A 232,346-nucleotide genomic window follows, 5' to 3' on the forward strand; every position below is an offset into this window, starting at 1 on the left:
GCAATCAAGTGTTTGTCTCTGTATCCTTATGTTTTGTATACATGCTGAAGATGAAGCTTTATTTCAGTCTTTGCCATCATTGGATTAAGATATGTAGGAAGGGGTGGTGAAGATGCCTACAGTCAGTATGTTTTGATGACTCATTTTACACTGAAAAGCTTCCAGATATGCATCATTTCCACTCACTGAGAAATGCTGTTTCAGTCAACTGAAATAGTTTTTGATCTAGGGTGTGGGGGGTCTTCAACCTGCAAGCAAATGGAGATCACAGGGTAATTATTCTCACGTTGATGCTAAAATTAAAATGCTGCTGTTTTTAAATAGCAGCACCAAAAGAAGAGAGGCTGTGCAGTTAGAATCTATTTACATCTGGAATGTAATGAGAGAGGCAGCAAAGACCACAAAGCAGATGGGATGAAACAAGAAAAATTTACATGAACCTTCTTTAAGTGATAAAAACAGAAGTCAAATATGCTTCAGCACCTGAGTACCAGTACTGTCTTAAGTACAGTAATTCTGAGTAAAGCTTTGCAAAGGTAACTTGGGTAGCTGGGAAACTGCAGAGCTTTCTGTTTTGGAAGGAACACATGGTTTTACATAACCTCATTCTTCCCCCTGTATTAGAGGGAAAGATTAGATAGCTGTCAGAGATCTGATTACAAAGAATTTCTGAGGTATTTTTATCACACTACTATTTAAAGATGTAGAATTGCTAGTGGCTTTATAATGGAAACATTTGCTATTTACAGGCTTTAATTCAATTGCTTAATTGCTGATTCAAAATGCAAAGGACTGGAACTTAAGCCAAGAGTAATTTTTCACAAAGAAAATATTTATTAAAAATAAAAGCAAACTTCAGCTATATCATGCAAACTCTAAATTGAAGCAGAGGTGGTAGGAAGAAATCTCAACCATTTCCTACCTCTACAGGAATGTCCATTAATACAGCTTTAAGTTCGTTAGGGAAAACATACTTCCTTTTCATGATTAAGAACAGGTCAGGGAAAGACTTACAGTGTTGCCCAAGGTATATACATGCTTCATGAAATTGAGAAAGAAATCTAAATGGCTGCTGTGCCTAACTTCTTTTGGCGTGGTGCCTTGACTGTAAAAAAACACATACCCAAATACACAGGTAGTTTAAACATGTGATTGCAGCAATATTCTGGTGGTCATCAGCCGACAAAATCCTTCATACAAATCAGGTTCTCAATTCCAGATAATAATTTCTAAGGCACAATTATCATTGTCTTAAAAAAGGCTCCTCTCTTCAGATTCCAAGTTTGACAGCTTACATCTGCCTCTACATATTAGAGATAAGAGGAGGAAAAAAATAGATGTATGGAAAGCAGACATGTAGAGTTAAAGCTATCATATTTCACAGGGCTACCTCGATAGATGATCCTTTCTTGACTCATATCTTGTATGACATGTAGCCAGCCATAAAGGACTTGATTTTGAATTCCTGGCATCCTCAGCTGGCAATGAGCTGAAGAACACAGGTGATTCCAAATAGGTCATTCACTGCTTCTGTTCTTTCGGGAACTTGATTTTCAAAGGCTTATGGAAGGTTTATCTTAAAGCTTGGGGAGCAGAGGCAGTGTGTTCACTTAATATTGAACAAGTATTTAACACACCAATACAAAGAGTTCTGATAATATATTAAGGACTACCCAGGACATCTTTGCTATAACAGATTCTAGGGAAGAACAAACTGGCATTTGAAGAGCCTAGTGGGTCATCTTACCCATCCATGGAATATGCAGAATTAATAACTACGAGCCCTTGGATATCATCCTGAAAAATAAGCTCAGGAACAATAAATAATTTATAGTCATTTGTAGTCACAAGTCTTTCATTCTTACAGATATATTTGGAACTGGAGCAGAATTTAATCGTGCAAGAAGTACAATAAGAACAGTGGCAAAAAGCTTCTCCTCTGTGTTATCTTTGGATACAATTGTCTGTGCCTAGTTCTGCATAACTCAGCCAATTCTCCTTCTTGCACATTCAGGCATAAAGTTTAAATTCTCAGTAGACCATTATAAGCTCTCACTCAAGCTGGTGTAAATCCAGACTAGCTCCAATGATGTCAGTGAATGAAGTTACTCTGAATTTACTGCTGGGTAACTGGGAGTAGATACTGATCTCATCCACTTTATTTTTTCTGTAAATTACTGTGTCAAATCCTTATGGCCTCACATAGGCAAGAACTCCTGTTTATCATCAGCACAAATTCTAAATGAGCAAACAGTGCTGGGTGGCCCTTTAATCACTTCTTGGTTTCATAGCTTAGCTAAACACTCCTGGCAACTCCCTGTATTGGCTGGTCACTCCTTTTGGAGACTGTGGCAACAACGGCTGAGGATGTAGACATTATGAAAGTAATTTTCTAGCTGTGTTTCCACCAAAACAACAGGGGTGCTTGATAGATCAGTGCCTGCTCTGAAACCATTCCACACCTCCCCTAAAGAGCTGGGAAATTTTCTGTTTGATATCAGACCTCGAGAGAAAAATCACTCTTCTTTAGCAACCTAAAACTCAATTTTTCAAACAGAGCTTATCTGCAGCAAGCTGACAGACTGCTGAGCTCCAGCAAGCAACCTGGCCCCTGGCATCAGTAACATGTCCCCTAGCTGCATCCCACGAAAACCTTTTTCTCTGGGAAGCAAGATCTAAATTGCAGTATATCTGAAATGAAATAATAGCGTCTTTGAGCTTATACTCCAAAGTGCTATTACAAGTGTAGGTACAGCAAAATACTTGTTTGATATATTGAAATAATACTTTTCATGAGAGTTTATGTTGGTTTCTTCCACTTCATTGCAATATACAGAAGGATCTCCTTCCATTAGTTTTATAACAATGGCTTTATTACTCTATGTTTTTATTAGCTGTAAAATTGGCATAAAATGAAGGATGTTTACAACATACAGATAATGGAAAGGAAATCTTGAAATTAACATAAAGAAATGTTATGAAATCTAGCTAGTTTCTGTCTGTAAAACATGCAGGTTTGCAACAAGAAACTAGCACAGAAAAACAGTGAATTGTGAAGGTGAAACATAGCTAGATACAATGCACACAGCGTTATAATTATCTGAAAAACAGTTGAACCAAGGACACTAACACCATGATAGTTTGTCTTTCAGAAACATTGAATTCGGGATTTAACTTAAAGAAAGAAAAATAAATCTTCCTAAAGATGGGCTTGCAGCTCTGGTCAGATTCTCACAGCATGTTTAAATTAATCAACTGTTCATAACCCAAACCACTGTGACTGGAGATTTATGGAAACATCGCATAGTTGCTCTTTTTCCTTGCCTAAATTGTGATAATTTGGTGTTGAAAAAATGCCTCTCACTGTGTCTTGAAGTCCATTGCTATAATGATTGACGATTGCAAAATGGTTGATTGCAACATCTTGAATGTTTTATGTTTAGTTTTAAATGTCTCTGAACTAAAGGGCAAAAGAAAGTTTTCTATGATCTCATGCACTCATGCCTTAGATCTTTGAGAAGATGGCCCCAGACTCTTACACAAACGAAGTTGCACAATGCTGGCCAGGACAGCCTGCAGAGGCAATCCCAGGTGTCAGGGTGCACCCAGACTATGGGAAGCACAACGCCTTTGCCAATGGCACCAAATGCCACCAGAACATCTGGGGCTATGCCATTTCGGTAGAAACATCTAGGATTGTATTAGGATCAAGTGGTGCTCGCAGTGTTGCACACAGGGGCTGATTACAGCACAACTGTGGCCACCCCTCTGCTTCTCCAGCTGTGCCTGGGGGTGTAGATCCCAATGCTGGCTGAATTTTGAGGGAGCAAAGTGACCACAGTCAGAGCTGCTTGCATTGACCCCAAAGCATCACAGTTTGTCACAAGGACAAATGCACTCTGGAATCCCTCTGATGCTGATTAAGCATTGCTTAATCAAAAAGAAACTATTGCTAAGTTTAAAGAAGCTTTTGCCATTTTTTTCTTTGCTCTTGAAGCTTCAGATGGAGACAATTTTGTTCAACTATCTTCATCAATTATGCAGTGAGACAGAGAGAAAATAAGTCTAGAAGGGACTTGCTGAATTATTTCTTTGTCTTGCTACTGAGGAAAGCCCTTTCCCACGCACTACATAGAGGATTGCTCTGCTAGTTTAGATTGTTTTGCAATGTCAGACCTAGGCTGGTATCAACACCCGATGACAACAGCTATCCCAAAACCCCCTCATGTTTCCTTTGCAAACTCCTCACTTTTGGACGAAGATTTAAGATTCGCAATTTAACTAGAATGTTACTTAACCTATCTAAGTGGCTTATGTGAAGTCAAAACAATTGAAATTCAAAACAATTGAATTTTGCAAAGCAGAGATAATGAAGCTTATGCTTCTCTGAAAGTTCTGGATTTTGTTTTTATTATTTTACTTATGAATCTAATAAGTTTTTATAAACTCTGGGTGACAGAAAAGACATGGCTGGCTTTTTAATACCAACACTGAAAGAATGCACTGCAGGATTATGGTCTAAATTTATTTCTTGACATCCATTTTATTTAGGGAATGATATATATCTAGCCCACTCAGCACCTGCTGTCTTCAGACACACCAGTCATTTATGTCACTTATTTAGGGTTACCCCTTAGACTCAGGAGAGCAGTTTTTCCACTTCAGAATCCCCTACTGCCATCATTCAGTTTTTATCATATTCTCACCTCTAGTCCTACCACAGCCAGTTGTGCTGGAGAGGTCAAGAAATAAGGAACAGGCTGCTCTCTGTGCTGTTGAGATACCCCAGGGAGCTCTAGCTCTGCAATTCAGGCTCTGGAAATGCATCATTCCTTTCATTTCATCACATTGCTATTTGTTTGATTAACTGTTCAAAATTCAGTGGCACCAACACACCAACAGGCTTTACTATATTATAGTCTTTGTGAAGGTCTTCATGAACTTGCATACAAAGCCTTTGGAAGTCAAGTTCAAAACAAAACAAGGACCATATCCTTTTTCTTTATGGAATTTTAGGGGGAAAGTCTTCCAATTTTAAACTGAAAAGTACTTTACAGAAAATATTTTACTTAACAAAGCAGTAGCCATTCCTAGCAACTACATCAATTTAATAAGAATAGCTTTTCTCAAAGGACTTGGGTGACACTGGTCACACTTGGCAGCCACAGGAACTGAGAATATTTCCTGCTCCTCTACCGTGATGTTGTCAGTTCCCAGCTCCCAGCTCTATAAATTGTCTACAACCACAGCCACAGGTTTGGGTCATAAATTCTTGCTGTGGGCTTGTACTGCAGACGTGCAACTTTGGGGATGAGTGCACCCAGTTCCTGGTTCTGTGAGTGGTTAATGCCTGGGGTCAGGGGACAGCAGCAGCACACACCCACACTTCAGGCCACAGATTATTATCCTGAAATGAGTAATAACACAAAGCAGTGCTGTTGTGACTGCAGGTAACTTAAGAACATAATTTTGGATTATTCACGAAGTTGCAAATACTGGTAATTGCTTTCAAAATGATTCCCAAAAGAGATGTTTCTCTGAAAATGGTATCTTAATGACTATTACTCGACTCGTAGGGGGAAAAAAGTGCCTGTGATCTGCCTCAGAGAAGTGCTGAGGGCAGATCTGCATCGACACCCTGTGACTGTTGCATTCAGCAGCCATGTACAGCTGCTGGTCCTCAACCAGCTCAGGGTTCTTCTAGCATATTTTTAGATGAGCAGGATGCATAACTTTAAAAATAAAACATTTGCCAGACCACACATCATTTCATTTTTGCAGCCCTTATTTTTAATAAGCTATTACTTCTTCCACAACACTGTAATATTTTCCACAACACCACTTTTCCAAGGCATTGTCCAAGCCTCCTCTGGGCCCTGCAGCAAGCAGTACTGAAACTCTTGCATGATTTATTTTCCCAGGCACCTTTAGCTCTCTTGTGGATATTGAAAGAGCAAGAGTTTTAAATATAACCATCTATAAAAGAAAGTATTTTTTGACAATTACAGGAAAGTCCTATTTGTATTTCTTACATATGATTCATCATCTTTATGATGAAATGAATTATGAAGACAATGTAATATATTCTGTGTTTCCTCACACAAGAATATGCCTGGTTTGCCTTTGATTTCCTGCTGAATCCGTTGGGTTTATACACTGGCTTTCCAAACAACAGTGATACAAAAATCTGAATTTGATTGGGTTTCTGGGAAGATCTTCCCATCAAAGAATGACCACATTATGTAGGTCTTTTTCTTCTACTCTCTGGGTAGAAGGATACACAAAGCAAAAAATCGAAATACTGATTCTGAAAGTACTATGCTGGGTCAGCTATTTGAACTGTGAACTTGAATTTTATAAATATTTTTAATCTGTATTTATAGGCCAGAAAACCTAGCTCTTGTTTTCAACAAAGCAGTAAAAATAACTTTAATATTAAAAACTCTAAAAGAGTACGGCACTTAAAAGTAACATTTTTATATGTTTAATGCCCAGAATTAGCCTTTCTTTATTATTTTTTCTTTAAATCTTGATTTCCAGAGTTTATAACATCCTGTATGAACCATTCATTCTGTATGTACAGAATTTTTGAGCAGTGCATAAGGAAGCTCCACATAAGTTTGGAGGAAACTGCCAACCTTTTATCACCAAAGTCTGGATTATCTTACTTGGGAATGCCCTGTAAAGTCCTAATTATGTAAGACTAACTTCTACTTGTGGAGGTTATGAGTATCAAAAAAGCACTTCAGGGACTGTACTTGGGTTTGGTGACTGAGGATGTACACATTTTAAGTAATATTCACAGATGCATAAAAATGTTGGTCACACGGAACCTCTAGATTTTGAGCCAGCAAGTGGCTTCCTTACCCATGACTGTGTTTGATGAATACAATGCAGCAGTTCCTCTAAGAAAAGACAAGAATATCTGAAGGTTTGGCTGGGGTGCTTCTCCCTGTCATGGGCTGAGATCAGCTCCTCTGTGTGAGTTCAACAAAGCACCAGAAACCAGGACAGGAGATGGTTCCACCAGACTGGACTGGGGGAGTAGACTGACTGCAGTGCTCAGAGTCCATACATTTGTCAGTTTTAGTTCAAATAAATGTTTGTACATTTTAAGGCCAAGGCCAAGAGATCATCCCATAGAAAGATCAGACTCTCAGCATAGATTCTTACTGTAAGCTCATAGCAAGACAGATATTTTAGAGAACACTCCAAGTTCTGAAGACTCAACTGCACTTTACAAAGTAATTTCAGTGGTTAATTGACCTCATTACACAAACTGTGCCTCCAATTTTTATTCTAAATTCTTCTGGCTTTTGCTCTCTGGCACTGCATTTTGCTAAAGATGTGTTTGCTGGAGCAATTCACCATAAGAATTTCATGTTCATGCCCCGATAGTACTAGATAGCAAGACAGCATTTTATGTGCCTTATCTTATGGTCACAGTCCTATTTTAAGTAGAGATCTGTCTGACTGTGGTTTGTTAGATAAATATCCCTCTATCAGAAATGTTATCACATAGATCCCCTGCAATCACATGAGCACACACATGTGCATGTGCATACAGTTGCAAATGCAGAAGCATTTGGTTTCTTGGAATCAGTTATAACTTTCAAGGACAAGTTTTTATCATTTTGCAATGTCAAAATTCCTATTTTATCATTCAAAAAAATACAGACTCCAATCACAATAATGGAACAGCCAGCAATCATACTTTTTAATTTTTTTTTTAATTATGTTACCTTTTCTGGCCCAATGCACAATTATAGGTCAGTTTTCATGGTGTTGACTCAAATAATTGTCATTTTAGAAGTCATCTTAATATCCAAATAATTTCAACTAGTATTTTGCTGAAGGAAGAATTAACCAACTTGTCTAGCTCTCACTAAAGGAGCTCAATGGAGATGTCAATTTCAAAACTAGGAATTTTAGGTCTATGTGTATCTTACACCTCCCATCAGGAGCAGTTGTAATATGGACACAGTAGAGCTGGTAATAAATGGGAATGTAATCCATGTGCTGCATCACCAGCAAAGCCTATTCTTTCTGCTAAAGCCTATGTCATTCTGCTAAATCTACTTCCTTCGACAGTTTCTTGCTTTTAGAAAAAATCCAGCCAGCAGGACCAGGGCAGTGATTGTCCCCTTGTACTCAGAACTGGTCACACCTCACGTCTTGTGTCCAGTTCTGTGCCCCTCAGGACAAGAAGGACATTGAGGTGCTGGAGAGTGTCCAGAAAAGGGCAATGAAGATGGTGAAGGGTCTCCAACACAAGTCCTGTGAGGAGCAGCTGAGGGAGCTGGGGGTGTCTAGCCTGCAGAAAAGGACACTGAGGGATGACCTTATCACTCTACAACCACGCAAAAGGAGCTTAGAGCAGGATGGGGGTCAGCCTCTTCTCCCAGGCAACTAGAGACAGGATGAGAAGAAATGGCCCCATAGTGGTCCAGGGGAGATTCAGCCTGGACATCAGGAGGAATTCCTGCACTGAAAGGGTGGCTAAACATTGGAACAGGCTGCCCAGGGGGGCTGTGGAGTGTTTTCTTAAACACTCTGGAGGTGTTTAAGAAATGACCCTGAATATGGCACTGAGGAGTGGCCTGATAATTGGATTGGAAACGTTGGATTCCATGACCTTGTTGGTCTTTTCCAGCTGTAATATGACTCTATTATTATGATTCTGTTATTATTATTATTATTATTATTATTATTATTGTTATTGTTATTGTTATTGTTATTGTTATCCTATTCAGTGATATCTCCCAGATATGAATGAAATATCACATTGGCTTCATACCTTTTATTTAGATGCGTGCAGATACTAAGGAATAAGTTAGTGTAATATACATCTTAACAACATAATAACAGGTATATTCCTTATTGGCTTAACATTTTGTAAGGATTGCTCTGCTGAAAGGGAAGGTGGCTTTCTAGCTGGGGTCGTACTTTATAAAAAAATCTTGCACACTACTACAAAAGTTATATTACAAAGGTCAATTATTTCTAATAATATATATAAATATATTTCAAATATCTTTCTAATGAGGTTTTTTTGGGGGGCAATTTTAACCTAATTTAAAAGTCTAACTCCAAGCTTTATTTTAACAGAAGGAAACAAAGACTCCTAAGAGTGTGGAAAATTTTAACTTCAGTTGTGAATATAGGGTTTATGAAACTCTCTGTATTTCCTTCAAATGTAAAAGACAAATAGCTCTTATAGGATGGTAAAAAAACTAGAGGGCATAATAAGCCTGGGGTTCTGAAGCAAACAGTTGACGGATTGAGCTGAGGTGCGAAACGTGCTCTAACACAAAAGAAAGCCAAAAGATTTCTAAACAATTCTTGTGTTCTATCTTCTTAGATATTCCTGTAAAATAGTGTTTTACTTTGGGTGAGTCATGGATTTGTAATAAGATATTATTCTAAGCATCATTTATGTTTGGTTTTAGGCTTTTTTATGGCATAAAGAATAATGCTTTGATTCTTGTAATTGCGTGATCCTTTGCATTAGCTGCTTGGCATGGTCATTAGCATAAAATCAACAAGTGGATAAGGACCAAGGCAGTTTAAATAATGCAGAGGTAGTTCCTAGTTTATTCTTAGCTAAGTTCTTAGCTTAGTCTTATTTATATCTTTGTCTTTCTTCAATCAGCACATGCAGATTTTTTTCCATAAATTAAAATCAAATCTGAAATTGTGGCTGGACATAAATTTCTCATAATTTCTTGAGATGCAAAACCATGATGGCAGAATGGAGCATCCAGTAGAAAGATGATACCAGGAGTTAATCATCTTAATTACATTTTATTATGGTGCTCCATTTCTCAAACTCCACTTCCCAGTGATTAGATTTTTTTATGCCTTTATGGAAAGCTCACAGCCACATACAGCTGTTCAGTGTTTAAATCTCTATCCATGGTAATCTTCCCTTCTAAAGTTGTAACTAATTCCTTACCTGTAATGGAACTTGGCTTGTACTTTTTACTCTATTTTATTTATTTTTTTCTTTTTCTCAAAATTCTAATTTCCTTCTGAAATGTAACTTTTTCACTTGGAGAAGTTTTACACTCAGCATTATACATATAGGTGCAGCCACTTCTCTGCCATGGTTCTTATCTCCAAGATGTTTGCAAATGCCTGTGGGATATTTGCTTTCTTGTCTTTGGAGCTCCTCTGAGCATCCACCTCGAGGCAATTACTACAGATTACTAAATATGCCTCTGTGTGACTGCTTGCCAAGACAGTCTCCCATCCTCAGAGGAGAACTTGCAATTTCGTTCCATGTATATTATTTTCTATTTAGTTTTATTAAAATACATTGTGCTCCTCACAACAACCTAATTAAGTTTGCACAGCACAGGCAACTTTTCTACCTTATTCACCACCTCGCTAATTTCTGTGGCACCTGCACACAAGGATTAGCACAGATGCAATGTCAGTGTATGATCTTTCATTGGATGGAACCACTCTCTAGTGAACAGACTAAAATAGGCCAGCTTTTTTTTGTATATGCCTAATTATAACAACTGTATTTTCTATCTATGAGTGACCCAGGATTCAACCCTTTCCATATTAATTCTCTGTGGAGCAAGCTTTTTAAATAAATCATGATGTGGTTCTAAGTTAATATTGCAATTTCAGATAAAACCCAGCCTTCTGGGAAATGAACTTTCCTATAACTGTTGTGTAGGTGGGAACAAATGGGGATTAATATTGCCTTATCCAGCTTCCTCTTTCACTTCCTGCTATAAAGGTCCAAAAGGCAAATCCTGGCTCAACTGGATAAGTTGAGTAGGACAAGTGTTTGCCATATTCATTTCTTCATGCTGAAGAATATGTCCTGTCTGTAGAGACCAGCCTCAGAATTAATGAGTTCGAAGGGTTCTCTGTACCTCCTTCCTCAATTGTTCTGCTCTGGCAGTGTTCAAAACACATATAGTTCTCCAGTAATTCTAGAATTTAGTTTTACATCCTAATTAGATATTGCTTTAAAATGTGACAAGAAGTATCAGATGTGCACATGTGTTGTATTATATTATTTGAGCAGTGAAAACGGATAAATACTGCAGCTGCAGAGCCAGGCCTGAGCATGCTAGGTGTTGAAAAAATTAAAATAGAAGTTGTAGTCTTCATCCAGAGGGATTTATATAGCCCCAAAACACGGGTATCTATCCTTTTGTTCCACATATATTTTCTAGTACTCTCAGCTATTCATAATATTTCTCATTAGTAATCTTGCACTTTAATGCATCAGGGTCAATCCAGCAAAATGCAAGACACTGACTCCACTGAAGACAAAGGATCTGCTTTTCTGTGGTGCAAAACATGCTCTGGCCAATCCTGAAAGCCTCTGAGGTGCATTGTTTCCAGTGTCTACTCAGGACTTTCAGCATCTCTGAAGAAGTCCTTGAACCCAGCCAGGTGGGGTTCAGTAAATAGCTAGCAGTATATAAATTAATTAAAGCACCCTGAGAGTGAGAAAGTACTGTCACAAAGCATGAACAAGAAAAAAGAGCCAAGTACTCACCTAAGGTAAATGGCTACGTTCCCATCAAATACAATTATGCCAATTCATACCATTTCAAGATTTCTCTATAAATGTTCCCACACCCACACAGATGTAAAGATGTGTCCATCCTGAGCAGCGCAGTCAGACACAGACATCCAAGGCAGTTTGACTGCAGCAGCAGAGAGCATCCCCCTTGCAGCAGCTGCTGTCTCCAGCTCTGTGAGGGAGTCTGCAGGACACCCCATCATGGCAGGCAGGCACACACCTCTACTGCTTTCAGGTACATCACTGTGATTTCCAAGTTTTCAGGCAGACTTGGGAAATAGCGAAATAGATTTTAAATGGCCACTTGTAGTATTTTTTTTCTACATAATGTTAAGTGAGCAGAGTTATGCTGTCAATTAAAACAGAAGGTCTGCCAACCTTACAGAAACCATTCAGCTGAAGTATCTGAGTGCTGCCTTTTTCTTGGCCCAGTACAGCTAAAAATACTTAATATTCATGATGTGAGAAAGATCTTAATAAAAATATTTGGCTTGAAGTCTTGAATGTCAGTAGCTTCTCCTTAGGAACTTAATTCCTTAAATGCAGTCAAACCTCATAGATTAATTGGGAAAAATGCAGTAGAACAGGTAGGGTTATCTTAAAGAAACATCAGAGCAGGGAAATTAAAGATTTATGCTAGCTGTTACCTTCGACTTGGAGAACAAATTAGGTGACCTGAGCTACTAGAACATTTTTCAAAAGTAACTGTCAAGTGATCGTTTAAACTACACACCTGTCCTGTTAAATACAGAAATCTTTCATGTTGTGGGTAATATGGCTCAGCAATGTAGCTAACAAAGGGACACTGGCATGTTTAAAATTGTGCTGCTCTCTGGCTCTTTTAATGTATTTTTACACTGACTGCTCTGGCAGTAGAGGCGGTGTGGGTATGGACCTCAGCATCAGCAGAGCCTGCTCCAAGGGCTAATGAGGCTGGTGGAGAATCCAGGCTTTGGGCTGATGTTCTAGAAATAAATGTAGCACAATGGCACATATAAGGGCTTTGGTGGCTTGGGAAACTATGATCTGTGAGTATGCTGCCTCTCATTCACCTTGTTGAATCGACCTTCTCCTTTGGTGTGGGCTATAAGGAGCCCTGCTGCTTGTGGCTCTTTGCTAACTCCGCTGTTTGTGTTTAGTTAGCTGTGAAAAGGGACCAGAGAATAAATGCTCCACTACAAGGTGTTAATGTCAGTCTCCCACACACATCCACTTAGAGGCAGACAAAATCTCCTTTTAAAGGCTCTTCAACATAAAAGTGAAAAATGTGAATCACTGCTTCACCCAGGGTAGGTGTAATTTCTTTTCACTTGACTTACACAAGAGCAGTCAAACTCAGGTATCACTAATTTCTTGCTCTTCTTTCTATTCAAGTTTAAAAGTTTTATGAAGGGTTTGCTATATGTTTGAAGCAAGAAGCTGATCTATGAAAGCATTTTGTTAGTTTCCTTTCAGCTGCTACAACTGACAAACCCCAAATATAGATAATTTCAAGCAAAACACATGTCTGCCATGAACATGTCTAGGTCTGAGGAGACAGTTTAAATCTACTGGAAAGAGTACTCTTGATGTGGTACAAGGAAAGAAAATCCAGCAGCAAGGTTTGAAGTTTTAATTTCAAATGCAGGTCCCTTCAGGTATAGACTAAGTTCTACTAGCCATTAAAGCTTAATGATAAAATTAATACACCCTAAAAGTTTAATAAATCCTATATTTGAATGTATCTGTGTTCAGGGTTTATTAGAGGCTGTCAGTGTAAGCAGTAATTTAAGTGCTGTTAAAAAATTAATGTTATTATGTTTCAATAGGAAGTTTAAAAGGGAAAAACACTCATATAGGTGGACAAAGGTAAGAGTTGAAAAGGTCAAGATTTCAACTACTGTAAGTACCAGTGCTCCATGTACTACAGGGGAGTGAGTGATAGCAACACACATTGAAAATCTGGCCTTATATTAAAATTACAGAATCCATTCAATGGATATATCATTAGATTGCACATCAGGAAGAATTCCTTTACTGAAAGGGTTGTTAAACATTTAAACAGACTGCCCAGAGAGGTGGCCAAGTCACCATCCCTTGAAGAGTTCCAGAAACAGTGGAATGTGGCAGTTAGAGCTGTGATTTAGTTGACAAGGTTGGACTCAATGATTCTGTGACCGTGAGACTCAAGAGGCAGCAATGTACAGGGTGAGATAAGTGACAGATCCTTTTTCTTCCCTCCACTTCCAATCTACATTAGATCTCACTACTCCCAACAAGAATGATTTTGTTTTTCCTACCACAAAACAGATTTCTTTTCTTCCCTTCCCCCCACCCTGATAAAACCCTCAAGAAAGCAAATCTTTCTTGGTTTTATCCTAAAATGCTTGGATGAAGTTACTTCTTGCTGTAAAGTTCAGTGCTAGCCTTGAGGTATGGGATAGTAAATATTCCATTTGACACTATATTTTAGAGCAGGGCAATAATGCATGCTGGTTCCCTTGTTTTAAAACAGACATCTTTTTTGTAGTAGAGACATACCACAGTCTGTGTCCCCAAGATGAAAGCAATGGACCTTTTGTTATGGCTTGTGAGAATGTATAGCACTTCCTGATTTGGGGAAGAAAGTAATAAAAAGATGGATGAATGCCCATCCAATTCTCTGTTTGAAAAATCTAGATAAGAATGTTTTAGAAGATAAACTCTTACTTGGCATGTTTCTCAATAATTTAAGTGGAAGGTTAAATGCATGATAAAATGTATAAGAGGATGGGATTTTCTTCTGTTTCTTTTTCACCTTTAAGCTACCAGGAAAACTCATTTTATTATAACTTTGCTCGAGGAGCCAGTGGAGACCTCACATGTTCACTTTGAACCTTTTCTGCCCTGAAGAAAGACAGAGAGAGAAATTTTCTCCTGAGTATTTTTCAGTAATCAAGTTAAAAGTCAAAATCAAACAGTGCAAAACTCACCTTCCCTCTCATTACTAAGGATTTATTTGCATAGATTTTTCTGCTGTCATAATTTCCTCCTCTTCTTTGTCCAGAAGTCTGGAGACTCTGAGTATTCACCTAGGAAAGGGTGATAAGAGATGAATTGTTGCTACAACACAAATGTACAGATCCAGAGGTAAATATGTCATCTGATAGTTACACTTAAAGACAAGGAAAAATAACATAAACCAAACTTTCACCCCCTCCTTTCCTAATATATTATTAGTAACACTACCTGTTTTATGTAAGGTTCTCACATATGCCCTTCATTATTCTGAAAGAATAGCACAAGATTAGCTTGATTTATCATTGATATTGTTCCCTGGCCTTAAAAAAATGTTGTATTTTAATCCATCCTAGTGAAAAAAAAAAAAAGCTGAATGAATTTCTAAAAGGTGGGTGGAATAGTTGCCACAGCCTGAAGGCAGCAACAATGTAAATGCTAACAAGTTATTCTGGTTTTACATGTCTGTTCACCTTTACACAGATTCTACCACCTCTGTGTCTCATACTGCATGTGTTAATGCTTGGGAAGTTCTTTTGGGGCCTATAAATAATCCCATAATACTCTTGAACATAAACTGAAATAGTTTCCTCTAATTCTCTGATGCCTATTTAATAAGCATATTCTTGCTGTGCACATTTATGTAGTGCCCAGTTTTGCCACCCATACACAGTCTCCCATTTTATGACCTATTTTTTCTTAATTTAGCACAATAGCTTGGATTGTGACAATTGCTTAGTCAGTTTTAGAGAAAGTAAAAAAAATATCCTTCCGTAAGACCAGCCCACATATTGAATCCATATGTTTGAGTGTGTAGGGAAATTGTATCTGATGCCCCCACCATGAATAAATTAAGCAAGAAGGGTGACAGTGGTGATAGGAAGAGCAAGGAACAATCCAGTGTTTAACTGTACCCTTTAGGATGGCTTAATCAATGCAAAATTCAGAGAAAAGGTGCTCTGTTTCATTATGACCTGATTTATAGTACATTTCTCCCTTGTCTAATTCAAGTCAGAATATTCTTACTTAGGGCTGACAAATAAATTTACAATCCAGGCTGATTAGTTCACAACCTGTTGGAGTAAGAAACCTCCCAGAAGTAAGAAAATCTTTCTGTGAGCTGAAGCACATTTTCACGAAAGCCTCTGGATCCTGACTGGTCCTTACTGAAGTAAAAGCCCCAAATCTGCTGCTGACAGCACCCAAAGGCTTCACCCAGAAGTGAGAAGCCCAGTACCAGCTGCTTGCTTTTGTGCTCAACACCAGGGCACCCTGAGGGCTTCCCCCAGGGCCACCAGCTTCAGGCAGGCTCCTGCTGCCCAGAGCAGCCATGGCAGTGTTACCAAAATATTTTCAATTTTTTTCAAAGGCTAATCAAGTAGCAAGCAGACTACAAATTCTTCTGGTGTTGCAGAGAACAGGAACATGAGGGTCTTCCTGTTAGTCATGGTAGCTGCCTGCAAGCTACCAGGGGATCTGAGCTGCTGCAGCTTGCACACAGGTGAGGACAGGCTGGAAAAGGGATACTTAAAAGTTTAATCAAATGACATGTTCATCCAGGCAGCTGTGGCCATGCTGAGCCCAAAAATCTCCACAGGAACCACTTGTTAATGATCTCACACTAGATTTTAGCATGGAAGGGACAGATTGCAATTAGAAACAATGAACCTGTTCTTGATCTCTCTCCTGCAAAGCAAGAGAGCAGTGCTAGGGCTGCAATGGCTGGAGAGGGAGGAGCTGGCACTGGGAGAGGTGGCTGATCCCAGCCAAGGTTTCATAGGAATGAAAAATAACAAGGGAAAGAACAGGTTTCATGTTAACAGAGGAACTGGAATTTGAGCCTGAAAATTTTCAGGGGTTATTTTTCTTTCTATTAATACATAATTTATAATGCAAATACAACTGTGTTTTTGTATGCTGTGCCTTTCAGCTCTATTCATAATTTGACCATAATTTTCAATCCTGGCTGATTAATATTAGGCCATTAAAATAATGCTCAGTTTTCTAAAGAAACATTCTCCTTTTTTACTGTTGTTGGAAGTGGTGAACTCTTACCTTCCCCTATGGCATGTGTAGGCCAGTTTTGCCTTTCGGCAGACTCTTAAGGCAAAGTAAAACACTTGCCCATCACATAAGAGTCTCAGAAACTGGGCTCTTGAGGATATCCTGTTGGAATAGAGATGTTGCTCTTGCCCTGTCCCAGTGCTCCAGCAGTCAGCCTGTGAACTCGGAATCATGGACTTCCACCAGTCTGGGTGGAAAGCAGATCATCTGTCCCAGCCCTTGTGCAGGATGGGGCCAAGTGCAAAACTGGAACAGTGCTTCCTCCTCCTCCTCACCTACCAGGTATTTGCAGGGAACCATAGGGTCTCCCCTTCTCCAGGCTGTACCAATGCTGTGTCCCCATCCTCTCATGGAACAGGGTGGGCTCTGGCCCCTGGGATGCACCTCTGGACCTGCTCCCATCCCATCCACTCTCTCCTGTCCATCTGGCTACTGCTGCAGGGCCTTCCTCCAGTCCTGGGACAGCAGCTGCCTGCCAGCACATTGGCCAGCACTCCATTCCTATCCACTTCATCCCATAGCAGTTCTATTTCCTTGCCTAATCCAGATGCAGGGATATCAGAAGTGCCACTAAAATCCAAATCATCTTTGCTGAAGAGTAAAAGAACCCATCCACATGAGTGAGCTGAGCCTATACTTTATAAATTGTTCCCAAATGTTTGCTCATGCCATCCACTTCCACAGTGACTGTCTACAGCCTCACACCACACATTCCCTGCTTTCATCTGAGTGATTCACCATCAAAATGTCCTGACCAAAACCATGTTCTAACAATGGTCAGAGAAACACTGTTTTATGCATTTGTCACTTTCTCTGTAAGATAATACCCTCACCTAAGTTCAGCTAGATCAGAAGGATGAATGAATTATTAATCTGGGCAGCATTCAGGTCTGGGGGAGGGAAGAAGCACCAACATTTATGAATTATCTTATGAATACAGTATAAATTATTCAGCAGCTATACATCCTTCTCACAAAGGAAATAAAATATTTTTTTCTGTAGTAGGCTTGCAGACTCTCAAACAGAGAAGGAAAGAAAGATAAATCCTAAAGCATAAATGCAAACAAAAAAATATAAGTAACCATGGTTTTAAAATCCTCATTGGCAAAGTTTGCCCAAGTCACATTTACCCGTGACTTTGTCCACCATTTTAGGGGGAAAAAAGAGTCATTTTCTTAAGATAAACACTTGTTAAGCTCTAGTTTTACTTAGGTAAGTTAATTTCTTTTTGTCAATTTATTTATTTTCTTATGTATGTGTGTGTATAATGAAATCTCATACATTCTGTAATATGCCAACTTAACAACATCAACAACATTAATTAGAACAAAACATCTTTAAGTTTAAAACTGTGTTCCTGCCTGTGGTAATTTTACTATGAGTTTAACAAAGCCAGAACTCAACCCTCACATTTCAGAAATTGGGGGAATGACTATACACAGAATTTTGAATCCACTGGACTTACTGTTTTCCTTTTTGAGCTCAGACTCTTTCACAGCTGTTAAGGCTTGTGGTTTAAAACAGAAAGGCAGCTTGCATGAGTTAGGCAAGTGAGGTCTTTCTAATCAAACTGAAGATTTTTTTTCTTTCTTTATAAACCCTAGGGGAAAAAAAAAATCCCCAAACATTTCTTTTTACTTTACCTTTTTAGCTGTAGTATCTCCCACTCATTGGTGTACTTCTACAAAGAAATTGTTCTGCCAAATGCAAGTAAAGTATACTGAAAGTACTTAACTGATCTGTTGGTGGATCATGTAAATACTCTCTGTAAAAGGGTACGAATTGTGGAGATAATTATATGCATTTTAAGGAACTCTTTTCTTATTGACAGCATTGCTCAATATTAGCAACCCATTTTATGAGCAATAACATCATGCAAAGGAAATGTTTGCATTCAGTGTAAAATAAAAAGGTTCAAAATTCAGTTTAGAGGGTGGAAAAGCAAATTAGGTATCACCTACAAGATACCCTTTTCTCTCTGTCATTCTTTCATACTCTGGGACCATCTCCAGGCAGAACACCAAGCCTGAAACCTATCTGCAGCTTCATAATAAAGACCTGAAATTTGCTTTGCATATTCTTCTGCAGAAAGAAAACAAGGACAAGCCCCTTGGCTGCTGTAAATGGAAATAGCTCCATTGGCTGTAGCAGTGCTCTGCTGCACTGCACTTCTTCTGGACATACTTCTTACAATTTGAAGCATTTCTGATGCAGAGCAAAAGGGAGGGGAGAGCCTGGGACACCATTTCTCTTTTCTGTATCTCAGAAATCACTTCAGATTGATCCACCTTAGCAAAAAAACATTGTTTTAATTACATTCATAAGAAGCATTATATTTAACCTATTATATACTATCATAAATTCTTGTACCTTATTTTATCCCTTGTTTAAGGGAAGGCATACTGCTGCAACCACCTCTACACCATGAAAGTTTTATTTAAAATGATACTTGATAAGAAAAACTAAACATGTAACCATTCTAGTTCCCTGTTCTAGTTAGTTCTAGGCAAGCCCCTTGTGCACCTTTGTTTGGACATACCTTTGGGGGATGAGTAGGATAGTATTTTATCTGAGAGGGGTGTGGGCTTGTTGCATGAGCTCAGGCCCTTGATGTTTGGTCACAAACACCTCCATGGCTGACATCATGCTAACCTGCAGAGCAGGGTTTTAGTTTCAGAACCATATAACAATTAAAATTAAAAGGTGGGAAAAGACCTTCAAGGTCATGGAATCCAACCTTTGACTTTGTCAACCACACCATGGCACTGACTACCATGTCCAGTAATTTCCTGAATACCTGCACAGATGGTGACTCCACCACTTCCCTGGGTAGCCCATTCCAATGATTAACAACCCTTTCTGTGAATAAATTCTTCCTGACCTCCAGCCTGAAAATCCCCTGGCACTGCTTAGGGCCATTTCCTTTTGTCCTGTTGCTAGATGTCTATTTTTTCGGAAATAAGAAGTGGAAATTGCTTCTTTACAATTCTGTCGCTGTGAGATCTTCCAAGAAAAAAACAAAAACCTCAAGATAAATCTCATTTGCTACTCTCAAAAAGAAGGAAAAGCCTCAAGAAATCATTGTTGCTCTGTTCCTAGGTTTGGGTAGATCAGGGACTAAACACAGATTAGTCCCAAGCTTTGGGTTCTGATTACTACTGAGAAGTAAAGAGTACATGGCCACAATTGGATGGGTGCTAATAAGGATCCCAATACAGCACTAAACAAAGACATTTTGCAATGCATTTGGAACAACACAGCTGTTCTCTTTGAGCTGAGAGGATGCAGCAAAGGACTGCTGGCATCTTGGTCCTGATGAATTCAGTGGGGTCTTTGTGAGGGTAAAGGCTAACCTGTGAGGTCCAAGGCATGTGGCTTTAAATGAAACATGTTTATATATTGTGTCTGTGTGTTTCTGGTGCAAAAACATACACATAAAAATATACATATGGTTGTGAGCCCTCACACACTACTGAAAAGTAAGTAATGCCATGGGTTTGTTTTGGCTGATAAATCTGATAATAGTTTTGTTGGTTTACAGCAATTTGTAGACTTAGTGGGAGAAGATAACACCAAAGTTAACAATCAACCCACCAGAAAGGTTCAGGCAATTGGTGCCTTTGCAAGCCATCAGGAAGCTCACAAGCTGGTTAGCTTCTCCTGGCACCGGGCGAATGGAAGAGGTAAAAATAATAGTACTCTTTTCAGTGACCACACTCCAGTTGCAAATGCTCACATGGCTCTGACTTTCAGATAAATCTTTCTAGCTGAACTATTCATTACTCTTACAAAAGTAAACATAAACACTGATGAATGCAAACATAGACTGTTACGGAAATTCTGTGATAACTGAAAATCTTGCAGCTGCTCTTACTCCCAAGTAAGCCCAAGTTCATCTGGAGGGACTAGAATTTGCTGAACTGAGAGTCCAAAAGACTGAAAACCGCCCCCCAAGCCAGTGTTTTCTCTATCTGGAAAGTTATGGAGCAATAAGCTTGAAAAATTACAGGCTCTCTCACCTAATCTTGAAGCTGATTCTGTGAACACTGAGTGCTGAAATTAGACACCATTGTAGGTGGTATCTTTTTAACCTGATGGGATCCCTGTGTTGAAAAAATTTTTAGCATATTGGTTTAAGTATTTTTGCCTCAGGGTAATTTCAGTATCTTGCCTCTTTGTGTTCTAGTAGGGAAGTAAGTGAACAAATGTACAAATACGCCATGGTAAATATGTAAAGACACTGCTTCTACTCTTACTACAGAGGGATTGATATAAATTCATTAACATACAGCCATGGAAAACTTGATTGAAAAACTAATTGGAAAAGAAATTGCAAATAGCATTACACTAGAAGTCTTGTAAAAATGTTGGGTTTTCATATAACCTGTCTTTCAAAAGCATTTAATTTTTGATGTATAAATGTTTATATTCAATTCAAAGTTTTTCTTAAAAAAAAGAACATAGTAAATCTAAAAACTATAAATCTAAGTGTACTTTCAGTTCCACTTTTTTATATTTATGAAAATTTTGGGCTTACCTTGCATATTTCAGTTATGTTTTCTACAGCCTTTCATGGTTGGCAGAGTTAGAGATTTATTTAGATAAGTTAGATAGCATTAGATGGTTAGCAGCCTTAATTTAAAAAAAAAAATCAAAAACCCCACACAAAAGCAAGTAAAAGCTTAGGGCTGACATACTAATTTTATTCTAAGGGTAAGTAAAGAAAATATTTCAGAATGAGGACGTAAATGATTCAAAATATTTCAAGTTGATTCAGAATTTTTCATCCTTCATTGTAAAGTTTTAATTTAATGAAAATGAAATATTTAGAGTCTTGAAAATAAAAGAACAAAAGATCCTGGTACAGAAAATACTAAACAATGCAGTTATGTTCTTTTAATATTTCGCCTCTTAATCAAGAAAAAAGAAAGAAAGAAAGTCAGCAGGCTACACAGAGCTAATTACAGAAAAAAATCATAAGCAACTGCAGCCTGTGAAATATTGCCAGTCACAAATTTACCATGACACAATGCAGAGGAAGCTATAGTTTGAAGCCCGAGCTGTTAAATAGGAATTTGGAAGTCTCAAAATGCACAGTTAAACATTAGAGAGATATTCATGGGAGATGGCCAAAAGGTACCCAGGAACTACCTCATTCCTATTATCTCCCCTAATTTATGTCTCTAATACAAACATCAGAGGAAGTGCTGAAATCAGCGACGAAAAAAGCATAGCACTGTAGGATTTGATGAAAAGAAGGATCTGTGACATCTATGTGATGAAGGAGGGAGGGAGGGAGGGAGGGAGGGAGGAAGGAAGGAAGGAAGGAAGGAAGGAAGGAAGGAAGGAAGGAAGGAAGGAAGGAAGGAAGGAAGGAAGGAAGGAAGGAAGTCAGAATAGTTGATTTGAGAGTTGTCCTGGTAACGAATGAAAGATTAGTTTTGGCTTGTAATGAGGGTTTGTACTGATTTATTGAACCTGTTTCTCCCTTGATGCTTAGTCTTTCAAACCACTTTCTCTGTTATTTAGGAACTGCAACAAATAAAAAGAAAAACAAAATTACTCATTAGGGGTGCATTCATCCCTACTGTATACAGTGTTTTTCCAGTAGTTATAAGGTATTGAAAATTAAGGGTCTAATATTTCCAAGGAAGTAGTGACAAATCCACTTTTGGTTTAAAGAGGAGCAAGACAGAAACTTAAAATTGAATTTATACCCTAATGTCTTAGTTTAAATATCCAGTTTTTAAACATAGGTGGCCAAAAGCAGGGAATTAAGTATATTTTCAAACATTAAATATTAATTTCTATTTAATTTTGCATATCATATTACTATCTTCCAGACATTTCCTAGTACTGTATTTTTAATTTTATAATAAATGAACTGGTCTCTTCTCCCTCTAGTGGATTTTGATTTGTGCCCATGTAAAGCACTTGACCCCTTGAAGAGAGGCTCTAAACTATACCAGGTCAACTACAGCCATATAGAAATTATGACTGAAAGGCAGGCCTGATACATTGCCCATGCAATAGTTTGGTTTACTGCTAGAGCAAAGAGTTTGGAGATTATCCTTGGCTTCCTCTCCTTCTTAAATAAGCCTCTAGGAAAAACTTTTGGAATGTGAAAAAAAAAACAAAGCCAAAATCTTCAGAGAAAATGTTAGTTTTATACAAAGCTATTCCGGTTAAAAATAGAAACACAGTCCACTTCACACACACCTGCAGAAATAATGCAGGTGCAAATTGGGAAGGCAAAGTAAAACTTCTTTGTTGTCAGTCTATTAACAACATATTTAATGAAAATTTGTATCAAATAACCCATATGGAAATATTTAGCCAACCACACTTTGGCTTCTCAGAGGTCTGCACTTGAAGGCTTGCTAGAAAGCACCACTGTGATAATTTGCTCTAAGCATATCATGTCATAATGTGGGCCTTAGGAATTCTTGCTGCCTATTAAGACTCAGTAGCCATGCTTGGTTTAAGATTCCAGTCAAAGGACATCCCCACCAGTTGCTTCACTGATTAAATTCCTTAAAAACCTGCTACTTGCCTGTAATTTTGAGCTGTAGATCTCCCTGTGTTTGTGGGATAGACTGAGAAGTCCTCTGATAGCTCTTTCCCCTCATGTTCATTCTTCCAGAGGGTTGAGTTACTTCATTGATAAGTTAAATGGATCACTGTCTTTAAAAATAAGCCTTTTCTCAATCCTTCTGTCATTATCAGTACTCTTCTCTGTAGTTCCTCCATCAACCTTCTTGAAGTGCAGATAATCAAACGAGACGACTTTAGAAGACATCACACCACCAGTGCCAAGCAGAGATCATTCAGCCCTCTGTTCTCCTTCCTGACACATCCATTTCTGTGTACCTAGTATTACAGCAGCTCTTTGGGCCACTGCCCCACACAAGGTTAATTTTCTTCTAGCAAGAGCATCACATATATGAGTTTCTTCAGAATCTTTCTCCCCTCTATTCACTGTTCCCCAAAAATGGCAGCTTGCATCTAGAAATGATACAGCATACCTTGTATGCTTCAGTAGCCATAGAGATTGTGTAAAGAAAAACTATTTTAGATTTCTTGAACCAAAAATTTTGCATTTGGCAAAGGGAAGCAATCCATATGTCTTACATTTTACAACAGTGAATCATGCTTTAAATCCTGAGTAATCCCAGTGAATTAAGTGAAACCTTTTAAAGTGTAAAATATTATACAATGCAATGTCAATATAAACAGGCAACCGTCAGAGACTGCATCTACACCACTCTCAGTCTAAAACAGGAGTGCCCTTCTGAAACTAATCTCCCAACCCTCTCCCCATGCCAAGCTCTGGGATACGGACCAGAGTGGTTTCTGAGCATGACAACTGCTTTCCCCTCAGGTGACACTAACCCAACCAGCGCACCTCGAGAGCATGTCCAAGGTGCTCCTGCCAGGCAGCCTGCAGGACCAGCCTCCAGCTACACAGTCCCAGCCCCAGGAGGCACCTGGATGCTGATGATGCAATGCAGACACTTGGTCCTTACACCCCTGTTTCATCCTGTCCACCTGCCCACAGACACGTCTGTGTCTTGTTTGTTTGTTCCTCTGCATGCACACTCCTCATGAGAGAGATTGGGCTCTCCCTCCCCCTTTGTCCTGACAAAGTCCCCACTGGGGACCAAAGACCAGTAGTAACAAGTATTCTTCATGAAGATTAGGCCTTCCCTGGGGTAGGCTCCTGGCTCCCACCTCACTTTAGCCACATTGAGAAGTCTGCAATCAGGGCTGCTCCTGCTGCTGGCCTCAGAGGGTAAGATAATCCTCAGAAGCCGGGGGACATCTGACAGCACTCACAACACTCAGGATTCATACACCTCCAGAAAACTGAGCAGCTAGGGGTGATGATGCACAGTTAACATCTCTCACATCCGTAGCACAACCTCCTGCTAAGTCTGGCTTCTCTGCAGGAGAACTGATCCTGTTCACTCTCTAGGTGTTTCACTCTCTTGCAGCCAGCTCCTAGGTAGAACTGCTTTCTCTTCTAAAATCTTTCATGGGAGGAAAAAAAGGTTTGAAATTATAAACTGTCCCAGACATTAATTCAGCACAGCTGGGGCCATGCAACACTTCATGGATGAGGAAAGACAAGAAAAGAGATGATGACCCCACTCTTCTTTCTATTCCAGACTGGCAGGAGGCCAAACTGTCTCTAAGAGTAAATTAGAGCAACATAAAAAATCTCTGTTCCATCTGAGGATCCTAAGGGACCCATACTGCTAGCTCAGCCCTTCATGTCAGCCCACTAAATAGATCAGAGGAGTGTAGATTACATACATCAAAGTTTCTGATTTATTTTACCTTAAGTAATAACAAGTACGTGTTCAACATACTAAAGAATATTTTCCATATAGCAGATAGGAGTATTGCCCTAACTTACGTAGATTTTTGGAAGAATCACCAAATTTGCACTCATCATCTTATAGAAAGAAGCAAAAACACATTCAGTGTGATGCCTACCTAATACACAGCGTCCCTGAGCAGCAGATGTGCATTGGTTGTATAGTGGCATGGGGAAGGAACTATGAATAGTGTGCATCCCTCTTTGCAACCTCTGCAACAGAGTAACAGCATCAAAATTCTTATCAGAGGTTATTAGATTAGATTGAATTCCTGTTAAAGCCTGGGGAATCTAAATCTTCACATCTCAAAATGGTGGATGAAAAATGTTCACTAGAAAGTGCAGGTATTACAGGCCACATGAGAAATAGGATAGAAAAAGGATCAGACCATGCTTCTTTTGCAAGATCAAAAAAAACGTTAATAGTTTTGTCTTCCAGAAACTTTGAACAAGGTCTTCCACTTCACTTTTTTATTTCTGATGATACTGTTTTACTTGAGAGATCTACTTGCACAAGTGGTCATGAATTAGCAAAATCTTTCAGTCTAATCCAAAATATAACAATGAAATAATAGGTGAAGAAAAAAAATCAGTGATGGTCTCAATTCCTGAAAATATCTTAGTCAATCAGAATTTCCATCTAAAATTGAAACTCTTGGTATTAACAAGCAGGTAAATGAGAAAAAGTTTTTTGATGCTGTGAAGCAGTTGCTCACATGAGTGACTCCATCAGAACATTTACCTAAAGAATATCAAATACTGTAAAGATTCTCACAAAATAGAAGTCAAAGCTTCCTGCTACAGAAGTGCTAAATATTAATGATAACACACTAAAAGTCTTTACTTTCCCACCATGTACAGTTTGGCAGGACACCTCATAATAGGAGAACTGGGGATTTAACATATTTGTAAGTGTGACAGAGCAAGGGGCTACCATGTCACATTTCCATGTATAGAATATCTACATACTGCAGTGTGAGAATGACACAGTGCCCCTCTATCCTAGTAGTGTGGGGATATCTAATCAATTCAGTTTCCACTATTGTATCAAAAGTTTGCTTATGAATTTGTCTTAAAAACCTAATTAGCAGACAGTCCTTTTTTTCAGTCCATAACAGGAGTAAATAATTAATCTGCATTTCAGGGGGGTTGTTTTTGTTTTTGTTTTGTTTTGTTTTCTGGGGGGTTTTGGGGGGTTTCTGTTTGGTTGGTTGGTTTTGGTTTTTTTGTTTGTTTTTTGGGGCTTTTTTTTGGTGGGAAGAATTATTTAACTAAAGTAATCTAAAAGAAGAACCAATTGTTTAATTATTCACTTTTTCAAGAGAACTTATTTTTATTTGGAGAATGGAAAACATGGGGAGAGGGGGAAACATAGAAACAGTTACCAACACAATACAAGATGATGAAGCACTAGAAAAATAACAATGGGTTTCATCTCATAAAATACAAAATATTTTGCCTTATGATCCCATTATCTCCCCAGTAGGCCAACCCTGCTGGCCCTTGACTTTGATTGTTTCAGGTTAGTGTTTCCATTTTAATGAGGGTAAGAAACCCCAGCTCTGGCTCTCTTCATTTGGAGCTGCAGGGCTGTGGCACTGCTGCTGATCACCATCGCAGCGTCACACGTTATGAAACTGGAAAAACAAGGCTCTTAAAAAAAAAAGGCGATTTCTTTTATACATGGTTACTTTGGGGTCTTCTCTTACACAAAGGCGAAAATTATTGCAATGGCCAGAGTAGTGATTCACTCTTCTATCTTTTACTTTACTATCACTTTATAGTTGAGGATTTAAAAAAAATTATTTTAACTGGAAAAACCCCAAGTCTTTATCATGTGTTTGTGCAGCTCCTCTTAGCCAAGCAAAGCCTGAAAAAAGTGTCTTTCCTTGATAACCTTCATTTGAAGTTCTCGGCAAGGATTACGTCAATATTTAACCCCGTCTCCCCGGGGGTGGCTGCCTGACTTCCCGGCGTGGCCTGGACACAGCTGCACAAAAACAGGGACCCGGACTGGCCACAGCATCAGCTCGGGAAGTGAGGGGCAGGAGGATGCAGCCCTCCAGACCTGCCCTCTCCTACTTGTCCTGCTCTCTGCAGGACGGACTTAAACTGCGCCAGGAACAGCCAGCGGCGGCTGTGCCCAGTTGGAAAATAGGAAAAGTCACCTCCTTGTTGCAGTTTAATCTTGCCACCACAATGCCTTCAGCTGCCCACCAAGCTTTCCTTGCCTACCTGTGTCTCCCTGCCCGCTCAGCAGAGCGCGTGGCCAGGCCTGGCCAGGCTGGGACCGGCTGTCCGAGTGCCCGGCCGGGACACGGTGGAGGCTGCAGCACTGCGCTGGGTGCTGGGCAGAGCAGGACGAGCAGGATGCCTGCGGCTCCTCGGCAGCGCAAACCCCGACGCACGGCCGGGAATGCTGCCAGGACAGACCTGCAGCGCGCCGCTCACCAAAGCCTGCGGCTCCCGGTGTGCCGCTGCCCCCTCACCCTGCTGGCCATGCTCACCTCCTCAGTGCGGGGTACACGGACGGGACCGGGACCGGGACCGGGACAGGGACGGGAGCTGACACAGCGGGGACACAGCACAGGGACAGCCTCGGGAGCTCTGCAAGGCTTGACTTAGGGACCATTTTCCGATGTGTTCACCTCGTTTGTAAGCCCACAGCACTTCAAAACCAAGCAAGCAAACAAAACAAACAAAAAAAAAATCACAGGAGCTAAAAATTCTGGCCCATCTCGCTGTGAATCTGGAGGGTGTTTTTTGTTTGTTTACATTGCAGAGCAATAAAAACGTAATGTAGGTTTTGCATTTGGAAAAAAAATAAGGGAATGGGAGCTTACTTAGAGAGGGAGACACGTGTCTGCCTGTCTGTCTGAGCGCAGATGGCCTCGCACTGCAGTCTCGAGGCTCTGAATATGAAAATGAATCACATCAGCCCGCAACATTTCCCAGTGTTTCCAGAGTTCTGCTTTCAACACATACACGAATGTATGTAGCAATGATTTTTGTTGTCCTGACTTGGGTGATGTCATATTTTTCCATCAGGATACTGGGTGACAGCACATTTGTGGGCTTTGGGCTAAATGTATAACGAGCATGAAATTTCCTTTAATGTCAAAGTAAGACCAAGAGAGAGAGAAAAAGAGTCATACGGAAAGGTCATACGGAAAAAAAACTCCAATAATAATTACGACTTTTGGGGCCGCGCGAGTCTGGCTGTCACCAGGATGAGCCCACCGAGGCAGACACCCCGGCAACGTCCCGATAATCTTATTATTTGCATGACATTAGCCATGAGGCCAGGGGGAGGGGAGGGGTGGGGATGGGGAAGGGGAAAGAAGGCCGCCAAAATCATCTTGGCGGCCCCGGGGGGGCGGCCGGGCCCCTCCCGGTTGCAGCCGGGGCCGGGCGCGGCGCGGATCGGCGTGCGCAGCTACTCGCGGCGGTGCGGTAGCGGCGCGCGGGGCCCTGCGGAGCGCGGTAATGATGTCAACTTGTTATTTACTTTCCAGCGCCGGGTGACGGCGCAGCGAGAAAGGAGAATCAATCAGCCGCCGGGTGACCCGCCAGGCGCAAAAAAAAAAAAAAAAACCGGGAGCCGGGCGGGGGAGGGGAAGCACATGGAGCCGCGTTGCATCATCCGCCCGGGGGTGGGGGGGGGGAACACGGCCGGGACACGGGGACACGCGTGGGACGGGCGCGCTGGGGGCTGGGGAGCCGCAGCGCTGCTGCCCGCGGGCGTCGCGCCCCGGCGAGATGCGATAAGGCCCGTTTGTGCTGACTCACAGCCCGCCCGGCCCCCCGCGCCCCGAGGCGCTGGCCGGGCACCGTCACCCGCCCCGGGCCGGGTCAGCGGTGGCGGCGCGGGGAGCGCTCCCGCAGCGCCGCCCGGGCTGTCCGTGCTCGCCGCGGCGCGGGACGAGCGGCCGCGTCCCGGGCTCCGGAGCGCGCCCCGCGGTGCCGTGCGCGGGCAGCCCGAGCGAGGCCGGGCCGGGCCGAGCGTTGGGGGCACGGGGGGCGGCCGCGGCCACCGCGCGACCCCGTGCGCCGGGCCGGCGGCAGGGAACGCGGCGGTGCCCGGCGGGCGGAGGAGGGGAGGGCAGGGCTGCCCTCCGCGCGTGTGTGTGCCGGGTTTGTCACCGGGTTTCAGTTGCGGGGGGGTGGGGGGTGTCAAAGCACAACACAACCACAGGCGGGGCGAGGGCTGGCGGCACCCCGGGGCATCCCCGGGGGCGTTGGCGGCGGCGACTCCTCGAGTTGCGCGTCCCGGCGTGCGGGACGGACGCAGGTGGGGGAGGGCGCGGCCGGTTCGCCCCCCACTCGCCCCGGCCCTCCCGGTGCGCCCCCTCCCCCGCCGTCCCCTCCCTCGCTCCCGCCCGGTGGCGGCGGCCCCGGGCGCGGCTGTGGCTCCCCCTCGGCGCCGCTCCCGCCGCCGCCGCGCGTCTGCACCGGCCCCGCCAGCCCCCCCTCACCGCCATTCCGCCCCAAAACTTTCCGTTTCCCCCATCCCACTCTCCGGGACTTCCTTGTGCCGCCCGTGCGCGCGGAGAGGGGGGGGGAGGAGGCGTGTGCGGCGGCGGCGAGGGGGGATTCGCAGCCTCCTGGCAGGCTGGCCGGGACCCCGGGGGAAGAGGAGTTGCACCATGCGCGGCAAGTGAGGGAAAGTCTCCGCCAGCAGCAGCGCCGCCGCCCCCCGCAGAAGTTGGGGCTCTCCCCGCCCGTGGGAGCGGGAGCTGTGCCTTTAACGCCCGCTGCGCCGCGAGGTGAGTTCCCGAGGCGGATTATTCATCCCGGGGACCCTGTTGTGGTTTCTTCCCCCCCCCCCCCCGTTGTTTTTTTTTCATTTTTATTTTTTTCTTTTTAAATTTTATTTTTCAATTTCCCCTTTTCTTAGGCTCGTCCTTCCCGGCGCAGCCCCCCCGAGCCCAGCCCAGCCCGGGGCCCGCTGTCCCCCGCGTCCCCTCTGCAGCCTGACCCGCCCGGGGGGAGGGGGTCCCTCAACCGCCGCTTGTTATGACGAAGTTTTTTGAACGCGGACGTTTTGGGGTGCGCTTGGGGGTTTTGGGGGTGTTTTCTTTGGGCCGAGGTGATGCGTGTGTGTGTGTGGATCTGGGGCTGCCGTGCCCCTGGCCGGTGTTTTGCAGCTGCCCCCAGGCAGAGAGACCCCGGGGCGTGGGGGAGGGAGGGCAGTTTCTCCTTACTTCTCAGACAGTATTTTAAGGTATGAGGAGGGGGTTATAAAAAAGATGTTCCGGGAAGGGGGGAGAGAAATGCGAGGTATTCACGCTCCAGTGTGGAGTTTGGAGAGCCTGGGTGGGGGAGGGGATCCCATTCATCTCCAGGGCTTGAATCAGCAGCGGGCGGAGGGGCCGGTCGCTCCCCTACATCTAAGTTTACTTCCAACTAGGTAAACAAGTTGGCTCCTCGCCCCCCAGCCCGTGCCCAGCCCCCCGAGCCGCGCTGCCCCCGGCCCCGCTGCCAGCGCCGCGTTGGCCGGCGGGGCGGGGGTGCGGGGAGCCCCTCGGGGCCGCGGCTGCGGGGCCGCTGACCTGTTGAACGGCCCCGGCCGGCGAGCCCAGCCCCGGGGCGAGCGGGCGGGCCAGCGCCCTGCCCCCGGCCCGGGCTGGGTCCCCATTTTGTGGTGCGCGTTCAGCCTCGGTGGAGGGGCTGGTAGATGGGCTCAGTGCGCGGCTGAATATTGGTGTGGTGTGGTGTAAAGCGAATGACCCTTGACCTATTTAATGATATGTTGTTGCGTTCTCGGGCGGGCATCCTGCGCGGCGCAACAAGGGGCAAAAACACCAAGCCACACCCTAAAAGTTCGGCTGTCATATTAATTCCTCAAAGTCGGCGTTTAGACGGAATAAAGGCTCCCCATTATGTGTTGCCTTAACATGCCTCTGCTGTTCTCCACGAGGATTCATTCGCACGGCGTTTCTCGCTTCCTGACGCACGAGCCTTGGAGTGTGGATGTGGATGTGGATGTGTGCGGTGGGGGAGGGGAGGCGGGATGTTCGGCGGGGCTCGCCCACCGCCTCCTCCAAAACAAGAAAATAGTGCAGCATGATCTTGCAGGAACCTAAAATATTCCATTGAAAGGACTGATGATTTGAAATAAAATGGAGTGTAAAATTAAAATTTCAAGACTAATGTTTTAGGCTAATGGTATGAAAATGAACATGTTGTGCTAGAGGGAGGTCTGGTTGTAGGTAATAAATACAAAGTCTTTACTGTTGACAAATACGTCACATCTTTCTTCCTTATCCCATTTTAACCAAGACTTGAGGTGTGGATGCATAAGGTTTAACATTACATACCTTGTGTACCGTGTGACTGCACATACTCGGTTTAGGCCTCTCCCTGTCCTGCAGTCAGTGTTGTGTCATGTACAGAGACATTGGGCAGGTTTTAAATTAAATATATCCCTTCTGTGATAGCAGATGTTGTTGGCAAAGAGAGCCAGATTTGTCCTAGTGTGTGTTTTGGCGTTGTTTTTTTTTTTTTTTTTTTTTTGGCTTTTTTTAAAAACAATTACAGATAATAATTGCAACATCTCAACGACAGCAATAGTAAAACAGAGAAGCTTTCCCACAGAAGATTTGTAGAGGGGGTGGGAGGAAAAAGGAAAGCAAGAGGGGGAGGATGCTATCACATTAAAATTGCGTTTAACCTTTCTTTATGTGCTATATGTAATAACGGTAAAAACAGTGGAGATTTGAGCAGAGCTGCTGTAGTTGTCTCAGTGTTTAACACCTTCAGTGAGCTGTGCAATAACCAGGGACAGGGCAGCCCTGAGTGTACAGACTGGGGAAGGAGATTTTGGAAAGCAGTGCAGGGAAGGGACCTGAGGGTCCTGATCAGTGGCAAGTTGAACATGAGCCAGCAGAGCCCTGGCAGCCTGGAGGGCCAACCCTGACCTGGAGGACATCAGGGACAGCATGGCCAGCTGGGCAAGGGAGGGGATTGTCCTGCTCTGCTCTGAGCTGGGGCAGCCTCACCTCCAGTGCTGGGGGCCATTCTGGGTGCTGCAATGTGTAAGAAAGACATTGAGCTGTTAGTCTCCAAAGAAGGACCATGAAGGTGTGAAGGGAAGCTGTATGAGGAGTGGCTGAAGTCCCTTGGCTTGTTCAGTTTAAAGAAGACTGAGGGGAGACATCATTGCAGTCTGTAGCTTACCCTTGTGAGGGGAAGCAGAGGGACAGGCACTGATCTCTGCTCTGTGGTGACCAGTGACAGGACCAGAGGAAATGGCCTGAAGCTGTGTGTGGGCAAGTTTAGGTTGGGTGTTAAGAAAAGGCTCTCCACTCAGAGGGTGGTTGGGCACTGGCACAGGCTCCCTAGGGCAGAAATCACAACACCAAACCCGACAGGGTTCAAGAAGCATTTGTACAATGCTCTCAGGCACATGGTGCAATTCTTGGGGTGTCCTGTGCAGGGACAGGAGTTGGACTTGATGATCCTCGTGAGCTCCTTCCAACTCAGTATATTCCGTGATTTTAAGGTTGTGTTTTTCCTCCCTCTAAGATGAAAAAGCATTTTTCAGAAGCAAAGAGAATTAAAAATTACCCATACACGTAAACACTGGCAACTGCACAACTCTCCAGGTCTCTTAGGACACAAAAAAGCCCTCTGCAGATAAGTTGTCATCTGAATACATCCTCTGCCCTTCCCCCACCCAACTGAGTAAGATGACTCCACTGACGGTTCTCTGCCATGTCGCTGCTGTGACTTATACTACTGCTTTTTTTTTTTTTAATGATTACAGATATTCTACACAATAAGTATCTAAAGAGCAAGAGTAAGTTAAATCATTGCTGGGGAAGGGGCACCTGGAATTGTCAGATTTCTGCTCTACCAGTTTTCCCAGTTTTTACCAAATCATAGAATATGCTGCGTTAGAAGGGACCCACCAGGATTGAGTCCAACTCCTGGCCCTGTGCAGGACAGCTCCAAGAGTTCCCACCATGTTATGAATTCTTTTTCAGGCTTGGTGCTGTGATCTCTTCCCTGGGGCAGCTGTTCCAGTGCCCAGCCACTCTTGGGATGAAAAACATTCACCTGGTATCTAACCTAAACCTCCCCTGATTCAATTTCATGCTGTTTTGGTACTGTCATTGATTGTCGGATGGGCTTTTCTCATTTTTGTGATAACGGGGACCAGAAGCAGACGTGCTGTCCACTTGATATGTCTAATGTGCTGTGCATGGCTCCTGGAAGAGCTTCCTGAATGGAGAGTCCTCCTCTGGCAGCAGCAGCTGTTAAAGGCCTGTCATCCCTTTGCTTAGGAGGAGTAGAGAAGAATGTCTCCAAGTGTGGATGGGATCTTATTTCTCAGTAGCTAAGTCAGGAGTGTGATCCACCTAGGATTTAGCGATGTGCTTAGTTTGGTTCATTGTGGAGATGAAGCTGGAAAAGCTATCCCAGGTTTTAGGTTTAGGTTGCTTGGTGATTGCTGCAGGTAGCCAAGTCGGTGTGCACTTCAGTGCTGCTAGCAGTCCAGAGTTTGATTTCATGTTGTATTAAACTGATGCTGTTTGAATTTTAGTAGTGCCAAGGGGCCCCTGTTCAAATCAGGGTCATTTGGGGAATATTGTAGATGGTGGTTCTCACCCTAAACGGGTTGTAATGTAAGTGAGGGAGACAAAAAGCCAGGAGGGTAAATGCTGGAAAAACGGACTCAGGGGAACAGCAGCTGATTGTAGTGCCTTACCTGCCAGACCACGGTGTGATCTCAGCTGGTAGGAGAGAGTTGTTAACACCTGGCGGCACTGCTGCTGGTAAATCTGTCTGCTCTGCCCAAAGAGGGCTGGGCATCATAACGGGATCTGTATCCTGGATTCACTTTACTATTGCTCTTTTAATTCCTAGTACTTTAGATTATGTACACCATCCTGCCTTTAAAGTGATCCAGGTTTTCTAACTCTTGGGACAGCTTCTTTTTTTCATAATCTTCATTATGAAGCAAGATGGAAGTAATTTTGTAAACTCTTTTTTTCAGCTGCTAAGTTAAAACTCCACTCCCTCTTCCTCTCCCTCATCTTGTCTATTTTTAGTTAGGAGGAAATAGCTGACCTCTTTACAGCAAGTACCCAGACCCCCTGGGTGCCATTTATAGGTTTCTACCAAATGGCCTACTTGGACAAGTTGGTTGATACTAAACAAAAACATTGGAACTACAGCTGTACATAGGAATAGCAGCCTTCCTGTCAGTACAAAATCTGTCATTTTAATAATACTGAAACAAGCATACAAAGGTGAAAAATAGGGTTTAGGTTATTTTTCTTCAGTATACAAGAGAATATTTTAAAGGGTTGTTGTTGTTGCGCTCTGATCATTAATATAATGGAATTTTGTTTAAGGATGACTGATAATGTTTTGTTTTACAGTCACAGGAAGTTCCCTAAAGTTGGGGCTGTGTAAAGGCTAGAAGCAGTCAAAGAAGGGTGTTCGTTTAGAAAACATCATCAGTTCATACCAGCTGTCTTCTTGTGTAAAGATTTTGTCCTAGACAAAGATTTAGAAATTATAGTTATTTATGTTTAGTAATTCTGTAGAAATATAAATTTGCTTCTGCTAGCTTAACTGTGAAAGGAAGTTTAACTCCGCAATGAGCATGTGAGTTTTTGAGGTAAAGGTGCACAGGGCTTTTATGCTGCTGTTCTTGAGCCACTTTTCCTATGCGTATTTGTATTTAAATGATACTAAAAATGCTGGCCTTTAGCAATAGTTACTGAATTTTTCATTTGTTGTTTGAGAAGACTTTATTGCCTTTGTTATCTTCTCTTGGGGTCCCAGCCACCAGTCCCTTTCTATACCTTGGGTTACGATCATGACTGCAGCTTGGCATTGGGTTCATCTGATGATGTGGCTTCTATCTTTATGATCCTGTCCACTTTGTGCACTTAAAGGGGCATCATGATGTTTAACCCCATTTTTGGCCGCCTCTATTGTTAGTATGAACAATTAATATGTGTCTTGTTTAAATTGGAGTACTTGTAAGAAGTCGTAATTTTGTGGGAAGTTACAATGGAAATTTTTGCCAAGAACCCTGTGGTGTTCATGCAGTACAAAATCATGATGATAGTACTGTAGTATGAAGAAATAATTATTTAATATTTTAGCTAAGTGCATTGCATAACTACATTTTGGCTTGGGTGTTGAGCCTTAGTCATTTGCTAGGCGAAGTTACTCAGCCCGCTGAACATGTGGACAAACAGTGCCTCGATGCTTAGATGGCACAACTTATGGCCTGTTTCTGAGCACATGAGGGATACTAATAACGTCTAATAATTCTCCGTATCTGCTCATCAAAATACTCTCATCTAATTAAGTAGTGAGTTTTATTGACCCTTTGCTGTTGGAAAGTGAAACAAAGCTTTTTAAAGACCAGTGTTCTCCATTAGTATGCAACAGTTGCTCTGTACATCACTCCAGTGCTATTCAAAATGTGATTGCATTTACTGACCTAAGTTTCATTTAGGCTGCTAATTCTTAGTTACAGTTTAACCTCTTACCACTGTGTAGAGGCGTTAGAATGCATTCTGTTGTATAAAATCATAATTTTACTAAATTAAAAAATGTAGTAACATTAATTATGATTTAATTTTTTTCCTATTGAAATGCAACTTTCCCATACCTCCAATAAATTGCTCATAGAGCAAAAAAGGAACATTTTTCCCTTAGACGTTTAAATTACTTAGAAAATATGCTTTGATGTTGTCTTCAAGAAAGCAAAGAGGATTTTGCTTCAGTGGATAGATTCCTTTTGTCATTCTGCAGCATAATGCATTTGTTGTACTCCTTTTTGAAGGCAGGAAACTGCCCTGGATGTACAGTGACAAACTTTGGCTTCTGCTATATTTTGCTGTGTAGCACCATCAGCTCTTCATTAATCCTCTGACACTGAATGGAGACTCTGCAGAATATTCTCTGGTTCAAGAATGAAGCCAACTATTTATGATTTATATTTCCAAATCAAATAGTCATGTTACAGAGGCCCTGCTGAAAGGGATCAGTTGCATTGTTGTGATTAACATATATACACTGTTGTTGTGTTTCATGCTTAGAAGTGTCCACTTCTGAGTTTGTGCTGAACATAACCCCATAACTTAGAGCAAAATAATTGGAAAGATGTTCTTCCAAAAGAATTGACCTTCACAGTGTGTAGTTTATAAGAATCTCACATATTTATTAAGTAAAAACACGGATTATTTTATGTTGTAAACTCATGTGTGTTTGTAACAGAATGAGGAATTGTTATAACAACATGATAGTTTTGTGTCATTTAGCAGCTACAAGTTGTTCACCGTATCAATGGGTTTAGTCTGGTTGAGGAACTGGTAACTCTGCCACTGGCAGAGGATATGTGTGTGTCCAGAGATCCATTAGTATTAAGGCTTGTGTTAACACATAGTCTCAGCTGGGATTGCAGAACAGGAATCAGTTTCACAAATATTAGTTGTTCAAAATGAACTGCACTAATTATTGTGTGTATGCATGTGCATGTATATACACGTACATGGATAGCCTTAAGGTAGTTCAAAAAGTAATTTTTGGAGAAAAAAAGCTGTAATCCTGGTGTTGGAAAGTGGTGCCAGCATGCAGTGGCTTGACTCTCACACCCAGAGCTAGGATGTGCTCAGGTCAGCAGCACCTGAGGTGTTGCAGAGCCAGTGAAATGACTGTAGGCTGGGCCAGGCTGGATGTCAAATTTTGGAAGACAGAGGAGCAGCACCCTTTAATTAACGTGCTCGTTGAGATGTGGCAAGGTCAGGAGTGCATCCTGTGCTTGTACATCTGACTGAGCCTGGAGAGACCAGGAGGCGACTGCTGGGCTGGAACATGCATTCAGACATCAGAATTATTGTCATCTTCATATTTTCCTCCTTTTTAATTTTTTTTGTTTGGTTTTTTTTTTTTTTGTTTTATGTTTTTTGTTTTTGGTTGCTCTTAGAACTAAAATTTAAACCCTGATCTTGACAGAGAGATTGAGGTAAAATTCTCCTCCTGCATAGTGTTCTCCATAGATAGGGTCGAGCATTGCTGACAAGTTAGGACTGGGAATCCAAGCACAGACAGTTCTGGTTCATATTGTGGGGATTAGTTTCCAAGGATATTTATCTGTTGCTTTTTACAGTCACAAAACAAGCTTAACGCTTTTCATGCCTATTTTACATGCACACATGAGTTAGACCTCTAAGAATTTGGATACACAATTGGTTGAAACATATGAAATGTTTTCTAAGTGTTTCAGAAGGTATTGGTTATGCTGTTAAATATGTGGACTCAATTACCTCTCTTTGTATCTTAACTTTCCTCTTTGGTTTTGTTTTTAATTTTTAATTTTGGTGGTTTTGGTGTGTTTTTTTTTAAACTTTTTTTGGCTTTAGTTTTGTCCTTTTCTAATGTAAGAGCTTCTGTAGTTTGTATAGTTTACTTTTTCAGTTGTTGACTTTTAAACTAAAATACTGTAATCTGGGAGGCACAGATAAAAGGCATGCCTGAGGATTATTATAATGAGGAAAACATCTTCCTTCCTATGCCAGTTCTCAAAAAAATGAAAGTAAGGAGCAAGTGCATTTTTAGTAACATTACATGGTGTTCACAAGACAGATTTTATATCACTCTGTAAAAACTAATCAAGGTTCCTTTATTTTCATTTTGACTACAAATGGATTTGTTTGGGTTGCTGGTGTTGTAACTCAGTAACAATGATGATTTGTGTTTGGAGGAATCTGGTTTTGTATTAGAAAAACCCAAATACTCTCAGCTCTGATACTTCTGCTAGTATCAGTCAATGTCTTACATAATCAGTTAATTTAAATGAGCCAATTAGTTTAAAATTAGTGCATGACAGTGTATCATAAAAATTCATCCAGCTTCATTCTCATAGGATGTGATGTGCTTGGGAAAAAAAAAAAAAGTCCTGAAGCTGAAAGGGTAGTCCAAAATGCAGTATTAGAGTGGAAGGAAAGAATCTATTTGTTACATACAGCTCAAATTTACTAAAGCATTAACATAATGATTTCCCTCACTGCTGATGAATGAAAGATAGTTTGCTGGGAGACCGCCATCCTGTCTTTACTACCTAGTCTGGTAGGGCTGGGTAGAGGTTAGATAAAAAGTGAAATGTATCTTAAGTCCTCATGGGCAGTTTACAAGGAAGAGGAAGATGAGTGGTAGTAGGCTACCTCAAAAGCTAGGAGTCACTGTTTTTAACTTGCTGACCATCATGTGGACAACTGTTTTGGTTTTTGGGATTTTTTTTTTTTTTGTTTAGCTAAGATGACATATCTTCAAAACACTTACTCCTGTGCATTTCTTCAGTGTTATGATGGAGTGTGTATTATATGTGGGTACTTCATAGTATGTTATTTTGTGGTTACAAGAATGGCTTTTGGTGTGTGCCTGGTTTTTCTAATGTTTTACATACTTGTACCTCACTGTGGATTAAATATTTTATTTTAAATTTTGTTTAGCCTAAGCAATGCATTCTTCATGGTATCTACTATGTTACCAGCAGCATATAGTTTCAGTTTAAAAAACACTTGAAATATGGAAGGGTTCTGTGTTCTCTAATCACAACATGTTAAATGCAATTATATATTGTCAGTTTGATCATATGTGCTGAATGGCTTCGTAGATAAGATTTATAGTGCACAGTAGATATTTGTGTACATGGAGTCCAGTGTGAAAGAAATTTAATTTCCTCCTACTAAAAATAATATCATGACCTGCATCTCCTACCTGTTTAAAAAGTGCTCAGATAATTGTAGTGAATAAGTTTTTAGTTGTTTGTTCCTGTATTCATTTTCCCATGAGCTTTTGAAGAACATTTTTCCTTTTTATTTTAATGTAAATTTGAATATATATATATATATCTATGAAAATAAAGGAAAAATCTGTTCCTGTAACAACCTCACAAGGCAATTGATAGGGCACACCTTTTCACCGCCGGGTAAATCATTTGCATTCAATTTATAGTGGAATGTTATCTGCCTACCATACTACAGAACTACTGTGAAGACTTTATGAATGAATGACTGCTTTTGAAGAATTTTAAACAGCAAAACACATTGTTAGTTTATTTTGTTGCTGGTTTATTAAAACATGTGATTGTAAAGTTCTGCTTACTAAAGTATAATCCCATTTTTCCATCAGCTTATCCCTTAGGATAGCAAAGTATCAAAAGAAAATTATGGAACAAAAAGTTTTTTCTCCCTTTCAGTGTTCAGAGTTAGAAGTAATGATTACTTTAATTTGTTAATCTTCTATTAATCTGTAAATTAGTTTCCTGGCTAACAGAGTTGGGTTTAGGGTATTAGTTTGCCTCAGAACAAGTCTTTGTTGTTTTTTTCTTCAGACTTCTTGTAATTGCTTTTAAATCTTTCTTTTAATTATCTCCCTCTACAGCAAAAAAATCTATTTGGGTTTGCAATGGAATTTAAAGGTTTCATTTCAATAGATATTTTCTGTGTTCCACAGTGTTTCTTTTCTGACAGCTCTGGTACCCAGGTAACTCCAGCAAGGACAGGGTTGATGATACATTTGTGTTCTGAACATTCAACAAATCCTGTTATAGCTATGGCCTGATGTTGCAAAAATGTGTTTGGCCTGTGCAGGAGATTGCTAGAATCAGGCCTTATATGATGGCAGCACAGATTCTTGACTGATTAAATAAACATTTCCAAGCCATTTTTTATTGCAACAGATGATGTGCGTGATTTTAGCTTTAGTCCTGACAGGCAGTGTTCCTGTAATGAGGTGGAGATGGTGGTGTCCCTCTCCTTTCCCCTAGCCCACATAAGTAATTTTTTTTGTATGGCATAACTTCCATGGTTTATTTGGAGTAGTGTTCTTATCTGAATCTTCTCCCTGTTCTTGGAACTTTTTGTAGATGACAGACGTGAAGTTGAGATGTAGAGCCTGGTTTCTTCAAAATGTGCTGTGTTGGCTTATGTCAAAATTTACTGGGCTTAGTATTTTGCAGTATAAAGTGTTAAGACTTGGTTGCAAATACATACATTGGAAAGTGACCTGCACATATGGATGGTTGGAACCTATGACCTTTTTCAGTGAAGTGCCCATAGTTTTTCAGGCAAGGCCACATCACGAGGTTTAACAAACTCTGGCAGTGACTGGCAAGCAGTGGCAGGATGGTCTCATTGCCTGTCTGGATCATGGGTAGTCTCAAAACTGTTCTGCCAAGCGTGACCTACGGCATACAAAGCCCCAGCACCCCAGGACTGCCACTGGGTGCTTGTCTTGTGCAAGGGATGCAAGCATCATAGCCTCTATGAAGAGGATATATCAACCTTTTCTGTTCTATTTACTGTTTTTCTCTGGGGTGGTTGCTTTGTGTTTGACTGCAGTAGATAAGGAAAATTACACAGAAGGATCATGGCGTTTTTCTACCTTAAATATAAATCTTCCAACTTTTTTTTCATTTGATGACTCAAACATCCTACAAATAGTTGTCTTAAAGAAATATTTAGCTACTTATGCTATTAGGATTGTCTTAATTGTTATTTTTGTCTTTGGAAGTACATATGGTACATTGTGGTGTCTCAAGTGGAGCCAGTGTCTTGCCAGCCTATTTAAAGTGCTAACGAAAGTGTGCCCTGTGGCCTGAAACATCATTCATGTATTTGCCAGTTGCCTCAGTCTTTTAATTTCTGTTTGTATGGGTTGCATTTGGTTAGGTTGAATTTATTATTGATTTCAACTGTTTGCAAATAGTCTACTGACAGAGCATTTGCTTGTGTCTCCTTTGAGCCAGCATTTTGCCCTCATTAGTCTATGGATGTGTTCTTTTGAATGTTTGCCAAATGTGTTTGTAAAACCAGTAAAATTAATAGAAGGAAAAGTGGGAGAGCTGTGTGACCTGTTATTTGTAAACAACTTTATGAGACTGCTTTTCAGTGTTTGACCATAGTATACTACATTTATTTTTTTCCCTCATGTTTTCCCTTTTATTCATTTGGGTTTTATAAGCTTCCCATCATATACAGCCATTTGTTCAGCAAAGCTAATTTCCTTTTTCTTTTGGTATGTTTAGGTTTGATTTGGCATTGAAGATTAAAACTACTAGGTAAATAACAGTAATATTTATCAGTTCTGCAGTTATGTAGCTTCAAATCATGGCTTGCAAGCTACTAAGGTGCACAGGATTGTTTTTATAGAGAGCTGTGGGGTTAAAAAAAAAGAAGGAAGTCTGTTGTCATTATTCACTTTTATTGTGAAAAGTATTTTTATCTGTCCACAAATTTAAAGAGCTTTAAAAAATGGTCTAATTACCTTGTAAACTTCTTTAGGATGTGATATCTATTTTTATGACTTACTGCTTTGTGGGTGTATATATCATTATGCAGGTAATAATCCGTATTTTCACAGAAAATGATTTATACCAACATTACATTTTGGCATCAGTTTGGTTATCTTTTGTCGATATTTATGAAAATATCGCTTCTCTTATGTAGGAGTGTGAACTGTATTTTCTCTGATAGAATACAGATCTGGCTGATCCTTAATTGCACAAAGAATAATCTGTAGAGAAGCATTTGGATTCCCTTAGTTTGTGTTTACCAGGTCTGTCATATAGGAAGCCTGTTCAATTATCTTTTTCTTTTTTTTTCTTTTTTTTTTTTTTTTCCTTTTCAGGGTCTTATTCAGTACTGGTTTTGTTTTTCGACTGCAGCTGTTTATATGGCAACATCTTATTTCAGTATATGCAAATTCTTGCATCTTAAAATGTCCAGAGTTTTGTTACTTGATGTTACTACATTTGTGTTCTCTTTCTTGCTTGAGAGCAGCTCTCCTTGCTAATGTTAGGAGGGGTGAGGTAGAGGAGGTGTGTATGTTGAGAGTGGGGGTGGGAAGTAAAACAGGCTCTGGCTGTTTACACATTCCAGGCAACCATAGATCTGCTCTCTTTGAGGCTTGAAATATTTTCCTTTTCACTATCAGTCTTGCAGATCTGGGGTGTTTGGGCACACTGCCAATAAAAGTAAATAGCAATGTGTTAATCTCTTAGATTGAAATGTAATAAACTGTTTTACCTTTTTTGTTTGTGCATAAGAATAAAATACTAACTGCACTTTATAATTAATATATGACATTTCTTGAAATACTGGAAGTTAGGGCTATTGCTATACTTTCTTCCAGAGTTGCCTAAAAAAAGGACAAAATAAATTGGATTTCTTCCTTCTTGCTAGTTTATTCCAAAGGGAAAGTTGCCTAATCAAAATATTTTTGCTAACTAGATTTTCTATTTTCAGCATGATAGCCGTTGGGTCAAGGAGCTGAGAATGACTTCCTCTTTCTCATTTCCATGTAATGCGTGTACATACATGCATTTTTTTCATTTATTTTGTGGTAGGCTTAATCTGTTTTGTAGTCTTTCATTTGATCATTCTGGTTTCCAGCACTTACATTCTGAGTTCTAACTAAATCAGATACAGAAAGCCATCCACCTGCGTCTCTTGGTTTTTTGTTTTTCTTTTTTTTTGTTTGTTTGGTTTTTTGTTTTGTTTTGTTTTTGTTTTTTTGGTTTTTTTTTCCCCAGTACTGGAAATTATTTCCTGCAGCCTGTACTAATATAGACTGAGCAGGGAAGCAGATGAATAATGATTTCTTCCAGGTTCTGCATAATGTAATGAACAGACCTTCTGTTTATTAATATTTATTATCAATATTTGTATACATGCCACTTCTTTCCCTGAAGCTTGGTTTCTTGGGTTTCTTAAAGCTGTATGCTATGTGTGAAATTATTGCTTTATTCCAAGTGGTGCAGTAATGCCACTTTGTCACTCCAGCAACTTGCTTTGTCACCAGGGCTTGACATGGCTCAACCTCTTGTTGTAAACGCTTTCCGAACAAAACGTGTTGCCCTCCAGAAATTTTACCATATCATCATGACAAACACAGAAAAGACAGTCCCACTGAGGTAACAGCTGTTGCCTTCAGTCTTAAGACCATTCTAGCACATACAGTGCAAAAGAGGATTCAGACCATACAGTTGGGGTTTTTTTGAAAGGCAGCCAGTTGCTTAAAACTCCCTTGCATAGCTGTGACTGCCATCTAATCTTCATTTAGAGGCATTAAACTGCTTTTGGAAAAGCTGTGGGCTTCTTCAGCTAGACCACCAGCAAATTGGATAAACTGGTAGTTTCTCTTGACTATGCTTTTAGGAAAAAAGTGCCACTCTCATCCTGTAGCAACCTGGATATAAAGCCAGAGGTTTTTTGGGGTTGCTGTCAGGCAAGATCAGACTTGAGTTTAAGCTAAATGGAAGTAAACATGAACATTACCCGCACCTCATTATTTCTGTGCTTTTATGACAGACACTTGAGACTGTTTGTATAGTGGCTATGGCTCATGCTGATTATGTTGTTAATAATTGGTGTCTGTAGCATGTGTACTGGCTGAGTGATTTAGAAGCCAGCATTTTTGAATATAGATAGCTAAATAAGTGGCTTGTTTATCAGAAGCCTTGGGTAGGTACAGCTCCAGTTGAAGTCAGAGGAATTGTTGCTGCTCAGAGCCTGGATAAATAATTTATCTTAGTACTGGGATGCATTATAACATTCTGACAACAAAAGATGGCCTCAATCTTTTTACACTAAGTCAAATAAAGCATTATATTAAAAAATATTTTAAAGAAAAAGATCCCACCAAGTGACTACTGTTACTCTGTATTCAGATGGGTGGATTTTGCCCCATGTGCATAAGTCTCTTGTAACGGAAAGATTTGACACTGATTCTCAGCAGCAGCTTCTCACATGTAATATATGGGTGACTCTGCAGGTGGTATATGGTTTGTGTGGAGGTTAGAGTGTCTCTCTTGTAAATTGGTACCGAGTTTGTTTACCATGTGTTTTGTTTAATGTAACATTTGATACAGTGAGAAGATGTACTATTATTGTAGTAGTGATTCTATTTACTATTTGTTACAAATATTTCTGAACTAAAAATCCATGAGAACTTGTTCTGTGGTAGAAATTGTAGGGACTGGGAATCTTGTTCTTCTTTAAACAAACAGAAACAGTAAAGAAACAATATGAAGTATAGTGACCTCATGCAAAAAAAAAATACCCAAATGCTTCTTAAAATTAGACAGATTTACTTATTAATTATATGTATCAATATCTAGAAAATAGCAGTATCAAATGATGAACTGTACTATGTAAGAATTACATGCAAATTACACTGGCTTGGAGGTTTCATCTGTTTTTCTCTGTAACTTAGACGTGTCATTAAGCTGGTTGAGAATTTAGTGTAAGGTATTTACTGGAAGTAATTTGATATGAAGAACAAAATGTGATGTACTGTTCTGGTCTACAGAGGAGTTTAGGATCTATAAGATAGTAGCTTAGACTTCTCATTTTTTTCTCTTTTTGTTTAGGTTGAGAATATTGGCCTGTTTGTAGCATACTGTAAGCTGTTTAAATATTGACCATTAAATTCCAGCCATAGAAACTGTAGAAAATGTAGACGTACATTTAAAGTTTTGATTTTCGTCCTTTCTGCTAGTAACAAGTCTTCGATGGCCAAAATCAATATAACAAATTTGCATTGTTGACCTAGCAAAACAGTTGGGTTAATTGTTCAAATTGTACAACCTGATAGCTCTCTCTGGAATTATCATTTAGTACTCTTTTTTTGATTCACTGTATTTCTTAGGAGTCTTAGTTATACATCTGGCCTATGCAGTAGAAAACCCCCTTTGCAGGGGCATGCAACTTGTAATGGAAAGAGGCTGTTGTAGTACTTAATTTGTTTCTTCAGCTCTAGTGATGGAAACATAAGAACACTTCTAGTACATCAGCAAGCTACTGTTTCAAGAGACCTTTCATAGGGAAATGATAAGAAGTAAAAGGAAATAAATTAGAGAAAAGGAGCACAATCGGGGCCTTGCAGGAGGAACCCTCACCTCTCTGGCAGAGTTCTGTTGATCTTATACAGTCGTCATTTCCAGAAGGTTTTTCTCACCATTGGTGTCACAGTTTTTGAACCTGATAGTTTCAAAGCCTATTCTCAGCTAGGCTGCTTCCTGTGAAAAGTGGAGTTTGGTGAGGTGTTTGTGTATGCCACATCACGCTGCTGAAAAAGAAATTGTTTTGATCCTGCAATTCTTGCTTCACTTATTACATTTAATGTTCCTTTTGGGGGAGAGGGAGTGAGGGAGAGAGTGAAGCAAACAACAGTGCTGATATGGTGTGGTTTTATTGGAGACAGAGGCATGCATGCTAGCTTTTCCCAGGTTTGATCTTCTCCCTGATTATTAACCATGGTAGGTCTGGTTGAAGCTGGTAGCAAAACAGTAGCTTAAAGAGATTGATCCCTTGAAGGTAAGAATTTACACAGCACCAGTTTCAGCCAGTTGAGAATTGGCCTTTCTGAAAAAGAAAATTGGTTCTGCAAGTGTTAATATATTGCTACAAATTGTTCTGTTGGTGAGTCTTTAAAAAAAACATAAAAATACACTAAAACAAAACAAAAGGAAAAAAACCACAAAACAACAACAAAAACCCCACCCACAAAAACAACCAACCAACCTACCAAAAAAAAAACCCCTCCAAAAACAAAAAAACCAAGCCCCGACATCCTCTGCCAAAACAAAGTTAAGCAGATGACTATGACGTGCTTGTTAATTGAGCACTGATAGGTTGCCTTAGGACATAGGTGCTTGCATTTTGAATTGATTCTCAATTGTCAACTTGATGTGTGTGGGAAGTGAACTTTTCATGAAAAACATTCTCCTAAGAACATTTGCTATTACTGGTTCTTCTGGTACATGTAGGTGTATGTTTGGGGAGAAGGGAAGTCACATATTAGTATTTTCACATCTTCTAAATCAAAGAGTTGCCTTACTTATCTTAAGCAATGCAGTCTTTAGATCATATCTAGTTTGTCTGCTGGACAGCTATATTAATTTTCCAGTGGAAAAAAGTTTTCTTATTTTAAAAACCTTTAATTTTGTTGTTATAATTGTAGTCACGTTAATTAAAATGCTGATGATAAAAAGAATTTTTTTATAAAGAAGCTGATTATGCCTGATGGTACAAGATCAGAATTAGGCTAAAATTTTGACATTATCTATCGTGCTTGCTTGCATAGACATATCTGCCTTTATTCCAGTTCTTTCTGCAAGAGTTTGCAGGCTATTTTAGCAGTTGTATGATTTCCAGTACAGGTTGACACTGGTCTAAAAAGGAGCTGTGTTTATAGCTGAGAACTGATCTTTTTGCCAGTTACAAATGTCTTTTTCCTCCTTGAACTTTCTTTAGTGTAAAAGTTAACTTAATAATGCCATTTCCCCCTTAATATCTAGACTTTCAGATCTTAAACATGAAAACCAAACTGCTGTTAGCTGTATTTTGATAAATAGAAGTATTCAGGGGTGGGTTAAATGGGGCTCTGAGCCTGGCCTCTTGGGGTCTAGTGGGAAGTATGTCCCTGGCCACAGCAGAGGTGTTGGAATGAGATGATCTTTAAGATCCCTTCCAACCCAAACCATTCTATGATTCTGTGAGTATGTTGAATTTTAAATAGTTTAACTTTAAAAAAAAAAACAAAAAAAAACCCCAACAAACAGAAAGGGGGGCCTCTTACAAATGTATTTATGTACTTAATATTTCTGTGAAATGTGTCTTTATGGTAGACCAGCCATTTCCTTAGTATAGGATGTGGCTGTAGGTGTTCAAAATTTATGTCTGTGCTCAACTGCATGCACAATGGTTTCACAGGAATAAACAGCAGCAGTTGTGTGCAGAAAGCTTTTGTGTGCGTGTATGTTTAGGACCTGACCTTCATTGCTAGTTTATAATTCCTAAGAATTTCCTATCTGGAGTTGAAATGGTTTATAATCCATCTTACTTCTACATTGTAGATTTTAAAAACAATACCAGGTAACTAAGAGCTTTCAATAGGCAGTGAGCACCTACTTGTTGGGCCTTCTGGTTTGTCTTTGTGGTTCATGTTTAATCTTTGGGTACCCCCAGGCCCCTCTCAGTGAAGGCTGGACAGAGGAATGTTTGCTCTTAGGGAAGAACAAGTCTGTGAGGCTTCTATGTAAATAACACAGCATTTAGTAATGAGAAAATTAGCAACTCTTAACTGCTCAGGAGACATACTTGTGTAGAATTGTGTTTTGAAATTTTCTTTCAAGTTATCTCCTTATCTCTGGTCTGAACTTCATATCCACCAGCAGTGCAGACTTATTTTGAAACTAAAAGAAAAAAGTGTACATTTCAAACATTGTCTAGTCATGGTTAGTTCCTCGTGTTACAATTCTTAGAGTAGTTAATGCTCCTTTCTGAGATGAAGGAGGCCTGTCACCAAAGGAATTGAATAAATTATAGTGGTATTCAAAGGGTGGAATGAAAAGACAGGTGTTGGGATTGCAGATGAAGCTTTAGTCAGATGAAGGAAATGGTTGTAAATATGCAGTCTGGTCCATAATGTAGGAAAAAGGGAACTCTTGGAGTTCCCAGACAGTGTGTATGCAGAGTTTGGGTAGTTCATAAATGTTCGAGGTGCTTTTTCCCTCTTGCATGAAACAGGATTTTTCAAAAGCTTTTTGTCTAAGGCAGGCACTAGGCTTCATTTACCCAGCCATTTTGAGAAACAATGTGAATGTCTTTTGTGTTATTAAAGGACGTGGTTTGCAAGATTTTCCAGAACTGCAGCGAGGTCAGCCTGTGGAGCTGTGTCTGCCATGTGTCCCCAGTGCTGGGGACCAGCATCCTGCCCTGGCAGGGTCTGTGCTCGGGCTGTCAGCACTGCAGGCACTGCTCTGTGCTGTGCCTGGCTCCTCGGGCACATTGCTGCTCACAGCTCTCCCCTGACCTGGGCAGGGCATCTCCTGGGACCGTGTAACCCGTCTGATGGAGCCTCTGTGCCTCTCCACCAAGACAGCTTTGCCGGGGGTGTTTGTTGTAGCAGAACATGGTCCAGCAGACCAGCAGTTCTGGGAAGCCAGGGGCAGGTTAACAGCACCAGTGTGAGCCAGCAAGGCTGAACTTGCCTGGCACAGCCATATGGCTGTTGAAATATTACTGTCAAACTGCTTCTTGCAGGTGGGCAGGAGGGCTGGGGTTGGAGGAGGCGTAAGCTGGGGAAGAGGTATGGATGGCAACCTTTCCTGGGGGCTGTAGGATGTGCTCTCCTCCTCTCCAGCCCACTGGCAAGGGCTGTCCATCATTTGCAGCTATTGTTTGATGCAGTTAGTTTTTATTGACCAAGATGACCTTAATAGGTTTCACTTATGTATCTTGGTTTTATTGCAGTTTAGCCTTTTAAATACCCATCAGGTTCCTTAAAATAAGAAGGGTACTATTAATTAGAAGCTAAGGACTGTAAGCTTAAAACAATTCATACTTTCTTCATTTTTAACTATCTGTATGTATTTAGAAACAGACTTGAACTAAAAATGTTTTGATAAGTGATAGCTGATTATAATAAAAAAGAAATATATGTATTTTCCTTTTTTTTTTCTTCCCTTTTTGTCTCTTGCTTATTTGAGACACTGTTGTCACGTTTAATGTCATAGATCTCCAATGTCGCTCTTTTTCCCATCTAGTCTGTTGAATTGTTTTACCCCATGGTGTGGGTGTTTTTTTAAGTAGTGAGAATAACATGAAATCATTTTCAAATCCATAAAACCAAACATCATAATTATAACTGATTTAACCTGTGAAACTGTTCTACCCCACTTGTTTGAAATTGAGCAGATTTCACAAAGACAGTGTCTCAAAATGGAGGGAAAAGAAGTAGCAATGGAATAGCTAAATAAAAGGCCTTAGAGCTAAAGGCCTAATGTGTAATAGAGTATTTTTATGCCATTTTGCAGTCAGCAACAAAATAAAGCAAGTACATTGGACTAGAAGTCGAAGTCTTCACTGTGAAATGGAAATTTATCTGGTATATTGTACTTTAAAAAATATATCGTTTGCTTTTCTGCTAATGAGTGCATGCCAGATTATTGTTTACCAGTTGCCATTCTAGTCCAAATCAGGATTGAAGTTGGCAGAACATAAAGGAAATTTCAAGACAGCTAAATATCATCATCCGGAGCTTCATTTACTGTATGTTTTTGTAACTTCAAGAGTACCATGCATCACGAAATAGGCATATTAGTCACCAGCACAGTCCAGTTCAAATAACTCTTTATTTTTATGAGTTTGTTCTATTTAAGAATTGATTAAAATATCAGTATTACTGCCTTTAAAATGAAAAGCCAGTTGTCTATTAATAGAGCTGCTTACACTGGAATACCAGGCTGGAATACAGTACTTCTCTTTAACTGGGAGTGCATATAAAGCACTGTGCTTTTCCCTTGTGAACTGGCTTGCCAGGCTCTGGTGCTGTGCAGTGTTATGTTTCTCAGGTGTTTTACTCTGCTGACAAGTAGAAGCATTTCACTGGATCTTAACTTGCACTGAGTGTAAGAGCATGAAAAGTTTGAGAGGAAGAGGAAACTGAAATAATGTTTGTGTACCGTGGGCACATTAACAGCTACAACTAGAGTGAATTCTGTCTGATTTCAGCACTTGCCAGCCAAAGCCAGAGTTTATATGGTGAAAACTAAAAGGTGGGTCAGCCCACAAATTTTGCTTGGGTAGCATGAGTTACGTGGGAGCTCAGGCATCTTGAGAGGTGTACGTTACTTGTCTAAGCATTGTCGAGGTTTTCCCTGGAAACAAAATCCGTAGTTTGGATTCATAAAGTCACAGAGTATCTCAAGTGTAAAGGGGCCCAGAAGGGTCATCAAGTCTTAACTCCCTGCTCCTCACATTAGTGCCTAAACCTAAACCATAGGATTAAGAGCGTCATCCAAGATGCCTCCTTCAGCTGGCTTGGTGCTGTGACCATTTCCCTGGGGAGCCTGTTCCAGTGCCCAGCTGCCTTGCAGGTGAAGAACCTTTTCCTAATGTGCAGTTTGGCATTGTCTGTCACTCCATTCCTCCCAGAATAGAGCACTTGGCTCTGTTAAACATCAGCCACATTCCCCAGTGTTAATGTGCTCAAAGATAAGGAATTCCTCCAGGTGTTGTGAGGATTAGCAGCTCAGGGGGTGAAGGAGACCAAAGTCATGCCACTCCCTCACCAAGTGGGACGAGCCCTTGGCTAGTTTGGGGTGCATTCTGTAATAGCAGGAGTTTGTGAGGATCTTCAGCAGGCCTGGTGTATGAAAGTGTCAGAACCCAGATTGTTTTAGTTTTGCTGCTTATAGAGCAACGTATTTATTTGTTATGTGAGCTGAAGTCTGGTATGAACTTAATTCAAAGCCTGTTGAAATGCCTATTTGTGGAAGGGGCATGAACTTACTCTTTTTAAAATATGTTCTTGAGTGTAATTGTGAAATGCACATAAAGTTATAAATCCATCAGTAAACTGACTATTTTAAGGCCATCTAGTCATGTTTCCAGAGATTAGATTTTTATAAATGTGATATTTTTAGATGGATGAAAATGAGCATATATACCACAGGCTGGAGGTATGAAGCAGCTTTGTAAGCTGTAAGTTTAAAACCTTCTGTTTACAATATGATGTTTTAAAATCTAATGGTGTACAGTATTTGCCAAATGGTATATTATTATAGTGTAGCACAATTCTACATGCCTGCAGAATCATTGTATACATTTATTATTTATCATGCAACTAGAGAATTTCTGCTGATAATTGAGACTTCTTACTCAGGTAATTTCTGTAACACTTGCACAATGAATTTTTGCTGGTATACTTTGTAGAAAAGCATGTATAAATTTCTTTTGTGGTATTGGGCTGTGATGTGCAATACATAAAGGCTAATTTATTTTTAGACCACATTTTCACCCTAACCTACAATAGGAATGTGGATTTTCATTACATTTTAATTAGTTATTTTTGATTATGGCTCAACTGACATTTCAAAATATAGCTTGTATGTAACAAAATGCCTACCTCTGTCAGTATGTACATTTCTTGAAGTTAGTTGTGGTATGGTTGTCATCCAGATTGATCCTAGGAGGGGAAGCTGTACCTAGGAGTGCATCAAACAGCTTCACCAGCACCTCAGAAGAGGTGATTTGCTCTCTGTATTCAGCATCGGTTCAGCTTTACCTTGAGCACTGTGTACTGTTCTGCACCCAAAATTTAGCAAGGATGTGAAGGTCCTCGAGTGTGTCTAGAGGAAGTCAACAAACTGAGAGGAGCAGCTGAGCACTTTGGGCTCTTCTCCTTGGAGAGAAGGAGCCTGGGAAACAACCTTACTGCTCTCGATGGCTTCTGAAGGAGGGAAGGCAGAGAGGGAGGTGCTGATCTCTTCTGGGAAGACAGTGAAAGGATGTGTGGGAATGTCTCAGACCTGCACCAGGCTGAGTTTAGACTCAGCATTAGGATGCATTACTTTACCAAGAGGATGGTCAAATGCTGGAACAGGCTTCCTAGAGTGATGGTCAATGCCCCAAGGCTGACTGTGCTTGGACAGTGCTCTTACAATATGCTTTAACTTTTAGCCACTCCTGAACTGGACAGGTTTAGACTAGTGAGAGTTGTAGGTCCCTTCCAGCTGAAATCTATTCTGTTCTGTTCTATCCTTTATCTGTGAAGCTCCTCTTACTTTTGTTACTATACCTGTAGAGCTTAGTATCTCACAGATCAGACTGAATATGCATCCCATAACCATGCAAAACAAAAGGAAAAAAGGTACCCAGGCATTTTTTTACATTTGGAGTTCATGAAAAACCTGCTCTGAGTATGGATTCAGCTATTTTGGAACGTCCACTGTGGAGAGTCACGTAAAAGCGTTTGTTACAATCTATTCTCAATACTGTTTTCCAGGCATAAAGAAGCTTATTCTCCAGTAATGATGTCAGTATAAAAAACAGTGTGATAGACCAGTACCACCTGTGTAGGTGGAGCTGCTCTGCTAAAAGTGCTGTCATGGTTTTGTTCTGTTTTGTTTTTTTAAATAATTCTGTTGTTACCTGTCTAAACCTTAGTCCATTTATCTATCCCCTTGCTGTAACCCAGCATGTATCAAGTGGTTTGAACCACATTGTATTAGTTTATAACATCCTTCTCTAATAATGACATGCTTATTCTCAGCTGTGGTTTCAGAAAACGTATTAGATATAAATATGAGTTTATGGAAAACAGGAAGAAAGGACTTGTGAAATGGCAGTAGAAGAGATGACTGAGCTGCTATGTATGTTTCATTTCGGTATAATAAGCAGAGCATTCTGAAAGCATGCAGATTTTCTGTCAGAAATTTTGCCAATTCTTCATTCTGGAGGAAACAGTATTATATTGGAAATTGGAAGACAGCTCAAGAGAAATATTGGTTGTTCAGGGTTAAGATCACCATGTCTGATGAAGATTTTTCCTGGATTGACACATCTAGGTGTTATCAGTGCTTGTCTTAATTTTCTCATTTTACCGAGATTTGATTACCTGTATTTAGAATGAAATCCCCTGAAACTGGAAACTATTTACATCACTTTGCACAGTTTTTAAAATGCTACACCCACAATAAGTAATTTCCCTCTTGCTAGGTATAGCTGTAAAGAAGTGGTGCTTTAAGGGAGGGACGTCACTAGGTGTTCGGTTGGGATCAGGTACATGGATGGAATGGTTAAAACTTGAAAGCCTCCCTTCACCTGCTTTTGCTCTATACATTCTACTGAGAAATTATTAACAGGTGCTGAAGGCACAAGTGCTGCCTGCCCTGAATTCTCAGTGTACAAAGAAAAGATCAAACATAGTCTTTTTGTTGTTCTTTTTTTTTTTTTTTAAAGGAAACCCCTGGAGTTGGAATTTGTTGTGAGTGAGGAGTAACCTGACAATACTTACTGAATTTTCAGTGACAGTGAAATATAACTATTAATAACCACATCAACTGTTATTTTTCAATCTGTTTTTCATGTCCTATCACAGGGAAGATACTAGCAGAATGAGGAGGGAGGGATCAAGAAACTATTTTAATCAACTGTTAAAACACTATTGAGAGAGGTATGGCTGGGGGTGCGATGCTCAGAAAGAGATAAAGACACCCTTGTAAAATAAGTAAGATTATTTTCCCCTCCTTCTTTGCTTTGTATCAGTGCTCATCCCATCCTCCACATCATGTTTGTTAGCCTGTAGATTTTGAAAAGATAACATTTACTTTCTCTCTCATATCAAGGTCTCAATCCCATTTGTGTTGACATTTTAGTTTTATGAGGGAGAATGTATTATGTAAATTTTCCATTAGCCTGCAAAATATTAAATTAAGTGTTGAAAACATGAGCTGTTTGTGGTGAGTGAGCAGAGCAAGCCATGGAGATGATTTGTGCTCGTCAAAATTAGATGAAGTTGTTGGTTTGATTTTCTTAGGTTAGGCAGAGAATGTAGCCCACTACTCACTTCCCTTCCCATCTTTTTACATTGGTTTAGAAAATTAAACAGACAGAACAAAGGCCAAGTTCTTAATAACACAAGTGAAAGCATAACTATAATTTGTAGTTGGAAATACTTTGAGTAGCGTTTGTGGCCATAAGTTCCTTTGGCAAGATGTTACATTCTCCTAGAACATATAATTATGTATCATTGCTTAATAAGGAGAGAACTTCTCTGTCAAACATTTCACTGTACTGTTAAGCTTTCAAACTGCATGTTGTAATAGAATGTTTTGGAAAGCATCAGAAGATTCAACTGCTGCATTTTTTTTTTGTTTCCTGGTGGGAGATAACACTGCTGCTGCATTTTAGACTGTAGTCTAATATGGGTAAAAGTGTAATATGCAGTGGTGTATTTGTGCATAAGTAGTACAGGAATATAAATGAAATCTGTCTCAACATGCACTCATGATAACATTCTTCCAGTTTGTTTGCAAAATGAAAGAATATCTGTCTCTGATAGAAAATTCTATGTTTAAAGCAGTGTCTCACTATCCTTTGAAGTGTTAAATCCTCCTGGGTTTCATTTTTTTTGGCACAAGAGTGGTGGATGTTTAAGAAGCCAACAACATTAGCTTGCACAGGAGCATTCCTGTCTTATTTTTGTTTCTAGGTCTGTTTCCTGTGTTGGGGGAAGGGCAGTGAGAGCACAGCTGTTCCCAAAGTTCAAGATGAAGCCGCTTCTTCAGTGTGTTTTAAGCCTTGGTCACAGTTTCTTACTGGAAGTCTTTAAATGAGCTTTAGTCTGGTCTTCAATTGCACTTTTATAGGCATGAAATCTCCCTCCTTCCCCCACTCTGTTCCCTGACCCTCCATCCCAGTCCCCAGCAACAAAACCCACTCTCTAGTAAAACAAAACTCCTGATTATCTGCAACATAAATATCAAAAAGGACTCTCAAAAGCAGAGCATTTACATGTTGCTGACTTCAGCATCAACTTGACAGATCAATTGATCAATATTTGTTCTGAGAATTTTTTTTCCTTCATTTTTAAAATGTTGATGCAAGCTAGCACAAAAGATTGGCTAGTTCAGATATCAAAGCTGCTTCATTTGAACCTTTATTTCTCAGATAAGCTGAAACATCACAGAGAATAGGAGGTGAATTTTTTTGCCTGTTTTTTATGGTAACTCCAGTAATTCACATGGAAAAGTAACAACCTATTCTTCTCTTACATTGTCTTATGCATGTTTTAAACAGCCTTCTGTCTGAATTTTGACATACATTCCTTGAGCAGAAACATTTCTAGCTTTTTGTAATTCTACAAACTTATTAAAGCACCTCTTTCTTCCATTTGTCCAGTTAACATTTTCATTGTGTTAAGTTCCATTCATATGTATATAGAAGGAATAAACCAAGCCTGCGGTGGGAAGAATGTAATTGTTGCAGTTACTCTCTTTTCATGCTGTCGTAGGACTTTCTTTTGAGGTACCTTTGCTTATATGGACTGCTTAGGTGAGAAAGAAAATGACATATTGTTGATTGTATTTGAGTTTCTTACTGGAGAGCAGATTGATGGTTGGACAGGAAGGGTGTGTTTTGTTTAAAATGCAGAAAAATGTGAAAAAATTTTTGCCTCCCGGAGGTACACAAACACAGCTGAGAAATAATATTGGACTCTCACTGTTGAGTTACAAAAGTGTTGGCAGATCAGGAGCATAGGAGACTAGATAACTGAGTTATAAACCCAGATTATGATCCAGGTAAAATGATGGAGTAACTGATATAGGACTTGGTAAATAAAGGACAGAGGAGAATTGCAGGATATTGCTAATACTTGTCAGCATGAGATTGTCAAAAATAGGCCCTGTAACACTACTACTCGTGCTGTATTTTTGAGCTACTTATACATGCTGGTCTGTTGACAAGGAAGAAGTGTAAAAATACGTATTTTCCATACATTTTCTTCCTTGGTGCTCTTGGGCATTTTTAAGAAGCGTCAAGAATGATGCACAGTGAGAAGGACACACCCACAGTAGGTGATTTAGACCTAAGGGAAGATTTTGGTGGTCCTTGAGAATCTGTGTGTACCAGTGGGCCGCCAGTCCTCCACACTTAAACATTTATATCGGCCCACGTAAAAATAATCACTTAAGAAGTTTACAGAATACTCAAAGATCATGCAAATAATAATGAATAGAGCAAATGGATGAGTGATTGTACTTGTCAAACTGAGCAGAGCCAGATCTTTGCTTTAACACAGCAAATGTTTGTGAAGGGGCAAAGACATAGAGGTTCTTTTAGAGCAGTAGACTCCATCCTGTGTAAAACATCTACAGCTGAAGGGCTTGCAGGGGCTCTGGGTGAGCTCGAAAGTGCGGGAATGGGAAGGGAGATGGTACTCTGGCTCTGGGAGGTCTAAGGCTGGATTGTTTTCTCTAGTTCTAGTGACTACAAATAAAGGAGAGCATAGATGAAGGTTCAAAGAAGAGTTGCAAGATTAAAGGGTGGAAAGGAGCCTTAAGTAAAAAGGTTCTTTGAATTTAAGGTACTGAGCTTAACAAAAAGCTAAAATGTATTCTCTTTGAGCCTTCTTAATGTGTTAATCTCTGAACTTCTGTGTTTATTTCTAACTGGGAGACTAATGGAGCCCCTCTATTCTGATTCCAGTTCTGTCATGTCTTGACAGTTTTAAAAGCTGCACAAATTTTATATATAATAAGGGTTTAAGAGTATTCAGTGAAGTAGTTAAATATAATTACCTGATTTTATAGGTGGAGAAACTGGAATAAAGTCACATGTTTTAGTTCTGCCTCTGGATTTTTTATGGAGTACATTTACAGAAATCTCAAGGTAGGGCTGTTTTGTAATTGTATTGTGTCCATTTCAATGGTTCTGTGAACTTTCTAAATTCAATATAATGTAAGTTTTTAAAAAGACTTTACATTTGTTACCTGAGCTCTGATCTTGAGGAATTGTGTTAGTACCTGCAATCCTAAAACTGAAATTCAGTGGAAAGTAAGAAGGAAACTTAAGGGATTTTGTAATTACCTTATAACTGCAAAAAGGGAACAGTAGCATAATGAAAAATATATTAAATACTTCATTTAATAATCCAGTAAAACACAAGCATATTCATTTATGGGCTACTTAGAAAAAACAAATAGGTGAGACTGGTATGAACTGTAGCACATTCTGGAGAAGAACTGAAATGAAGAAATGTGTGATAGAGTGAAACATACTGGAAGTAGACTTAAGGAAGAGCAATTAGTCTTGCTCTTCACTTTTAAAAATGCCTTACTTCTGGAATCAGTATAATACACTATGTATGTATAAAAAATACATGAGTGTGTGTGTATATATATATATATATATATAAATGTTATTTCTGTGGAAATTTAAATATTTTTTCTGTATTAAGAAGTGCCATATGCTGGTGCTGGAGAAAAGTTTAGTGCCATTTCTTACCATTAAAATATATATTAAAGAAGAAGCAATACAACCTCTAAATTATTTTTGTATATTTTGCATAAATGTTCATTATGTACTGTCTTTTCCTATATTAGTAGCAGGAGGCAAATAGTGAACTAAATAATGAATACACTACCCTATATAGTGTTTTCAAGCAAACTGCTTATAGTTACACAAAGCAGGAAAAACATAAAAGGAATACAAAAATGTGGAGAAGGTAAAAATTGTAACCAAAGGAACAGGGTATGGAAATAGGATCTGAACATTCACATATAAGCAGTTTTCATATTAGTATATAAAATAATATACATATCCATCTAAACGAAGTTTGACTAATCCTTCTCAATTTGAATTTTCTCAAGGATAGCTGCATACTTGCTATCCTATATAAATTGAATTATTTTTTCAGGTATAAACTTGTCAGCAGATGTTCCAAGGTTCTAGTCTGCTTCCACCCTCATGATATGATGGGGTGTGGTGCTTCAAAACTTGGCTGCTCTATAGCTGGGAAGAGTGATTCAACTTTAATTAGGTCAGTTTTTTAACGTCAAAACCCTCAAGCCTTCCATTGTCCCAACAGATGCATGACAAAAAAATTGAACCTACAAATCTCAGAGCTGTGTGTGTATACACGAACTCTTGGAACTTCAGTGTTGTGAGCTGTAAAACCAGAATTGTTTATGCTACCAGCAAACAAATAACACCAGGTCCTGCCTTCAGCCTGTTCTGAACTCTTAATAACCAAGCAAACATGTTCCAAGTGGATTATGAATGGTGGTAGTCTGGCGAATTATAAGAATATTGAGATAGTGTGTTTATAGAAAGTGTTCAGCAGATGTTCAGAGTCAGTGCTGAAGGACTCAGCCCTGCAGCCGGACACAGGAATTGTGGCTGATTAAACCTGAACGACTCAGCTACCACGTCACAATTGTGTCTTTGCTCAGAGGCTTTTTAGCTTGTCCCAGGTGAAACAGAGCTCCCCTCTTCTTCTTCTCTAGCTGTTGTTACTTTAGAGAACAAACCCCAAATATGAACTGTACATTAACGTTATCTGATGTGATCAACAGGCAAGATTTTCCTGTACTCATGTATAGATGGTGGATGGTTGTGTTAGTGTTTTTAGGACTTGGATGAATTTTTCTCTAAACATTGTGTATATTGTGCATTTATCACAACAGTCAATGTTCATTAGTGTTACAGTTCATGGAGGTGGAACATGTAAATACATCTGTAGCCCGGGTTGTACAAGCCTGTTCTAAAATGCCATATTCAGTTCTATAATACTTCTAACTTAATATGACTTCCTTTTTTCAGCTCAGAAGTATTTTTTTTTACACCTGAGCAGTATAAGCAAAAAACCCACAGATTTTCAAGTTGAATGTTACCAGAAATGTTCCTTAGAGTGTGTGTCATTATTTGAAGGGCAGGGGGGAGGAGGAAGAAAAAATACAGAAAGAAATCAGCTTTTTCTCCATCTTTTTTTTGTGTGTTCTCAGACCACAGCAGAGTTTTTTGTGTAAATAATACATTTGGTGGTGTATTTATTTTGAAACTACATTTCTCACATGCAGGTATATTTTAATGTTGGCAGCTGTGTTTCTCTCCCACCTCTGTTCAGCACTACCCTGTCTCTTTCAGTCATTATCCTTCTGGGAAATGTGTGCCTGAGTGAAGGGAGAGTGGTGTTCTCAACTCTCCTGTGGTTTGTAGCAGTATGTGAAGAAAATGGCAAGACCCAGTGATACTGCATCATATGTAATTATTGTTGTCCTTCCTCTTGGCATACTTTCCATTTTTCCTCTTGGTGTTTTCTGGGTCACAGTTCAGGTGTTAATCTAATTCTGCCTCTGTCATCTGGCTATCCTCACAGATAAAATGAATCCCATCTTTAACCATGCTGTTTTCTTCAAGACTCTATCCTAAATTTCAGTGCGCTTGGATTAAATTATTTTTACAAGAGCATGCAGTGACAGAACAAGGGGAACCAGGTTCAAATTGGAAGAGAGTAGGTTTAGATTAGACACTAGGTAAAAATTCTTTGCTCTGAGAATGATGAGACACAGGAAGTGGCCCAGGGAAAGTTGTGGTGATTTCCCATCCCTGAAGGTGTTCAAGGCCAGGCTGGATGGTGCTCTCAGCAACCTGGTCTATTGGAAGGTGTCTGTGCCTGTGGCAGGGTGTTGGAACAAGATGAATTTCAAGGTCCCTTTCCAACCTAAACCATCCTATGAGCCGGGAAGGGGCCAAGGATTGTAATGCCTTGTCTCCAGCCTGTATTTGAAAATGCAAGTGTTTCAATCAGAGACCAACAATGTGGAATGCTAACCTTTTATGCTGGTTGTTTTTTTCTTTTATTAATATGAATTGAAATGTAATGATGATGTTTTAAAATTCAGTACTAAAAAGGAGGCAACCAAAATGCTTCATTTTCAATCAAGTTAGCAGTCTCAGTTGTCATGTTGATTGCTTTGTTTGGACTGTTTCTGCAATATTAAGCATCTTTGATACATTAAAAATATAATATGTTTTTTGACATAAATTTCAACTTGATTTCATTGTACATCTTTTTAATTATGTCTGTATTTCTTCAATAACATTTCTGCAGGATATGCTCCAAAATCTGTTTAGCCTATGTATTTATGGAAATAGTTCTTCCATCAAATTTTCTGATCAGATGTACTTACAGTTCTTTTAAAAGCAAAATTATTTTTCATTTTATGGACATTTGAATAACTACTTTGCATTGATACCAGGAATAATAAAAGAAATATTCTCCTGGCAGCAAAACATACCAGACATTTTCCATCTTTATACCTTTTCCTAAAACCCTGTTTCCATTATGGAGATGGAACCTCTTGGTATGTTTATGAGTGGTATAGATAAGTGTTCACAGAAACATATAAAGCTGCCTTGCAATTCCCCTGTGTTCCACATGTTAAAGTGCATTACAGAGAAAAATAGATAGTTTTGTGTTATATGGTTGGCTTTCACAGATCTGTGGATCTTATTGCTATGGGCAGCTCTTTAAGAAGTCTGACTTCTGATTTTGTCTCATATTATGCTCTATATTCTCTGTGCCCAGTGGATTGAACAGTGAGCCATACAAATTTCAGAAGTGGTTTTAGGCCATTCATCCTTGCTGGTTTTATAGGTGTTGTTCAGTTATCAGGAATAACTTGGAAAATTATTCCTGCTTTTTCACAAATTTGTCAGCTCCTTCTGGCAGGTGTTCCTGTTAAAGAACAGAGAGCTAATGTAACAGAACTTGCTAAAAAATAATATAGCGTGGCAATGGTAAAGCATTTTAAGCTTCCGATTGCTAAATTTGTGTCTTCTAAGTCCAAAATAAAGTCTCTCCCTTACTCCAGAATACACCAGTGCTTTACAACTGAATATAAAGTCATATCCTGTAATGTATTGGCTGATTCCTCTAAAAGTCATTTGACTTAATAGCATAAAAATCTATATGATCATACCAATGTGTAAAAATTCCATAGTTATGACACACAAAGCTTATTTTTGAATTTGGAGGTATTAGTAAGTGTTGCATAGCACAGGTCACCAGAGCCTGGCTATTACAGAAGCCAAAAGCTTCCTGTAGTCAAGATCCATTCATCACAAAATGGGGAATAACATGCCTTACATTCACCCTTGCATGGCAGTGATAATGAGGGCTGAACTGAAGTGCTTTCAGCACAGCAGCATCCTCTGAGTGCTGAAGAAAACTGTCACTGGCAGAACAGGTTTAAGTGCTCATGAAGAACTTGATCTTTCCAGTCTTTGGATTTACCTTTAAAAAGAGACTCCTTACTGTGTGTGGTCATGTGCACATATGTGGGAGATCCTTTTGCCATTTTTTGCAGTCCTTTCGCGAATGAAATTTTGAATGAAGTTGTACTACCGCACAAAAAAAGAAGTAGGCTTATATCAAATTGTTTTCCATCCATGAGTGCAAAAATTAGTTCAGTAGAATGTTTAACTCACTAAAACATGCATGGACATTAGTATTACCCTCTTGGTGAGCAAGCAATCAAGTATTGCTTCTTTGCAGAGGCTGGCAGTATTGCTGTAATTCCATATTCTTCAGGCTTCCTGTTAATTTTGGCCATTCCTAGAGATGGAGGAAGAAAAATGAAGGTGCCTGTCTGATTTAGCTATTATGTCACGTTTGCTCACTGACTAAAAGGAGAACAGCTGATCTAAGCTACTTCAGAAAGTGGCGCTCTTAGTCTTTCTGTCATAGAAAAAACAAGTGTCTTCATTTCTGCTCCATTCTCCCCATCAGATGGGAGACCATCTTGCTTCCTCAGGTCTGACTGCAGGTGTAGAAGGGTAAATAAAGCCTTAGACCTGTGTTATACCTCACTTCCATCTTTCGCATCTAGAAAGGAGAAATTGACCTTACGTTATCTGTCCTTGATTGGAAAAAAGAGGGCTTGTGTAGACTTTGCTATAGCAGGAGGAACAGAAATGGTCTGAGGGGCAGGAGGTGTATGTGGATGCAGTTAGCTGACAAGTCTGAGCCACAGGCAGCTGTAAGGCTGGCAAAACAGATGCCTAGTGAGAAATTTGGAGAGTTGCAGGGAGCTCTGCTGCACTTCTGGGTACAGCTGCAGCAGGAGGCAAGGTTACTGCACTCTGTGAGATGGCAGCCCTGCAGCTGCTCTGTGTGTTACAGATGTGTAGGAAGAGTTCAGAAATCAAATAGGGCTAGAAGAAAACGGAGTGCATTCCTACAGAAAAGGGCTGATGTTAAAGTCGGTTACTTCTGGTCTTTGAATAGAGTTAGCACTACAAAGGAAAGATTGTACACATACTTAATGGTAAGTAAATGGTTCAGTGTTTTAGCAAGCATGATTTTTTTGTGTATGGATGGTTTGCTCCCTGCTGATGAGAATTGTGTTTATCTTTGGTTAAGGTAGAGAAGATACTAGATTTACTTAGGTGACATCGTGGTGTTGTGATCTGCTCCTTCTGCCTTTGGCATGATCACTCAGTTGTATTCTTGATTAAGATGAGAACACATCACAGTTGCAGTGGGGTTTTCAGTTCTAAGGAAACCAAGGTAAAAACAGGTGTTGATTGGGGAAAGGCTAGGAAACGAAATGCTAATATTTTTTGTGTCTTGATCTTTGAAAGTTGTTGAAAGTTTTTTTGGTTTTGGTTTAGATTTTTTTTTTTTGAAGAAAAGGCTTTCAGCAGCAGGATACTCTGAACATTTATTGGAAATTTTATGCACAAGTTCCAAAATAAATACTTTATAACAGCGCTACCAAAATTTTTTAGGCATCGGCATTGGTGTTGACTATTTTGGCCAAATACATTTAAACTCTATAAGCTGTTGAAATTTAGAAAATTTGTCAGTTTAATAGAAGTTTCATTGTTAAAAAATAAGAACATTTGGTAAAACAAAACTCATTTGTAGTCCAGTCTGATCTTACAGAATCTTGAGGGCCCTTCCAGCTTCTCCCAGTTAGTTTTTAATTGCAAAAGGTATAGTTCCATGAGAGATCATGTATGCAAAAGTCCATGGAAAAAGGAACTATTTAGGGCCTAAATGATAACAATGAAATATTGTACACTGAGGGAAAGGATTTTTGCAGTAGCAAAAGTGAAGCAGTGCTAATATCCTAATATGTGTTCACAAAGATGATGTTCAAAAACCACTTAAAAATACTTGTATGAGAATGTTTTACAACTGCCAGTGCTATTCTGTAATCTTAACAGTTATGCAAATCCTGGTGTGAAAAATGAAGCCAAAGACTTAGCACAGTTTTGGGGTTTTTTTGTGGTGTGGAATGAGCAGGGCTGGTGTGCTCAGTGGGCAGTGGTGTGTGGAGACAGGGGCTGCCAGGGACCCCAGCCCTGCCTTGGCACTGGCACTGGCTGGAAACACAGCACCTGGTCCTGGGCTGGCAGGAGCCATGTCAGTGATCTGGGGACAATATTCCTTAGAGTATTCTGCAGTGTGTTTTGTAAATTCTGTCTGCTGAAGTGAGTCTGCAAACTTGTATGGCACAATATGACCACAACTGAATGATAAATAACTGTCTCTGCTGAATGTGGAGCTGTCTTTTGCAAGGGAGTCAATATTGAACTTCCTAGTTCCCATAAAATTGGAGGCAGTAAACCTTCCTCCTATCTCTACAAAAGATACAAGTCACATTTTAATTAAAAAAATAGGATGATTCACAGAAATTATTTTCCTCCTCTTTTGGAGGCCGTTTACAGTTGCTAAGCTCTAGCTATTATGCCAGTTATTTAACTCCATTTTTTCCTTTTTTGATGGATAATTTAGCAACAAGATATCCCAGTGAAAATGGGACCAAAAATATCATTGAAACTAGCAGTGAAGGCATTTCACAGTTACTACAGTGATCTTGATTATTGCTAAGACCACAAAGGGTTTGGTTTTTCTAACACTCTCCTTCAATAGGAAGGGCTCTATGAGGTCAGGCAGTTTTGGTAATGCCGTTTGTTTCAGAGCTCTGCTCATTCTGTAAATTTTTTTTTGTGTTGTTACTAGAACAGGTTTGCAGGAGTGTAGGAATAAATGAGTAGTATAATTTTATTCCCTTGCTAGTTTAGAACATAATGCCTCTCACTTTCACAGTCAGAAACTTTTTGTCCAGAAAAAAATGCTCTGTCAACTTCCCAGAAGATAAAACAGATATAGAGCCAGTTGCAGTTCTCTGGTTTGAAGAGAATCCAAGAAGGTGTCTTGTACAAATCACTAGTAATTGACATCTTAGAAGAATTTAGGAATAATACTTTTGTTGATCAGTTTGGGTTTGGGCTGCTAGCTGGAAGCACTCCCCAGTGTATTTCCCCATGTTTTAACTTGGGTGAGTCATTTTAGGTTGGACAGTCTTCCTCTGCTGCTCCTCATCTTTCATCTCCATCCTACACTGGGGAGTTCCCCTGGGACCTGTAGAGTGTCTGCCCACAGCTCTCTGGGTGACCTCACCAGCAGCTCCTTGGCAGATCATTTTCTCTGCAAAAAGCCATGAGAGGAGATGGTGGAAAGGACCAGCCAGCCTTCCCTCAAAATCCCAAGGCAAAAACCTGGGCTATGTGTCTAATACCTCTTACTAATAATGCTTCAGAACTATTATTTATTTGCTGGGATCTTTTAAGTAAAGTCTAATGTGAATATTTGCTGTACTGTGTTAGTCTGAATTTTGTTGAATATGGAAGTTCTGTATTTTTGCCAAATTTGCTGTGAATACTTAAAATTTGATTTTCTCTTCTGCCTTTTTGTGCGGTAGGGAGAGTGGGAAGACAAAGTTCATATTTTTCTATGATGTTCTTGAGTCTCTATTTCTTGTTGTTTGAAGCATGTTTTGGAGAGAATGCAATGTTCTTTATTTTTGCTGCAAGCTGTTTTAGCTGATTGGTCAGAGATGTTTTCTGTACACACAAACACATGTGCACACATGTACATGCAGACACCTGTACGTACGTGCATGCACACACACACATATATACAAGCACCCTAGACCAAACTCTTTAAGAAACTGTTTTTCTTCTGTATTCTCCTCCTGTAGTAGCTTCAAAGATTTTAACTGATATTCTGCATTCTCATCAAATACAGTATTTGGGCTAAGTGTTAAGGTGTCAGCTTGCCCTACTTCCTCTTCACAGAAGTATTCTTCACACCTGCAGCTTTCTTCTGTTTTTCATACCAGAAATACTTGCATCAGTCTTAAACCTTTGCCAAGTCACTGCTGACACGTATTTCTGTAGCTCTTTATTTACAGTGTGGTTCTCTTTCTTGATATGAAATGTCAACATCTGTACTGGACAGGTTAATTTATTTGGAGAAGGTCATGACATCACTTAAAGAAAAGCTAGGCCTTCAGCTGAGAAAAAGGTTTAGCGTAATCCTTACCTGTTATGATTATGCTGAAAGGAAGCTTGTTGTAATGAAAACATTATGTCAAACTGAATTAAATATTATCTCTGGTATAGGAAGGAATCTCACCACATAAAAAATTTGGCACATGGTGTTTTTTTCTCTCTTATGAGACAGAAATAAATACTGCAATAAACAGAAGGTTGTTGCTTCAAATAATAAATTAATATAGTTGAGTAGCAGTGCATTAACTCTTTATGTGACAGATTTACATTTCTGTAGATCTGTTACTGCTGTTGTAATTTTTGGCCTTTAGTGCTGCTTTACATTACCTGATGATACTGAAATCAGTTTTGTGCAAAGAAACTCATAAATGGGTCTTCCATTTGAAGAATAGTTGAATAAAATGTCCAATACAAAGGTGCTTGTTTTGATCTGGCAAAGCTCAGGGACCAAATAGTGCTGTCCTGATTCGTCCCTCTAGTGTGCTGGAATGCTGAGCTTGTAAGTACCTCATTGCTTCTAATAAAATCATGGTGTTTAGGAGGAGGTAGAAAATGCTGAATGTATAGTCTTCATTTGTAATTCCACCAGGCATATCAACTTAAACAATCAGGTTTTTACTCTTTTTTTGCATGCCTTGATGGTTTTCCCCTTTTGTCAAATAATTGTTAATGAGCCTGTCTTGAATTCCCTTCATCTCCTTTGATCATCAGGCTGCATTGACAGGAACTGGTTTAGATGTTTAATCTCTCAGGCATTATAGGGTGACAAAATGAGGTAGTAAATATGGTAGCCACTACGATCTATTCCTTGTGATGGTTAAGCATATTGCAAGAAAAACTTCTTTGAATTTCTTTAATTTGTTGGTAACTAACTGTTTTTTTTTCAGTTTTTGCACTCTTGCTCTCTGGGGTGTGGAGGAATAGTTATTTAGACTTCGTGTGTGAGAGGCAGTGAGGAATGAGGTGAGCTACTGTCTGTGTAGGCTTAGAGGGAAGAGGGGTGCCTGGAGGATGTTCATTGCCATGGTCTTCATACAATGCAAAAACATATTTTTGGCAATCCCTAGCAGCAGTAGCTGTCCAAGATTCTCTGGCCCTGTTGCTTTCCCAAAACAAAAAAAAAAAAGTGCAACAGGCTCACAAATACTCTAATTAACAATTAATTTCTGTATTACTTCTAATTTAATAGTAGTTCCAAACACATAAAAGATTACCCTTATTTAATGAGGCAGGGGTGCCTTATTTTAAGGTGCAGGGAAAGTATATCATCATCCCTTGCCAGAAAAATTAAGTTTGTGTTCAGAGCAAGTTACACATTTGCTCACTGCATGTTATGTAAGGTCTCCTTTGAACTTGCTGTGTGTGATATTTCTCAGGAGCAATATTACTTCTCAGAATGCACCATCAGACAATGCAAATACTGTCAGTTCTCAAAATCCCAGTTTATGGGAACATAATATTTTCTGAAATATATTATTGTAAAAACTATGATCAAGTGATGACAAAAATCAGTAAAGCTAGGGGATTTTCAAAGCAGAGACGAGTCTGAAATATCTTCTGCTTCGTTCTTCCTGTTGTGCACTGGTACCAGCGTCTGCTCAAACCTTAGGTTTAGTGTCAGTTCTCATTCTTCTGAATTTATCTGACAGATTTATCTCTGCCAACCACAGGATTTGTATGCCATCTCATACTGTAGTTTTTGATGCCTGTACTTAACTGATTTGTTTCCTATCTGCCTCGTTCATCTTTTCATTTTTGGCAAACTGGATTTATCTTGTTTTTATGATTAAATGGAAGGAGTTGCTAAGGAATGAGATCTTGATCCTTTATTACATTTTAGCATTGTTCCTTGGAAACCCGATTATATCTTGCAAATTAGAGTAACATTTCAAAGGTAATAAATCCTGCATAGCTTGTTAAATATCTCATTTTTTACTTATAGATTCTTACTGAAGCAGAATAATATTATTTCAAACTTTGCCAAGTGTGAAGTGTTCTGCTGTTGCTTCTGTGTGTTCACTAGTAACTAAGCATTTGCCATGCTAGAACAGAATTACTTTGTCTCAAAGATTTTACATTCAGTGTGTGATTTTATAACTGTCAGTTAAATAATGGCTTTTTGCTAATAATATTTAAATATTTATCGCTTCTCAAACCGTTGTGATAAAGCAAGGGGAGTACTTTTCTAGACAAATTCAAATCCATGTGTGTTAAGCCTCTGCTTATCTTCAGTTTTTAACTACATGGCTGATACCTGGCTTTTGTTATTTGATGGGCTATAAAATTCAGTTTTCTGTCTGATGCATTGAAAATGCACAGCATATATATATATTTTGTTATTGCTGATAACTACATTAGAGTTTTGTCAGTCATACTTGCTTTTAAGAGTTTATGGTATAGCTCCATTTGCATTTATGAAATTATTTTAATTGGTGTTTCTAACTGGGAAGTGTTCACAGTATGTGTGTGTGTTTTCTCCTCCTGTCCTGGCATTTGAATACCTTGCAACTTTACTCATGTAAGCAGCTTTCATTCATAAAGAATTCTTTAACAGTCTCTGCTCTTGAGATGTTTCTTGACATTTTTCAGTATTTTCCTCTGATGAAAATCTTGTTGCTGATGACAATGCGACACTGAAATGGAGACAGTGCAGAGAGCTAATTGACCTAGTATCAGATGCCCTTGGGCACAATGCATTTTCAGTCTTCTCTAGATGAAAACCTTAAAAACAAGTGTGTCGAGTTTTCTCTTCTAAAACATTTCCCCCTCCTACCTATCCCATTGCAGATTTTGGCTTCTTATCATCAGTAATGATGCAACTGATCACTTTTGGAAAGTAAATATATTATGTGATTGCCTCTGACAGGACTTTCAGTGACTGAAAAGGACCATTTCTTCAGCAGATCAAATTTTCCATGATGCTTACTTGAAATATGTGCTTTTGATGGAAACTAAAAGCAGCGATCAGGAACAGTTGCACCTGTAGGCAAGGATCAGGAAACCTAAGTGATGGATTAAAGTGTGTGATTAGGAAGCTAGACCAAAAAAAAAAAGAAGTGTATTTGGGGAGAAAACAGGAGTGAAACTATGAGTAAATAGAGCGTTTAAGCATTTCCTATAAAGGAAATTCCTGCAATGATGCAGTGGACCCAGGAGTACTTCCAAGCAGTGAGGTTCATATACCTTCTGACCTGTATTAGATGGGAACTTCACAGGCACCAGCTCTTTCACCTTAATTTCCACAGAGGGGACACCCTGGTGAAAGTCCTGGAGGAGCTTTAGTGAGTGCAGTTGGCCCCCAGCATGATGACATATGGACAGTCACATTCTGCTGCTTGGTCACAGAAATGCGGGATTATTTAAAGTAACCTCTCCTTCTGGAGCTGTAGGGCGATCATGGTTTCTGGCACACTGGGGCACAGTACTTGCTGCTGAGCTGCTGCAGTCCCTCCTCTGGGTTATTGGTCCAAAGGGGAGCTGCTTGTGATGCTGGAACCAGAATGTCACACCAGAATAAAACATTCCCATGCTGGGTCAGCACTAGCAAATGGAAAATTGGCAAAGTACAAAGAAGCTAGTAAATGAAGAATTATTTTTGGTCCACTGAGGGATCTAAGATAGGTTGCTCTTTGTACACAAGCAAGCTTTCATCGGTTACCAAACCCAGATCTGGCAGCAGCGTTTTTACAACTAAATCAGGATTTCCCAGTGTCATGTAGTGAAACTGAAAATTAAAACTGGGAGACATGCTACTTCTTCACTTGTTGGCTTTCTGAAAAGAGATGTGGTTTTATTGCCTTTATTTTATAATGTAAACTTCATTCATTTGAATACATGTTCTTCAAATTAGTTGTAGTTCATGATAAGCATTGTCCTTTTATTAGTATTTTAAAATGGGTGTGATTGATGTATGGCATTGTTCTTCCACTGAGGTGCACCTGGCTGGAGCAGCAGATGTACCATGTGGATAGTCAGGACTCCAAGCAGCAAACTCCTCTTGGGCAGTGTCTTTAGTAATTGTAAGTCATGGTAGCCTAAGGTTTGTTTTGATTTATAGACATAAGGTGTGTTTCTTGCACATGGCCATATAGTGAAAGATTGGTGCCACGGGGGATCTCTGCTCTGGCTTCCCATATTTCCACCTCCACTCCTGGAGAATGCCAGAGTAGGAGAAGGCTGCCTTGTCAGTTTGTTAAAGGTGAGTGCTCCTGGGCTTTAGCCAGGGTCCTCTTCCAGGTAAAATAGTTTCTAGCTGCCTACATGCCTGAAAAATCTGTCCCTTCTGTGTTATTAGACCTCAGGATGAGGTCATGCTTCATTTCAGGAGGGCTGGCCATTTTCGTATCCCTCCTTCACTTCAGGGGATCGTGTGTATATTCTGTAGTCTCACTGTTTCCAAGGTGTGTGCTGTTGGTCCACTGATAGTTGCTAATTAGGGAACATAGGTGGAAATCCCTCATGTGTGTGTTTCAGTTTCCAAGATTCCCTGAACCCTTGGCATATGCTTCATTACCAAAACCATTGCAAGCCTGCCCTCAGAGTGATGAGATAGTATTACACTGGCTTGTTGAGGCATGTACTAGGAAAAGAAAGAAAAAACGATTATATGATTGAAAGAGGAAAACTCATTTCCTCCCCTTCTCCACTATGGCTTCTTTTGGTTTATTTTTATGCCAAGATGAAGAAAATTACTCTTTTATGGACAATGTTTACCTGCGTCTTTTAACCTCTGTTGCATAAGATGGCTAAATACAGGAATGCACACACAATATTTATGTTTCTGTGAGACAAAGATATGCTCTTAACATGGCCTGACCTGAAAACAAAAGCTCTTCTGGTCAGAATCACTATCACTTCTATGAAGTCTGTAATGATTATGCTGCAGCCCGTAGTGTTAATGATGTTTACAAGTACCTCAGGTTTCCCTTTCCATTTGGGATTAAACTGGTTCTGTGTAAACACATGCCATGTCTTGAGCAACAATGTCACTGAAATATGTAAAGCAGTGCTTATTTCATGTATACTGTTAAAAATACCACTTCTTTTTCTGTGAGGTTTCCTTTCTTGGTAAACTTTTGGTTCCTAATTCATGACCATTGCGGCTGAATCTGCATTTTCTCTCCAGATACTTTCCTGGGCTTTGCTTGTGTTCTGAAGAGCTGCTAGGCAATGAATGGCAGTTCATTTAGTGTTTTACGGGGCTCAGCCACCTGCTGTCAGAGTAGGTCAGAGGATAAACTGTGACTCATTGCAAGAGAGTTCATCTGAACTGGTGGCCACAGTGAGACCTGAAGCTAGTGGAGTTATGCAGCAGCTGTGAAGAGGGATTTAGCAGACAAAGACTTTATGTAATACTGACAAAAATGTGTGGAAAGCTGAGCATAAGAAATCATGGGAAATTCTCCATTTCTGTTTGCTCTGTAAGATTTTAGCCACGAATGCAAGCACTTTCTTTGAGGTGAAGAGGATCGCCTTGTTATTTCAAAACTGGTTATACTTTTCTATCTTCTGTTTGACTTGTGCAGGCATAGTTAGTCTTGACTTTTGTGTTGCACAGAGGTCAACTAACCCCTTCTTTCCTTCAAGCTGCACAGGGTCAATATGACTGTTAGATTGCAAGTATTTTGATAAGGGCTATTTTGACAATATGCAAAAAGACTTTGTTGCAAGGAATAAAATGGCTGAAGATAGAAAAGAATATTTAATTTTCTTGAACTGTTAAGCACTTTCCTTACTTCCTTGTTTTTGAAAGGAGGGCACTTAAAAGATAAGCATGCAAAGCTGGGAAAAAAGGTATTAAAAACAGTGCTCAAAAAATTTTGAAAGACGTAATTTAAATGGGAAAACTGTCATATCATTGGTGATTGCTTTTACTTCATTAAGTTTCCCTTGAAAAATTCCAGTGTTCTGGGTATCTTGAAATGTGTGGGTATCCTGCTGTAATTCAGAGTGGAGTCTTTCTGCTCTCTCATATTTGCCTTTCCTGATCTCAGTAAGATGTACCTCAAGACAATACACTGACTCATTTTCTTAGTCTGCTTTGCTGCTACAGTGGACTAACCTTGACTTAGTTTTGGATTGGATGGAATTGGCTTGGAGCAGTGTCTGATGATCACTGGTGCAGGTGATTTTTTAGGGAAATTGGAAGGCTCTCCTTTTTAACGCTCCCTGAGGGTATCTTGAGTTACTTATCAACATTTTCAGTGAACTTAATACCAGTAAAAAATGTTTTACTGTCATTGCATGGAGTCAAGCTCTTTCACATACCATGGGTAGTTTTATTGTTATATTGATGTTTAGGATAACTGGGATGTAAACTTTATTTAGCATGTTTGATCATCAGGAAGGTATAAAGGTCTTTAAGTAAGTATTAGTATCTTGCATCCTTTTTCTGTTGCTCGTAGTAGGTAACATAATATTTGTTGTTTTTTGGTTTTGGTGGGTTTTTTGTGATTTTTTTTTTTTGTTTGGGTTTTTTTTTTTTTTTTAATAGATATTTGACTCATATGTCAGGTAGCTGCAAACCAAAAATCGAATCCTGCAAACACCAAAACACTCAAGAAATTTTCTCAGATAAGGATTTTTACTGACATGGAGATTGCTATGGTGAATGGTGATTTGCTGCATGTAGTAAGAAATCCTTGAGTGGTGTTGTTGGCTCTTAGAAGTGTGAAGGTATCTGACAATTAGCTTTAAAATATTTTTTATCTTTATATAAAGAATTACTTCATTTAAAGCATTCCCATGTGTCTTGTAAGAGAAAATAAGAATTCTCCAAAGTGTTTCTTTTAAAAGCCTTTCTCAGAGGCCTTGCTATGAAGAATACACCTTTTCTTGTATCTAGACCAATTTCCAGAGGCTTTGACAAGGCAGTTTAGTCTGATATGCACCATAGGAGTCTGTTAAATAAAATATACATAGATTAAAATTCCTATGATATTACATTTTCTAAAAAAAAAAAAACAAAAAAAAAAAACAAAGCAAGCAAAAAAAACCAAAAAAACCCCCAAACAAACAAACAAACAAAAAAAAACAAACAAAAAAACCCCAATTTCTTCATCAGGCAGACCTGCAGGAATAATATAAAATTGTTCTCCAATAATGTTTTTTCTTCCACACTGATACTTTTTGCTTTTAATGACATTAGTCTAGTTTAATACTCGACCTTTTGGCTCAGTAAGGATATCAGGTATGTAGGTTCAGCCAATTCATGCTTGGAGTTACTCAGTTTCTAAGTAATGCAAATGTTTCTACAGATCTTTAAACAAAGCTGTAACTTTGTATCTCAGCAACCAACTTCTGTGCTAAATATGGGGTACTTCCTTTTGTGGAGAATCCCCTGTACTTTGGGTATGTTTGCTTGTACTCAGCTGTAATGTGTTCCTAAGAGACTAAGTCTGCTTGGTGTAGATGTTCAGCATGGATTGGTTTCCAACTCTGGACGTGGGCAGCCTTGCCAAGCATCATCTGTGACAGCCTGGAACCAGTGGTGCCTCGCTGGAATTAGCAGTGTTCCACGAGGTTCAGCGCTGTTTAACTTTGGTCATTGATGACCTGGATGAAGGGCAGAAACCTCCTCAGCAGGTTCAGAGAGGACACAAAGCTGGGAGGAGTGGCCAATAGCCCAGAGTGCTGTGCAGCCCTTCAGAAGGACCTCAGCAGGGTGGAGAGATGGGCAGGGAAGAACTGCCTGAAATTCAGCAAAGGCAAATGCAGAATCCTGCAGAGGGAAAGAACAGCCCCCTGCACCAGTACAGGGTGGGGCTGACCTGGAAAGCAGCTCTGTGGAGAAGGACCTGGGGGTGCTGGTGGACAACAAGCTGTCCATGAGCCAGCAGTGTGTCCTGGGGGCCAAGAACACCAGTGGGATCCTGGGGGGCTTTAGGGAGAGCATTTTCAGCAGGGAGGTGATCCTGTCCCTCTGCTCAGCCCTGGTGAGGCCAGATCTGGAGTGCTGTGTCCATTTCTGGGCTCCTCAGGACAGGAGGGATGCAGAGCTCCTGGAGCTGGTCCAGTGGAGGGCAAGAAGGATGACTCAGGGACAGGAGCCTCTTCAGAGGAAAGGCTGAGAGAGTTGAACAATGGGCAGAAACAGGAAGTTCCACCTGAACACGAGGAAGAAGTTCTTTCCTGTGTGGGTGACCACACACTGAGACAGGTGGCACGGAGAGGTTGTGGAGTCGCCCTCATGGGAGATAATTCAAGAACCATCTGGACACAATCCTGTTGGATCTGGCATCCCTAACAGCGGTCCCTTCAAACCTTACCCATCTTATGATTAATCTACTTGAAAACACTGAATAATTCCACAAGGATGTAATGAATGTCCTAAAAATGATGGGAGATCTAGTTGGTAGTCCTCTGGTCAGTGTTTGAGTGGCCCGCTGGTTACTTTGCGTGGAGAACTTCAGTGGGTCTTCCTGGAATGAGAAGTATTTGGAGATATTAATCAGCAGCTATGCTGCTACTTTGATGCAAAATTCAAGAGAGTAAACTGAAGGAAGTAATCTTGGTCTTGTGTGTTTTGCTTTTGATCTTCTGAATAGATTTAAGTTTACTGTAAATTTATCAAAGTTATGAAACTCAAGCCAAAAGCATTACTGAAGTCATGCCTTAGTAAACCTGGTAAAATACCACTCATAAAATTTTTGAGTGCTCCTCTTGTAGTTTCTTTCTTCCTTTTTTATGGCCGTTAACTACACTGTGTTGTTTCTGGTTTGCAGTTTTTTATCCCACCTGACATCTGCATATGCTGAGACCTTATCCTGTGTCAGATCTGCATTTTCACATCATACATGTTTAAGCACACATTTACAAAATACATTAATCACAAGGTACTCTTCAGTGTTGGAAAGGAGTATACTCTATATAAACATATGTTTAGGAGCTTTAGATTCCCTGGATTTGAAGAGCCTTAAGCTTGCTAATGTAGGCAATAGGCTCCATGTTGGGCTTATGCTTTTTTTTTAATAATTTCAATATAAAGATGAAAAAGTAAAGTTGTGAGGTTAGTCAGAAGGGATGAGTGGGACCTAGTGACTAGAAATGGAAGTATTGATGAGAATTTGTCCAAGTGTGTTGTGGTTTGAAAAACCTCTTTCTTTCATGCTAACATCAAAAACACTGCTCAGATATAGATAATTCAGTATTCTTGAGACTGAAAAACGTCTTTCTTTCATGCTAACATCAAAAACACTGCTCAGATATAGATAATTCAGTATTCTTGAGACATTAATTGAAAGATCAAGCACCACAAGGCAGCAATGCAAACTTTCTTAATTTAGTCTCATAACTGTGTATTAGCCCTGGCCAGTAAGGGTAATTTACTGTACATCACTGTGATTCTTGTCCTTCCTGAAAACACCATATCACATGGTTGGTTTGAAACACTGCCTGCTCATTTTTACTTGCAAACTGTGATGCTTCTTTTTTGTACATATACATATTTAGATTTCAGTATCTGTTTGTATACATGCAAACTGTATGCCTTATTTTCAAATGTATCTTGACAAATGTATTTTCCAACTAAGAATGTGAGTAGATTTTACTGGTGGGACTTTATAAGAGGAACATACATTTGTGTTCAAATATAAGTAAATTTTGAATTCTTTTGGATATGCTGCTAATTTTCTGCATGCAGGTTCCATATTAGAAGTTAAAAGTGCACTTCTGTTGTATGGATACTGAAATTTTGAGATAAAAATACAATGCACGTAGATCCCAACTGTAAACACCAGGAAATAGTTGTCTAGATTTTTTTCAGATTCCTTACTTTTTGTCAGTATAAGTCAAGCGTGCGCTCAGTCAAAAGTATTTGTATTTTATATTTCAGGTGTCATAGACCAGGAATCTCACCAGAATTGTGCCTGATATTTGTCTGCAGTTTTAGGGAAGCATAACCTTTTCCCTCATGAAAGACCAAAGGGCCAAACTGATACATTCAGATCCTGCTAATGAGCAGGTAGAACAGGGAATCATCTTTGTAAGCTGGGACAAATAACACTAATGCAGTTTAATAAAATGCTGAGTGGTGCTGCAGTTTTGTATGAGATTGGTCATGGTCAGCCTTGGGAGAACTAGGTATAGGATGGATTTTCATCCCTTCAGTTCTAAAATAAAACTTAAGCCATTATGGACATGTTTTTCCCTCACTGCCCAGTGGTGAGGTAGCTGTGCAGAGTATCTACCTCTTCCTGTAGCTGACTAAGCTCAGCTGGCCAGCAGTAACATGCTGGGTCATGCCATTGCAGTTATTTCTGGTTCATACCTTCCTTCAGTGATGTATTAAAGTGCTCTTGAAAACATAAATATCTAGAAGGCACATATTTCATCAGTGGAAGGGATGTAATAAGTTGGCTACAATTTCTCTGAGGTAGTGCACAGCTGCAGTATTTCATTTTATTAGCATTGAATTCTGCACCATGGGCTATTAGCAGAAGTCATCCTGTCTGCCTTAGCTATTTGTGAGCTTTTTCCAGTACCAGTAGTGGGTTAATCTGTGAAGCTGGATTTAAACAGAAAATAGTTAAGGCATATATGTGATAATGAGTGAAAAAAGAGAAACCAAGTTTCAGTGTAGCTAGGATATTTATTTTCTGAGAAAGTAGTGTTCTGCTTGACTCGAATGATTGCTTTATTTATAGGAAAAAAAACAAACAACCAAAAACCCACAAAAAACTCCCATGCCCTTAGCTCACAGGACAGTTCTGGCTCTGCTAGTTGCTTGGTAGAAAAAGTACTTTTTGGAATGTGACTGCAAAATATTCATGGCATTTCTTGGCAAATAAGAGATCCTGGGCATTAAGGGAAAGTAGTTCTTGTTTTGTCTAGTTCTAGTAATGTTCATGTTTTGGGCAAACTTTCCACACAGATAGGTTTTTGTTAGGAGTATTTGATTGTAATAGTGAAACTAACAGTATGATGTGAGTAGCTGCAAGGTACTGACTTCTGTAGGAACCACCAGGCTGTTTGATACCAGTCAGCCCCCTTGTCCATCATGATTCTTTGAATTTGTCCTCCTGACTTTTTAGATTTTACGTGCCTTTTTCTTGTGAAACCAGGAGACTGACACTTCCAGTATGATCTACATTTTTAAACAAAAAGTGTTCAAATTTCTAACTCAGAATCCTGTAAACATTTTTGGGGGGAATATATCAGTGTTGATGTGAGCTACTGTAGGAGTTGTTATCACTGAGCAGCTCTTGCTCTGGCAGTTATGAGCAAGTATGTGTGAGAGGAGGTGGCCTAGCACCTAGTGACTTGTCTGAGTAGAATTGCCACAAAAAGGCACTTTGAGTGCTGGCTGAGGACCTAGGAACAAAGTGGGTGGAGGTTTGGTCTTTCTGGGTATCTTCTGTGTGGCTCCTCAGCAGGCTGATATAATTACATGGTAGACGAGTGTCCATTTAGAGCCATCCATTTAGAAATTATTTTTGAGTGCAAGCACAAGCATTTGGTGTTGAGTATCAGGAGTGCTTGTTACTGTGCACCGTGTAGCTCATCTGCTTGCTGCTGGAGTTCAGGGGTGTGTATTTCAGATAAAGAATCTGAAAGTCTCAGTTGCTAATTCAGCTCTGTAAGCCCTCAGAGCTTCGACTGAGACAGGTTACACTTATCTCAATATGCAAATATCTGAAATGAGAAGAACATCTGTTAACATCACAGGAGGTTGTGTAGATGAATTAATGGTTGTAGCAGTCTGAATTAGGTAAAGTGCTGTGATAATGCCACTAAGATGGCTCTAAGCCACCAGTATAATGCTGTATAATGTGCTTCTGTGATGCATTAGACATGATATTTTTGGAGAGAGAGAGAGAAATGCTAATAGCATTTCGTAAAGCCTTCCTGAGACCTCATTTGGAGTGTTGTGTCCAATGATCCTCCTTTGCAGTGAACAGGAAGATGGACTTAAGTTGGAGCCTGTGCAAAGACAGTTTAATAAGCTGCACAGCAGATTTATTTTGGAATGACTGTAGAAGGTTAACTTATGAGTCTTTGGATTTGAAGTACTGAGGTCTCCAAGGGGTCTGAAGGGAGACTGAAACTGCTTGTTTTGATTATATTTATTTGGCACTAACAACAGGCTTTAGTCTTTCCAGTGGTTACTAGTGGATAAGAGAAGCATGTTTTTTCTGCTCTTTTTCCAAACACTTTAATAACAATGTATTCTACTTGTCCCCTGTTCTAGTCCCCACCTTCTAACATTCATCATGGAACCAGTTACTAGATCTGGAATGGAATGAGGTCAGGAATGAGTGGGTCCCCTCAGGAAAGAGAATGTACAATTGTTATTTTTATTCCTTTTTTGTTGCGTTAAACACAGTCCACTTATCATGATCATTTAGGAGAAGTTGCTGCTTAGCAATTGCTAAAAACAAGCAGCCATTGCAAAGATACAGAAAATAGCAAGTTGTAAAGCTGTAGTAAAATTGTAGCCTTTCCTATAGCTGTTTTGCCTTTTTTAGGACACTGAGAAGCGTTTTGTGGGGTTTAGGGTATGTGGAGCAGATACACAGTGGAAACTGCAGAACTGAACATTCATCGTGTGGCTGCCTGCAGCTGCATGTTCATCCTGGAAGGATCATCCTGTGTCTCTGAGCTGTGCTGAGGCACAGTGAAATGCTGGGTTGGTCATCCAGAGCAGGTGTAGCATTCTTTCTGCTAGTCAGACTCTACTTGGTGCAGGGAAGTTTCTCAGTCATTTGTCAGCTCCTGTAGCCCAGAACAGCTGTTCTCAGGAAGTGATGTCTTGCAGCTTGGCTATCACTCTGCCTTTGCATTTTTGGCATTTCTGTGAGAAAGTAGACTTGCAGGGAAATCAGCATGTCATCAGTGACCTCAGATTCGGGGGGGCGGGGGACTGTAGAAGCAAAATAAGACGTGACATTTTTTCAAAAGCTCTAAATTTGGTATTAAGTAATCAAAATGTGGGCAGGAAGCAAAGAATGGTAAAAAGAAGTGCTTCCATTAGGTTGTTTTTTTCAGAAAGGTATGCAGTCTGAACCATAGTCTACAACATATTCATGGCATAGCTGCTTCCTGGTAAGTGTGCAACAGGAAGAAGTGTTGTTCTTAAATTAGTAAGTGAAAAAGTGGCTGATAAAGGATGTGCTACAGCTTTCTAGATTTTATTCTGGACAGGATTTTAAGAGAAAGTTTCTTTTCAAGGTCTAATTGAAGGGCCAGATATTAAAAGCAGGATGTAACTTCCTGGTCTTGACAGGCTCAGGCCACCAGCAAACATTCAGTTGGCTGTGAAAAGGCTCTATGCTTTATGTGACTATTCTAATTAAAAAAAAAAAAAAATCTTAGGGAATGGCTATAATGTAAGCCAGGATATTTGTAACATACCTTGTTAAGCAGTGGTACACTCTCAAGGTTAAGAGAATTAGTAAAGTCCATGACAATAGGATACTGTTCCTGCTTCTATTAGTAACTTGCCATGTGATTGTACACATATTTCAAAAGGAGACAAATAACTCTGAATAGATCATTAATGTTATAATTGAGGCCCGTTGAATGTCACTTTTAATTTTTACCATAAAAAAGCAGTAGCTCCAATTCAGGATGAATTCTCTTTCAAAAATGAACTGAGTTCAGAAGACCGTATTTCTGCTTGGCTGACTAAATGTAATAGCAGACTTTTAAAAATTTCTGGCCATAACATTTACATTAAACTGTTAAAATGGATCTGACTTATAATTTACTTTGAGATCAAACACAAAAAATGTGCTAGGGATTATGATTTAATTGAAGGGACTTATACTGTGGTAAATTTTTTTCCTGTTCAACACCTTACAGATCATCAATCTGTGTGGAAGAATGCACTGAAACCTTTCATGGACAATTGTGTGACAGCAACTGCATTGTTTATATTTAAACATCTCTGTTACTTTCTAACAATGCCCTTCATGATGAATTCCTGTAATTAGTGGTTCCTGAAAGTATCAACACCTCCTCTCTCCCTCAGCTCTCTGAAGTGTGAAACTCAAGGATCAAAGAAATGTTAAGTATATTGGCTTTAGGGTGTACAAAGTGTAATCCCAGATCACTTTTTTGCTGGAATGTTCTAGGACTTAACCTGTGAGACCAAGTTAACTAGCACCAGCCAGACTATAACAGCTGTAGTGATGATGCTAAAATCTGCTTGTTCTAGAGAGATATTCTGAGATGAGCTGGGATTCTTCTGGGTGAAGATTGTTAAGCAAAAAACCTTTTTATTGCCAAACCCTCCACACTCCCCTCTCCTTTCATGGAACATTTAAATTTATTCATTGGATGATCCTGTCACCATTACACTGGTAAATTTTCCATGTCAGGAAATCTTTAGATGGTAAGAATCATTATTTTCCTGCTTCTTGCAGGCTTTGGGGAGGCACAGGCACTTTTGATTGTGACAAGATGGGGAAGGAGGTGATTCTTGTCTTCATACTTACTTTTTTGGGGGGGGGGGGAAATCATGGACCTTCATTTGTAAATGATTCTCTTGATCTTTCTGGCAAGGACATGTGTTTGGGTGAAGTAAGTGTATTTTTCATATCTCTGGTGATGGAAACTAGAATATAAACATCATGGCATCATGGTACAAGGGATGCCAGCAACTTGTGAGGAAGGAAAAAAAAAAAAAACAGAGTAGAAAGATTTCTTAAAATAGAAAGAGGCAGATACTCAGAGTTGTTCTATGGCTTTTTGATCAGTTTACCAATTTTTTTTTAATTATCATTATTTTGAGGGGTTTCATGTGTGTATGTATTGGGTTTTTTTGTTCTTCATTTAATTCAGAATCAATCTACTACTAATAGCTGTGTTAGTAATTTCCTGCTATCCTAGCTAGCAAAGCCATTTGAATATACTGATTAATAGGATATTCAGAGTGCCAGCTTTGGAGTAATGCCTCAGATCACAAGTGATAATTGGCTTCTGTATGAGTTGTAGTCATTGCATTTGTTAGGTTTTGAAGCCCTGTTCCCAGAGCATGATTCATATTGACTGTCCTCCTTTCTCCATGGGAAGTGGCAGTGGTGAATTTCCTGGGTCAGGCAATACTGGGGATGGGAGTCAGGATAACTAAATCTCTTTCTGCCCTCAACACCAGCAGGAAATATAAGAAGTGAAAGAACAAGCAATTGTATGAGTTAAATATATTCATGTGACTGCTTGAAACCTCTTCAGAAGAAATAAGAATAAATACCATCTTACATTATCCTAACGCATACCTTTCAATGTTGAGTGCTTATCAGCAAGATCTGAGTATTTTGAACATTTTTATTTCCCTGTTGCATTTTGGATCAAATAAAGATAATTAGATACCTCTTTCAGCATTAAAATGTACTTAACTTAGTGTGGCTCAACAGAGGAATGAATGATTTATTTGTAAATACTGTGTTCATTAATGATACTGCAGTTATACTTAATTTTTATATACTGAACGCACAAAAAGGTTGTTGAAATGTTTTGTTGTAGTGTACCTAAATATTTTTGATTATTTTCTATTTAAATATTAAAAAGTAACTATTCTATGGGACTTTTTTCAGTTAAATCAGGGAGATATTTTTTCTTTTTAGTTTTGTTATTGGAAGAATCAAGACGTGATAGAAATTTCTCTTTAGCAGAAAATTTTTAGCACTGAATCATTCTTCTGTACTCATTAAGTATGCTCTTATTAAATGGCCACAGTAGCAGTAATGCAGTAGCAGCACTGGAGGGATCTGTCCATAATCCAGAAGTGCAGCACAGGCTGGTATCTACCCACCTGGGAAGCAGCTCCATGGAAAGGGACATGGATGTTGAGATGGACAGAGAGAACAGCGTGCTGCTGTGCCAAGGAAAGCCAGCAGGATGCTGGGCTGCATCAACAAGGGAATCATCAGCAGAGATAAGTTAAAAGTCATTGTCCCACTCTACTCTGTGCTTGCCAGGCCACACCTGGAATGCTGTGTTCAGTTTGTTCCCTGCTGTGCAAAAACATGTGGACAGGCTAGAGAGGGTCCAGAGAGGGGCCACAAAGATGATCAAAGGACTGGGAACCTGCCATGTGAGGAAAGGCTGAGAGAATGGAATTTGTCCAGTCTTGTGCAAAGAAGGCTTTGTGGCTACAGAGATGGCAAAGACTCCCTTTTTACAAGGAGTGCTATGGAAAAGATGATGGGTAGTGGTTAAAAGTTATTCCTGGTGAGACACTGATTGAACATGAGGAAAAATTTTCACAATGGGAACAATCAGCCATTGGAATAATATCCCCAGGGAAGCTGTGGATTCCTCAGCATTGGGCATCTTACCTAGACTGTGCTTTTGCCGTGGAAGGTTGGATCAGACGATTCAAGCGGTCACTTCCAACGTGGTATTCTATGATTTTATGAAATCACTTTAAATTCAGCCTAACTGCTCTTAACCCAAAATCAGGGAGGTTGGAGACAGAATAGGGAGATGTCTTTGGTTAGCTTGTTCTTTCTGGCAAAAATAGATGGAGGTATGCTACAATCTTACTTCTTCTGTAGAATAAAGATAAGAACACTTATCCTTGGTAAATAGTGCCAAGAAAACCCTGTTTTTTGTTAATACCTCCTTTTCCCTCCCCCACAGTACTTAATATATTTGACTGAATCAAGGGCTGGTTCATTCTAGAAGGATTTTGTTTTTAGATTTAAAAGAGTGGATGGTGTTAATCTAGCAGTCCACAAAGCCTTCATATAGCTGCCTTGACATCTAAATATATAGGTGTCTGTAGTGAGGTATTTAAATGCCTAAAATTCTATTTCTGTACTGCTGGTTTGGCTTTTCTTCTGCCCCAGTTCTTCTGGGATCCTGAAATTAAGTGTTCCTGCTCATTAGCCCTTGTACAGATCTCTTTAACACCCATCATTAGAAATGAGTTCTGCACAAAGCATAGCAGCCATGGCTATGGCATGCTAATCACAAAGACTGCGTAGGAACCAGGAAAACACATGGAGATAGTTGTTGAGAAGAAATTTGGAAACTGTCAGGGCAAGAGGGAAGAACAGGAAGCAAGTGGGGGAGTAAAGAAGTGGGAAAAACATTGGAAGGTGAAGAGCGATACGGAAGAATGAACAGATCTGTGAAGGGCACAGAAAGTTGAGACATTAAAAGGGATTCCTGGTGTAGGATAGCTGGAAGCTAATGGGACTCTGGTTATGGGGTGTGAGCAATATATCATATAATGAAGTTGTTGAGAATGAAATGGTCACTGAAAAGAGGCAGGGAGGCAGGACTGTGGTCCCAAATAGGAAACTGAGCCTAAAGACAAGAGTGGATGGGGGCAGTAGCACATGTCCACAGGATTGGCAATAAGGCTTGGCTGAGAAGTGGCCAAGTTTTGAAGGGAGGCTGAATATCTGTATTGAGCAAGATGGAGCTGCATCTTATCAATGGCTACTGTCTTTAAAAAAACAAGCTCAGAAAGCTACCTTGAATAAAGAGCTACAAAGAGCAAGGCCTGCAAAGCTGGGAAGGTGCAGAATTAAGATTGTCTAGATATAGGTTTAAATTCTGTGATCTCTTGAATGGCACGGTCTTCCAGGCGGAACAGATGTGTCTGAGGCTGCAGCAAAGAAGGACAGGTCTCTGAAACTTGATTCTATTTGTTGTAGAAACCCTAAGTCAGATAGTGAATGGGGCAGCTCACAAGTGAGGGGAGATGTGTGTCACCTTAACTAGGTAAATACAGCTTCTCCAGGAAATTAGGGTAATAGAGAAAGCTAAATACCCTGAAAAATGAATTTTAGGAAGCTGGTTGAACAATAAAGTTTGTAAGGCTCCCGATTCTGAGGTTTTCTTGTCTCTGGGATCATCTGACACCTGTGGCATGGGTCTGTTATTACCTGCCAGCACCAAAGAGGAACTCTGCCCGACAATGGGCATTTCTGTCCTCAGAGTGCAGGTCTGGAACAGCACGGGATAACCTGGAGCAGTGTGTAGAGCTGTGCTGTGACCATATGGAATGCAGCCACTGGGTAGTTTCACTACTCCCTTCTAGCTACTGTATTCACTGAATGAGGTTAGGGTCCTGTGGAAAAAAAATTGAGCATTATCACCTAATACAAATTCAGTCAAACTATATTTGAACAATGGTGTCCAGTTAACTGCAAATACTTGGGAAAAAAAAAAACCCTTCTGAAGAGCTTACTTTAAAAGTTTGTTAACTTCCACATCACTGGATACCTATCTTATATTAGGATTTTATTTAGAGTATTGATGTTTGTATATAGCTTGTTGACTTCAGTTTCTTTAAATGGCATACTTCCCATACATTTATTCTGGTAAAATACATGCAAAAACCCTAGGAGAATCTAGGAAGTATGGTTACAGTCAGGTTTTAAATTTCCGTTGACTCCTGGTAAAATCTTTTCATAAAAATTGTACCTTGTTTAATTTTCCAATTATATATTTACTTGCATGATGGAGAAGATGAAAAATTATTTTCTTTTGATCTGATGTAATTGGAGCTGTATTTTAGGGGAACTAATTCAGTCTTATCTGATTATATCCTGACCATGGTCAAAAGTAAGGATGCAATTGCTATTTAAGGAGACTGGTTACAGAGGTTCTATCATATCAAATACATTGCTTTTCTACTCTGTTACTGTTAAATGGGCTGCTCTAAATTAGATGGTCTAATTCTGGAAAATTTGAATACGTGCAGGTGGACTTTTGTGTCAGCAAAGCCACACTTATTTAATTGGAGCTCCATATGTCTGCAAAAATTGATTCCATATGGTTGAATGGCACATTTTGAAAATGTTTCTTTAATTCATACTAGTGCCAGGAGAAAGAATAACTCTATTTTTTGAGCTCCTTAACTGAGTGACAGTGCACCTGTACACAGAACTTTTTTCAATTTTTAAAGTAGTAATTGAATATGTAGGATTTGCTTGTCACATGTTAACAGCTTTAAGGTGGCTTAAATATGTGTCTAACAAAGGCTTAACTGTGTGCTCTCTATTTGTATTCCTAAAAACAAGTGATGAAATATACCTCAGTCATGCAATCCCACCATCTATTAAGTTGAATTTACATGAGTTTTCTTTCAGAAAACTCATTTAGGGTCATGGTAAATCTAAATATGTGTGTGTATATATATATATATATATATATATATATATATGTGCTGGTCAAATTAAACACAGATTTTTATATTGGGAAAACAGCTTTGAGTTTGCTTCTGGTCAACCATATTGATGGGAAATGGGAAATAATCCCGTAAGAAATGCTGGTGAAGTTTTAAATTGGGGGCCATAAGAGTTTATATAATCAAGAGATAAAATTCTGAGGAATAATGTCAATTAATTTTTATTTGGTTTTTGTTTTTTTAATTGTGCGCAGGTACCTAAGGATAAAACTGGCCTGAAGGGAAAATCTGGGGGAAACTGGGGACCTTGACTGTTCTTGCACCTGAGTAAGTGAATACTTAGTGGAAATCAGCTTTACAAAATGTTAAAACTGTAAAATATTTTTCAGCATCTCCATGCCTAATTGCAGTTGTAACTTCAGACTTTGGCTTTTGAATTGACAAAGACCAGAAGTAGTAGGGCTACCTGCAAGGGAGGGAATGCAGTATAGAGCCTTCAGTGCTTTGCAGTAGGTTTTCTCTGTATTGCTACCCTTGAAGTCTCCATAGAATGAAACATAGCTTATAAGTGGGATTTCTTGGTATTTTGTTGTTTTGCCTTTTCAGTTATTTATTTTCAGACTAACGTCTGGTTTCTTAAAGCTTAACTTGTTCTTGCTGGTTTGTAATCACAGTAAGGCCCTGAGACTCAGCAGAACTGAAGGTCAGGCCAGGTTAAATATGAGGTCATCAGAGGGTGAAGGCTGAGAAGATGACCTCGTGGAAGCTTGTCTTGGAAAGGATGAATGCTCATTTCATGAGGGGATTTTTTGAGACAAAAACTATTGTCTTGGTTGGGGTTTGCTTTCACCAAAACAGGACAGGGACAGCTTTTCTTCATCAGTTTGGGTGGGGCATGTGGTAGACATTCCTTGCCATCTGGAGGCCCCCAGTCCTACACAGTTTTCTGAAAGGCAGGAGGAGTATTTTCCATTTATGCACATAGCTTTCTTTCCTGGCAACCCGAGCATTATTCTGGTTGTAAAAAATTATTTTACGTGTCAAAAAGGTTCATTGATGTGTTACTTATTATTTAATGCATTTGTTTAGTCATACATATTAATATATGAAATTTCTGTAATACTAATGAACAGATAAATTTTTTATAGCATGAGACTTCTTTCTGCTGGTAACATATTTTTAAAAATGGGCAAGTTAATTGAGTTTTCTGAAACAATTGCTAGAGCTGGAGCCTTACTTCCTGCTGGCATTTCTCATGCTAAAAAAAATTATCATTGGTTTTAGAGAGCTTTGCTAAGCTGAATATCCTTAGTGGTATCTACATTAAATTTTGCAAACAATACTTACCAGCTGAGTCTCTCAATTTAATCTGGTCTAAACTTGTTACCAGTGCTGTTCATTCCAAATCTGTGCCATGGTTTATTCATATTCTTGTATTTAATGCATTAACTTATAAATTTATTTCCATCCCATCACTGCATTAAAAATTGTATTTCATTTTGCTATTTACTGTGTTTGTCCCTGCAGTAAAGCAGTAGACAAAAATGTCTCTCATTCCTTTCAATATTAAAGAGACTTAAATATGTAACCTAAAAATCTGCCAGACTTTGTGAGCTATATACACATGTGACTTTTAATTCATTAAGAAGTACATAATGGTAGCATTTAGCATTATCATTCTTTGATGTGTAAGTTAGGTACTGAATTACAGATAATGCCTGAGACAGTATTACAAGTAACTGGTTGTTTTCCTGTGTGCTAACAGTTCTCATTGAAGTTCTGGTTCCTTGTCTTGCACTTCCTGTGTATGGTTTTAGGAATTAGGAATCTGGACTAGTAAACAGGTGCAAGGTTTATTAAAAAAGAGAAGTTCAGTGTTCTTAAATGATAGTGGCATGTTTTGAAATCACAGTTGGCTCAACAGCTCTGTCTTAAATCCAGCAGGGGCCTTTGAGAGAGGTTTTTGCCTTGTTTCTTTTAAAATCTATACTAATGTGAAGCAAATGTTTTTATTTATTTCCTGTGTTATCAGTCCTACTCTGCATGTTTTAGTCTATGGCTTTTGACAGTGATGAAAGACAGCTATTTCCCAACCTTTTGTATTTTGGATGCTACATAAGCTCAGCAGTTCATTTTGGGAATGTTCTCTTCTCCTGATTTGTTCCTGTTTCCTCATTTGAAAGGAAGCACTAGAAATTCCAGATAAAATTGCAATCTTCTTGGAACTGTAATTTAGATTTTGTGCTTGTGTACATGAGACAGGAGCTTGCCCATACAAAAGAAAGGCAGTCATCCTGCTGGACTGGAGAACATGAGGGTATAGTGACAAAGATACCATGTCAGTGTTGTGTTACTTTGTATTTGAAAATTGTTCTTAATTGTTGTCTAATAAGGTAGAAGTCAAGAACTAGTGAACTAAGAAATGGGGATAATCCAATTGAATTGTGTAGTGTGTTCCTTCATGAATATAGGATTGATCTCTAGGTGTTTTTCCCAGTTTATTATTTGCTAGTTACTGTTGTTACCACATCACCTACAGATTTTCTCATTCAGACTTGAAATTGAGTGCCTGGGGGCAAGATTTTCTCTGTTAAGCATGAAAATGAGCTAACCTTGGTTTTGAGAGCATCCCTGTGTGTAGCAGTTCTTGTGCCTGCCATTCTGGAAAGATCAACAGGTTTTGTGCAAATCTACATCTGAGTGTGAAGCAAGATAAACATATCTGTGATGTAACCCTCATTGTGCTGCATTTTGTTCTTTTCCAGAGGTTGGTAGGTAGTCTGTGCCATATTTAGAGGCTGAAGTGAAGCCAACTACTGGTACTGTTGCTGTAGCCTGTTGATACTGTAGGATGAAGCTTTTCAATTTCTTTTATCAGTTAATTACACAGAGATTGCTATTATTTTTGTAAATCACAGTGTATGCTTTCTGACAGCTTTTTAAGATGTCATGTGCTCTGCTGTTTATAGTGTAGAAATCTTTGGGGATTTAAAACTCTTTCTCAACAGTATCTCTCTCACAGAGATCAATTAAGTTTCTAATGAAAGTTTTATCAACCTAGCATCCATTGAAATCCGCAAAACGTTGATGTTTGTTGAGACAAATATAGGAGGTTTTCTAATCTCATGAGAAAATTTTTGTTGAGGATTGTTGGAAATTTTTATGTTTTTGAGAGTGTTTCTTTGTTGTTCACAAAATGGTGTTTCAATAATAAAAAGCTTTAGTAGCTGAAAATTTTAATGAAAATGAGCCAAACAAAGTTATTTAAACAATTTTATTGATTAAATTAGCTTGTTCTCAGCTAACAAAGCTGTAGTTGTAATCCTTCCCCATTCTTTTTGTCTTTGAAAGACTATTTATTTTGATCAGACCTAAAATGTTGATGACAATTATCTCTTTTTTTTCACCTGAAGCCTTCTTTGGTGTTTGGAAAGTTGTATATCACTACATTTGAAAGGTAACAAAGTCCTGTGGTTGGCCTCAGCATTAAAATATATAGACACTTTTGCTTTATGAGGCTGTAAACCAGATAATTCATCACTACTGATGACCTGGAAGTACATGTGGGCTTTTAAAGAACAATATGTTACATTACAAATTTCTTGGAAGCAGTGTTTGGTTTTAGGAATTCCTGGAGAGTGGAAGCCTTTTAGGATGGTATTGTACATGTAATAAATCATGTACTTGGCCTAGGCTGGTTTTTTTTTTTTTCTTTTAAGGTCTGAGACCATTTAAACATTCTGTCATAATCATAATAATAATTAGTATACTCTCTGCAAACACAGAAGAGAGGGGGAAGCTTTTTTATTTTTGCAGTGTAATATTCTCAGTATCTATATAAATAAATGATAGTGTGTGGCACGAGGCACATGAATAGCAATGCAGCTGTATTGCTGCTGTCTGCCCAAATAACAAGAAATGAGAGGGAAAGAGGAGATGATGGGGTGGGGGGACATGAATGGAGAGGAGCATTGTGGTATGAATAAATTGACACTGTGGTTTTACTGGGGGGGACACTCATTACAGGAGGCTTCATCTATTTGTTGCTTTCCCATATTTGGAAAGCATCTTTAGTGATCCTTTTTGCAAACAGCTCATGCAGTAACTGGCAAAACAGAAGCAATTAGTGGTGTAATCTCAAAGGGAATCTCAAGCTTCTCTTTAAGTGCAATGATTAAATCCACTGGAGTGATAACCATTGCTGCCAAGAACTCCTGTAATTGGTCACTAATGTATTTTGTTGTAGCAGTCGATAACTACTGCATTTCATGCACATAATTAGTAATGCATATGCGTTTGGTCAGTAAAATTGAAAATCCTGATAACCAAGGGTAGAGGGGGTAGGAGGAGCACAGAGCTGGAGAGCTGAAATACTGCTCTGTTGATAGTACCTAACTAGAACTGTGTGCTTCAACAAAACAAGTGTCCTACTGTGCTGGAATACAAATGGGCTGTCTGTGGCAGGATATAGCAAAGACATTTGGCAGAGAGGGATTTGAAAGCTTCTGGCATAATGTAATTGAATTGGCCATTTCTTTAAAGATACAGCAAATTGTTTGCTGCAGCATTCATCATCATGAGGAAGGTCAGACAGCTTGCCAAACATATGATATTCATAATAAAAAGTAAAACGGTGGCGCTTATATTTAAAACACAAATCATGTTATCATGTTTGTAAAAGCTGGAGAAATGAATGGGAATATTTTTGGTGGTGCTGAGCATTAGTAATCTAGTCTAAGACTGTAATTCAAGAGGGGGACAACTTGTAAGCCGAGAAAAGATCCACAGGGAAATTCAGCTCCTGAGCAACATATGATCCCCCTGATTTGAGAGGGCACTAGGTGTTTTGGCAGGATTATTGCTGACTCTCTCTTCTGATCACTTAAGGGAAGATAAGCTTGTATGATCGTATTTTTTCCCTTTTAAGAAAACAAAGGGGAAAATAACAAAGAAGAAGGACTCGAGTCTTAAAAAAACCAAAAATGTGAACAAAGCGTTGCCGGGGGGTTTTTTTTGTTAGTCAGTTATGCTGTGACAAAATAAGATGATGCAACAACCTGTAGCCTATCTGAAATGTTATATGAAATAGTCTCTATTGGTACACTGGGAAACCCCTCTCGAGTCACATCCAGAACACTGAACGTAAATTGCCTGGTGACAGGGGCTTTGGGCCATGCAGTGATGCTTCTGCAAATGAGTAGCTGTTAGCTTTTAGGTTCTAACACATTCAGGAGACTGGCATTTTGATTTCTTGCACCACTGCACCACTGATAGGGTTGGAAATGGGAATCAAAATAATTAGATTGGATATATAGATCCCAGCAAACCAGCCAAGAAAGTGGCTGGGCTGGGGAGGGCTGCTCTGAATTCTAAAATGTGTCTGTGCTGTTCTTACAAGAGTGTGAGGACGGAAGGAGTAAACTAGAGTGCAGATGCTCACCATTTATATTCAAAGCATGTAATAAAATAATTGAGTGTATGCTTCCTCCTATTAAAGCCTGTTAAAATGGGTAATAAAGTACATTAGTATTGTTTTAAAAAGGGAGCACAAATTTTCAGGTAATATATCTTAGTTGCATGCACACTGTACAGATAAGCAGACTGGGAAATGTTTTTGTTTTGTTTTTTTTTTTCACATTATCCAAGACATTCCTCCTCCTGATACAGGACTGTTCCCATCAGTTCATTTTCTGTTACTTAGTCTAGCAGTATATTTGCAGTATTCCCTCTGGCAGCTTTTACAGACCAACACTTGTTCCCCTGCAAAAAGCCTTTCCTTCTAGTCCCTCAATATTCTTATGTAAAAAAAAAAAAAAAAACAACAAAAAAAACAAGCCACCAAAAAGCCCTCCATTTTCCATGCACTCCTTCTTGAGTTTCCATAGCTGTTAGAAAATGTCATCCTTTTTCTATGGAGATTCTTCCTTTAGATATTTGTGAACAATTGCCCCACTATCTCTTTGCCCACTTTACCATTTTTCACCTGTAAAAGAAATACCTCTTTCTTTACTCAAATGTCAGTTCTTCACCTTTTTGCTTTTGAGAGACACACCTTCATTTAATCAGGAGATTCAGGAGTCCAGGTTCTCCTAAATCTGTAGACAGTGTATTTTTTTTTCTGTTAGTGTAATTCCTGATGCTTTTCTTTCTAAAAATCCTACTCTCTAGATTGACTGCCCATATTACCTTCTACATCATTTATGTCTCAGTGCACTCTCTCCCTTCCTTCCCTACATTCCTTATTACTGGTATGAATGTTTTTCATACCAAACATGTTATAGCTTGCATTTTCCAAAACGATAGCTTGCTTTCAATTTGTATTTCTGTTTTTGCTTTTCTTTGCATTAAATCCCAAGACCTTGTGTCTGCACCTTCATATCTATCAAGTCAATGTTAAGCATCCATCCAGTATAGCCTATTGCTCTGAGTGCCAGCCTGCCACGAGGAAGGCAGTGGCTGCAGTATCTCCTCTGCTTTGAAGACAGATGCACAGGGCTGTGTCTCTGGTAATACTGTGTGATAATAACACATGTTATTATCAATGCAATAGTACTTGCCTACTTTTGCAGAAGCCTGTCCTGCATGCTGTCCCTAAAATACTAACTGAATCCATAAGCAAACACAGCAGTTATTGGCTCCAGTTGTAGCCACTGGAAAAAGCTATGTTGAGCTGCTTCCGAACTAAATGTCAGCATCATTTTCCTGTTTCCCTGCTTTGGATGTCCAGGAGGTCTTAGGTGTCAGTTTTCTTACTTTCATATTATGCTCTTATTCAGCTTATTATTTCATGTTGCCCTACTCAGTTGTAAAGATGGTGATGAGGAATAGTGAACTGATGTTTCCTTGCTTTAATCTGTGCAAGCCCATAATACCTGAAGCTCCTTCAGAAGCTGTCATTTGTGCATTCTGACGTGCACTGTGGCCATACTGTAGAGCTTGCACGTAAGTCTCCTATTCAGTGATTTGATGTTTTGACTTAAGATTACATGACTAACAAATAAAAAGTGTATTTGCTATCCATAGGGGATGGAGGATATTTAGCTAGTATGGGGGAGTGCAGCATGGATGAGTGGTACTCATACCAGGGGCTGTAAGACTTTGAGTTCACTGTAGAGATAGTTTGGTGGTTTTGCAGGAGCTAATTTTTCTAGTAGAAAACATAAAAGCCAATCTGTTTTGCTAAAAGAAGACTGAAATAATGAGTTTGCCATCATCTGGTAATAACCATGTGAAGATTTATGATATGAGAAAGCTCTTTTATTTGGATGTTATGGAAATAAAAAGATGCGCTGGAAATAAGAAAAAGAAGAATTCAAATAGGAAAATTATTCCATCATTTCCCCAATATTCTTAAAGCTGGCAAAACTGTTGAAGTTGAGATAAGGAAGTAGCTGAAATTTTTACATCCAGCTCAGATGAATTTCTAAAATACAAATTTTTTCAGTTTTTGAATATTGTGTTTAATGCAAGAATTGTGTATTTGCATTTCAAAACTTGTGTTTTTAAGGGAACCCAATAGAGGTAGGAGGTAACTTGTGTTTCTTGTTGGATTCATGCTTATTAAGGCTTTCAGTTAGGGTTTGGGCTTTCATACATGCTGGTTATTTAGTTCAGATGATGGTCGCAGGTTTCTGGAGGGAAGTTGCAACACAGTAGTTGCTATGCAAGAAATAGTTTAGTAATGCTCCAAAGGTTAGCTCTTAAAACACACAGCTCACTTACAAGCCCATTAAGCATTGACCTGTGTTGAGAGTTTACTTAAATGCTTGGCACTGTTCTTTTATATAGGGAGTTAGGAAAAAGATGTTATTTATTTTTTTAATAAATTTTTCCTTGACCTTTATCGACAGCAAAATTGGCTGGCAGTATGCCAGCAGGTCTGAATGCAACATTTTATTTATGGCATCAATTTTATAAAAGAACAAATGGAGTTTGGAGGCATGAAGAAATTAAAGACTCCTTAGCTTTTTTAGATGAATAACTTGCTGAATGTGAATGAATGCAAATGTCGCTGACTTGAGCAAAGAGATCAAATTAAATACCTTGGGCAGGTTGCACAATGTCTGTGTTAGGGGACTGCAACACCTGATCCCTGTGTTCTGTCTGCTGCCATTGAGACAACAGTATAGCAGTGTATTGCATAGGTAGCATTTTCTGCACCTTTTAGGGTGTTAACTGTTGTTTCCTGTTTCAGTGTGTAAATAACCTTCTATGATATGAATTCTAGGTAATGAAAACACCTTGTGTATTTCAGCACTACAGTAAAGCATTTGTTTTATTTAGGAGACCTGCAGATATATTTGATCTTCTATTGTAGATTTATTAAAATCATATGATATAAACATCAGGACATGTCTTACAACTAACTTGAATGTGCTGTAACTTAGGACAAGCTGAGCTGTTTCTTCCTTCCCTGAGACTTTTCTGTGCTTGTTGTTGTATTATCCTTGGTTATTGGAGCTGTGTTTATGCCCTTCTTCTACAATAACCTTCAGAACTTAGTATGTTCAGTGAATATCTTAGCCCTTGCAACTTTTCACTGATAATGCACATTTTATGGGATGATTTCTTTTGCTGTACAGCTAATAACTCAACATGTTATTCTGTATTGACTTGGCTTTTGAAGGCCATCTTAAAAATACGCAAAAGAATATTCAAATTACTTTCCTTTTTCTGATTTCTTAGGCCAACACTTAGAAACATGGTGAATGGTCACATCTTGTGAGATAGTCTATAATCAAGGAAATTTTTAGATTCTTTCTGAACGGGTAGATTAGTTTCATTTATATACAAACTTAGCTGTAAAGAGATTAATATATTTAGTTACTTTAAAAGATAAGTATTGTGGTTGTGTAGGACTGAATTATATCAAAGTATTTGGAAAATATTTTTCTATTTTTGATAAAAGAAAAAACCCACATTGTTTTTATGTGTTCTTAGTGGAATATGGTTTGAATCTTGCTTTGTTACAGTAGCAAGTTTTTTAGATTTTTTCAAAGTGTTAGTCCTTAAATGAATAATACCCTTCTGCCACCCATGCATTGTTTGGGAAAATTAAATTTGTTTAGGAAAGGATAAGTGACAACACTGGTATCTTAGCTTCTTATCTTGGGAAGTGCTCCCCTCATTTTCCTTTTCTGTGCCACTCTCCTGAAACAAAAGCAATACAAGAATACAGATGTTGAAAGGCACAAAAATGTGCTTAAAGTATTTTCCTTCTGTCTTGGAACAATGGTTGCTGACAGCAGAAGGCTTGCTTGCATGTTAAAATTAGATTTGAATCATCAGTGTAATAGCGGTAGGAAACTGTAGGGTGGAAAAGTGCCAGGAAGCCAATCTGTATCTGCCCTTTCGGAGCAGGGGGACCCGCAGTGACTGGAGCTGTCTCCTCAGCTGAGTGAGTTCGCCCTATATCACAAGTACTGCTTTAGGCATCCTTAAAAGAAAACTGTCCTTGGGCAGAAGCCATCGAGGTGGGATCCTGAGAACAGACAAAAGCACAACAGTGCAAAACAGCTGTTACAACTTAGGCTTCTGATGAGTTGGTTTCTCCTTGGTTCCTTACATTTAATTTTACCCACTTCCATTACCCCCCAACATTTTGCTGCACTAGGATAAAGAAAAAAACAATCTGTGTTTTGGAGCTTGGTTTTTTGAATTTTAGGATTGTAAAAACACTGGGAAGTTTTCATAAGCTAGTTGTGAGTAAATTAGAGAATGATGCTTGCTCTAAAGCTGCATCAGAGTCAGCATCATTCTGGCACATTCTGTTTCTCTTCAGTTGTTTTAAAGCAGCCCAGTGCCCAGTTACTTCTTTTATGTAGTTATTATCTGTTGGCTTTGCAGTAACCCAATCTATGGAACACAGTGACCTCTCTGTGCACCTTAAAACCATTCACAGAAATGGCTGTAATTCTGCTGATGCAGAATGCAGCTGCCCATTTAAATCTCTTTTTCTTGCAGAGGGCATAGTTATGTCTCTGCTGTGTACTGGCTTCTGTTTAATTTCAAGTACAGTTTTTATACTACTACCATAAGCAGCTTAGGTCTTGATTACTTCAGGGAGTGCTTTGCGTGATACAGAAGTAATTGATATCAGCTGAAGTGCGAAATCTACCAGTCCCTTCGTTTAAATTAGTGCCAGTTGGAGATGGGAGGGCCAAAAGCAGGACTCTGCCTGGGAGAGGACTCTGCTTTTGGAAATTTAGTTTGCTCTCGTAACAGAGTAAGAATTTTCTGACCTTGTGGTTATGAGGTTATTCTTGTCCTGGGGTGGCGAAATAAAATCAAAGTGGTTGTGTAGTGGTTGTGATCAAGGAGGAATTTTAGTTTAAGTGTTTAATGATACTTAGTGCATTACTATTGTCTTCATCAGTGCTATGAGTGCCATCAGACATATTTTAAAATAAAACTACATAAATAACTGGGTTGTAATAAATGCAGAATTGATTTATATATATTTTTATAATTTTTTTACACTTACTCCATTTAACACGATTTTGTGTATGTATGTATGTATCCATCTGTCTGTATATATCTGGCATTTTTATATATTTATATATTTATATATTTTTTATATTATTTTATATTTTACAGTGTTCATTTATCTTGTGGAGAAATAAGCAATTCTACAACTGGGCTGTATTGTTTATAGGTATTATTTAATTATTGGCAAATACTTAGAATGCACAGGACCGCCATAGTTTCATGAGACTGCTATAGGAAATTTGGTGGTGCTCAAGAAAAAACTGAAAGCAGTGCCTGAGCAGCAGTGGGCATCCTGACTTGACCTCTGCCTGTGTGTCCAGCTTTTAGACTGCAGTCACTACTACTGCACGTGTACCAACTGGGAGAACAGTGCATTATGTGGAAGATTTTGCTGGAAGTTGCTGGTATATTTGTGATGGAAAAAGTGGGTAGGGTTTGAGCCATGTTTTTTCCCCAGGGTCCTTACAGGACAGTAGTGATGTAGTGTGAGGTAGGCTTCAGGTCATTCAGATGATGGTGGTTCATACATGTTCTTTTCTGTAGTGAGTCAATCATTTATTCTTATATGTGTCCTGTGGTCCTGTCTCATACTCAAAGACAGTTATTTGCCAGTTTCTCAAGATGGTGACAAGAGCCATTCCCTTAAATAGCCTAGATCCTTGTGTTATATAGAACCTTTTTTGTATTTTTTTTGTAAGTTCCTGTTTGTCTTGTAGGTGTCTATAAAAGTATGTAAATCTAATCTATAATATTAAGGGGTTTATGGCCTTTGTACTTACATTTCAGTTCTATGCAGTACATTGTGAGATTGCATGTACTCTTAATCCTATTGCTAGCCATTATCATCTTTAAGCATATTCCATGTCCCTTGGGTGTTCACCTACCATCTGTTACTTTATCCCATTAGATTTCCACCAGATTTCTCATTTTTTCTCTTGCATACTGTGCTGAAAAACCCCTCCTTATAGTTTCCCTCATTGATCTCCCAGTTTAGTCTTAATTACACAGCTAATCAGATTATGATGACTCTCTTTATTTCTTACCTCCCTGTGTTTTCCAGTATGACCAAAAAGCACGTAGCTCATTTCTGCATGTGGGTGTGTATGTGCATGCAGGATGACTATACAAGATTCTTGTGAGCAGTGCTTTCTGTTCCACTCACTTTGCATGGAGGGTATAAAGACACACAATTGTTCACAACTTCATCAACTGTTCGGCTTCCACTTCCTCCTGGGGACCAGGGGAATCCAACTCTTCGCAGCTGAGCTGAGCCAATTCAAAAGCAGCGTCCTGCCCTCCTTCCCCTTCTCCTTGTGCTCCCATTCCAGGGTACTGTGAGCCCTGTCGTGCTGCTGCCCGGCGCTGAAAGATGCGCCATGAGCTTCCAGCCAGCTCGGCAGTCTGTCCCCGACACATGGCAACCATAGGCTCTTAAATGAGCTTAGGCTGGCTATTAATACACAGTGCTGAGTCACTGCTGAAATGCTTTGCTTTGCTGTGCACTTTTTTAAAGCAAACTGCATCCAGATCAGGTCTGCCTTGGACGGGCTATACTTCACTGTCTGGGCCGTTGAACGATGAATGACTCAGCCATCTGTGTGGAGAGACAAGGAAGGCATCTGTGGAGGATTGACTTCTGCAGGGGTCTGCAGCCACCCTGTTCTGCTTGAGCATCACTGCTTTAACTAAAACCTGGGAAAATATTCTCCACACACGCAAAGCATCTTTCTGTTTTCTTTAAAACCTGTGAGAAACGTAGTGTTCTGGGAAGATGCATGAGAATTATTTACAAACCTGGTGACAGTTGCAAACAACTGAGACAGCATGTTTACCATTGGCTGGCATTAACTGACATTCCTGCATGGGGAGCCATGTTTTTATAAAGCAGGAAGGGTTCATCCATTCACTGCTGCTTTTTTTTTTTTGTATTGCTGGACAAAAGCTTGCCTGATAAAACAGCATGTTTTCATGGCTAATGAGCTCAGTCAGTCCTTGTTTTCTATCCATGTACTACAGGAAATAAACCGTATGGAGTATTACTGTGGAATATTTAGGTTCATTTATAAATACAAAGATTCATGTGTACAAATTGGCTTCACTCTTAATTGATTTAGAATACTTGATTAGACAACACAGCTGAGCCAATGTAACTCTTGCTGCCACTGAGAGAGGTGGTTCAGCCCTCACTTTTGTCTTCCCATCCCTTCTAGCCATATGGTGCTTGTCTGACTCCTCAATCCAGTGCTGAACTCCTTCCTTCCTGGAAGAGATCAAGACATTTTATCTGGTTTGATGGTGTGAAACAGGTGTAGGAAACTGTGTGCTTCATTTCTGGCAAAGGTGTTTCAGTGTGAGGGTTGCAGGTCTAATGAGAAGCCTCCAGTGCCAAGAGGTGTTTGAGCTAGATCAGCATGGGTTCCTTTCTGCTTACTGTTTGGATGAGGAAAATGAGTAGTCTGGTTTTACATATTTATCTGTGATACATTTTTAGATGTTACCACCTGCACATGATATAATAGTCTTGTGGTAAAAAAAAAAGGCATTTTTAGCACAGATGGCATGACTGATAGAGCTGTGGTTTTACATACTTTGAATTTTAGTGGAGTGAGGAGACTTTCTACTCTAAAACTTAAGCTGTCCTGCATTTCAAAATAAAAGATATTAAAAAATGCCTTGGTGCATGAATACTTGGCAGAAAAACAAGACTTACTACTTTATCCAGTAAGAATCAATAGCCACAGAACAAACATGTTCTTCACCAGATAATCATGTAGAACAGGGCTATGTTTCAGTTGTTTTGATGACTGATGAGGGCATCGCATGTTTTAAGTTCTGGTGCTCTACTTGTGTTTATTCTCACATTTTGTCTTAAAAAGCTGGCGAGAATAATCTCTGGTGTGCAGCCATCCTTTACATTGGGCTCATTGCAAAGGCATGTAGTAGCTTTGGGAAACAGTTACAGTTTGCAGCATTAGGAATGATGTTTTGGGACCCAATTTTTATTTAACAGCCTTAGTGAGCATGCGTGAAAGTGCAAAAGGAAAGTTTTCAGGGGCAAGCGTAATGCTTGTGCTCAAGAGCTGGAGCAGGTACTGGGGCACAAAATGTCTTGTTAGTGTTGCTGAGTTCAGGTGCTGCTGTTTGCCCAGCATGGGAGCAGCAGCAGGTGGTGGACTGGGGGGAGCTGCTGATGGCCCAGGGAGGCAGGCTGTAGGAAGGAACAGGTCAAAGTAAAACTATGCTTTTGTCTGGCAAAAGCAAAGCAGAGGCAGTGTCTTAGGTTTTGGCAGCTCAGGTGTGCTTTTCTCATATTTAGGTTTGCTACAGTCTTAATAGCATTTTCATTTGTGTGTCATCTCCTTGGCTGTTCTCCTGATTTCTGTAGGAAAAGGAAACTTCCTAGGTGTAGAGCTAAAAATACATAGTGTTGATAGCAGTCCTAGTTTTGGTACTACTGGCCACTGATGGCCTGTGACAAAATTGCTTAAAGCTGACCAAAATGATTACCTTAGGTGGGATTATACTGCTGTCTCTTGTGATCCAGCCACTGGAAAGAGATGTCCAAGTTGGACACAATGAATTAAATGTGCCTTTGCACCTGCAGACCCTGCGTGGGTTGAACTGAGCCTGGGGCTTGGGGACTTGGATGGCTTCAGGGAATCATCTTCTGTGAAACCTCCGTCCAGATGGAGGGAGCCCAGTGCAACGCAATGAGGCCAGTCAGGCAGAAGCCATTGGAAGTGGCCAAATGGGAACATGTACCCCACTGCCTGGACTTCCTTTGGGCCTGGCTGCCGGGGTCTGGCTAGAGCCTGGCTTTGTGTTGAAAAGAAGAGCCAGGGCCGGGCAGGCAGCATGCAGAGGGTGGCTGGGGACTTCATCAGATAGATTCTGGCTGACATAACTTTAAGTGGGTTTTTTTTTTTTCTCCATCAGATTTGGGCATAGCTAAGGCTGAACACATTTTGCTGAGACTGAAATGGCATCTCCCAGGATTTCTTGCTGTCCAGTTTCAAAACACTCTTTTAAAATAGGGAGATTCAAAAAAGGACAAGAAACTGGATTATAAAGACAGAAATAAACCTAAGTTATAGGTGCCATGACTTCTTACTTTACATCTAGAGACAGACCTTTCTGTTCTCAAGCTATTATATTGAATTGCCCTATCTGTACACAGTACAGAGTGGGGGTGCTCACTGTTTTTGGCAGTCTAGTTCCCAAAAAAGTGAGGTTATTTACATTCGAGAGAAGTTACTTACAGCCAGGTTGCCTATGAAGATTGCATCACGTATGTGTGTGCATACAGGTGCATGTATACTTGTGCTGAATGCAGTTAAAATTCTTCTTCCACAAGGACCACAGAGTTGGAGGCTTTTTCCACACAGGGCAGTATCTCCTACACACACTCTGTGAAAGCCAAGTATTTTCTTACAGTGGCAGTTTATTTTTGGGAACACAAAACTGTGAGCAAGCAGCACTGCGTCACACATCCATAAGGTTTTGCACAGATGTAGGGTAGGGCAGCACAGGATTATGGATGGATGTGTTCACATCCAGGCCTCCCCATCCCTCCCTGCCTCCTGGCCCCCTCCGTGCCTGCTCAGGCTCACAGCAGGAGCAGAGATGGCTGTGGTTGTACCTGTTGGTGGGTGATGGGTTGTTTTTGCCCTCGATCGCTGCGGGAAGAGAACAGCAGCTTATCGAGCGCTTCAATCTGGTGTGCCGAGTGTTGTAACAGCTTATGAGAAAATGGCTGCCTTGTTTTCGTGTCCCAGGGATGGCCACGCAGGAGAAAATGAGGATCTCAGCCTGAGGAATCACTCAGCATTTCCCCTGCCATTTAACATTTATAAATATGCTGCAAAGGATCCTTTCTCTTCCCAGGTAGCTCCCTGCATTAGTGCTTGCAGCTCAGAGGGAGGAGGGGTGGGAAGGAGCCTTTCCATACCCTCACCAGCACTCCTAGGGACCCCTTCCCAGGCAGGCGTGCATGCACACATATCTTTCCATATACATGCATATAAATGCACATATGTACAAGGTGCAGCTTTAGGCTTGAAATTTGTCTTCTGTGGTAATCTAATCACTTGCTTTTTAGTGATTATATTAATGAAGTGTTGTTTCGTAAAGTATTTAGTGCTTCTAAAAAATATTTTCTTTATTTTCTTACGGTTTGAGTGACACAGCATTGCATTATGAGCAGAGCATTATGTGCCATGAAATCTAAATGCATACAGCCCTTACTTACATTGAAGTAACTTGAGGCTGGAAAGGTTTAAATACTAATACAGAAATTATCTGTACACAAAACAGTTCCCCATGAATAAACCACTAGAAAATTCTCTGCTGTTCAAGTCCATTATTCCATTATTAAGTGGGATAATGAAAAAAAATTCTAGAAAATTGTTCTACCTTTTTGCAGCAGTTTGTTTCCTTCAATTCTTCAAATGATCTTGATGTTTCAATGAGTTAATTCCCTCAGTATCCTGTTGGAAAAGGCAGAAGTGGCATAAGGAATTATAAACTCTTAAGAGAGTAAGAAGCCACTTACTTGGAATATAATGGAAAGTCTTTTAAAAGGAGTGATTAGCTTCTTTGGTATTTGGACTTTTAACATAAACTACTGTCTCATAAACTCTGGTAGATTCAGCTGTGCTGGTTTAAGATGTGACAATTACCCGTTGTACTCATCTGCTGGGTTTTATCCTTCATTAGGTGCTCAAGAAAATGCAATCCAGCCTGTGAGCCCTGTGGAAGCAGTGGCTTGAGATCATGTAACCCCTTCTTCCTGGTGCTGCCTGGGGACTCTATGGGCTGAAACCACCAGAGCTCTTCACAGCTAGGCTCTTAATCATCTGCATCTGTTTATGGTAATAAAGGAGAGGAGAAAGGAGTAGGGAAACAACCCTACAAAACAACCAAACAAAAATTCCAGTCAGAGCCAGGCACATTGCAGTTAACTGTGGACTTTCCTACCAGCTTCCAAGCAGTGTTTCCAAAGTGTTGTTTTCAGGTAGCTATTAGCAATACAGTTTTGTGGCACTGATGTACATAGGTTTCTTGTATTCCCTTGAGTAGGCTCTTCTTCTTCCCTGCTATCCCTTTAAAACAAAAAGCAATAGGCTTTTTCTGCAGGACCAGTGCTGCTTTTGAGCATGATCACAATTTATGCAATCCACATTAGTGCTAAAGGCAAAAAATAGTGTGCTCTGTTCATTTTGTAATGGAATCATAGAATGTTAAAGGGTTGGAATAGACCTTAAAGGTGAGCTAGTCCCAACCCCCTCTGCCATGGGCAGGGACACTTCTCCAGACCAGGTTGCTCAAGGCCTTGTCCAGCCTGGCCTCAAACACTGCCAAGGTTGGGGCTCCCTTTTTCTGAGTTAAGCAAAGCACTGTCAGACCTGTGCTGGAACAGCTCTTTTTCTGTGACTGCTACATTGCACATGGGTTGGAAACATGAGAGTGCCCATGTAGCTGTTTCCCTCTTCCATAGGTCAGCTGCGCTGCTTTGGTGTCACTGCAAGCCGAGGGAAAACACTTCATACTGCAGCTGTACCAATATCAAACAAAGGATGTGTTCTTGTGAATCTAGCTCTCACTGTCTTCTCTTTGTATTTTCTAGAGCTGTCCTGATAGTCTTTTTTTGTACTGGCGAAAAAAAGGCTTTTTCAAAGAACTGCACATTCAAAATGTGAGTGTACCAAAGAAATAGGAGGAATGCTATTTGTAGGAGATAGTACTGTTTGGTTCACATTTATGCTGCCACTGTCATTTCTTTTTTAACTGGAGCAGAAGAGTCTGCAAAGGGAACTGGAAAGACAACCGCAGGTTTTGTTTTGAAAAGCCCTTTGGAAAGAATACCTGTTTCATACTGCTGTGCCAGCATGGGAGCTCTGTGAGCAAGGCTCCACTGCAGAGCTTTTTGGAGCAGGCTTGTTATCTGACTGGCTGCTTTCATTATGTCTCTTATATCGGATGATCCCACAAGGTCTGTGACAACATGAATGTGGGCGGAGTGCAACAGACTGATCAGGTGACTCTAGGAAGTATCTGCTTTTAAAAAAAGAACAAATTATTGCACTGAAAATGCTGAGTAGTATTTGTTTATTGGCTGTAACAGCACTGAACAGTGGAGGGTTTTGTGCAGAAGCCCAAGTTCGCATGATTAACAAAACAGTGCAGCTTCTTTAGGGCAATTCTTTACTTGAGCCATTCATACTTTACTAAAGGAAAAATTGTGGAGCGTAACATGTTGTGCAGTACTCAGGCTACTATGGATATATCTTCTGAAGTGTGGCCTGGAAAGACATTCATTGTTTTGTTATGCTTTTCATCTAACCAAATCCCTCCTGGATCTCTGATGTTATTCTTAAATTGTAACCTTTGGGGACAGGAACTATCTTGTCTCTCTTTTCATCTGGATTTTTCTAGATTTTAATGTAGTCTGTCATGTAAGATTCATGATTAGTATTTCTAAGCTGCAACTTAGTACAAATAATAATACTTCGTTATTAATAATACTTTACTATTGATTAAGGTTTCCTGACCCCTGTTATATCTTGAAAACTGCTGTCTGGATTCAATGCTTCTGAGTTTCTTTATACTGATATTCTGTGGTTTGTAGTTCTGAAGAGCATAATAAATAATTCACATGAGGCTAGGAGTTTTTGTTTATCGTTTAAAAAAATGTTGCAATGCAGTGGTTCAAGTGTTAGGCCATATAATGCAATTCCAAATATTTTTAAAATATAAAACTTATGAGATAATGTTATTGATATTCTTGCCAAATAAATATTTCAGTGGACTGATAATGTGGAGCTGCTTTGGAGGGATTTCTGCTGACACTATTGTTACACAGTGTGATTGCTATACTGCCAATGTTAGGCACCAAACCTGACCCACTGTAAAATGTTTACAGTTCTGCATTCTCTGTGTTCTAAAAACGGAGCAGCTTTCATGGTCTTTTATTCTCATATAATTTCTCCCTTTCTCGCAATCATACTTAGAAATCAGCAGCTTGCTTTGCTGGGCTGACATGCATGCTGCTTTATTTTTCAATTGCATCAGTGACAGGCTTTTCCTAGCTTGTAACGCTCTTCCACTGACACAATGATCGTTATTCCTTATTCACACAAAAATCTAGTGAAGTCTCTCTAAAGAGTTCAGTCTTTATGGTTGGGTTATTATAATGTATAAAATTATTCAGATTAATGGCTTTCATTTTTCAGCACTTCATTCTGTTTTTTCTTGAAATAGAGTATACACTTGTAATACTACTCTAGGATGTATGGAGTCTGATACGTATCTCCTCTGGCTTCTGTGTTAGCTGGGCTTTGAAGTGGCAGTATCCTGTCCGTGTTCAGACTTCCATAGATGGGGGAAGAGGAAAATAAAACTATTTTCAGGACTTGTAAACCCTCTTCAGAAGTATCAGGGCCAGAAAAAGAAGTCAACAAGAAGCAGCCATGTCTGCCAAACTATGGCTGCTTCTACTTTTGTACCTAGTGGTGTTTGGGAAGACAGTGAGTCCATGATGGCAAAGCAACATTTCCTACTTGTGTGCATGGCATCTCTGCTGGGCCAGAAGCAGCTTTCTAATGGACTCAAGTCCTCACATCTGAAGGCCAGACCTACTTAAACTCTGGCCTGTTATTTGTCCTTGCCTTACTGTTTTACCAATAAAGTACCATTCATCTACATCACTTGCTTTGGTGGCAACCACTCTGCACAGCTGATACCTCTCCAAGGCTAAAGGCTTTTACAACCTTTTGTCCCCAGTGGCATATCCGCATGTGCCTGGTGCTGTTTAGTTGCAGATAGCTGAAGGCCTTTTGATTCGTATGGTTGTAGCTTTGGGTGGAACTAGGTTTTATGATATTGTTTGTGTACAAGTTCAGAAAGCTTCATTTCAAAAGGCGTTGTAAATCTAAGTAAAAATAGGCCACTTTTTTATAATGTGTGCTTTATTAATGCATACACTTGGGAAATGTTTTTTTGGTTGGTACTTCTGTTCTGAATCCATCAGGAAATAAACCTGAACTGGGGTTTTTTTCTGGGTCATACAGTTTTAAACTAAGGACTGTGGTGTACCACCCTTAGGAAGGAACACCTAACAAGGGAGCACCAAGTACATGCTTGGTGATTGAAAGGAATGACAGAAGTCAGAGGCTGTGCAAAAGTTGACAAAGCTGTTTTAGTAAACTACTCACCTGGCATGGAAATTGGTGTTCATTAGTCCCTTATCTCCAGTTATAAATATGTGGCAGTGAATATGGTAAAGGGTTAGGGCACAAGGGAAAAGACAGTGACAGAGATGAATTAAAGAGGAGGAGAGAGAAACATGGAATGTAAAGAAGGAACAGAGAGATTACCAGTCCTGGTTCCAGCATTAATCCAGCTGATGGTATGGCCAGGATCCTGGGCTGCATATGTCCCTAGGCTTTGTTGGCTGCCTTTTTAATGATAGGATTCCCTACTCTGGAGAAAACTTTCTCATTTTCTATGCAAATTAGCTACCATGTGCTATTTGTTCTTCTAGACCTTTCTGAAAATGTGTCAGAGGGCTTCAGAGGTCTTTGGCAGTCGTGATCCCCCACTACTGTGCATGCCTTCTTCTTGACCTCATCCCTGTGCTTGTGCTGTGCTATGTTGTGTTTATGTCCTCAAGCCAGTACAAGGTCGTTTCTCCCAGGAAGGTGCTGCCTTACCTCTGTATGGCCCCCTTCTCCAGCCACATCCTGTTCCTTCTCGTGCTGTTATTGCCAACAATCCTTGGTTGTTATCATACCAGTCCTTGGCTAGCTCCACAGCTATCAGTGCCTGAGACATACAATAAACATCAGCCCTTTATCTTCTACAGGAACACCTTACTCGAGGCTAAAAGTTATTTTGTATTTGGGAAAGAGGGCTGACTTAATTTGTGCTAATTTTTATGTGCTATGAGCTTAGAATATTTATATAAATGCACCTCTCTCTTTTCACAGGTAATAAGTTATAGAACCTCAGTTACTAAGCCTTAAAATGCAGTTCTCTCTTGGGATCCAACATAGGGAGCCATGCTACTGTCAGTGATAATCCCAATCGTGCTCATGCTCTAAAGGTAAAACCCCTATGATTTTCTAGTTGTTGCAGAGAGCAGGATTAAACACATTGTCATGAATGTTCTGAGGAAAGATATTGGCCTGGTTTTCTGATAAAGTTGGCAGTTTAAAATTTGTTTTTATTGTTAAATTGGGCAAATTTGATCTGGAAGTAGCAGAACACAGGAAGCAACAGACACAATAATGTCACTAGAATCAGTTTTCACATTAAGACTCACAGACCTTGGTTTGGACTTCAGATTTGCCAGTGGAAATCTGGAATAGCTTAATCTGTAATTCATTTGAGTCTCTCCGGGTGTACTTTGCTGGAATTGAATGCAGCCTCAGCCAACACACTCCAGGCTAAATTGTTCACCTGTTTATTCACCTATGAACACGTGCATCTACTCACCCACTGACACAGTTTCCTATGAAGCCAAAAGACAGGGACACATTTTATAAAAGCAAGGAAATCTTGAAATTCATAACTTTTGACAGCCATGACAAATAAGCAGCCGTATCCATTACCAGTCCCCAGAGTTATCTAGTATCCTTTCTTCATGTAATTTCTTACACCACTTTTTTTTTCTACATCAATCTTCTTTTCACTTGATATTTATTATTCATAGCATTAATAAGAATTCACTACTTCCCTTTTATTTTCATTGGTGTCTTGAATATTTTAACACAGTATCTGTGCTTGCTTTGTTTCCTTGCCGTGGATTTTTTTTTGTGTGTGTTTTTTTTTTTCATCTTGTGTTTTCTAGTTTTATCATCTGGAAATATTATTAAAGACATTATATACCTTTTCTTCATCCAAAGACATGGTGCATCTGTTGACCTTCAGGGCTTATTGCCGGGGCCATCTGGTTTTCAAGGGAAGTGGGGGTTGGCAAGGAATGGGGAAGGATTTAAGGCAGGAGGAGATATTAGGTTACTTATTTATTATTTGATTAAGGTTTTGCTGTGTTGAAGGGTAAGACTGATTGGTATTTCGTTACAGTGTTTGTCTTTTTATAGTCTTTCGTTTTTCTTGTGGTTTTTGTCATGGTTGTTGTTGGTGTTTTGAAGTGGTGCTGGGCTGGGGAAGCTCTTGTGTGCTTGTCTTTATCAAAATAAACAAAACAATATGGCCCCAAACTGGTGTGAGGTGTTAACCAGTGCTGTTATCGTTTGTTAGTACCAGGATTAAATGACACCATTTCAGATGTTACTCATCTCTCAGTTGAAGCAGATGTTAGTGACCAGTGAGGAATTAACAGGACAAAGTACCAAGTCCATTTCAACCTGAGAAAAATAATAAGGAGAAAAAGTTTGGATTCTGGAACTTTTCCACCCCATTTTTTAGAGGGAGCCTGATAGTCTGTTTTTTTGTGAATTCACAGCATGTAGATAAGAGATACCATTTAATTTCTACTCTTATCCTTCCAGAATAAAGGAGCCTGACATGTGTGTGCAGGTTTTACTGGGACTGTAGACAGAGCAGGAAAATATGGAATTTTATCAACTCTGGATGCTCCCTGTTTCATTAAGGCCACAGCAATTTCTGTGTTCAGTGGTTCAGTTGTTTTGATATACCTTTGGTTTATTATCTTTTTTTCTTAGTACCATTAAGAAACCACTGGTTGGCCACATGGGATATAAATTGGTGATTTTTTTCTTACATTTTGCATATGTTTGTCATATATCATATTATGAAATACACTGCAGTGCATAAAATCTTTTATTTTCATGTGCTAAAAGCTGTTAAAATTCAGTTACCCAAAGTCTTATACATGAACTGAAAATATGGTGCACACTTTCTTAGGAGAGGAAAGAAAAATTATTCGAAGTAAACTTACAGAATAAAGTATTTGCTTTAAATGAAAATAAGTAGCAGCCTGGTTCTAAGAAAAAAGTTTAAATGCTAGAAATCATCTTCTCTAAATTAAGAAGGGGCTATATTCAATTAAAGCAGAATTTCCCACATTATATTACTGTGTCTTCATATGTGTAAGTTCTGAGTGATCTGTTTAAAACCCAGAACAAGCATCCCAAGAGGAGAGGGAGTGTGTTTGTGTGTGTGCCCTAACGTTTCTCCTCACTGTGTAATCCTCATAAGTGACCCTCAACAAAACAAAATCTCCCCCCAGTCCAATAGCTCCTGCCCATGCAGGAGCTCATTACCTGTAGCTCCTCATTACCTGTAGCAAACCAAGTGTCTGGTTTACAGTTATTATAATATGATGATCTTGTCATTTGGTTTTGTATTTAATAGCGTCCAGAACACTTATTAATTATTCAATTTATTGTCAGTCTTCTAAATGGATTTATTTCTCCATCTTGACCACTGTATTTTAGGAAGGCAAAAGCCAGTTGAGTTATACACTTACCTTGCAAATAAACCAATATGTGTGATGAGGAAAGAGCAGAAGAAACAATGCACTTTTGTGGTGTTTAATCCTTTCTGCCTGAATTTGGAGAAGGGGACAAATGGGGGGGAGGCTGCTAACTCCTGTGAGGAAAGAGGAAGCTAAGTAACTTCATTAGGAAAGTCTACTTAATCCATTGTGATTTTGGGGATATTTCATCTTTAAGTGTATTACCTGAGGTGTCATTCCAATCTCGCTCTTAGCTTTTTCTCCAGTTTCTTTTTGATACGCGGTAAATTTGTGACTAAGGCAAAAGAGCTTATAGAAGCATAGTTAAAAGCTTGCTTTGATGTTTGCCGTGTGACCTAACAAAATCACTGCAGAAGCTTACCTAAATAAAACAGATAGGTACCTGGTTCCTTGTCCTTTTTTGTTTGTTTGGGGGTTTTTATTCTGGTTTTTGGAGGAGGATTGGTTAGCTGATCTTAATTTTGAGGAACAGCAGAGGACAAAAAGACAGGCTATTGTTTTTTCCAATGGTCATGATCAAAAGGTTTCTCACAAAGTCACGCATGGGTTTGTAGCAATTTCAACCAAGGCTCGTAGCTGCCTGCATTAGCTTTCAAGACTGTGTAGCTTTTCTTAGGAAAACACATAAAAACATAAAGCATGTAAGAAGAACTTTTTATTTGGAGAGCTTCGTAGACCACACCTTGGAATTCCTTCCTTGGCGGTAGTGGGTTTGTGTAAATGTGAAATAACCAAGAGTAGTGTAATCTGATTTCAGCTGCTCGGGGAGTTATGAAGGTGTTCAAGAAACCAGGCTTTCAAAGAGATTCATGGTGCCATAAAACTCTGATATAATTATAGGTTTTGCTTTTTTAACAACATACAGTAAAATCAGGCACAGTAAGAACATGAAAAAGCAAGGAATCATGTTGTGTTCAGGTGAGCATGCAGTACGAAAAGTTAAAGACTGAAAATTTTATTTTACGAAACTGAAAGCCTGTACTCTAGATTAATTTGTTCAGATCATATTCTGTGGATCATATCCCCACTTCCTTTATATTTCAATGCAGAGTTCCTGTCTGCTGCTTTTCAAGTCATGCAGAAGTACTTATGGAATTGTAAATCAAATTGTTTTCTGAATTAGACACCAAGTAGATCATTAAATAAATTCCAAGTATAGAGCCAAACCATATCCTGGCTGCCTCTGTAATGTTGATGGAATTAAAACAGGTGTGGTGACAAAAAATTTTACGTGGAAAATTGTGATTACTTTGGTTAGACATAACAAAGTCTGTTTGACTTTCAAATCCTGAATGAATTTGCAAGATGTGAATCTGGAATAACACTGGTAGGCTGAACTGATTCAGTGACAAGTAAGGAGTCCCTTAACTATAGCCATTCTTCCCATGCGTGTTTGAAGGCATATCTGAAGGAATAAAATATCTCTTAAGTTTTGTTTGAATTTAAGAAATCATTTTTTTCTCATTAGTATATCAAATTTTGGGTTTCTTACCAAAGCAATGCTTTTAATAGAAAACATTCATTTATTTCTGAAGTTCTGAAGAATGTGAAGTAGCTTGATGGACGTTTATAGGAAACATTTTTCCCAATAGAAGAGAAAGCATGAAAAGAATGTGCAGATTACCATTTGGAAACGTAGTAAGTAAACAAGGGCACTAACTGATGGAAATCAGATAAAGAAGGTTGAGAAGGGCTCAAAAGGACTTTAAAAAAAAAGAAAAAAATAGACACACTAACAGGTTGTTGAGAGAAGCTGTGGATTCAGCCATGCCTGAAAGTGTGGAAGGCCAGATTGAATAAGGCCTTGAGCAACCTGGTCTAGTGGGAAGTGTCCCTGTCCCTGGAACAAAATGATCTTGAAGGTCCCCTTCAACTCAAGCTATTCTGTGGTTCTATAAAAAATTAAAGTTGCTTACATAAATTTGGAGATTTTTCCAAATGTATAGGTTAAGGGGATGTTATCAAGGGTTGCAGGTCTGTGTGAAAAACAAGATGGTTGTGAGGTTGCCAGTACTTGAGGATAGAAGTAGTATTCAAGAAGGGCTCCAGAACAAAGGGAGAAAGTGTGTAGAGTAGTTCTGGAGAATAATCACGTTAGACATGGATAAAGATTCTGGTCTTCAGTATAGAAGAGGCAAGTCTGGAGCACAGAGTATCTTTTCATAAGTGATAATTAAAATCAGTTTTGAATGAGATTGCCTTTTTCATGGAGAATAAGAGAGTCAAGGACAGAGCTCCATGGATTCCCCAAAAGAGGTGTAAAGTACAGTTAAAAGTGAATAGAAACATCCAAAACAAAAAGTAATTCCATATACTGTAAGAAGTGTAAAAAATTAGCAGTTTGTTTTTCCATTGAAGCCATGGTTATATGCACCATTCACGTTTCTGTCAGTGGTTTCTTTTGGTTTCTTTACTGAAGAACTGAATTCAAAAATAGAAAAACCAGTATACTAGAGTACTTGAGGATGTGCTAGGTGTTAAGTGAAAAACCCTTCTGTCTTCTGATAGACATTTTACATCTGCTGTTTCTGTGGATTGTAAAAAAAAATAAACCTATCATATTGCCATTTATTAAGTGATACACTGGATGAAATTAAATCTATTGAACAGGAATAAATTTTGAACACATCAGTTCAAATTTATATTGTATTTATATGAAAAGTTAGATTAAACTCCATAAGTGAATAAACTGTATAAACATGGAAGATTAATTTGGATTTTCAAGGCGATGCTGCCTAACTCCTTTTCTTTGAAAGAAAACCCAACCAAACACACACACGCAGACAGACATACAAGAAAAAAGGAACAGAGAAGCATGTGTTTCTAGTCTAGAACATCGGTTCTTTTGGGTGGGATCATCTCACCTGACTTTTTAGATGTCAGGTAACAGAGGTGCCTGGCTACTTTGGAGCCATCCCTGATGCAGGCTTAGGTGCTCCCAGCACATGACCTCTCTCCTCGTGGGGCAGGCTGGAGGTGTATCCATCATGATACCATCAGGTGTATCATGCCCCAGAAGTTCCTGTCTCCCAAGATGGAGAGGAGCTGCTCTTGGACACATCTCTGCATTGTACCTGTCAAAAAGACATCAGCCCAACTATTAACTTCTGCTACATTTCACTAACCTAAATAATTACTCCTTATTGTCCCTCAAATACTTAGTTTAAAATATAGATGAGCTTGCATTCATTTTATATGTATTTTTAATCAACTATGCCTTCTGGTCAAGGTTTTTATTTGTCGTAACTGATATCTGATGTTATCATCTTTTTGAAATGAAAATAACTTGCTATAAGGTACTTGCTAAGAGAAGAAAACTAAGGTAAATTTTTTAAAGCATGGAGAAGACACATAAATAAGAGCATGGGTTCACTGTTAAAGACATGCCAAAGCAAACAGTGCTTGAAGGGTACTGAGTGAGGTCAGCAGGGAGGAGCTGAGTAGCTCCAGGCATGTGTATAACTAATTTTTGAAATACTACAAGTGTAACTCACATTATAAATAGCCATATGTTCATTAAGTAACTGAAGAAGGAAAATCTGGGAAAAGTTTGTCCAGACATTTATAATGTTTTTAAGGGCTGTTGATTTTTTCCATATGATTTTCAGATTAAGAAGTGATTTTCATCTCTTGAGACTGCTCATTGTTGAGAGCTGCAGTAAAGGAAAAGAGGAAAGTTATCATCCAGGCTTAAATGCAAAACATGAAAACCTTTGGGATTTAAGCTGGCTGTTGGTTTCTTGATATAGATTTACTTTATAGCAGAGGTGTATAGCAGATCTTCTCCAAAAACTTAGTTTAGCTTTTTTTCCTGAAGTCCATAGTGGTGTTTGAATGCCTGAACAGCAAGGGAGGAATATGCCTTCTGCCTATCAAAATGAAGATGTTCAGTACATGTTATGCAATTCATTCTCATAATAAAAAATGTACTGTATCTCTATTTCTAATTTCATATTCATAGCCATAATATAATTGTAAACAAAAAAGGATAGCCTTTATATGATGTGTATACAGGGAAAGTGAATTTACAAACTAAGAGCAAGGATAGTTCATAGGGGAAAAAACTGGAATAAAGACAGGTTACTCTGCAGATACCATTGTAAATATCAAGTACTTTTTGACAGCTGGTAAGTTGGAGACATAATTACAAAAAACTTCCCTACGTATTCAGACCGCCTTTTAGTGTGAAGAATTGGCACACAGTGAAATGAGAGGGTGAGCAGCATATGGGGGAGGCAGCTGAGTTCTAGTGGAATCTGGGGGCAAACAAATAGACCTCCAAGACAAAGGCTTGGTCACATTGGTGCTATGTATTTGTTGATTCGTGGTGTAGTGATGTACCCTAATTAAAGGAGGGTTCATCTCATGCAGTTTTCCATCCCAGAGAGAGCCTCTGTCATACAGAAAAGAGGAAGAGGAGAACTTGTTTGGAGTGATGAAGATTGGTCTTTAACAGACTGGTCTCTGTAGCAGTCTGTTTTGATGGAAGCTCTTTGTGCACTCAGCTAAATTGTTAGACATTATGGTCAGTTTGGTTAAATAAAGGCATTTAGGGGAAATCCATATTTAAGCAAGCATTGGTATTTCTGTTAAACATATTTTCCAAAAATTACTGTGGTTTTAGACATCTCTTAAAGTCTTCGTAGAAAATCAATTACTTGATTACATATGATTAGAAAATCATATGTACTTGTGCACTTTAAGTATTACTTCAGTATAATATTTGGTTTTGGCTTCAGTTTAAATTACAAATAGAAGGACACTTGGCTGTGACCCTACAGAGGGAGAGATTAGTTTGGTAATGCAAACTATTTCAGGAACTGAGCTATACATTTATTTCTGGATCTTTGTCTTCAGTCTTTTGTTTGGATTTCTCTTTGTGCTTTCTTTATAGCTGTGCTTACTACTCAATTTTTTTAAGACTTGCTTTTTAATCAGCATTCTGTGAGTCTAGCAGTACTGCTTGACACAGGACTTCGACTCCATGCAATTGCTGCATCTGGAGGAGATTCTGCTGAATCACAACTCAGTATGAACAGCTAAAAAAAAATGTATTTGAATGTTCAATAGAAACCAAACATGTTGGAACTCTGGAAACTGAGAGGGATTTCTTTTAAATTTAATGTGAAATACAAAATCATGACCTATAAATTGGGACCTACTAACTAACAAATTATTATATGCATTAATCTAGTGAAAGTAGTACTCGGTATTTGCTGCTAGAGTTTTAGAAAAAGTCATCAGATCAGTTGTCTTCTCACAATTGTGTACCTTGATCTAGCCAAGGTAATAAAGCCTCATCTGGCAAATGTAACGTTTCCAGCAGCTTTTCTTCATTTCTGCTTATCAATTTAGTGAATAGCTTAAAGATGAGAATCTGCTTGGGAGATTACTAGTCAGGAAAGCCCCTACTTTCTCCCTGTTAGTAATTTTACTAGAAAATCAAGAAAGAAGGGCTGAGAACTGTTGATTTTGAAATCTTGGAGGGCATAGAGACCAGAAATACTCAGTTTCTCCAATTACAGATAATTTCTTTTGTATGTATTGAATTGATTCAAAATGTACAACTGTTTACAGGCTCGTGCGTGTTTTACATAAACCTTTATTAACTGGTAAAACACTGTTTGAAAAGATCTTATTGTATCTAAAACATGGATTTTTCTCTTTTTTCCCATTTTAATTGAAGTTTAATTTCCATTAAAAAAATTATGGCTCTGTATGTAAGAAGGGGTCATTCATTATTTTCCAGCTAAATGGTGTGTAAGAATAATAAATGTAGGCTAGCACACATTCTTCCTTAGGTGTATATGTGACACAGCTTCATGGTAAGTAAGTTGCAGTATTGACCTGGCATAAAGATTGTATTTCATTGTAGAGTAATTAGTGTGTACTAAGAAACACTGAAAAGAATAACGAAAATATCAGTGTTGTAAATGGCTGTGCAGCTCCAGGATATTTTGGCCAAGATCCACACAACATGTAGGGTGTTGGCTGAATCGAAGTGGGCGAGCTCTGGGAGGGGAAGATAAGAGCAGCAAGCCCTTCAGAAGGGGTGGGTGGGTGACACTGGGCATTCAGCTGAAGCAGTGGCCATCCTCCCTGCCAAGAGGTGCCCTGTCCCTCCTGCTGCTGCCTTCCACGGCCGGCACAGCTGGCATCGCTTCCCCTGTGAGCCAGGGGCTGGCCAGCCTTCCTCAAGGCTCAGCACTTCCAGGGAAGGCACTGGAGAAGCTGAAAAAGCCCAGGTTGGTTGGAAGCTGTTTTGCTATTCTTTCTGTGATTCATGTATGTGGACTGTGTGCAATATGTGTTTTCTGGATCGTTCTGGGGGAGGTGATAACTGAAGCACACTTACTGAAGTTTGAAGCAAATCTTAATGAGACAGAAAAAAAACTGAAATAAGTAAGGAATTAGATCTAAAACATGCATGTTCTTTTAATATTACCAATAGGATTGGAAGGAAGATACTGTTCTTGTTTTTTGCAAAATTGGATTTCAGTGAAATGCTTCAGAAAATATAGTATCAAGAATAATCAGTTACTTTGTAAGCTTTGTCCATTTGAATTGCTGACTGTTCCTCATTACTCAGAGTTTTTTTACAATGTGCATGGGTTACAGTTGAATTAGTATGTTCTATAAATGCCAGGTCTTTAAACACAAAATATCAGAGGAGTGTAAAGAGTACATGAAGTCTTCCACCTCAACGGCTTGATGGTGTCATCACTATTAATTAATTTATTTAACTACCTAAAATGGACCTGCTTGACTTTTGAGTTCATTTCCTGGCCTGGTAGGAAGTTTGATGTATTTCTAAATTCAATACTGGTGTGTTTCATCAGAAAAGAAAAGTTGAAGAGACATGAGAGCTGTGCCACCTTTTCTCTGGGAAGAGGTGACCATCAAGCAGGGCAGCATGGGGAAAATTTGCACCCCTTCATGTGAATCTTTTTGTTGATTATTCTCCACCTAAGGTTGATCTTAATAACCTGTTGCTTCATTGCAGAGCAAGAACATAATGAAAAAATGCATAACTTGTGGACAGTTCTTAAAGATTCTAGAAAAATCCTCAAACTATTGGAAACATAAGTCTTCTTAAATGTTTTGCACTGAGCAGAATTAGATAGTGTTTATTAAATGCCTTTTGTTTACTTTTCCACCTGCAATCATATGGTAGAATTCTCAGAACTGGTTCCATGCAGTCCAGTTCTCCCTATAAACTGAGTACTTCAAATATGCTGGTGCTGAGAGTTTCTTTCAGTCCCAAAAACATGTGAAGAAAGGAATTTAGGAAAGACTGGAAGGACGTGACTGTTGATTGGCATTACAGTATAACAAATCCTGGATATTAATTTGGATTCCCCCATATCTGTATATGTAATGTCTATTCTCAAGACAAGACTTGAAAATACAGAAAATTAGACTTCTGTGTGAAAGAGGAGATCTCTCTCCATCTTATCTTATCCATCCTGCTTTGTGCAACAGTTGCCTAAGCCTAATTCTCTTTTATGTGATATTGATTAACAGCCATGCTGAGTCTCGGGCTGTCACAAGGACTAAAGGGTGTTTAATTATTCAGTTCCAATAAAGTGGAAGACAGCACAGCAGCAGCAGCAGCTGTAACATAAGTCATTGGTACTTCATCTCCAAAATACAAGAAATGTTCAGTAATAACACAGCAATTCTCTCCTCCTGGCTTGAAGGAAGTTAATAGAGATTTAGACTGAATATTTGGAGAATGTGTGAGTGATTGGCTTGTCCTCAAGATAACTCCATTCTTTGGGTATGTTCTTAGGCACAATGCCAAGTGATTGTACTTACATGAAAAGAACACCATTTCACCAGAGACACAATATTCCTAAAGTCGGATTTTCAAAAAGGAAGGTGTGCAAGAGCATTTTTCTGTCTGTTTGTTTATAGGTCTTATAACCTCTACATGTACATGAGTATTTCACACTTGTGAAAATCCCCAGTTCTCACAAATAGGTTCAATGTGCAAACTTGTTGTGGAAATATCTTTATATGGTTTTATATTCCACAATATATTGTGGAAACATGTTTGCATGGTTTTGGATTTGGGCTGGGTTCAAAACAAGCATTTGATAGAATCTTTTTCAAGTTTAGAACAAGACATAGGAAGATTAAGGACACTGCTGTATTCAACAAATAGAACTGAAATCCCTAAAACCAGAGGTATTCTGTGCCATAATGTGCCAGTGAAGCCTGCCACAAATTTGCAGCATTATTCTGCACTAGTGTTCCTCTGAAAGACGTGTTGGTGTATCTCAGTACTGGAACCATGAGGAGGTCCCAGAGCTGTAGGCTCTTGGGCCTTGGAGAATACCACTGTGTCTGCTTCATTCATACAGTCTTCATTAGATAGCTACTTTTGTCATGGTTAAAGAAGAGATACTGGCCAAAGTGGATGTTTGACTTCATGTAGTAAGTCTGTTTAATTTTAAATTTGCATTTTAAATGATTTTAAATATTGTGTATATTATGCAGAAATTTTTTTTGTGAGAAATACATAATTGTGAGCATGCTTCATAAGACATGTAAATAACATAAATAGCATCATCTGATATGAAATTGTGAGTTACATTTTGTCTGGACTGAACTGTAAGAAACATCTCAATAGAGTGTGACTTCTTAAATAAGATAGTAACAATAGCAATAATAATGGCTTTGTTTGGATTTTTAATAACATTTTGTAGTTCAGCATTGGGAGCAATGGCAGCTTGTCCCAGAGCAGTATGCTTCTGTCTTGAAGAAGACAAAAGAGCTTGGATGTGATATTATTCATTGCTAATGAACACAAAAAACACCAGTGTGCTGATATTTAAAGGGTTTTGGGTTTATTTATGTTCATATTCAGTTTTCAATTGTGGATAGATTTTTTTTCCCCTATTTGGGGGAAGTAGGGTAGAAAACACAGGAAAAGAGGATCCTGTAGCTTGTTCTCATGTTTTGAAATTATTATTATCATCATCATCATCATCATCATCATTATCTTCTTCTTCTTTAAAAATAGTTCCTCCTTACAGATTAAGATTCATCAGAGCAGAATAAAGATGTCAGAATGAAACAAGTGCTGTGCTTTCTTGTAAAACAGTTTATTGCCCAGTCTTTCCACCTCATTAGTAGATCTTCACATCTTTTATTCTCAGTTGTGTTAATTCTTTGGCGGTTTTAGGAATGTAGATGGAAGGCAGCTCTCTGCACCAGGGTTAAATCAGATCAGACTCTGTAGTCACAAGGCAGAGCAGAAAAAGAGTGAGTTTATGGGAAAAATCAATTGTTGGTATGCAAGAACAAATTAAAGCCAGCTTGGCTCACTGTTTATTTAAGAGATGAACTTTACTGTGACTGGCAAATAGATCAGGAACCTAAATAATGTCATTGTTTTACTCATTAAGGCTGGAGCAGTGAAATAAACTAGCACAGCCCATGTCTGTGCACGATCTCTTCAGAATGAGATGAGGTAGTGCTGTTAGAAAAAATAAATTATTTTAAATTAATTCTTTGTTGCTTCCACAGCTAGATCTTAATTAATTGGTACATGATCAGGATAGCGCAGAGTGCTAAGTCTCTGGAGGGGCTGATTTTCTGCCCTGCCCTGTGCTGTTGAGTCCTTTAATATTTATACATGGATAAATGGATATATATGGTCTGCATGGATATTTTTTAACTGATACTGGATCCACAGTTCAGGGTGTAATTTTGTCATTTCACAAGCATTGTCTGGATTTAGAACAAGGTATATAAACCTCTACATTTCATTTGTATTGGATAATATTTTCAGTTACAAAAAGTCACAACAAAAAGTTGCAAAAACAGTTACAGAAAGTTTCTCAATAGTATAATCAGTCACTGAGTGCACAGATGCACTTGTCCTATGTATAAATTTCATACTGTACTAGAAGTAAGTCCCCCAGTGTTGTGCATTCAGTTTGATTATTATTGCATTTATTGAATGGCTGGGGTTGCTCAGCCTTTGGCCTTGGGCCCTTGGCATGCCTCAGGTGGTAAGCAAATTGCATACAAATGCACTGCTTGTCATGTCTTGCTGCTTAATTTGTTCTTTGGAGTAAGTTAGTCTCACAATAGGCAGAAACATCACAAAGCAAAAAAGCATGGGAGAGAGATGAAATATTTGCCTTGTAAAGCCCTTCCCAATATTGAGTCACTTATCTTTCATGGAAAGTAATAAATATTGAAATTAATGGCATGCTTCTGCTTTACAGAATTTGTCAGAATGTTTGCATCTGTCAGCAGACTGCTAATAAAGTGCCCCTTCACTAACCCTGTGGTGGGTCTGCATTGTTATCTGATGGATATTTTCACAGGAAGGTAGGGAAATGCATTGATGGAGGAATTCCTGTACCCAAAAAACTGGTCACCTGTTAATTAGGACAGATTGATTGCCTTTAATGGTAGTGACAGTCTAGAGTACATTTTTGGGGTCACAGAGTCAATACAGTGCTGTTTTTATGATGGTTTATTTTTAATGTGGTGTTTCTGAAAAGTCACACCAGTGCCTCCTTTGGAACAAAGAGTTAAACATATGTAGTTTTGAATAGCTCAGCAGCTCAAAGAAGTAATAAAGGACAAAAAACCAGATCATTTAACTTTTGGGTAATGGAGAACTTTGTTCTTCCAGAGTATTCATTGCAATGCACACAACAGAAAATTACTCAGATATCAACCATGGTGTATATTAACTCATAACAGTAATATTTAATGATATATACCGAGATATGTTGCTCTTCTCGTATCAGGTTTTGTTATGTTACAGTGTATCTCACAATTATTTGGTGCATGATGTCAGGTTTTAGAAAGAATTGTCATTTTGGACAGCTCAGTATTTATCTATTGGATTTTAATCAGACTATGTGCTATTATATCTTGCTATATTCAATTAACTCAAAATGTATTTGTAGGTCTGTGTGTCTGGCAGTTTCTGTGGCTGATGCATTCAATCTTATTAGACAGTCACTTTGATTTCTTTGGTAAATTTTTAATACTTTATGCCCAGAATGGCAAAGTGTAGTTCTCACTATTTTTTGATGACCAAGCCTGGACTACTAGAACATGCGGTCTAAACAAATAAGGCAGTATCAAGATTCTTCAAGTCTAGTGTATAATCTTTTCAGTTTAGTGATGAACTGGAACATTTTTCCAAGTACATCATGCTTTTGGGTATTCTTTATATCATAGCATCAAAGCTTGGATGACTTTTTATCTTGTAAAATATGAGTCAGTAGGATCTGAACCCAGCTGAGTTTATGGACTAATTTCCAGCCTTAAAATGTGACAAATATAATGGATTATTTTATTTATTCCATTTGCAGTATTACATCACAAGTCCATCCTGATTGCCTTTTGCACAAACAGTGTATAGCCTGTGAGGATGAAGAGAAAGGATTTGTCACTTGCAGTCTTCTTTGTTTGGGATTCACAAAGTGTGTTTTAAGGACACCCATTGGGTGTGTGTGTCATGGTGACTTTTATATTTCATATTGTGACCATTAGCAATCACAGATAAATTTAATCATACTACTGAAAGAATACAGAAAACTGTACAGAATACTAATAATGTGAATCATGAATCTTTAAGCTCTCGGAGGATGCTCTAAAAAGAAATTATTAATCACTGGGCAAAAATAATATAACAGCTTGAAATAGACTTTTACTTGGGTGCACATCTTAAGATTGTGGTTTAGTGTCAATACTGGATGGCAGTAGTCTCCATAAAGCAGTTCTGGCTCAGTAATGAGTTTGCAGGTCTGTTAATTACTTTAGAATCACTCAGGATTTCTCTAATGTTCATCTTCTGCTTAACTTGCTGCACCTACACCTGTGTACTCACTCAGCACATGAACCCTTCCCTGAATTTGACGGAGATTTTATTAGTTCACTCATCTGTTAAGAAAACAAAACCAACCAGCTCAGTAAGCAAGGTTGGTGTTGAGACATTCCTCCAGATCGTTCCACAATTTTCTTTCTACCTAGGGGGCGAAGAGTAATATTTCACATGTTGGTACAGAAGGGTTGTGTGGAGTTTTAGTGTTACAGTGCTAAGAACCATGGCACATCCTTCAGAAATCCTGGCACTGCAGCCAGCAGACCCTGAAACACCAGCATGGTTTTGCAGCACAGCCTCTGCCGTGAAAGCTACTCCATCACTCAAGTAAATCCTGACCCATCTTGCAGTGAAAAACTGTCAATTTATTGATTTTTCTATTTCGCCCCTTTTTTTTACACTTCCATCCTGCAAAAAAATATGCTGTAGGGAAAATGGTAGCAAAGCAATTGGTAATTCTTTATGACAAATTGCATAGAAGCAGAAGGATGCACTAGATGCTTACTAGAACTAGAGTTTAAAAATAAACATCATATATGAGCATAATGTATAAGGCTTCAAAACAGGTTAACATAGTAAGTGGCACTAAACATATTTATAGAAGTAAAGGATAAAAGTAAAATAAATATTGTAGCATCTTAATCAAAATTAGATTTCACAGAGTACAGGGGGTAGAACTATCAAGTCTGAGAGATTGGTTCCATTTGCTGTTAATGTTCAGCTCTCATGCACTGGGTTTTCTGCCCTGAAAGAAAAATATGAGTTCTCTAGAATAATCCAGCCTTTCATTCTGTTTTGCAGCCTTGTCTAAGCAGATGAATTTGATAATTCCTTAAATGGGAGATTTGCCAGCTGAGAGAAACCTAGAGGGCAACAAATGGGCAGTGATGACAGAATGTCTTGAATGCTGAGAATGTTGTTTTGATTCCACACTGTTTAAAAATATATTTGTCTAGTGGAAGGTAAAATGTTACACAGACAGATAACATAGGAGATTTCCGAGGCATTACACACATACATACACACATGCACACACAGTATTTGTTTGGATTATATATTTTTTTCTGCAGCCTTAACCCAGATAAATTAAATTACAAAAGCTCTCAAAAAAAAAAAAGGGGGGAGAAAAAAAAAAGGAGGGGGTAGGGAGGAGGCAGGGCACAAAGCAGTGAAATCAAAGCAGCTCTGCCTTAAGGCAGCAGAGATTTCCTTATCTTATCCTGCTGTTTCTAGGTATTGCAAAACATATGGCTCACCTTTAGGGGCAGTCCCCAAACAGTGGGAGATGTTGCATCCCATCTGTGCTGCAGCAACTGGAGGTGCAATAACAAGGTGAATTGAGGACACCAAGATGACTGTGTTTAAACTCATTGCTGGTTTACTTGACGTGGTATTGGGGGGAGGGTGGTGGGGCACATTTCATTTCTGTGGGTTTTTTTTAGCTACCATGTGGATGTGCCTTGTAAGTCTGAACTTGGGTTCTGCCGGAGAAAAAATTGTTAGGGGGAAACATGGTGGCCTGAATCAGGAGTAAAAATTCTAGGATCCCAGATACTGGGAAAAGCAAAGAAAAGGAAGAAAAGCTAAGAAGGAAAGTATTTCTCCGTCTCCCATATTGTATTCTGGCAGCAGCTGAACTGGCTGAATAGGCTCCTGTCCCCACTGTTCAAAACTGTTCAGTGTTGCTCCCATGAGATTCGTTCACTATAATCTAGCTCAGTTTGAACACTTTTTAACATTAACTCTCTGAACTCTTTAATAACAATCATTTGGACATGAGCAGCTATTCCACAGACACTGAGGGGCAGCCATGTTCAGCAGGAATGTAAGGGGAAGAGTGATTATGAGGAACAAGGGAATAATGCTGCACTAGAGAAGCTTCACTCAGGGCAAGAAGCATAATTACTGACTGAAAGTGCACACTGCAGTGGATAGAATGGAGAATAAAGCTAGACTCACCCTGATGAAATTAACTTCCTAATACCTGTCCCCCAAAATTTCTCAGCCAAGCTTCTAAACCTCTAAGCTTATGCTGCAGAATTTTCCTAAATAATTTCAAAGGCCAGGGCGAAAAATGATTTTACACTTTTGCAACGGACTAAAACACTTTCATGCAAGCAAAATCTGTAAACTGAGATGCAAAAGATCTTTAATGATCTTTTTTGTTGTTGTTGTTGTTGCTTCTATCATTATTATAATTATTATTTTACTTCAGTGAGACTTTTAGTATTAGGTCCTCCTTCTTCTGCTAATGTGATACAAGAAAACTACATATTACAATGAAGACTGAATATTCATACCCAGCTTTAGGCATCAGCATCCATATACATAAATTGAAATCAAAGTTAAGTGGCATGAACATCCCTGACATGTTCTGTCATGATATAAAAAGGATCTTTTTCATTTAATACAGCAAATAAAACTAGCTATCTTCCTGTGCAAATACTTGTTCTCATTTTTCATAGTTTTTCATGTTGCAGAAGGAAAGTTTAGCTTGCAAGATGAAAAGACTGGTGGGTTTCCAGAACTGCAGGCCACTTCCTTTTGTTTTGAAGTCAGTAATTCTGAGACTCTGGGAAAAATCACCTTTTAATGCTGACTAAAAGTAACGTCACATACTGTCTGCATAAAATTCAGTGATATAAAATGTACATGAAGGTGTAGTGCTATATTAGGGCATGCACGTATATGTACAAATATGAATAGTCTGCATTACAATTTGAATTATTATCCTGATCTGTATGAATTTCAGGTGTTCTTAATTTATTAGTTAGCATTTAAAAAAGCAGACCTACTATTCATTGAAAAGACCTAAATGTATTTATTTAATAAAATTAATGCACAGGTAAGCATTAAACGCTGTGGGATACTTCACATTGATGGAAGTAATAAAAGATTTTTCCCCTTTTTACTTTTAAGCTCCTTGTAAGGTTCTTGCAGGTTTTCAAGAAATGATATTTGCAGCAACAGGATCAGTGCCTTTGGACCCTAATGTAAGTGCCCTTGGATCCTTCCTAGCAAGGCTGAGGAAACTTAAGGGAGAAGGAAAGCAACTTGGCAGTTTTCTGCATTTCAAAAGTCCTTCTCCTTCCTCAACAAGTTCAACTAATTAGTTGAATTTTCAGAATTTGGTGGGGTTTTGCATTTGTTTATTAGAGTTTTGAAACTTGATACAGATTGTTTTCATCATGGCTTTGGAAAATACTTTACAAACTTTACTATGTATGAACATACCATGATGTAGAACAAGGTATTGACTGAATGGCTTGGGTAACAATTTGCTAATGCTAAGATATTGAGTATGTCTTTTGTGTGTCTCTTCAATGAAGTAGCATAAAGAATCACTATAAATCTGTGAGCTTCATTAGCTAAATACCTCTTGAAGCAGATAGAAGGTTGAAATGAAACTGAAGATGGATGGATCATACCATTTATGGTGTCAGAATTGCATCAAAGCATAGAACATAGGTATATTGAGAGATAATTTATCCTATTCTTTTACATAAGCAAACTTTTCTAACATACATACTGTTCAAAAATGTCATATATGCTATCAAAAGAGGTGAATTTTGTCTTGGTGTAGAGGTGTGGGTACCCATTTACTCCTATATGGCATTTAATGATGAGACAGCTATTATCAACCATCAGGTTAATCAGAGTAACAAATTAACAGAACCAAAATTTATTAAAGTTATTTCCTATAACATGCAAATGAGAATTTTGAAGTTTTTTTTCCTTGAAATTTCACTCCTGCTGCTGACTCTTAAAATATTTTATTAAAAGGTTCCAGTGTGTTGAAATTACCTTTGTTCCTGACCAAGTCCAGGGACTGGGTTCCTCAGACCAGAGCTTTTTTACCACCAAGTTTGTGTGATGTTTATTGACAGGTTATTTCATCCACATCTTTTGAAATGGCTCGGGTTTTTCACAGCATGTTTACTGCAGATGACTTCATGTTCCTGCTCTTTTTTCTCATTTAGTGTATTTCTCTAGCCAGTATTCTCAGTTGTATTTTTGATATCCAGACAGTATAACCTATTAATCTGTCCTACATTTTAATTTGAGATAGATTAAAATTCACATACATACTGTAAAACTGTAATTTAATTTAATATAAATAGTTTTTACTCCTACATCTCTACAATGATTTAGGTAAAAGGAAAAGGTAATGTTGAAAGAGAATCTGCAGTGTAACAAAAGCATTCTGTATCTTTAATTATCAGTCTTAGCTTTATTATAGTTGTTTAACCAGCATAAACTTTATATGATCAGAAGAAGTGCCTCACATTTGGTATCTTTAAGAGCTTGGATCTGTCTGGACTCAATAAGCAATTTTTTTGGTGTTTTTATTAAACCCCTGTTTTCTATGTTAAGAGCACAACAAGCATATGTAATTTTAGTATGGAGAGATTCTTAGTGTAGGATCCTATGATAATTCAGGACTCCAAGTCAAAGCAGGGCCAGCTTTGGTGTTAAATTATGGATACTCTAGTTTTGATCTAGTCAGGACTCCAGAAATGGAGACTGCACGGAAGTTGTCGTGCAATAAATTCATTATCTTTCTAATGCTGAAGACAATAATTACTAAGTATAAAAATCACTTTTCAAATGCATAATACAAAGGGTGCTCTTTTTGTAGATCAATGTGTTAGGTCACTTCTGCCATGCTTTTTAGAACAGGCATTTATTTGCACTCCTAAAAGGCTCTGCATTTTTGACTGCTTGACATGACATGTCCTTCCAAGTGTACACTTCCTATCATACAAGATATGGATGTTAGTGGACTGTGGCTCCAGCTGTTTCATTCTTAGAATGATTCGTCTCCTTTTCGCTTCTGCTGCTTCTGTTAAAGGATCTTGAGAATTCAGTGCAACTATTTAAATATAAAGCTGCTGTATATTTGCTGGGAAGAATGTGTATGTATAATAATTTTGACAGTGCTTTAAAAGAGATACTATTTACTTCAAGAATTTAAAAACTGTCTCAGGCTTAGTACCCAGGAAATTCAGCTTCACTGACAATATAGCAAGTTTTTATCATAAAGTACACAAATGAAGGCAATGTTTTATTCTTTGCCTGGCAAAGACTGTTTCCTATTTAGGAAATTCAGGACCATGATCTGTTTTATTAAAGATGACTAAAAACAGGAGAATATTTTCTGCCATTTCTTACTGCAGAATGTTCTTTTAATTAGATCTGATGTTTGCTCTGCTCAGTACCACGGCATTTCAAAGGAGTATGTGTTAACAGGAGTGTGAAATTCTGCATTTCATGTGAAAGTGTGACTGACAAGTGTTGAGCTTCGTATGGTTTGGGGCAACCCTTGCTCAGGATACTGTCTGCCCTGTGTGGGAGTAGAAAATACACTAAACACAGAAGATGAGGCTGGGAAGGAAGAGGCTGTCTTTGAGCAACAGGCAAGTTGACTGGCTGATGTGCAAGTGTCAGTGTCTCTGGGATGAGTTTTCCAGTTTCAGGCCGGAGGGAAGGAGTGGGTGGAGTGTGCATGTGAAACTCAGATTTCTGCTCTGGGGTTCACATGAAGAAATCTCAAACAGCTCAGTGTTTAATAACCTGCTCAGTGCTTTACCAGGTGGTGTAAAGACCTGTGATTACATTTTTGAAAATCAATTAATGTCCAAGTAGCTGCTGTTCTTTCTGGCCTTGTTCTGAGGTGGTTGGTGCTTCTCCTAAGAACTGCTGGCTGTACCTCATCCTGCTGCTGCTGTTTGATTCACCAGCTAAGTCAATTTACATCACTGAATATATTTTACTTTTCTATTTCATTGTTAAAAGTTCAAATGTAGCTTTGCTATTCACTCTTTGAATTTAAGTTGATGTCCACAACTTTGACTTGTGGTACTACTTTTAAGAGAATTTCTAAATGTTGGCTGTTGGCTTTACTACAAGCATGTGGAGTACAAGAAGTACAAGTTTCTTGTTTTATTGTTTTTCAACATCAGTATTTTCTGTGTCCCTGATGAGAACATCCAGAGGAAGTAAACAGATGAAACAATGCTACTACTCTAGCTGGATCCTGTGATTCCATCCCAGCATGTGGATTACTGACCACAATATAATGGATCTAGAAGAAGGGCACCTTTTAAAACCCTCTTTCTTACTGGTCATTACCAGCTTTGCCACTTTTTGTTTCCCGTCCCACAACTTCTCAGAAAGATAGCATAAACAAATAACATCCTGGAGATGTATTTTTTTCATAATTTAAAAGAAATTGATGAGAATTTAGCATTTTTTACCATTACTTCATTTCTACAGCGTGGTACATTTTGGAAGACTTTGGCTCCCCATAATTTCAGCCTCTGCAGAGGTCCACTTATTGAAACCTGTCTGGAAATAAAAGTCATGGGGATAAAATGAGTTGCATTGCAACATCAGAAAATTCTGCCCAAGAAATTAAATAATTGTTTTTTGTAGAGTTCTCTAGCAGCTTGCAAAGTGCATAGATTTGTGGCAGCATGATGTTCAATTCATGTCTATTCAATATAACTTAGACAGCTTTAAAATTTCTTTTGTCACCTGTTGTTCAGAAGGATGTACATGAAGTAAGTAGTATGAAGACATTTTAGCTTGACAGCTGTAGTCAGGCCATCCTCAGGAGGATATGCTGAAAATTGTCCTCTTAAGCAAGCTTCTCTTGAAACTTCAGAATGGCTGGGAAACTTGCAAAAGTATTTTCAATGTTTTTGTGTTTCCCTATTATTTTTGGCATTGTGTAGTTCCATAATGCATACATTTAAATTTAATTTTCTGCCTGATAGCTCCAGCATTTTATACTTAGTGGGCTAATCATACAAATAACATAGGTCAGTACTGGGAAGAGATGAATGAGTTATATGTCTGGCTCTCTACCCACTCTTCACACTGGCTTTTCCTTTGCAAAAATGTACCCGATAAAGCAAAAACCAGAATGTGGGCTTGAAAAATATTATTAGTAGAATGGGTCCATAGTGCCAGTGATTCAGTCATCTGTCAGCCTGATAAATGGATTAGTGCAAGAGGTGTTCCAGTGGGGAAATGAAGCCCATAGGGCTTCCAGCTAATTATATTTAAGTTGTTTAGTACTGCTGGGAAGCAGCATCCAGGCAATTACTGAAAGCTTTGATGCAGTGTGCACTATTAGAGTGTGGGTTCAGAAACTCATTACCCTTTCTGCTTGTGTTGGATGGATTCTAGGAAACTGACATGAAACAGAGAGCAGGAATCAATAACTGGAAAGGCATTTTAGTTTGCTTCTGATCCATTTCCTGATTCAGCAGCTTCTAGCCTAGAGCATTTCATACAATTGCTATAATGTAAGGGGGAAAATGTGACTTAAATATATTAATTATCACATATATATACATCTTGTTGCAGTGATGTGTAGCTGAGATTCCACACAAGATGAAGTTTCAAGAGGTCTTTCAGGGACAAGCTGCTCCTCTAATGCCATGCCACAGTCCAAAGGACCTGCCATCTCTGCTCCTCCAAAGCTGATTGTAGTCATTTCTCCTAAAGCCTGACCTTGCGGTGTTTATTGATGCCTCTGCAACATCACATTGTATTACCACTGTGCCCATGGTATCCCACCTTCAAAATCTCTTGAAACTCCAAGACAAAACTACAGCTAATCCAAAATGAAACTGATGATATTGGCTGCACGTATTAACCTTGTTTAGGAGAATTGTACTGGCTCTGTCTTTGCCATGGGCTGCAATTCACATTACTGGTGCTCCTTGAGAAAACTCTGCAGACTTTGGGTCATTCACATGTGAGAAATAGCAAATCCTTTCACTGTAGTGCTCTGCAGTTGGGCACCTCCAAGGTGTGCATGCTGAAAGCAATGTGGTATTTGTACAACCGGGGGTCAAAGACTTGCAAGTTCATTTCTTAGGTTGGACTGACAGATCTACTCAGCAAAAGTTACATTCATTAATCAAAATTGTGTGCTTTTCTTTTTAAGCTTGCATGCACTTTTAAATCCAGCAATGGTGACTGCCAGTGCAGAGGAGGCTGCACTTCTTCTTTCCTGTTTCTTCCTCTGGCTTTTGCCTGAGGTAGAGCTAAATAGGTAAATGAGGGTATTACAGTTCAATGCTTGTGAAAGGGGTAATTTTTTCACACCTACCTGCACTATCACAAAATTAATAATTAAACTCCTTTCTTAATGTTTCATCACAACAGTCCTAGACATGCTGTGGGTTTTATTTCATGTCTAAAAAGTTCAGCAGAAATCTCATGAGTTCCTGTCAAGAGAGAAGTTTGGGGGTTTGGTTTTTTTGAAATCTGGACTTGTTAATTAGAAAAATGACATTTGGTTTGCCTGAGGGTTGGTAAAATAAATGTTGTGCTATTTGATATGCACATATCTTTCTGATAAAAGAAGTCTCAGAATTGCTGTGTTGTAGGCCACAGCACCCATGAATCCATCCACATACTGCAAAAAATCCTCTTACAGTAGCAAGCATTTCTAGTCTTGGTACCAGGTTTGGGTGCTGACAGCTAAACTTTTAATAAATCCGGTATTATCACTGAAAGTTCTGGCCTATTAATTAATGGTGGATGACTCATGTATCTCCTGTGAAACTGTTACACAGGGTAGAGAGAATATCTTCTACACTCCAATACACAGTTGAAACAGAAAAAAGCTACAGCTGTCAAAGTGTCTGTGCAGACAAAGTGCTGACAGTGGTAAAGATTTTGAGAATTGATGCTGTCAGTTCCAGTCTGGCTCTAAGACTGGTTGGATTGAGTCACTGCTTGGGCTGCTAAGAGTTAATTAATCTTGGGAGAAATTTACACCCCTGCATAAAAGGGGTAGCATAATACAGCCAAGTTAACCTAGACAGTGCTTCTGCAATTCTTAATTTGGTGATGTCCACTAGCCTTGACAGAGTTAGTGAAGATGAAACACAAGAAGAGTTTTCACCTGCAGTTTTGTTTTCCCTTGAGAGACTTGCTTCAAAGGGGCAGCCCAGGCTCTGTGAGTTGCACCTGAGGACAGGCTTTCAAGGCTTAAGTATTTTAAGTTTTTGTGGGAAGATGTAGTTTATTTCTGAGGGAATTCTTGTTGTTTTGGCTTGGATATTATCATGGGAAAGCTTTTTGCACTAGAACTATAATGAAGATTTATTTCAATGTTGATTTTCAGATTTTTAACTGACTCGTGACTCTTTTTACTTGATCAAATATGGGCATTCATCTATGGTATATTTAAAATAAAAGTCTCACACAGCTTCCTTTAGAGGATGTAGCTGTGGGGTAATAATAGATACATAAGTGTCTACAGAGGGAATTTTTTATCGTAGCAAGACATTAACTGGTGTTTATTTATTCTATAAGACTTTAGGGCAAATTCATTTATGTTCAGAGATTGTGTGGGTTTTTCTGAACAGAGATTGCCATTCCAATGCATAGGTACTCATTGGAAACATGATAGAGAAACCCTGCACGTTGTGTTTTGTTGTGCTTAAAATGATGGTCCTGGTTTCTGCTCTGTGTGTCTGCAGTGTTATCTATGATCCTTGTACAGACTAATTGCTGGTCCTGCCCCAGGGGTGCCACAGCTGTGGTTATTCTGCTGTGACTGTATGTATACATTATGTTAATCCATAAAGAAACTAAAGCCCCAGTGCATCACCAGGAGTTTTGCCAAAATGTTGAATGTTCTCCTCACTGACTTGTGCGCTTTTTAGGAATTGCTTGAGAAAATACATTTTAGGTTTTTTTTTTTGCAGAAGAGTAGCATGATTATTGATGTCCTGTTAGAATCCTCTACGTAGTCATGGTATACTTCTGTATAGTATAGTATAGTCCAGTAGTTTGAAAATACTGAAGCTGTTTATCAATTTGAAAGAAAGAAAAATATTGTGCACTAGATATCCTGTGTTTCTTTCCCAGAGATATAATGCAATATCTTCTTTTGTAATTCAGTGTCTTTTGAAGATGGCCTGTTTAGCATTTAAACTTCCCTGTGCCTTTAAATGCCAGAAGGGAGTGCGATAATAAATTAGTTACCCAATTAATGTTTTTTTCATTATGAAAGAGTTAAGAGAAATATGCTGAAACAGGATAGTAATGGCATTGGTTTGGTTTCTCATCTGTATTGTTTAGAAAAAAGAAATAAAATTATTTATCTGAAACTATGCAGAAATAGTGCTTAAACAGAAGTCAGATTGGAAAAAATATTTAAGCAGCTAAATGTATTTAGAGGAATTGAGTAGAATTCTCTAAAACAATTTCCAAAATTACGTGACTTATTCCAAGTTTAAATCAAGAGTAAAACTGCTGTATTATTTAGGTGCCCTTACCCCAGCCACCTGCCCAGCTGATAATTTCATGTGCCTCCTATAAATCTAGCCTCCAGTTTCAATTTTCCTAAAGTTGCTCAGGTGCCTGCAAAAGGAAATCTACATATGAAGCAGAGGATAAATGCCCCACTAAGGGCAGCACCAAATTCAGCCCTCCTTTAAGGGACATCCCTTCACTGATTTCTCAGTGCAAATGGTGCTGTGCAGTTTGTCCCTGACACAGCACTTGTCCTCTGCCCTGCCCCAGCCAGGGCAGGAAAGGCATTATTGCTTTTCTTGAGTTAAGCTGGCACTGGGGAGAGTCACAGGGGGGTTGGTGAATTACTCCGTTCATCAACTGCCTGCGTGGAAGGTGGTGCCAGGGTTTTCCATGGTTTTGCTTCATTGAGATTGATCCAATGGAGGAGCTGACAGATAAGCAGATCAATGAATGTGTTTGCATAGGTTGACTTTTCAAACATAGTGCAAATCCAAAGTCAAACCTTGTGTACCAGATTTACAATTAGTAAAAAGGAAAAAAAAAAAATTAACTTTTCTATTTGGTTGATATTTAAACATGGTTACATTTCTTGACACTTGCCAGCCCAAGGCATAGATTAGCAACAGCACCAATGCTAGCTAAATTAACATGTCCAATAACTTTCCTATCCTTTGCTGGGGGAGTGAAATTTGAAAGCTTGCTGACAGTGACACCAATGTAACCTTTAGGCCATAACTTGTTTTTATTTCCTTTTCTTCTTCAATTGTCTCTTTGCAAGGAGCCCATATTACTTGTGTGCCCAGAGTGAGGCTGCTGTTGCAGGGCGAGAGCTGTAAGCAAACTGCTGGATTTTAGCTGCTTGGCTAATCCACTGGAATACCCCAGTAAGAAGGATTTTCTGCCCAGAAAGCTTTCTGTCCACAGGGACAGGACTGGCAAGTAGTTAATAATGTGAAGCACTGTATTTATTGCTCGATGCCCAGATTCAGAGAGCATCATTTGTATTGCCTGCCTTCAGTATCTGATTGATGCCCCAAGTGACCCTTGTGAAGAGAGCTCCTGCTACCACTCTCCTGTGACTGAGTCCTTTTGGCTCATGGAGGACAGAGTAAGCTTCCTAAATGAGAAGTCTAGAGTATTATTCCAGCAGAATTTAGAGACAGCAAAGACGTCCTGTCTCTGGAAAGATGGCAATAGTTGTGTGGCTCCATGGCCTGAGCTCACAGTCCCTCTCTCACTCTGTGTGTGTATGTATGCACATGTATGTCACTGAGTGTTTGCTGACACCAGCAGCTCAGCATGCACAGTGCTTGTCACCATCCAGTGCTTTAGTTACATTACAAAACCAGACAATTGGTTTTGATCATAAAATATTTAATTTATGAGCAGCACCTGATCTCTCTTTCTCCAAATTGCAGACTCGGTCTATCTGTATGAAACAGAGTAACTTTTGTATGATTGCAGGATATCTTGTGTTTTCATAAAAATTCATCTTCTGGGAAAGTTCCACTAAAGCTTGGCATCAACAAATGGATAATCTGCATTTCAGATTCTAGTGGTTAGTCACAGGTGATAGAAGGCTTGTGCTTTATTTCTCATTTGATTTTTTTGTCAGCTTCCAGATGCTGATTTGTTTTATGCAAACTCTTTGCTAGATTAACAAACCAGTTGGTACTTAGTATATTCTCCCAATGAAAATACTTAGGTGCTATAATTAGGTCATCTGTCTTTTGTTTTGTTTTTTTTTTGTTTGATTGTTTGTTTGTTTTTGTAATAAACCATACCAGTAGAACTCTCCAGATATTCCATATTTCTACACCATTCTAATGACTTTTACAGCTGTATTCTGTGATCTCTGGTGATGGATTATTTTTCAATTTATTTGTAAATTGTGAAGACCTTGTCCTGCTGTAATTATAGGCTGTAATGCTAATATTACAAGTGAAAGTTTAAAAGAACATTTTTGTTTATTTCAAAGCTCATATTAGTATTTACTTGTGCATGAAGTCAGATTTGAAGAAACTCTTGTTGAGTAAAGCACTGTGGGTAGGGCCATATGATACCATATGATTATTGCAATCATCAATACATGTATGCTCTCACCCAACCATAAGGGAAATATATATAACTGCTAAGCTTCACTGGCACTTATAGGTAATAAAATTATAGTAATCATATATTTTCACCTCTAATATGTCTTTTTCACTTTACTTTTCACTTTTTTTCAGTAGGGAGCCAGTATTTGCCATAAAGTTGCCTTGCAAGGTAACCAAAGCTGGTCTTACCAAAGGATGTGATTTACTCTTCCAGCCTGTTACCAGTGCTGCCTGCACTGCTGCTTCCTGCCTCTGTAGCATTGTGGCAAGATTAATAGGCTTTAAGTGATCCTGTCACTGATAGAAACCACCAGTGATCCAGTTTATAAGATTTGTAAATGGAACAAACGAAAACATGACCCAACCAGTTTATGAGTATAGTTATGGCAGAAAGCATTAATAGAATTTCTTCAATAACCTTGATTCATCCACAGTGCTACAGTAGGAGTATCTGGTATTCTGCAATGTCATTTAAACTCCATGAATCTTGCAGAAGCCTTCATTCCAGATGAGCCAGTTATTTCCCTGGTATTTGACATGAGAGCAGCCTCAGTATGTGTTAGTTACTGTTGCATAGCATAATGTAAGGGTATTGAATAAAGACAATTTTAGTATAATAATACTCTTAACAATTTTCCCATAAGACATGGTAAATCCTCTAATTGTTGCTTGGATTTTCAGATTTCATATTTACACAGTTATGCTTCTTGAGTATGTTGTATTTTGCGCAAACATAACTTGCTCCACAGGAAAAATGAGATGGGAGACAAATTGTTGATGCTGCATCCCTGGCAGTGTTCAAGGTCAGGTTGGATGGAGCTTTTAGTGGGAGGCGTCCCTACCTGTGGCAGGAAGGTTGGAATGAGATAATCTTTAAGTCTTTTCAAACCCCAACCAGTCAATGATTCTATATTTAAAAAAAAAATTAAAAAGATGAGGTGAGAGGGAGAGATGAGAACAGGCAACTCAGAATGACATCTGAGAATTAGACAGGTGATTAGATACACAGCTACATAGATGAAGATTTATATGCATTCAGTAGACTGACACAGAAAAACTGTGGATGTCCAGTTGATGTATTGCTAATAGTTTGTGAGGCTTCAGTGGGCAAGTGTTGTCCCTTGTGTAGTCATTCAGCTCCAGTTAGGATAGATGTAACTCTTTCTTGAAGTGAGTAGTTGCATTTGGTTACATGGTGTGTTTATGTCAGAATGAAGTAAATGAGAACAAGTTGTAGTACTGCAGACTGAGAATTAGAACTGGATTTATGAAAGCTTTTCCTGATTATGTGTTTAAATATGTTATCTATGAAATTGATTATATCATAAAATGATACTTAAAGTATGGTTGTTGAGGTTTAACTTCAGCTGGTCACTAAGTACCACACAGCCACTTGCTCCATCCCCTACTCACCCCAGTGAGATGGGGAGGAAAATCTGAAAAAAGTAAAACCCATGTGTTGAGAAAAGATTAGTTTAATAATGGAAATAAGTAGTTAATAAGCAAAATATAATACTGATTGTAATATTAGTAAAGATAATAATTGTTAAAAGGGAGATAACAAACCAAGAGAGAAAAGTCAAACCCAAAAAGGTCAAGTGGTGCACAATACAATTGCTCACCACCTGCTGATGGATGCTCAGCCCAGCCCCAAGCAGTGAACAGCCCCTCCCAGCCAGCTCCCCCCAGTTCATATATTGAGTGTGACATTGTATGGCATGGATTGGCCAGACCATGACAGCTGTCCCAGCCGTGCTCCCAACTGCTTCTTGTACACCTGCTCACTGACAGAGCCCAGGAAACTGAAAATGAAAAAAACTTAGTGTGAGCACTGCTCACTAACAGCTAAAACAACACTGTGTTGCTAACATTGCTCTCATACTAAATCCAAAATACAGCACTGTATCAACTGCTAGGAAGAAAATGAACACTATCCCAGACAAAACCAGGACAATAGTTTTGAAAGCTGTCGGACATTTGTGTGGAAGAGGATAATTAATTTTAAAAGTCTCCAATGGCTATCTCATTTTACTTCACATCATTTAATTATTCAATTATGTAGGCAAAAATTGAGCATAAGGCTTAAAGCTTGAAATGGAAGAGTAAGAAACTAGTCATTATACGTGGTGCTCAAATGGCAAAGGCAGTAAGAAATAAGGCTTTACTCATCATGCTTGTTGGCAGTCTTGGAAAAGTCTCCAAATAGGTTTATTATTGTGGATGAGTGCCAGGCTGTCTTTCAAGTTTGATTTTCATAAATGCTTGCCTTCAGCCTTGCCCCAAAAACATTCAAGAACGTGATCTTTTTTTTTTTTTTGGCTACTTATTTCTTGCACAGAGGTGATGCTCAGTCAGTTTCCCACTGGAGGCATTTTGAGGGAGCACTTTTATGTCTCTCACCATTCCGAGGCAGTGCACTGCTGTTTCAGTCCTGTGCTCAGCAGTGGTTCTGGGTGAATTGCTTGCTGGTGTTATACTTGACCAGAGAGGCTGAAAATTGTTGAGTCTAGCTCATTGTATATTAGGATCGTTCCAATCTCCTGAAAAAGTGCATGGCTTTGCAAAGCACTCAAATGTGTGTCACTGGGGGTTGCCCTCACCTCTCTGATTCTTTTGGTGATGGGTATTGAGTTTTTTCCCCTTACAGTTTAGCTAAAGCTCCTAATCGGGGATCTTGGTGAATACCAAAAGCAAGAGGAGTCCAGTGCTTGTGTTTTGATGAGGTGATGGACACTGGTTTGACAGGTACCTCTGTCTCTCATTGCAGCCCCCTCAGCTGTCAGATGCAGTGATCTCCATGGTAACTCAAACCCCCAGACTCTGGACAGCATCCTGCGAGGAGCAGCATTCAGCAGCTCAAGGGTCTCACGACCAGGTAAGACAAAAGGAATGGCCAAATAAGAACTCACCTCTGGTGAGCCACTTCCTGTCCTGTCAGGTTTTTCCTTGGTGACATTACCCAGGCAGTCGGGTCCTGTGCACATACATGATGATGGACTCCTGCCAGCATTGTCACTTAAGGCTGGGGCAGTCCAGCTTTCTTGAACAGAGGCATTTCACAAAATGTCTGCATTTGTTCACGGTTGATTTTTAAGGTACAGATTGAAGAAGCAATACGAAGAAGTACTGTACAATTCTTTAAGTGGTTTTGGTGTTAAGTAATTGCTATGGTAGGAAATAACCCCAAAACACGTCAGCAGTAAGATCTGTCTTGCAGCTGTACTTACACCACCATCAGTACTACCCGAGCTCTAACTTTAGGCCTGAGCAATCTTACTCTCCTGCAGTGGATCAGGGACAGCTTCTGTGTTCATGTAAGATTCATTGGTTCTCTGCAGCATTTTCAAGTTGCTGCTGTGCTCTTTCCACATGAGTTTCTGTGCCGACAGTAGGTTTGTATTGAGCTGTTTCTGTGCCATTAAGATTGTATGTATTTTGGAAGTCTGTGGCTTCTGTGCATTATTTTCTGGGTTCTGCCTTCATTGTTTCTTGCTGGCTACATAAGTCCACTTGGTTGAAGTACACTGTCCCAACTGTACAAAGAAATCCATATTATTGTGGATAACAATTCCACTACCTTTACTGACCAGTTTGTGCCATTGTGCCATTACTGCTATCAACAGTATTTCCTTTTGTATCATTGATGATACTCTTAAATGGTGTTGAGGGATGATTTTACAATGGATTATGTTATTGGAGGAATGTAGAGAGAGCATTTTTTAAATTATTATTTCCTGTTAACAGCTACTTTTCGTATCTATATCTTAATCACATTTGATTATACTGATAATAAGTTCTTACTCTGAGTTTTATGTGGCTGTAAGGTAAATGATGTTCAAAAGTCTGTGGGTTTCATTTATGAAATAACTTCTGCTGACCAGAGTTGGTAACTTTATCAGGTGATTAAATAAATTTCTGTATTTTATTTAGCAAGTTTCTATAAAATGGTGTTGACTGGCATCAGTTTTGTTCATGTAATTTCCCAGTGAATTTATCCTTTATAAGTTAAGTGGTTATTTTGTCTGAGATTAGCAGTGGCATAGAGCTCTGTAATTACTGAGATCATACTGCTTACCATCCTCAACTATTAGCAGAAAATACTAGCAGTCTTACAGAATTTCTCTGGTGCTCCAGAATGTATTGGAAATTAGCATCATTGAAATGATCCTCCCACTAATATTTTAAAGACTCTTAAGGCACAAATTATTGCAGCGTACTAATTTAAAGTTGTGTTTTAACATTCATTTTGGTTACTAACAGCCTTCTTACCTCTAAAAATGCTTTTCTTCTACTTAGATGAAACAGTATATGTTTCTTGTTTGGAGTTTTTTGTGTAGTGTGTTTGTATTCCTTTAAAACACAAAACCCAAACTGGAGGTCTTGTGCTGTTTCAGTTAGCCACATTTTCCTTTTACAATTAATTTTGTTGTGTCTTCAAATTTAATGTATATTTAAAGCTAATTGCACCCTTAACCCAGAATGGGAGCATGCTTTTTGCCACAGATTGCCTTTTTTGGGCTATTTAATCATTACCTTTGGTCCCTGGTGGCAGTGGGGTGGGAAGAGCTCTCCACATTTTTAACCTTGTACTTTCTCCCAGGTGCAAATTTTTTCCCTAGTTTACTGGGCTAATGAACTTCCATGCTTGCTATTGACTAAACTTTTCAAATATCAAAATGATAATTACACTCTGGGCCTGTGCATTCAATATGTATTCTAGCAATAAAATTTGGGAGTGCCTGATGAGTTACTATGCATGACATTTCTAGCTTACTTCTCTCAGATGAACTTCCTTCACAGTTCTTTTCATGTTTCACAAATACATACTTAAGCAGATGATCCAGTTCTCTGATACAGTTTGGTGGTTTGTTTTATTGCAAATTGCCAACAGTATATCCTTCTGGGATCTTCTAGCATGTTACCTATATGAATTCAAGACCTTGACATCCTGAATTACCAGTAATTTTGAGGAATAATAGTGCTAATAATGTAGAGTACCATCATCTATATCCTTTGTCTGGCTCTTAGTGGAGATGTCCCCAGCAGTTAGAATGATAAGTATTTGATAAGTGGTGTTGGTATCATAAGTGTGACAATGGTAAGAGGCCAGCTTTATCAGGATCATGTGGGATATGTTGTATGAATGCATGGGGAATTACAGTATTTTGATTGGAAAACCTTGTAAAAAGTACAATAAATCAAAGAGATGAGGCAAAAATTAGATGTCAAAAAATGAAAGGTTGGCGAAGTTCAGTTTGAAAAAGTAGGAAAGATAGGTGTATGCACGTGATACCTAGGAAGAAACCTTTTCCTAGTTTTATGTTTCTTGTATGAACTAGTTACTTTGAATTTAAGAACAGAATGGATAGGATGTAGTGGTAGGTACTTCAAATGTGTCAGCATATCAACAGATTTCTGTTGTTGAAAGATATTGGAAGAAGTGCAGTTTAGGAATGCCACAAGTGAAATGTAGTAGTGCAAGTTGTGACTATTGGTAGAAGTGCAGAGGCACAGATTCATGTAAGAAAATGTCATTACTTTTTAAAAGTTTCCAGAACAGTATTTTTTCAGAAGCATTCATTTGGTGTGATTGAGAAGACTGTTCCATTATCCATAAGTTAGCACCAACATTCTTTATTTTGAGGAAATACATATCCTCTTTTTGCATAAGAATAACACTGCATTTTATACAAAGAAATAAACAGAAACTATAAACAAGAAGTTTGCTTGCAAATGCCCGATTCAGAAAAGTACCATAATATCCCATGCATACTGTTCGGTAGTAGCTTTTATAATTTTTTTAGTTACTAATTTTATTTTTGTTTTCCAATTTATTTATTACTTTATGAGTGATATTGCACAAGCATATGGTACAGAGACTTTCTGGATGTTAACTAAAGTTAATTTTGAAACCTGATCCCCATATATAATTTTATTGGTCAGTTAGATTTATGGACTAGAACTGCTTTTAAATGATATCCTTTATAATTCTGAGGTTAAATTAATAAACTCTGTATTGATTTTGTTTTCTAATATTGTTTTTCAAGTGTTGCCATCAAATAATATTGCTTCTGTGGGTGTACACATGAACTATTTATTCATAGACTAGCTGTTCTTAGGAGTCTAATGGCATCAAAACTGTTCTCTGAAAAATAGTTCACTGTAGTAATAATATCTTTTAAATAAGCATATTTTAAAATAACATGAACATTCTTTAAATTTGCAGTTATTTCATGGCTGAAATAGAGGTTTATTTGTATATTCCCTAGTATTTCTCTTGCTGCTTGGTGAATCATGGTTAACTGAACTCTGATTTTCTTAATGAAATATTAGTGTTTTTTGGGCTATCAACCAAGTCAGAAAAAAGTATATGTAGCTAGAACATGGACCTATGTATTTTGCATTGTGGTAGAGAGATGAAACTACTATTCCAGTCATGGCTAGCTTCTGAAATGCTTGCTTTGAGCCTTTCTCTTACACAGTACACTTTTAAACTACTGCTAGTGGAATAAAATTATTGTGCTGCCTTTTTTTTTTTAATCTTTTGTCTTTAACACAGCTGAAGTTTCAAGGAAGGTTTTTGATGATGGTAAGAGGATGCTAGCATTCTAAAATGAGATGGCAAAATGCCTTATCCTTTGATTTTTAAACTAAGCTAGTGATTATTTAAGGCATAGCTCAGACCTTGTAGGACTGAACTGTGATAATCCTATATTATTAATCTGCTGTTTGATTTGTAGAGCGCACTATGACGCCACATTCATTCAACCAGTCACTTGAAAGTGCTAATAAGAGATAGGCAAAGTGGGAAAAGGTAATTTTTGTTGTAATCATTAATAAGTATGTATTTAGTTCAGCTGGAGTGCCAGGTGAAGTGAAAGGTTCATACCTTCGTGAGCAAACACTGTGCCACAAGGAGGGGGAAGTGGAGCTCTGCCTTGCCCAAAACTGCTCCTCCGAGTTTGCCCAGCAAAGGCTTCACACAGGTCAGCAGTGCTTTTTCATCCACCCAATGTCTGCTTAACTTGTCTGGGCAGAGCTGCAGAAATATGCCTGGGTCAGTGAACTCAGCTTAGGCTGCAGCACTCTTGGGGAGCTCAGGTATTTATTTCTTTGGACAGGTACTGTACACACAGTGTGTGTATAGCACATTCCAGAGACACGGTGCCTTCTGCAACCTGCCTGTAATGAGGGACTGTGTATGTGCAGTAAATTGGCTGCTTCCCAAACAGAGCTAGGACAGTTTTCCTCTGAAAACAAATAGGATTTTCTGCTTTTTAAAAGGTTGATTCAAACAAAGCTTTTATTTTAAACTGAATTATTTTACCACATCATGGTGTTGAAATGGAATTATTACAGGCAGTCTAGTTAAACATGCTCCTGAATAATTTCAGTGTCTCATGCAGCCATTCCACACAGAAACAGGACAGGTAATATAATTGTTTTTTTCAATAACTTGTTCATTAAGCCTTGGAGATGTAGAAGATCTGTATTTCCATTTACATTTTTTAATGACTTTGTTCCTATCTGAACTGGTTTGATTTAATGGAAGATTAATATAATTGATGGATAAACATACTGTTACACAGATAGTACATGCTAAAAATTTGTGCCCAATATACAGATTAACATCAGTTAATTTCAGAAGAAATTCCATCTTCAAGCAGCCTGTGAACATTTTCACCTGGTGTTTTACTGTCTAATCTTCACTCTAAATGCTGTCAATTAAGAAAAATAAAACTATTTATTTTTTCTCAAAGGTTTAGTTAATGTAGTGATGAAAGTTAAGGTGTAGTTCTTTGGTGTAAACTGGAGGTATTTCAGGTATAATTAATGAGAATGGATTTGCAAACATGGTCGTCACTGTGTTTTTACTTATGCACTGAGGTCACAGGTTCACCCTTGGCTTTGTAATCAAGGACCTTGGTCCACACTTGTTTTTTTGTTTTTTGTTTTTTTTTCACAAATGTGGATACAGTGATTAGTGAAGTTGTTGTAATGGCATGTTTGGAGAGTGAGTGATCACCACAGAAAAAGCTGAGATGATTTAAAGTATCACAGAACCCACACCTGAGCTTCAAAAGCAGAGCACTCAAGTCTTCCAGCTGTTTTAGTGCAAAGTCCATTCCCAGCCAGCTCTTGCTGAAGTCTCTTAAAATGACCAGGATGCTCTAACTTTAAAGACTGCAATGAGAAACCAGTCAGTCTTTAGCTCTGGTTTATCTGTCAGGGACAGTAAACTCCAGGTAAGGAGCAGAGGCGAACAGCTGCAGCGCTCGTGGTTTTACACCGGTGCCACCATTTGTGCAGTAGGTCTCAAAATAATATTTAATTGACTTGCCCATAGCCTTTGAATAATCTCTGCTGTGTTCAGACCTTCACCTGTGAGATGGCTGCCCAGGGTTGTATAGTGTATGTGTCTATACAGATAGAGACTTATCTGTATCTTCTAATAAATGGTTCTAGAGATGGGGTTAATACAGATGGTACCTATTCAGAAAATATCAGGGGAACAGGGAAAGCATTCTCCTGAACCTCTCTGTCGCAAATGAACAAAGTGGGTTTGTAGTTTTGTTGTATCTGAAATGGTTAACATTTTTTATTGGCTGCTCTGTGAGCTACAATGTGATTTAGCAAGCGTCCCAAATGTCTGTAACATGAATTGTGTTTATCGTCAACCTAAATCAGTTTAAATAAGCTTAGTTCAACTGATGCATGCACAAATTAATTTCCCTTTTATCTAACCAGCTTGCAGTCCTAATAAACAGAATAATCAATCATAGCTGCCTTCATCTATAGCATGATTGTATATCTCTGATCCAGGAAATGCAGAATAATTTCTCTCTAGTCCCTACTTAGTTCCCCCTGTAATCAAGGTTTCTGGATATAATGATTCACCTTAATCATTTTTGCATTCCTTGATAGAAAAAAAATATATTTTTATTTTTTAGTTTGTCTGTTTAAAGGATGATTACATTCCAGATTGTAAAACTAATTTTAAAAGTATAAGATATTTTTGTTTCCCTGCTACACAGAAAAGAATGCAAGTCTGACTCAGAGAACTCTTTGTAAACACAATGGCAATGATACCATGCTTTGAACAGTTTGTACTGTGCACTCATCCTTTTTAGTAATAGCTGTTTTGAGGCCACTGGCATCTTTCTTACTGATTGAAGTGAGTCCAGGACTCTGGCTAGACATTTTCCCTCTTCATTGAATTATAAAGTGCCAAGCAAAACCTGAGGTTAGCTTCGTGTGAGATGCTAGAAAATGCTGAAACAATTAAAACTTCCCTTTAGGTCACTGGCCTTCAAATAATGCTTTAACTTTTATTCTGAACTGTCTGAACCATAAATCAGGTGTCTTCAATATTTTAATTTTATACAGATATAGTATATCACACATTTAGTAGTACTTCTGTCTAGATAGGCAATTATAAAAATACATAATATGTAAAACATGACATTTATTTACAGTCGCATTTCACAGCTGCGTAGTGCAATTTTGCCTTTGGTAACCAATTGTGCCTCTTGAAATTGAAAAATGCATCAAGGAGACCTTATGTTTTCGGTGGTTTATCTCAAAATGTGTGTTTAGAATATGTCCCATTAAGTGCAGTTGGTAATATTAGGAAAACAGCAGTCTGTATGAAGAAGTATTCCTACCATAAAATTTATTGGCAGTTCCTGGACTGCTAGTTTAGAAATACTGTTGCAGATCGAGGTATATCAAGGAGCTGATATTGAGATGACTCTTTTCCTCTATATTAAAAATAGAGCATCATTATGCAAAAATAATAATTCTTCCAGTGGCGCAAAAGAAGGGTACAGTGCACCTTTTTGAATAAGCATTGTAATACGGTCTTAACTGTATGTCTTCTTGTTCCTTATGTGATTCCTTTCCATGAATACAGATATTAAATATTTTTGGTCATTCAAGGCTCAATAATTTGCCTCAAAATTTGACCTCAGATGTAAATTAATCTCTTGTTTAAAAATAAATTACATCAGGTTTTAGAACAGGAATCTCATTTTGTGCTTCTAATTTCATGCCTTTTTTTTTCTTTTTTTGCAAATCCTTTCTTTTTCAAGTCAAAAGTTCAGCTGTGTTAAAATGTGACTAAATCTAAACTTGGTATCTGAAGTGACATGAGGTCTTTCCAGCCTGTTTTCACAAAATATTGCCTCCAACATTTCCAGATAAATTATTTCATTCCAATATTGTTTATTTCCTTCTTTTAAAGTACTCTAAATTTTTTTCAAGCTAGAAATCACAGCTGGATGACTCTGTTTTAAACAATTTGAGATGATAAATCATTGTTCAGTAGTAAACTGGAGAAGCTGTTTTTACTTGTAATGTATGCATGCATTCAATTTCTCTCTAGAAACGGATAGGTCTTTGTAAATCATCTACTTTAAAAACAAGCCCAAATCTTTTGAATTTAACCTAATTAGATAATTTTTGGGAGTCTGTTAATATATACAGTCTTTGCAAGCTCAGAGAGTGAAGATTCTCCCCATTAAGCACATGTTGAAAATTATGCACAGATCGTTAAAAAAGAGAAAAGTAACAAATACTGTATCGGTTTTTAAAATAATAGCCCTAGGCCAGAGAAGCAAAAGTTAAGGAAGCAAAGCTATTTGTGGTGCCATCAATGTGAAAATTGTGCTCTGAGGAATGGTATCAGTACTTGGGTTAGGGAAGTTAAGTGGAAGAGGAGGAGTGAATGGTCAGACAGCCTTGGCTGGGAGGCCTAAGCCTGGGGTTCATCTGAATATCTCTTCCCCATAGATGTTCGATTAGCTAGCGTGGCCAAAATCAAAAAATGAGAGGAAAAAAACCTTGGTATTAAGCCAGCTGTTACTGCCTATTACCAGTTTTGTATAAATACAGATTTGCCAACTGGTCGTCCTAATGTTTTCCTATAAATTAACCATCTTTCTTTATATTAACGTTTCTCATCAAAGTTGTGTTTTGGGAGTTTCCAAAATCTCCTTACCTGGAGTTTCCATTTCTCTTGTGGATATTATTTCAATCCTTCTCCAAAGCTTTCGTGGTGCCATGTCTCTCATTCTTGCTTTGGTCATCTGTCCTGTAATCGAGGCATGCCCTTGCCTTGCATACAGCAGCTCAGATAAAGAGTATGTCAGCTTCGTTGGAGTCCAGCCTCTTGGCACATGTTTCCTGTTGACTCTTTAGTCAGGTTTGGGTTAGGATTTCACAGGAGACTGAGCACTGAGAACTCATTGATAGGTAATGGTCTGCATCATTGTATTATGTTTTGTGTTCCTAATATTTTGATACAAGAATACTGGAGACAAATGAGATTGCATTTGTATTGATTTAAACCACTGTTGCTATGCAGCAGAAGAACTGTATGTCCCTTTGAAAGAGAGCAAAATGGGAGTGGCCTTGTTTTTACAGGGATAGAGGAAATAAAATTTCTGGTACTGTGGCAAGCCTTTAACTCCTGGAGTGGATTTGTTGATGAAATCTTTCAGGTGTATGGTTTTTATAGCTGCGGCTTTGTCCCATTTGTTCAAGTTAACTACTAAAGTCAGCCCCAGGGCTTGTTTACTTAATTGTACTAATGCTTCTCGGTGACTCTGGAGAGAGTTCAGTTTACACAGCAGATTTTATTCACTGTGTGATTTCTTAGTGTTCTGGAAACGTGCATCATTCTCTTTATTGAACTTTTTTTTTATCTTGAGAAGATACTAGAAGCTTCAAATGGGTGATTTTCCTAAAACCCTTGCAAATGCAGCAGCTCTAGTCTCCTGTGGAGGTGCCACCTCGAAAGGCAGGTGCAGAGCTGTTTACCACGGTCAGACGTGATCGTGCCGTTCTAAATTAAATCTGCCCAAGATGGTTAGCAGGAACTAATCAAATCACTTGCTCCATTTGATCTGCTCCCATCGCCTTTTTATCAAAGCTCATTTAAACTGCTTAAACTAGAACTGAACTGATAAAACAGGTAAAATCATACATCTGTGATGTTTTCCTGCTCTTGTTTTTTGTATTATCAGAGCCTAAAATGTAGGCACAAAACTGCCTAAAACTAATGACAATTTATTGTATACTGTACCTTCTTATCTGAATCGTTCCATAAATTTAGCTACTCTTACTTTTGCTTTGAACAATGCAGAATAGCTTTTTATTACCATGTAGTATTTTTAATTAATATAGAAGATAAAAATTAACATTCTGCCCTTAGAATTACCTCATTTCCTTATGGGTAATAGACAATGTATACGAAGTTGTTGGGGCATTGCTTTAAAAACACTGTTACTTTTTTCCCTGTAGTAATTAAACACTTGAAAACAACAGTCATTTCCTGTGGATGATGTGTAATCTCTACATAATTAATAGGCTTTTCAGCCCAGTATTGGACTAAAACCAGTCCATATTATGTTTCCCCGTCCCCAGTTGTATTACACCAGATCAGTACATTGAATGTTAACTAAGCAGATCTGGAAGCAGAAAATAACTGGGCTATTAGGAGAATTCTTATGAACCTCTTTCTTCCCCTGCATTTGAAAAGCTGTTATTTTTGGTGATCATCAGTGATATTCAGTGATCAGTTCTCAATAATCCATCTTCAGGTTTGAATTGTGCTGTTGAGTCTGTGCCATCTGCAATACCCTTGATGTGGCAGCAGTGGAAATTAGGTGATTTAAAGTGAAGTAGTCATTGGGATTTGATTCCTGATCAGTTTTGCAGGCATTTTTAATGCTTTTTCATCTAATTAGTAAATCACTACTTAAATTAGGCCCACCAAGTTGAAACAGAAGTAAATGGATGAGGTCAAGACTTAAAGCAAGATGTGGTTGTTTACTGTATGTAGAACAGATAGGACTGGATTTTGCAGAAGCCTGGGGCTTAGGAAAGGGTTGACAGGGTGCCTCTTTTTTTCAAGTTAAATTATTTACCTCTTGCAGCTGGCAGGACAGTATTTCTGAATACATAAAGATTTGGGAGAAAGGGGAGCAATTGCAAAATGGTTTTCTGTGTGCTGTGCTGAATGGTGAGCTATTTTTTGAAAGATTATAATTGAATGTTGAGTATATTAAAACAAACTTATTCCACTCATGTTTAAAGGGTATTTGATTACATTAAAGGCCAAATTGTGGCTTTGAATTTGCGTACAGATTTTGGAAAGTAACAGCATAGCTTCAAGTTGAGATAACTTTCATATTTGAGTGTCTCCCCCAAATACTGGTACTAGTGCAAATGGTAACAAGGGAGTGTTTGCTGTATTTTTGACTATCAGTTATAGTCCATGCTGATAAAAGACAGTCAGATCTAAATCACCTTCCCTCTGAAACAGACAAATGGCTGAGTAAGTTTTGGTCAGATACAGCTATTTGTATCTATGGCAACAACACTGCAAAAAGGGGTATTGAAGCCCTGCAAATTAGAGTTAGTTTCACTTTGACACAACTTATTAGAAGTAATGTGCAGGAAAGAAAACTGCAGCAGGTTGACCTTTGGTTTCCTTAAGTCAATTTTATTCCCACTGACTATGGCAGTAATACAATGACGAGCAGTATAAATTCCCAAGTCTGTAATACCATTTATTCAAAAGGCTTTGCAGGCCATACAGCAAGAAGTGCAAAGCCTGGCCAGCGAGGCTACAGTGCGGTATTAAATCTGCCCAGCCATGGCTGAGCTCCCCACAGTGGAGTTCTACTATTCCCTAAGTGTCCTGCAGCCTCCTGGGGTCACCTGCACTCTGGTGACAGCTGGGACTCTCCAGGCTCCAGCTTCTGCCTGTCAGGCTCCACAGGGGTTTCAGTGAGGAACAAATTATAAGGCATGTGAATACCATTATTATACACTTGGACTTCATGATCCTAAAGGTCTTTTCCAACCTAAACGATTATTTTATTTCATGTACTGCTTTTAGCTCCAGATTTTCTCTTGCCTACGTTACCTGTAAAAATTGATTATGAATTTTTTGTCTATTTTTTAATGCTACAAATATTTCCAGATTTAACCATTCACTCTTTCAATGGTAGCGGTAAAAAGTGATTGCTATCAAAAGTAGGCAGATGACAGTGATAATCATATCTTTTCCTTTTTTTCTCTCTTTTATTTTATTTTACTGTCAGTTATCTAATTAATGCTACTCGGGATAGAGGAAGTCAGTTATTGATTTCAAGAGATACTGTAGATGTTGCCAAGTTTAGTCAGCTGTGTCTTGGAAATAGAAAACTGCAAATTTTCAGCCACCCCACCATAAAGATAACCTTCATTCTGAATCCCCTCAACATTAAGGAGAAATAATGAAGTTTTAAAAGCATGACAAAGAAATGAGAAAAGGCAAAAAAAATTGTGGTGTGTGACATGAGAAAGTGTGAGCTTAGAAAGTGGATAAACCCATTTTTTAATGTAGCCCCCTGCATCCTTCCTCTTCGTCCTTGTGAGCTGTGCCTTCCTTAGAGCTGAAAGTAGTGAGGTTCTCTGAGTACCTCGGGATCCCTGTCATGCCCCTGCTTCACTTGAGAGCCATAAAGTCTCACCCTTTACTTTGATAGCTCCAATGGCTTTAGTCAAGAGCTTTAATGAAAGTTCTTTGGGAAAGAGGCTTTGACTTTCCATCTCCTGTCAGAGAGACTTGCCATGTTGTGCAGCAGTTAAAAAATAACTACTAACACCAGCAGTGAAAACAAGGAGAGCAAAAAAGGCAAGAGTGTGTATTTCTGCAGTTGTTCGGAAATGGATTATACTTTTGACACTTTATTCTCATCTGCTAAGGCAGTACTTCTGCTCTTATTTTGTTGCTTTTCTGGAAGATGAACAGAGGGAATATGGAGATAAGCAATTGTAAAGGGAATTTTTGGTTGTCTAAGCACATGCACAAATTAGATTTCCCTTCCCCTGCTTCTTCTGGCTATCTGCCAATTAATAATTTGAATTAACAGGATCTGGAGGGTTGGGAGTGTGACGCAATTGAATCAACCTTGAATTCAAAGTCATGGCTGTTTTTTTGTTTTTTTTTTATTGTGAGGATGAAGTGTCTTGAAGAGAATTTTGAAAGTGAAGATACATGTAGTTTGATAAGGTTTACTTTCTCATTTTGGGATTTTGCTTCCTTTTTTTCTGTGTGTTTTGTCCAGCTAATTACCACTAAACACTGGTGAGATGAATGAATCCTTAGTGAACTATTATAAAGCACTTTACAGTGAGATCTAAGTAAAAAGATTAAGTTGTATTTCCCAAGGTTGGAATTGAGAATCAAATGTAATCTTTGGGAATCAGTCTTCAGCCTAAATGGTGGAGTTTTAATTATTATTTTGAATTATAAAACACATTTAATTAAGACAATATGAAGCAAGTTTGAAATAAATTCTCATCATTTTAGTGCTCAAAGGACAGCCTTATTTACAATTTCCAGTGCTGCAGGGGTTTTTCTTTCTCTTGCACAAAAATGGCTTAGAGAGTGTACAAGACCAAACATATGACTTAGTAGCAAAGGATGATGTTTCTGGATAAGACTGTTTTTCTCTAAGGGCGCTTGGTGGCTTGTTACAAAATTTTGTTACATTCCAAGCTTTTAAGGCAAAATGAATTGTGTAGGACATGAAAACAAATGTTTCTTTTCAACACATTTTTAAGCTCATATAAATAGACTTTAACAAGTAATTGCTCTTTGGATTAACTGTGAATTTCATTTACTGCCTGACTCACTTGTGTGGTCAAACTACATCATTTAAGGTGATAGCTTAAGAATGATTATAAAACCTGTGTGATTGTTTTTTTTTTTCCTAAAAAAGGATTTCTCTTTATTTAAGTACAGAAAAAAATAGTATAGTGTGTATAGATCTCTTAATATATAATTCAATTTTTTTCTTTAATTATTAGATACCACTTCCACCTGCATTGCTGCCTGTGCACCATATTCACACTTGAGCAGAGACATTTTCAGTGGCAGGAGCAGTGCTGTAGTGGACAGAGCCATGGCAGGAGTCTTTAGGGCTGCCAGATGAAACCTGCCTGTCATCTTTCACTCAGCAGAGCCAGCTTACCTAGGGCTGACTGAAGATGATAAAACACACCTTTCCAGATATCAGTCAGGGTTACAAAACAAATCTGCAATTGAACCAGACTTCAGAATCAGACATCCTGATGTTTATCCATTTGGATGTGTCCACTGGTGCTGTTTACGGTAAGGTAGCACCTTCTGTAGTGCTCAGGCTTAGCAGCTGAGGAGTGACACCAGGGTCCCCGGCCAGAATGGACTGTAGGCGTGTCACAGCTCCTCATCCTGGAACAGCCTGCTTCCACACTACAACGTCCATCCCTGCCCAAAGCAGGTCAGAGCTCAGGAGAAGAGCAAGCTTCTGCAGTGAGACCCACATCTCCTACCAGGCTGCAAGCCAGAGCAAGCACATACCTGGGGACTTCATTCTGCCTCCAGCCCTGGTCTCTGTAGCTAAGCCAACCAAACAAAAATGTGTCTGTGATTCCAGTTATAGATTACAGGCACAGTTCAGCTGTCCAGGAGTGTCATTTTCTCTTTTAGCATATTATGGGGCATTTATTTTCCTTGGTTGTGAGGTCAGAGAGATTAATGTGTGACTGTAGAAAGTACCAGATACACTTTTAAAACTGTGGAAAGTTTTGAACACAGTGAAGGAAAATGTCAATTCTCTGTCAAAGTATAGACCAAGGAGTTTAATACTGGAAGATGTAACTTGAACTTCAGAGCAGATTTCCCTTGAGTCCCTAATAGAGACAGAAAACAATGTTCTTTTGTGAACTTTGCTGCAGCACTGTACTAAAGTTATAAAGTTGTTCCAAGTGACAGAAAAAAGTCATGTTGCACCTTTTTTTGTATGCATCCCACAGCTTTATGCATACTGTCACTTTTTTGTTATATTTGCAGCTCCATAAAATGTTTCTCATCTTCCGTATATATTAGAGTATTTGAAACCAGCATGCCATTCATCATTATCAAAAACAACAACCTCTCTTTAAGTGGTTGTTAGTTGATGTAATGTCCAGAACAGGAGGAGAATATGAAAACCAGTGTAGCAAGTTCCTGGAATAGCCGTTGTACAGAAGTTATTTGCTGCCTTAGTTACAAGTCCAAGTCCTCAGGCGTTTTCTGTCATGTGTCAGTGTCCCCTCGCTGATGTGTCCTTTGGTTCCAGTTAGGGCCTGGAGCTACTCAGTAATGAGCCAAACAGGGCAGTGGAAGCACCAAGGGCATCTCAGGTTCTTTCCCAGTCTGATGTTCTTGGGTAGATAAACTGTTTACTTCTGTACCATAGGCTTAACCTTCTCTGTCGTCTCCCAAATGACAGGTGTGCTTTGCTGTACTTCACCGTGGAAGGAGCCTTCAGAGGCTATGAGCATCTTGGCAGTGTCAAAATTGTTATTATCCTATCTACTAACACCCTGTATGCCCATTTACTTGAATTGCTGTACAGGTGGTAAGTTACCCATTTTGCTAAGCAGCAGTCTATATGAATAACTGGTTATCCTCAAAAAGGAATGTAATTCGTGGTTTCTGTTGGCTTTCCTGGAGGTGTTTGATTGTTATGTTTCAGTCAGGTAGTTTTAATAACACTGAGGTCAAATATTTGAGTGTGGACTTTTTTATTCCTACTTCCAAGACTAGGTGAAGGCAGCCTCAAGGGAATTTTCTGGAAGAGTTTATTCAGATGCTGACTGTCAATAGTATCTCCAATATAATTTCAGAAATGGGTGATAATGTCTGAGTGTTTGCTGTCAAAATAGAGCTGGGGTCAAAAGCACTATACTGAATGGAAATCCCTTGTCACATTTCCCTATGGAAGCAGCAGATAACTAGACTGAACTGAAACTGAAGACAGTGTTTTTTATGACACAAACTGAACTCCTGCCAATGACAAATTTCAAGGTATACTGTGAAAATGAAACAATGCAGTGCTAGCTGAAGTGCATGACATAACTATGAATAGATGTCCCCATGTGTACGACGCGGCTCCTACCTTTCTGTACTTGGAGAAAGCAGTTTCACATGCACCAAGGTCGACAGAGTAGCTGTATCCTGCAAAGCTCATGTCATGCATGAAAGTACATAAAGACCATCTGGGAACTATAAAAATAGCCTGTCCTGGCTGGATGATTTGTGTGGTGGCCAAGGACTGATACGCTCATTCAGGAAACAGCAAAACAATGTCAAACTTGTTGGGAAATAACCAGGCTTATTTTCATCCTTGGGAATGGCCTGGTATCTCATGGAACGAAATACACCAGGAGACTTTCAACCCCACAGTTCCTGAATACCCTGAAGGAGTCCGTGTGAACTGAAGTGCTCCAGTGCAGACAGTGGGCAATGTTAGGATTAATCGTAGTATTTTAAGATTTCTTGTTTGGTATTTCTGAGAAAGACTAAGAGCAATTGCAGAGTTTAACTCATATCTATTATTTTTTTCTAACTTTTTACACTTTTAAAAGGGCTTTTTTAAAGTTTTCAGATGAGGTTATATCAGTTTCTCATTTAAAAAAAAATAAGCTGGCCACATGCTGATCAGCCTTGTGCAGCTATCTTCAAATGGTTCATATAATGATCTTGTGCGAGGATGGTTTATAAAACAGGACTGAATTTTTTTTAATTGACCTACAGGAATGTAAGGCATGGAACTTAAATCTGGATAACATTGGCCAGATTTTTTTTTTTTTAAGCTGAGTCTAGGAAGGATGATTCTAAACCAAGAGACGTATTTATAAACAGTCAAACTCAATTTCAGCCTTTCTATGAAGTAGAAGAAATAGAGATATTAATGATGACTGGTTTTCTGAGGAGCATTTAATGTGTCACGGGTGTCACAACAGCAGCTTCTGAGCAGTTTTAATTAGGTTATCATACCTAAATGACTTCTGTAGAAGCCCTTAACCTGAACACTGTAACTTGTGACAAGTCTGTCTTCTGGTTTTTATTGTTAATGGATATGCTAGATAAAGCTGTGTTCTCCAGCCACATCAGGCAGTCCAGGCACTATTTTAAATGCTGTTAGGAAGTCTAGGACATGCTATTAAGAGAGTAGCTGCAAGCCACCTCCCTGGTCTGGTTTTTAACATTGAGCATCTAATTGTTGCCATGCATTTCTGACCTCCAAACTGCCATTTTATATTGAAGACAGTTTATTAGTCTGAAGGACCTGGATGCGATTCTGTTAAACTACATTTGTGTTTTCTTTAACACTATTGGCTAAATTTGGATTGAGATTGGAGATTTGAAAGGGTCATGCCATTGTGTCCCCAGTGCCTGCAAAATTTTGTTTAGCTTACACCAGATTCAGCCAAAATTTAATTTGATCTATGGGAAATAGAAACAGCTGTAGACTTCAGAGGTAGTTTGATTTCTGAATTTACACAAGATTTGAGATGTACTTACAGCTCTTTGGTCTCCTGTTTGGTTTTTGCCACTATTATAATTGTATAAAAAGGAATTAAAGTCGTATAAGTGTATAAAAGGAATGAAAAACCTTATTTTCAATGTGGAAGAACATACAGGATATACTTGGTACCATGAAAAACTTGCAGGTTCTTTCTATTTTTCCAGACATACAAGAGGATTTATTGTGGAAGAATCTGTTCTTTCTTCAATACAGCGGTAGTTTGATCTTCTATCTGAAGGCAAAATCTTCATAATAGTGTTTTCACATTTAATATTAGTTATATTTCAGATCTTGTATAGGGAACAGTTACGCTGTAGTTTTTCATTTTTCTCTGTATAATCCCTTACTTCTGAAGGTGACACAAGTCAGTATTCTGTTTCTCCCTAAAGGAAATGGATGATTTCTTGAATGACAAAAAGGCCATTTTGCATAAGAGGTATAGTTACAGACACCCGTTCCCCTGGAGAAAAAAATGTAACACATTTATTCCACTTGCTGAATACAAGTCTTCATTCATGTGTGATCTTGTGAGGAGGGAGAAATTGGAGCCGGGCTTTTTCCCAGGTTTCTTGAGTGGTTTCAAGTGAGGGAATGTAGTGTGGGTGTTCCAGGAGTTGTGAAATCTTTGGAATACCGACTTGAAGCAGAAGCAATTGTGCAACTTTCCTGTTTTATAGCCTCACCTGTAATCAAAGTAAATGATGTTTCCTAAATACTATTAGAAGGTGCAATTAAACAGCAGGAATTAAATAGGAAAGCATTTCTTTTCTCTTGGAATAGAGCCTTTCTTCAGCTGGCATTCTCATCCACCACAGCTTTCACTGGGCCACATCCCACACCTGGCAGCCTCTTCCTTCTTCGCTGTGCCTGTGTCCTTGCCTTGTCATTGAAGCTTTTTTTCGTGTCCCCAGGATGCACATCCATGTGCTCAGACCTTGCCCCATGTGCAAGTTCACGATGTCTCTGCTCAGGCTCAGCTGCTTGGTTCCAGGGAGAAGCTCAGGGAATGGATTTTACCTTTGCAGGAGAAAAAAAATGACTCCACCAACAGGTGGCTGGAGAGGCTGTACTGGTGGGTGGCCTTTGCAGCTTTAATTTTAGCATTCCCACTGTAAGATACTTGATGATGTGTTATGTGTCTGTGGTAATTTGTGTGTTCTGTGGCTCCGTGTCCCATGCATTAGTGAATGTAGGCATCAAGTGTCAATGGCTTACCCCTCCAGCTTCACTTCATAGGCATTCTAGCAACTGGCTTTTAAATTATTTCATATAAGCACAAAATTTAAATAAAAGTGTGTTTGTAAGCAAAAAGGATCCTTATAAAAATTAAATAAAAGTTGTAATTCCACTTTATATAAGCTAATTGCCCCAGTTTAAAAATATACCTGCTGCAAGAGTAGTTGCTTAGAAAAGTGATTTTAAGAGCTGAGACATGATATTATTCTCTCACTGGTTAGCTCACATGAAGTAAAATAATTTTAAGGGTCTCATTTGATACTAATAGATATCCATTGCATCTTAGTGACTTTATGTATCTTACAGAATTGTTTGCAAATTAATAATATAAAGAGCTGGACCATACTTTGTGATGAAGTAACAGCAGTACTGCATGCATTTATGGTGCTATTTGATTTGTTATAATTAACTTTTAAGTCAGTGATTTGTTTGTTATTTGCTTCTACCTTCACACTCAAAGAAATATATTTGACTTCTTGTCCGCAGGCTTTTCTTTCCTCCACTTCTACCTTATTTTTATAGTAAAACATATGCAACTCTGTCAAGAGATTGGTCATCAGAAGATTATTGAGTATTTGAACCATCACCATGAGCATGTCAGCCACTGTCTGCATGAATTAAGAGCTTTGTGGAAGTTCAGTAGAAAGGATGGGTGCAGCTCTGCTGGTTGCTGCTGCTGTAACCAAGCACAACCAGGAGGAGCTGAAAGTTCAGCTAAAGCAGGACTGGGGGAGCAGGTGAGCAGTTGACACAAGGGTGAATGTTTCTGATCTTTTTTAAAAATCTCAGAAGCATTAAGAGTTATTATACACTGGCATTATTAGGCAGGTGGCCTAATTTGAGGTGGAACTAGAAAGGCTGTTGTTAGTTTTGCTTTTTGCAGAACAGTAGAAATTACTTTGTTCTTGTTACTAACAGTTGAAATCATCAGAGAAACTAGAGATATGAGTATGTGAAACATGCCTTACATTTATGTTCACATTGTGTCATATGAGGTGGGAGATTAATCTCTTAATGGAAAAATGGGCATTTCCATGTGCCTAAAACTATGCTTTTCTTAAGACTATTGTTGTCATTACTGATTTTATACAAAAAAACCTACATTGTTTTGTTTTGCTACATTTTTTAATTGTAATCCTGCCAAAAGGAATGCAAAGTTTATTTCTCATTATAAGCAGTTTTCTTTATCAATGAAATGTGCCTGAATTCTGCCCTCACCCAAAAAAGTCTTAATTGCTTGATCTGTGTGTATGATAAATGCCGTGTTGGAGTGTCCATGTCAGGTCTTAAAATTAGAAAGCTGAAAATTTAAAGACATGCTATGATCCTATTACTAGTGAGATCACATAAAGTAAAACCATTTAAAGTTGTTTGTTTAACAGGTCTCCATTGCATTTTAGTGACTACGTGTCTTAGAGAGTATTTTGCAGTTTTAATAATCATGGAAGACTTGTGCACAGGGTACGGCTTCAAGTGTCAGCAGCTAAAAAGAAAAATTTCTTAAGAAAACATCTGCAGTAGTATTTTCCTTTTTTGCAGTCTTATTTTCCTTTTTCTAAAGTGAACAAAAAGCTATTACCCAGTCAGGTAATAGTGATGTATTAGTATGAAATGCAGAAAAGGTGAAGCCTTCTCTGTTTTTAAGATTTCTTTCACGAGGTTTTTGATAGGAAGGAGGGTCATCTTCATCAGTGTATTTGGTGTGGCAAACATGTCTTTTGGACCTAAGCATTCGTAAACATCAGGTTAAATCTTGAGGCATTTATCAAAAAATGAGAGAAAGGAATAAATTCTTGCATCATTGTGAATATTACTGTTTTCTTTGCTGTCATTAGGGTTTAGAATATCCCTTTTCTCAAGAGCTCCGGGTCAGCACTGTACAAGTTGGTAATCAGTAAGAACTTAAGTGGTGGCTCTTCAATGATGGATTTTGTTTGATGGCTTTTTTCTAGTTTATAGTACTAAAATATTGCTCACTGACAGCAGAGCCATGTTAAAAGGCGCATTGGTAAGAACAAGTTTTCTTTTCTCTCTTTGAATACAGTCCCTGAGAATAAATATGCATTGAACAGTGTTTGTGTGCATTTCTTATGATCAAGGGAGTTGATTAAGTATTAGCAGTTATTAAGAGTTAAAAATTTCAGCAATTTTCAAAATAAATTTGACCCAAGTAGGGTCAAAATATAGGTCCTTATAAGCAAAAAGCTATGCTATTAAAGTCTGTGCTTAACTAAGAAAGAAACAAATGGTAGAGGGGAAAAAAAGCCTTCATTTTTTAAATTATACTTTTAAATTTTTTTAAAATAGTTCACTAAACTAGTGAAGTCTTATAATTGAGTGCTTAGGGGAAAAGTCCTTGACTCATAAAAATAAGATGTAAATAAATAGAGCTCTGGGGCATTAAAGTCTAGATCTGCAGGAATAAGTGACTGATAGAAAACTAGTATGAAGATCAGCAGAGAAATTTAAAAATCATAATTTGATTATAGTATTTTTTCCTCTGAAGTACTTGTTGGGAAGAAAGTATTCTGTGTTCTCTGGTGAGATGAGACACCTGAGACTACCACACCAGCTGTCCATAAGCCTGTAGCCATGGTGCCCTTTGCCCTTCCCAGTCCTGTCCCTTACCCTTTCCCCTGTGGAAAAGGACTCTGATCTCCTGTCAGAGACAGGAGTCTTTGTCAGAGATAGCACTGCCTTCCTGAGTAGGAAGGAAAGTTAATACAAGGAAAATATTTTGATAACTGAATTACAGCCTCTAGCACCCCTGTGTAATGTGTATACAAGTAGTATTTTCAGAAGGCTTTATTTTAGTCTAATTTATATGGGTTTTCAATGTGACTCTGCCATGAGAGCAGCCTCTCTGCCAGTCTCCAAATCCCTGCACTGAAATACAGAGGCACTGGAAATTCTCACTGAAACACTGAAATGGTGTAAATTTTGGTAAAATTGGGTTTTCTCCACCTTCACTTTGAAACAACTGAACTATTTTTGCTTATGCCTTCCAGAAAAAAAAAATGCTTGAGGCAAACACTCACTGTGGAGCTTTACAGTCCAAATAGTTAAAATGGAGTAAAATAATAAATGATAATATAAGCTTATAATGTGTCATGCTTAAATATAAGTTTTGATGTTTGTTCCTTGCATAATACTACAAAGGCCCTTGAATTTCTGAAGAAATAGGAAGACCAATTGTATCTTGTCTTAATAGGGAAATGTAAAACATATGTAAAAAAGACCACTGAAGAGTGAAAAAAATAAAAGGAAATTTATCTTTGGACAAATGCTCATCTTTAAATCAATTTTTTTTATTGATGCTTAAAAACATTGAAATATATGATTCATGATTTAGCAGCCAGATACTTGCAATAAACAAGTGATTTATTAGTTAAGAGTAGTTACAGATCCTTGCTTCTTTTCCTGGTCCTTGCAATTCTCTCAGTTCTTTGCTCCATAGTGGGTTTGTTTGAACAACCTGTAACCAGGTGTAAAGTGTGCTCTCCTGGGAGCTGGAAAATGCAAGTTTGAAACTGCTAATTCTTAAGTGAATGCTTTAATCTTCAGTCTCTTAAATCTGTTATACCAATTCCACTGCCACCTTTCTCCTTTTTTTTTTTTTTCATTTTCAAATAAAAGTTCTGAGTCAGTTCTCCACAGCCAAAATACAAATCGGAGCCTGGATTTGGAGCGGAAATTTGAAGCAATGAATCCCAGTCCCAGACAAGTGTCTAATCCACGTCTACAGGAAAACACATAAATCTTTGAAACAGTCACATAACTCTCCCTATTCGTTGTAGAGGGAATTTCATAGCTACCTAGTCTTTGAAAATTATGTTCCAGGAGCTGGATGACTGAAATACCCACTTGGTCACAGAATCCTTAGAAGGTCTAATAGGCATGACAGTATGGAGAGTTACCCTATCTGCCTTCCTGTGTGTCTTTTCCAAATAAAATTTCTTTTTTCCAAATAAAATTAGCAAAGAGGACAGTGAGTAAGATTGTTCCAGTTTGGAAAAATTGCTTGCCTTCAATTTATGCTGGTACTGATGTTCATTTTAAAGCCATATGGAGGTTTTGCTTCTTTATAACCCCGGTGTAATTTCTTTTTGTGTGAACTAGAAGACAGAAGTAATCTGGGCAGTGTGAGTGGGAGCGCAGCCGGCTGATCAAGGGAAGGGATTGTCCCTGTGTGTGTGACTGCTGTCAGACCACATCCAGATACTGCATCTGCTTTTGTCAGTGGCACAGGAAGGATGTGCACAAGCTGCAGGGTGCTTGGGAGGACACAGGGCAGCGGGGCTGGAGCGCTCACACTGCGAGGAGGGAGTCGGGGAGAAGGGGCAGCCTGGAGAAGGGATGGCTCTGGAGCACCTGGCAGCCCCCAGCACCAGCAGGGTGTCCTTGGGATGGAGCCAGGCCACGCACAGCAGCGCAGGCTGGCAGCCTGAGACACAGGAGTACAAGTTGCAGCAGGTTTGGACTGGATTTAAGGAGAAGCTTTTCCCAAGGTGAGGAGTGAGGCAGTGGAGCAGGTCACCACACCAAGAGTCTGTGCCATCCCTGTCCAAGGAGGGTTTCGAGCTCTGAAGGCTGCAAGCCATAAGCAGCCTGGTCTGACCTCAGAGCTGGCCCTTTTTTGGGCAGGGGTGGGACCAGAGACCTCCTGAAATCCCCTCCAGCCTGTAGGTACCTAAAATCCTGCTGGTGTTCAGGAGCTTTTGTAATATTTCTGTAATAGCAAGCATATGATTGACAACTCCTTCAGCCTGGCTGATCAGCTCTAGCTTCCCTGGGGTCCTTCTTAGAGGGAAGGCCAAAAATGTAGAATCGTTTTATTCTCTGATAAAGTGATTCTTGTCCAGGGATTAAAACCTTCAAAAGCTTCTCAAACTCTGTACGTATGGATTTAAGGCTTCAGTTTTCTGTATCTTGATTTTTAAAGCAGGGGAGTGCTTTTTTTATTTAATCTGTGCTAACTAATGGCTGTGTCATAATATATTAAAATCCTTCCTGAGAAGTATTTAACTGAATTTTTTTATGAAAACCTTAGATTATGTCATGTCTGTCTCTGACTCCCAAAGGATTTTTTTAGTTCATCTTAGTTTCTAGGCTGTTTAGCTTTTTCAAAAAGAAGGCTAAAAAGCTTTTCTCTTAGCATTGCCTTTTAATCTATAGACTTTGCTATTTATATTCGGGCTGTGTAGGACTTCATGATGCTGCCACCAGAAATGTGATTCTCTGACATTTTGTGTTGTTCATTCTTCACCCACAAAAAGCAAGGAAAGTTTGAAATGACAAAGTGACTGCCTCACCCCTCTCAGACTATTACAGCATGTAAGGGGGGGAGGATGGATTAAAAGGCAGATAGTGTTGTACAACTTGGATTATATTACTGGATACACTGTGTGTGAATTTTTTTTAGCTATTTAAATCCTGCCTATAGAACATTGAGAGGAAAAGTTAAAAGAAAGAAAAATCAGTATCTGAAGTTGGTGGTCGAGGTAGTTTATATTAGACAGAAATTTCTCACCCTTAATTCTTTGTATTGATTTTTAATGGGAAGTTTCTCTATAAAATATTTAGCAATGTGAATGCAGAAAAATAACCTAGAAAAAAGCTTTTTACTTTAGTGATTGCTTAGATGTTTCTGCAGGCATTCTGTAAATTATTTCACTTCATCCATCTTCCCTCCCTCTCCAGCTTCCAACAAGGAAAGTAGTCCTATACCTTCCATAAAACAGAGACGTTTAATAACCCTTCTCCAGAGCTCAAACCAATATAAGCTGGATGGTTATATTAAAAAAAAATGAACACACACACACACAAAAATGCTGCAACAGATTTCCACTAAGAACCAAATACACAGCAGTGAAATATGCTGAATTTATGTATATGTTTTTCTGTTCCACTGTGCTACCCTATGCAATCTTTGTCCTTTCAGCTTTTAACACTGACATTCTCTTAGGATTATTCAAGGGAAAACATTAAGTATTTATAGTCATAGTTAAAACCTTTATAAATAGTTTATAATAGAAACTGCCATAATAAAAGTTTGAAATAGTTTCCATTATGGTTCTTTGTTTTTATATATTCTAAAATTTACAAAATACTTGTTTGGGGGAGATGAAATTTTCCATGCTCTGAGTCCGAAAAGTATTTTTCTTCATTAATTTGGAGTGTAATCCTTTCAGCTATTTTGGAATTATAGACAAATGGGGAACATGCTTTCTCCCTTCGCACAGTAATAAAAATAAAGAAAATCTTCAGCTACATTTTTAACAATACTGCAGGGGAAACAAGTGAAGGTTGAAATATGTGGCAAGATCTCCTTCCTTTGCTTTCTGAGGGGGAAAAAACCGTTGAAAATGATGGAAAAATAACATCAAATTGTTTCCAGTAACATCTGCTGATCCTATTAGCAGAAACTAATGAAAACACACCCCTTAATGACATCGCTACACATTCCCTTTGCCTGAGACCATCCAGACATGAACTAGCTGAGCTGCTGCAGCTCCCTGCTGCTCTCTAGACCTTGGTGACTGGGCAGACCCCAGATTGTGAGATGTCAGGTATGTGCCCATCTCCACATCCCACTGGTGATGAGCACTGGTCCTTCTCCTGTCCTTTACTTCCAGGAAGCTGCAGCTGTGTGGGGTCAGTCTGCATGGCTAAAAATCTGTAGATTGGCTAGCCTAGCACAGGTTTGTGATGGTTTGTCTGAAGTAGAGCTTTGCTAAGTCCAAGAGGAAACTTTATCACACAAGTTACCGGTGTTGTCATGGGACAGTAGTACCAGAATGGTTTTCACTCAGTTATTCTCCAACTGTACTTGTGTCAAGCTGTCCTGAAAGATACTAAGCCATATTCATATATGCATGGAATTGAAACGGGTTTTGCTGGGTGTCTGGGTCCTGTGTAGGGATGTAGCACACAAACCTGCAGGTATGTGGATGAACAGGCCCTCCTGCAGGGTGGCAGTGCTGTGTCTGTGCTGCCACTTACCTGGAGAGTTTTGGGGGTGCCTCGCAGCTCTGGGACAAAGGGACAAGGTACAGGACCGAGTCTCAAAGCCCTTTGTGCTCACTCCTCTGCACGCCACTCCCATGTTCTGGCAGGTGACCTGTCTCTAGCACGCTGGGTACTGGAAGTACCTGCCACTGTACTGGGCTCTGACACCACTTATACAGTAAGGCAGTGTGGTCTGGGTTTTATAATAAGGATTTACCCTCGGGGTGATACAGGAAACAGTTTGCGAAAGGAACATGATGAAAAAACACACATGGATGTTTTATCCTTACCTCACTCTTCAAAAATAAGGTGCACAATCAAGACACAACCCAATTCTGCATTTAAACACTCAGATGTGTTTGGAAAAATCAAGATTTTGACACTAGCTACCATTTTTAGCAGCAAAGATTAAAACCAGAAATAATCCAAAAAAGTCTTATTCAGATACTCTGTCTTTTAGGCAAATCCTTCAGACTATCTCTCATTTGTCCTTCCAGGCCCATTGCTCTTGTGTTCCTTGCCCTGCAATTGCCTCATTTAAAATGGGTGCCATGGCTGGTAATCCCCACTGCCCACATAGCAGATGGCTCTAAGCTTTTGGGAGGTTTCTGGAAACTCCTTTTGTGTCTCAGCAACACACAGTCACCTCAAAGCCTGTGTTTTCTCTACTAGACCATGGCCTGTCTCATCACAGTTGGTGTCTGTCAATGCCCATTCTTACAGACCAGCTCAGGACTCAAGATACTTCATATTTATTTCAGTGTATATTTACTATTAAGTGTCAGATGAAAAAGAAACTGCATTTTATTCTAGCTTTTTTGGAGGGAATGTTCATTCTGGACGTTCAGCTGTGTCCAGGTTTATTAAGTGAAAAGTTAAATTTGAGGTAGTATTAATGCATTTGACCTCTTGCCAAAATTAAAGAAAATGGGATATGGCTAAAGCAATTGTGCCATCTTCTTAAAGTTGCAATCTTCCTGAATGTTTTTGAGCATGTAGCTCTACTTGTAAGATTCAAAGCACATTTTTGTTGTATGAGGTGCATGGAAACGCATGCGTACAAAGACACTCGGTTACTACACCATCAGGCAATCATGTATTTTGGCCTAATTGGTTTGAAATGAGTGGACACATACCATTGTCCCTGGATTTGTCCTAATTGCAATTTTGTGCTCATGTTAGGAAGAAAATCCTTGGTTCTGTTTAGTGGCAGAATTCCCAATTGACTTCAGTTGTTCCAAGACTGATGAGGTATCTTGGTTCTCAAACTAAATCCTATCATGTGTTTGATTTCTCAAGCCTCTGTAATTCCTTCTTTTTTTTTTTTTATTTTGAAACAATTATTTTCATTTCATTTGCAAGCTCTAGGTCTACTGTCAACCATTGCTTTCCCATTAGTCTTTTTTTGTCTTCCCAGAGCTTTCCATATAATATATTAATGTAAATAATTTTTCTGTTTATTAAAAAAAATAAAGGTACCTCTTCTTTGAACAAAGCTATGAAAGAGGTATAACACAACTGCACTAATTAGGAAGAGCGGTTGTGGGTTTTTTTCCTTTTTTTCCCCTTAGCAAAGAGACAAAAAGGAAAAATCAATACTGGAAAACCCATTTCATTCTGCAGCAAAGGCTGTTGGAAAAGATCCACTTGAACTCTTAGAAGTGAAATGTTGGAAGCTGATGTAATTAAGTAAACCAGCTGAGAACTGAAAAACAACCTGATCAAACTAAGGGATTTTAAGTATGAAAGATCTGATGTGCGGTTCAGAATATTTTGATAGAGGAAGTAAAGTTCGCTGGGAATTGGGTGATTAAAAGCTTGCCTTCTGTTGATGATTAGTTATTTTGCTCTGGGAATTGTTGATTAATTGAAAAATGTTTGAATAGCACTTACAAATTGTTGGAATATCTCTTGTTGCCCTTTCTTTAAATAAATAGATGTGGGTTTGAATCCAAATGGCTCTTCAGTTTGAAATGTAATTTATATTTAATGTAAAGTAGTATTCATGCAGAAATAAAGCTCTCTGCAATAATGTCCCTCAAAGTTTTTAACTGGCCAAATTATCTTAATAAATATCTTTGTGATAATTTTTTTCTTAATTTTATTTTTTGATAGTTTACTGGATGCAGTGTTATTTTGTCAACATTTTTCCCAGGACAGGACAACTGTTTTGATAATTAATTGCAGATTTGTAAAATAATAAATACAGTAGGAACAGTTACGATTTTAAAAAAGATTCATCTCTTCAAAGGCAACTCTTTTTAGATATTGCATAGTAAACCAACCTTCTCCCTGAACAGCATTTTGATTTTATTTAAATGAAAACCTCATTTTTGCCAGGTTTGCCCATACAGCATTTGATTGATCGAGAGTGACCTCTTGAAGACAGAATTGCAGGTCAATTGATCACTACCACATGTCTGTAGGTGGTATTTGTCCTTTTTCTCTGATTGGCACCAGATTTGGAACACTGATAAGGTTGAGCTCACTGGCTAATAGTATGAGATACCCTAATGTGTCAGGATCCAAGGTAGGCTTTTATTATATCCTTGCCATTTTTTTTTCCTGAAGCTCTCAGGTACAGATTCAGTTACAATATTTCATCTGAGTGTGGTTTTACAGGCAACAGTGAGAATGGGAATGAGCTGTGGCACCCTGGGTTTGTTTTGCTTTACTGTGGTCTTTTAAAAATCTGCCGAAGGTCACTGTAAATAAATAGACTTAAAACCAAAATAAGAGCCAGGCTTAACATTTGGCAGTGCAGGATTTCCGACAAGCCTATTGCCTTCTGTTATTGAGGTCCCTGTCCTTACTGATGTGCTATAAACATGGGTGACAGACATCAAAGTGAGACAGTGCATACTGTACAGCTCAATAATCATTCCCAGAAGAAATCACTCTGTTCTGGGGAATCTCAGCTTTTGTTTTTCCCAAAACAACAAATTTTCTACTGCTCTTGTAAAGAAAGCTTCAAAATATTAACCATATAAGTGATGCAAAGACACCTTTGAGCATCTGTAAAAAGCATAGATCTGAGATATTTGAATCACCTCATTTTTGTCACTGAATGGTTTGGGTGACGTGATGATCTTTACAGAGTGAAGATAGTTAACATATTTGTGTCCTCATTAAGAAAGGCTAGGGAAATATGGTGCAACTCTTACTGGGAGCACATCTTGATCTGCTTTCTTAAGTGCAAGATCTCTAGAATGGGCAACTGTTTCTATTTTAGATTTAGTTTTTTTTGACAAAAGGTGTCTTGATGAAGCCTTAGAAGGAGGAATCCAGAAGTCACGCTTGCTCAAACTGCATTTTGAACAGGGTTCACTGTTAATTTGGTCACTGACATGAGTGCAATTAGGAAAGAGCCATTCTTCCATGCATTATACCTTGTAATTAGGAGTGTGATGGTCTCAATTCCCTTGTCAGGATACTTGTGAAGAAAAGATGTTTTGCTCCTTAAGTTCATGAAATAGCAGGAGAGACTGTGAGGGGAGAAGAAGCAGAGTGTGCTCTTATCCTCTCCCAGAAGTTTGGTTTGGCATTTTGAGAAAGCAGGATGCTGGAGTTTCTCCTCGAGAAGAGGCAGCTGTGATAAAAGCCAAGACTGAGGAATGCATTGGAGAAGGCCAAGCAGAGCTCATTAGCCTTTGGGGAAGAGCTGCTGGCTACTGACTGTTCTGGCTCTATGGTTAGACACAGCCAAAAAATACAGAAGCGTAGGACTCATTGAAAGTTTCTGATGAAAGTATTTTTCAACAGAAAACACAGAGATTGCCTAAATGACTCATTTTGTGAGAAGTGGCTTCTGGCTTTGGGAAATGTTTTTCATTAAACTATGGAGCATATACAAAACAGTCACACATTGATTTGGCTGTGCTGTCACAGTGTCTTCCTAGAGTCTGTTTTAGTTATTACGTTCACATCTCTTCTCTAAGATGGGGAGGCTGTGTTGGATCCTGAAAGATGCACTTTGGTGCACAGATCCATCTTGGATGGGAAAAGGGGAGCATAAATGTGTGAACTCTGGTTCCTATGCAGCAGGGCATCAAGTCAACAACATGAAATATTTGAACTTTCTGGAATATTTTCATTTTTATGGAACCTGTTCTTACTGCCTTCTTTTCCCAAAAGCAAATACACAATTTCTTTTCACACCTCCTTATCGTTTTAATGACAATGTTGTTGTTGTTGTTGTCATTAAAATTTCAGTTGTAAAAAGACATTTTGGCGTCTGCAGGAGATAAATGAAAATTTGTGTGTTTCAGCTGGGGTTTAGAGGTGAATGGGGCATGGGGGAAGAAGGGGAGAGTGTTTATTTTACCACAGTGACCCAAAAAAAACCCTTCCAAGAACTGAAAACTGCTGTGCACAAAGTTAAAGCAAACTGGAGCTTGCAGAATTTTTCAAGGTGTAAGATGAGAGCCAGACCAGCCATCTGATAAATTTCTGTCAGCAGGGCTGGATGCACAAATGGGAAGTACCCGAGTCCCTATTTAGATTTCAGGTTTAGGTTTTAGTTTTGGTGTTTTCCCTGAATGTCTGACCTGCTTCTCTCTTCCTGAGGGGAAGATTGACTGGTAATTCCCAGTTTCTATGGATGGCATGCTGGCTCAAGTAGCAAATGTGAACTCATTTCCCAAAATAACCTTGGCCGTCCCCTGCTCTGGGGTTGGCCTGGAGGGCAGGACATGGCCCTGCAGGACCCAGTGAACATCATTTAGAAAAGGGGCAGAGGGGTTGAGTCTTTAGATTTCAAAATGGAAAAGATCGTTTTCCCTTGATTCTTCAGCCAGGTCACCCTTTTTTATGGCAGCAGTGATTAAATATGCCTGGCAAAGGAAGAGCAACCCTTTTGAGTAAGGGGATGATGGGATGTAAATAGGCTATTCTTAGCTGACCTTGCTATCACTGTGCTGACCCCTGGCTATATGTGAGGGTGCCTTCTCCAGAGCTACTAGAATGGCCCATTAGCAGGATTCCCAGTGCTCCAGGAAGGTTTAATTTGAGAACAGTGCTATGTTGGTGCACAGAGCCAAATCAGGTCCTGTGGTTACTCTGGGACTCAGGCTGTCCTGGCTGCCCAGAGCAAAGGGAAGCGTGCTGCAGTTTTAGCTTCACGGGAAGCATTGAATGCCAGGTGAACCATTTGGTCCAGCAAAAGACAAGCAGCCCTAGAAGCACAATGGTGGCATTTGAGATAATATCCCAGAATTTTAACCCTATATGGGAAGCATTTCTGCAAACCTATCCTGATAGGTTTGCAGAGCTGAATGTTTATTTAAAATAACAGTTACATTTAATTTTGAATGATTGTGATAACCCATCCATCCACTGATGGAGTTTGTATGTTTTGTATCCGTTATATTTTAAGAAGTCTTAATTGGCTCAGGTCACATATTTGGGCATTCTTAAATATCTACAGGATCATAAACCAAATTTTTAAAGTGAGGTTGAAGTAAACAGAACTTCCCATTATGTGTAATTGGTTGCAGGAAAAAGCATTTCAAGTAAAGAAAGTTCAAACATGTTTGAATGTTTTTTGCTAATCCTCTTGACATTTTGAAGAATTAAGATGTTATTGCTGGTTTAAATGTGAAATATCTCCAAAGGCACATCAGTATTGTTTATAAACTGCATTTCATTTCTTTTAAAAAACTATTAATCTAGCTAATACCAGTTGTCAGTAACAAAAGGAGGCCATCAATTAGCAGAAATAAATCTATCACAGTGGTGACTGAAAGTTGCTATGATTTCCTACAGAAGTTTACATTTCTACATTTAAAAAATATATTGAGGGGGAGGCTAGTTATTTGTTCCTTATGAATCGGTCTTGGAGATATACAAAACGTAAGGATGTTCTTCTTCTCCCCACCATGTCTTTTTTATTTGGACTTTTATTTGAACTGTTTATTTGCAGAGAAGAAGGCGATCAGAAAGAGCATTAATGAAATTGAGTGTGGTCATCCAAATTTCTAATGAATAGATTTCTCTGGGTAAAATTTAAAATCTTGCTTTTGACAGGTCAAATCTTTGCAGTTGGTATCTGATTGCTACACTGGCATCTGTGGGAGAAGAAACCTTAAATATATGGGTGGAGATCATCTGGTTTTTTGTAGCATGGTAACAATGTGTGTATAAAGATATGATCTGACACCTGTCAAAGTAATTCCAGTTGACTGACTTTAGAGAAAATTCATTGTAAGTTCAACTGTTACTGGGTGTATTTGGGATTCTGATACAAAGGTAGCTGCTATAGAGGGTTTCTTTCTAGAGCTGGGTGACTGTTTTGCAGTTACACTGATTTTCTCTGATTTTAACTAATTTAAGAGAAATCATCTTTAGAAAAAAAACAAAACCCAGCATTCTTCCTTTTTCTTGCCTCCCCTTTCCCAAAACAACCTTCTGCATATGGGAAATACCATGTTAATATCTAAAATTGTCAGGATGCACCCAGATATGGCATTTGAACGTTTTGATTTTTTTTTTTTTTAATAAAGTTCATCTTACCACAGAGTACGTCATTGCTGAAACTGAATTTTTGTAAGCGGTTTCGTCTTCACCAACTTTCCTACCACCAAACTCTGAAGCAGCTATTTTTAAAATGCTTTTAAAAGTGGGGGTTTTTTTTCAACCCACAGCTATCAAATTCTCTTGATTTATTACTATCATGACCATAGCAACAATACAGATGTATTTTAAGCACGCAGAGATGAAAATGGCCTTAACTGTTGCTGTGAATGTCTGTCTTGTTCTTCATTGTATGGCAGTGATTATGCAAAAAAGGCACAGGATGTTATTAATTATTCAGGTCCAAACCTGTTTATCTGGAAGAAGTGTGTATAAAGTTATACTGGAAGCGGTGCTTTCACTGCCTGCAGTTTCCAGCCTTGGTAACTTCAGTCCTAACCATGATCAGTGCTTCCAGTCTCCTAATCATGTGGCAGAGAAGTTTGAGCTCATTTCACAGATGAGGGATTGAAGAGAAAAGAGACTGAGTAACTTCCCAGGGCATACGTGGCATGTGTGACAGGAATGGATGTTGGATACAGCTGATGCTGTCCTCAGCCAGAATCTTAGCAGAGAGCATTCATCCTTTCCAAAGGAGATGAAATTTTCCTTACAGAGACCAAATGATTTTCAGTACTTTGTTTCATCTTGTTGTGCAAGAAATGCAAACTGTAGCAATCAAGACTCAAGTATTTGAGGAAGATGTCTGTCAAATTAGCAAGCTATGGTTTCATAAGAAAAAACAGCATCCGGGCAATTGATGAAATACAGCCCGGGATAATAAAAGGCTTACCAGGGTTCGAAAAACCTCCATTTACATAAATATGCAAAGACATCTGTTACAGTCATGAGTGACCTGCTGGTTTAAACCATCAGCAGGAGAAGCGTCCTCGATCACCATTGCCTGCTGTAGCAGGTGCTACTTTAGGCAGCAGGAATTACTGAAGAGGTTTTCAATGAACAAAGGCGACCTTTCCACTTGCCAAGAAGAGACATACGGGAAATCAAAACACCCGGCACCCGCCTACGGTCTTTCATTTGTAGCGCACGCTGAGAGCCCAGGGTGCGCCTCGGCGGCCAGAGCTCTGTGTGATCACTTATAGGTATGGTGTGGCTGACACAGCTGCAAAGTTTATGTCTGAGGAGTACTTAGGTCTTTTAAAACCAAACTACTTAAGTCAGATTCCCAAACAGGAATGAATCATCAAGATTTAATGGAAAACGTTCAAAACAAATTTATCATCTAAAGCCAGTGTTTTTATTACTGGAGTATATGCCCAAAATAGTAATATAAAACTGTCATCCTAAAGGTTGCAATTACTTAAATGAAAAATTGGAGTTTAATTCTTGCTCAACATTATTCAACAGAGACATTATAATATTACAGCTTTATATAATGCAAGGGTATTTGTCTTCCTTGTTGGCTCAAGGTGTATGGTGTTTTCCCTTTCTCTTCCCCTCCTGCACCATTCATTGCATAACATCATTTTGTAAGGAAAGAATCTGTCTTCAGTGGACAAACAGCTGGAAAAAAGACTGTATTACAAATTTGGAGCTGCAAAAATATTGTAATTTGGTGTGCTATACATGACTAATTGCCAGCAATTCTGAAAACACACAATAAAGTCTCCAAAGAACCTGTAGTAAAGCCACACAAATAAAGGAGTTGATATTAGAAAATTCTTCCAGTATTTAAAATGCTCCTTCTGACTCTCTCATGTATGTTAAATACTGCTCCTGAATTGTACTAAAAGGTGCAGTACAGTACTTGATTCACAATATTTAAAGGATGCCTCACATTGGGGCATTACAGCTCTAATAACTTTACGGCATCTTTAAATACCTGAACAATTCACACCTCTGTTTTGATGACACGTTTCATAGTGAATTAAGATAAAGCAAAAACTGTTCTTTTCTCTCCCTTTGAACAGAGCGTGGATCACACTTCTCATAAACCTCATCATATTGAGGTTGGGCTAAGATGAGCATAACCAGTGACGAAGTGAATTTCTTGGTGTATCGCTATCTCCAGGAATCAGGTAAATTTCTTGTCTTTCTGCATGACTTCTGGTCATAAATGAAATGGGGAAATTGCCTTTTTACGTGATATTGCTCTAGGAATGTTGCCTTGAGTGTTTCAGACTGGCAAACCCCTTGCACAAACCGCTGTTACTTTTAAATCATGGTCTAGAACGTAATAAAAGTGCAAACATGCACAGGTACAAAATAAACATTGCAGTTAGGCAAAACAAGAAGTAAGTAACACTATGTTACCAAATGCTTTGGTAGTTATGTCAGCTAAAGTCATTTTTGGCAGCACAGGCAAAAAGCACATGTATGTTATATATTTTTTTTCTTAGCTGCTTGAAATTGTTTACACTGGGTTTATGTTGACCCTAAGGAGAAATTTGGGTGCAAGTTTCTGATGTTTTAGACCATTCTCTGGGTAATTAAGTATGTAAACTGAGCTGCAGAAGTGTCATCATGGCTCTGTTCCCATACCACTTCCACCTCTACCTGTTTTCATACTGGAAAATACCACAGGGCTTTTAAATCTTAAAAAAATTAAATTGAAACTTATATTTTGGGTTTATTTTATATCCATAGTCTTCTTTCCACTCTTTTGACTGTAAGAAGTAGAAGTCTCTTAGGTAACGGAGAACGTTCTCTTTCTGTAGAGGTAATAGGGGAGCTGAGAAATATTGACAAAGGATTTGTAACCAGCATCACAGTTCACTTGGTACTGACCCTATGTTTTGTGTTGGTAAAAGCAGAATTGACTAAAAATATTTCGTGTTTCACATGCTGAAAGAAAGAAATCTGTGGAAAATAGATGTCATCCTGTCAGAAGACTTGAAGGCAGTTTTAGAATAAGCCCTCAAGACCCAAGAGGTGTCTTGTCCAGAGAACCAAAATCCAGCAGGTAGAAGATACTGCCTTAGCCTGCTTCTGTTGGTCACTACAACTGGTATTCATTAGATGCGTTATTTTGAGTTGTTTCTTCCACTTACAAGACTATTTCAATCCCAGGAAACTGAATCCCTATTCAAAGAATCTCCACTTAAATTAAGAAGGTTTATCATAGGTTTTAGGGTTTGGTTTTTTTAAACAGTTCTTTAAAAGTCCATAGTTGGCCTGTAAAAGAGGAACTAACAAAACTAAAATTTCATCCAGACAAAGTTTACTTTTAAAAATAAGCCATTGTGTACCACACTGGGAAGAGCTTTTAGACTTTAGACCAGTGCAGCAATGGATGTAATCAAAGCATAAAGAATCCTGAAGTTATTTCTCATTGTTATATCTGAGTTTTGGGAGATTCTGCATAACAGTGTATTAATACAGTAGCTTTTCCTGATGTGAAAAAGACCAACCTTTTTTATTCCTCTTGATACATCAGGAGGTGAGTTTGTGTTGTGTAGTGATTCAGGAGGCTTTAAAAAATTAATCAAGAATGTTGTGATTAGCCAAATGTCAGGTAAAAGTTACTCTAGGTAACATCTCCCACAAGCAAGCAATCACTTGCCATTTTACAGGGAACTTTGCATGCAAATGTATTTGTTAATGGCAAGTTGTACTGCTCTTACATTCTTATTTAGAGGGTCAAAAATTTTTATTATTTAATCCATGCATACTCAAGACATTCACTAAAACATTGTATTTCCACTGTTCTGTTGTATTTTACACATATAAGAGAGTGGAAATTGAGGTTAAATATTCGAAGAAATATTAAAATGTGCTTCAAACTGAGCATATTGAAATCTAGATGCTAGATATGGATGTCGTAGATATACCTGGCAGTTTGTTAGGAATTCCATTCAGCAAACTAGAGCTATAACCAATGATGAATCCACTTATCTGCTAAAAAAGCTTCTTACGTTTAGTTTGAATCTTTTTTCCTACTGTCATTATTTTTTCCAAATGAGTTTTTATGTCTGTATTTTCAGATGAAGTAAGGCAATAAGACAGAAACTGTTACACAGCATTTTGGCTTTCTCCCTGCTACTATGAATGCCGTAAGATGCAACAGCAAATGAAAACTGTTTAATCCACAGCTTCAGAAATAATGCAGTCCAGATTTAAAGGGGTAATGTTTAAATACAGTCTGAGTTCAAACCCCTGCAGTTTAAGGAGTTTGCCAAAAACAGGGTTATCACACTGATTATTTGTTAACATTAGCTGAACCCAAAGCTTCTAAAAATTTTATCAGACACAACCATGAATGTTGCTTACAAGACTGTACAAAAGTTCACCTTTTTTTTTTCAGATATCTGTTCTTTAATCTTATTGTGCAACACTTCCACGGTTTCCCATAAACTGTAGGCAAATGGTGGGAGGAAGAGAGAAATAACAAAGGAGATACATATGGCAGAATAAGTATATAAAAAGCAAAATGTCCCTACCCTATAACATTTTATGTATTTTGCATCTGCAAGGTACAGAAACACCTGAGATTCTTTGAAGCATTGTAGCAAAGATGCTGGAGGGGGCTCTACACTAAATTATGAAAATGCTGGCTGGTGATTCTAGTAGGAGTTCAGCTCTTGTAAACTTGAAGTTAGAATTGAAATTCAGCAACTATATATTTCCTCCTTAATTTTCTGTCAGACCAGAAAACTTGCACAGGAGTGTATTAATAGAGTTGAACTGTCTAAACCATTATTGTTGCTTTTTAACAAAACTTGGCATACTTAGGAAGGTTTCAGTGAACTGGAAAAAGCAAATGTTGTGCCAGAATTTTTAAAGGTTAAACAAGATGATCCAGGTAACTATAGGTCAAGGACAATCATTGGAAGGTGGAGACTAAATATCTCAAATATATATGAAGAAATGACATCATGCCAAATGCCAGCCAACAATTTTTTATGAATAATAGATCTTGTCAAATCTTGTCTTGATACTGCTTTTTCCGAGATCAGAAATGAAGTTGACAGAGATAGCTGTGCTGACATTAGTACTCTTATACTACTTTATGACATATATTTAGTCTTGTTGACACAGTGGTTAAAACCAAGATAAAATAACAGTGAGCAAAGTCAGTGTAATCCAGAATTACCAAATGGATTAAAAATAGGGTAACAGAAACATCTTGAAAAGTGATTATAGCTGGGGAGTATTCATCTCAAGGGTTGCTTCTAGTGGGAACTCACACGAATCTCTTCTTGGTGTAATGCTGCTCAACAGCTTTATTGGTTACCTGCAAGGAAGTCTAAAATTATTACCAAGTGCATCTGCAGATGGAATCAAATAGTAAGTTGTGGCATTTGCTTAGTTATGCTGACTGATCATGGTTTAACAGGTAAAAGTACAGCCAGGGGGAGAGTGCTTTGAGTTGCCTGCTGCTGCAGGAGCAGGCTGGAGAAGATGTCTGGTGCAGGGGCAGTGCAGTCAAATCCCTCCCTTAGAAGACAGGGCTTGGACAAGTTAAGGCTCTGTATTAAAATAAGTAAGTAAATAGTTGCCTCTTCACACAGGCAACTGTCTCAGTGCTTATCAGTGCCCAGAAAATCAAAGCAGTCTATCATAATTTCCATTTATGCTCCATGGCTTAACGCCATAGGAATCTCACCGCTAAGGTGACTAGGTGTTAACCACTTCCACAGTAAGACCATGAATGCCCCTTTCTTGTGATACAAAGAGAGCAAGTGTTTATTTTCAGTTCAAGGTTATCTCTTCCTATCCAAAGTCAAGTCTAGTTTTCTCCTTTTTTATTGTGAACTTTTTTGGTGCACATTTTAAGGGAGTAATTTTTAAAAGTGTTGAGGTCTTTCAAGCGTTGTTTGTCTCAGCAAACTTCTTACAGTCAGGTTATATTTATTTGTAGGTGTCTTGATACAAACTATCTACTTGTAAATGAAATGTTGGCCCCAGTTAGGTACTCTACACTAGGAGTGTACAACCACTGTGGAGATAGGAGCACACAAAATGCTCCTGTGGTGGATGCAGTTTTATCAACAAAGCAGGTACATTGATGAAAGAGAAACAAGCTACACCAAAGTAGCCACAGTTCTGGCATCCAAATTATGTTAATTGCAATTAATAGTAGATAATATTAGTACTAACATAATATTAATTGTATTAACTTTGCACCTCTTCAAACACCTGAGAAGCATACTTTTGCTAGCAGCCATCTTCATTGCTGACATAGATCTTCTATTTCTACGGTTTCTGGAGTTTCTTCAGCTTTTGAAAAGAAAAAGTACAGAATTCATAACGTAGAGTTTTCCTGTTCTGGTTTTTCCAAAAGACAAACAGGTAATTATTTGTCTTTTGGAATGAAAGTCAGAGTAGTAAAATGCAATGAGGAGTAATAAGGATCCCAAGGAAATTTCTAAGGGTTGAGGGAGTATGGCAAAACCAAGGGAAATCAAATCTCTCACATATTTTTTAAGCTAAAATGTGTTGCCATCTGTTGTGAGTGCAAATCCTATCATCAGTCCAAATGCTACAATAAATTACTTCTCTACACAATGTCAATTCAGTTATTAAAGCTTTTTCAAATTAGGTATTTTTGATGTATTGATCATTCATTTAACAGTGTTCCTTTTCTAGCATTTATATGCATGCTGCAGTCTAGAAGTCTCTGAAAATCAGCTCCCCATTTGCCCATGGCTTACACTGTTCTGTAGTAGAGCATTTATTGTAATGAATGTCTTGCAATGACTGATTAGAATTAAGATTGTGTAAGTTTCCATTTTCACTCAGATTTTTTACTTTCTGATTTCAGTTTTTCCATGTTTTATGACACACCCTTGATAACTGTTCCCCAGTGTATAATCTGCACCGTGTACAACCTGTACCACATCTAAGACAATAAAAACAGTTGTTAGATGCTTTTGCTAAAAAAGATGTCAGTGACATTTTTAGATGCTGACCTGGGACAATTTACCATTTTACTTTAGAATTTTCATTTGTTTTCTTCCCAACCATAAAAATGAAGACAGCTAATAAAAAAGGGTTTTTACCCCTCTGTAAATTCAGGATTATAGCAGCACATTGGTCTGGCTGGTTTGTTGACAGATTTTCCTTGTTTTCCTAGAAAAAATACATTTTCTCTCAGGTTTAAAGCATCGATTCAAGGGCATAGAGCAAAGTTTCTGTGAATCATAAAATTCTTTGTAGTTAGGCATATGCAAATATGGGCCTTTCCTGTTAACCACATCCAAGACATTTTGCTGTCATTTTGCCTTTGGAAAATATGAGAGAATCCAAAATGTGGCTATTATGGTATTTCTGGGATTTCATCCTTGTGATGAAACTAAATGCAGCTAGTTGGAATAGTACTAAATTACTTTTTTTCCCAATGACATTAGTAATTTTTTGAAAAGGAAGCAACAAAATTGGAAGGAAATTGCCTTTTTATTGAATAATTCTCTTTTTCAACACAGAAATTTTACAGCAACTGTAAATATCACAGTTTGCTTGTGTAAGTTCTCAGGCAGTAGAACTGAAGATCAGTATTCTATTCTTTTGAATTGGTGCCTGATGCAACAGTCTTTACTTATATAAGCCTGTGTAATTTTTCTCTGAAGTCCATACTTTGCTTGCATGAGATATGTTTGGAGTATTTTTGAACAACTGTGTATGGCACAGAGTCCCTGAGTCACAGACGAGAGACGTGAATGTTGAAAATAATTCAGATTAAGCAAAGCATGAAAGATTGGCATATGTAGGTCAGCTAAATTTGCTTCAAAGCTAACTGCTTCCTTTGTGTAGGAAGACTGCTGCGAGGAAGAAGAGGAATTTTTTTTCTTAAATTATTAAAATGTATACCTTGAAGAATAATTCATTAGAAGAATGAATCACTTGGTCAATAAAGGCAATTGTCCAGTGTGGCAGTAAAAGCAATAGTGTGTACTAATAGCAGAGTCATTGGATAATGATTTTTCTTTTGCCTTTTTTTATGTTTTCTTGCAGTTTGGCTCATTAGGATCGTAGGAGGGCTCGGTCTGGAGAGTATCTCAGGAGATGACAGAATCAGAGAATAGTTCAGGTTGGCAGGGGCCATTGCAGATCACCTAATACATCTCCCCTGTTCACAGCAGCGGCAGCTGCAGCTGGTTGCCCAGGGCTGTGTCCAGTTGGGTTTTGAATATCTCCTGTGGATCAAGAGTCCACAACCTCACTGGACAGCCAGTTCCAATACTTTTATACTTTACCCCCACAGCAAAAAAAAGGTATATTTTGTTTCACTGGAATTTCACATGTTTCATTTTATGCCGATTGCTTCCTATCACAGGGCACTACTGGAAAAAGTGTCCATTCTCTTTGCACCTCCCTCAGGTATTTTTGTGCATGGATAAGATTCTCTGTGAGCCATCTCTTCCCTAGGCTGAGCAGTCCCAGCTCTCAGCCTCTCCTTGTATGGCTGATGCACCAGTCCATAGATGATCTTTTTGGTCTCTCACTGGGCTCTCTGCAGTGCATCCCTGTCTCTCTCATGCTGGGGAGCCCAGACTTGGATACAGCACTCCAGGCTTGTCTCACCACTGCTGAGTAGATGGCGAGGATCTCTTCCACTGACCTTCTGGCAGTGCTTTTTGTAGTACAGCTCAGGATGCTCTTGGCTTTCCATGCTGCAAGGACATACTGCTGGCTCATATTCAAATAGTCCAACCTTCTGTTCACCACTGGAGAGCCTCAAAGATCCTTTAAACAACCTGTGCAGAAAGGTCTGCAGGGCAGTCACTGCAATGTTCCCAAGGCTCTGTACGCAGCTGCGCTCTCAAGGCAGGGATGATGGAGACCTTTTGTTTGCTGAGGGAAAAATGCCTCCTTGAAATGACAGCCTGCCAGGCAAAGATAAAACACACATTTTAGTGGTGATTCAGTAACAATCTGTGGCTGCATTATTTGTGTCGACATGCGTGTTTCCAGGGTCTCTTGAGCCTCGTGTGTCCTGCCTGCAGCACAGAGTGGCTGTAGCTCACAGACCAACCTCAGCTGCACGGGGGTAAGGGCACTGCTGACCTTATCTTTGCACAGCTCCTTCTGTGCTGCTGTGACAGGCTGCTGACCAGTACTACTGAATAAATAAAGTGATGCATGTTGCAAGGGCATACGGAAAAAAACTGAGTGTTTATACCTCACCCTAAGGTTTCTGTCCCTCAATTTTCCCATTTGAAAGCAAAGTTAATATTATGAACAGTACCTCAAAGCAGATGTTGAATGTTTATAGTCCTAAAATGTATTGAAATCCTCTGAGTAAAAGGTATTACATGGCTGCTGGCACAATATTTAACATTCTTCTTCAGTTATTTCAGAGTACTCTTTATGAATTTATGGGTGAATATATATCCCTAAAAGCAAGATGAATGAGATGCTAACTGTATTTTTCAGGAACTGGTGTTAAGACTGAAGGCAGGGATTCTTTCAGCTTTTCAGCTGTACAGTAGTGAGACTTCAGAGCAAAACAAACTCTACTTTTAATTCTCATGGTTTAGCACAGACTTGATTTGTGGGTATGCAGTCCTATTTATATGATGTATTATCCTTTCTAGGGACAGCCTACTCAATTAAAATAAAATAACTTAAGGTTTTGATCCAGATCTTTGATTTATTGCAAGTTGGCTGTAAAACCAGCCAAGAACCATAGAACCAAAAGTTACAAGAGTTTTCATGAATTATTTTAGATAAATAAGGCCACAGTGTTGTTCTAAGAGTGTAATGCGTGTTAATGTGACCATTGGATAAGAACACTTATGAAATTTGACCCCAAAAATGGTTTGCTTTAAATCAAAGTATTTCAAAAAGGTCACCTCAGAATGAATGTTCCTATATGACATGAAACTATCTGTAACAACTCATTTCATATAGTGTGATATATATATATATATATAATGCCTCCAGCATAATATTTTTGTAGTAAAATAGTGTATTATCAAAAGGGTATATAAGGGATTTTAATAAAACCATGACTCCTTTTTTTTTAATAACTCCTCTACTTCTCTGTATTTGTTTTTAAACTGGGAAGGTAGTGACTATGATTCCAGAAACAGTGGGCCTCACTCTGAATTTGAAATTATACCTCATTGTTTGAGAATGGATTATGCTGAAAAGACAAATCCTTTTCTAAAAGAAGAACTGTATTATTATGCACAGTTTCTCTCTCCACTAGTAATGATTTGTTCTCTTTGTAAACAAGAAATACGTTTTAAGAAAATCAGGGTCACCATTAGAAGGCAGCAAGTTTTGTTGGGCTGCAAATTTTTGTTTAAACTTAACAAAGCTACAGATCTTGGAAAGGATGAAGCTGAGTGCCTGTGCAAGTCAAAACCAAACTGGACACTTTTTTCATAGAGTAGTGAATACGTACTAGCAGTATTTGATGGTTGGCTTCACAAAATCCAAATTCTGTGATGGTGAGGGAAAAATATTTTCACAGGCAAAGAGGTTATTGGGTTTGTCCTACTTTGTTCTGGTAAATTTTCAAAATAATTTAATAGTCTGTATGAGACCCATTTTTATGGCTTTATATGCACAGACTTGTGACTTTTGTGACCAGATATCTCTTTATATACGAATGTATAAACAATATTTTTGAATGTTTTGTGGTGCAGCTCAAGAGGTCTGTTTGAAAATTTCATTCTATTTATCCTGTTTCATAATTGGTGCAGAATTTTTAAGTTCATGTGAAGGAAATAAATACACTGAGTATTTTGGGGTTTTGCCATTTGCGAAAGCCTGCTTACCTCATATTTCCTTCTAGGTCTCTTCAAGTTTTCTAAACTTGGCTATTTCAATTTTTCTTTGGCCTGAAAGTTGCCGTACAGTGTTGGATCTTGGACATTGAGCAAACACAGTGATTTTTAAGTTATACAAACATAAACAATTACACCTTTACAAATTTATTCCATGGCACAAATTTTGGTTCTGATCACTTCATGTCCTGTTTTTTAAAGCTTGCAAAAACACTGTAATTTTAGGGTATTAAGAAAATAGCACGTTGGGTAGAAGGCAGATGTCTAAAGGTCAAGATGACTTTGCTGGTAAAACCAGTGCAGTCCTACACATTTCTCACTTCAGTGCTTTTCAGTTTGAGTCTCCGGGCCCAGTGAAGATTTGCAAGTTTTGCTAATAACCTCAATGCTGAGAATGTTGTGCCTGCACAGCCACAGCACTTACAGACCACCCCTCCTCACACCCGTCCTGTGTTGGGGCTCCGTTTGTAGTCGCCATCCACAGAAACCTTCCTGGTGTTAGGTTCCTGAATGTCCCCTGAGTGTCATCTGTGGTGTCCTGCTTGCCACCAGTTACAGGTGTATGTTAGAGCAGAGAGAATAACATTGCTTCAGGAAAGTATATACAACTGTGAAAGTCTGTTCTATAAACAACATCCTTAAAATTATGCATGTCTCTTTCTTTGGATGTTTGGTTGCACAGACAGGACTAAAAGATAACAGCATCCCATTAATTGAGAAGGAAAAGATTATTTTCATCCTTGTGGCCTTCATAAGTTATTTCAAATTTTGCTCTTAGTTGCAATAAATTGCTAGAGCTGTATTAATATTTATTTGCAATTGTCATTCTCATTTACAGAGTGAGTGAAAAAGGGGATTATTTCAGACCTTGTTTCCAAGAGATTTTTATAAGTTCCTCTTTCCATTGCTTGTGCTCTGTTTTCTGTCTGTGTCGTATTTCTCTCTTTGTTAATTTGTAGCCCTCAGAAAGGCTTAAACAGTGAGTGCCAAGCACCACTCATCAAAAGATCATTTCCAAGTTGTATTAATCTTTTCCAACATACTTTCCCACATGAAAAAGAAAAAACAATACCTGCCAAAACCATTCTTTGGCACATAATAAAATAATTTTGGGTAGCAGACATTTACTCTGAATTCTTGGCAGAAGGTGAACAGGTCCAATATCCAAGAAAAAAGGACGTAACATTTAATATTAGTGAAAAATCACTTCTACAAAACTTTGGGTAACTAGACATACTGTAATTTTACCTACAGCTAGGAATCCTTTCTTTGTATTTCCCAGTGACTGTGAGAGAGCTTGTAATAGTGAACACATTTCCCAGGGTTCTGGAAATAATTTTAATTATTTAGCAATCCTGATCTTGAAACAAATGTGCAAGCCCTATTGTTCAGCTGATTTTTCTAAAAATATATTTCAACTGCAGTTCTCTACTTTAAATTGCTAATGTGTCCTTGTTAAGCCCTTTATGTAATTGCAAAGGTAACTCTTCAAAATAAGCAGACACTGCCAAAAACAGAGAGGTACTCTAGCACGTATTACTGAGAAACATAAACCTCAACCAAGAGAAGAATCTCAGTCTGTTGCGAATAATAAACAAGATCTGGTGTAGGATTCTTGTCCACCGTTATTTTTTTGTGCTTGTTAGTAGAATCTTTCCAGTGTCTTAAGGCACCAGACACTTACAGTGACCAAACATATTTTAAAAAAAACAGTTGTCCTTTTTGTGAAGCCTTTGCATATATGTACACTGGGAGTTTATGACCATATTTTTATGGATACGTAATACAGTTTGGACAAAAATCTAAGGATAAGGAAGGATAGGGATCCATGTTGTGTTCTCAGTTCTCGCGCAGTGCATCATACAGAAGAGAAGATACTAGACTAAGATGGCAGCTGCAGTCGAGTACATGAAGAGCATCACAGTATTCTCTCAGGCAATGGCAAGAAATTACATCACTTGCTTCAGGAACTGGATTAGTATGTGCTAGGCCCCGAATTAAGAAAATACAGTTGTTCTAACTTAAGTTGTTTGCTTCTGGTTTTGCATACAGACATTGCATTCAAATCTGCTCTTAACGATACATGTGCCTTGTTTCTCTACACTGATAAATCTAGACCTACAAAAGTCTTCATTTAACATTGACTGTATTATTTGCACATCATTAGTTTTTGGAGGAAATTATTTTGTTCATGGTCGTATTTCACTGGGGGTTTTTTGTGGACTGGTTTTTTTTTTAACTGCTGTGATGGGGCTCTAATTTATTTCGGGACACCACATTGCGCCACTCTGCCTTTCTTGCCTTCCCACTTACATGGCACTCCCAGGACCCAGATGTCAAACTTGGGGTGAATGTTTTTCCACCACTTGCATCTGGTTCCTTTGGCAAGCAGTTGTGCAGGCAGCTTTGGAGTTACTTGGGTTTAGTGACACGGTAAATCAGCTTGGGATTGTGCGTGGATGTCTGCTCCTTCTGTGCATGATTTTCTTTTGATTTTTTTTTATCACTTCATGGTGCAGTGGAATGTTTCTACTTGATGTCTCCCAGGAATTATGCCAATATACTCATTTATAGTCGTAAAGATGACTTCTTTGCCCCTCGCAATTTTTTTTTCCCCCTGCAGCCTGTATAGCTGTAATCAGCTCTTACAGGCCTTCCATTCTTTTATGAATTGTACTTTGGTCAAAGTCTCAGCAGTAGTGCCAGGTGCAAGAGTTACCTTAAAGAAAACAGGCACTTGTGCAGCCAGAAATCTTGAGACTGCTGGTGGATCTCATTATAGCAGCTGTAGCTTGATTCTGCTGAGCTGCTTGTTTTAATAATTTCTAAAGCCTTGCTCATTTTTGTCTCCTCTACCTGTCAAATACTTTGAAGGGGAATACTGTGTTACTTCAGAGGTGAGGATTGGAAGAGCTTGTGTAGGAAATTTCAAAAAAGAATACGTCAGAGAAATGAATTAAACAAGAAGTTCTGGTTATTTCCATGCGGAGATGTTTAAATTGTTGGAGAAAAAAAGGGATTGTGTTTTTCTTCTCTCTGTATTTTAAAGTAATAACACTGCTAATTTAGTGATTTCCAGAAATTGAACTTAAGATCTCTGTATATACAAACCTCAGTCTGGACTGCTTGAGTTAAAGAAATAGGAGAGTTTATTGAAGGAAATGACACAGATCTCCAAATGAAATCCCACTATTTTCCAGAAAAGACGGCCACACTGAGCATCAGTTATACAAAGATTTGTAGGAATGGCTTGTTACATGTACTCAGTGTTGGGAGAGACACTGTTCCTCATCAAGATGCCCAAGGTGTGTGTAAAAGGCAGTTTGATGTTCATAATTCTTCATTCTCTGTTTCACTGTACAGTAGCAAATGTTTCAGTGAAGGAAGGATCTTATAGTGTGAGTAATTGAACCGAGTAATTTGCAAATAACTGAAAAACACCTGCATTTTAAAAGTTATTTGTACAGCAAACTGTTTAGGTTAACCAGGGAAAACGAAGTCCACTTAGCTCACAAACAGAAAGCTTTGTTCAACAGATCACTTCTCTATTGCTCATCCCCAAAGTAACCCCGAGTAAGCAGCAAGGACTGAAACAGCTCAAAAGTCCTTGGTTCCATAGACCCCTCTTTGTCATTGCCCTCACCTGTACAAATACAGCAGTAGGTACTGCAGCTGCTGCAATTCAAGGTTGCTGTTTTACAAAGACATGCTTTTTGTGGTGCTAAAGTGATTGGGAAATGAAAGGAACACTTGGTAGGATGTCAATTTTAGCTGGAGCTATGAGTGCCAGATAATCCAGCATGGGGAATACTCAGCATCACCCCAGTTGCAAGTCTAAAAGGAGGAGTGCTGTGCTCCCAGAAGAGGTGAGAGACATCTCTGGAGAAGAAAAGTCATTCCCTAGGCTGTGTGGCTCCCCCGTTGCCTTTCTTACGCCTGTGTTTGACAGGCATTTCTGATGTGAGCCAGGTATATTGTAAACAATTAAAACTATGTAGCCTTCACATCAAACAAGCACACAACAAGTATCATTATGTTCATTAAATAAAACCTTGTCATTTTATGATCAATGACAAATTTAGTTTCAAAGGGAAGTCATTTTTAACTGAAAAAGGAGCAGCCAAAGGAAAAATCCCCCATCATCTCCATTTTTGCAGTTATAGCAAAACCTATCAGTGAAATTTTGCAAAACACAGTCCTACATATGCATTTTTTGGCACTGCCTAGGGCAAGAATTCCCAAATGGCTGTGTATGTACCAATGAGAGTATATACCGACACCTCAGTGTGGGAAAAAATATAGCACAGAACTGGGACCTGTTACCACTGTCAGTACAAAAAACGTGTGGGAATCTCTCGATTAGGAATTTCAGTCAGATTTCAAGTCTGTTTTTGACTTGTGTAACAATTTTTGAGATTGGGGGTCATTTAAGTAATTGTTTTCTTCATTCATTGTTTTCTCGCTGCTTTTATGCTCTGTAAAATACTTCAGCTATTCCACAGTTGATAAGTCACCTCCTTTCATTCCAAGATCTTCCCGAGATCTGCACTGTCCATTTGGGTGTATTTTTCATATATGATAATGTATTTGTAGATTATGCATAGCTTGATGGATTTTGTTTTCCCATCTTTTTCAAGGCAGAAAAAACCTGGGAGCAATTCTCTTAAGTCTGCTGAAAGATGCCTTTTAGGGCACTGGTCATGTCACAGCAAAAGGAACTGGTTCATTGATATGAAACCTATTCAATGTGTGGCAATGCTTTCTCCTCTTCAGCCCTTTGTGTTTATACTTTGAACCCTAAAAGCTTTTAGTCTCACTGCATGGGTCTTTGAATAGTTTATTGCACTAAGATTTTGCTTACTGGTTCTATTTGAACAGAAAATATTGTTTTATAGAGTGATTTTTGCAGTCACCAGAGTGACAGAATTTTTGAGGAAGAACGCATAGGGACACGGATTCGCAACTTTCATTCATTTCACTGCTGCCACGGCATTTTCAGTTTGTGTCTACTGTAATTTCACGTCATCCCCACCACATCCTTCCTTCAGATCCCCACTTGCAGAGCACCTTCTGTCTCTGCTCACGCTCCCCAACTGCCTTGACAGACTGGGAGTGAAGGTGGTGCTTATGTCTCAGTGTTGTGTCCCCAGTGCAGTTTCATGATCTTAGAAGGAGAGGGCCAGGTTAACGAGCTAACATTTTTTAAAAATTGCCTTTGTTTAATGGAAATCGCCTTTTCATAAGACTGAGCAATGGAGCTGCAACTTTGCTATGTAATTTAGTGTACTTGAATGCAGAGCCCTGAAGAGAACTGATGACATCTGGTGACTATAAAAGTGAAGCTCAGGTGATTCTTCATTGTTACCAGAAACCTGATGTAGGTACAGCTTCATTGAGGATTTTGTTAACTGTGTGAGGTAGTTTTAAAACCAGTTTATTTTCATATGAGCCTTATATAACTGCTGTGGTAGTAATACAAGAAATCTGGAGGGAATTAGCTGTCTGTTGGAGGACTGATTGGCATGTTTCTGTTGGGTTTGTTTTGTTTGGTTTTTTTTAACTACTATTGTATGGGCAGATTTTTTCAATGGGGGTGAGGAGCAGCAGCATGTCCGGCAGCACCCACTTAAACAGTTTTGCTCCATTGATTTTTGTTAATCAGATCTTGTCTGATAAAATAAGAGGACAGTTTCTCACAGCTGCTAGAGGTGTGTGAGTGAGATTGCTCCTCAGTGACAGTATACCAGGAGTTATGTGTTTCCTCATCTAACAGGTGCTTTGGTAATAATTTCTCAGCATCCAGACAATCTCAGCAACAAGTTTCTTTGCAAAAACATGGCTGAGTTTTGTACTGAGAAGTTTCTTCTCTCACATGCTGTGGGATGAGATGTGTTGCTTCCTGGGGATCAGGACTGAACAAAGAGGCTTAGCTGTGTGCACAATCATCTGTCTCCTGGCAAAGATGGAGCTTGAGATATGCCAGCAGCCAGCTAAGAAGTCTGTAAGATACAAAATGCAATAATGAGATGTCAGACATCAAGTTTAGGATTATGTCTGCCATAGATCCACAGTCATGGTTTTCCACTTTTTTACTTTTTCCCTCCGTGTTTGTTGGTTGCCATTTTTGTGCCATCCACCTGTTGTTTTAATCAGAGGCCATGTTACAATTTTCTGAGCTGTTGACTTGCAACCTAACTGCTGGGTTTTTTAGCAGTCACTCTTAGTGCTCTTGGACAGCAGCTCAGTTTTCTCATTGTTATGTAGATTTACCAATTTATCTGTCATGTATTTTTAAGTTCGTTCTGTTTTAAGAAGGTTGCCTTATCATTGTTGATTAATCCAAATACACATAAATATAAATTAAGAGGGATGTGATTCTCTAATTCTGGTTAGTTTTATGCCATGTATTTATAGGTACACATAGAGATGTCAGTGTTCAGTGATTAGGCCCTAGACCACTCAGGTGCAGACTGTGTATGCTCAGTGCTTGATTTCTTCTTTTCTCATTGTGGTTCCCAGTAATGTGCTTTGATGTCCTACAAAACTAATAACCAGGGAAAAACACTGCCCTGCAGATCTCACAGTCTATTTTGCATCAAGAGGTCCAGCAGCTCATAAACTGGACCAGGACATAAGGAGCAATACAAAATAAGAAATTGGACTAGGGATTACATAAATGGTACTGCAGTTTTTCAGTGTTTTTTTTTTCTCTGTCCTTTTTTTATGTATTTTAATCCTATGGAATTCTGTTCATAGATAGATCTGCCATTTCCTAAAAAGTGTCCAAAGCATCTCCCAAAACTGGAAGAGTGCCAGGAAGGGAAATTAGGGTTGGGAGGAGAGAGAGTGGAAGCTGTTACCAGGAAAAAGGGAAAAGCAGCAGCAAAATAAAATGTGTGGGGGGAAGGGGAGAATCAGAGAAACACATACTTTGGTTTCAAATGTGGGAGGCATTCTGTTTCTCAGCTTGTTTTTGCTAGCTATCTGTGTTAATAATTGAGCTAACTGGAAAAAAAACATCTTGAAAAGAGAGAAAGAAAGCTCTACTGTCAAGCAAGCCCAAAATCACATCCCCAGCTTGCACATAATTGGACATTGCAGTGATACAGGGGAAATCCCTTAACGGACAAAACTATAAATGAAACTAGTGTTGACAAGGGGAAGAGGCACAGCTATATTTAACGGAAGTATTTTCATTTGAAGCTGCTTTCTTTTTCTTTATTGGGGGGGTTTGTGTTTTGTTTTTTGTTTTTTTTCTTGTCTGTTGGTAGAGACCATGAGGGCTCTTTCTGTTTGCGACAGTGCATGGGTGGTTTCCCCAAGGCTTTTAATGTTAGATTAATGCTCTGGAGACAGTGTGATGATAAATGGGTTCCTACAGTTATATCTACATCCTGTTCCCCCTCCCCCCTCCCGCAGCTGCCCCTCTGTACAGTCTCTCTGCAGCACTCGCCTCCATACCCAGCAACAGTTCTGAGCAGCTTCAGCCTGAATTTAAGGCAGCACTCTTTAAATTTTGTCGACTAAAATGCTTTAATTTTCAGTGTTGTCACCTTCGTTGCCACTTACTTACTCAGACAATGACAAAAAATGAAACAGGGAAGAGAAAGACTTCTGGCAGAAGTACAGGCCATCTCGCTGGCTTGTCGTCTGCTGTGTGACAGGTCCCAGTTAATTACTTTTGCTATTGCTGTTCACATACAGAAAATAGGTTTACAGGAGTGGCCTTTTTGTAGTTTCACATTTTAACAGCAGTGTTCTGCCCATCGTATTGTACTAAGCAGTAAATAAGCAGGGGATTTGAAATCTCTTCCCTAGAGTAAGGGAATGGCTCCCCTGTGTCAGCTGCATCTATGCCTTGATTTTACACAGCTTGCATGCTGGTAGGGATTTAAGTGTGCAGCTTTAGCAAACACCCAACACTGAAATTCAGCAAGGGAAATGGAGGTTTTAGGCACTTTTTTTAGCTGGACCTGCCGTTGTGGCAATCATTGGTGTTGACGTGTTTTGGGGTTTTTTTTCGGGGGGGTGAGGGGGGGGGGGGTTTCAGTTAGTGCAGGTTTTTTTTCTGCATGCATTTCCATTTTTATATAGCTTCCCCTTTATGTGCAGGGGGCATGGGTGGTCAGGGTGGCTCAGGTTGACCCCCCCGGCGCCGAGCAGCCAGCCCACATCCTTCTGCTTACACGGCAGCATCTCTTAGATCTCGGGACAGAATTATTTTTAGACCATGAAGGTGTATCTGACTGGTGCATTTAGATTTCATATCATGGCTTCTTTTTCCTGCTCTCAGGTTTCTCCCATTCGGCCTTTACCTTCGGTATCGAGAGCCACATCAGCCAGTCCAACATCAACGGAACACTAGTGCCACCTGCCGCACTCATCTCCATCCTCCAGAAGGGGCTCCAGTATGTGGAGGCTGAGATCAGCATCAATGAAGTGAGTACCACTGCTGCTACCACCGCTGCCACCACTGCCATCACTGCTGCCACCACCCCTGCCATCACTGCTGCCACCGCCGCTGCTGTCGCCTCTGCCACCGCCGCCGCCACCACACGCTGGGACGTGCTGAGCAGCACTCCCCAGCTTCTCCTCATCTGGTTTAATTGTATTCCTCATACTTTGCCCCATCCCAGCAGAGAGACAGAAAGCTCTGAGATGGAGATGTGTTTCAGTTTTTTTAGCTGTGGTAGGGAGGCGTTCTCTGCGCTGCTTACATGGATATTTGTGGTGTTTCTGCTACCCCAGCCAACAAATCCAGGATATACAGGTTCTTGCAGCAAACAAGAAAAGGCACCTGTGCTTACAGTCTTTTTAAGGTCATAGCCGAATTTGGCAGGGAAAACCTACAGCACAGATTAAAACTTTGTTCCCTGACACCTCCTAGCAAGCAGATAGGTTATTCAAAACCTATTCAAAAGACATGAGAAGCCTGATCAAAAATCCACAGAGGTCACTCGAGAGTGATTTCAGTGGCTTTTGCCTAGATCATATGAGTTGAGGCATCATGTATGTGTTGAAATGGGTGCATGCAATTTCTGAATGTGGCTGGGGTGCAGGTTTTCTGTAGAGATTGTATGAACAGCCACAAACTGTCCCTGTTCTCCTTGAACTGCCAGTGGAAACAAAGACGGGATATAGGAAAAGACAGTGGTTTTGCCCTGCCAACCTTAAAGACATGGTGCTTTGAGAGGGAATGAAGTGTGACAGATAAGCAAGTGCTGCATTACAAGATTTTTTGGATAGATATTTCTGACTGAAAAACATCTGTAATAAATATTAATACAAAGAAGCTAGTGCTTTTTCCTCTGTACCTGAATGTAGCATGTGAACAGCATGGGTGAGAACAAAGGAATATAAAATAGAGAAAAGGCTGTATTTTTTGCAGTGTGTAGTTTGGAAACTTCCGGTTTTAGTCAAACATTCTGTGTGTTTTGTTTTTTTTTATGACTCGATACCATGTATAAGATTTGTGTTGGTTTGTCATTGGGCCATTGACATTTGAAATTCACAACAAGCTGCACTTTGATGCAGTTGTAATAACAAACCAGTGTTAGGAAGCTGTCTCAATTTGCTGCTACTTAACATTTTGCCCTGTGCCTGAAATTGGAGCTACACAGTTAGAAAGTTCCAGCTCTGAAGCACCTGTATCAGGTCAGGTTGTAGGGGCCTGCACTTACCCACCTTCAAGACTTTCCCTAAAATGAGAGAATAACTGAAAATATGCCTGTTGTCACCATTAAGATTTATATTGTTCTCATCATGGTTTTGAGTCAAGTTGAACAGGGCCCTGAGCAGCCTTGGCTAGTGAAAGATGTCCTTGCCCACAGCAGGGATGTTGGAGCTGTATGACCTTTAAGGTCCTTTCCAACCCAAGCTATTCTATGATTCTGTTCAGATACATACTGTTAAGTATGTTACAGCAAAGCAAAGGCCATTCTTGCTACATCTGAATCCCAGTAAGGGCTACTGTAGGTGCTTCCCTGTGTGTTACTTTTCTACGTGTATTACTTAAGAGTGACAAGTAATCAGTGAGTTTGTAAATCAGTGTGTATAAAATTATTGTAATCTATTAAAGGGCAGTCATGTAAATAGTCCAGTGAGCGCATTTACAGATGAAAATGTAAGATGTCAGCATCTGTTGGCAAACATTTTGTTTATTGTGCAGCAAGAATTCAAGTCAAGATTCAAATAAATTTTGTCAGACACAAAAAAAATCATTGAGGAGAAAGAGAGATTATGGTTTCTTCTCTAATGACTGTCTCCTCCTTTTTCTTCCCCATGAGGAAACAAATATGTATTATCTTAATCTTGTAATTGTAAGGGGTAATTCAACAACTAGTTCAGCAGAAACATATCAGTCAGGCAAGCAACTGTTTTTCTTTATTAATTGTTTTCACCTACGGAAGATTATATTGTTCACCAGCTACATTATCTATCCGTATCCTATTCTTACTTTCTCAAGAACAAATCTTTCACCACTGGATCATTAGTGTTATTTCAAATGATTGAATGGAGTTTGCAGAAGATTGGCAAAATGGGGTTTTACAAAAACTACTAAAATCTTTCCCCTATATTTAAGATAATAGGAAAGTGAAAGTGAAGAAAAGCTAAGTCAGTATAGTCTGTATTAAGTCTTCAAGAGCCCTTAAAAGTTTACTCAATTGGTTGTTGAAGCTGAAGCCTAATTTGCAGAAATCAAAATTATTATGGATAATATAGTGGAATAAAAGAGAAATAATGGTAAGGCTGTCTTGTATGATCAGCTACAACTGGTGGTGCTGGGCTGAAAAAACATTGTGTAAGAAAACACTGAATTTGTGCATACATCATGCTTTGTCTGAGGTTCATTATACATCATCTGCTTCCATTCCATTCCTATACTCCTGCAAGTGTAGGAAAACAAACAGTTTAACCAAAGTCTGTTTGCCTTTGTCATGGCTTTAGCCATGACTTTGTTTTTTCAAACAGAAGGCAAAGCGAAACTTTTGGTCATAAGTCAGACATATTTTTTAACACAGCTTAACTTCCTTTGCATTAATAAAGCATTTATATGGTAGAACTTTCTATAAAATTCCAGCAAAGTACTTTTTCACTGATCAGATTTCTGAGTGGACCATCAATGCCAGCACCATCACGGATCTGAGAGAGAGGCAGTCCATAGTCCTGTGGCACTATTGGTTAAGTCCAAGTGTAGTATCTTCACATAACCTCATTCTGTGATTCTTTGCCGACCTGAGTAGTGAAGATCCTAAACTTGGGGTTTCCTTCTGCTCGTTTTCCCTGCAGGATGGTACAGTGTTTGATGGCAGGCCAATAGAGTCCCTGTCTCTGATAGACGCGGTGATGCCTGATGTCGTTCAGACCCGACAGCAAGCGTTCAGAGAGAAGCTAGCACAGCAACAAGCCAGCGCCGCGGCAGCAGCAGCAGCCACGGCGGCCACAGCGGGAGCCACGACGACTGCTGTTTGCCAGCAGAACACACCAAAGAACGGAGAAGCCACTGTGAATGGAGAGGAGAATGGGGCACATGCAATAAGTAAGCCAACATTCAGCTGCCTGCCACTGCTGGGCGGTTTGTGTTTCAATAATATTCTTGTACTCAGTTGAAAGGCGGGGGGTGCAAGGTGTGCTTTCTGCTAGGTGGTTGAACTGAGGGCAATCATTCCAGGAGGGTGGGGCATTTCTAGAAAGGCTGCTGAGTAAAAATGACGTTTCACATCACGGTGCTGTGTTTTACCTGTCTCTGACAATCTGAAAACTTCAGATGTGTTTAGAATTGGACAAGAAGTGGAGCAGTATGCTCTCTCCTTGGAGAGGGCTACCCAGACTTCATTATCAGCCTGCTTTTAGATACTAAAAAAAAAAACAAAAACTGGGCTGTAGCCAAAGCTTGTCGTTTTGGCCAGGCTTGAGGAGAGATGGGTAGAGAGGCCGGGACCTTGTCTTAGTTTGAAAGACAGCTGCCTGCCAAGGGAAGCAGGAACCTAGCTTGGAATGGAGAATATGACCCTCTTCCTTCCGAATTATTATAACTTTGCAATTACAGGGCTCTCAGGCAAAGGTATGGGAAAAGGCGTTAGGGATCTTTACTGGCGATGGCTCCCCCGCGGCTGCAGGGCCGCTGTGGGGTGAGCTCAGCCTCTCTCTCCACACAGTAATGGCAGCTCAGCCGAAAGAAGGGATGGAAAAAGGGACTTGCTTTACAAACACACAGGAGCAGTAGGTCCTGGTGCCTTTCTGGAGAGCAGAATGAGCTGTAAAAGGAGCCTTGGAAGCAGCAAGAAGACAGCAGGAGACAGAGCCTCTCAGTGGTGGCGAATTCTCCCCACAGCGACCGCAGCCTGTTTCCCATCAGCTCCTTCCCCAGCCCAAATCTCCCTTATCTCTGCCCTCCAAGAGAAACCCCTCAGCTTAGAGAGTAGCCAGCCACACCCTTCCCCTGAACTGTGCCAACTTCTTTTGTCTCTCTTAAGTACCTGTTGTTATTGTCTCTTAGCAATATATGTGAGAAAATTCCCTGGGAGAAAAAAAACAAAAGGATTCTAAGGTTAGGTTAATCCTAAAATCCAACAGACCTACAAGCCCTGCCCGTGTAATTGTGTGACCAGTGCATATCCTTGTGCAGTAGCTGTCCCTGATCATCCACAGCCCGGCGTGGTCCTTGGCCCAGTTTGGAACGTTCCAGCTTCTGTTCTTGTACGGTGAGGCCAAGCACAGGAGCATCCATAGTCTTGCTGTCATGGTCATTAGCCCAGTTTGGACTATACCAACTATCCATTCCTGAATGGCATTGCCAAGCACGTGTGCCACGACCATTCCCAGCAAACAGCTTGGGTGCGGTCAATCTGTCTGGAAGGCATAGAGGAAAATTGTTCCTTGGCCTTTTATTTAATAGCATGTGCTTATTCATACAGTCCACTGCAAGTACCTAATTGAAGGTCGTACCTTCCTGAGATTTCCTTAGTCCTTGGGAACAGTCAGTTCTCAAGAGCTCTGAATTCACCTTTGTTCATGGGTGACTAATAGAGACTGCACTTACATATTACTCATCCAAATTCAGACATATCCAACATGGAGCGGGATCTACCTGCCTTTGTAGCTGGATCCTAATGACTGTGCTATCCCTGTGGGGCAGATGGGATCACTGGAGCTGGTTTCTGTGTGCAGGGCCCATTGTGTACTGGCTGACTTCTGAAATCAGCCCTTACTGCCCAGTTGTCTTCCAAGAAAATTCTAGAGGAACATGCATGGCAGGTTTCGTAGGAAGCCCTAACAGCTCTTTGGCTTAGACAAGGTCAGGACTGTAGTCATGAAACAGATTTTATTAGTTCTGCAGTGTAGATACCTTTATCAGTCTCCATCTTCTCTTTGATCTGAATGGATTCCTCTGTGGGTCAGTGAGAAAAACACTTTCAGACCAGGTTTTCCTTCAGAGAATTCCAGTTAGACAGGTTAGTTTCCTCCAGTAAAACTGCAGTTATTTAAATAACATTTTTATTTGAGAAAGCAAATGTAAAATAAATCTGAACATTTAAAAAATATTAATCTGTTCTTAGACTATGGATTGCATATGTTTTACTTTCAACTAACCCCCTGCTTTGAAAATTAACTCATTTCATATGTGAAGGGCTGCAAACAGAAATTGAAGTACTGTTAAATGTATCAAATGCTAACATTTTGTTTGTTGACACATCTTCAGCTGACATGTAAGAATTTTAGGGGAATGTCTCACTGTCTTAGGACCAAAAAAAAACAAATTCTTAAGGTAGAAAACTGATCATTGGTTCATCACTAAAAGAGAACCACTCAGATGTATTTCCTTCTGATTCAAAGAAATATATGTACTATTGTATTAACAAAAGGAAAGCCTTAAAAATCAGCTCATGTTTATAGCCACACAGTAAGCCTTGATATCTCGAATCTGACATTTCCTAATTAAAAAAAATAATAATTCTCACAGCTGTTTTTAATAGAAGGATTTTCACAAACAATTGCAGACCTTTTCTTGGAGTGTTGAGAAGGACTTTTCCTGGGAGAAAGAAATAATCATGGGAGACCTACTGAGGAGAAAAGACTGCTGATATGAAAGCTGTGAGAAACTTCCCAAACCTTAATTTTTACTGTTGTTGTATTTCATAGACCTGGCATCTACTGGCACAGGTTTAAATAATGTGCTAGTCCTTAGTCATAACCTGGAAGTCAGCCAAATATCAGCCTTTCAAAAAAGGCAGGATGGGTGGAGCGGGAGGAAGAGATGTCTTTGAGAAATTACCTAGTTTGCATTTATTCTGGCGTGGAGTTCTCCCTAGAACTCTGAAGTCTTTCCAAAAAGGTTTTAAAATATTTAATATACTATTACATGGTTTTGTATGCACATTACCGATATAATATGGTAATTTAAGAAAGAGAGGAGAGAAAACAATAACAGTTGTTTGAGGTGCAGATTCAAATACTAAATAAAAAAAGTCACAGCCTTGTCTTGTTGGTTCCCAAGTAATGTTCTCAGTTTTAAGTCACTTTAAATGTTACAGGAAAAAATAAAATTCAGCATGTAGAAATGGAGCCAACCTTTGGATTGTTTTCCAACTCAAATATTTTTAGTTTCATTTGTTATATTTGCAAGGATTGGCTTAGATTTAAGAAAAATAAAGCTCTAGAAAGAGGACTAAGTCCTGTTCCTTTATTAAAACTACAGCTATAAAGAACAACTTCAGTAAAAAGCTTCTTAAAGATTTAAGTTTAAAAAAACTAAAAAATTTCCTGAGAAAAGACAGGGTTAACACTCGTAAGATCTTAAAAGTATCTGTTTTATTCTTTGGAGAAAATAGTTAATATTACTTACCAGTGCATTAGAATTTTTATTTTTAAAATAAAAACCCCTCAATCTTAATATTTTGGGGTACTATGACTTCTAATTTCCAGTCATTTGGTATTTTTAATACATTTGAGGGAAAGAATTATAATATAATGTAGACTATAACCAAAGATCCCCTGGCATTTAGAAAATATTTTGTGTTAACATTTGGACAGAGTTCTTTGCTATGTGACCTACAGACTGGATATTTTTCACCTGAGACTCTGCTGCACTTAGATAGAAATGCTTTCTCTTTCAGGGAACCCCCCCCCGGGCAATTTTGTGCCAATAAGATCTTAACCGAAAGCTTTCTGCTTGGAAGGTACTTTAAAACAAAAGAAACCTGTTCTTGATGGTTACTGCATCTCACTTAGCTATTTATTCTCACTCCCCATGCACACATTGTAACTGCATCCCTAGGAAAGCCAAATTTTCAGGTGAGACCAGGGCTCCCTAGAGCTCGTGCTGAGTGAGGAACTTGTCACTCTTAACAGGGTGCTGGTTTGTGCTCAGGGCTTTCTGCAGTTTTTTGTTGTTATCATAATTGTATCAGTCATATATTGCAAGTGTCTGTCTGAATCTAAGAAGAGCTGGAGGCAGTATCACAGAGGTATGAGCTGTCCTGTTTGTTCAATGGGGCGTTTTAAGTTTTGTGCTGAACAGTAACACTCTAAATATGAATGTTCCTGACTACTGATGCAGATAGGAAGAAAACACATAAAATGTGAACATTTGCAAATTATTTATGAAAGGCTTCTCATCCTTCCCTCTCTTTTCTCCTAAACCACCAAAGCTGTACTGTAAAAATCATTACTGGAAGATACAATACAAAATAATTCTGCAGGTATTTCATTGCTCCCAGAGGCCAGTTGGTCTTGCATGTACTAATGCAGGTATCAGCTAATCAAGGTTTCTTTTTCACAGCATGACTACTCATGGGGTTTTTTTCACAGCATTTAATAACATTCAAAGTGCATGTCTAGGTTTTTCCATCTGGCCATGCACAAATGAAAAATATTTCTGAGTATCAGATGGCTTTGCTCTGATAGCACCTCTTGATTCTGGGACCTTGGAGTGATGCTGCTTCCCAGCTGTCAATTGGTTTTAATCGAGAGCGAAAAGCAACCCTGCCTTTAGCGCCTGGCAGGTAACAGTGGGATCCTACATTGTAAGCATAACATCTCATTTAAATTTTTCAAATTAAAGTGCTTTAAATACCTTCTTGATTTACCCCCAGCTTCCAGCTCACACTGTGAACAGGACACAGATGAATGGATAGCCATTGTCATGCTGCTGTTTTTCTCATGAAAATATGCTTTAAGCTTGGTGAACCTGTGCTGTGCTGAGCAATAGAGGATTGTGAGTTCTAGGCTTCTATCTTTTGGTGGGTTTTAATAGTGCTCCACTCTTCTGTGCCTGACTGCTCAGAATATCAAAGATCCCAGCTGCTGGTGTCAGGCTAAATGTTAAGTATTGATATATCTCAACAGTATTGAGTTTAGTAGTCATGCACATAGGGAATTATCAAAGACAATGTTTAACATAGGGACTTAGCATAGGTATAGATTTTGCAAGTAGGCATGTCCAATGTTTATGCAGCAAGTCCATAGGTAGTAAGTGTAGTCAAAAATACAGATATTTTTAATTAGAAATAAGCTGTGAAACTACTGTTAGTTGTTTCCTGATTTTAATACTCAATTCTATGTAACTTGTGTAGATTCCATTCCATCTGTGGCGTAGATGTGGCACAGACATCGTTTTAGGGTAATAGCCAATATGCAATGAAAAGTGCTATTTGTGTGACTCAGCATAAGTTAGGCAGAGCCAGACCAGGTATGTGAAAGCCCAGGTAAAGGTAGAAATCTGGAGATCTTCCTCCCAATGGCACTTGTGCAATGTCACAGTCTGTTTCACCAGCTGATGGGCAATAGCTTAGCAGAGCTGGAGTATGAGGACAGATGGCTGATTTAAAATGCCATAAACATGCATAAGGGAGCATAATCACTCTACTTGCAAACCTATGGATCTCCTTATGTGATTAAAGAATGACTAACTGAAAGACTTCACCCAGAAAGAGAACTTGCATTTTGATCAGCCAGAGCAAATCAGCAGGCCAAGGCATCGGTTAGGTAACAGGAGGCTGCCAGCTAGCCGTGCTTGGATGTGCTTTCTGCAAAATGGGGCCACTCTTGTGTGTGTAGCATCTGCTGTCTGCTGTTTCAGTGTGTCACCTGTCCTTGGATGGTCTCTTGTTTGCAGAGGATAATAATCTTGTAATGCTGCCAGGAAGTGTAGCTAGAGCTTAATGAGGAAGATTTATACAGAAGCAGAGGAAATCTGGAGTAAAAACATGGTTCATGATCCAAGTTAGGTGAATTGTTGTTACTAAGAGAAATCCATAATTTAAAATTCACTTTTTTTTTGTTAAGGCAATAAAAGAACTTTATGAAAACAAAGTTACTTAGACTGCAGTCTAAGGAACTGTAGAGTTACAGCATGCAGGTTAAGTGTATCTATGACTCATTTTGTATACCTTTGTATGTATTATGATATCCTTGAGAAGGTGATCATTCACCATTTCCCTGATGTGCTCCAGGAATGAAGCCTGTACTCAGTACATTTTTTGTCTGTGAGTAGCACAGATATTACTTACCGGAGACTGTGTAAGAAAATATAAATGCTTTATGTTATTTTTTGAAATATTTTAATTAATCTGTAAGTCATTTTTAATGAGGTCAGCTTCAAAAGAAAAACTACACTGAACTAAATGCTTAATATTTGGGGGATAAAAAGCTATGTAGATTTATGCAAAATGTTTTGGAAAGCTCTACATTTTGAGGAAATGTTATAAATTTGAATGGCCAGAGAGAAACAAATGGAGTAATGTTGTCAGTGACACAGCACAGAGTATTAATTGTGGTGTATATGCTGCTGTAAGCTTTAGGCCTTGGATAGCTAGCATGTTTTGAAGACAGATCTAACTACATCTTGTAAACTATTTATTCTGATATATCTCCTTACAGATAATCATTCAAAGCCAATGGAAATTGATGGGGATGTTGAAATTCCTCCTAACAAAGCAACAGTCCTTCGGGGCCATGAATCAGAAGTGTTCATCTGTGCCTGGAACCCTGTCAGTGACCTGCTAGCATCTGGGTAAGACAGTGACTGAAACCAGCTGCTGCAATTAGAGGATGTTTAGAGATGCAAGAAGTTGCAAGTGTATTCAGGATGTGAATGAGTATTCTCTGGGCTGTTTTATCCAGAAGCAGTGTTTTTTTTTTCAGCAATAGCATACCCATATAACAGCTACATAAGTAATTATATAAGTAATTGTAAGGTGATGCCGAATATAGAGAATTTGTACGTTTAAGATGTAGATTCTGTGACCCTAAATACACACAAAATTTTAGATTTTTTTTTATTAATCTGGATAATTCTCAGAATATTTGAAGTTTGTGTAATCTACTGCTCTTAGTTATTGATTCTCACTGGGGTCTCAGAAAGTCGTTGGCATCCACTGGGTTTTTTCAAAAGTATGGAGATGGAGGTGCTTCAGACAGGACCTAAGTTTGTTCAGTGATCTGAGCAATAAGTAGGAGTTCAAGGGAATGTTGTGGTTTAGTGTCATTGGAAGGGAGTCCAGTTTATCCTCTGCAGGACTGCTCTGCAATGACCACCAGAGCATCCTAAGTGGGACAATCAGGAGAGTGACTTACAAAAGCACTTTCCATATCCAAACAAAATCACAACTGTAAACATATCCCAAGAGCTGTATGCAGGCACTGGTGGAATCTGTGTTCATGCTTTAAGTTAAACCTTAACATGAAGACTAAATTTATGACTTGGGAACATGGAGTAAAGCTGATCAAAGTTTCAGGAGGTAAATCACTCAGAGTTAATTAGCAGTATTAGAATACTGTCCTCACAATGAAGAGGAGAGTCCTTATTTTATGTCTAGCTTTTTTGCAAGATTATATGAATAGTCTTCTTGCCTTTGTTCACTTAGTATATGAAAACAAGGATTTACAGTTAAAATAGGGAAGAAAAATAAAATTAATTCCATGTTGGATGATCAGCAGAGATCTCCAACAGAGTGAAGATCAAAATTTCAAAAAAACAATCTCAAACAACAAACTGGGATTTTGGAAACCAGAATCCTGCTGAGTGTGCTTTGTTTCTCTGTAATGTCCAGGTCTTACAGAACTTCTAGCATCTGTGGTACTAAGTATCTTCATTTATCAATTTTAAGCAAGTCTGTGCTTGCTGCAGTGGACTGCTTCCCTAGGATCCATGGTGCACAGTCCTAGTGTGCATAATTTAAATGGTGGACAAAGAAGCCTTTGTCTGGTATAACAATAGTGCAAGCTTTTATCTACAGGTAACTCCGTGTTACAGCACCAGTTGAACAAGGGAGAGAAACTCCCTGAGATTCACAGTACGCTGCAGTTCTGTTTGCCCTTTACAAAGCAATGATTCAAAAAAGAAGACTGCGGTTAGTCTGATGCGTGAGCGTCAAATTGTTGGATTCTATAACAGCCATATTGTGCTGCCCAGTCAATACTTTTTTTTTTTGTTGTTTCCCATCTGCTTGATTGTACCATTTTAAAAATACAAAAACTTAGCTATTAAATAGAGGAAATAATAACATATTTGTTTTGTTTATAAAGTGACTAATTGAATCTCAGTTAATGACAAAGTATTTTCCTCAAGCCTTGTTATACAGGCAATAGATTTTTCTAACAACTAGCAGCAGCAGTTTAGACAGCAACCTGATGTAATCCTCAGCTAAAAGAATAATGCATGTTCAGAACCTAATCTGAAGCAAGCTGTTTAAAAGAAATGTAGAATGAATTACCCAACACTAGAGCATTGGTTTCCAGATTTACTGACTATCCCACTGAGAGAAAGAGATTTTGGTATTTAATGTCACATCTACTCAGGTGCTGTTTTTCTAGTGTGTGAAGACTAGCAGTGTAACATATACTCTCCGGGCTTTGCAAACAGCTATTTCAAAATATAACAGACAGAGACAAAATTCTTTGATCAAATAGTTAGAAAATACAGTCTGCAGCTGCTCTTGCCCCTCCACCATACACATAACCCTTAGTGAGGATGGGGGAAGCTAGAAATACCAGTAAAGGCTATCAAAGGCGTGACTGTCTCCAGATGCCTATGAGAAGAACGCTTAGATGTTGTGAACAGAAGCATTGTAATAATAGGGTGAAGTGTGTGCATAAAGCCATGTAAGATGATTACCTACACTTTATGAAGGAAGTCAACATTCCAAAGCAAATAATTTCATAGAGTATTTTGGTGAAAAAATACCAAAAAGAGAGGTGCTTGGTTAAATCTCAAGATTTGGCCAATCCCAGCCATAAACCTAGAGACTGGTATCTTCTACTAGTTATCTTTCAATATCTAAGTTATAATTCCATGACACATTTAAATTGTGGCAGATAGTTATGTTCCCTGTGTAGTGCAGAAATCCATTACAGCTGCATCCACATTAGTAAACTAACTGTGCCTGGGAATATTCCTAGGCACTGAGGCCAGCTGGCACAGAATGGCCAGTGTCTGTGCTAGCCAACTGACCTGGCTGCCAAACAAACTGCACATTGGGAATCATCTCTGGACTTTGTAACCACCAAACCATGCCCAGGAGTTATTCAGAGAGAACATCAGAGCCCTGAGCAAGAGTGCTAATTAAAACAAGCCAAAATCCAGCCAGGGAATAACCTGTCTGTTTGCACAGGTCATCATGGTCCCTAGACACAGAGCGTTCTGACCGTGTTTGAATGTCCCAGTGTGGAAGTGGATGGGCTGTGAATGTCAAGGCTGCTAGAGCCTTGAACTCCAAAACCTTTTCCAGTTGAACTTAGGATGGTTCTGTCATTGTGTTCCACTGCTGTTTCCAAGAGTGTGTTCTGTTCTGTGACATCCAACCATGCCCTTCCAGTAATTCATGTAGCCGTGAAGCAGAGGAACCTGGCCTCAGTCCCAAAACCAACAGTAGGTTTCTTTGCTTATCAGCTAATCTATGCCAGCCTCTCTCACACAGAGAGGCTGTGACTTGTCTCTTACAAACCACTCTGTGCACCTTTTGCTCTCCATAGTAAGCAAAGTAAATATCTATAAAAGCTGCTGAGATCTTTCAGTTCTGTCTGTCTCTTGGAAGCAAGAAAAGATGTTTCTAGGCCATCTGTTGTCGTCATTTCTGGGTTTTATATAGTATTTTGGCTTACTGTACTCCTCATTATCAGTGGTTTAGGATCCACTGTAAATTACCTTTCAGAAAAATCCTTTTGATTTACCATGTCGAGGGTATTGATTTCAGACTCCACCCCTCTATGTCAGTATCAGATATTAATTCTGCTAAATCTAAGTGCTTATTCGTTAGCAGGGGACTGTTTGGACTGATTTCCTCAGTGCATCAAATCCATTAATGCAAAGTGGTCAGCTATTAACCTGTAGCAGGGAGTAATAATGTAGGATCAGTGGGGCAGAGATCTTAATCAGGACACCTGTGAGGCACTTCCTTCTACTGACTGCCTAGGAACTGTCAGCACTTAGTTTAAGGGACCTACTTTATTAAGGAAATGTTAGGTGTCAAAAAAAAGAGGAATTTCCTTCCCATAATGCTTTTAATAAAATCTCTTAAAATAATAAAATCTCTAACCTGTTGGAGCCAGAAGTAGCAATACACATTAGTAATACTGCATCTCAAAATAACCGTGATTTTAAGAGTTGTAGCTGAAGATTAGAAATACCAAGATCCAAAAACCATCTTGCATAATTCTTTACCCAGCTGCAGCACTTTCAACCTCTGTGCTCCCAGTTACAGAATGGTGATTTCATATGTCACAAATCAAATTCCACAAACATTTGCCCACCTTGATTCATGAACATAGTGGGGCAGGAGAGCATGAAATAAAATCCTTTCAGAACTAGCCTTCCTAAGATTTGGCAGTACTCTACCACAGTGCAGAGGAGTATACCTATTACTCAAGTGTTCATGACTTGCATATTAGAATGAGCTGCTTTATCATGTAGATAGAAATGCTTCTGTGGGCTAAGGAGATTAAATATCTTTCTGAATTGTGCTTGAACTGTGCTCCTTTAATAAGGCAGGGTTCACTGAATCATTCAACAGAAATTAGAATACTTTCCAGAGCATTCTCTGGACTCTTTTTTTTCTCCCCCCAGCAACAAAAGGGAAGACACACAAATACCCTTGCTGCACACTGGTAGGCTTATAAAGCCTCTCTGCAGGGACACACAATAGCTTATGTAGCCTTAGGAAGAAGAAAAGGGAAAAACAAAATTAAAATACTGGAAAATAAGATTGCCCAGGCCTTGCCAGAAAACCGTCTCAATAAAACTGTTGAAAAACAAAACATAACCCTTTTAGAACTAGCAAATAGGATATTGTATATGAGAGCCAAGTGACTGGGTATTTTATTCACATGGTCCAATAACAAACTGAATTATTACAATGCAGGCAGGACAGTCCTGGAGTCTTACATAGAAGAGAAGCCAACTCTGAAGGAATTTCCTACTTAGCATGTTAACCAATGAAGCAGTCCTTTAAAAACTTACGTTCCCATCATTGTTAATTATCACAGTTAAAAATGTTCCTTAACTTCTGAGTCTCATTATTAACTCTGTTAATTTTCTGGGCAACATATGCAAAATTGTCAGTTTTCCAGACCTCTGAAGAAATAAGGGTGTATATTACAGTCATAGCTGTGTGGTGCCAAAAATTACCCTGATCTGAATTATTTCTTAATCACTAATGTGAAAAATATGTCTCAGAAATTATAGAGTGGCTATACAGGAGTAGCTGGGTTCAAATCCTGGCCAGCCATCACATCTCAGCACAAAAGGTTCACAGGAGACAGGGCACATTCTCCAGGCATACCATAACCCAGAAGAGCTCAGAGCTACTGATACAGACAGAGAGATGTTTGCTTTTACAGTTGAATTATTTGTGTAAAATTAGGCTAAATTATTGGTAAAATAATACACAGAAATCAATGGAGTTTGATAATTGCTTGATCATATTTGCATTTGAAGACATGCCAGGTGTTGAAAATTTGCATGGTATTCTTAGTATCAATAATTAAAATGCTTTACTTGTAGACAAAAGAAAATTTAGCATTCTCTTGTGATGGATTTCTTTTTCAGTAAAACATGGCTTATCAAAGCAAAGATGGATCTCAGGTTTTTAGGCTTTGAAGAAAGATTTTTTTTCTCCTCGTTAATATATAGGCAAGAAAAGTTTTTGTCATTTCTTAAAAAAATGAAAAGCTAACACATCAGATATATCAACAATGAAATTTAATCTAGATTATGTGAACTCTTGCAAGTATAAGAGAGATGCTAACTCTGTTCCAAGTTTCTGCTTACTGCATGTAAATGAAAATTGCTTTCTGGACAAAACAAGCAATCCAGGGTACTTGGTTTTGGTTGTTGTTGTTGTTGTTTCTAAAAATTGAGGAGGGGAAGTGGGAAAAAATATCCCAGTAAACTTTTAAAGTGTAATACCTTCTACTCCATGGCAAATTTATCTGTGAACATCAGAGACATTTTTCAGTAGAATAAAGATTTTTGTGAGATCAAAATAAATGTATTATTTCCAAGTAGATAATGATAAACTCTTCCTCCTCAAAACCTTTTCTAAGCAAAATCAGCTTAGAATCAGCCTGAATTAAAAGCACCTCTATAGAAAATAATTGGTCTATAAAATAGATCAGAATCTTGATGCTGCCTCTGTCAGTACTTATTTTTCCACTTTTTCAGACAGCATGATGTAAGCAGCCAAGCTGCAGATAGTTACTGTGAGTTGCCCCAGACTAGTTCAGTTATAGTGATGCCAGCTTTAAGTATGTAGTGCAGAATGTAGACAGCTAATGTATGTGTTTTAGGTAAAACTTCTCTGAATAAACCAAATCATTATGACAGGTATAATTTAAATATGTGTTAGCATTTTTAGAAAAGTACACAGAGTACAGAAGGAGGTGGAAAGAAAAGGTTGCTTCTTAAAGGTTTATAGTGCCCTGATCCGTTCAGCGGGTTTAGGGAAAGATGATTGGATCTACTCTGGGCAATGCACAGGAGAAACAGCAAAATTCTCAAGAGGTTGAAAACAACTTCTACTTGCAAAATTTGGAGCATTTCAATAGAATTGGGCCCTGCCCTAGGTGAGCTTCTGCTAATTTCAGCACCAGAGTCTCATGCCTGCGTTCTACACAGAGGCAGAATGTTCCCAGGAGCCCATGTAGTCACATACTCCCATTACCATACAGGCCAGGGGCAATTGTTCCTCCAGTCTCCTGCAAGGCTGCAAAGTTGTCTCAATGAAAACGGAAATACAGGCTTTTACACTGTTTGTTGGATCAGCACGAAAATATTTCAACTTATTTGCATAAATGCTTTATAGATCCGGAGACTCGACGGCCAGGATATGGAATCTCAATGAAAACAGCAACAGCGGTTCCACTCAACTAGTTTTGAGGCACTGCATAAGAGAAGGAGGACATGATGTCCCCAGCAATAAGGATGTGACTTCATTGGACTGGAATGTAAGCTAACTTCTAAGACTGTGCATTGTTTTTAACTGTCTAAATTTAATTCCAAGGCAGTTACAGTTGCTGCTCCATATCTTTCATATCTGAGGTGACCAGAAACTCTGTCCTAACCTACTGACCTCTTGTTCAAGTACTCATAATAGACTGAACTTTCTTCTACAGGCTGTAATTTTCCAGGACTGTTGCCATTTTCAAGCTTAACAATGATATATTTATATTCTATTTTAGGAGCGTGGGTAAAAATAAACTTATCTAGCTTTAAGAACAAAGATTAAACAAGCAATCTATGTAATACTGAAGCCTCATTAATAATGTATTTGCATCTCATAGTTACTTTATTTTGGCTTGTAAGGAGATAAAAGCACCAGTGAAGCTTTTTCTGAGGTTGGACTCTCCAGATCCTCTCATTTGAATTATGCTGTGCACAGCAAAATATGTTTGCATTATTTTCTTTGTCTTGATAGGAGCATGTGTAGTTATTCTATCCTTACCTACCCACCTTCTGGATGAAACTGTCTTGCCTGATCTCTTTCTTACTTCCATCCTGCAAAACCTCCTGTCTTAGATAAAGTGCTCCTGCACAGAGAATACTGAACTAAGCAGAGAGGAGAGGACAGGTATTGTTGAGAATCCCCGGTGTCTGGGCAGTGTCTTTGGGCAGCTCTAAGGCTGCTTCATGTCTCATTTTTACCAAAAGAACTTACAAGACCCTGCAGGAACCTTAATTACTTTGAGATAATTTTCATTCTGTCTGTTTTGCTGATGTTAGTACAGACAGAGTGATCACATTAGTCTTGTTTTCATAGGAAAATAGATTAATTAAGTTCACATATAGTCTCAGTTGCTGGCCAGAGACCAAGTTTTGATTAATCTTTACTGCAGTATTGTCCTTCAGGTGAGTTAGGTGCTTCACAAAGTAAAGGATAAGGCCACTGCACAAGTCATTTTTTCCCTGTGTATTTTATATTTGCACAATGGAAGAAGTTGGTGAATAGTACAGAAAGTAGAGGTAAGTCAAGGAAGCAAATAAAACTCAAGCTTATGTTCATTACTTGTTTCCAGTGGATATTACAGCGAAGAAAAACAGTTGTGAAAAAAATGAATCAAGGAGTAAGAAAAGAGAAATTGAAAGAGGAAAACATGCAATGAGTGGAGAACATTTAGGAAAAAAATTGTCCAAAACATTGTCCAAACTATAGGACATCCTATAGTATTTCCTCTAGTAGTTCCTTACCTTCCAGGTTTCATGGGTACTTCACTTGCATTGTGCTAGTACTTAAGGTAGGGAAATGTAATTTAAATACTTCAAGTGCTTCCAACTTACTTTGAGTTTCCCAAAGAATGTGAATTTCCACCAGCAAATTTGGATAAACTGTACATTTAAGTTCCTGAGCTTTTCTTTTTCTCCTTTTGCCCTTTATCACCTTTCTTTTCATCACTGGTCCGGATTGGTACCTCACTGGTACATCACAGTGAGCTTCACTTAGGTTATGATATTTTCCCCCCTAAATTATTATATATTTGCCTTAAATCTGCAACTGCTCTGAGTCAGTGTTTTTGGGGGCTTGGAGTGGGTATATGTTTTAAAGGATTATTTTGTGCCTTTTTCTAATTTTCAGTTCATCAAGCTAGAAATGCCATCTGCCTTCACTGTTTATTTAGAACCACAATATTAATAATATTTCCCTGTGAAATATTCACATGGTTAGTACTGAATTAGTTCTTCTCTGGTTTATGTGGCTTACATCACATAAAGGTTATAAGGAAGGTTATTTTTGGAGGTCATATTCAGATTACGCCCTTTGGTACCGTGGGTAGGATTAATCTCCTGTAGATTTAACCATCTAAGCTAGTCCTCTAGATTCACCTTAAATCAGCAGAAACAGAGAAACATGCTTTCATGTCGGGTTGGGCATAATCTAAAGCAAATGGGTTCGTGAATTACACTTCAGAGTTGTAGTTACATGATGCTGTTAGTTATGGAGGGAGATTAGATGGCAGTGTTAAACTAATTCCTAACTTTTGCATGTCTGGAGATAAATGGGATGAATCTCACTCTTAATCCAGGTTCTGAAATGTTAAGACTAAATACCCTGCTTCAACAGTGTCCATCACACCAGACAGCAGAGTCAAGTTCTGTTTTAATTATTCTGGCCCAATCACATCAGCATCACTGGCTGCACTGGACATACCCTTCTTTGAAGGGTTCCTTCCAGAATACATGTAACTTGCTGATTAGATTCATGGGCTTTTTTTTCCTCCTAACTGGGACCCATGTATCCAACTTTTCTCAGGCTGTCCATCATGGTGAGCACATGTGGGAGTCTGTGTTCAGACAAGAAGAAAGCAGTTCCTTGGTAGTAGATAACATTTGATGTGTTCACCTTCTGCCTTAGGGCTTTCTTTGAAGTAGAGGTGCCTGAGTTTCACTGAACTGGGATTTAGTCTGAGTTTCAGTCATCTGTTGATGTTTTATAGGTCCTTTATGTCTAAGAAGTAGTGTCTGTTAACTGGAAGAAGCCCACAGAACATCTTATGTATTGTTTTCCTAATCTTTTTGATTAAATGGCTCATATCGGTATAGTCCAGTATTTCACTGTATGTTAGAGCGTTTTCTTTCCTCTGTGCTGTCTGAAGTAATAACCTTTAGTTCAAATCATAGCATAATCTGTCTCAATGAGTGGACTCAGAATTCCCATAAATCACAATTAGCAAACCTTAAAAAAGAAAGAAAAAGTTTGGCTGAAACAGATTTTATCTCGTATCAACCTTTGCCATTTATATTTATTCCAACAGAGTGATGGAACACTATTAGCTACAGGCTCATATGATGGTTTTGCAAGAATATGGACAGAAGATGGTGAGTCAAACATTTATTTTTCTTAAACATCAAACAGCAGTGAGCTGTAATTTGACCAATTTGTAAAGAAAATGTAATAATAATCTGTTCTTTATTCCAGGTAACCTTGCAAGCACCTTAGGTCAACATAAAGGTCCAATATTTGCCCTGAAATGGAACAAAAAGGGGAATTATATTTTAAGTGCTGGTGTTGATAAAGTGAGTTTTAAAAATATATTATTCTAACATATAAGTATGCTGATGAGTGAATTTGTGCTGCTAAATTCCTTAAGATTATTTTCTTCTTCTGCAGGCATCCTGGAGAGTTTACAATTCTTTAATATATTTTAGTGCATGTTGATTACATTTTTGAGGCTGCATAAATGCATACTATTTTAATGGAAAATACTCAAAAAAAAGAGTGTAAAATTGCATCTTAAGTGTTTCTTTTCTAAGGAAGGAACAGCTTCCAGTACTTATATTTGTAGTTTTATCAGCTAACTATTTACGGGAAGAAAGTGATCTTAAAGATGCCACACCTTTTAGCTCATCTGATTGTTGAAATACTTTTATTTGAATAAAATATATATGGCTTGCTCTGGAAATACGCAAAAAATATAGTTCTGAACTGAAAGCCAAGCAAAACATAGTAGTTACAGCTGAGTGCATATTAGAGATTAAAATTAACAGATGACTGATGATCCATTAAAACTGGAACTGGAAAGTACACAGCTTTCATCTAACTTTCAGTGTCTAAAAATTAGATGCATGTGTCGTCCTTGGCTTCCTTTATAAAATTCAGAGAGAAAAATGGCACTTCCAAGGGACAGGCTGCATGGCCTGTGTTCCAGCAAGTGCTTCTCTCCAGCAGCTGGCAGAGGGAGTCTAGCTGAGGTTTGTACGTTTGTAAGATCAGTGAATCCCTACATTTTCATCTCTTTGTGAAAATGGAAACTTAGTCTTATTACCTTTAATACTGGCTTATATTCAGCTACACTGGTCTCCCAATCGTAATTCCATTACTCAGGCAAATTTACTCTCAATAAAAACAGCATTTCTTTAGGTGATCCATTATCAGCAAGATGATGCATCCTTAATTTATCTTCTGGAAGTATATACTCCCAATAAATTGAGAATTCACTCAGAAGGTAGTATTGAGCTCTACAGGGGGAATGCTCACCTGTGCTGTGAGTAAAACAGGATTAAACCTGTAGTAAGCCAATTACACTTGAGTGTGTCCCACCTCATTGGCAAGAAGTGTTGTGTACTCTGCTGACAGAAAAGCATTTCACTTGTTGGTTTAATTGTTACAAATAGGGTCCAGCATTGTTTCGGGGTAGAATTTGACTTGCATTTTTTGAAAAGGGAATAAGTGTTCTATAAAGATCATAAGTGAAATTTTTTTCAATATGCTTATTAAAAATGTATAGTGTTGTCTTCTAGAACTATTCAGAGAGAGTATGGCCATTCTTCATAGCTACATTGCTTCTTCTGTAGGTGTGATACCTCTTTATCTACACTTAGATTATTATTCTGTAATACCTGGAAGCAATTCCTGTTTTTCCCACTGTTTAGCACACAGGGTTCTGTGTAGTAAATAGTTTTGTCAGTTCATCATTTAGAATTTCTGCTTGGTGAAGGTGCTCTTTGGTTTTGTTGCTCTGAACAGTCACTAATCTTTTTTTCCACCCTTTTTTTGGATGCAGACAACAATAATTTGGGATGCTCACACGGGAGAAGCTAAACAGCAATTTCCTTTCCATTCAGGTACTTCATGCATAACTATTGTTAGGAAAATGAAATTCAGTTTTTAATTCTGTCAATGTACTTTATCCATATTTGCCAGAGGAGAGTTTCAATCAAGTTTTTTTTGTGCTTTAACTATACTGAGTATCACAGCTTGTGGGTTTATTCTCATTTCAGAAAGACACAGTTCTTTGAGAATCAGCCTCGAAAATCAAACTGATTTTAGGAGAGGGTTCATACACCACCCATGTCTACTTAACTGAGCAGTTCTGTTGCTATCTATGTGCTTGAATAGTACCCAGTGGTGATTCATAAAGAGAACTTTCAGTGGAGGTGTCTGAGATCATTTTCGTGCTCTCTGCTCCTGTTTCAATAAAGCTGATTTGAGGCTGAAGCAGACAGATCTGTCATGCAGCCTTGCATTCTGCACTTACGAAGGCCCTCAGAATTTCTTAGCTTTTAATTTTAACTGGAAGTTCTTCAATATTTGCTTTCTCTGATTATTGGAAATCAGTTTCCAGCCTTGAATTTCAAAACCTTGCTGCACCAAAACACTACTTGGTTGGTTACTTGTAGATCTGTTTCAAGAAGATGGCAGTTGTCACAGATATTAAATAATCTTGAATAACAGTCATTGTCATAATGTGAAATTCACCTGAGACCAGACTTAGAAGATGATGGCTGAATTCATGGTCTGAAGTGGCTGCATTGTCATAGTGAAGAATTTTAAGGGGTATAGTAAAACTGAGTTTAAAACCATGAAAACATTCTGGATTCTGATGTGAGAGGTGTTCATCTTCCTAGTTCACTGTAATTAATCCATTTTTATATACAACAAGCTTTCACAAGGTTCTTAATGGTGTTTACAAACATATCTTGATACTATTTTTAAAACATTTTTGCACATACTTTTCAACTCAAACTGTTCTTATTCTTACATTTACGCTGATGTGAATAATATGCAGAAGCAATCTAAATGGTTATTTGACAGTAGATAAAATGTATGTCTATGGACACATCAAATCCATACTCTGCATTTTTGTCATTCATCTCCTCATTTATTAATGCAGCTGTCAGTTTAGAGGAGTTGGTGTCTGCTGACAGATTTTCTCACTGTGGCATTTATTTATCTACCATAACTGTTCCATAACAGCAAACTGTGCACACAGAGTGATTTAGTTAATGAGACTCTTAATCCTCTGATCTCTAACTAGTAATCTAAATAGCTGTGGATTCAGAACTTGGTTGCCCCTTCGGAGTCATGTTCACTGACATGTAAGCTGTCTTAGCAGTGATGTGCATCAAGGGCAAATCACCCCATCCCCTTTTTAGCAAGTTGGAAACTCAGCTGTATCTACCAATGCAATTTGTCCATGTTAGAAAGTTTTTTTTTTCAATTCTTACTACACATGCTGTTTTTATTTGGAACATGAGACAACTGTGGTGTACATGTGGATAAGCTCATCTTTTTAATTTTTTTATTTCACTGTTTCATATATGTTTTCATAGGGAAGTAAACCAGTTATTAAGGAAATGCCATTAAGGAAATTTTTGATAGGAAAAAGCATTTATCCTACAAAACCTTAAAATCAGCCAGACTTTCTACTCACTTTGTTCTCACAATACCAAAGCCACAAAGACCTCACCTTGTCCTCTCTGCATCACCAAACTAACAGCAAATTAGGACAAACTAACAGCAAATTCCTTTCCATATCTGGAACCCGAAAACCTTGTCTACTCTAGGATTAAAGGTGGCATTTTAACAAGTAAAAGTCTAGTCTAGGCAGGGTACACTTCCTTTAACAAATACTTCTTTGAAGTGTGGAGGTAGTTGGCCTGGGAGTAACATAAGGTTTTTTTATTCTTCACTTCTTTACAACTGGTTTAGTTTGTAAACCACATGGACAAAACTGTCATCCTAAAATACATAAGGAAAAGTCCTTTGTCTGGGTGTTGATGGTCTCCATGTCACTGGTGTTCCCATGTAATGTTAAAGGGTTTGTGGTCAAAATAGTACTATGCAGATAAGTGGCTTCTGGGGTTTCATTATTTTTTGCAAAGCTATGATTCATCATAGGGCATTTGATCAAAATGCATATTCACAAAACTTACTTTTTTAAAAAGGAGCTAAATAATCCAATTTTGACATCAGCTGAGAGATACAGACTTTGATACAGTCTATACTTGCAGGAACAAGTTGTTAAATTGCCACCCAAAGTGGTGTTTGTATGGCCAGTTTTAACCATCTAGTTGTGTAGTGATAGGACAAGGGGTGAATGGATTCAAACTGAAAGACAGAAGAAGGTTTAGATTAGATATCAGGAAGAAATTCTTTACTGTGAGGATGGTGAGATGCTGGACCAGGCTCCCCAGAAAAGCCCAGGTTGGATGGAGCTCTGAGCAATCTGGTCTTGTAAAAGGTGTCCCTGCCCATGGCAGGGAGGCTGGAACTAGATCTTCTTTAAGGTCCCTTCCAGCCTAACCCCTTCTGTGATTCTGTGATCTAAGTGCTCTGAATCACATTTAAATTTGTTCTAAAAAAGCCTAAATTAACAGATAATTATTGTGGCATTTTTGTTTCGGGTTTTTTTTTTAATTTTAGCTGCGTTTTAAGGGATTTTTTGCTGCTTTTATTATATATTATGATATTCTAATTCTTTTATGCAGTTGGCTGGTATCCTGTGGTTTTGGAAATACTTGGCAGTTTGATTATTTGCATCAAGAACCATATTTGGTTGATTTTTCCAAACCTTTTAATGTAGTTACTTAACCAGTAAACGTATTATTGAGTACACCAATAACTAAATCAGTATTAATTATCAGCACTTTATGATTCAAATTATGCTGCAATGTAAATCCATAGCTTTAGGTGCCAATAGCTCTCTGAAAATTAGTTTTTGACTCATAGATATCGTGCTAGATAGCCCTGAAGGCATATTACTATTAATGATGATATTTTTTTTGTTTGCTTTGAAATAGTAAAACAAAGTTTGCAGCATAAAAAGAAAGACAAACAAGCAGTTAAAGAATGACCTCTTATTGTTTCCTGATCCTCATTCATGTTCATTGGAAAATTCAAAAGTAGTCTGCCTTCCTCACATGAATTTCATTTATATTTCTGCAAGGTAGTAATTCCTTACCTGTCATACGGAATTATTGAGCTTTTACATTAATACTGAGAAAAAAACTTGTCTGTGAAACAATGTCAGCCTTTCATTCTCAATTTAGAGAGCTACCTGATGATTCAGAAGGTGATACAGATCTATTTTGTTTTGCAGTTCATAAAAATCATAATAGGAAACGTGTAAATGTAACAGGCTTGTCAGAACAGATATCTTTTAACCTCTCTGTTACTGAAGTATCTTTCTAAACACATTTGAGTAAGGAATTTCTTGGTTTCATTATAATGATAAATTTGCATGGTATCTATGCCAGGAAGAGATTCAACTTTGTTTCCTGTGTGCTGGTCTCATTCTAGTATACTTGCTTCTCACAAGAGTGTGCTGAGAATGAAGATTTCTATATTTTAGCAAGTCTTATGTCATCCTCTGGAGGGCAGCTAAACTCTATTCTGGGGGAAAAAGCCCAAGCAGCAGTCATAGAAATACGAGCAAGCTGTTTGTCAGAAGCTCCCTCCTGCTTCTGCTTGCAGTCTGCAGTGGCATGCTGCAAGAGTTGTTTGGGGGATTTTTTACCCATTCGTTTTGCAAAGTGTGTGTGTGTGTGTGTGTGTGTGTGTGTGTGTGTGTGTGTGTGTGTTGCACACAGTCACTACTTAATGTGCTCACGTGCTCTCTGTATGCAGTTTTGTTAATTCAGTGCTAATTAATGCCAAACCCTCTACAGAAACTCTTCCTCTCATTTCAGATGAGGCTAATCAATGCACCTGCCTAAAACTAGTCCCCAAGCTTATTCAACTGAATTTTAGTATTATTAATCCATGTCCCTGCACAGAGTGATAGGTATCAAAGGTTGCATAAAGCTGTAGTGCAAAGGGATACAGCCACCTGCTCCTCCACCTTCCCATGTGTTGTGTCTGGCATTCACAGGAGCATGCTTGTCTAACCCAGATGAAATTATCCACATTTTTCTGGGTTAGTTTTCTTTCAGTTTCTTCACTGAACTGGCTTACAGAGGGGTGAATGCTACACATAATTCATGGTACGTGTAGCTGGGAGCAGAGTGGGTGGAGGTAGTGTTTTGCCCCCTTTTATGTCAGTTACCCTAAAGATTCACATAAGTAGATGCCATGCAAAGTATCCAGATTATCCACTGGAATAAAAAAATTAATTTGTGCCCTTCAGACAGTCCCTATCAGCCCTATAACTGGCAGCGGATGGCAGACAAAGAACTAGCCTGTGGTTGTTTTATCCAGATAGGTGATGGGAAGAAAATTATTTGGGATAGCTGTTTCTTTGTCATGATCCCTGATATTCCTTCTGTTGTTTGTATTCACAGCTCCTGCTCTGGATGTAGACTGGCAGAACAACACTACTTTTGCCTCCTGCAGTACTGACATGTGCATCCATGTATGCAGACTTGGCTGTGATCGTCCTGTTAAAACCTTTCAAGGACACACAGTAAGTTTAAGAAATCAAAATGCTAGTGATAAAGTCACAGCAACATGTCACAATGATTGCAGATGTGTTTGCAGGGTATGTTCTAGCAGCAAAGATGTTACACCCCATTGTTTCCCTAAACGTATATTCCTTGGGAATGAGTAGATTCACTGCCTGTGAGAAGGCATAAAATGATCTAAATCACCATAGGAGGCAGCACCTCCAGCTTAAACTGTGACAGTGTTTCTGTGTAGCATGAGCTACAGACTAAAGGCACATTCATAAATAAAATTCTGTTTTCCGCTGGCTTAATTTTCTTTACTAAATGAGAGCTATGAATAAGGAGAGAACAGTTAACCTCCAGCCATTGTTCAGTTTTAGAATCAATTTAATCTAATAAGATATATTAAAGATATAATTCCCCACTCTTTTCTTGGTGGTATTTAATGACTGTCAAAGGTTATTTTTTCTAGGTTTCATTTGTGAGAAAAACTGGGATGATTTACTAACCCATAATTTAAATGTTAGCTTCCAGAACTTGCTATCTTTTCATTGAGGAAAAACTATAAGCATTTGGAGACCTTTGTCTTAGTCTGTGGTTAAAATGATATTTCATGACAGGTTGTACATTCCTGACAATAGACTGGTGCTTTTTATGATTATATGAAATGTACCATTTTGTACATGATCCAAATTTTCACTTCAAATTTGTCTATACTTGCTTTTAATTATTATTGGAACATGTCAAATGTATAAAGCATAATTTAAATATTTTCCAGGATCGTTTTCACTGACACCCTGGACCAATTTATATTTCTAAGAAAACGGTCTTTCCCTTTTTATAAAATGCTTCTTTTCTCTTTACCTATAGCCATGAAGGAGCATGGTGAACTTGCTCATTACCAAGGGGATGCACTAGGCTTAGTTAATTACAAAGTGCTAGAAGTACTGATAGAGAAACCATCCTTAAACTGTTTAATATTCCATCATGGAATTCATTTACACATAAATCTCTCTTTAGAGAGACCAGCATTATTGTAGAGCTACAATATGAAGAATTATCAAGTCCACAAAACTTTACACCCCACCAATATCTGTATTTTCTGTTGAAAACTTGTATCACCAAGTCTACAGAACATTAATGAAAGAAATGCCCCAGTTGTAAAAAAACCCCTAATGCTGTATCATCAGTCTATCTGGGTTTATTTAAATCCTAGGATATGACAAAAGCATAGGAGCAACTTTGTGCCAGAACACCCATCAGGAGATTGTTTGTGTGTATTGTTCACAAGCACAGAATGGTTCCACTCCGAAATGCCACTTAAGTAGGGTACTGGGGAGGCAGTACTGCTTTTGTTCACCCCTAAAAGCACCAGCTCTTAACTTGTGGGTGAACTTGTTCCACGCATAAACCTTGAGTGCCCTCTGCTGAGTGCCCAGTACAATGCAGTAACTGGAATATTTGCTTAATAAAAGCACTCTTGATTTCAGAACGAGGTGAATGCAATCAAATGGGACCCATCTGGCATGCTACTAGCATCTTGCTCCGATGACATGACATTAAAGGTAAAACCATTTCCATTCCTGTTGTTCAAAAAGTAAGGACAAAAAATAATGTCTCTTTTTCAGTCCTCTCCAGAATGATGTTACTGTATCACTTCAAATTCTGCATGAACAGTAGTTTCCATTTTGTCCCATATTTCTGGAAGCAAATCTGAAAGATTGAAGACAGGGAAGCAAACACTGGGGAAATTGAGGTGTCTTATCCAAATACGTGTTATATGACTGATATGCCATTGTCACAAAAACATCATAATTTAAAGTATAGGTAATACAGAACTTCAGCAGCCCAAAAGCCTTTCTCATTTTTCTTTTCCAGCCACATCACATGAAGGCTGGCTGTGTAGGAGTAGCTGTATGTTTTTATAGCAAAGCCCTCCTGCTGGATTGTTGATTTATGCTGGTTCCTTGAAGAAAGCAAATATCTCAGGAAGGATTTGGTTTTGTGGATAGAATTGTACCAGTAATAGTTTCCTTGCAGTATGGTTATGTTAATTAGGACTCAGATATCTTTGCACTGGTGATTGACACTGCTGATTGATACTGCTGAAGCTTGGGATGTTTCTAGCATGAAACTGAGCAGCAGAATTTGCAGATGAGAACAAAGTGAATGTCAGTGTTATGAATATTTCCTCTTCATAGATAGACTGACTTCTGCTCTGTCTTTGACACATACCCACTGAGGTTTTCATCATTCTGAATTCCAGATGTGTTATTGCAGGCTAGTGACTGAGCTGGAAATTTACAGAAGACAGGGACAAAAGGGAGCACCTTGCCTGTCATGCTGCCACAAAGCAGTATTGCATAACTGTTCTTGCTGTGCTTAAACATCCTGACCCAGTGGTAGCACATCTTTTTGGTGCCCATTTCCATGCTGTGTTTTAAAAAACACCATGGTTCAGTGTTGTTCAAATTCTTGTCCACTGAATTTGGCACAAGAGCTAGTGGCTGTGCCTTCCCTCACCTGTATATAAAAGCCTTCAGTAATGGAGACAGCAAATGCTCCAACTTAAGGCAATTATTCTTCTTCCTTTTGCTTTGTAAATCAGTCCTCTCCTACTTTTTTCTTCTCTATTTTTGGAATTCACAAGCTTTTCCTATAACTTCTTGGAATATGCTGCCTGTCAGCCGTAGAACATGGCTGAGTTTGGGTAGCATTTCCAAAACAGTCTTAGGTACACTGATGGGAATTCAGCACAAGAGCACATCATTCTCATGGTGCAGACTTACAACAACTGAGTTAAATCATTACTACATTTTTGGTATCTCTCTGAAACCGGCTGACTAAATTTGAGTTTATTTTCCCTGCAGTAAATTCCTTCATTTTACTTTCTCAGTTAGCAGAAGAAAAGAGGTACAAAATCACCTGTCATCTCTATTGAGCATATTCTTCATCTTACACTGAAGTATTTGGCCATGTAACACTTCAGAAACAGCTGACTTTCTTCCATCTTCTGTACTGCTAAAAAGATGAGGGAGACAAATGGAGTTCAGGAGGAAAAGGAAAAATTTACTAGCATAAGAGAAAATTGCTGTGTTCTAAGCAGTTACTGCAATTCTCATGCTTTAAAATTATTGCAGTTGCAATGTGTAAATAAAATTCAGGTTAGACTTCTTCAAATAGATAAACTTCTGTGTGAAAATAGTTACAGGCTCTTGGAAGTATAGCACTTCTTTAGTTCTTACCTTATTCTTTAGTTCTTATCTTATTATCTATTGAATAAATACTATTAAATGTGTAACTCTTTCCCCTGTTGGAGTTATTTTATTGTGTGTGCCAAATTGCTGCATTAATAAATTGTATTTATGTGTATTCAGGCGAGTTGAGATCTCAAATAAGTAAACGGTAAGAATAGCATAGAATTGAAGTAATTCAGCTGAGAAGAGATTAATAAGGTTGCCATTTCCCCCCTTCATTATTTCTGACTCAGATATGGAGTATGAAGCAAGATACCTGTGTACATGATCTTCAGGCTCACAGCAAAGAGATTTACACTATCAAATGGAGCCCTACAGGACCAGGCACCAGCAACCCAAACTCCAACATCATGTTAGCAAGGTAAAAATTTCACCTCTTTTTCTTGCCTGCCAAGAAGAAGGATCATCTTTCTGACATGTAACCCTACTGTCACTTTGCCATCAGTCTTCCTGCAGACAGTTCCAGTAAAAAGTGTCTGTGTGTGTAACTCAGGGGGATGGATACAAAGGGAAAGGATTAGTATTTGAAAAAAAGAGAGGGAACAAAGAAAATTGAATCATGTGGTGTTTAACTTTTCAGCTGCCTTGATAAAATGGTTGTAAATTTGGCATTGCAGTTTCACATTCAGCATCGAGCTAGGAGTGAAAATCTTGAGGCAGGGGCTCTCGAGATTCAGGCAGCTGGAGTAGCTTCTAACTGGGGTCATGCAACTCACTTGGAGAGTTAGAGAAAATTTTTGTAGCTTAATTCCTAGCTAAAAGAGAAAAGCTTGGATAGTCTTTGAAATGCTACTTGAAAATCTGTGCAAAATTCTTCCTTGAGCTTAGGAAGTACATTTATTTGTAGAGTGCCAGTTGATGGTAGTACTATGGGTTTATCAGATCAACTCATGGCATGTGCAGTGTGGGGAGAAGTTGTACTGAAACTGGTTTATTTTACTCCTTAGTCTGGGAGTGGACATGGGAGAATTTCACTTTCCTGGAGTTACTCTTTTAATATTATTTTTAATGCAAATTATTTCCTTTGCCTTTCTTCAAGCCCACAGTTTGGGATTTCAATGGAACGTAGCAAAAAGCATCACTGAAACAAAGTGGAAAGAACCACAATTTAGAGAATTATAAAATGCTAATTCTTCAGACAGGGTGAATCCATTAGGAGTAAGATCTCTCTGGACCCATTTATCCCATTAATTGCAATATATATTTGACCTTCCCAAATACGAGGAAGTAGAATCTCACAAGTGGGGAGCTTGGTCTTCTTAGGGCTACATAGAGCACACCTAGATAGGCCCTAAGGGTCCTCATACAAGAATTCAGATCTATAGCTGTAGCTCCTAAGTTCAAAAACATACAGGCTGTGGTACATTTTAGCTTTTGTGTTTGCAACATTATGTCTTGCTTATCCAAGGGGAAAAAAAACTGTGTTATTTATTCTCTTATAACATTTACAGTATGACAGTGCAAATTGATTAACACCCAAATTATTACATTCTCATGTTTGAATGCTTCTTGCAGTGCTTCGTTTGATTCCACGGTTCGGCTGTGGGACGTTGACCGAGGAGTCTGCATCCACACGTTAACAAAGCATCAAGAGCCTGTCTACAGTGTAGCTTTTAGTCCTGATGGAAAATATCTAGCCAGCGGGTCCTTTGACAAATGTGTCCATATATGGAATACTCAGGTACTGTTTTGCCTCATGTGAAGCACATCTGGTTTAGATGAGACATTAATAGCAAAAGCTTAAATGGAAAGTGTGTGTACCGAGGCTGTACATGACCTGCCTGCCAGGGTGAACCTGATTGTGTTGGCTGGCACAAATCCATGGCAGTTGAGTCACTCAGGTGCAGTGAGGTGACTTCCCAGAACAGTCTGCTCAGTCTGCATTGTTTGCTAAAACAAGTAGCATGCCTGAAAATAGGTACATTGTTTGGGTCATCAGCTTTGTGCAGCAAAGGTGTGGATTAGAAATAAGGGATATTTTTATTTAGTTACATACTGAGTTGAGATGTGAATCTGATGCCCTGGCTTAGATTTTGTGAAGAGGAGATATAGATACAAAGATGTACTGGCAGGGGACTGGTGATATTCTGGAGAAAAGTGAGATGTCATAGTTCCATAGGTGTAATTCTGGATGCTGGTTCCTCACAACCCGAATTAGCAACAAACTTTAGAGAAGAACACATCAACCTAACTCCCCAGGCCTTTACTGTTACAGAGTTGAAAAAAACAGATGTCTTCAGAGTCCTACTGTTTCTGGAGGAGCCTGCTGCTCTTCATTACAGAGTTTCCTAACTAGTTTCCATCACGATACAGAGGTGGCCATAGCTGGGTGATCTGAACAGCTCCCCATTTTAATATAGTGCCACATGACTGAGAAAAAGAGGAGGAACTTCTGAATCCAATATCTGCATGCTGTTTTGCTTTGTAGAGTGGAACTCTAGTACATAGCTACAGAGGCACCGGGGGCATCTTTGAAGTCTGCTGGAATGCTAGAGGAGACAAAGTGGGAGCAAGTGCATCAGACGGATCGGTAAGGATCAGCAAGCATTGCAAAGGTTGGGTGGAGATTTCTTTCTTGGGGAGCATCAACAAAAAATGGGATGCTGTATTTGCCTCCTGGGGACAGAGCCGAAGGCAGAGGCAGGTCAAGACACAAACATGTGGTTCTGTGTAGTGTATTAAAAATGCTCCTGCTTTGAAAGGTTTTGAATACTAGGAGGTGGTGGTCCTGTCAGAAATGCAGGATGCTTGTGGAATAGGTGAATACTGCTGAAGATGAAAATGACTTTTAAATACATATTTGACAAGAACATCAGTACTGTTGTTTCTATCATTATCTGTCAGTTTCAATGAAGAGCAGGTCACAGCAGTCAACTCTGTTACAAATAATTATCCTGGGGCTTTCAGAGTTTGATTCCACAAAAGATTATTCCTATTGCCTTGAATAGGAATAGCTAAAGGAAGAAATTTTCAGCATGATACCCAAAGATTTTGGCATGTGGTAAAGGGGAAATATTGCCGTGGAGATACTGATTATTCCTTGCTATTTTTTGCTGTTAAAGTTACTTAAAAAAAAAAATTCAATTGTAGCATGATCAGCTTGTACAGGACACACCAGGCTGGCTGGCATAACTACTTTGGAGCAGTATTTTTCAGCTGATTTTAACAAAGGGGATACCTATGACATGATTCAGTTATTTGACCTTAGTCGTGCCATCTCAGACAGTGCCATGCCTGGCTCCCAGCAGCTGCTCCAGATGGGCACATGTCCACTGTCATGCCTGCCAAGCTTGCATGTGTTTTGGATATATTTCAGAAGTGGAGGTGGACGTGATATTTAGGCAACCGAATAGATCCCATAGTCTGACAGGATGTGCCACCAAAATATTTGTAAACCAGTGAAAGCCCAGCTAAATAGTAAATGTGTGGGTTTTGCTTGGGCTTTCTGCCATGCCAGTTTTTTCCTTTACTTGTGTGCCTGTAAACCAGTGCTTGAGAGAGGCTGATTTGAAGCTGGGGAGTGTAACATCCAGCTGGCTGGTCCACCTGGGTACAGGGTGCATGAATGGGATTTCCACATCACCTTCACAAATGGTTCTTAACACGGGGTCTTCTCTCTGCAGGTTTGTGTTCTAGATCTTCGGAAGTAAAAATGAAATGTTTTATAAGAAATTTCAAATGGACCAGCAGTGAATGTGTGGGGAGAAGCACTCTTCAAAACTATTCTTAACAGCTCCAGAACTGTACAAACTTGAACAAAGTTAGAGTGTACCATGAAACCGACTCTCCCTGGCCACAGGTGACTTGCATTTTGTCCGTAACCTTCATCAAGGAGTAAAAACGCAGTCACTTCAGAGGGGGAGGGAATGGTTTCCACCTGGAATATTCAGCCTTGGAAGCATGAAGCCACCAGCTAGGCATTGCACTGTTTGGTTTGCATCTGAGAACTTGCTCTGATGGCTGGGGAAAAAAAAGCTGTGCCAAAAAATTTTAAAAAAGGAAAAAAAAAAAGAGAGGGAAAAAAAAGAAAAATGCTGTGATAAACCAAAAGGGAAAAAAAAATCCTCCTCCATGCGGTGTTGTATTTTTTCCTTCCAATTTGGACACTACAGTTGCTCTCCCAAAGGACGTTCAAAGACCAGTTTGTACTGATGAATTGCTCAACTTTGTAATCACAACACTTTCTATTTTCTAGACTACTTTTTTTGTTCAGTGGTTTTTCTATCAGCTGGAATATTACAGCCTGGAGGATCCCAGGCTTAGGATGAAACTTATGTTTTCCTTTTATTTCTCCCTTCCACTCCCAACTTTTCCTTACTTCTTTTTCTCCTCTTTCTTTTTGCCCCCAGTTTTTTTTTTTCTTTTCCCTGTATGCCTATAGTAGATGCAGCCAGGTGGACATGACAATGAAAATTTTTGACAGACTGCTTCTCCTCTCCTCTGTATCTTCCTTTTCCTTTCTTTCTCTCCATTTAAAAGAAAAAAAAATCCTCCATGCTTCAGATCTTAGCGTCTCAAGGGCACTTTCAGCAAATTGTGTAATAAGTGCTTTATATAAGAATGCAGTGCTGGGGAAGATTTTTACAGGAGAAAGATGATTTTAACAGAAAGAACCCAGTGTATTTTTGGAAAAAAATATTTTTTATGTTAAACAGTTTTAAAAGCCTAAAATGGCCACAAAATGTAGACCAGTTGTGTAATTCAAGCAAAAAGAATGACACAAAGGCCAGGGAACATGAAAGGTGCAGTATCCTTTTTCTCTCCTCTCTCAGAAAGTCCTGTAAGAAAAAATGGTGTTTGATATAAGAAATACCAGTCCTTTACTAAAGTCCTTTTCCAGCAGCCAGCCATTTACATAGTCTCATTCCATTTTTTATGGCTGTTTGATAATGTAAACTTACTCAAAGAGATTCAGAAGCCTGAGACTATAAATATACCATTCAGTTTCTCTAGTCTATTTTTTGTTTGTTTTCAGTAACCAGGAGAAAATGCTTGTGTATCTTCTTTCCTCTAGAGATAGTTCAGATTTTGACAGAATATGGGTTTGGCTGCCTGTGGCCTTGCTGAGCAGTGTTGTCTTCCAGTATTCATTATTTCAGTCAGTCAGTGGGGTTTTGCCACTGACTTAATGAGACCAGGTGAACTGAAATAGATTGACTGCATCTGTCACTGCTGAAGAATGGACTCTCGCCAAGCTCCTTTCCATCCATGGACCACACACACCAAGAAGAAAGCTTGGCCATTGCAGCAGGTGGTGCTGCTGTCACCGTGTGTGTGCTGCATCCTGCAGGGAAAGCTCTGGGTCTGCATTTGGAGGCTCACTGTCTGCCCATACAGGTTAGCCTTGAGGGTGTCCTCGGTGTGATGCTCAGAAGACAAAGAATTCATTGATGACATCATCTGTAAGTTCTATCTCAATGTGTAAACCACAGTAAAGTTGTGGGGAGTGAAATGATCAGAACAAGGATGGAGAGTTCCAAAGCACCACCTATACATGTTGGACAAGATTTCCTTACTGCAGCTGTGACACCTGCACAGATGCCATCTGAAAGACTGCATTACTCTAATTGAGGAAATGACGAGTGCAAAGAAGGACACATAGGCAGAGTTTACTGGAAGTGCTGTAAACTATAAGGCAGCCTTGGGGTGGTGTCAGACATGACTTAGATACTCAGAACTGGCTGAGTCACACAGGTGTCTTCTCTACAGCCAAGGCTAGGATCTGTAGGAGAGAGTAAACAGGCCACACACCTTTTAACAGATGTAGAACCTTGCTGCCCAAAGTTGCTGTAACACAGCATCTTCCCCTTGGTTTGACCACAGCTGCTGAAGGTTGATTTGATCTGAGCAAATCCAGATCCCTTGGGCTGAACTGGTGGTGTGAGACCTGCTGAGCTCCAGGGCATCATCGTGGAATTTGAACACCATCTTTTCTCTGGAGTTTTCTTCTCTGTATGCTTGTATCTGTAGGGATTCTCAGTCCTTCTAGTGAAACTAGACACTGCCAGCTTCAGCTGCATTTCTTAAAGATACACCTTTGGAAAGGAGAAAAGAATGGAAAGAAGTAAATGCTAAAAGCGTTAGTCCTGAGGTGAAAACAGTTATGTGGGATTTTGGTTGCTAGTGATAGTTAGGCTTGTTTGCAATTTATCTCAAGTCATTTGATGCCAGGCAGTATCGAGGATTATTTTTGGTATTAAATGGTTTTATGTTGATTTTAGGTTTTTGCACCGAGAGCATGGCTGTAGATCACTATGTGGCAGTTTTGCACTCTCTTCTAATAACCACATGCTCCCGCTAATTTAAAGTCACTACTTTTTAATAAAAGAGGATTTGCTCAAAGAGTCTTGAACTTAAATACAAAGGCATAATGTGGTTTTATGAAGCACGGTTTGGACAATGATTTTATTGCAGTCATTGCATGTAAATGGTTAAATTCCTACACTGCTTTTTGGTGGCATTTCTGAGAATAACAAGCAGAAGTTGCTGGTCTGTGGGAGGGCAGCACTGATGGGGCTCAGGCCTTGCCTCTGTCCCTTGAATGACACCAGAATAGGCCAGACCTCAGGATTTGAAGAGATTAATTTGCTCAGTGCTGCGTGACTGGCTGGCTCCACAGCCCATGTTTTATAGTTGTTCCCAGGATAGCTACTGTAGATATTAGGGCAGTGCCCATGATGCCTGCTCCTTTTATCCATTATTTTAATTTGTCAGAACACCACTTTGCTTGCCTACAGGGAGGTAAGAAGCTCATGTGTGGGAGAGGCTGCTGCTCCAGAAAGTTTTCTATATGGACCATCAGAGTTAGAAGCAGTGTATGTGAAGAGCTAAGAAAATTCACTTTTCTTACCTTCCACAAAATCCTAAATACTGGAAACTCCTGGAAGATGCTGTAGTAGATAGTTTTCAGCTGAAATGAGAGCAGCTGTTAAGGAAGGCAGGAGGTGTAGTTGCAAAGTTATCTCAACCTAGGAACGTGGTTTCTTCAGGACATGGACAGTGTGGAGAGAGGCTTTTCCAGGCTGAAGTTCAAGGTGGATGTCTCAGCCTAGACCTGCAGCACTGTGCTCCTGGGAGCTCTCCCTCCCCTCCAGCAGCAGCGCATTCCCCAGCTGGCAGAGCCTCTCTGTGACTCCCCTGCAATAGAACTGCACGAAGCAACAGCCCAGGGGACTTCATACGATTTTTTCCTAGAATTTTATTTATAGTTCTTTGTAACAGAAGAGAAATGGAAAAACCTAAATGACCAAACAGGATTGTGAAACTATCCAGAGACTTGCTGGATTTTTATTATTGCTGGCTGTCTGGAATTGGCCTGGAAGTGAAAACAAACCAGTTTCTGAAAAACCACTATGCTCTGTGGGTTAGAAGGATACTGAATCTTTTATGTAGAAAACACTGGGTCCCTTATGGGGCAATAAAGGGCCTGACTTACAGGGTTATACACACATTAACCCCATGATGCATCTTAGAAATTTCCTTTTAATTTGTTTTAAAAAAAAAAAAAGAAAAAAATAGCTAATTTTAGAGCCAAGTGAAGTGCACTTTGTCAAATGTAAGGGTCTGCTTTGTTTTTGGGTTTCTTTTTCTTTTTCCCTTTTTAATTCTTCCTCCTATTTTTTCCTCTTACTGCCTTTTTAAAAGATGTGGTTCTTTGTCAATTGCAGAAATGTTCTTTCAGCCACTCACTGAAAATTCTGAATTCTGGCTTCTGCAGTTTTTATTGTCTGTGTCAGACTTGCAGCCAGACTTGGTTCTCATTTAAGCATTTCCCAGGTTCTGTTGAAACAACATCAACCCTTATTTTGTTTCTCCCCCACCCACACTTTCTTCAAATTCACCTTGTGTATTGTAGCTCATTTGTTTTACGGAGAGAATCAACAGATCATATTCAGTGTCTTGAATAAATTGCTATATTTTGATATTAGAGAATTCTGTGCGTGTTGTTCCTTATTATTTTCTGGCTGTTTTGCACTCTGCACATAAGACCTGGGGTTGAGTGATTAAAATTGTGATGTGGTGTCACATTGTGGTGTCACAACTTAAGTTGTAATGTGGTGTCACTGGCCTGTGGGTGTTTAAAGGCCACTCACTTTTAAACATTGGGTGTTTAAAAACCTTGACTAGGGTTTCAGAGGATTCTGTAATATACAAGGCATGGATGCTTTAGCTGCTAATTTCCTCTATCACAGATTACCACAAACACCACACAATTCACCATTAGGTAGTACACCTACCATAAAGAAAGAAAAAAATATATGTGTGTATATATATACATATATGTATATATATATATAGCTATTACAGAGTAGTGTCTGCAGCAATGGTATAGCAACAATCAGTGATACAACAACAATAAATTCATAGCAACAATCAAATACAGCAGCACCCCACAGTAGTAGCAATTGAGTGTGTGTATATATATATATATATATATATATATATATATATATATTACAGGTTACAACTAAGTTGTTACTACTGAAGCAAACTTGGCAGGAATACAACAGCAGATACACTTAGGATAGCTTAACTGTGTGTATAGGTTAGACACCAAGCTGTAGTTCTCCGAAGGGGCCCAGCCATCCTAGAGACAGGAGGATCAAACAGGCCTTGGGCTGAGTGAGGGAACAGGAGAACAGCAGGCAGGATCTCCCTTCAGTTACAATCCATGTTATAGAGTTTGGAGTCAGCAAGGCTTCCCAGCAATGGTCCAAGGTCTGGCAGACCTGTGTAGGAAAGGGGCAGGGATGTTCAGTGCAGGAAGAGAGAGAGAAGCTGGTTTGGATAGAAAATCATTTCTCTATCATAGAGACATAAGAGGGTACAAGGTACCACCACCACTTCAAGCAGACAGTGGATACAGGTAATTTCTGTTTTTCACCTGGGATACCCAACAGATCACGATTTCAGTTCTACTTTGGGACTTGTCAGGCTCTTGCAGTGGAAACAGCCAATGGAAGTTACCAATACATTTTCTTCTCAGGATGTTATCCCCTTTTTCCAGGCTGTTTTTCAGATGATGCTGCTATTACAGTTCCTTGGACTTTCTGAGGGTATCTCAGGGTGTCTTTGCTATCTAGCTGCCTTTCAGAGATGCTGGCTATGCTTCTGGTCCCCAGGCTGGCTGGCAACTTCTCTCACTGAATTTTGGCAGACTTCTGGGTTGAGTACTTTTTCCCTTTGAACCAGCTCACCTTTATGGCTGCTCACATCACATGTTTACTCTTTGATTTTATTTCCTCCCATGCTGTATTTATTGGAAATATATACAGCTGTTAAGGGACCAATTTGAGTAAGATTGGGTTGAACTACTTTTTAAAGTTTCCTTCTAAAAAATTTCCTGAAAAGGAAGTTTCTCCACATAAAATAAATTGTACTCTAGTTCTGGTCAAGGTAAATTGTTAGTTTTTCTTTAAGCTAGCCAGGTTAAATTCAACCTGGCTTGAGCAGTTGGAAGTTTTTGAAGAATCAGAATATTCCATTCATGTGAAGCTGTCACAGTCATCCCCTCTGTCAGGAGCTCCCGTTCTCTGCTTAGGGCTCAAGACACTGACCTGAAAGGATGCAAGAGGAGGGGATTACTTAGCATTAACAGGCTCAATGTTGTGTAGATTTTGATTGGATTTTATTCCACAAAATGGTTTCCATGGTACTTGGGGGGATTCAACATGAAATGGGGTTCTTGCTTTGTGACAATGTAAGAGGCTGAACCATTGACCTGAGCTACAGCTGATTGTCCAAAGCCATCAAAAGGAATTAGTGCTCAGAACAAACACAGTCCTGTGTGTCACATCATCTAGTTCTGAGGTATTTAAGGACCCAGAGCATTAAGTTAGGATTAATGTGTAACATCTGGAAAGCCAGGGGCTAGAAAAGCTGGTGTGCTGATGATGAGCACCTCAACACATAATATATTCCAAAAAATAGAATGCAATGCACTTCCATGACACTTGTGTCAGTTCATGTTCTGACATTTGCACAGCACTAATGTCTTTACAACAGCTTCTCAAAATAAAAACTAGGAGAACTAACAGACAGCTACAGTGGGGCTGGAGTTTCAGGGGTAGTTCAATATATAGGTTCTCACTTTACCTTCTTCTTAAATACATGCTGTGCGATGGTCCTATTTTTAGTCATGTTATTTTCAGGCATGTTTTCAGACAATGTAAAACTGTAGTTTAGTCTTCCTGCATTTATCCTATATATGTATTTACTTAGCCTGAAAATTATGTGGCAACTAACACTGGAAGCATCGAGCAGTCCTAAAAACGTTTGCTTCTCACTTCTGTTGGTTTGCAGTACAATTAAGGGTACTTTTACAGCTATTCTGGGAAGATGTAGTATTGCAGCACCTCACTCAAAACAACTCCTTTCCCTGCCATCATTCTGTATCATTTCCGGCCACGGGTGAGGTCAGCATTGACCATTAAGAGCACATAGGATTTCATATTGAAGCTCTATGGTATAAAAAGTAATTTCTAAAACTTTGAAGTCTTTTAAGTGGAAAAATTACTCACTTGGCAAGGAATTTATCTTCATTGCTGACTCCTTTCCCAATAGGAAGGAAGATCTTCGTTTCCTTAGAGATAGGGTTTTTTTTCCATTTCCTTTTGAATATATTCAAAAAACCAAAAGAATACAAAACCTAATAGCTGCAGGAAAGCAGCTATATCCTCTTCTATGGCTGCAAGGTCTAACATCTTTTTCCTTCAAAGAAGAAACCTTGACTTCATAATGTAATTCATTAGTCATTATTTCAATACAAGAGATCAAAAAAAGATTCTGCTTGTCACTTTCCTATCCTTCCCATAAATACTGGGACAAAGTTGACATCCTCATCCTTCAGTAGAGTAATTCATCACAGTCAAATGTACAAAAGACAAAAATGGATTTGGTTGCAAAGCACTGCCATTCTGAAGTTCCAAATCCGAGAATTACCTCTCTAGGCTTCTGAAAATCCATGGTGTTAAGTGAGCATCACATCCCTACATGCTGTGTTGCAACTCCTGAAAAATTCTGAATATTTTCTTGAAGGGAAAGACAGAAATGTCAGACCCTTAGGAGGGCACTTGAAACATCCTGCAATCCTTACATCCATGGTGTCCTGCCAGCTGGACTGGAAAATGTTGTCCAGTGCCTGCAGAGAGTACTGTCATTGAGGGCACTGGGGGTAAAAAGCTAACAGTGAAAAAATTACAGGGAGAATACAGCTGCTACCCCCTGGATGGAGCATGGTGAGCATATCTGACCTCCCATACACAACACAATCTAAGGAGGACTAAACAGAGGATGGAGCAGAGTAGAGACCACAGCCTGAATTTGTCCAAACTTTCACAGGGGAGGGAACTCGGTGGTATTTCCTAGCTGAAATGCATAGCACCTGAAAACAAGGGAGATAAAGGAAGCCCTTGAATTAGCAACCATGGCTAAATGCCTCTCCTTGGATTGGCACATCCCCATCCCAAGGTTATCTCAGGTACTATGCTGACATACCCACCCCCACGATACAACTGCCCCTCAGTGAGTGAGGTGTGTGAAGTCACTCAATCTCCACCTAAATGTAAATAAATAATATAAAATGAAGTTAAGAATGGGAAGAAGTCATGGAAATCTCCAGAGTAACTTCTGGGGTCAGCTGAGGGGGTGAATGTGTCTTCTCCCCCACAGGGGATGCCTGTCGGGCAGGGTCTGTACTCCATGTGCATGGAATGATTTTCTTGAGTTACCTTTTGTTAGGATTGGAGCTTGCCACTGTGTTGCTTTGAATTATAAGTTGCTTTGAATATGTTTTTTTTTCAGTCAGACACTATCCCCAGCAATCTGAACCCTGACCTGTCTCAGCTTCATTAATAAAGAGTGTTATTCTGTAACCCATTAATGTGAGTCCTTCAAGGGCGTTGACAGAGTAATCAAACATTAAGGGTTTGAGAAAATCTCCCCTTTTCTCATAACAGGCAACCTAGACTGCCAAGATAGAGTTCTGATGGGAAAAGCCCTCAGCATGGTGTTTCCTTCCTTGAATCCCTGGACAGTGGTTGCTTGTCAGCTTCTTTCCCAGAGGCTGGTTTGGGGAGAATCATGAGAAATTTGTGTGCAATGAAATGACCGTGTCTAATCATTCAGCCACTCACCTTCCTCCACAGAGGATGACAAAGGCAAAGAGCTTGTGTTTCAGCCAGTTCACACAGACATCCTTTTTTTTTTTTAATATCCCCATTTAAAGGTCCAGGTCTCATGACTTGATCAAAGAACACATATCAAAGCAATGAAAAAATATCTTATCTTTATAATCCACAACATTTAGAGTGGCATCCTGACTTATGTCTGCTTCAGCAGAGAGACTTTGAAGAAGACTGTAGCAAGAGCTATAGAAATCTTTTCACATATAAGCAACGTAAGTTTTTAAGATAAAATCCTATATCTCCTATATAGAGCAGTAAAAATGTGCTGGTAGTAAATAATTTTTTAAAAGTGCTCTGGACTCTGTACCAGAGTCTGCAAAAGATTAATAAATTGAGGTATATTTCTTCAGATGCAAATTTGGAAATTGAAGGCGTTGGTATGGGAAAAAACAGTGCTTCTCATCACTGTACAAGTTCCACCAGCACCCTGAAGACTGGAGGAGCAAGAGACTAACTGCATGCATCACTGAAGACCCCTTACCAATAAAAAAAACCCCAACATTCCATCAGCACATTTCTGCCTGTTTTTTGGTTTCTGCAGTGACAGAGAAGCAAGCAGGTGGGGAGAGAGGGACTAGTCTGTGCACAGCTCTAAGCTGAGAACTTGTCCCACAGCTTTTATCACCAAACATTACCAAACTTTTACTTTAAAAGCAACCACCAACAGCCTGATTTATTTCTTGAGCCAAGTCTACTCCAGGAGGAACCAAACAGCAGCACCTCTAGTAGAAATGAAGAAATTCAATTTTATTACATATTTCCACTTAAACCAGTCCTTCCCATGTCTGAACCAGAGAAAGGTTGATGCTCATTTGTCCTTTGATGGAATGATGAGCTGATCAGCTCCCAGAATGAAATTAATTTCAGAGAATGAAGACCATCTTGCTTCCTCCTGTACTATTTTGGCTTAATGCATTAATATTTTCTTTCTCTGTGCTATACCCTGCATGCTTTGGGCTGGGGAAGATACTATTGCCCAGCAAGTGCTCTGTATCTGGCTTTTTTTTCTGAAATGGAAGGTGTCATGTTTGGACTTGCCTGTCTCAAACAAATATTATACAGTGGCCTCTGGGAGGCCCATGTAGTAAATCATTGCTTTAGTTGGTTGAAATAAAACAAAACCAACCAAACACCTCAACTGTCATTGGAAAATAGCCCTGAAAAAAAATTAGAGAATGCAAAGCACTGGCAATTTTATGAGAAAATGTTGCTGGAATTTTTGATGGTGTTTTTGAGGGATATTTGTGAGCAGTGAATTGAATGTTAAAATTGTATTTTTATGAAAATTTAAATTTTCTTAAACAGAATATTTGTTCATCACTTCATGGGGTGATCATCTTCATGGGGTGCTTGTTGTTTTTTAATAAAACGCAATAAATGTGGGGAAGAAAAAACAAAACATTTCTAAAACAAAACAAATTAACTTCTTGTTTATCCAGCAGCAGAAACTATATTTCCATTAATCTAAAACCCAGGGAGTACTTACATGTGTGTGTCGTGATGTGTGTGTGCACTGACATCTGAGTTGTTGTGTAGTTTTACTTGAATATTATCAGTTCCTTTCACAAGTGTCTGCAGAAGCAAGGCAAGAGGCCATCCCACAATTTCATAGGTATGATTAGAATCTCATCTGGAATAAAGTGAATCCATTAAGTGACTATCTACAGTATGATAACTTCATAAAATAAATGAAGACAGTACACACCATTTTTGTCTCCCAGTAATGTACCAATAAAACTGATATTTGAGGATGTTGCCATGAAAAAAAAAAAAACAACAAACAGACAAACACCTTTTTTTTCAGGATTTACAGACCTAAAGCTGAAAGGCTGGTGCTAAGGCAGCTCTGCTGACAGGAGCTGATGCCAGGGGCAGGCAGCACCCAGAGCATTTTTCACAGCCCCACTGGGACCCCTGAGCACAGGGCTGCAGCTTCCTGGGCTTCTCCTGTAAAAATACTGCCAAACTGGAGCAAAGGGTGTCTTACCACCAAGTTTGTTTTTTGGTTTTTTTTTTTTCCTCTTTGCATTTCTCCCTTCTTTTGGCCCAGTGAAGGATGAATTCTGTGAGCACAGAGGAGGGGCAGCAGCTCAGGGCATGAGCAGCAGCTGCCACTGCCCCATTCCCTGTGAGATAATAAAGACATTTGGAAGAGAGAAATAATTCTCCTTGTGGAGCCTTGTGGCTGCCTCTGTGTCTTCAGCTCACCTGTTCATGCCTTTCACAGGTTTCCAGTTACTCAACATTGGCCTCATTTCTGCTGAAGTCATGGAAATCACTAGTGACAGACCCCAGCAAACAAGGGTAAAAGGCCCCTACTACACTTGAAGGTACTTATAAAAAAAGTCTTTTGCTAAGGTAGACACAATTTTTTTCATTTTAAATTCAGATATTAAACTGAAGGAATCTGGGTATACCAGCTTTCAGAATATAAACTCCCTGGGAACTAAGGAAAAGGTGCCTTATCTCACCTCCCCTGTATTGTTCTGCATTCCTAGGGGATGGCTGACTGCCTGACATGGGGCATTAGCAGAGCTGGGTTGTTACCCAGAGCACCTAGTGTGGCTGGGGGAAAGCTTCTGATCCTTGGCAAGTCAAGTCTGGTGCCTTGAGGAAACGGCTGGTGAGAAGAATGCTGGTGAGAAGAATGCTGTGCTCCCTGTCACATGCTGCCACATGACCAGAGGCAGAGTGGAAGGATGTTTCATTGCTACATGAAATGTGGTGCTCAGTTAAGTGCTTTTGCCTAAGGAGGGACTTGTGTTGTTGCCTCTTTTTTCTCCTCTTTTCCTCCTGGAAATTCACTCAGGACATGCTGTAGCAGCAAACCAGGAGCAGATGCCATCATGTGGCTACAGCTGCAATGAATGGCTGCCAGTGTTTTCATCCTGTCCTGAGTCTTGGTACCCTCTGAGGGGGGAGCATGCTGCAAGGACAGGACACCTCCCCCAACACAGCTGGTTCCTCACAGTGCACAAAACCAAACCCACTGGGTTGTTTTACACCCATGTCTCTAAAACGTGCCTCTTCCAGGTAACACCCACGGCGTGTTTGGTTCTGCGCATTCCGCAGACTCCATCAGGCTCACAGATGCACAAGTGGGTGGGTTCCTCTGTGGAGCCAACTGGAGGGCAAGGATCCAAGGCCTCCATCTACCCTGAGTCCCTCCCAGCTATGGAAAAGCTGGCAAAAAACCTAGGATAGGACAAGGCTTCATCAACAAAGGTTGTCTTTACTAACAGACTTGTCATTCTCCCACTCTCCAGAGGGAAAAACACATCTCAATCCCTCACGGCTCTTCTCCACCCCTTAAGACCCAATTTCCTACCATAGAACTGAGGGCAGAATCTGCCTGAATTTCATCCCAGTGTGACACCAGGGCACAAAGAGACAGGCAGTGCCCTTGGTACTGCTACGTGACACAGGACAGAGCCAGGGCAATAGTGAGCCACCACCTTGCCAGCCTTCTCATGTCTAGGCACTGGATTTACAAGGATGCAAATGTCCCTTGTGGAGAAACCTGAAAGCTTCAAAAGCTTCTTGCTGCCCCGAAATGTGATGAAACCCAGCAGCTAAGAGAGGCTGGAGCAGCAAAAAGTCTTCCCATCACTTCTATCACTGAATGGCTTCCCTTATAGCTGCACGCTCGAGTTTTCTCAGCCTTTTTAAAACTTCACCTACAAAGCCCCATGTGACTTTAGTGCCCTGAATGATTAAGAGCATGCTTAGAAAGGTGCAGTAAGAGAACCAACTTTCCATACAGTTCACAGCACATCCTAGGGAATATTAACCAGGAAAACAGATTCATGCCTGCATTCCTGCACTTGATTTTGTTCCCTACATTCCTTTCAGAAACATTGCATCTTCTTCAGCTGCCAGTTTCAATGTCTACACATGTGCATGTCTGCTCCTTAAAAAATTAATAGCCAGGCATCATCTGACCTGTCTTATGTGAGCTACCATGAGAATTAGTGATCTTCCTCTGGGATTACTGTAAATTTGAGATTCTATAAAAATTTTAAAATTTTTTGGAGATCAGATAACTTATTATCATGGATACACAGAGGCAAACACTGAAGTATAAGTCAAGTACAGTTATCCAGGGAATGGGGGGATCACATTTAACATTTCACTTTCTAGCTCCACGTGTTTGGTCTACCAGAAGAAGGACTTAATGAGAGATGTAGTTAGAATTTTGTTATTCAGACATGTAGTGAACCTCATAAATGCAGAACTATGGTATGCAAGAAATGTGCCTATTCACATTGTTTATTATTTTATTAGTGCTTGTATTTCAGCTTTGCAATTAGCCTGAGCATCTGGCCAAATAAAATAGTAATTAAATGTATGGCAGGTCAAATACAGTTCCATATGAACAGAAAAGAACCAGGAATTTTTTAAGAAAGTATTGCAGGATATGAGAGGGCACTTTCCCTGGAAGTTTGCATTTTATCTTTGAGTGCTTAAAAATAAGTTCTGGTGAATACAGAGAGAACTCAGTGTGTGTGGTTGATTTGATAAGCTGGCTGGGAGGCCAGGGAAGTGTTTAATAGAGGCAATACTGCCCTGTATGTATAGATATCCTCTTCATGTGTTTCCACTATACTAAATGTATTTCAGTGTGTGGATTCAACTGCCCTTTTATTTTAATTAACATTTTTTCCCTTTGATAAATTCAGGAAAGCTTTGCTGTGCTCTAATGTACCCAGATACAAGAAGCTATAGTTGGCAACTTCTGTACTCATGAAACAACACTTTAGCTACATGTACTTTATTAGACATTATCTGATCCAGTTTTACTTCTGTTTACTTCTCCTCTGAGTCACACCTTGCTGTTCCAGAGGAACAGCTGCCCTCCTGCTCAAGGAGGGAAGAGCTGTGTGCCTGAGGCAGTGAGTGCCTCCCACAGTGTAAGGTGAAGACCACAGACACTGACTGCACAGATGGACTTCAGTATTGACAGGACCTCTCCTTTGTTAACCCAAGCCATGTTTGAAACATGTCTTAATAAACAAATATGCAGGCCAGAGACAAGCACTTCCCACATTCACCAGGGCAGACCTCATGACAGCTAAGCAGGTACAAATCATCATCAGAATGAAAGCTAGGATGCATTTCTGTGTGCTGGTAAGCACAAGAGTCTCTCAGAAGTGAGTGGCACACTTAAGGCAGTGGTTGTCTTGGTGTCACAGCTGTGCTGTCCAGGATGTGGTGTCTGTAGTGGGCCCTTTCTGACCCTTGGAGGACATCATTTCCCTCAAAATGAAGCTGGCTGTGGTGGCCTGTGGCTGCTCCTTCTCATGCAGCAAGCACATGGAGTAGGGACAGTCATGAGATGGACCTCAAAAATATATTCCTGGTGGGAAGGGAGGGTCATCTACTGCAGTCCTTGAAGAAGATGATGCTTTGCCTGATTTGTTGAATAGTGAGGCAAGAACAAAGTTTGTGTAAGGTGAAGTCAAATGTGGTCATGCTTACACATGAGTAGAATCTATTATGCAATTTTAAGCTGTGAAAGAATGCTCCTGTACATCCACTGAAGGCTAGGAACAGCAGGTTAGGAGACTTTCCTCACACATACTTCTTTTATAAGTCAAAACCCACTGTCAGCAACACCCCATAACAATTTCTAGATACATCAAAATTAGGTCCGTTTTCTTTCTTAGGCTCTCAGATGAGTCCTAGTTTTCCCTGATGACATCCCACTAGATTACTAGTACCCAGACACACCATACTCACCCCAACAACAACCTTGAAAGAACAAGAGAAGGAGAGTAGCAAAGCCTGGCCCTTACAGAAGGCTGTCCAGAGCAGGAGTGCTCCAGTGCCAGCAGTCACCTGGCACTGCTCAGGGGCTGTTCACAGCTCTGGGGGGACAGGACTGGGGCATCCCATCTGTCCCTGTCCCACACAAATGGGACAGTGAAGGGAGCAGTGAAGGGAGGGATTAGTCATTCAGTCATCTCACAGGTTACAGCCTGTCGCCTCCCAAGTGCTTTCATGCCTCATAATGATTCCAGTTAAGTCAGAGACTTTATTTTGGTTTAAGGTTTTGCAGCTTGGTCCACACCACAGGGTAGGAAAAGGTTTACTAACAATTCCACCTCCACCTTTTTCCTGCTCTTTTGACCCCAGTTGTGATGAGTATTGACTGAAAAGTGGTCTCTGTTTCAAAAGGCTCAGTATAATCTCTTCATAAGTCCATGTGCTGTCTCTTCATACTTCGGTAGTTTACAAATGACTGTGATGAAAAAAAAGGGTCTGGTGATCTGCCAGTAGCTCTCAATAAAAAGCCATAAAGCCACAAAGGTTTCCAAAGGGCACAATGTAAAAGACTGGCTACAAACCAACCACAGCTCTGTAATGATCTGCCTAAATCTATCCAATCATTGTTTAATACCTTTGTATCAAATAATTAACTCAAGAAGCTGATTGATTTTAATTAGTCAATCAATATTTTTCAGTATTTTTTCTCCTGATCTTGAATTTCTAACTTTTCCAAAACTTCTTGAGTAACCCAAGATGTTATGCTTCATGTTATTTTTGCATTCACCTTTCAGCTGTCTTAAATTTATTATTATTTTTTAATTCTTATTTTTACAATAGCTGAAACTTAATTGTGTTGGAAAAGAAAGGTGGAAACAGCCAAGAAAGTTCAGCCAAAGTGGATGTGAGCAAGATTTAATGTCCAGCCCTGGTCACATGCTGAAGAATAGGAGGGTGATTACTTGGGCTCAGGGGGCTTCCACCATGCCATCAGTCAAACTGTGCTGTAAACAACTTCCAGCACAACCAGACAAATCATATTACTTCTATTTTTGATATGAAGTCAAAAGCTTAGGGTAGACATGGTCATCATTGTTTCTTAACTTTCAACCAGTCTGGGGAATTTTTTGGGTGTAGGTACCTAGGGCACCGCCCAAAAAGAGATGTATCTGAGAACATAAGGAAAACTGATTTAATGTCTCTTTATTCAGCACATGAAGGTATAAAACAGAGTACTCCTCAGAGAAGGGCTTATTGATTCTACTTGCTCTGTTTCATGATGAGCACTCAGCATGGAAGTGTTTTATGCAAATATTATCTGAATGCACCTGCCCCAGCAGCCACAGTCCTCGTAGGTAAGTACACATAGAAATCAGACTGAATCCATACTAAAAACCAGTTTGAAGGTTTATTTTTTCTTGAACCTGGTGTGAACTAGAATCTTTGTTCTAAAGTTTGTGGAGCCTGTACTGGGTTTGATTTTTTTTTTTAAGGAAGCCTTTCAGCTGCCTAGATAAAACCACACCAAAATTTCACATACACAAGCTAAAAGAATACTAATGTCAGTGAAAAGTCTACACAAACAGGAAATATTTGTGCTTAAGTCAGAGTCTTCTGTCATTAATGCTTTACCAGACTGTAAAGGCTGGATATGATGGTGCCTCAGAAATCCTAGAGCTGTAATTCCGGGTGATGAATTTTATGCTGAGCAAGACAAGCAAGGCAATACATTTAAAAACCCAACATATGAATAGTCCATT

General features: G+C 39.0%; 1 protein-coding gene across 5 annotated transcripts; it reads left to right on the top strand.

The window, feature by feature from the left end:
- Positions 1–29,399: 29,399 nt before the first annotated feature.
- Positions 29,400–220,561, top strand: TBL1X (transducin beta like 1 X-linked). Of its 5 annotated transcripts, none has more exons than XM_062488009.1 (17): positions 29,400–29,740; positions 84,005–84,077; positions 133,712–133,819; positions 167,021–167,128; positions 184,080–184,225; positions 187,076–187,325; positions 193,667–193,799; positions 200,086–200,227; positions 203,030–203,093; positions 203,194–203,291; positions 204,779–204,839; positions 209,277–209,398; positions 210,869–210,943; positions 212,869–212,996; positions 214,151–214,316; positions 215,064–215,165; positions 216,259–220,561. In XM_062488009.1, exons 4-17 carry the CDS (start codon positions 167,071–167,073, stop codon positions 216,283–216,285), a joined length of 1,572 nt encoding a protein of 523 aa, XP_062343993.1. In that variant the 5' UTR covers positions 29,400–29,740; positions 84,005–84,077; positions 133,712–133,819; positions 167,021–167,070; the 3' UTR covers positions 216,286–220,561. The 5 variants fall into 5 exon arrangements, with proteins under 5 accessions (XP_062343993.1, XP_062343997.1, XP_062343996.1 ...); XM_062488012.1 differs by lacking the exon at positions 29,400–29,740 and adding an exon at positions 30,005–30,023; XM_062488011.1 differs by lacking the exon at positions 29,400–29,740 and adding an exon at positions 78,656–78,670.
- Positions 220,562–232,346: the final 11,785 nt, after the last annotated feature.

Source organism: Cinclus cinclus, chromosome 2 (assembly GCF_963662255.1).
Source record: "Cinclus cinclus chromosome 2, bCinCin1.1, whole genome shotgun sequence".
NCBI classification, from domain to species: domain Eukaryota; kingdom Metazoa; phylum Chordata; class Aves; order Passeriformes; family Cinclidae; genus Cinclus; species Cinclus cinclus.

Coding starts and splice junctions, on each gene's coding strand:
- TBL1X (XM_062488009.1), top strand. CDS start 167,071: ATGAGCATAACCAGTGACGAAGTGAATTTCTTGGTGTATCGCTATCTC. Junction 200,228..203,029: donor TGACTTCATTGGACTGGAAT/GTAAGCTAACTT, acceptor TTATTCCAACAG/AGTGATGGAACACTATTAGC. Junction 203,094..203,193: donor AAGAATATGGACAGAAGATG/GTGAGTCAAACA, acceptor TCTTTATTCCAG/GTAACCTTGCAAGCACCTTA.